This window comes from Enoplosus armatus, chromosome 14 (assembly GCF_043641665.1).
Source record: "Enoplosus armatus isolate fEnoArm2 chromosome 14, fEnoArm2.hap1, whole genome shotgun sequence".
Taxonomy (NCBI): Eukaryota; Metazoa; Chordata; class Actinopteri; order Centrarchiformes; family Enoplosidae; genus Enoplosus; species Enoplosus armatus.
In genome coordinates this window covers 2,306,423-2,594,780 of record NC_092193.1, presented here as the reverse complement: position 1 = coordinate 2,594,780, position 288,358 = coordinate 2,306,423, and the positions used below count along the sequence as shown (strand labels likewise).

The window sequence follows — 288,358 nt, the reverse complement described above, 5'->3', positions numbered from 1 at the left end:
CTATAATGACATAAATCTGATTACATGTTTGACTCTGTAGGAGAAACATGTTGACAAGCTGCTAAACTGCCATAATTCTCCTCAATGTAATCACATTTTGCACAGTGTTTACCTCATTTTTCAGTTGTTCAAAGATCAATTTCACTACATTCTGAGATGTTATTTCATTATCCAGCTGTTATTAAATTACCAATTGCAGAGCCAGACTGAGCCAAAAGCAAATCGAGCATCTGCAACATCATCTCACAATCGGTTCTTGTGAAAAACCAAAGTCTCAAAATTGTTCTAGAAAAGCATTCTTGTTTTAGTTGAATGAGAAAACATATTTGGCAGGCTCTGTATGTTCATGAGGAAGATTAATACGGTTAAATGTGAATGTTGTACTCGTCTTTGCCTAAATTCATCTTCATGTACAATCGTACCAACTTTGATTTTTTATGTCAATGTATTTTTTAATTTCTCTGTACAGCACAAAAAGTTTGACTTGACTTACGTGGTCTCATATGACCAGTAACTTATGGCAGCTGATGTGAGCAAAACTAGCGAGATATTTCTCTGCTGCTGGCATTAGTGAGTCAGTTCGCTGACTTTATGACACCATGTTTTGGATTCATCATTATCCTGTAGCTGCCACTTGTGGCCTGAGTTTAGCAAAAGCTACACAGCCTCAGTCTTTTTTTTTTAAATGTATTTATATCTCTATCTCCCAATGTTTTTGAACGGGAGACGGGTGGTCTCAAATTCCACTTTGGGCCTCAAAAATCCTCCAGTCGGCTCAGATCAGTTGATAAGACCACTGGCTCGTACCGATGAACAAGACAAGCACCTCTATGAGATTCACACACACACACACGTTTTCTACCTGGCCAACCAAACTACACACACACTCTCTCCTGCCCACAGACTGTTTTGTCTGGGAGATAATAATAAAAAAATGTGGAGCCGGGCTGAACAACATGTTAATATCCCTGAAGCAGAGAGTGGGAGCGATTATCAGGATGAGACGCTATCAGCCAGAAACACGACCGCTGCAGATAAAATAAAAACACACACACAGAAAGCTCCCGCCGCTCACAGCTCACACTCAGCCAAACACTTAGTGTAGATAACACAGACAACATTGCCAAAAACAGACTCTCATTACTGGAGCGGGGCCACGATGAGTCCAGAGCACGGCAGAGCGTCCTGTAACTGAAAGATTGTAGGTTTGATCCCTGCAACTGTTGAAGAGCCTCTTGCTCCTTCTATCGTAAAGATCTCAAGATTAAAGTGTCAGCCAAATGTCAGACGCTCTGGTGTATGAATGTGCCAAAGAAACAAAAAATGAGACTCAAGGTTTTGCAATGTTACAGGTGTTTGGAAGGAATACACTGTGTAAATTGCACAAGGCAGAATTATATTGTGGAAACACACTCATGTAGGTACCCAGTAAGCACTGATGTGATGTTTACAGGTCAGAAATTCTAGATATCTAGCATAAAGCAGAGCAGTGTTTAGTTGAAAAGTGAGGACTTTTTGACATCTTTCAGTGACTATGTTTCAATGTGTAGCCATAAACTGCTTAACACGGAAATATAGTCCGTCAGTTATATGTAACCTGGATGTCTAAAAAACAAAACTCACCTATTAATAAATATTAGTCCAGTTTCTAACCTAGTTTCTTGAGACTTTTGACCTGTAAATCAAAAAGTCAGCACCTGCTGAATACAGAGAAAGAAATGTTTCATCTGTAAGAAGTGAAATGACTACTGACTAATGACTGAGGCTTTCCTCAGGAGGTCAGGGTGGGTGGTTGGGTCTGACTTTGAGGTAGCAGACCACAAAACATTAGCATGAATCATTATTACAACTGTTAAATGTGACGAGTTTTGGAAGGCACTGACAAATTTCATCCTGCCAATTAAGGCACCAGATCAGAAAACACATTTTGGGGAAAAAACACTTGTTTGCTGTCCTCTTTGGAGTTAGATGATAAGTTTAATATCAAGTTTCACGTCTGTGCGTTCAGGACAGAGATCGGTCCAGGATGTGTTTAGGCTAGCTTAGCACTCCACTTACATTTTTTATACTTTGTTGACATGTTGTACCTTATTAGCTAGAAAGCTAGCCACCAATACATTCGAGAGACAGCCGGGTTTTGTTCATAGCCGTAAAAGTGTATTAAGTTGATGACCCCTTCTTTCACTGTTTGTGCTAAGCTAAGTTAAACATCCCCGCTTATTTTCCACAAAGCAGGAGTACTCCTTTTAGCCTTTAGCTGCCGCAGTAAAATAGGTTCTATTTCCTAGATCATCAGCATTAAAAGCAACCAGTAACAAGGAGGTTACGGGTCAAAGCCTCATATCTGTGATGATAGATGCTACACAACGTCACTGTAACCACAGACGGATCAGCTGGATCCCTACAGAGCCTTCTTAGCATGACATAATACTTTAGAGTTCATGGCCCTCATCATATTCAAAGTGGGCCAGTGTTGTGTAACTTTGAAAGCATGTCTGTTATTGGCTTAAACCAGTCAAATTCACTGACACACAACAATCTGAGGTAATATTTGCCATTTGGTGGATACTTTTATCCAAATCTTCCTAAAAGTATTCTCAGTGTAAATAAATAATAGATAAAAGCCTCCAACTCTGGACAACACGAGCATACACCAGGACTTAATAAGCACTTTCACAGTCTCACTCACTGACTCGAAGCTCCCCCGGTTGCCTGGTTATGTGAGAAAACAAACCAAAAGGGGCCTGTGTAACATAAGACACCGTTCACCCTCTTCCCAAAACCGTACAATGGCTCATTTGAAGCAGCACAGAAAAGTCACATTGTTGAGGATTACACAACAGAGTGAGGAGTGAGGAGGAGGCCATTTGATGCTACTGATGAGCAAATTGGGGGCGCGGGTGAGCTCCGGTTTGCAAAAGGGAATATGGAAAGCCTTTTTGTTTTTAGCCTGAAAGGAGCAAATGATGAAATCCCCGTCCTTCCTTCCTGCAGAGAGAGAAAATCAGCTCAGATGTGAAGCGGAACATCTTATGTGAGCTGGAAGCTTTTGCCTCCGAGCGTTTCGCGAGGGAGGGAGGGAGGACGTCTACAAATCATCCATCTCCATCATGACCCAGTAAGCTGGACTTAGATAATCACTTCACCGCTTAGCAGGGAAGACACTGACACCCCCACACATACACAGACATACTCCCTCTCCTCTGTGCTTTCAGACAGGCCATGTGCACATTAACAGATGACGTGGGTGAAAAAGGTTTCTGCCCCTTTTTTTAAGGGTCAAAAGCTGCAGAATGGCTGTCACTCAATGAACGTGAGAGCTCTCTACTCTCAAAGTGCTGCTGCTTGTTGTGTCTTGACTGTTTTCCCACCATGTTGCTGGGAAGTTTAGTTTTGTTGTGTGGCACCTTTAAAAACAACAGTTAGCCTAGAAAGTGCTTCACGAGCCCAGGGAAATAAATCCATGGATGAAAGATAAGGAATAATAAAAAGTAAAAATACTTATGAGACACTAAATAGTGTTGAAATGATTTGTTGATTAAACAATTAGTCGAGTGACAGAAATGTAATAGCCAGCTTCTCAAATGTGAGGATTTCCTGCTATATCTTTGGGTTTTGGACTGTTGGACGAACAAAACGAGCAAGAGTAAGAAGTACGGAAAAAATCTACTGATTATTCACTAGTGGGAATCATTACTTTACATAATTAGCATAAGTATTAGGGCTGCAATAATCAGTAGCAGTTGTAATACTTACTCATCATCTTGACTTGGTCACTGAAAAATGACACCCTCATTACTTTTACTAAAACGTCAAAATCTTGACTTACTATCTCATTATTCATTATCTCATTTCTAACATTTAATCTATTTTAATCTAATTTTGCTGGCATGGATGGGCTTCCATACAGGTAAAACATTTCTTAAACTTCATGGGGTTTTAAGAGTTAACCAGCACAAATGCCTTTAATCACTGTGCAGATAACGTGAATTTACCATCAGCTGAGTGACTACAGTTCTTTTGGGATGTCAGCGAAGTTGTTGTAAGAAGTTATGAAAAAGTGTAAATAATAGCTGTTGCAGAACGTGACAAGGGTTTGGATTCAGGTTACAAGTCATTCTCCAAATTAAACAAATCCTTAGACCTGTGTGGCTTTAGAGTTTGAGCATTTCACTATGTTAGCAAGGGTTTGGGATTCAATTCCCTCAGTTGTCTCTTGGGTCTCAGTACTACCATTTCCTTCATAATGATATCTGTTGTATTAACCCGTTGCCGCGGGACATAAAGAAGAGAAGAAATACCAGTATCATGTTTTTCCACATGAGCAGTTGGTGCAAAGTAATCTTCGTGACTCCATAATCATCCAGAGACTGTTTCTCTTTGTTCATGCCGGTGTTGATTACACCAAGATAAATCCGCCCCCTGGTCATGGAGCCCAGCCAACGGCATAAAAATGCAAATTCTCTGTTCAAAACCCATCAACGGTATAAGAGGTGTCAGTGTTTCTCCACACAGTGAGATTTCAACATTACAACCCTGAAATGAAAATTAGACAAAGGGGGGAAGGAGGGGAAAGAAACTGCTGCAAATGATTAATAAATAATATGAAAACATAGCAGCAAAGACGCCATTCTGTTAACTAAGTGCTAACAGCTTTTAGCACCGTTGGCAAAAAAAGGACCTCTCAAATGTGTTTAAAACCATGAGACAAGAGAATCATTTCCAGCTGTGAAGCATTTATGTTGCTTTACATTCACATATCGAGATCGTCATCAGCTGCTTTAAGGCCTGCTGACCTCTGAGGGAAAATCCAACATAATCATCGAAGTGTCACATCATCAAGTCAATGCAGAAAGCAGGAATTGGGACTGGAATGAATATTTTTAAAGCTGCACTGAAAAATGTTTGGTCACTTTGGGGCAAAAAGACTCCAAAACAAATAGAAAAACCTAATATTCAATCAGCTAATCAGTTGTTATCACCAACATTTCCACATCCAGCAGAGCGACAATAACATCCCGCTGTAGTCGACCAAAACAATGAGCTAAAAGAGGCTAAAAGCTGCATAGAGCTGTAAAATTTGTGTTGATTCTCAGTGGATTCAGCACTATGAACAGCACGTTGACATTACAGTTATTTGATTCAATGTTGACATCAATAATAACACTTCATTGAGCTTTAAGTTAGCCTTGCAGTACTAGCTACCTAGCATGCTTGTAGCGAACTGCTGTAATGACATGTTTAGCACCAGCTGGTTAGGAATTACTAACATACAATTCATGTTTGTGAGAGAATAATACGTTGGGTAGATTGGTTTATAACGGCCTTAACCTAAACATTGTCAGCGACATGTCATTGGGCTACAGAGGAAATTACACACAGTCCAACTGATACTGGACTTTTTTTAAAGATGGTAGCAACATCAACATCTGAAAGATTTATTTTCTATACAAACAGATTTCTTTGTCAATGATTCCTGCAATTTGGTGATGTACTTTGATATACAAGGGCATAAAAATTTTAAGTGGAGCAACACGTCTTATAATCAAAGATGACACTAACAGTAAATAAATGATAGGAGCACCTTTTAATAAACAAATCAAATTATTATAAAATACAAATTGGTCCAAGATGCGTACCACATAACCACAACATTCTTGGTTTGAATCACGTTTTGTCTGTCTGTCTGATTTCCCCATTCCTACACTCAGTTACCAGTTTATTAGGTACACCTAGCTAAGACTAATGCAGTCTAATACAACAGTCCTGCAACAAATTAAGATTAAAATGTTCAGTCTTTGTTGAAACTGTTTGAGAGACGTGTTGAATCACCTTTGGAGGCTGTCGTTTGTGGTGCCGCTAAACTGTATTACATTATACTGACAGGGTGTTTCTATTATTTTGTCCACCACATTTCTACCAATTAGGGAAGACTAAACAACAGATAAATAACACGTTATTTTTATACATCTGCTAGGATATACAAAAGAAATATCTTTGATGATCCAGTGATATCATCCTGCTGCTACACCAGTCGACCTGTACATGGAATTGAACCTCTCACCCTGTTGGTGCCTTTGAGCAACATACCACCACAGAGTTAGAGACATTTGTATAAGATCAGCACCTGGCTGCCTCAGAAGGGAGTCACCAAACAATGTGAGGGAGTGGGGTGTGTCTATTTGTCAAGTACAGAGGCAAATTGCATATTTACATATGTAAAAGACACCATCTGGAGTACTGTAAACCTCCAACGCCCCGCCGAGCCACACTTGGCTGCGCTCCAGACTCCCAACAGTCAGGTCCGGGGGTTGGATCCCATCGTTTAGAGGGGAAGCGACATGGTTTGTATACAAAGAGGGAGGCAGAGGTCGAAGTTCTCCAGCGGTTCCTCCTCCGTCAGTTTGGGAAGAGGCTGCCAAAAGCTTCTCCCCGGTGAGTACAGACTGAGTCCAAGCCAAGTGTCTCATCTCCAGGACGAGTTGGAGTCTGGACTTTTTTGGGCAGATGTAATGCCACCAGCTTTGGGGAGGATTCTCAGGCCGTATGGGAGCCACAGCCAACGCAGTATAATGTACAGTTAGAGAGGTTAGAGAGCCCTGCTTCTTTCAGTTTATGCAGTTAATTCACATTCAGGTTTGAGGGACGTTATCTGTGTTCAGCTGTGAGTGTGGTGTCCTGGTGGTGTTTGTAGAGTCCACTCCAAGATTTATAAGTGTTACGAGTTCAAGGAGGGAGAGGTGAGGGAGAGGTGAGGATATTCATTCCCTTGTCCGTCTTCCAACATGGTGGCGTGTGTGTCGTCACCGCACTCAAACTTTCCATGACAGTTGCCGTGCCGATCACTCCAGCTGTTTCAAGCCTCTTGGCCTTTCAGACAATTCAAGCTGCTCTGGAAACAACTGGTATTGTTCAGATTTTGTTTTTTTATTTTTAGCCTGAGCACACCATTGCATGACCTGTTACAATAGTCTTTTAATGCGCAGCGTGTGTGAGTGTGGTCTTGTTTTGGAAGGTGCTCAAAGGAACGTTGTCCACGTAGTACTGCAACTAATCTGCCAGGCAGCTTTTCCTGGCAGGCTCTCTGGATCTCAAAAGTTTATCACCCCGACGTACCGAGAGACAAACAAGCAGCCAGACTCCAGCAGGCCGTGGCATTGTTAACGTTCACAGCACAATGCTTCTCTTATCCGTCCTCTCCTCGTTTTTCTTCTTCTGTCGTCTCTTAAAGCCAACAGCGTTGTAATCTCCAAAGTGGTTTAAACCAGTTTGGAGAATGTCTTTAAAGGTGAGGGCAATTTTAGGCAGATTCCAGGGATAAGAAGAAGAGTGTTTTTTATGTTGCGGCACAGATGGAATTCATCACTTGCACTCTTTCTGTGCAGACCAGGCTGCCTCCTCCTGTGGCCCACAGGGTGTTAAAGTGTTAAAAACCTGCTTTAGAATATTAAAAACTAGCTTCAGGACAGGAAGATCAGCTTGAACTTGTGGCGAGTGACTCTATAGATCTCTGTCATTTAGTCTTGTCAGTGTGTTAAAGGGGCAATAAGTCAGGATTTTACAAGCCAATAGCCTTTCAAAGTCCTTTCAATTAATAGGCCTAACAAATAAATGTTCCAGCAGTCAAGTCAGGAGAGTTAATACACTTTCATGATATAAACATTAACTTTAAAGCTGCACTAAAGAATATTTTTATCACAGCAGTCCGAGTCAAGCTGTTATTTTAAGTCTCAAGTCTACGTCTCTGTCAGTGACACCAACCAGGGAAAAGCTGCTTTCTGACTTTCAACACTCAACTTCTCAGTAATGAAGCTAACAGTGAGCACCTGTTAGCTTCAAAAGCTAAAAGGCCTCTGTTATTAAGCCTATCCTCATTGATATAAATGGGGTGGATGAAATTATATAAATTAAAATTAAACACCTCTCTAAGGGAGGATTTATTACAGGTCTGTTGCAGTAGACTGCATTAACTTCAGCTACCTAATAAACTGACAACTGAGTGTATATTACAAGAGCTGTACCACAGGCCTGCTGAGGTGTCCTTTCACATCTTTAAAGAATATTTTACAGTTTCTCCATTTAACTCATGCTATTGTAGAGACTGTTTACATAGAGAGAGCAGAAAGTGAGTGAGCGTCCTGCCCAGGCACACTCCAACAGGCTCCACTGGTGGTTTATTTATCTTACTAATAGCTTAAAGAAACAAAAACACCATTTCCGATATCACAAGGAATAATCTCTCCTGCTATGATCAAACCTGTTTTCATACTACAACTGTATTTTTTGTTTTTTACATTAGCTGCTCTGCAAAGAATGCCGGCTGGCAGCGGGTGAGTCACAGGGCAACAGTGTTTGAAGAAGAGTGTTTTCACGCAGTGAGATGAAGAGGACCGACGAGAGTCCACAGGACAGAGCGGCATGAAAGTGGAGCATACCTCTCCGACAGAAACTGGCTGACAAAGCTACAGTGTTCGCCTGCGGAGACAAACATGTTCAACCAGGCAGGGGGGGGGGGGGGGGGGGAATCAAACACTGAGCCTCTACTGACCCAGTGATGCTACGAGAGGAGGGGCTGGTTTTGATTTGGTGTCATTTAATTGAACAAATTACTAAAAAAAACGCTGGGAAAAGAGACTGTGCAGGTGCAATGAAAATAAATAATAAAGTTACAGCATAAATAACTTCACGGAAAGCCCAACAAGGACACGTGGCACTAAAAGATGCATGAACAACAAGTGAGGAGGATGAAATAAACTGTGAGAGTGAACGCCGATGGTGCTGTTGCCAAGGCCGAAAAACAAAATTGGAATGCGGCGGCCCTCAGCCAACTACATCAATCACACGGGGGCTCCATATCTTGTTCCTCTGCAGAGAATCTAATAAAGCTGTACTATTTAAACGGATTAAGTGCCTCATTGTCCGACTCAGGCTGACTACGGTCTGTGCAAGCTCTAAACCCTACTCCCCCCCCCCCCCCCCTCGTCTGGTGCAGGAACTGTGTCACCCTTGGGATCATTAATTGTGAGTATTGTTCTCCAAGGAGCTCCAGACACAACAGTTGGCTTAAATATGATGAGTAAATGAGCTGGGAGGAAGTTTTGGACCCTTGAACTTAAGTGGCTTCCAAAGTTTTGAACATTTTAAGAATAAAAAAAAAAGCAGCATCTGGCACACGCAGGAGCTGCTGGTGATTACCCACCATCAGCAACACGGAAAGGAAAGTATTCATCACAGCGTCCGGGTCGGTCGAGGTTACAGGGATCAGGGGGTGAAAGCTAAAACCGTAAACTACCTGTTACAGCGAACATAAGCAGGATGAAGAGCAGCGAGCAGAGGAAACGCATCATCTAAAGGCAAATATTTGTGGCGTGTGTTTGAGAAGAAAGGAAAAAAGGGAGTGTGTTTCCCTATCAGTTTCATTTATTTTCCCAGCGAGAGGGCAGCGGAGGTGTTGCTCTGCTTTTTTTGCTCCCTTCAACCCCCCCCCCCCCCCCTCGCAGCAAGCTGGCTTCGACGACAGGCGGGAAGTGGCAAAGAGGGAAGAAAACAGGCAAGAGAGGGCTGAAAGTGCCTGCCTGAGCGGCTTAATGATGCAATCTGCCAGAAACACCCCCCCCCCTCTCCAAATCCCCCTCCCTCCCTGTTCCAGCAATGACATCACCTCCCTGAGAAGCAACATGGCAGAGAACAGTTGCAGGGCTGCATGCGGTCGTTGGGAATTTTTTCCAACAGCAGTTACGTTACCTCAAGCTGTCGCAACACAGTGGATTGTTTCCAAGATTAGTGACTTCATGTGTTGTAATTCCCTCATTTTAGTAGAAAATGTGGGACGATGACAATCCAGTCGATAAAGCTGGATGTAAAGGAGGGTAAACCTAAAATCTGATTGCGTTTCGTCATGATGGAGATTCATTGTGTATCATAGTAAGCATGCCACACATGTGAGAATGACATAAAGATGTTAGTTTGTTAAGAGCAGAATTCATTATCAGTCTTTTCTTTATATTCTTGCTTGTAGGACTTGATGATCAAGTGGAGCTCATAATGGACCCACATTTTATTCACCAGTATGTTACACTGCAAAAAAAAATGTCTAATTTTCCTAAAAGAAACTGAAAAAATCTGCAAGTGCACTAAAATTATCTTTCAATAAAAGAAAATCAACGTGTTTCAACAATTTTCTGGAAATGATATTCAGTATCTGGAAGCAACACACTATAAAAAATAATAAATAATAATATAATTCCAGATAATAAAAAGACATTTTTATTTGTATCAGTAATGAATGGAAATGATCCAAAAATTCACAAATTTTAGAAAAATAAGAATTCAAGGACTCAATAAAAGACAGTAATGACTTAATGAATTGGAGATTTTTGCAGCGGCCTTTGTTTACTATCTTAAAAACAAAGAACGCATGAAAGTGTAATATTGGCAGTCCTGTAGTCCACAGCAGTGATGCGTTCACAAGCCGCCTTGGAGGACAGATGGGGAGTTAGGGGGGTTTAAAGGTTCTCGTGGTGGCAGAGAGTGAACTCTCCCGGTCAGTCTGACAGGATTAACCCTACACGGCCTTTCATGGCCGAGCTCATCAGGTCTGGAGTCTGTCTGTCAGAGTCGCCACTGACTCTCCTTCAGCACGAAAACAAGCACAAAAACAAGCACTGAAATGAGAACAGACGAGGAAGCATTAACAGCTCATTTCCAGCACAAATTCAGTGAGATTGCATCACACCCAAAACTAAAGACAACCATCCAGCGAACCGATCGACAGCATTTCACTGAATCTGAATCCTTTCTTATCCATTATCCAATCTAATTAGCAAGCAACTACAGCTAAAAATATCCACAGCTCAATACCTTTGAGCTGGCTGAGAAAGCAGGAACACGTAGCTACAACCTGGAAATGAGATGAGCAGCAGAAGATATGAAATGTTGATTAAATGTGAATCTGACGTATTGAGATAACAGCTGCACTACGACAGAACTATTACATTGTTAGCCGAAATTATTGATATGAGATATGAATTAAAGTTTAACTGGTAGATTTTCTTGAAAGTGACGCGACACCATCAGCTCGATCTCTGGTTAAAATAAAGCAGCATCTGTTTGTGACCCCTCGTCACGGGTGGGATGTGTCTGGGTTGTAGGAAAAGTTTAGAGGAAAGTCAGAAGAAAAAACAGCTGAATTTTAGCAGCAAACGTTATTTTTCTTCTTTCTGTGCCGTTAATCAACTAGCTGCGACTCCTCAAACGTCCTGCGACAGCTTGCCGCTCAGTCATCTTTCTAGTGGGACACTCAACACTCTGTTGGTCTTGTTGAACCACAGAAACACACCATTTTTGTGGTCATAGAGTGATATTACTGAGCGACGTGTTGTTTCCCTCAAAACGTTCTTTGCCAGAGACACCACCTCACCAAACAGCCAAGTTTCATTTTGACTGGAATTAAATTTGAATTAGCTACAGCTGATATCTGCCGACGGTGTTTGTTGTTTCTCATAAAAAAAAAAGGAGTGAGGAGAGGCTGAAAGTTTTTTTAAGAGATTCATCAGCGTCTGAGCTCAGTAAATCCAGGTCAACCGGGAATCCATCCAAGAAAAAAACAGCCAAAAATGAGCTGGTTGCAGCTTCTCAAATGTGCTATTTATAGTCATCTATGATAGTAAACTGAATATCTTTGGGCTTTGGACAAAACAAGAAATGTGAATGTGTAAACTTTGGGAAACTGTTTTGCTATTTGTGGACTTATAGACCAAACGATAAATCAAGAAAACAGTCAGATGAATCGATAAAGAAAAGATCCGTTTCCTAAAGAATCTGGTAAATCTGTGGTTCTTTTTAGGTAGCCTGTTGAGTGTTGTGTGGCCCCACTGCTACCATACGGTACTTTCCTAACCCCCCATATAAACTGTAGATATGCGAGAAATGACATTTTACCCAGAAACCCCTTCTCTGCACTCGAAGCCTACACAAAGCCAAACAATCAGCTACCAACAAATGCATTTGTGTAAAAACAGGCCTGAACTCCGAATAAACCACAAAGCAACTCTCACAATCACCACAGTCCTAGAATTGTAAACTCAGCTCATTAATCGTTGATTCTGCAGGAAAATACAACTTTTTATGATCAGCGCCCGCTCGCTGAAGCCAATTAGGTGATTGAGGAGCTTTTGCATCAGGAGCTGCCGTGCTGTAAAACCAGGCTCTGAAATCTGACATTGATCGGACTGTCACAGGAGGCTGAGCAGATGAAAATGCTGATTGGGGGTCTTCTGATTGCTTTAATGGCAGATGGAGCGTCTGAAGGGTTTTTCCCAAATCGCCTGAGCAAGCACAAATGTCATCTCCATTCACATATCGAGGAGGAGGAGGAGGAGGAGGAGGATAAACCCACTGAGGGCTCCTGTCTAATATCAGACATATCAGAGAGGAGTGTTGAAATCTGAAAGGTTAAGTGCTTTTTCATGTCGGGGTAAAGATGAAAACATCAGCTGCAGACAGACCTGTTTATAGTGGAATCCTGAAAAGTGCAGTTAGAATATTTCATTATCAGAGCGGCACCGCCTGCACTGCTGCTGGATCAGCCATTAACACTGAACTTTAAGGCGCTCACGTTATTTTGTCCAACACCCTCCCTGCTTGGATGACAAGCAACAGTCACTCGCCGTGTTTGCATTCGCTTTGTCAAGCAAATTTTAAGCAAACTTGCATAAGAGAAATGCGGACTAGGCACGTTTCCATCAACTGGTTCGGAGCGAATAAACTCGGCTCGTTGCAGAGCGTAGTTTCGTCAGAAGTTGGCGACGCTTTACGCAGAGCTGCAATCTGCCAGCAAACAGAAGAAGGAGAAGGAGAGGTTGCGAACCGGAAACGAAACAAGTCGCCTCGGGCCATCCAACCCATCTACAGGAGAAAAACGGAGAGGGGGTGTTCACGAGTTTGTTTCGACAAAGACAAAAACCACCTCAAGCCAGCATACAACTTTTGTTTTTGCGCAATTGAGGAAGTTTTATCGAATTTTGGTGTTTCCATAACCTCTTCCGCCCCAGTCGTACCACATGGGGAAAATAGTTTCTATAAATTGAATGGATATGAGACAACAACTTAAAATGGGCTCTTGACATGAAGACTGAAATAATAACTTTACAAAACTTTCCTTTCCCCTCTTTAGCATGTATAAACAGTCAATAAACACTATGACGTAGTTATAAGCAGATCTAAGTGTTTATTAATGTAACTCCACCTGTGGGCACCTGTAAGTGGAGGCTGCAGTATAAACAGATAACTTATGACAATATCGTAACACACAGTAATAACATACAATGTGTTTTCATAGGAGAAGTTATACTTTACATTAATAAACATTTTGTGTTCTAAAGCATTTATTAAATGTTTATATACTGCTTATAAATGCTAAATAGGAGGACTTTAAGTGTTGCCAGTAACTTAATTACTGTGATATTAGCAGGTGGTGCAAGAACACGTCTATATTTAACTTCGTGCTGCTGCAGCTTTTTTGTTAATCTGTAAGATTGCCGTCTCCGGTGCTCATTCAGACGTTAAATTGCCATCAGATTAACATAAAGGGGTGCAGGTCTTAACGGGGCTTTGGCTAGTTATTCTAACTGTACTCAAAACAAACACAACAAATTACCAGATGGTGACTCCCAGGTAAAACCACAGCCTTTTCCTTTTATTTATTTACTTAGAGTTGTTGTTTTGTCCTCTGTCCGCCTGCTGAGAACTGACAACCTTAAGCAGCCTGAAACAAACGCCTGTTGGACCCGCTGACATTTCCAGCCCTCAATTTGTTTAGCTGCGAGGTTGACAGCGAGGCCAGATGAATATTTATGCCTCCTGCGAGAAGCCACCCGGCTCTCAGAGAGGACGACAGCTGATGACAAACATGTGGACTGACTGCATGGGGGGGGGGGGCTTACATCTCACCCTCATGATGTGTCTATGCTTAAATTCTCAGTTTTTAAGCTTTATTAATCCACTGAAGGTTGATGTGTTTATGTTTGCAGGAGTTGTAGCTGCTCAGGACAATCACGCCCTAAACTCATGATCCTATGATCCTACTGGCTGTATGTTGCACAATTTAACTTTTAATTGAACCTAAGGGAGATTAAAGTCCTGCGTAGAACGTAGAACTCTACTCTAGTGAAGTGACCTGTGCTGTTATTCTTCAAATTGGTAATCACAGAGTGCGAGGCTATTGTATTGTAAAGTGCTACCATTAGTTTGTTCACCTCTCCAGCGTGGTTTGTAGGTGCATAATTCTAAGTAAGTGTGAGTCCCTCAGTGTTTCATAAAGAAGAAGAAGAAGAGGCCACTCAGGGACGATGAAAAGAGCTGCAGCAGGATGATTTGCATTCAACTGAAAAAGTATTTGTGGATAAAGATGGCGGTGGCGCTGTGGGGAATCGATACGGCTGCTGTTCAGTAAAGAAAACATAACTTTCATTTTGTTTTCCTTCCTTGAGTGGAAAGTTTTACATGCTCTTCTATGTGCTGAGTGGGTTTTATGACCCTGTGGGCTTTTGAAACCCTGTTAAAAAAAGTGAGAAAATAACAATTTTTCTCTCTCCCTCCTGAAAAAAAAACAAAACATTGGTGCCCAGAGGAGGTTTTCACCCCTCCACAGCTGTACATTTGGTGTGTTTGTTGGGCTCGAGAGGCTGATTGTCTCAGGCTGATGTCACCTCACTGGATCTGAAGTGTTGCTCACCTCAGCCGGCTCGCCTCAGACTGTTTTTAACAACAGCCGCGTCTGCAATAACGCAACAATTTCTCCGGCGGGAGTCAAGTGAGGACAGCGCTCGATTTACGTGAAGTGACTGCACGTCTGGAGTCTTGAATCGCTGTTCATATCGCTCGAGGGAGCCAACAAAGAGACCAAATATGAATTTATGGCCCTGCTGTGTGATAGAAGCTCTGTGCCACTAAAGTAGAACAAGCCTCTCTCCATCCCCACAGGTCATAATCTCCCAGGAAGGAAGAGAGAAAATAACATCTCTATGGCAACTGCCGGTCTAAAGGTGAGACGTTACGACGCAGGAGAAGACACAGCGACCACAGGCTGCAGGACAGCAAGCACAGGCGTGAACTCACATTCATCCAAAACATGTGTTTTCACACTGCAGTGACAGAAGACTGATCTTTAAATGACACTGAATCACTTTGAGAGGGAAAAAAGCATTGATTTATTTACCTGTAGCATTGTGATCATGACAACATGAACTATACAGAGATTTTTTTTTAAAGGGATGGTGAGGAGCATCAGGGGTTGATGGGAAATGCATTGTAGAACTAACAATATCAATAGTGTGAGATGGAAGCAATCAATAACTCCCACCATGATCTCGTGTTTATAACAATGTACAATGTCAGCTCTGTGTAAATGTGTTTTTAGTTGAGCTAAACTGGTCAGTTTTACTAAAGATAAACTAACTGTAAACTAAGTAAAACACCAGCATTGGCCTGCCAATGTTATTTATTTTTACAGCATATTAAAGAAACATTCTGGGCTTTTACAAGACGACTAAACACGAGCAGACAGGCGATCATACAGATTGTAAACAAACCAACAGTTTATGTAGATCCTCTAAACCTCTTTGTCTGAAGGTCAAAAGTGACACCCGAAATGTTTGTAATAATGCCTCATTGTACAGTGAAACTACAGTGAGCACAGCAGGTCGAAGTTGAAGCAGGAACTCGGTCTGTAAACTGTGACGGATGTTTACAGCGGACCATCTGGGTCATAATTTTACCTCTCACCTTCTTTTTCTTTCCTCTCACAAATAAATCTAGTTAATCTGAACCTAAAATTAGGATGAAAACCTTCAGAGAGACTTGAGAGTCTCAGCTGGTCTGCACAGATCTGGACTCTGCCCAAAGCCTCAGCCACCGCTGAGTCACAGGCAATCATCAAGTATTCATTCACAGTCGGTGTCACTGATAAGGTAAGTGTGTGTGTGTGTGTGTGTGTTAAGATAACCGTATCCTCAGCATGTTACACTACAGAATCTGTTACATGCTCCCATCCAAAGTTTCGGGCCACACCCGGTTTCGATCTCCTGCCAACCAATGAAAACCTCGACAAAGTGACAGCAGGCGTCCCTTGTTGCCCACCTGTCACAACAATCAAGATTTCTTGCAGCTGATTTTGCGTTTCTTTTTTGTGCGAGTGCGCTGTTGGATGTCGAATTTGGCAAAAGTTGAGACCATTTCACAACAGTCAGCTTATACAGCAGGTGATTCACTGCAGTGGAAACATGGAAACACATGCGTTGAATAATTAATGAGGTTGGGTATTTTTGGCATGACATTACCAATGCATGAAATACAGCCAACGACAGCAGACACCACAAAACGAGAAGCTTAGAATTCTTCATTTTCTTTTGTTTTATACCTTTAACCCAACATGACGCAAACTCACCAAATTCTAAATTTCATTTATTGCCACATGCCAAGTTTGTAAAATTCACTTGTCAGTTTGATGACGCAGTTGCATTTGTGAAAGTAAGAAAAAGGAAATTAAAGACAGAAACAAAATATACAAAGAACGATTTTCTTTTTAAGCCATAACTCGTAACTGATTCAGTGAAATGTCACTGGCTGAAAACATTAAAGTGTGAGGCAGGAGGCTCAGTGCGTTTGGCCTTTTATCATCAACAGAAAGAAATCCCACAGTTCAGTCTGTTAAGAGAAGAAAATTACATCTTTGTTGGTGTTTCAGTCGCGAGTAAATGAAAATTTAATCAGCTTGGTTCATCACAACAGAGGAGACACTTATCTGTAAGGTTTTCAGGTGTTTCATGAAACACACATTTGTCAATAATATTCACTTTCACTGAAACTAATGCAACTGACTAAACCAAGTCTTTTTCGGAGGCAAAGCTCGATCCCTCAGGTTTGGCCTGAGGCCACTCTATTCCATGAACGATATCCTGGGCGACCGAGTTTTCCACCAGTACCTAAATGCAGCATGCATTTGTAGATCGGAGGATGTTAAAAGAGTCTTGAAGTCTTTGAAACAACTGCAACAAAGTCCACATGTCAGGTAATCAGAGCACACACATTAATCTTTAATAAAATAATGTATAAATGTGGAATACTTTTAGTCACGTTGGGTGATTGTTTCTAAAATGGAGGATGCAAAAGTGTCCCTCCACACCTGTTATTCCCTCCTGCAAACCCACAGGTGTTCATATTTGTTGACCTCTGACCTGCAAAATCTCAAATATGGTCAAATGACAACTTTGTCTATTTTCTCTTATTAAAGTAGGAAATGTAGTCAGCGATAGCAGCGCCGTACCGTGTTATCGTTAATACCACATCAGCTGAGAAGCAGCTGAGCTCCCTGGTCGGCAGCGAGGCCGGATTAGAGCGCTCCTTTTCCTCAAAGATGCCGTCACTCTACTCTCGTCAGAATCTCCTGAATATCAGTCAGAAATGTCACATCACATCCCGTCCTGGTGACAAGTGTGAAGCAAATTCAACGGACAAAACTGTGAAAGCACCAGAAGACTTGTCCTTCTCACTACAACGTCCCCTTTATGGTTCATAGAAGACGCTGCAGCTGGTTTTATTTACTTTTTTTTATCATTACTATTTGACCTCTTATAGGTAAAACAATTATTTAGTTAATCTACAAACTAAATCATTCTTAGTTACAGCCCTAAACTCCAACAGAGCCCTCTGGAAATGGAGCTCAAATGAACAAAAAATGACAGCAACCAAGCACAGTTATGTTTTCCAAAAGCCCCTCTGAGCTCAGATCAGCTGGAAACCAAGTGAACCGAGACGACATAAGTTTGGTGAGATGCATTCTGGGAGCCGACCCTACAGATCCAGGAGAGTGCCCGAGCTGAGATTCACACTTACAGCTACTCGCAGAGCAAAACACAGCGTCTGCGGACCGATAACCTGGAAAGATCTTTCAGGAAAGACAAAGAGAGAGAGCTTTAAGATAACACACCGTTGAAGTCTCACAGAGGAATCTTATCGGGACCAGATGTGAATGAAGGAGAAAAGAAGGAAATCCGCAGCGTTGTAAAAGAGGTGCTCAATTTCATCATCAATCCAACTTTACTTTACGACGGGATGAAACAATAAAAACGTTATATCAAAGTAACTTTTCATACTGTTTTGAAATGTCACACGCTCCGTCAGCTCAAGCGTGTTCAGTTTTAAATAATAGAGCTGCAAAATCCCAAAACGCCTTATTTTTACCCAACATCGTCAAGGCCTTTTTTCCACTCTTGATCGATAAATCAATTAATTGAGAAAATAATGGCTGATTAATCAACAATGTGCTGGTTTGAACCAGGATGGAGATTTGGCCCAAACTCTTAGTTCAACACTGTAGCCTACTAATACTCCTTACTGCTCTTAGCCACATCTCTTTTAAAATCCCATCTCCAAACTCTCCAAACAGCCACGCTGATTTCTGCGTTTATGTCTTAAAAGGAGGATTAATGACACATGACACTATCAGCGTTACCTACCGACGCAGCTTAGCCTGATTACACTGATGAGGACGATGCTTCTACTGTATATTTACAAGCTGCCAGGACGTCATGCTTTGTCTAAATGCTAAATTAATGAGAAAGTGCGGATCTCTACTGTTTGCTTCAAGTGACTCTACTTATTCAAAAAGCCTGGAGGCAAAACATTCGAACAACGCTTGTGTCGCTCTCTGAAAGGCAACTAGTTCACTTCCTTCATTGATTGAACAATTGATTACTTTATCAGCCAGGACACTTCAATTAATAAATGATCCAGCAGTGATTTTACTCTTCAATAATGTTGAAGAAATGAACCCTTCAAATGTCTGACTCATTGATCTCCTCTTTCTAATTCATTTATCACTTTAAGACTTAATCAAAGTGTTTATTTGATTAATGAAAGCAGTATTCTAAATTTACAGCCAATACAATTTTCTGGATTGTTTTTGGGAGTCAAAAAGAAATGAAACGCCACCTACAGAAACTGTAACTGAACATTTAAATAAGACATTGCAGCCCCGCCCACATTGTTTGATTGACAGGTGAACTATGAGAAAGACAGGACCAGGAAGTAAAACTAATCTACATATACAAAAAGAACACAGCAGATACAACAATACACAGACACTGCAGGTCAGGTGGGGCTAGCTTGGTGTGTGTTTCACTGTGTGTGTATGTGTGTGTGTGTGTGTGTGTGTGTGTGTGTGTGTGTGTGTGTGTGTGTGTGTAATCTGCAGTGTGTTGAGGTGGACAGCTTGTTATCTGGGCTGAACTGCAGAGCTTAATATTCAGCCAGCAGCCAGATTAGTTCAGGACAACCTGTCAGTCTGCAGCTGCAGGGAAACTGATGGGGAGACAGTGAAGGGGAGAGGGTTTATACAGCAGTGTGTGTCAGCTTGGGCTTCTATCTTTGTGAGGACCAATTTGAGTTTTAGACCCTGAGAGTGAAGTTTTTGGAGAGTGGGGACATTTTTGCCGGGCCTTTCTTCCCCAAAAGGGATGTCTCAGGGTTAGCACTTGATTTTTGGGTTAAAGTTACAATATGGATGATTGAGGTTAGGGGCTTGGGAATGCTTTTTAATCAATGAAGGTCCTCTCAACTATGCTCTGTTTATCACGTTGTGGTGACAAACATGCTGTGAATGGTGACATTACGGGGATTCACCTCCTACCTGGGGACAAAAAGCTGGTTCCCACAAAGTGAACCAATTATTTCAGGGTTAAGACTTGGCATTAGTATTGCACACCTCACTCCACATACAGACAGAAGAAGTAGTCAAGGTACAGTAGCCTGGATGTGTCCATCCACAAAATAAATATGATAAACATCTGCTTTTCTGGAGAGTTAACGGAAATAAGTGACGAACCATCGGCGCCGTCTCGACTCGCGTCGTTGCGGGTCGAACTGTGTCAAAACGCCACCGGTTTGTAGGGTTACACAGAGAACGATGGGTACGAGTATTTTAATGCGTGTCATGTATCTTTCTGGGAATTCTGGGAAATGTAGGAACTCACTAACTTCAGTAGAAACGGAGAGGGAGGTTGAGGGAAATCAAGTTACCAAGAAAAGGTTGAGCTTATGTTTGACAAATTGTTGGTTCGAATCTCAAACCAGCACTTGAGCCTCCCTTATTGCTACCATTGAGGTGCCCTTGAGCAAGGCAGTTAACCCCCATCTGCTTCAGTGGTGCTGCTCAGTGGCCAAAAGGGGAGGCAGAGCAAAGTGGAACTGAATTCATTTGAGCTTAAAATAACTCTTGGAATGCACTGAGGGGTCCGATTTATTATTTTTCCCCTTTATAAAAAAAGAAAAGGCTGTGATATTTCCTCAGAGTGTTTGCCTGGTTGTGCACCAAAAGGAGAGTTTATTTCTGTTTGGATGCTCAGCCAGTGTGCATCCCGTCACATCACTCCTCTCCCTGTGATATAAAACTCCAATTTCAAACCCGGCACTCTCAGAGGAGCCAACACGTGCAGCGCTGTGAGGATGTTTTCTACCTCCAGACAACAATTCAGCACAAACCTCCATAGGGAAGGGGTAAGGTAAGGGAGGGGGGGGTAGAGCAGTTAAATGCCTTGCTCAAGGGCTCCTCAACAGGACACGTGGTCCCTGTGAAGCTGCAGTGACACCTGACTGTTGATAATGTAATTTTCTGCCGCCGTTTCCCCCGCGGCGAGGGGCTCCGGAGGAGGAAGGGATGATGCGTGGAAATCAAAAAATTAGGTCAAAGTCTGCGGGATGCGGGGAAGCTTTGCATTCGCTGCCGCCGTGCATTTACAGCGTCAGCTAAGCATGTAAATAATGCAATGGGGCATCTGACCCCATTTCCCCCAGACGTACTTGTTTACATTGGAGCAACTCTGAGGTGGCGGTTTACATAAAAAAAAAAGAAAGAAAGAAAAAAGGAAGGTGTGTCACCTTTTCCCCATCCTTCCCACCCCTCGTTTTCCTCTCAGCTCAGATGCAGATCCCTCTGAAACCTGCATTTGCAGCAGCAGCAGTGGAAACATTAAAATGCGATGTGTGCATTAGCAGTCAGCTGTTAAAATCGCTTCCTCTCTCTCCCTCTGTGCCTTTTCTTTCTTTCTCCATACATGGCTGAGCTCCGCGAAGCCTCCAGACTCCATGAGAAACAGGGAAAACACTGCTGAAATATGACACTATGATACTCTCCAGGCTGAGAGTGAGTCTGCAGCAATGTGACATATCAATCTGTAAAAAGAAGAGGGGGGGGGGGGGGGGGGGGGGGGGGGGGGGGCTAATGAGAAAATCAATACCAAGGCTGCATTTCAGCGTCTTACAAAAGAAGCCAATATATGATCTGGTGTTATGGAAAGAAGCTGGAATATAATGGAAATCATTCATCCCCTCCGAAAGCTGCCTGGCTGCAGTGTGTCATGTGAAAACTGTGTCTGGTAACAGCTGCACGCTCTGTGCACATAATCTAAGCAGCATGCAGGGCTCTGCTGAACGGGATTTTCCAACAAAAAAAACAAAAAACTCTGAGACAACAACTTCTTATTGACAAACGCAAAGATAAATGTCTATAGCATTCCTATGATGTTCCCACCGGGGGCTATAATGTCCCTCTGGTGCTCAACAGAGACTTTTAAGTGTACTTCATGGTGCTGTTTATCTGCTATGACGGAAAGATTAGTCGAGTAATCAACAAAATATTATCATTATTACTATAATATAACAATTCATCGTGAAAAGGGGCCAAATATTCTCTTCTCAGCTTCCTAAATGTGTGCTGTTTTCTCAGTTTTTAATCACTGTAAACATATTAATCAAGATGTCTGAAGACGTCACCTTTGGCTCTGCGAATTCATGATGGGCACTTAAGAGTAGACAATAGGTCGACTGATCGATTGATCGTACAAAATGACAGATTGATTTAAACATGAGAATTTGCTGCTGTTCTCTGTTTTGCAGGATTGTAAACTGGATACTTTAAGATGTTAAATTGAGCTCTGGACACTTGTAATGGCCTTTTTTTTTATCATCAAGTAATTCATTGTAAAAGACTGTCAACAGATTAATCAGTAATTAAAATAATCAATAGCTGCAGCCCTCATAATATCCCTACAGCATTCCTGTAGAGTTTCCTAGTTTTGTTGCATTGTGGTTAATATAGTGCCTTATGTGGTTTTTATCTTGTATGGTATTTCTGTAATATTCCTATCATACCTGGCTCTAAGTAACATGCTAAGTGACGTGTCGTGAGAATATCATAATACTACAGAGCTTCCAAACATCCACCTCACTGCCACACCACCACCACAACACCACAACACCACCACCACCACCACCTCCCCTGCATCCAGCTCACAGCCAGACACACCGAAGCAGTCAGTCATTGTGGCAGCATGTGTGCGTGCCTTCATAAATATGGAAATATGGACTTGAACTTGTGGCAGTTGGAGCTCAATACTTTTCCTCCTCACAGCTCAAACTCTGAACCGGTTCGTCCCCTCAGCAGAGACCGACCAGCCGCGACCCAAACACCCCCAGAGCAGCAGCAGCAGCAGCGGCAGCAGCAGAGCCGGGCAGAGCCGCCGAGCTCGGCGGTGAAATTCAAGTACTCACCCTCCGACAACTCCAGCTCCAGCTCGGCCAGTTTGGCCCTCACCTCCGCAGGAAGCGGCACCGGGTCCCGGTCCGCCATTCCACCGTTAGAAACCGACTTAAATCTCTGTTTTCCGCCTCTTTCTCCCTCTTTTCTCTCTCCAGGCTTCTCTTCAAACCCCCAAAAAATCCAAAGTCAGTCAGACTGTGCTCCTCTGCGTGTCGCACTCTGTGCGGCAGCCGCGCCGTGAGCTCCCCGCAGACCAACGGCAAGCTAGCCAAAACATGGCGGATCCGCTTCCGGTGTTTTTATTTCAAAAGTAAGAGCCAATTGACAAACCAGTGCCACTACTGCAGCTCGAACACTGTATGTTGTCTTTTTCTCCTGTTCTTTTCTCTACACCATTCTTTCTTTCTCTTTCATTCTTCTTCTTCTTCTTCTTCTTCTTCTTCTTCTCATTCTTCTTCTTCTTCTTCTTCTCATTCTTCTTCTTCTTCTCATTCTTCTTCTTCTTCTTCTTCTTCTTCTTCTTCTTCTTCTTCTCATTCTTCTTCTTCTTCTTCTCATTCTTCTTCTTCTCCTTAATCTCAAGTATTTCTTCCATTCACATCAATACCAAAACCCATGATTCTTGTTTTGTCACATTACACAAAAAGATAATATTACACTTTTTTTTTTAAATTTTAGTGTTGATACAGTGACAGTAATCATCAGTAAAGTCAAAATGATGACATAATAAGTCAACATTGTGCTGTTTAAGCCTAAATAATAACATTATAAGTCTACATTTTTGACTCACTACCTCAATATTTTGGAGGTGAACATGCAACAAATGTCCCCAGCTGCAGGACATTGTGACTACACTGTATGTATTTTAGTGGACGTTGACACCCATTATCTAATCAGATTCTAAACAGACTACAATGCTTCCTTTTTTCCTCACCGAACTGCTTTTATTGTGAAGGTACAATCACCTATCTTCCTGTGTGACGCTGGTTGATTGGGGCTGACTTCACGCACCTCGCAGGTAGAACATGTAGGTGACTTTGGACAGAATGAAAACATCAAGAACTGAACACACAGAGGAGCCAAACGTTTTCTTTTCATCGACTTCAGACAAAGTTATTTTTCTGTTTATCAGAAAAAAAACTGTTGCTGATTTTTTATCAAATTGATAAAATAACCGTCAGAGGGCGCCAGACAACATCTATCTATCTATCTATCTATCTATCTATTAGTGCATGAATCAACCCACAAAGTGAGCCCTTAAAAACTCACGAGTACAAATTAAAGCCATTAATTAAAGGTGTCGTGTGAAGCATTTTCCAACTTGTGAATCAACACAGTGATGAGAATCATAGAAGAATAATCTCATCTTTAACTGGCTAGTGGTATTTCTACCTGAGCGCTACATTGATTCTATAAATATAGATTATAGGCACTTTAAAAGTGCTATAGGAAGCACTTTAGTTTAACTTTAACTTATTATTATCAATCCGTTTTTGATGCACGGTTAAAACAAACAACAGAGATGTCTTTTAGCAAAAAAACACATTTCCCATAAGTCCGGTTGCTTCCTGTCACTCCTCTCCCAGCCTGAAGAGGACAAACATGTTAGAAGTGATTTTCCCATCAGTCTTTCACTCCCTCCACCATCTTTTCTCATATCCAACAGAACACCATTAAGTCTGCTCCCAGCTGTGCTGCTAACTGGCCAGAAGGAAAACTTCATAATAAAAATGCATCTTAGGAATCTGTGTTTTCATCACTGCAGGGCATTTCATTAACATCATCATCATCATCATCATCATCATCCTTGTCTCTGCTCTGGGCAGTAGCATCATCATCATTACTTTCCAGCTTGTTTCTATAACGCTCCCTGCTCAGACTTTCTGCTGCAGTTGCAATTTTTCAGATTCCACATGTAGAATTTCACTGATGATATTTTATACAAATATTCATTGTGGTCAAACACGGCCGGCCATTTTCAAAACAATCCAAAACCCTCTTTGTCAAAAAATAGATATTTTGTTTGTATGTAAAAATAAATAAATAAATAAGAATTTAAAAAAAACAAAAAGGAAAACGATGATTCAACCTGAGGGTTTATTCTTGACCTTGGAGGTAATGTTTATATTTACACAAAACAATCTTAAAGGAATAGTTGGACATTTTTACTTTCGCGCCGAGAATGCCCATCATCCTCACATATGTTCACTCAAAATGAAGCTGCAGCTGATTAGCTTAGCTTAGCACAAAGAAACAGGGGGAAACAGCTAGCATGGCTTTCATATCATCATAGCCATGTTATCACATCATAACATCACCATCATCATCACCATCATAACAATCATCATAACCAACATAACCTTCATCATCATCACCAACATAACCATCATGACCTTCATAACCATCATCATCATCACCATCATAACAATCATCATCATCAACATAACCATCATCACCATCATTACCATCATCATCATCATCATCATCATAACATCATCACCATCATCATCATCATCATCACCATCATCATCATGATAACCATCACCATCATCATCATCATCATCATCATCATCATCACCATCTTCACCATCATCATCACATCATCATCATCATCATCATCATCATCACCATCATCATCATAACATCATCACCATCATCATCATCATCACCATCATCATCACATCATCATCATCATCATCATCATCACCATCATCATCATAACATCATCATCATCATCATCATCATCATCACCATCATCATCATCAACATCACAATCATCATCATAACATCATCATCATCATCATCACCACCACCACCAGGACAGTGCTGATGAAGGAGGAGCGTCTGCAGCGTCCTCTGTCAACACGCTGCCATCTTGTGGCTCTTCACTCTCATCAGGACCAACTGAGGCTGAATTCATACGTTTTGAGAATCAAAAGTCATTTTAAAGATCTCTTCTTCCACCTGAAAGATTTTGTTGTCAAATATCGTACAGCTGAAGAGGGGAAAACATACATTTATGATGTTTTGCAAACAAAAGCAGTTTAATTGAAATGACTTAACCCTTTCAACAGCCCTCCCTCCTCTTCCTCCTCTCAAACACAGCGCGCTGCACTCTGTCCATATATTTCCCTGTTCCCTCCCCTTCAGATCTACAGTTTGAAGACGGGTGGAGCCAACATGGTGGTGAAGTGACGGAGCTGACAGGCCCCATTCACTGCAGAGACACATGCTGTTTAGATCAGAGCTCAAACTACTTTCACTTCTAAGAAGGTGAAACTCAGACAGTCGCTGCGACTGAGAGGTGAAATGGCGCAGAAAGGAGTTCAGCTGGACCGGGAAACCTTCTCTTGTTCGATGTGTCTGGATCTACTGAAGGATCCGGTGACTATTCCCTGTGGACACAGCTACTGCATGAGCTGTATTAAAACCCACTGGGATGAAGAGGACAAGAAGAAAACCCACAGCTGCCCTCAGTGTAGGCAGACCTTCACACCGAGGCCTGTCCTGGTGAAAAACACCACGTTAGCAGATATAGTGGAGGAACTGAAGAAGACTGGACTCCAAGCTGCTCCTGCTGATCACGGCTATGCTGGACCTGAAGATGTGGCCTGTGATTTCTGCACTGGGAGAAAACTGAAAGCCCTCAAGTCCTGTCTGGTCTGTCTGGTCTCTTACTGTGAGGAACACCTTCAGCCTCATTATGATGTACCTCCATTCAAGAAACACAAGCTGGTGGAGCCCTCCGAGAAGCTCCAGGAGAACATCTGCTCTCGTCATGATGAGGTGATGAAGATGTTCTGCCGTACTGATCAGCAGTGTATCTGTTATCTCTGCCCTGTGGATGAACATAAAGGCCACGACACAGTCTCAGCTGCAGCAGAAAGGACTGAGAGGCAGAGAGAGCTCGAGGTGAGTCGACAAAACATCCAGCAGAGAATCCAGGACAGAGAGAAAGATGTGAAGCTGCTTCCACAGGAGGTGGAGGCTATCAATCGCTCTGCTGATAAAGCAGTGGAGGACAGCGAGAAGACCTTCACTGAGCTGATCCGTCTCATCCAGAAAAGAAGCTCTGATGTGGAGCAGCAGGTCAGATCCAAGCAGGAAACTGAAGTGAGTCGAGTCAAAGAGCTTCAGGAGAAGCTGCAGCAGGAGGTCACTGAGCTGAAGAGGAAAGACGCTGAGCTGAAGCAGCTCTCACACACAGAGGATCACAACCACTTTCTACACAACTACCCCTCCCTGTCACGACTCAGTGAGTCTACAGACTCATCCAGCATCAATATCCGTCCTCTGAGATACTTTGAGGATGTGACAGCGGCTCTGTCAGAAGTCAGAGATCAACTACAAGACGTTCTGAGAGAGACATGGACAAACATCTCACTGAGAGTGACTGAAGTGGATGTTTTACTGCCACAACCAGAGCCCAAGACCAGAGCTGAGTTCTTAAAATATTCACATGAAATCACACTGGATCCAAACACAGCAAACACAAAGCTGTTATTATCTGAGGGGAACAGAAAAGGAACAGCAATGAGTCAACATCAGTCTTATTCTAGTCACCCAGACAGATTCACAACATGTTGTCAGGTCCTGAGTAGAGAGAGTCTGACTGGACGTTGTTACTGGGAGGTGGAGTGGAGCGGGAAAGGAGTTAAGGTAGCAGTCGCATACAAGAATATCAGCAGAGCAGCGAGCTGGAATCATTGTAGATTTGGATTCAATGACAAATCTTGGGTGTTATATTGTCACATAAACAGTTATAACTTTTGGTACAACAATGTCAAAACTCCCGTCTCAGGTCCTCCGTCCTCCAGAGTAGGAGTGTACCTGGATCACCGTGCAGGTATTCTGTCCTTCTACAGCATCTCTGAAACCATGACTCTCCTCCACAGAGTCCAGACCACATTCACTCAGCCTCTCTATGCTGGACTTCAGTTTTATTACATTAATGACGCTGCTGAGTTCTGTAAAGTCAAATAGTCAGAAGTCATTTCAGGGACAGTTTGTTAAATTCTGCCTTTTAACTCTTGAACTTATTTTGTCTCCTTGTTTGTTGCTGAGAGCCGATTGTGATGGCATTTCTTCACTGCACAGAGATCACCTGTCAATCAAACATTATGGGTGGTACTTTGCCATCTTCTCATTAGTTGTTCTGTAAATGTCTGAGTTTCTTTAGGTGGCGCTCCTTCCTGTGTCTGTTTAGCCATGGAGGCTATCACTGCTCATGATGATTTCTGTTGACCTCAACTGACGTTTCTCTGCAGGAAAATGTAAACTTCTCTGACTCTAAATGTGTGTTGAATATTTGTATTGATATATTTGTATGTTGTTGTTTCTCTTCCACTGCATGTGTCTCAAGAGAGAAAGCTCCAGACCTTCCTGTGTTGAAGATATTTTGTTCTCTTTTTGTAAATGTATAAAGAAATCTATAATTACGATTACATTCATTTGTTTGGCAGACCAAATGTTGTTGTTGTTGTTGTCCACAACTAAATGAGGGACTATGAGTTATTATAAAACTGTAATCATCATGATCATAATCAGTAAGGAGATCATTGATTATTTTCTTTTTCATAGTTGAGATTCTGGTCAAACAAACTGATTGTGTGGATGAAGTGAATCTGTACATGAAATCATTGGACAGACTTTACTGATGGGATGTGTGAACAAACTGAAGGTTTACATCATGAATAAACAAACATGAACAAAGTATTTTCTTCTTGTCTTCATTCCAGGGTATCATACAAAGCTGATGGAGAAAATGTGAAACTAACATGAGAGTTTAACTGAGGCAGTTTTCCTCCTGAAACACCACAAAGTACCGTGTTCATGTTCAGAGCAGAAGAGCGTTTGTCAGTCAGTCTCTGTCCTTTCAACTTTCCTCACTGAAACATCTTTGTCACAGAGAAACGAGCAGAGTTTTCTCACTTGTTGCTTGTTATAACCAACATTTTGTTTGTGCACTTAGTCAATAAAAAGGATTTATGACACAGATTTATCTGTGTCAGTCCTGACACACATAAGAGAACAGATATTGTGTCGTTGTGGACTTGAGGTCATTTCATTTATTGTTATGTTGATTTTCATGAAGATGAAACTTCAGAATGAGACTGTCATGTTGGTCCAGACGATCCTGGGTTGTAAAGTTTTCATCCAGACTTGAGTCAAACTTCAAGTGTCACATTTTGTCCAGGATGTAAACTGTCAATCCACAAAACAGCCTGCGGTGCTGAAGAAATGCATCTAAAGCAGTCGTGATTAGAGTTCCTGACAGCTGTGATTGGAACGAAAGACAACAAACAAAAAATGTACAATCAGACAACCTGCCCACCCTGCCGAGTGCAGCACAATTCAAACTCCGCACACCCAAACTACAAATAAAAAAAGTTAAAGAAAAATATTTCCAAAAGCACATTACGTTTATTTTGTATCCTACATCCAACTCCAGCATAAGCAACACCATCATCATCACCACCATAACCATCGAAACATCACCATCTTCATAACCATCACCATCATAACATCACCATCACCATCATCATCATCATCTTCATCATCACCATCATCATCATCACCACCATCATCATCACCACCATAACCATCGTAACATCACCATCTTCATAACCGTCATCATCATCACCATTATCACAATCATAACCATCACCATCACCATCATCATCATCATGACATCATCATCATCATCATCATCATAACATCACCATCATCATCATCATCAGCATAACATCATCATCATCACCACCATAACCATCGTAACATCAACATCTTCATAACCATCATCATCATCACCATTATCACAATCATAACCATCACCATCATAACATCACCATCATCATCATCATCATAACATCATCATCATCATCATCACCACCACCATAACCATCGTAACATCACCATCTTCATAACCATCATCGTCATCACCATTATCACAATCATAACCATCACCATCATAACATCATCATCATCATCATCATAATCATCATCATCATCACCATCATCACCACCATAATCAAATCATCATCATCATCATCACCACCATCATCATCATCATCATCATCACCACCATCACCACCATCATCATCATCATCATAACCGTCATCACCATCATCATCACCGTCATCATCATCATCATCATCATCATCATGATAATCACCACCACAAACAGGACAGTGCTGATGAAGGAGGAGCGTCTGCAGCGTCCTCTGTGAACAGGCTGCCATCTTGTGGCTCTTCACTCTCATCAGGACCAACTGAGGCTGAATTCATACGTTTTGAGAATCAAAAGTCATTTTAAAGATCTCTTCTTCCACCTGAAAGATTTTGTAGTCAAATATCATACAGCTCAAGATGGGAAAAAATACATTTATGATGTTTTGCAAACAAAAGCAGTTTAATTCAAATTACTTAACCCTTTCAACAGCTTCAAAAAGACACATTGCAAATGGTGGTGATAGAAAGATATTGAGATAAATATCAGAGAACATGGGAGTGCTCCAAACCACAGCTCAATGGGAAGATATCCTGAAATCTACAACACAGGAGTCCAACTGTGTGAGGTGTGAGATAATTCACCTGAAAATGTTACACAGAGCTTATCTAACACCATGTAGATAAAAGAAAAGGACGCAGACTGTGTCAGAGGTTGACACACTCATGCACATGTTATGGCTTTGTCCTGATGTGAAGAGGCTCTGGAAGGATGGAACTGATTACCCTGTCATCAATGTTAAATGTACAGATTCCCTCCTGTCAAGTCATAGTTTACTCTGAAAACAACACCAGGATGTAAAGAAACAGTGAACACAGTGCCTTATTTCATCTGCATTTCTGTCAGTAACACAGACAATCTTAATGAACTGTTATAGTCTGAATAACTGCCTCTAAGAATACATGGACTTATTACTCCAACAACTTATACTCAAAGTAAATTGTGGAAACATGGAAAGACAAACATGAGACGTAGTGAGACGGAGCTGCAGTGACGGACATTGAGAATATATGATTCGATTTAAGAAGAAGGATATGGAGAACATCATGTGGACAACTCAGTAATGTTGAAAACTGGGGAGCCATCTCCAAAGCCTCCGATTCAAAGAGGAGTTCACCTCCTAACAGCTGAAGTGACCAGTGTTTTAAATGGGAAATGGGCTCTATTGTAAACAAGTGTTAAACACACAGTATCTCTCTCAAACCGCTCATCTTCCTGGACTGAGTCAGAGCTTGATAAGCCCCCCCTCCTCTTCCTCCTCTCAAACACAGCGAGCTCCACTCTGTCCATATATTTCCCTGTTCCCTCCCCTTCAGATCTACAGTTTGAAGACGGGTGGAGCCAACATGGTGGTGAAGTGACGGAGCTGACGGGCCCCATTCACTGCAGAGACACATGCTGTTTAGATCAGAGCTCAAACTACTTTCACTTCTAAAAAGGTGAAACTCAGACAGTCGCTGCGACTGAGAGGTGAAATGGCGCAGAAAGGAGCTCAGCTGGACCGGGAAACCTTCTCTTGTTCGATGTGTCTGGATCTACTGAAGGATCCGGTGACTATTCCCTGTGGACACAGCTACTGCATGAGCTGTATTAAAACCCACTGGGATGAAGAGGACAAGAAGAAAACCCACAGCTGCCCTCAGTGTAGGCAGACCTTCACACCGAGGCCTGTCCTGGTGAAAAACACCACGTTAGCAGATTTAGTGGAGGAACTGAAGAAGACTGGACTCCAAGCTGCTCCTGCTGATCACGGCTATGCTGGACCTGAAGATGTGGCCTGTGATTTCTGCACTGGGAGAAAACTGAAAGCCCTCAAGTCCTGTCTGGTCTGTCTGGTCTCTTACTGTGAGAAACACCTTCAGCCTCATTATGATGTACCTCCATTCAAGAAACACAAGCTGGTGGAGCCCTCCGAGAAGCTCCAGGAGAACATCTGCCCTCGTCATGATGAGGTGATGAAGATGTTCTGCCGTACTGATCAGCAGTGTATCTGTTATCTCTGCTCTGTGGATGAACATAAAGGCCACGACACAGTCTCAGCTGCAGCAGAAAGAACTGAGAGGCAGAGAGAGCTCGAGGTGAGTCGACAAAACATCCAGCAGAGAATCCAGGACAGAGAGAAAGATGTGAAGCTGCTTCAACAGGAGGTGGAGGCTATCAATCGCTCTGCTGATAAAGCAGTGGAGGACAGCGAGCAGATCTTCACTGAGCTGATCCGTCTCATCCAGAAAAGAAGCTCTGATGTGAAGCAGCAGGTCAGATCCAAGCAGGAAACTGAAGTGAGTCGAGTCAAAGAGCTTCAGGAGAAGCTGCAGCAGGAGGTCACTGAGCTGAAGAGGAAAGACGCAGAGCTGAAGCAGCTCTCACACACAGATCACAACCACTTTCTACACAACTACCCCTCCCTGTCACGACTCAGTGAGTCTACAGACTCATCCAGCATCAATATCCGTCCTCTGAGATACTTTGAGGATGTGACAGCGGCTCTGTCAGAAGTCAGAGATCAACTACAGAAAGTTCTGAGAGAGAAGAGGACAAACATCTCACTGAGAGTGACTGAAGTGGATGTTTTACTGCCACAACCAGAGCCCAAGACCAGAGCTGAGTTCTTAAAATATTCACGTGAAATCACACTGGATCCAAACACAGCAAACACACAGTTGTTATTATCTGAGGGGAACAGAAAAGGAGCAGCAATGAGTCAATATCAGTCTTATTCTAGTCACCCAGACAGATTCACTGCATGGTTTCAGGTCCTGAGTAGAGAGAGTCTGACTGGACGTTGTTACTGGGAGGTGGAGTGGAACGGGACAGGAGTTAACATAGCAGTCGCATACAAGAGTATCAGCAGAGCAGGGAGGTCAGACGAATGTGTATTTGGATATAATGACAAATCTTGGGCGTTAAGATGTGCCAAAAACAGTTATAACTTTTTTTTCAACAGAGTCCAAACTCCCGTCTCAGGTCCTCGGTCCTCCAGAGTAGGAGTGTACCTGGATCACAGTGCAGGCATTCTGTCCTTCTACAGCATCTCTGAAACCATGACTCTCCTCCACAGAGACCAGATCACATTCACTCAGCCTCTCTATGCTGGACTTCGGTTTTCAGATGTTGGAGTCACTGCTGAGTTCTGTAAAGTCAAATAGTCAGAAGTCATTTCAGGGACAGTTTGTTAAATTCTGCCTTTTGACTCATGAACTTATTTTGTCTCCTTGTTTGTTGCTGAGAGCTGATTGTTGTGGCATTTCTTCACTGCACAGAGATCACCTGTCAATCAAACATTATGGGTGGTACTTTGCCATCTTCTCATTAGTTGTTCTGTAAATGTCTGAGTTTCTTTAGGTGGAGCTCCTTCCTGTGTCTGTTTAGCCATGGAGGCTATCACTGCTCATGATGATTTCTGTTGACCTGAACTGACATTTCTCTGCAGGAAAATGTGAACTTCTCTGAGCTCTAAATGTGTGTTGAATATTTATATTGATGTATTTGTATGTTGTTGTTTCTCTTCCACTGCATGAGTCTCAAGAGAGAAAGCTCCAGACCTTCCTGTGTCGAAGATATTTTGTTCTCTTTTTGTAAATGTATAAAGAAATCTATAATTACGATTACATTCATTTGTTTGGCAGACCAAATGTTGTTGTTGTTGTTGTTCACATATAAATGAGGGACTATGAGTTATTATAAAACTGTAATCATCATGATCATAATCAGTAAGGAGATCATTGATTATTTTCTTTTTCATAGCTGAGATTCTGGTCAAACAAACTGATTGTGTGGATGAAGTGAATCTGTACATGAAATCATTGGACAGACTTTACTGATGGGATGTGTGAACAAACTGAAGGTTTACATCATGAATAAACAAACATGAACAAAGTATTTTCTTCTGGTCTTCATTCCAGGGTATCATACAAAGCTGATGGAGAAAATGTGAAACTAACATGAGAGTTTAACTGAGGCAGTTTCCTCCTGAAACACCACAAAGTACCATGTTCATGTTCAGAGCAGAAGAGCGTTTGTCAGTCAGTCTCTGTCCTTTCAACTTTCCTCACTGAAACATCTTTGTCACAGAGAAACAAGCAGAGTTTTCTCACTTTTTGCTTGTTATAACCAACATTTTGTTTGTGCACTTAGTCAATAAAGAGGATTTATTACACAGATTTATCTGTGTCAGTCCTGACACACATAAGAGAACAGATATTGTGTCGTTGTGGACTTGAGGTCATTTCATTTATTGTTATGTTGATTTTCATGAAGATGAAGCTTCAGAATGAGACTGTCATGTTGGTCCAGACGATCCTGTGTCGTAATTTTTTTATCCAGACTTGAGTCAAACTTCTAGTGACTCATTTCGTCCAGGATGTAATCTGTCAATCCATAAAACAGCCTGCTGTGCTGAAGAAATCTAAAGCAGTTGTGATTAGAGTTCCTGACAGCTGTGATTGGAACGAAAGACAACAAACAAAAAATGTACAATCAGACAACCTGCCCACCCTGCCGAGTGCAGCACAATTCAAACTCCGCACACCCAAACTACAAATAAAAAAAGTTAAAGAAAAATATTTCCAAAAGCACAACATTACGTTTTTTTTATATCCTAAATCCAGCTCCAGCATAAGAAACACCATCATCATCACCACCATAACTATCATAACATCACCATCTTCATAACCGTCATCATCATCACCATTATCACAATCATAACCATCACCATCATAACATCACCATCACCATCATCATCATCATCATAACATCATCATCATCATCATCACCACCATAACCATCGTAACATCACCATCTTCATAACCATCATCATCATAACATCCCCATCATCATTATAACCATCATCACCATCATCATAACCGTCATCGTCATCATCATCATCGCCATCATCATCACCGTCATAACCATCATCATCATAACCATCACCATCATCATCATCACAATCATAACCATCACCATCATAACATCACCATCATCATCATAACCGTCATCACCATCATCATCATAACCATCTCAATCACCATCATCATCACCATCATCATAACCATCACCATCATAACATCACCATCATTATCACCATCATCATCATCATAATCATAACCATCACCATCTTCATCACCGTCATAACCATCATCATCATAACCATCACCATCACCATCATCATCGTCATCACCACCATCACCATCACCATGATCACCATCATAACCATCACTATCATCATCATCATCACCATCATCATCACTATCATCCTCACCATCATCATAACCGTCATCACCATCATCATCATCACCGTCATAACCATCATCATCATAACCATCACCATCACCATCATCACCATCACCATCATCATGACCGTCATCCTCATCATCACATCATCATCATCATCATCATCATCATCATAACATCACCATAATCATGATCACATCATCATCATCATCATCATCATCATCATCACCATAACCATCATAACATCACCATCATCACCACCATCATCACATCATCACCATCATCATCATCATCATCATAACCATCTCAATCACCATCATCATTACCATAATAACCATCATCCTCAACATCATCATGACCATCATAACATCACCATCATCACCACCATCATCACATCATCATCATTATCATCATCATCATCATCATCATCATCATCAACATCACCATCACCATCATCATCATCATCATAACATCATCATAACCATCATCATCATCATCATCATCACCACCACCACCAGGACAGTGCTGATGAAGGAGGAGCGTCTGTAGCGTCCTCTGTGAACACGCTGCCATCTTGTGGCTCTTCACTCTCCTCAGGACCAACTGAGGCTGAATTCATACGTTTTGAGAATCAAAAGTCATTTTAAAGATCTCTTCTTCCACCTGAAAGATTTTGTTGTCAAATATCGTACAGCTGAAGAGGGGAAAAAATACATTTATGATGTTTTGCAAACAAAAGCAGTTTAATTCAAATGACTTAACCCTTTCAACAGCCCTCCCTCCTCTTCCTCCTCTCAAACACAGCGAGCTCCACTCTGTCCATATATTTCCCTGTTCCCTCCCCTTCAGATCTACAGTTTGAAGACGGGTGGAGCCAACATGGTGGTGAAGTGAGGGAGCTGACTGGCCCCATTCACTGCAGAGACACATGCTGTTTAGATCAGAGCTCAAACTACTTTCACTTCTAAGAAGGTGAAACTCAGACAGTCGCTGCGACTGAGAGGTGAAATGGCGCAGAAAGGAGCTCAGCTGGACCGGGAAACCTTCTCTTGTTCGATGTGTCTGTATCTACTGAAGGATCCGGTGACTATTCCCTGTGGACACAGCTACTGCATGAGCTGTATTAAAACCCACTGGGATGAAGAGGACAAGAAGAAAACCCACAGCTGCCCTCAATGTAGGCAGACCTTCACACCGAGGCCTGTCCTGGTGAAAAACACCACATTAGCAGATTTAGTGGAGGAACTGAAGAAGACTGGACTCCAAGCTGCTCCTGCTGATCACTGCTATGCTGGACCTGAAGATGTGGCCTGTGATTTCTGCACTGGGAGAAAACTGAAGGCCCTCAAGTCCTGTCTGGTCTGTCTGGTCTCTTACTGTGAGGAACACCTTCAGCCTCATTATGATGTACCTCCATTCAAGAAACACAAGCTGGTGGAGCCCTCCGAGAAGCTCCAGGAGAACATCTGCTCTCGTCATGATGAGGTGATGAAGATGTTCTGCCGTACTGATCAGCAGTGTATCTGTTATCTCTGCTCTGTGGATGAACATAAAGGCCACGACACAGTCTCAGCTGCAGCAGAAAGGACTGAGAGGCAGAGAGAGCTCGAGGTGAGTCGACAAAACATCCAGCAGAGAATCCAGGACAGAGAGAAAGGTGTGAAGCTGCTTCAACAGGAGGTGGAGGCTATCAATTCCTCTGCTGATAAAGCAGTGGAGGACAGCGAGAAGATCTTCACTGAGCTGATCCGTCTCATCCAGAAAAGAAGCTCTGATGTGGAGCAGCAGGTCAGATCCAAGCAGGAAACTAAAGTGAGTCGAGTCAAAGAGCTTCAGGAGAAGCTGCAGCAGGAGATCACTGAGCTGAAGAGGAAAGACGCTGAGCTGAAGCAGCTCTCACACACAGAGGATCACAACCACTTTCTACACAACTACCCCTCCCTGTCACGACTCAGTGAGTCTACAGACTCATCCAGCATCAATATCCGTCCTCTGAGATACTTTGAGGATGTGACAGCGGCTCTGTCAGAAGTCAGAGATCAACTACAAGACGTTCTGAGAGAGACATGGACAAAGATCTCACTGAGAGTGACTGAAGTGGATGTTTTACTGCCACAACCAGAGCCCAAGACCAGAGATGAGTTCTTAAAATATTCACGTGAAATCACACTGGATCCAAACACAGCAAACACAAAGCTGTTATTATCTGAGGGGAACAGAAAAGCAACAGTAACGACTGAACAACAGTCTTATTCTAGTCACCCAGACAGATTCACTGCATGGTTTCAGGTCCTGAGTAGAGAGAGTCTGACTGGACGTTGTTACTGGGAGGTGAAGTGGAGCGGGACAGGATTTAACGTAGCAGTCGCATACAAGAGTATCAGAAGAGCAGGGAGGTCAGATGAATGTGTATTTGGACACAATGACAAATCTTGGGCGTTAGATTGTACCAAAAACAGTTATAACTTTTGGTTCAACAGAGTCCAAACTCCCGTCTCAGGTCCTCGGTCCTCCAGAGTAGGAGTGTACCTGGATCACAGTGCAGGTATTCTGTCCTTCTACAGCATCTCTGAAACCATGACTCTCCTCCACAGAGTCCAGACCACATTCACTCAGCCTCTCTATGCTGGACTTTGGTTTTACTCCTTTTCTGGAAACACTGCTAAGTTCTGTAAAGTCAAATAGTCAGAAGTCATTTCAGGGACAGTTTGTTAAATTCTGCATTTTAACTCTTGAACTTATCTTGTCTCCTTGTTTGTTGCTGAGAGCTGATTGTTGTGGCATTTCTTCACTGCACAAAGATCACCTGTCAATCAAACATTATGGATGGTACTTTGACATCTTCTCATTAGTTGTTCTGTAAATGTTTGAGTTTCTTTAGGTGGCGCTCCTTCCTGTGTCTGTTTAGCCATGGAGGCTATCACTGCTCGTGATGATTTCTGTTGACCTGAACTGACGTTTCTCTGCAGGAAAATGTGAACTTCTCTGACTCTAAATGTGTGTTGAATATTTATATTGATGTATTTGTATGTTGTTGTTTCTCTTCCACTGCATGTGTCTCAAGAGAGAAAGCTCCAGACCTTCCTGTGTAGAAGATATTTTGTTCTCTTTTTGTAAATGTATAAAGAAATCTATAATTACAATTACATTCATTTGTTTGGCAGACCAAATGTTGTCGTTGTTGTTGTTCACATATAAATGAGGGACTATGAGTTATTATAAAACTGTAATCATCATGATCATAATCAGTAAGGAGATCATTGATTATTTTCTTTTTCATAGCTGAGATTCTGGTCAAACAAACTGATTGTGTGGATGAAGTGAAACTGTACATGAAATCATTGGACAGACTTTACTGATGGGATGTGTCAACAAACTGAAGGTTTACATCATGAATAAACAAACATGAACAAAGTATTTTCTTCTGGTCTTCATTCCAGGGTATCATACAAAGCTGATGGAGAAAATGTGAAAGTAACATGAGAGTTTAACTGAGGCAGTTTTCCTCCTGAAACACCACAAAGTACTGTGTTCATGTTCAGAGCAGAAGAGCGTTTGTCAGTCAGTCTCTGTCCTTTCAACTTTCCTCACTGAAACATCTTTGTCACAGAGAAACAAGCAGAGTTTTCTCACTTATTACTTGTTATAACCAACATTTTGTTTGTGCACTTAGTCAATAAAGAGGATTTATTACACAGATTTATCTGTGTCAGTCCTGACACACATAAGAGAACAGATATTGTGTCGTTGTGGACTTGAGTTCATTTCATTTATTGTTATGTTGATTTTCATGAAGATGAAGCTTCAGAATGAGACTGTCATGTTGGTCCAGACGATCCTGGGTTGTAAAGTTTTCATTCAGACTTGAGTCAAACTTCTAGTGACTCATTTCGTCCAGGATGTAATCTGTCAATCCACAAAACAGCCTGCTGTGCTGAAGAAATGCATCTGAAACAGTCATGATTAGAGTTCCTGACAGCTGTGATTGGAACGAAAGACAACAAACAAAAAATGTACAATCAGACAACCTGCCCACCCTGCCGAGTGCAGCACAATTCAAACTCCGCACACCCAAACGACAAATAAAAAAAGTTAAAGAAAAATATTTCCAAAGGCACAACATTACGTTTTTTTTATATCCTACATCATCATCACCACCATTATCACAATCATAACCATCACCATCATAACATCACCATCACCATCATCATCATCATCATAACATCATCATCATCATCATCACCACCACCATAACCATCGTAACATCACCATCTTCATAACCATCATCGTCATCACCATTATCACAATCATAACCATCACCATCATAACATCATCATCACCATCATCATCATCACCATCATCACCACCATCATCAAATCATCATCATCATCATCATCACCACCATCATCATCATCACCACCATCACCACCATCATCATCATCATCACCGTCATCACCATCATCATCATCATCATCCTCACCACCACCACCAGGACAGTGCTGATGAAGGAGGAGCGTCTGCAGCGTCCTCTGTGAACACGCTGCCATCTTGTGGCTCTTCATTCTCATCAGGACCAACTGAGGCTGAATTCATACGTTTTGAGAATCAAAAGTCATTTTGAAGATCTCTTCTTCCACCTGAAAGATTTTGTTGTCAAATATCATACAGCTCAAGATGGGAAAAAATACATTTATGATGTTTTGCAAACAAAAGCAGTTTAATTCAAATTACTTAACCCTTTCAACAGCTTCAAAAAGACACATTGCAAATGGTGGTGATAGAAAGATATTGAGATAAATATCAGAGAACATGGGAGTGCTCCAAACCACAGCTCAATGGGAAGATATCCTGAAATCTACAACACAGGAGTCCAACTGTGTGAGGTGTGAGATAATTCACCTGAAAATGTTACACAGAGCTTATCTAACACCATGTAGATTAAAGAAAAGGACGCAGACTGTGTCAGAGGTTGACACACTCATGCACATGTTATGGCTTTGTCCTGATGTGAAGAGGCTCTGGAAGGATGGAACTGATTACCCTGTCATCAATGTTAAATGTACAGATTCCCTCCTGTCAAATCATAGTTTACTCTGACAACAACACCAGGATGTAAAGAAACAGTGAACACAGTGCCTTATTTCATCTGCATTTCTGTCAGTAACACAGACAATCTTAATGAACTTTTATAGTCTGAATAACTGCCTCAAAGAATACATGGACTTATTACTCCCACAACTTTGGACAAAGTAAATTGTGGAAACATGGAAAGACAAACATGAGCAGTAGTGAGACGGAGCTGCAGTGACGGACATTTAGAATATATGATTCGATTTAAGAAGAAGGATATGGAGAACATCATGTGGACAACTCAGTAATGTTGAAAACTGGGGAGCCATCTCCAAAGGCTCCGATTCAAAGAGGAGTTCACCTCCTAACAGCTGAAGTGACCAGTGTTTTAAATGGGAAATGGGCTCTATTGTAAACAAGTGTTAAACACACAGTATCTCTCTCAAACCGCTCCTCTTCCTGGACTGAGTCAGAGTTTGATAAGCCCTCCCTCCTCTTCCTCCTCTCAAACACAGCGAGCTCCACTCTGTCCACATATTTCCCTGTTCCCTCCCCTTCAGATCTACAGTTTGAAGACGGGTGGAGCCAACATGGTGGTGAAGTGACGGAGCTGACAGGCCCCATTCACTGCAGAGACACATGCTGTTTAGATCAGAGCTCAAACTACTTTCACTTCTAAGAAGGTGAAACTCAGACAGTCGCTGCGACTGAGAGGTGAAATGGCGCAGAAAGGAGCTCAGCTGGACCGGGAAACCTTCTCTTGTTCGATGTGTCTGGATCTACTGAAGGATCCGGTGACTATTCCCTGTGGACACAGCTACTGCATGAGCTGTATTAAAAGCTTCTGGGATGAAGAGGACGAGAAGAAAACCCACAGTTGCCCTCAGTGTAGGCAGACCTTCACACCGAGGCCTGTCCTGGTGAAAAACAACACGTTAGCAGATTTAGTGGAGGAACTGAAGAAGACTGGACTCCAAGCTGCTCTTGCTGATCACAGCTATGCTAGACCTGAAGATGTGGCCTGTGATTTCTGCACTGGGAGAAAACTGAAAGCCCTCAAGTCCTGTCTGGTCTGTCTGGTCTCTTACTGTGAGGAACACCTTCAGCCTCATTATGATGTACCTCCATTCAAGAAACACAAGCTGGTGGAGCCCTCCGAGAAGCTCCAGGAGAACATCTGCTCTCGTCATGATGAGGTGATGAAGATGTTCTGCCGTACTGATCAGCAGTGTATCTGTTATCTCTGCTCTGTGGATGAACATAAAGGCCACGACACAGTCTCAGCTGCAGCAGAAAGGACTGAGATGCAGAGAGAGCTCGAGGTGAGTCGACAAAACATCCAGCAGAGAATCCAGGACAGAGAGAAAGATGTGAAGCTGCTTCCACAGGAGGTGGAGGCTATCAATTGCTCTGCTGATAAAGCAGTGGAGGACAGCGAGAAGACCTTCACTGAGCTGATCCGTCTCATCCAGAAAAGAAGCTCTGATGTGGAGCAGCAGGTCAGATCCAAGCAGGAAACTGAAGTGAGTCGAGTCAAAGAGCTTCAGGAGAAGCTGCAGCAGGAGGTCACTGAGCTGAAGAGGAAAGACGCTGAGCTGAAGCAGCTCTCACACACAGATCACAACCACTTTCTACACAACTACCCCTCCCTGTCACGACTCAGAGAGTCTACAGACTCATCCAGCATCAATATCCATCCTCTGAGATACTTTGAGGATGTGACAGCAGCTCTGTCAGAAGTCAGAGATCAACTACAAGACGTTCTGAGAGAGACATGGACAAACATCTCACTGAGAGTGACTGAAGTGGATGTTTTACTGCCACAACCAGAGCCCAAGACCAGAGCTGAGTTCTTAAAATATTCACTTGAAATCACACTGGATCCAAACACAGCAAACACAAAGCTGTTATTATCTGAGGGGAACAGAAAAGGAACAGCAATGAGTCAACATCAGTCTTACTCTAGTCACCCAGACAGATTCACTGCATGGTTTCAGGTCCTGAGTAGAGAGAGTCTGACTGGACGTTGTTACTGGGAGGTGGAGTGGAGCGGGACAGGAGTTAACGTAGCAGTCGCATACAAGAATATCAGCAGAGCAGCGAGCTGGAATCATTGTAGATTTGGATACAATGACAAATCTTGGGCGTTATATTGTCACATAAACAGTTATAACTTTTGGTACAACAATGTCCAAACTCCCATCTCAGGTCCTCCGTCCTCCAGAGTAGGAGTGTACCTGGATCACCGTGCAGGTATTCTGTCCTTCTACAGCATCTCTGAAACCATGACTCTCCTCAACAGAGTCCAGACCACATTCACTCAGCCTCTCTATGCTGGACTTCAGTTTTATCACATTAATGACGCTGCTGAGTTCTGTAAAGTCAAATAGTCAGAAGTCATTTCAGGGACAGTTTGTTAAATTATGTGTTTTAACTCGAACTTATTTTGTCTCCTTGTTTGTTGCTGAGAGCTGATTGTTGTGGCATTTCTTCACTGCACAGAGATCACCTGTCAATCAAACATTATGGGTGGTACTTTGCCATCTTCTCATTAGTTGTTCTGTAAATATCTGAGTTTCTGTAGGTGGCGCTCCTTCCTGTGTCTGTTTAGCCATGGAGGCTATCACTGCTCATGATGATTTCTGTTGACCTGAACTGACGTTTCTCTGCAGGAAAATGTGAACTTCTCTGAGCTCTAAATGTGTGTTGAATATTTATATTGATGTATTTGTATGTTGTTGTTTCTCTTCCACTGCATGTGTCTCAAGAGAGAAAGCTCCAGATCTTCCTGTGTCAAAGATATTTTGTTCTCTTTTTGTAAATGTATAAAGAAATCTATAATTACAATTACATTCATTTGTTTGGCAGACCAAATGTTGTTGTTGTTGTTGTTGTTCACATATAAATGAGGGACTTTGAGTTATTATAAAACTGTAATCATCATGATCATAATCAGTAAGGAGATCCTTGATTATTTTCTTTTTCATAGCTGAGATTCTGGTCAAACAAACTGATTGTGTGGATGAAGTGAATCTGTTCATGAAATCATTGGACAGACTTTACTGATGGGATGTGTCAACAAACTGAAGGTTTACATCATGAATAAACAAACATGGACAAAGTATTTTCTTCTGGTCTTCATTCCAGGGTATCATACAAAGCTGATGGAGAAAATGTGAAAGTAACATGAGAGTTTAACTGAGGCAGTTTTCCTCCTGAAACACCACAAAGTACCGTGTTCATGTTCAGAGCAGAAGAGCGTTTGTCAGTCAGTCTCTGTCCTTTCAACTTTCCTCACTGAAACGTCTTTGTCACAGAGAAACGAGCAGAGCTTTCTCACTTGTTCCTTGTTATAACCAACATTTTGTTTGTGCACTTAGTCAATAAAGAGGATTTATTACAAAGATTTATCTGTGTCAGTCCTGACACACATAAGAGAACAGATATTGTGTCGTTGTGGACTTGAGGTCATTTCATTTATTGTTATGTTGATTTTCATGAAGATGAAGCTTCAGAATGAGACTGTCATGTTGGTCCAGACGATCCTGGGTTGTAAAGTTTTCATCCAGACTTGAGTCAAACTTCTAGTGACTCATTTCGTCCAGGATGTAATCTGTCAATCCACAAAACAGCCTGCTGTGCTGAAGAAATGCTTCTAAAACAGTCGTGATTAGAGTTCCTGACAGCTGTAATTGGAACGAAAGGCAACAAACAAAAAATGTACAATCAGACAACCTGCCCACCCTGCCGAGTGCAGCACAATTCAAACTCCGCACACCCAAACTACAAATAAAAAAGTTGAAGAAAAATATTTCCAAAAGCACAACATTACGTTTTTTTTATATCCTACATCATCATCACCACCATAACCATCGTAACATCACCATCTTCATAACCATCATCATCATCACCATTATCACAATCATAACCATCACCATCACTATCATCATCATCATAACATCACCATCATCATCATCATAACCGTCATCACCATCATCATCAGAACCATCTCAATCACCATCATCATAACCGTCATCACCATCATCATCATCATCATCACCGTAATCACCATCATCATCATAACCATCTCAATCACCATCATCATCACCTTCAGACCATCAACATAATAACCATCATCCTCACCATCATCATGACCGTCATCACCACCACCAGGACAGTGCTGATGAAGGAGGAGCGTCTGCAGCGTCCTCTGTGAACACGCTGCCATCTTGTGGCTCTTCACTCTCATCAGGACCAACTGAGGCTGAATTCATACGTTTTGAGAATCAGAATCAGAATCAGAATCAGAAACTGTTTATTGCCAAGTAACATACATTACAAGGAATTTGCTGTGGTCTGAAGGTGCTATTGTTTTGATAACAAATAAGTAGAATATAAAAGCTAAAATAAGAATAAGAATAAAAATAAAAATAAAAAATAAGATAAGATAAATAACAACAGTGCAGTGACCAGAATAAAGTAAAGTGTCTAGATAAAGTGTCCAGTAGGGGGTGGGTGCGTTAATGTAACGCAGTGGGGACAGGGGTAATGTACGTTAATATAACGTATAGCTTGTGTTTGTGTTCTGGGGGGGGGTCAGTGAGAGTTTTCAGGTTGACTGCAGAGGGGAAGAAACTGTTTTTGTGGCGGGAGGTTTTGGTCCTGATGGACCGCAGCCTCCTGCCAGAGGGGAGGGGGTCGAACAGATGGTGTCCGGGGTGGGAGGGGTCGGCAGCGATCTTCCCTGCTCTCCTCAGGGTCCTGGAGGAGTACAGGTCCTGAAGAGATGGGAGGTTGCAGCCGATCACCCTCTCTGCAGAGCGGATGATACGCTGCAGTCTGCGTCTGTCCTTGGTGGAGGCAGCAGCGTACCAGACGGTGATGGAGGAGGTGAGGATGGACTCTATGATGGCGGTGTAGAAGTGAACCAGCATTTTTTGTGGCAGGTTAAACTTCCTCAGCTGCCTCAGGAAGTACATCCTCTGTTGGGCTTTCTTGATGAGGGAGCTGATGTTCAGCTCCCACCGGAGGTCCTGGCTGATGATGGAGCCCAAGAAACGGAAGGACTCCACAGTGTCCACTGGAGAGTCACACAGGGTGATGGGGGCGGGTGGGGCTGCGCTCTTCCTAAAGTCAACAACCATCTCCACTGTCTTTGAAGCGTTAAGCTCATGGTTGTTGCTGTTGCACCAGGTCACCAGGTGGTCAATCTCCCACCTGTAGGCAGACTCATCCTCACCAGAGATGAGTCCGATGAGGGTGGTGTCGTCCGCGAACTTCAGGAGCTTGACAGACTGGTGACTGGAGGTGCAGCTGTTGGTGTAGAGGGAGAAGAGTAGAGGAGAAAGAACGCAGCCTTGAGGGGTGCTGATCGTCCGCGAATCTGAGACGTGTTTCCCCAGCTTCACATGCTGCTTCCTGTCAGACAGGAAATCTGTGATCCACCTGCAGGTGGGGTCAGGCACGTTGAGCTGGGAGAGCTTGTCCTGAAGAAGAGCCGGGACGATCGTGTTGAAGGCAGAGCTGAAGTCCACAAACAGGATCCTGGCATAGGATCCTGCGGAGTCCAGGTGCTGGAGGATGAAGTGTAGAGCCAGGTTGACAGCGTCGTCTACAGACCTGTTGGCTCTGTAGGCGAACTGCAGGGGGTCCAGCAGAGAGTCTGTGATGGATTTGAGGTGGGACAGGACCAGGCGTTCAAATGATTTCATGACCACAGAGGTCAGGGCGACTGGTCTGTAGTCATTTAATCCTGTGGGCCCTGGTTTTTTGGGGACGGGGATGATGGTGGAGGCCTTGAAGCAGGCTGGCACGTGGCATGTCTCCAGTGAGGTGTTGAATATGTCCGTGAACACCGGAGACAGCTGATCGGCGCAGCGCTTCAGGCAGGATGGGGAGATGGAGTCTGGTCCAGCAGCTTTACGCGGGTTTTGTCTCTTGAAGAGTCTGTTCACATCTCTTTCAAGGACAGACAGAGGTGTCGATGCTGGAGGAGTGGGGGGCGCTGTGGTGGGCAGCTGTGGTGGTAGGAGGTGTGAGAGTTCAGCCCCAGGTGTGATGAGGGGGTTGGGGCTGTTGGGCTGGAGCTGGTGGGTGATGGTGTGGGGGATGGTGTCAGGACTGTCCCATTGTCTTTCAAAGCGACAGTAGAAGTCATTGAGGCTGTTGGCGAGGCGTCGGTCGTTAGCAGAGTTGGGGGCTCTTGGCTTGTAGTTGGTGATCTGCCTGAGCCCCCTCCACACAGAAGCAGAGTCGTTGGAGGAGAACTGGTCTTGTAGTCTCTCTGAGTACAGTCGTTTAGCTTCCCTCACCGCCTTGCTAAACTTGTACTTGGCTTCCTTAAACTCTGCTCTGTTGCCACTCTTAAACGCCTCTTCCTTTTCCAACCTCAGCTGTCGCAGTCTTGCTGTGAACCAGGGTTTGTCGTTGTTATAACTCACCCTGGTCCGAGTTGGTACACAGCAGTCCTCACAGAAGCTGATATATGAAGTCACAGCCTCTGTGTACTCATCCAGACTGTTGGTAGCAGTCCTGAAAACATCCCAGTCAGAACAGTCCAAACACGCCTTCAGCTCCTCTGCAGCTTCACTGGTCCACTTCTTCAAAGTTCTCACAACAGGCTTAGAAAGTTTTAATTTCTGCCTGTATGTGGGAATCAGGTGGACCATGTCGTGGTCAGAGTGTCCCACTGCAGCGCGGGTGACGGCGTGCAAAGCGCTACTGACTGAATCAAAAGTCATTTTAAAGATCTCTTCTTCCACCTGAAAGATTTTGTTATGAAATATCATACAGCTCAAGATGGGAAAAAATACATTTATGATGTTTTGCGAACAAAAGCAGTTTAATTCAAATGACTTAACCCTTTCAACAGCCCTCCCTCCTCTTCCTCCTCTCAAACACAGCGAGCTCCACTCTGTCCATATATTTCCCTGTTCCCTCCCCTTCAGATCTACAGTTTGAAGACGGGTGGAGCCAACATGGTGGTGAAGTGACGGAGCTGACAGGCCCCATTCACTGCAGAGACACATGCTGTTTAGATCAGAGCTCAAACTACTTTCACTTCTAAGAAGGTGAAACTCAGACAGTCGCTGCGACTGAGAGGTAAAATGGCGCAGAAAGGAGCTCAGCTGGACCGGGAAACCTCTTGTTCGATGTGTCTAGATCTACTGAAGGATCCGGTGACTATTCCCTGTGGACACAGCTACTGCATGAGCTGTATTAAAACCCACTGGGATGAAGAGGACGAGAAGAAAACCCACAGTTGCCCTCAGTGTAGGCAGACCTTCACACCGAGGCCTGTCCTGGTGAAAAACACCACGTTAGCAGATTTAGTGGAGGAACTGAAGAAGACTGGACTCCAAGCTGCTCCTGCTGATCACGGCTATGCTGGACCTGAAGATGTGGCCTGTGATTTCTGCACTGGGAGAAAACTGAAAGCCCTCAAGTCCTGTCTGGTCTGTCTGGTCTCTTACTGTGAGAAACACCTTCAGCCTCATTATGATGTACCTCCATTCAAGAAACACAAGCTGGTGGAGCCCTCCGAGAAGCTCCAGGAGAACATCTGCTCTCGTCATGATGAGATGATGAAGATGTTCTGCCGTACTGATCAGCAGTGTATCTGTTATCTCTGCTCTGTGGATGAACATAAAGGCCACGACACAGTCTCAGCTGCAGCAGAAAGAACTGAGAGGCAGAGAGAGCTCGAGGTGAGTCGACAAAACATCCAGCAGAGAATCCAGGACAGAGAGAAAGATGTGAAGCTGCTTCAACAGGAGGTGGAGGCTATCAATCGCTCTGCTGATAAAGCAGTGGAGGACAGCCAGAAGATCTTCACTGAGCTGATCCGTCTCATCCAGAAAAGAAGCTCTGATGTGGAGCAGCAGGTCAGATCCAAGCAGGAAACTGAAGTGAGTCGAGTCAAAGAGCTTCAGGAGAAGCTGCAGCAGGAGGTCACTGAGCTGAAGAGGAAAGACGCTGAGCTGAAGCAGCTCTCACACACAGAGGATCACAACCACTTTCTACACAACTACCCCCCCCTGTCACGACTCAGTGAGTCTACAGACTCATCCAGCATCAATATCCGTCCTCTGAGATACTTTGAGGATGTGACAGCAGCTCTGTCAGAAGTCAGAGATCAACTACAGGACGTTCTGAGAGAGACATGGACAAACATCTCACTGAGAGTGACTGAAGTGGATGTTTTACTGCCACAACCAGAGCCAAAGACCAGAGCTGAGTTCTTAAAATATTCACGTGAAATCACACTGGATCCAAACACAGCAAACACAAAGCTGTTGTTATCTGAGGGGAACAGAAAAGGAACAGCAATGAGTCAACATCAGTCTTATTCTAGTCACCCAGAAAGATTCACAGCATGTTGTCAGGTCCTGAGTAGAGAGAGTCTGACTGGACGTTGTTACTGGGAGGTGGAGTGGAGCGGGACAGGAGTTAACGTAGCAGTCGCATACAAGAGTATCAGAAGAGCAGGGAGGTCAGATGAATGTGTATTTGGACACAATGACAAATCTTGGGCGTTAGATTGTACCAAAAACAGTTATAACTTTTGGTTCAACAGAGTCCAAACTCCCGTCTCAGGTCCTCGGTCCTCCAGAGTAGGAGTGTACCTGGATCACAGTGCAGGTATTCTGTCCTTCTACAGCATCTCTGAAACCATGACTCTCCTCCACAGAGTCCAGACCACATTCACTCAGCCACTCTATGCTGGACTTTGGTTTTACTCCTTTTCTGGAAACACTGCTGAGTTCTGTAAAGTCCAATAGTCAGAAGTCATTTCAGGGACAGTTTGTTAAATTCTGCCTTTTAACTCTTGAACTTATTTTGTCTCCTTGTTTGTTGCTGAGAGCTGATTGTTGTGGCATTTCTTCACTGCACAGAGATCACCTGTCAATCAAACATTATGGGTGGTACTTTGCCATCTTCTCATTAGTTGTTCTGTAAATATCTGAGTTTCTGTAGGTGGCGCTCCTTCCTGTGTCTGTTTAGCCATGGAGGCTATCACTGCTCATGATGATTTCTGTTGACCTGAACTGATGTTTCTCTGCAGGAAAATTTGAATTTCTCTGACTCTACATTTGTGTTGAATATTTATATTGATGTATTTGTATGTTGTTGTTTCTCTTCCACTGCATGTGTCTCAAGAGAGAAAGCTCCAGACCTTCCTGTGTTGAAGATATTTTGTTCTCTTTTTGTAAATGTATAAAGAAATCTATAATTACGATTACATTCATTTGTTTGGCAGACCAAATGTTGTTGTTGTTGTTGTTGTTGTTCACATATAAATGAGGGACTTTGAGTCATTATAAAACTGTAATCATCATGATCATGATCAGTAAGGAGATCATTGATTATTTTCTTTTTCATAGCTGAGATTCTGGTCAAACAAACTGATTGTGTGGATGAAGTGAATCTGTACATGAAATCATTGGACAGACTTTAATGATGGGATGTGTGAACAAACTGAAGGTTTACATCATGAATAAACAAACATGAACAAAGTATTTTCTTCTGGTCTTCATTCCAGGGTATCATACAAAGCTGATGGAGAAAATGTGAAAGTAACATGAGAGTTTAACTGAGGCAGTTTTCCTCCTGAAACACCACAAAGTACCGTGTTCATGTTCAGAGCAGAAGAGCGTTTGTCAGTCAGTCTCTGTCCTTTCAACTTTCCTCACTGGAACATCTTTGTCACAGAGAAACGAGCAGAGGTATATGGTACATTTGTCTCTTTTACCATTTCCACCAATGAGGAAAAAAAGGAAAATAATAATCGACCCATCCAAGTGCATCTCAGTCCTTCAAAAAATCCAAAAAATATATTTTTACCAAACTCAGAATTTTGCGTCCAAATCAAAAGCAGCTATGAGCAGGAGTACAGGCTTTTTAATGAAGCGTTCCCTTCTCCAGATGGGCTCCTGTTTTCTCTTAGTGGGATTACCCAGAATGCTTCTTGTTGCAGGAAGACTTTGGCAAAACATACGAGGTCCCACGTCGTGTAGCCATCACCATAATAACCATCATCCTCACCATCATCATAACCGTCATCCCCATCATCATCATAACCGTCATCACCATCATCATCATAACCGCCATAACCATCATCATCATAACCATCACCATCATCACATCATGACCATCACCATCATCATCATCACCATCATCACAATCATAACCATCACCATCATAACATCACCATCATAACCATCACTATCATCATCATCATCATCATCATCATCATCATCACAATCATAACCATCACCATCATAACATCACCATCATCACCACCATCATCACTGTCATCATCATCATCATCATCATCACCATGATTTCCATCACCATCATAGCCATCACTATCATCATCACCATCATCATCACAATCATAACCATCACCATCATCATCATCATCATCATAATCATCATCACCATCACCACCAGGACAGCAAATATTGCAAATATTCATTGTGGTCAAACACGGCCGGCCAATTTCAAAACAATCCAAAACCCTCTATGTCAAAAAATAGATATTTTGTTTGTATGTAAAATAAAAAAAACAATAAGAATTAAACAAACCAAAAAGAAAAACGGTGATTCAACCTGAGGGTTTATTCTTGACCTTGGAGGTAATGTTTATATTTACACAAAACAATCTTAAAGGAATAGTTGGACATTTTTACTTTTGTGCCGAGAATGCCCATCATCCTCACATATGTTCACTCAAAATGAAGCTGCAGCTGATTAGCTTAGCTTAGCACAAAGAAACAGGGGGAAACAGCTAGCATGGCTTTCATATTATTATAGCCATGTTATCACATCATAACATCACCATCATCATCACCATCATAACAATCATCATCACCAACATAACCATCATCATCATCACCAACATAACCATCATCACCTTCATAACCATCATCATCATCACCATCACCATAATAACCATCATCCTCACCATCATCGTAACCATCGTCACCATCACGGTCATCATCATCATCATCATAACCATCTCAACCACCATCAGCACCATCATAACAATCATCATCACCAACATGACCATCATCGTCATCACCACCAACATAACCATCATCACCTTCATAACCATCATCATCATCACCATCACCATAATAACCATCATCCTCACCATCATCGTAACCATCGTCACCATCACGGTCATCATCATCATCATCATAACCATCTCAACCACCATCAGCACCATCATAACAATCATCATCACCAATATGACCATCGTCGTCATCACCACCAACATAACCATCATCACCTTCATAACCATCATCATCATCACCATCACCATAATAACCATCATCCTCACCATCATCGTAACCATCGTCACCATCACAGTCATCATCATCATCATCATAACCATCTCAACCACCATCAGCACCATCATAACAATCATCATCACCAACATGACCATCATCGTCATCACCACCAACATAACCATCATCACCTTCATAACCATCATCATCATCACCATCATACCAATCATCATCACCAACATAACCATCATTATCATCACCATCACCATAATAACCATCATCCTCACCATCATCGTGACCGTCGTCACCATCACCATCATCATCATCATCATAACTATCTCAATCACCATCATCACCATCATAACAATCATCATCACCAACATAACCATCATCATCATCACCAACATAACCATCATCACCTTCATAACCATCATCATCATCACCATCATAACAATCATCATCACCATCATCATAACCGTCATCACCATCATCATCATAACCATCTCAATCACCATCAACATCACCATAAGAACATCAACATAATAACCATCATCCTCACCATCATCATGACCGTCATCACCATCATCATCATAACCATCTCAATCACCATCATCATCACCATCAGATCGTCAACATCATCATCACAATCATCCTCACTATCATCATAACCGTCATCATCATCATCATCGCCATCATCATCACCGTCATCACCATCATCATCATAACCGTCATAACCGTCATCATCATAACCATCAGAACATCAACATCATCATCACTATCATCCTCACCATCATCATAACCGTCATCATCATCACGTCATAACCATCATCACCATAACCATCACCATCATCAAATCATCATCATCATCATAACCGTCATCACCATCATCATAACCGTCATCATCACCATCATCATCATCACCATCATCCTCATCATCATCACCATCATCGTCATCATAACATCATCATAACCATCATCATCATCATCATCATCATCATCACCACCACCACCAGGACAGTGCTGATGAAGGAGGAGCGTCTGCAGCGTCCTCTGTGAACACGCTGCCATCTTGTGGCTCTTCACTCTCATCAGGACCAACTGAGGCTGAATTCATACGTTTTGAGAATCAAAAGTCATTTTAAAGATCTCTTCTTCCACCTGAAAGATTTTGTTGTCAAATATCGTACAGCTGAAGATGGGAAAAAATACATTTATGATGTTTTGCAAACAAAAGCAGTTTAATTTAAATGACTTAACCCTTTCAACAGTTTTTTTTATATCCTACATCCAGCTCGATAGCGACATTAATAGTTCAACAAGATCAATATATTTTTATAATCATTTTAAGGTACCTCTTATATTTTAGTAGTATTTCTAGTATAATCTAGTATTTACAACTGTACAAGCAAAGCACACACTTCAAAGTGCACAAAGTTAATACAGTATTGACTAGTTTTCCATTTACAAGGTTTATATTTTTCCCCCAAAAAAGACAACCTGAAACTATGAAACAAAAACAACAATCAAAATGATTCTTTTTCGTACATTTTACAAAAACAAAAAAACGGGAAAAGAAAATGCTGCTAGATTTGTACTCTCTCTCTCTCTCTCTCTCTCTCTCAGTAAGACTTGTGACGTCTGGTACGACTAAATATTTTCCACACGTCACGCTTCGGTAACATTTTGGGGATTTTTTTTTGAAAAGAAATAAACTCTATGCTTGTCTTGTATAAAAGTTAAGGCAAAGTCATTTTTCAAGTTTAAATAAAATTCAAGCTTCTCAAACACTGGATGGAAATTCTTTTACATTTTGCGTGTATATAGAGACTTTGATGCATCTCTATTTTTTTTCTTCTCCCTAAAAAGAAAACTTATTTCTCATGGAATAAACAGCATTGGTTTATAAATAATTGAATATGGGACATTTTTCTCTTTTACCATTTCCACCAATGAGGAAAAAAGGGAAAATAATAATCGACCCATCCAAGTGCATCTCAGTCCTTCAAAAAAATCCAAAAAATATATTTTTACCAAACTCAACATTTAGCGTCCAAATCAAAAGCAGCTATGAGCAGGAGTACAGGCTTTTTAATGAAGCGTTCCCTTCGCCAGATGGGCTCCTGTTTTCTCTTAGTGGGATTACCCAGAATGCTTCTTGTTGCAGGAAGACTTTGGCAAGACATGTGAGGTCCCACGTCGTGCAGCTTCTCATTCTTCTTCTCCTTAGTCTCATGTAGTTCTTCCATTCACATCAATACCAAAACCCATAATTCTTGTTTTGTCACATTACACAAAAAGATAATATTACACCTTTTTTTAATTTTAGTGTTGATACAGTGACAGTAATCACCAGTAAAGTCAAAATGATGACATAATAAGTCAACATTGTGCTGTTTAACCCTAAATAATACCATTTTAAGTCTACATTTTTGACTCACTACCTCAATATTTTACAATAATATTTACGAGTACAAATTAAAGCCATTAATTAAAGGTGTCGTGTGAAGAATTTTCCAACTTGTGAATCAACACAGTTATGAGGATCATAGAAGAATAATCTCATCTTGAACTGGCTAGTGGTATTTCTACCTGAGCGCTACATTGATTCTACATAAATAGATTATAGGCACTTTAAAAGTGCTATAGGAAGCACTTTAATTTAACTTTAACTTATTATTATCAATCCGTTTTTGATGCACGGTTAAAACAAACAACAGAGATGTCTTTGAGCAAAAAAACACATTTCCCATAAGTCCAGTTGCTTCCTGTCACTCCTCTCCCAGCCTGAAGAGGACAAACATGTTAGAAGTGATTTTCCCATCAGTCTTTCACTCCCTCCACCATCTTTTCTCATATCCAACAGAACACCATTAAGTCTGCTCCCAGCTGTGCTGCTAACTGGCCAGAAGGAAAACTTCATAATAAAAATGCATCTTAGGAATCTGTGTTTTCATCACTGCAGGGCATTTCATTAACATCATCATCATCATCATCATCATCATCCTTGTCTCTGCTCTGGGCAGTAGCATCATCATCATTACTTTCCAGCTTGTTTCTATAACGCTCCCTGCTCAGACTTTCTGCTGCAGTTGCAATTTTTCAGATTCCACATGTAGAATTTCACTGATCAGAAATCAGAATCAGAATCAGATTCTGATTTCTGATCAGTGAAATTCTGATCTGATGATATTTTATACAAATATTCATTGTGGTCAAACAAATATTCATTGTGGTCAAACACGGCCGGCCATTTTCAAAACAATCCAAAACCCTCTATGTAAAAAAATAGATATTTTGTTTGTATGTAGAATAAAAAATCCAATAAGAATAAAAAAAAAACAAAAAGGAAAACGATGATTCAACCTGAGGGTTTATTCTTGACCTTGGAGGTAATGTTTATATTTACACAAAACAACCTTAAAGGAATAGTTGGACATTTTTACTTTCGTGCCGAGAATGCCCATCATCCTCACATATGTTCACTCAAAATGAAGCTGCAGCTGATTAGCTTAGCTTAGCACAAAGAAACAGGGGGAAACAGCTAGCATGGCTTTCATATCATCATAGCCATGTTATCACATCATAACATCACCATCATCATCACCATCATAACAATCATCATAACCAACATAACCTTCATCATCATCACCAACATAACCATCATCACCTTTATAACCATCATCATCATCACCAACATAACCATCATCACCTTTATAACCATCATCATCATCACCATCACAACAATCATCATCATCATCATCAACATAACCATCATCACCATCATAAAAATCATCATCATCAACATAACCATCATCACCATCATTACCATGATCATCATCCTCACCATCATCATAACGTCATTGCCACCATCATCATAAAATCATCATCACCATGATCACCATCATCATCATCATCATCATCATCATCACCACCATCATAACCATCGTAACATCACCATCTTCATAACCATCATCATCATCACCATTATCACAATCAAAACCATCCCCATCATAACATCACCATCATCATCATCATCATAACATCATCATCATCACCACCATAACCATCGTAACATCACCATCTTCATAACCATCATCATCATCATCATCATCATCACCATTATCACAATCATAAACATCACCATCATAACATCACCATCAGCATCATCATCACATCATCATCATCATCATCATCAACATCACCATCATCATCATAACATCATCATCATCATCATCATCATCACCACCACCACCAGGACAGTGCTGATGAAGGAGGAGCGTCTGCAGCGTCCTCTGTGAACACGCTGCCATCTTGTGGCTCTTCACTCTCATCAGGACCAACTGAGGCTGAATTCATACGTTTTGAGAATCAAAAGTCATTTTAAAGATCTCTTCTTCCACCTGAAAGATTTTGTTGTCAAATATTGTACAGCTGAAGATGGGAAAAAATACATTTATGATGTTTTGCAAACAAAAGCAGTTTAATTCAAATGACTTAACCCTTTCAACAGCTTCAAAAAGACACATTGCAAATGGTGGTGATAGAAAGATATTGAGATAAATATCAGAGAACATGGGAGTGCTCCAAACCACAGCTCAATGGGAAGATATCCTGAAATCTACAACACAGGAGTCCAACTGTGTGAGGTGTGAGATAATTCACCTGAAAATGTTACACAGAGCTTATCTAACACCATGTAGATTAAAGAAAAGGACGCAGACTGTATCAGAGGTTGACACACTCATGCACATGTTATGGCTTTGTCCTGATGTGAAGAGGCTCTGGAAGGATGGAACTGATTACCCTGTCATCAATGTTAAAAGTACAGATTCCCTCCTGTCAAGTCATAGTTTACTCTGACAACAACACCAGGATGTAAAGAAACAGTGAACACAGTGCCTTATTTCATCTGCATTTCTGTCAGTAACACAGACAATCTTAATGAACTGTTATAGTCTGAATAACTGCCTCAAAGAATACATGGACTTATTACTCCAACAACTTATACTCAAAGTAAATTGTGGAAACATGTAAAGACAAACATGAGCAGTAGTGAGACGGAGCTGCAGTGACGGACATTTAGAATATATGATTCGATTTAAGAAGAAGGATATGGAGAAAATCATGTGGACAACTCAGTAATGTTGAAAACTGGGGAGCCATCTCCAAAGCCTCCGATTCAAAGAGGAGTTCACCTCCTAACAGCTGAAGTGACCAGTGTTTTAAATGGGAAATGGGCTCTATTGTAAACAAGTGTTAAACACACAGTATCTCTCTCAAACCGCTCCTCTTCCTGGACTGAGTCAGAGCTTGATAAGCCCTCCCTCCTCTTCCTCCTCTCAAACACAGCGAGCTCCACTCTGTCCATATATTTCCCTGTTCCCTCCCCTTCAGATCTACAGTTTGAAGACGGGTGGAGCCAACATGGTGGTGAAGTGACGGAGCTGACAGGCCCCATTCACTGCAGAGACACATGCTGTTTAGATCAGAGCTCAAACTACTTTCACTTCTAAGAAGGTGAAACTCAGACAGTCGCTGCGACTGAGAGGTAAAATGGCGCAGAAAGGAGCTCAGCTGGACAGGGAAACCTTCTCTTGTTCGATGTGTCTGGATCTACTGAAGGATCCGGTGACTATTCCCTGTGGACACAGCTACTGCATGAGCTGTATTAAAAGCTTCTGGGATGAAGAGGACGAGAAGAAAACCCACAGCTGCCCTCAGTGTAGGCAGACCTTCACACCGAGGCCTGTCCTGGTGAAAAACACCACGTTAGCAGTTTTAGTGGAGGAACTGAAGAAGACTGGACTCCAAGCTGCTCCTGCTGATCACGGCTATGCTGGACCTGAAGATGTGGCCTGTGATTTCTGCAATGGGAGAAAACTGAAAGCCCTCAAGTCCTGTCTGGTCTGTCTGGTCTCTTACTGTGAGGAACACCTTCAGCCTCATTATGATGTACCTCCATTAAAGAAACACAAGCTGGTGGAGCCCTCCGAGAAGCTCCAGGAGAACATCTGCTCTCGTCATGATGAGGTGATGAAGATGTTCTGCCGTACTGATCAGCAGTGTATCTGTTATCTCTGCTCTGTGGATGAACATAAAGGCCACGACACAGTCTCAGCTGCAGCAGAAAGGACTGAGAGGCAGAGAGAGCTCGAGGTGAGTCGACAAAACATCCAGCAGAGAATCCAGGACAGAGAGAAAGATGTGAAACTGCTTCAACAGCAGGTGGAGGCTATCAATCGCTCTGCTGATAAAGCAGTGGAGGACAGCGAGAAGATCTTTACTGAGCTGATCCGTCTCATCCAGAAAAGAAGCTCTGATGTGGAGCAGCAGGTCAGATCCAAGCAGGAAACTGAAGTGAGTCGAGTCAAAGAGCTTCAGGAGAAGCTGCAGCAGGAGGTCACTGAGCTGAAGAGGAAAGACGCAGAGCTGAAGCAGCTCTCACGCACAGAGGATCACAACCACTTTCTACACAACTACCCCTCCCTGTCACGAGTCAGAGAGTCTACAGACTCATCCAGCATCAATATCCGTCCTCTGAGATACTTTGAGGATGTGACAGCAGCTCTGTCAGAAGTCAGAGATCAACTACAGGACGTTCTGAGAGAGAAAAGGACAAACATCTCACTGAGAGTGACTGAAGTGGATGTTTTATTGCCACAACCAGAGCCCAAGACCAGAGCTGAGTTCTTAAAATATTCACGTGAAATCACACTGGATCCAAACACAGCAAACACAAAGCTGTTATTATCTGAGGGGAACAGAAAAGCAACAGTAATGAGTGAACAACAGTCTTATTCTAGTCACCCAGACAGATTCACTGCATGGTTTCAGGTCCTGACTAGAGAGAGTCTGACTGGACGTTGTTACTGGGAGGTGGAGTGGAGCGGGACAGGAGTAAACGTAGCAGTCGCATACAAGAATATCAGCAGAGCAGGGGGCTCAGATGAATGTGTATTTGGATATAATGACAAATCTTGGGCGTTAAGATGTGACAAAAACAGTTATAACTTTTGGTACAACAGAGTCCAAACTCCCGTCTCAGGTCCTCGGTCCTCCAGAGTAGGAGTGTACCTGGATCACCGTGGAGGTATTCTGTCCTTCTTCAGCATCTCTGAAACCATGACTCTCCTCCACAGAGTCCAGACTACATTCACTCAGCCTCTCTATGCTGGACTTTGGTTTTACTCCTTTTCTGGAAACACGGCTGAGTTCTGTAAAGTCAAATAGTCAGAAGTCATTTCAGGGACAGTTTGTTAAATTCTGCGTTTTAACTCTTGAACTTATTTTGTCTCCTTGTTTGTTGCTGAGAGCTGATTGTTGTGGCATTTCTTCACTGCACAGAGATCACCTGTCAATCAAACATTATGGGTGGTACTTTGCCATCTTCTCATTAGTTGTTCTGTAAATGTCTGAGTTTCTTTAGGTGGCGCTCCTTCCTGTGTCTGTTTAGCCATGGAGGCTATCACTGCTCATGATGATTTCTGTTGACCTGAACTGACGTTTCTCTGCAGGAAAATGTGAACTTCTCTGACTCTAAATGTGTGTTGAATATTTGTATTGATGTATTTGTATGTTGTTGTTTCTCTTCCACTGCATGAGTCTCAAGAGAGAAAGCTCCAGACCTTCCTGTGTCGAAGATATTTTGTTTTCTTTTTGTAAATGTGTAAAGAAATCTATAATTACGATTACATTCATTTGTTTGGCAGACCAAATGTTGTTGTTGTTGTTGATGTTGTTGTTGTTGTTGTTGTTGTTGTTGTTATTGTTGTTGTCCACATATAAATGAGGGACTATGAGTAATTATAAAACTGTAATCATCATGATCATAATCAATAAGGAGAACATTGATTATTTTCTTTTTCATAGCTGAGATTCTGGTCAAACAAACTGATTGTGTGGATGAAGTGAATCTGTACATGAAATCATTGGACAGACTTTACTGATGGGATGTGTCAACAAACTGAAGGTTTACATCATGAATAAACAAACATGAACAAAGTATTTTCTTCTGGTCTTCATTCCAGGGTATCATACAAAGCTGATGGAGAAAATGTGAAAGTAACATGAGAGTTTAACTGAGGCAGTTTTCCTCCTGAAACACCACAAAGTACCGTGTTCATGTTCAGAGCAGAAGAGCGTTTGTCAGTCAGTCTCTGTCCTTTCAACTTTCCTCACTGAACATCTTTGTCACAGAGAAACGAGCAGAGTTTTCTCACTTGTTCCTTGTTATAACCAACATTTTGTTTGTGCACTTAGTTAATAAAGAGGATTTATTACACAGATTTATCTGTGTCAGTCCTGACACACATAAGAGAACAGATATTGTGTCGTTGTGGACTTGAGGTCATTTCATTTATTGTTATGTTGATTTTCATGAAGATGAAACTTCAGAATGAGACTGTCATGTTGGTCCAGACGATCCTGGGTTGTAAAGTTTTCATCCAGACTTGAGTCAAACTTCTAGTGACTCATTTCGTCCAGGATGTAATCTGTCAATCCACAAAACAGCCTGCTGTGCTGAAGAAATGCATCTAAAACAGTCGTGATTAGAGTTCCTGACCGCTGTGATTGGAACGAAAGACAACAAACAAAAAATGTACAATCAGACAACCTGCCCACCCTGCCGAGTGCAGCACAATTCAAACTCCGCACACCCAAACTACAAATAAAAAAAGTAAAGAAAAATATTTCCAAAAGCACAACATCACAGTTTTTTTATATCCTACATCCAGCTCCAGCATAAGCAACACCATCATCATCACCACCATAACCATCGTAACATCACCATCTTCATAACCATCATCATCATCACCATTATCACAATCATAACCATCACCATCATAACATCACCATCACCATCATCATAACATCATCATCATCATCATCATCATCATCATCACCACCATCATCATCATCAACATCACCATCATCATCATAACATCATCATCATCATCATCATCATCATCATCACCATCATCATCATCATCAACAACATCAACATCACCATCATCATTATAACATCATCATCATCATCATCATCATCATCACCATCATCATCATAACATCATCATCATCATCATCATCATCATCATCCTCACCACCACCACCAGGACAGTGCTGATGAAGGAGGACCGTCTGCAGCGTCCTCTGTTAACACGCTGCCATCTTGTGGCTCTTCACTCTCATCAGGACCAACTGAGGCTGAATTCATACGTTTTGAGAATCAAAATTCATTTTAAAGATCTCTTCTTCCACCTGAAAGATTTTGTTGTCAAATATCGTACAGCTCAAGATGAGAAAAAATACATTTATGATGTTTTGCAAACAAAAGCAGTTTAATTCAAATGACTTAACCCTTTCAACAGCCCTCCCTCCTCTTCCTCCTCTCAAACACAGCGAGCTCCACTCTGTCCATATATTTCCCTGTTCCCTCCCCTTCAGATCTACAGTTTGAAGACGGGTGGAGCCAACATGGTGGTGAAGTGACGGAGCTGACAGGCCCCATTCACTGCAGAGACACATGCTGTTTAGATCAGAGCTCAAACTACTTTCACTTCTAAGAAGGTGAAACTCAGACAGTCGCTGCGACTGAGAGGTGAAATGGCGCAGAAAGGAGTTCAGCTGGACCGGGAAACCTTCTCTTGTTCGATGTGTCTGGATCTACTGAAGGATCCGGTGACTATTCCCTGTGGACACAGCTACTGCATGAGCTGTATTAAAAGTTTCTGGGATGAAGAGGACGAGAAGAAAACCCACAGTTGCCCTCAGTGTAGGCAGACCTTCACACCGAGGCCTGTCCTGGTGAAAAACACCACATTAGCAGATTTAGTGGAGGAACTGAAGAAGACTGGACTCCAAGCTGCTCCTGCTGATCATGGCTATGCTGGACCTGAAGATGTGGCCTGTGATTTCTGCACTGGGAGAAAACTGAAAGCCCTCAAGTCCTGTCTGGTCTGTCTGGTCTCTTACTGTGAGGAACACCTTCAGCCTCATTATGATGTAGCTCCATTCAAGAAACACAAGCTGGTGGAGCCCTCCGAGAAGCTCCAGGAGAACATCTGCTCTCGTCATGATGAGGTGATGAAGATGTTCTGCCGTACTGATCAGCAGTGTATCTGTTATCTCTGCTCTGTGGATGAACATAAAGGCCACGACACAGTCTCAGCTGCAGCAGAAAGGACTGAGAGGCAGAGAGAGCTCGAGGTGAGTCGACAAAACATCCAGCAGAGAATCCAGGACAGAGAGAAAGATGTGAAGCTGCTTCAACAGGAGGTGGAGGCTATCAATCGCTCTGCTGATAAAGCAGTGGAGGACAGCGAGAAGATCTTCACTGAGCTGATCCATCTCATCCAGAAAAGAAGCTCTGATGTGAAGCAGCAGGTCAGATCCAAGCAGGAAACTGAAGTGAGTCGAGTCAAAGAGCTTCAGGAGAAGCTGCAGCAGGAGATCACTGAGCTGAAGAGGAAAGACGCTGAGCTGAAGCAGCTCTCACACACAGAGGATCTCAACCACTTTCTACACAACTACCCCTCCCTGTCACGACTCAGTGAGTCTACAGACTCATCCAGCATCAATATCCGTCCTCTGAGATACTTTGAGGATGTGACAGCAGCTCTGTCAGAAGTCAGAGATCAACTACAGGACGTTCTGACAGAGAAAAGGACAAACATCTCACTGAGAGTGACTGAAGTGGATGTTTTACTGCCACAACCAGAGCCCAAGACCAGAGCTGAGTTCTTAAAATATTCACGTGAAATCACACTGGATCCAAACACAGCATACACAAAGGTTTTATTATCTGAGGGGAACAGAAAAGGAACATTAACGAGTGAACAACAGTCTTATTCTAGTCACCCAGACAGATTCACTGCATGTTGGCAGGTCCTGAGTCGAGAGAGTCTGACTGGACGTTGTTACTGGGAGGTGGAGTGGAGCGGGAAAGGAGTTAAGGTAGCAGTCGCATACAAGAGTATCAGCAGAGCAGGGGGCTGGAATCATTGTGGATTTGGATTCAATGACAAATCTTGGGCGTTATATTGTCACATAAACAGTTATAACTTTTGTTACAACGATGTCCAAACTCCCGTCTCAGGTCCTCAGTCCTCCAGAGTAGGAGTGTACCTGGATCACAGTGCAGGTATTCTGTCCTTCTACAGCATCTCTGAAACCATGACTCTCCTCCACAGAGTCCAGACCACATTCACTCAGCCTCTCTATGCTGGACTTCAGTTTTATTACATTAATGACGCTGCTGAGTTCTGTAAAGTCAAATAGTCAGAAGTCATTTCCGGGACAGTTTGTTAAATTCTGTGTTTTAACTCTTGAACTTATTTTGTCTCCTTGTTTGTTGCTGAGAGCTGATTGTTGTGGCATTTCTTCACTGCACAGAGATCACCTGTCAATCAAACATTATGGGTGGTACTTTGCCATCTTCTCATTAGTTCTGTAAATGTCTGAGTTTCTGTCACAGTTGGACCTAGATGTGTTTTAATCAATCACTTGATCCTGTTTTAATATTTGATGTGTTTTAATTGGTTTTACTTTGGTTTTGATTGCATGTTTGATTATATTGCATGGATTGTTTTATATTGGATTTACTGGTTTTAATTACGGACTGAGGATCAAGGTGAATGAGACACACCTGAGACTGATGAGGGACACACCCCCAAGTGCAAAGCGAGCAGAGGACTGGGCGCTAAGACTGATTAAAAACAGGTGCGCGACAGAGAAGGAAAAGAAGAGGAAGCTTGGCACAGGGAGCAGGACACATAATGGTTTTGGACCTTTCGGGACTGTACGTGGGTGGACAGAGAGAGTGAGAGCCCAGGACAAGAGGCAGGACGGTGTTATAATTGGCTATGTTTCAAGCTATCATGTATTCTGATTCTGTATTTCTCCACTGACCCTATGATCCTGTTTTGTACTTTTCTACTGAGCACAATGTACGTCTTTGAAGATAACATGACTGGTCAGAACTGGTTTTCATACCAGGAGATGGCTGAAACTCCTCTATTTTATCAGTTAGATTTACGCCGTACCACCAACATCCACACATGACTTATTTCAGTAAGTCCAACCTCTGTACAGGGCAGGCCCAGCCCAGGAAGATAAATATGAATCATTTTTGGACATCGGGGCTCCTTCTGACTGAGATCCTGTGAGAGCTCTGTCACTCCGAGCCCAGTGCTGCATTTACTTTACCTGTGACCGAAATAAAGTTTTCTTCTGTGAACTGAACATTGCTCCAGTTTCTTCTTGGGCTTCCAACTAAAGAATCGGGCTAACAACGGCGAGGACGAGCCAGGGACCCGGGAAAAGACTTGTTTCAACGCGTATGAAACGATAAGTAAAGGAAAGTGAACTAAGTCTCACCATTGTGTGTATGACCGCCATTGTTTGTGTGCCTCCTCCTGAGCGCCGCTCTTGTCCTGTTTCCCACAGCTGCCGGCTCCGCTCGCGAGAGGGATCCGGTGCGGAGCTGCAGGGCCGGAGCCGCAAACGCAGGAGCCCCCTTGCATGCCCGCCCTCCTACAGATATAAGTGGTTGGACTTTTGAGCCCCCCTGAACATTGGACTGTTGGACGTTTTAATTGAGGATTGCAATCCCTTCTTAATATTTGTTTTATCGTTCTCCTTTAAGAATTTTTAGTATAGTTTTTATTATTTGAATAAAACATTTTAAACTGCACACTGCCTTCATTTTTTAATATCACTGCTCATGATGATTTCTGTTGACCTGAACTGACGTTTCTCTTCAGGAAAATGTGAACTTCTCTGACTCTAAATGTGTGTTAAATATTTACATTGATGTATTTGTATGTTGTTGTTTCTCTTCCACTGCATGTGTCTCAAGAGAGAAAGCTCCAGACCTTCCTGTGTTGAAGATATTTTGTTCTCTTTTTGTAAATGTAGAAAGAAATCTATAATTACGATTACATTCATTTGTTTGGCAGACCAAATGTTGTTGTTGTTGTTGTTGTTTTTGTTGTTCACATATAAATGAGGGACTTTGAGTTATTATAAAACTGTAATCATCATGATCATAATCAATTGATCAACAATCAATTGATGATTTTCTTTTTCGTAGCTGAGATTCTGGTCAAACAAACTGATTGTGTGGATGAAGTGAATCTGTACATGAAATCATTGGACAGACTTTACTGATGGGATGTGTGAACAAACTGAAGGTTTACATCATGAATAAACAAACATGAACAAAGTATTTTCTTCTGGTCTTCATTCCAGGGTATCATACAAAGCTGATGGAGAAAATGTGAAAGTAACATGAGAGTTTAACTGAGGCAGTTTCCTCCTGAAACACCACAAAGTACCGTGTTCATGTTCAGAGCAGAAGAGCGTTTGTCAGTCACTCTCTGTCCTTTCAACTTTCCTCACTGAAACATCTTTGTCACAGAGAAACGAGCAGAGTTTTCTCACTTGTTCCTTGTTATAACCAACATTTTGTTTGTGCACTTAGTCAATAAAGAGGATTTATTACACAGATTTATCTGTGTCAGTCCTGACACACATAAGAGAACAGATATTGTGTCGTTGTGGACTTGAGTTCATTTCATTTATTGTTATGTTGATTTTCATGAAGATGACGCTTCAGAATGAGACTGTCATGTTGGTCCAGACGATCCTGGGTTGTAAAGTTTTCATTCAGACTTGAGTCAAACTTCTAGTGACTCATTTCGTCCAGGATGTAATCTGTCAATCCACAAAACAGCCTGCTGTGCTGAAGAAACGCATCTAAAACAGTCGTGATCAGAGTTCCTGATAGCTGTGATTGGAACGAAAGACAACAAACAAAAAATGTAAAATCAGACAACCTGCCCACCCTGCCGAGTGCAGCACAATTCAAACTCCGCACACCCAAACTACAAATAAAAAAGGGTAAAGAAAAATATTTCCAAAAGCACAACATTAAGTTTTTGTCATATCCTACATCCAGCTCGATAGCGACATTAATAGTTCAACAAGATCAATATATTTTTATAATCATTTTAAGGTACCTCTTATATTTTTCTGAGTATTTACAACTGTACAAGCAAAGCACACACTTCAAAGTGCACAAATTTAATACAGTATTGACTAGTTTTCCATTTACAAGGTTTATATTTTTCCCCCAAAAAAGACAACCTGAAACTATGAAACAAAAACAACAATCAAAATGATTCTTTTTCGTACATTTTACAAAAACAAAAAAAAGGGAAAAGAAAGAAAATGCTGCTAGATTTGTACTCTCTCTCTCTCTCTCTCTCTCTCTCTCTCAGTAAGACTTGTGACGTCTGGTACGACTAAATATTTTCCACGCGTCACGCTTCGTTAACATTTTGGGGATTTTTTTTTGAAAAGAAATAAACTCTATGCTTGTCTTGTATAAAAGTTAAGGCAAAGTCATTTTTCAAGTTTAAATAAAATTCAAGTTTCTCAAACACTGGATGGAAATTCTTTTACATTTTGCGTATATATAGAGACTTTGATGCATCTCTATTTTTTTCTTCTCCCTAAAAAGAAAACTTATTTCTCATGGAATAAACAGCATTGGTTTATAAATAAGTGGATATGGTACATTTGTCTCTTTTACCATTTCCACCAATGAGGAAAAAAGGGAAAATAATAATCGACCCATCCAAGTGCATCTCAGTCCTTCAAAAAATCCAAAAAATATATTTTTACCAAACTCAACATTTAGCGCCCAAATCAAAAGCAGCTATGAGCAGGAGTACAGGCTTTTTAATGAAGCGTTCCCTTCTCCAGATGGGCTCCTGTTTTCTTTTAGTGGGATTACCCAGAATGCTTCTTGTTGCAGGAAGACTTTGGCAAGACATGTGAGGTCCCACGTCGTGCAGCTTCTCATTCTTCTTCTTCTCCTTAATCTCATGTATTTCTTCCATTCACATCAATACCAAAACCCATGATTCTTGTTTTGTCACATTACACAAAAAGATAATATTACACTTTTTTTTTTTAATTTTAGTGTTGATACAGTGACAGTAATCATCAGTAAAGTCAAAATGATAACATAATAAGTCAACATTGTGCTGTTTAACCCTAAATAATAACATTATAAGTCTACATTTTTGACTCACTACCTCAATATTTTGGAGGTGAACATGCAACAAATGTCCCCAGCTGCAGGACATTGTGACTACACTGTATGTATTTTAGTGGACGTTGACACCCATTATCTAATCAGATTCTGAACAGACTCTTACTCTCTGCTTTTATTGTGAAGGTACAATCACCTATCTTCCTGTGTGACGCTGGTTGATTGGGGCTGACTTCACGCTCCTCGCAGGTAGAACATGTAGGTGACTTTGGACAGAATGAAAACATCAAGAACTGAACACACAGAGGAGCCAAACATTTTCTTTTCATCGACTTCAGACAAAGTTATTTTTCTGTTTATCAGAAAAAAAACTGTTGCTGATTTTTTATCAAATTGATAAAATAACCGTCAGAGGGCGCCAGACAACATCTATCTATCTATCTATCTATCTATCTATTAGTGCATGAATCAACCCACAAAGTGAGCCCTTAAAAACTCACGAGTACAAATTAAAGCCATTAATTAAAGGTGTCGTGTGAAGCATTTTCCAACTTGTGAATCAACACAGTGATGAGAATCATAGAAGAATAATCTCATCTTAAACTGGCTAGTGGTATTTCTACCTGAGCGCTACATTGATTCTATAAATATAGACTATAGGCACTTTAAAAGTGCTATAGGAAGCACTTTAGTTTAACTTTAACTTATTATTATCAATCCGTTTTTGATGCACGGTTAAAACAAACAACAGAGATGTCTTTTAGCAAAAAAACACATTTCCCATAAGTCCGGTTGCTTCCTGTCACTCCTCTCCCAGCCTGAAGAGGACAAACATGTTAGAAGTGATTTTCCCATCAGTCTTTCACTCCCTCCACCATCTTTTCTCATATCCAACAGAACACCATTAAGTCTGCTCCCAGCTGTGCTGCTAACTGGCCAGAAGGAAAACTTCATAATAAAAATGCATCTTAGGAATCTGTGTTTTCATCACTGCAGGGCATTTCATTAACATCATCATCATCATCATCCTTGTCTCTGCTCTGGGCAGTAGAATCATCATCATTACTTTCCAGCTTGATTCTATAACGCTCCCTGCTCAGACTTTCTGCTGCAGTCGCAATTTTTCAGATTCCACATGTAGAATTTCACTGATGATATTTTATACAAATATTCATTGTGGTCAAACACGGCCGGCCATTTTCAAAACAATCCAAAACCCTCTTTGTCAAAAAATAGATATTTTGTTTGTATGTAAAAAAGATAAATAAATAAGAATAAAAAAAAAACAAAAAGGAAAACGATGATTCAACCTCAGGGTTTATTCTTGACCTCAGAGGTAATGTTTATATTTACACAAAACAATCTTAAAGGAATAGTTGGACATTTTTACTTTTGCGCCGAGAATGCCCATCATCCTCACATATGTTCACTCAAAATGGAGCTGCAGCTGATTAGCTTAGCTTAGCACAAAGAAACAGGGGGAAACAGCTAGCATGGCTTTCATATCATTATAGCCATGTTATCACATCATAACATCGCCATCATCATCACCATCATAACAATCATCATAACCAACATAACCTTCATCATCATCACCAACATAACCATCAACACCTTCATAACCATCATCATCATCACCATCATAACAATCATCATCACCAACATAACCTTCATCATCATCACCAACATAACCATCATCACCTTCATAACCATCATCATCATCACCATCATAACAATCATCATCACCAACATAACCATCATCACCTTCATAACCATCATCATCATCACCATCACCATAATAACCATCATCCTCACCATCATTATAACCGTCATCATCACCATCATCATCATCACCATCATCCTTATCATCATCACATCATCGTCATCATCATCATCATCACCACCACCACCAGGACAGTGCTGATGAAGGAGGAGCGTCTGCAGCGTCCTCTGTGAACACGCTGCCATCTTGTGGCTCTTCACTCTCATCAGGACCAACTGAGGCTGAATTCATACGTTTTGAGAATCAAAAGTCATTTTAAAGATCTCTTTTATTTCATCTGCATTTCCATCAGTAACACAGACAATCTTAATGAACTGTTATAGTCTGAATAACTGCCTCAAAGAATACATGGACTTATTACTCCAACAACTTATACTCAAAGTAAATTGTGGAAACATGTAAAGACAAACATGAGCAGTAGTGAGACGGAGCTGCAGTGACGGACATTGAGAATATATGATTCGATTTAAGAAGAAGGATATGGAGAAAATCATGTGGACAACTCAGTAATGTTGAAAACTGGGGAGCCATCTCCAAAGCCTCCGATTCAAAGAGGAGTTCACCTCCTAACAGCTGAAGTGACCAGTGTTTTAAATGGGAAATGGGCTCTATTGTAAACAAGTGTTAAACACACAGTATCTCTCTCAAACCGCTCCTCTTCCTGGACTGAGTCAGAGCTTGATAAGCCCTCCCTCCTCTTCCTCCTCTCAACCACAGCGAGCTCCACGCTGTCCATATATTTCCTTGTTCCCTCCCCTTCAGATCTACAGTTTGAAGACGGGTGGAGCCAACATGGTGGTGAAGTGACGGAGCTGACAGGCCCCATTCACTGCAGAGACACGTGCTGTTTAGATCAGAGCTCAAACTACTTTCACTTCAAAGAAAGTGAAACTCAGACAGTCGCTGCGACTGAGAGGTGAAATGGCGCAGAAAGGAGTTCAGCTGGACCGGGAAACCTTCTCTTGTTCGATCTGTCTGGATCTACTGAAGGATCCGGTGACTATTCCCTGTGGACACAGCTACTGCATGAGCTGTATTAAAATCTTCTGGGATGAAGAGGACGAGAAGAAAACCCACAGCTGCCCTCAGTGTAGGCAGACCTTCACACCGAGGCCTGTCCTGGTGAAAAACACCATGTTAGCAGATTTAGTGGAGGAACTGAAGAAGACTGGACTCCAAGCTGCTCTTGCTGATCACTGCTATGCTGGACCTGAAGATGTGGCCTGTGATTTCTGCACTGGGAGAAAACTGAAAGCCCTCAAGTCCTGTCTGCAATGTCTGATCTCTTACTGTGAGAAACACCTTCAGCCTCATTATGATGTAGCTCCATTAAAGAAACACAAGCTGGTGGAGCCCTCCGAGAAGCTCCAGGAGAACATCTGCTCTCGACATGATGAGGTGATGAAGATGTTCTGCCGTACTGATCAGCAGTGTATCTGTTATCTCTGCACTGTGGATGAACATAAAGGCCACGACACAGTCTCAGCTGCAGCAGAAAGGACTGAGAGGCAGAGAGAGCTCGAGGTGAGTCGACAAAACATCCAGCAGAGAATCCAGGACGGAGAGAAAGATGTGAAGCTGCTTCAACAGGAGGTGGAGGCTATCAATCGCTCTGCTGATAAAGCAGTGGAGGACAGCGAGAAGACCTTCACTGAGCTGATCCGTCTCATCCAGAAAAGAAGCTCTGATGTGAAGCAGCAGGTCAGATCCAAGCAGGAAACTGAAGTGAGTCGAGTCAAAGAGCTTCAGGAGAAGCTGCAGCAGGAGGTCACTGAGCTGAAGAGGAAAGACGCTGAGCTGAAGCATCTCGTACACACAGAGGATCACAACCACTTTCTACACAACTACCCCTCCCTGTCACGACTCAGTGAGTCTACAGACTCATCCAACATCAATATCCGTCCTCTGAGATACTTTGAGGATGTGACAGCGGCTCTGTCAGAAGTCAGAGATCAACTACAGGACGTTCTGAGAGAGACATGGACAAACATCTCACTGAGAGTGACTGAAGTGGATGTTTCACTGCCACAACCAGAGTCCAAGACCACAGCTGAGTTCTTAAAATATTCACGTGAAATCACACTGGATCCAAACACAGCAAACACACAGCTGTTATTATCTAAGCAACATTAATGAGCAAACGACAGTCTTATTCTCGTCACCCAGACAGATTCACTGCATGTTGGCAGGTCCTGAGTAGAGAGAGTCTGACTGGACGTTGTTACTGGGAGGTGGAGTGGAGAGGAGGAGGAGTTGATGTAGCAGTTGCATACAAGAGTATCAGCAGAGAAGGGGGCTGGGATGTATGTGGATTTGGACGAAATGACAAATCTTGGATGTTAGAATTTAACCTTAACACGTATAAGTTTTGGTACAACAATGTCAAAACTCCCGTCTCAGGTCCTCGGTCCTCCAGAGTAGGAGTGTACCTGGATCACAGTGCAGGTATTCTGTCCTTCTACAGCATCTCTGAAACCATGACTCTCCTCCACAGAGTCCAGACCACATTCACTCAGCCTCTCTATGCTGGACTTCGGTTTTACTATTCTTTCAAAGACGCTGCTGAGTTCTGTAAAGTCAAATAGTCAGAAGTCATTTCAGGGACAGTTTGTTAAATTATGTGTTTTAACTCTTGAACTTATTTTGTCTCCTTGTTTGTTGCTGAGAGCTGATTGTTGTGGCATTTCTTCACTGCACAGAGATCACCTGTCAATCAAACATTATGGGTGGTACTTTGCCATCTTCTCATTAGTTGTTCTGTAGATGTCTGAGTTTCTTTAGGTGGCGCTCCTTCCTGTGTCTGTGTAGCCATGGAGGCTATCACTGCTCATGATGATTTCTGTTGACCTGAACTGACGTTTCTCTGCAGGAAAATGTGAACTTCTCTGAGCTCTAAATGTGTGTTGAATATTTATATTGATGTATTTGTATGTTGTTGTTTCTCTTCCACTGCATGAGTCTCAAGAGAGAAAGCTCCAGACCTTCCTGTGTCGAAGATATTTTGTTCTCTTTTTGTAAATGTATAAAGAAATCTATAATTACGATTACATTCATTTGTTTGGCAGACCAAATGTTGTTGTTGTTGTTGTTGTTGTTGTTGTTGTCCACATATAAATGAGGGACTATGAGTTATTATAAAACTGTAATCATCATGATCATAATCAATAAGGAGATCATTGATTATTTTCTTTTTCATAGCTGAGATTCTGGTCAAACAAACTGATTGTGTGGATGAAGTGAATCTGTACATGAAATCATTGGACAGACTTTACTGATGGGATGTGTGAACAAACTGAAGGTTTACATCATGAATAAACAAACATGAACAAAGTATTTTCTTCTGCTCTTCATTCCAGGGTATCATACAAAGCTGATGGAGAAAATGTGAAACTAACATGAGAGTTTAACTGAGGCAGTTTTCCTCCTGAAACACCACAAAGTACCGTGTTCATGTTCAGAGCAGAAGAGCGTTTGTCAGTCAGTCTCTGTCCTTTCAACTTTCCTCACTGAAACATCTTTGTCACAGAGAAACGAGCAGAGATTTCTCACTTATTACTTGTTATAACCAACATTTTGTTTGTGCACTTAGTCAATAAAGAGGATTTATTACACAGATTTATCTGTGTCAGTCCTGACACACATAAGAGAACAGATATTGGGTCGTTGTGGACTTGAGTTCATTTCATTTATTGTTATGTTGATTTTCATGAAGATGAAGCTTCAGAATGAGACTGTCATGTTGGTCCAGACGATCCTGGGTTGTAAAGTTTTCATCCAGACTTGAGTCAAACTTCTAGTGACACATTTTGTCCAGGATGTAATCTGTCAATCCACAAAACAGCCTGCTGTGCTGAAGAAATGCATCTGAAACAGTCGTGATTAGAGTTCCTGATAGCTGTGATTGGAACGAAAGACAACAAACAAAAAATGTACAATCAGACAACCTGCCCACCCTGCCGAGTGCAGCACAATTCAAACTCCGCACACCCAAACTACAAATAAAAAAAGTTAAAGAAAAATATTTCCAAAAGCACAACATTACGTTTTTTTATATCCTACATCCAGCTCCAGCATAAGCAACACCATCATCATCACTACCATAACCATCGTAACATCACCATCATCATAACCGTCATCATCATCACCATTATCACAATCATAAACATCACCATCATAACATCACCATCATCATCATCATCATAACATCATCATCATCATCGCCACCATAACCATCGTTACATCACCATCATCATAACCGTCATCATCATCACCATTATCACAATCATAAACATCACCATCATAACATCACCATCATCATCATCATCATCATCATCATAACATCATCATCATCATCATCATCACCACCATAACCATCGTAACATCACCATCTTCATAACAATCATCATCATCACCATTATCACAATCATAAACATCACCATCATAACATCACCATCATCATCATAACCATCATCACCATCATAACCATCTCAATCACCATCATCATCACCATCATCATAACCATCACCATCATAACATCACCATCATCATCATCATCATCATCATCATAACCATAACCATCACCATCTTTATCACCGTCATAACCATCATCATCATAACCATCATCATCATCATCATCATCATCACCACCACCATCACCATCACCATGATCACCATCATAACCATCATTATCATCATCATCACCATCATCATCACTATCATCCTCACCATCATCATCACCGTCATAACCATCATCATCATCACCGTCATAACCATCATCATCAAAACCATCACCATCACCATCATCACCATCACCATCATCATGACCGTCATCCTCATCATCACATCATCATCATCATCACCATCATTATCATCATCATCATAACATCACCATAATCATGATCACATCATCATCATCATCACCATCATCACCATCATCATCATCATCATCATCATGGCCATCATCATCACCGTCATAACCATCATCATCATAACCAACTCAATCACCATCACCATCATAACATCATCACCATCATCATCATCATAACCATCATCATTACCATAATAACCATCATCCTCACCATCATCATGACCGTCATCGCCATAATCATCATCATCATCACCATCATCACAATCATAACCATCACCATGAGAACATCACCATCATCATCATCATCACCATAACCATCGTAACATCACCATCTTCATAACCATAATCATCATCATCATCACCATTGTCACAATCATAACCATCATAACATCACCATCACCATCACCATCATCATCATCATCATCATCATAACATCATCATCATCATCACCACCATAACCATTGTAACATCACCATCTTCATAACCATCATCATTATCATCATCATCACTATTATCACCATCATAACATCACCATCACCATCATCATAACATCATCATCATCATCACCATCATCATAACATCATCATAACCATCATCATCATCATCATCTTCATAACCATCATCATCATCACCATTATCACAATCATAACCATCACCATCATAACATCACCATCATCATCATCATAACATCATCATCATCATCATCATCACCACCACCATAACCATCGTAACATCACCATCTTCATAACCATCATCATGATCACCATTATCACAATCATAACCATCACCATCATAAAATAACCATCACCATCATCATAACATCACCATCATCATCGTCATCATCATCATCATCATCATCATCACCACCATAACCATCGTAACATCACCATCTTCATAACCATCATCATCATCACCATTATCACAATCATAACCATCGTAACATCACCATCTTCATAACCATCATCATCATCACCATTATCACAATCATAACCATCACCATCATAACATCACCATCATCATCATCATCATAACATCATCATCATCATCATCATCACCACCATCATAACCGTCATCACCATCATCATCATAACCATCATCACCATCATCATCAACATCAGAACATCAACATCATCATCACCGTCAGAACATCAACATCATAACCATCACCATCATCATCATCACCATCATAACCATGAACATCACCATAATCATCACTGTCATAGCGATCATCATCATAACCATCACCATCATCACATCATGACCATCACCATCATAACATCACCATCATCATCATCATCACATCATCATCATCATCATCATCATCATCATGATCACCATCATCACCATCAGAACATCAACATCATCATCACTATCACCCTCACCATCATCATAACCGTTATCGTCATCATCATAATCGCCATCATCATCACGTCATAACCATCATCACCATAACCATCACCATCATCACCACCACCATCATCATCACCATCATCACAATCATAACCAACACCATCATAACATCACCATCATCATCATCATCATCACCATCATAACCATCACCATCTTCATCACCGTCATAACCATCATCATCATAACCATAACCATCACCATCATCATCATCATCATCACCACCATCACCATCACCATCACCACCATCATCATCACCATCATAACCATCACTACCATCATCACCTTCATCATCACTATCATCCTCACCATCATCATAACCGTCATCACCATCATGATCATCATCTCCATCATCATCATCACCGTCATAACCATCATTATCATAACCATCACCATCATCACATCATCACCATCACCATCATCATAACCGTCATCCTCATCATCATCATCACCATCACCATCATAATCACCACCATAACCCTCGTAACATCACCATCATCATCATCATCATCACCATAACCATAACCATCATCACCATCACCATCATCATCATCACCATAACCATCGTAACATCATCATCATCATAACATCATCACCATCATCATCATCATCATCATCATCACCATCACCATCACCACCACCAGGACAGCAAATATTGCAAATATTCATTGTGGTCAAACACGGCCGGCCAATTTCAAAACAATCCAAAACCCTCTATGTCAAAAAATAGATATTTTGTTTGTATGTAAAATAAAAAAAACAATAAGAATTAAACAAACCAAAAAGAAAAACGATGATTCAACCTGAGGGTTTATTCTTGACCTTGGAGGTTATGTTTATATTTACACAAAACAATCTTAAAGGAATAGTTGGACATTTTTACTTTCGTGCCGAGAATGCCCATCATCCTCATATATGTTCACTCAAAATGAAGCTGCAGCTGATTAGCTTAGCTTAGCACAAAGAAACAGGGGGAAACAGCTAGCATGGCTTTCATATCATTATAGCCATGTTATCACATCATAACATCACCATCATCATCACCATCTTAACAATCATCATAACCAACATAACCTTCATCATCATCACCAACATAACCATCATCACCTTCATAACCATCATCATCATCACCAACATAACCATCATCACCTTTATAACCATCATCCTCATCACCATCATAACAATCATCATCATCATCATCATCATCAACATAACCATCATCACCATCATAAAAATCATCATCATCAACATAACCATCATCACCATCATTACCATGATCATCATCCTCACCATAATCATAACGTCATTGCCACCATGATCACCATCATCATCATCATCATCATAACCATCGTAACATCACCATCTTCATAACCATCATCATCATAACATCATCATCATCATCACCACCACCATAACCATCGTAACATCACCATCTTCATAACCATCATCATCACCATTATCACAATCATAACCATCACCATCAGCATCAGCATCATCATCATCATAACATCATCATCATCATCATCAACATCACAATCAACATCATAACATCATCATCATCATCATCATCATCACCATCATCATCATAACATCATCATCATCATCACCATCATCATCATCATCATCATAATCATCACCATCATCATCATCATCATCAACATCACAATCATCATCATAACATCATCATCATCATCTCCACCACCACCAGGACAGTGCTGATGAAGGAGGAGCGTCTGCAGCGTCCTCTGTGAACACGCTGCCATCTTGTGGCTCTTCACTCTCATCAGGACCAACTGAGGCTGAATTCATACGTTTTGAGAATCAAAAGTCATTTTAAAGATCTCTTCTTCCACCTGAAAGATTTTGTTGTCAAATATCGTACAGCTGAAGATGGGAAAAAATACATTTATGATGTTTTGCAAACAAAAGCAGTTTAATTCAAATGACTTAACCCTTTCAACAGCCCTCCCTCCTCTTCCTCCTCTCAAACACAGCGAGCTCCACTCTGTCCATATATTTCCCTGTTCCCTCCCCTTCAGATCTACAGTTTGAAGATGGGTGGAGCCAACATGGTGGTGAAGTGACGGAGCTGACGGGCCCCATTCACTGCAGAGACACATGCTGTTTAGATCAGAGCTCAAACTACTTTCACTTCTAAGAAGGTGAAACTCAGACAGTCTCTGCGACTGAGAGGTGAAATGGCGCAGAAAGGAGCTCAGCTGGACCGGGAAACCTTCTCTTGTTCGATGTGTCTGGATCTACTGAAGGATCCGGTGACTATTCCCTGTGGACACAGCTACTGCATGAGCTGTATTAAAACCCACTGGGATGAAGAGGACAAGAAGAAAACCCACAGCTGCCCTCAGTGTAGGCAGACCTTCACACCGAGGCCTGTCCTGGTGAAAAACAACACGTTAGCAGTTTTAGTGGAGGAACTGAAGAAGACTGGACTCCAAGCTGCTCCTGCTGATCACGGCTATGCTGGACCTGAAGATGTGGCCTGTGATTTCTGCACTGGGAGAAAACTGAAAGCCCTCAAGTCCTGTCTGGTCTGTCTGGTCTCCTACTGTGAGGAACACCTTCAGCCTCATTATGATGTACCTCCATTAAAGAAACACAAGCTGGTGGAGCCCTCCGAGAAGCTCCAGGAGAACATCTGCTCTCGACATGATGAGGTGATGAAGATGTTCTGCCGTACTGATCAGCAGTGTATCTGTTATCTCTGCACTGTGGATGAACATAAAGACCACGACACAGTCTCAGCTGCAGCAGAAAGGACTGAGAGGCAGAGAGAGCTCGAGGTGAGTCGACAAAACATCCAGCAGAGAATCCAGGACAGAGAGAAAGATGTGAAGCTGCTTCAACAGGAGGTGGAGGCTATCAATCGCTCTGCTGATAAAGCAGTGGAGGACAGCGAGAAGACCTTCACTGAGCTGATCCGTCTCATCCAGAAAAGAAGCTCTGATGTGGAGCAGCAGGTCAGATCCAAGCAGGAAACTGAAGTGAGTCGAGTCAAAGAGCTTCAGGAGAAGCTGCAGCAGGAGGTCACTGAGCTGAAGAGGAAAGACGCTGAGCTGAAGCAGCTCTCACACACAGAGGATCACAACCACTTTCTACACAACTACCCCTCCCTGTCACGACTCAGTGAGTCTACAGACTCATCCAGCATCAATATCCGTCCTCTGAGATACTTTGAGGATGTGACAGTAGCTCTCTCAGGAGTCAGAGATCAACTACAGGATGTTCTGAGAGAGACATGGACAAACATCTCACTGAGAGTGACTGAGGTGGATGTTTTACTGCCACAACCAGAGCCCAAGACCAGAGCTGAGTTCTTAAAATATTCACGTGAAATCACACTGGATCCAAACACAGCAAACACACAGCTGTTATTATCTGAGGGGAACAGAAAAGGAGCAGCAATGAGTCAATATCAGTCTTACTCTAGTCACCCAGACAGATTCACTGCATGGTTTCAGGTCCTGAGTAGACAGAGTCTGACTGGACGTTGTTACTGGGAGGTGGAGTGGAGCGGGACAGCAGTTAACGTAGCAGTCGCATACAAAAATATCAGCAGAGCAGCGAGTTGGAATAATTGTGGATTTGGATTCAATGACAAATCTTGGGCGTTATATTGTCACATAAACAGTTATAACTTTTGGTACAACAGAGTCCAAACTCCCGTCTCAGGTCCTCCGTCCTCCAGAGTAGGAGTGTACCTGGATCACCGTGCAGGTATTCTGTCCTTCTACAGCATCTCTGAAACCATGACTCTCCTCCACAGAGTCCAGACCACATTCACTCAGCCTCTCTATGCTGGACTTCAGTTTTATTACATTAATGACGCTGCTGAGTTCTGTAAAGTCAAATAGTCAGAAGTCATTTCAGGGACAGTTTGTTAAATTCTGCCTTTTAACTCTTGAACTTATTTTGTCTCCTTGTTTGTTGCTGAGAGCTGATTGTTGTGGCATTTCTTCACTGCACAGAGATCACCTGTCAATCAAACATTATGGGTGGTACTTTGCCATCTTCTCATTAGTTGTTCTGTAGATGTCTGAGTTTCTTTAGGTGGCGCTCCTTCCTGTGTCTGTTTAGCCATGGAGGCTATCACTGCTCATGATGATTTCTGTTGACCTGAACTGACTTTTCTCTGCAGGAAAATGTAAACTTCTCTGAGCTCTAAATGTGTGTTGAATATTTATATTGATATATTTGTATGTTGTTGTTTCTCTTCCACTGCATGTGTCTCAAGAGAGAAAGCTCCAGACCTTCCTGTGTCGAAGATATTTTGTTCTCTTTTTGTAAATGTATAAAGAAATCTATAATTACGATTACATTCATTTGTTTGGCAGACCAAATGTTGTTGTTGTTGTTGTTGTTCACTTATAAATGAGGGACTATGAGTTATTATAAAACTGTAATCATCATGATCATAATCAATAAGGAGATCATTGATTATTTTCTTTTTCATAGCTGAGATTCTGGTCAAACAAACTGATTGTGTGGATGAAGTGAATCTGTTCATGAAATCATTGGACAGACTTTACTGATGGGATGTGTGAACAAACTGAAGGTTTACATCATGAATAAACAAACATGAACAAAGTATTTTCTTCTGGTCTTCATTCCAGGGTATCATACAAAGCTGATGGAGAAAATGTGAAACTAACATGAGAGTTTAACTGAGGCAGTTTTCTCCCTGAAACACCACAAAGTACCGTGTTCATGTTCAGAGCAGAAGAGCGTTTGTCAGTCACTCTCTGTCCTTTCAACTTTCCTCACTGAAACATCTTTGTCACAGAGAAACGAGCAGAGTTTTCTCACTTGTTGCTTGTTATAACCAACATTTTGTTTGTGCACTTAGTCAATAAAGAGGATGAATTACACAGATTTATCTGAGTCAGTCCTGACACACATAAAAGAACAGATATTGTGTTGTTGTGGACTTGATTTCATTTCATTTATTGTTATGTTGATTTTCATGAAGATGAAGCTTCAGAATGAGTCATGTTGGTCCAGACGATCCTGGGTTGTAAAGTTTTCATCCAGACTTGAGTCAAACTTCAAGTGACACATTTTGTCCAGGATGTAATCTGTCAATCCACAAAACAGCCTGCTGTGCTGAAGAAATGCATCTGAAACAGTTGTGATTAGAGTTCCTGACAGCTGTGATTGGAACGAAAGACAACAAACAAAAAATGTACAATCAGACAACCTGCCCACCCTGCCGAGTGCAGCACAATTCAAACTCAGCACACCCAAACTACAAATAAAAAAAGTTAAAGAAAAATATTTCCAAAAGCACAAGATTAGGTTTTTTTTATATCCTACATCCAGCTCCAGCATAAGCAACACCATCATCATCACCACCATAACCATCGTAACATCACCATCATCATAACCGTCATCATCATCACCATTATCACAATCATAAACATCACCATCATAACATCACCATCATCATCATCATCATCATCATCATCATCATCATAACATCATCATCATCATCACCACCATAACCATCGTAACATCACCATCTTCATAACCATCATCATCATCACCATCATCACAATCATAAACATCACCATCATAACATCACCATCATCATCATAACCGTCATCACCATCATAACCATCTCAATCACCATCATCATCACCATCATCATAACCATCACCATCATCACCATCATCATCATCATCATCATCATCACCACCACCATCACCATGATCACCATCATAACCATCACTATCATCATCATCATCATCACCATCATCATCATCACTATCATCCTCACCATCATCATAACCGTCATCACCATCATCATCATCATCACCGTCATAACCATCATCATCATAACCATCTCCATCACCATCATCACCATCACCATGACCGTCATCCTCATCATCACATCATCATCATCATCACCATCATCATCATCATCATAATATCACCATAATCATGATCACATCATCATCATCATCATCATCATCATCATCATCACCATAATCATCATAACATCACCATCATCACCACCATCATCACCATCATCATCATCATCATCGCCATCATCATCACCGTCATAACCATCATCATCATAACCATCTCAATCACCATCATCATCACCATCAGAACATCAACATCATCATAACCATCATCAATACCATAATAACCATCATCCTCAACATCATCATGACCGTCATCATCATCATCACCATCACCATCATCATCACAATCATAACCATCACCATCATCATCATCATCATCATAACCATCATCATTACCATAATAACCATCATCCTCACCATCATCATGACCGTCATCGCCATCATCATCATCATCATCATCACCATCATCACAATCATAACCATCACCATGAGAAAATCACCATCATCATCATCACCATAACCATCGTGACATCACCATCTTCATAACCACCATCATCATCATCATCATCATCATCATCACCATCATCACCATTGTCACAATCATAACCATCACCATCATAACATCACCATCACCATCATCATCATCATCATAACATCATCATCATCATCACCACCATAACCATTGTAACATCACCATCTTCATAACCATCATCATCATCATCATCACTATTATCACCATCATAACATCACCATCAGCATCATCATAACATCACCATCATCATCATCATCAGCATAACATCATCATCATCACCACCATAACCATCGTAACATCACCATCTTCATAACCATCATCATCATCACCATCATCACAATCATAACCATCACCATCATAACATCATCATCATCATCATCATCATCATCATCACCATCATCACCACCATCATCAAATCATCATCATCATCATCACCACCATCATCATCATCATCATCATCACCACCATCACCACCATCATCATCATCATCATACCTGTCATCACCATCATCATCACCGTCATCATCATCATCATCATCATCATCATGATAATCACCACCACAAACAGGACAGTGCTGATGAAGGAGGAGCGTCTGCAGCGTCCTCTGTGAACAGGCTGCCATCTTGTGGCTCTTCATTCTCATCAGGACCAACTGAGGCTGAATTCATACGTTTTGAGGATCAAAAGTCATTTTAAAGATCTCTTCTTCCACCTGAAAGATTTTGTTGTCAAATATCGTACAGCTCAAGATGGGAAAAAATACATTTATGATGTTTTGCAAACAAAAGCAGTTTAATTCAAATTACTTAACCCTTTCAACAGCTTCAAAAAGACACATTGCAAATGGTGGTGATAGAACGATATTGAGATAAATATCAGAGAACATGGGAGTGCTCCAAACCACAGCTCAATGGGAAGATATCCTGAAATCTAAAACACAGGAGTCCAACTGTGTGAGGTGTGAGATAATTCACCTGAAAATGTTACACAGAGCTTATCTAACACCATGTAGATTAAAGAAAAGGACGCAGACTGTGTCAGAGGTTGACGCACTCATGCACATGTTATGGCTTTGTCCTGATGTGAAGAGGCTCTGGAAGGATGGAACTGATTACCCTGTCATCAATGTTAAATGTACATATTCCCTCCTGTCAAGTCATAGTTTACTCTGACAACAACACCAGGATGTAAAGAAACAGTGAACACAGTGCCTTATTTCATCTGCATTTCTGTCAGTAACACAGACAATCTTAATGAACTGTTATAGTCTGAATAACTGCCTCAAAGAATACATGGACTTATTACTCCAACAACTTATACTCAAAATAAATTGTGGAAACATGGACAGACAAACATGAGAAGTAGTGAGACGGAGCTGCAGTGACGGACATTGAGAATATATGATTCGATTTAAGAAGAAGGATATGGAGAAAATCATGTGGACAATTCAGTAATGTTGAAAACTGGGGAGCCATCTCCAAAGCCTCCGATTCAAAGAGGAGTTCACCTCCTAACAGCTGAAGTGACCAGTGTTTTAAATGGGAAATGGGCTCTATTGAAAACAAGTGTTAAACACACAGTATCTCTCTCAAACCGCTCCTCTTCCTGGACTGAGTCAGAGCTTGATAAGCCCTCCCTCCTCTTCCTCCTCTCAAACACAGCGAGCTCCACTCTGTCCATATATTTCCCTGTTCCCTCCCCTTCAGATCTACAGTTTGAAGATGGGTGGAGCCAACATGGTGGTGAAGTGACGGAGCTGACGGGCCCCATTCACTGCAGAGACACATGCTGTTTAGATCAGAGCTCAAACTACTTTCACTTCTAAGAAGGTGAAACTCAGACAGTCGCTGCGACTGAGAGGTGAAATGGCGCAGAAAGGAGCTCAGCTGGACCGGGAAACCTTCTCTTGTTCGATGTGTCTGGATCTACTGAAGGATCCGGTGACTATTCCCTGTGGACACAGCTACTGCATGAGCTGTATTAAAAGCTTCTGGGATGAAGAGGACGAGAAGAAAACCCACAGCTGCCCTCAGTGTAGGCAGACCTTCACACCGAGGCCTGTCCTGGTGAAAAACACCACATTAGCAGTTTTAGTGGAGGAACTGAAGAAGACTGGAATCCAAGCTGCTCCTGCTGATCACGGCTATGCTGGACCTGAAGGTGTGGACTGTGATTTCTGCACTGGGAGAAAACTGAAAGCCCTCAAGTCCTGTCTGGTCTGTCTGGTCTCTTACTGTGAGGAACACCTTCAGCCTCATTATGATGTACCTCCATTCAAGAAACACAAGCTGGTGGAGCCCTCCGAGAAGCTCCAGGAGAACATCTGCTCTCGTCATGATGAGGTGATGAAGATGTTCTGCCGTACTGATCAGCAGTGTATCTGTTATCTCTGCTCTGTGGATGAACATAAAGGCCACGACACAGTCTCAGCTGGAGCAGAAAGGACTGAGAGGCAGAGAGAGCTCGAGGTGAGTCGACAAAACATCCAGCAGAGAATCCAGGACAGAGAGAAAGATGTGAAGCTGCTTCCACAAGAGGTGGAGGCTTTCAATCGCTCTGCTGATAAAGCAGTGGAGGACAGGGAGAAGATCTTCACTGAGCTGATCCGTCTCATCCAGAAAAGAAGCTCTGATGTGGAGCAGCAAGTCAGATCCAAGCAGGAAACTGAAGTGAGTCGAGTCAAAGAGCTTCAGGAGAAGCTGCAGCAGGAGGTCACTGAGCTGAAGAGGAAAGAGGCTGAGCTGAAGCAGCTCTCACACACAGAGGATCACAACCAATTTCTACACAACTACCCCTCCCTGTCACGACTCAGTGAGTCTACAGACTCATCCAGCATCAATATCCGTCCTCTGAGATACTTTGAGGATGTGACAGCGGCTCTGTCAGAAGTCAGAGATCAACTACAGGACGTTCTGAGAGAGACATGGACAAAGATCTCGCTTAGAGAGACTGAAGTGGATGTTTCACTGCCACAACCAGAGCCCAAGACCAGAGCTGAGTTCTTAAAATATTCACGTGAAATCACACTGGATCCAAACACAGCAAACACACAGCTGTTGTTATCTGAGGGGAACAGAAAAGGAACAGCAATGAGAAAACAACAGTCTTATTCTAGTCACCAAGACAGATTCACTGCATGGTTTCAGGTCCTGACTAGAGAGAGTCTGACTGGACGTTGTTACTGGGAGACGGAGTGGAGCGGGACAGGAGTTAGCGTAGCAGTCGCATACAAGAGTATCAGAAGAGCAGGGAGGTCAGATGAATGTGTATTTGGATATAATGACAAATCTTGGGCGTTAAGATGTGACACAAACAGTTATAACTTTTGGTACAACAGAGTCCAAACTCCCGTCTCAGGTCCTCGGTCCTCCAGAGTAGGAGTGTACCTGGATCACATTGCAGGTATTCTGTCCTTCTACAGCATCTCTGAAACCATGACTCTCCTCCACAGAGTCCAGACCACATTCACTCAGCCTCTCTATGCTGGACTTCGGTTGTCAGAGTTTGGAGTCACTGCTGAGTTCTATAAAGTCCAATAGTCAGAAGTCATTTCAGGGACAGTTTGTTAAATTATGTGTTTTAACTCGAACTTATTTTGTCTCCTTGTTTGTTGCGGAGAGCTGATTGTTGTGGCATTTCTTCACTGCACAGAGATCACCTGTTAATCAAACATTATGGGTGGTACTTTGCCATCTTCTCATTAGTTGTTCTGTAAATATCTGAGTTTCTGTAGGTGGCGCTCCTTCCTGTGTCTGTTTAGCCATGGAGGCTATCACTGCTCATGATGATTTCTGTTGACCTGAACTGACTTTTCTCTGCAGGAAAATGTGAACTTCTCTGAGCTCTAAATGTGTGTTGAATATTTATATTGATGTATTTGTATGTTGTTGTTTCTCTTCCACTGCATGTGTCTCAAGAGAGAAAGCTCCAGATCTTCCTGTGTCAAAGATATTTTGTTCTCTTTTTGTAAATGTATAAAGAAATCTATAATTACAATTACATTCATTTGTTTGGCAGACCAAATGTTGTTGTTGTTGTTGTTGTTCACATATAAATGAGGGACTTTGAGTTATTATAAAACTGTAATCATCATGATCATAATCAGTAAGGAGATCATTGATTATTTTCTTTTTCATAGCTGAGATTCTGGTCAAACAAACTGATTGTGTGGATGAAGTGAATCTGTTCATGAAATCATTGGACAGACTTTACTGATGGGATGTGTCAACAAACTGAAGGTTTACATCATGAATAAACAAACATGGACAAAGTATTTTCTTCTGGTCTTCATTCCAGGGTATCATACAAAGCTGATGGAGAAAATGTGAAAGTAACATGAGAGTTTAACTGAGGCAGTTTTCCTCCTGAAACACCACAAAGTACCGTGTTCATGTTCAGAGCAGAAGAGCGTTTGTCAGTCAGTCTCTGTCCTTTCAACTTTCCTCACTGAAACATCTTTGTCACAGAGAAACGAGCAGAGCTTTCTCACTTGTTCCTTGTTATAACCAACATTTTGTTTGTGCACTTAGTCAATAAAGAGGATTTATTACAAAGATTTATCTGTGTCAGTCCTGACACACATAAGAGAACAGATATTGTGTCGTTGTGGACTTGAGGTCATTTCATTTATTGTTATGTTGATTTTCATGAAGATGAAGCTTCAGAATGAGACTGTCATGTTGGTCCAGACGATCCTGGGTTGTAAAGTTTTCATCCAGACTTGAGTCAAACTTCTAGTGACTCATTTCGTCCAGGATGTAATCTGTCAATCCACAAAACAGCCTGCTGTGCTGAAGAAATGCTTCTAAAACAGTCGTGATTAGAGTTCCTGACAGCTGTAATTGGAACGAAAGGCAACAAACAAAAAATGTACAATCAGACAACCTGCCCACCCTGCCGAGTGCAGCACAATTCAAACTCCGCACACCCAAACTACAAATAAAAAAGTTGAAGAAAAATATTTCCAAAAGCACAACATTACGTTTTTTTTATATCCTACATCATCATCACCACCATAACCATCGTAACATCACCATCTTCATAACCATCATCATCATCACCATTATCACAATCATAACCATCACCATCACTATCATCATCATCATAACATCACCATCATCATCATCATAACCGTCATCACCATCATCATCAGAACCATCTCAATCACCATCATCATAACCGTCATCACCATCATCATCATCATCATCACCGTAATCACCATCATCATCATAACCATCTCAATCACCATCATCATCACCTTCAGACCATCAACATAATAACCATCATCCTCACCATCATCATGACCGTCATCACCACCACCAGGACAGTGCTGATGAAGGAGGAGTGTCTGCAGCGTCCTCTGTGAACACGCTGCCATCTTGTGGCTCTTCACTCTCATCAGGACCAACTGAGGCTGAATTCATACGTTTTGAGAATCAGAATCAGAATCAGAATCAGAAACTGTTTATTGCCAAGTAACATACATTACAAGGAATTTGCTGTGGTCTGAAGGTGCTATTGTTTTGATAACAAATAAGTAGAATATAAAAGCTAAAATAAGAATAAGAATAAAAATAAAAATAAAAAATAAGATAAGATAAATAACAACAGTGCAGTGACCAGAATAAAGTAAAGTGTCTAGATAAAGTGTCCAGTAGGGGGTGGGTGCGTTAATGTAACGCAGTGGGGACAGGGGTAATGTACGTTAATATAACGTATAGCTTGTGTTTGTGTTCTGGGGGGGGGTCAGTGAGAGTTTTCAGGTTGACTGCAGAGGGGAAGAAACTGTTTTTGTGGCGGGAGGTTTTGGTCCTGATGGACCGCAGCCTCCTGCCAGAGGGGAGGGGGTCGAACAGATGGTGTCCGGGGTGGGAGGGGTCGGCAGCGATCTTCCCTGCTCTCCTCAGGGTCCTGGAGGAGTACAGGTCCTGAAGAGATGGGAGGTTGCAGCCGATCACCCTCTCTGCAGAGCGGATGATACGCTGCAGTCTGCGTCTGTCCTTGGTGGAGGCAGCAGCGTACCAGACGGTGATGGAGGAGGTGAGGATGGACTCTATGATGGCAGTGTAGAAGTGAACCAGCATTTTTTGTGGCAGGTTAAACTTCCTCAGCTGCCTCAGGAAGTACATCCTCTGTTGGGCTTTCTTGATGAGGGAGCTGATGTTCAGCTCCCACCGGAGGTCCTGGCTGATGATGGAGCCCAAGAAACGGAAGGACTCCACAGTGTCCACTGGAGAGTCACACAGGGTGATGGGGGCGGGTGGGGCTGCGCTCTTCCTAAAGTCAACAACCATCTCCAGTGTCTTTGAAGCGTTAAGCTCATGGTTGTTGCTGTTGCACCAGGTCACCAGGTGGTCAATCTCCCACCTGTAGGCAGACTCATCCTCACCAGAGATGAGTCCGATGAGGGTGGTGTCGTCCGCGAACTTCAGGAGCTTGACAGACTGGTGACTGGAGGTGCAGCTGTTGGTGTAGAGGGAGAAGAGTAGAGGAGAAAGAACGCAGCCTTGAGGGGTGCTGATCGTCCGCGAATCTGAGACGTGTTTCCCCAGCTTCACATGCTGCTTCCTGTCAGACAGGAAATCTGTGATCCACCTGCAGGTGGGGTCAGGCACGTTGAGCTGGGAGAGCTTGTCCTGAAGAAGAGCCGGGACGATCGTGTTGAAGGCAGAGCTGAAGTCCACAAACAGGATCCTGGCATAGGATCCTGCGGAGTCCAGGTGCTGGAGGATGAAGTGTAGAGCCAGGTTGACAGCGTCGTCTACAGACCTGTTGGCTCTGTAGGCGAACTGCAGGGGGTCCAGCAGAGAGTCTGTGATGGATTTGAGGTGGGACAGGACCAGGCGTTCAAATGATTTCATGACCACAGAGGTCAGGGCGACTGGTCTGTAGTCATTTAATCCTGTGGGCCCTGGTTTTTTGGGGACGGGGATGATGGTGGAGGCCTTGAAGCAGGCTGGCACGTGGCATGTCTCCAGTGAGGTGTTGAATATGTCCGTGAACACCGGAGACAGCTGATCGGCGCAGCGCTTCAGGCAGGATGGGGAGATGGAGTCTGGTCCAGCAGCTTTACGCGGGTTTTGTCTCTTGAAGAGTCTGTTCACATCTCTTTCAAGGACAGACAGAGGTGTCGATGCTGGAGGAGTGGGGGGCGCTGTGGTGGGCAGCTGTGGTGGTAGGAGGTGTGAGAGTTCAGCCCCAGGTGTGATGAGGGGGTTGGGGCTGTTGGGCTGGAGCTGGTGGGTGATGGTGTGGGGGATGGTGTCAGGACTGTCCCATTGTCTTTCAAAGCGACAGTAGAAGTCATTGAGGCTGTTGGCGAGGCGTCGGTCGTTAGCAGAGTTGGGGGCTCTTGGCTTGTAGTTGGTGATCTGCCTGAGCCCCCTCCACACAGAAGCAGAGTCGTTGGAGGAGAACTGGTCTTGTAGTCTCTCTGAGTACAGTCGTTTAGCTTCCCTCACCGCCTTGCTAAACTTGTACTTGGCTTCCTTAAACTCTGCTCTGTTGCCACTCTTAAACGCCTCTTCCTTTTCCAACCTCAGCTGTCGCAGTCTTGCTGTGAACCAGGGTTTGTCGTTGTTATAACTCACCCTGGTCCGAGTTGGTACACAGCAGTCCTCACAGAAGCTGATATATGAAGTCACAGCCTCTGTGTACTCATCCAGACTGTTGGTAGCAGTCCTGAAAACATCCCAGTCAGTACAGTCCAAACACGCCTTCAGCTCCTCTGCAGCTTCACTGGTCCACTTCTTCAAAGTTCTCACAACAGGCTTAGAAAGTTTTAATTTCTGCCTGTATGTGGGAATCAGGTGGACCATGTCGTGGTCAGAGTGTCCCACTGCAGCGCGGGTGACGGCGTGCAAAGCGCTACTGACTGAATCAAAAGTCATTTTAAAGATCTCTTCTTCCACCTGAAAGATTTTGTTATGAAATATCATACAGCTCAAGATGGGAAAAAATACATTTATGATGTTTTGCGAACAAAAGCAGTTTAATTCAAATGACTTAACCCTTTCAACAGCCCTCCCTCCTCTTCCTCCTCTCAAACACAGCGAGCTCCACTCTGTCCATATATTTCCCTGTTCCCTCCCCTTCAGATCTACAGTTTGAAGACGGGTGGAGCCAACATGGTGGTGAAGTGACGGAGCTGACAGGCCCCATTCACTGCAGAGACACATGCTGTTTAGATCAGAGCTCAAACTACTTTCACTTCTAAGAAGGTGAAACTCAGACAGTCGCTGCGACTGAGAGGTAAAATGGCGCAGAAAGGAGCTCAGCTGGACCGGGAAACCTTCTCTTGTTCGATGTGTCTGGATCTACTGAAGGATCCGGTGACTATTCCCTGTGGACACAGCTACTGCATGAGCTGTATTAAAACCCACTGGGATGAAGAGGACGAGAAGAAAACCCACAGTTGCCCTCAGTGTAGGCAGACCTTCACACCGAGGCCTGTCCTGGTGAAAAACACCACGTTAGCAGATTTAGTGGAGGAACTTAAGAAGACTGGACTCCAAGCTGCTCCTGCTGATCACGGCTATGCTGGACCTGAAGATGTGGCCTGTGATTTCTGCACTGGGAGAAAACTGAAAGCCCTCAAGTCCTGTCTGGTCTGTCTGGTCTCTTACTGTGAGAAACACCTTCAGCCTCATTATGATGTACCTCCATTCAAGAAACACAAGCTGGTGGAGCCCTCCGAGAAGCTCCAGGAGAACATCTGCTCTCGTCATGATGAGATGATGAAGATGTTCTGCCGTACTGATCAGCAGTGTATCTGTTATCTCTGCTCTGTGGATGAACATAAAGACCACGACACAGTCTCAGCTGCAGCAGAAAGGACTGAGAGGCAGAGAGAGCTCGAGGTGAGTCGACAAAACATCCAGCAGAGAATCCAGGACAGAGAGAAAGATGTGAAGCTGCTTCAACAGGAGGTGGAGGCTATCAATCGCTCTGCTGATAAAGCAGTGGAGGACAGCCAGAAGATCTTCACTGAGCTGATCCGTCTCATCCAGAAAAGAAGCTCTGATGTGGAGCAGCAGGTCAGATCCAAGCAGGAAACTGAAGTGAGTCGAGTCAAAGAGCTTCAGGAGAAGCTGCAGCAGGAGATCACTGAGCTGAAGAGGAAAGACGCAGAGCTGAAGCAGCTCTCACACACAGATCACAACCACTTTCTACACAACTACCCCTCCCTGTCACGACTCAGTGAGTCTACAGACTCATCCAGCATCAATATCCGTCCTCTGAGATACTTTGAGGATGTGACAGCGGCTCTGTCAGAAGTCAGAGATCAACTACAGGACGTTCTGAGAGAGACATGGACAAACATCTCACTGAGAGTGACTGAAGTGGATGTTTTACTGCCACAACCAGAGCCAAAGACCAGAGCTGAGTTCTTAAAATATTCACGTGAAATCACACTGGATCCAAACACAGCAAACACAAAGCTGTTGTTATCTGAGGGGAACAGAAAAGGAACAGCAATGAGTCAACATCAGTCTTATTCTAGTCACCCAGAAAGATTCACAGCATGTTGTCAGGTCCTGAGTAGAGAGAGTCTGACTGGACGTTGTTACTGGGAGGTGGAGTGGAGCGGGACAGGAGTTAACGTAGCAGTCGCATACAAGAGTATCAGAAGAGCAGGGAGGTCAGATGAATGTGTATTTGGACACAATGACAAATCTTGGGCGTTAGATTGTACCAAAAACAGTTATAACTTTTGGTTCAACAGAGTCCAAACTCCCGTCTCAGGTCCTCGGTCCTCCAGAGTAGGAGTGTACCTGGATCACAGTGCAGGTATTCTGTCCTTCTACAGCATCTCTGAAACCATGACTCTCCTCCACAGAGTCCAGACCACATTCACTCAGCCTCTCTATGCTGGACTTTGGTTTTACTCCTTTTCTGGAAACACTGCTGAGTTCTGTAAAGTCCAATAGTCAGAAGTCATTTCAGGGACAGTTTGTTAAATTCTGCCTTTTAACTCTTGAACTTATTTTGTCTCCTTGTTTGTTGCTGAGAGCTGATTGTTGTGGCATTTCTTCACTGCACAGAGATCACCTGTCAATCAAACATTATGGGTGGTACTTTGCCATCTTCTCATTAGTTGTTCTGTAAATATCTGAGTTTCTGTAGGTGGCGCTCCTTCCTGTGTCTGTTTAGCCATGGAGGCTATCACTGCTCATGATGATTTCTGTTGACCTGAACTGATGTTTCTCTGCAGGAAAATTTGAATTTCTCTGACTCTAAATTTGTGTTGAATATTTATATTGATGTATTTGTATGTTGTTGTTTCTCTTCCACTGCATGTGTCTCAAGAGAGAAAGCTCCAGACCTTCCTGTGTTGAAGATATTTTGTTCTCTTTTTGTAAATGTATAAAGAAATCTATAATTACGATTACATTCATTTGTTTGGCAGACCAAATGTTGTTGTTGTTGTTGTTGTTGTTCACATATAAATGAGGGACTTTGAGTCATTATAAAACTGTAATCATCATGATCATGATCAGTAAGGAGATCATTGATTATTTTCTTTTTCATAGCTGAGATTCTGGTCAAACAAACTGATTGTGTGGATGAAGTGAATCTGTACATGAAATCATTGGACAGACTTTAATGATGGGATGTGTGAACAAACTGAAGGTTTACATCATGAATAAACAAACATGAACAAAGTATTTTCTTCTGGTCTTCATTCCAGGGTATCATACAAAGCTGATGGAGAAAATGTGAAAGTAACATGAGAGTTTAACTGAGGCAGTTTTCCTCCTGAAACACCACAAAGTACCGTGTTCATGTTCAGAGCAGAAGAGCGTTTGTCAGTCAGTCTCTGTCCTTTCAACTTTCCTCACTGGAACATCTTTGTCACAGAGAAACGAGCAGAGGTATATGGTACATTTGTCTCTTTTACCATTTCCACCAATGAGGAAAAAAAGGAAAATAATAATCGACCCATCCAAGTGCATCTCAGTCCTTCAAAAAATCCAAAAAATATATTTTTACCAAACTCAGAATTTTGCGTCCAAATCAAAAGCAGCTATGAGCAGGAGTACAGGCTTTTTAATGAAGCGTTCCCTTCTCCAGATGGGCTCCTGTTTTCTCTTAGTGGGATTACCCAGAATGCTTCTTGTTGCAGGAAGACTTTGGCAAAACATACGAGGTCCCACGTCGTGTAGCCATCACCATAATAACCATCATCCTCACCATCATCATAACCGTCATCCCCATCATCATCATAACCGTCATCACCATCATCATCATAACCGCCATAACCATCATCATCATAACCATCACCATCATCACATCATGACCATCACCATCATCATCATCACCATCATCACAATCATAACCATCACCATCATAACATCACCATCATAACCATCACTATCATCATCATCATCATCATCATCATCATCATCATCATCACAATCATAACCATCACCATCATAACATCACCATCATCACCACCATCATCACTGTCATCATCATCATCATCATCATCACCATGATTTCCATCACCATCATAGCCATCACTATCATCATCACCATCATCATCACAATCATAACCATCACCATCATCATCATCATCATCATCATAATCATCATCACCATCACCACCAGGACAGCAAATATTGCAAATATTCATTGTGGTCAAACACGGCCGGCCAATTTCAAAACAATCCAAAACCCTCTATGTCAAAAAATAGATATTTTGTTTGTATGTAAAATAAAAAAAACAATAAGAATTAAACAAACCAAAAAGAAAAACGGTGATTCAACCTGAGGGTTTATTCTTGACCTTGGAGGTAATGTTTATATTTACACAAAACAATCTTAAAGGAATAGTTGGACATTTTTACTTTTGTGCCGAGAATGCCCATCATCCTCACATATGTTCACTCAAAATGAAGCTGCAGCTGATTAGCTTAGCTTAGCACAAAGAAACAGGGGGAAACAGCTAGCATGGCTTTCATATTATTATAGCCATGTTATCACATCATAACATCACCATCATCATCACCATCATAACAATCATCATCACCAACATAACCATCATCATCATCACCAACATAACCATCATCACCTTCATAACCATCATCATCATCACCATCACCATAATAACCATCATCCTCACCATCATCGTAACCATCGTCACCATCACGGTCATCATCATCATCATCATAACCATCTCAACCACCATCAGCACCATCATAACAATCATCATCACCAACATGACCATCATCGTCATCACCACCCACATAACCATCATCACCTTCATAACCATCATCATCATCACCATCACCATAATAACCATCATCCTCACCATCATCGTAACCATCGTCACCATCACGGTCATCATCATCATCATCATAACCATCTCAACCACCATCAGCACCATCATAACAATCATCATCACCAACATGACCATCGTCGTCATCACCACCAACATAACCATCATCACCTTCATAACCATCATCATCATCACCATCACCATAATAACCATCATCCTCACCATCATCGTAACCATCGTCACCATCACAGTCATCATCATCATCATCATAACCATCTCAACCACCATCAGCACCATCATAACAATCATCATCACCAACATGACCATCATCGTCATCACCACCAACATAACCATCATCACCTTCATAACCATCATCATCATCATCACCATCATACCAATCATCATCACCAACATAACCATCATTATCATCACCATCACCATAATAACCATCATCCTCACCATCATCGTGACCGTCGTCACCATCACCATCATCATCATCATCATAACTATCTCAATCACCATCATCACCATCATAACAATCATCATCACCAACATAACCATCATCATCATCACCAACATAACCATCATCACCTTCATAACCATCATCATCATCACCATCATAACAATCATCATCACCATCATCATAACCGTCATCACCATCATCATCATAACCATCTCAATCACCATCAACATCACCATAAGAACATCAACATAATAACCATCATCCTCACCATCATCATGACCGTCATCACCATCATCATCATAACCATCTCAATCACCATCATCATCACCATCAGATCGTCAACATCATCATCACAATCATCCTCACTATCATCATAACCGTCATCATCATCATCATCGCCATCATCATCACCGTCATCACCATCATCATCATAACCATCATAACCGTCATCATCATAACCATCAGAACATCAACATCATCATCACTATCATCCTCACCATCATCATAACCGTCATCATCATCACGTCATAACCATCATCACCATAACCATCACCATCATCAAATCATCATCATCATCATAACCGTCATCACCATCATCATAACCGTCATCATCACCATCATCATCATCACCATCATCCTCATCATCATCACCATCATCGTCATCATAACATCATCATAACCATCATCATCATCATCATCATCATCACCACCACCACCAGGACAGTGCTGATGAAGGAGGAGCGTCTGCAGCGTCCTCTGTGAACACGCTGCCATCTTGTGGCTCTTCACTCTCATCAGGACCAACTGAGGCTGAATTCATACGTTTTGAGAATCAAAAGTCATTTTAAAGATCTCTTCTTCCACCTGAAAGATTTTGTTGTCAAATATCGTACAGCTGAAGATGGGAAAAAATACATTTATGATGTTTTGCAAACAAAAGCAGTTTAATTTAAATGACTTAACCCTTTCAACAGTTTTTTTTATATCCTACATCCAGCTCGATAGCGACATTAATAGTTCAACAAGATCAATATATTTTTATAATCATTTTAAGGTACCTCTTATATTTTAGTAGTATTTCTAGTATAATCTAGTATTTACAACTGTACAAGCAAAGCACACACTTCAAAGTGCACAAAGTTAATACAGTATTGACTAGTTTTCCATTTACAAGGTTTATATTTTTCCCCCAAAAAAGACAACCTGAAACTATGAAACAAAAACAACAATCAAAATGATTCTTTTTCGTACATTTTACAAAAACAAAAAAACGGGAAAAGAAAATGCTGCTAGATTTGTACTCTCTCTCTCTCTCTCTCTCTCTCTCAGTAAGACTTGTGACGTCTGGTACGACTAAATATTTTCCACACGTCACGCTTCGGTAACATTTTGGGGATTTTTTTTTGAAAAGAAATAAACTCTATGCTTGTCTTGTATAAAAGTTAAGGCAAAGTCATTTTTCAAGTTTAAATAAAATTCAAGCTTCTCAAACACTGGATGGAAATTCTTTTACATTTTGCGTGTATATAGAGACTTTGATGCATCTCTATTTTTTTTCTTCTCCCTAAAAAGAAAACTTATTTCTCATGGAATAAACAGCATTGGTTTATAAATAATTGAATATGGGACATTTTTCTCTTTTACCATTTCCACCAATGAGGAAAAAAGGGAAAATAATAATCGACCCATCCAAGTGCATCTCAGTCCTTCAAAAAATCCAAAAAATATATTTTTACCAAACTCAACATTTAGCGTCCAAATCAAAAGCAGCTATGAGCAGGAGTACAGGCTTTTTAATGAAGCGTTCCCTTCTCCAGATGGGCTCCTGTTTTCTCTTAGTGGGATTACCCAGAATGCTTCTTGTTGCAGGAAGACTTTGGCAAGACATGTGAGGTCCCACGTCGTGCAGCTTCTCATTCTTCTTCTCCTTAGTCTCATGTAGTTCTTCCATTCACATCAATACCAAAACCCATAATTCTTGTTTTGTCACATTACACAAAAAGATAATATTACACCTTTTTTTAATTTTAGTGTTGATACAGTGACAGTAATCACCAGTAAAGTCAAAATGATGACATAATAAGTCAACATTGTGCTGTTTAACCCTAAATAATACCATTTTAAGTCTACATTTTTGACTCACTACCTCAATATTTTACAATAATATTTACGAGTACAAATTAAAGCCATTAATTAAAGGTGTCGTGTGAAGAATTTTCCAACTTGTGAATCAACACAGTTATGAGGATCATAGAAGAATAATCTCATCTTGAACTGGCTAGTGGTATTTCTACCTGAGCGCTACATTGATTCTACATAAATAGATTATAGGCACTTTAAAAGTGCTATAGGAAGCACTTTAATTTAACTTTAACTTATTATTATCAATCCGTTTTTGATGCACGGTTAAAACAAACAACAGAGATGTCTTTGAGCAAAAAAACACATTTCCCATAAGTCCAGTTGCTTCCTGTCACTCCTCTCCCAGCCTGAAGAGGACAAACATGTTAGAAGTGATTTTCCCATCAGTCTTTCACTCCCTCCACCATCTTTTCTCATATCCAACAGAACACCCTTAAGTCTGCTCCCAGCTGTGCTGCTAACTGGCCTCAACCAGAAGGAAAACTTCATAATAAAAATGCATCTTAGGAATCTGTGTTTTCATCACTGCAGGGCATTTCATTAACATCATCATCATCATCATCATCATCCTTGTCTCTGCTCTGGGCAGTAGCATCATCATCATTACTTTCCAGCTTGTTTCTATAACGCTCCCTGCTCAGACTTTCTGCTGCAGTTGCAATTTTTCAGATTCCACATGTAGAATTTCACTGATCAGAAATCAGAATCAGAATCAGATTCTGATTTCTGATCAGTGAAATTCTGATCTGATGATATTTTATACAAATATTCATTGTGGTCAAACAAATATTCATTGTGGTCAAACACGGCCGGCCATTTTCAAAACAATCCAAAACCCTCTATGTCAAAAAATAGATATTTTGTTTGTATGTAGAATAAAAAATCCAATAAGAATAAAAAAAAAACAAAAAGGAAAACGATGATTCAACCTGAGGGTTTATTCTTGACCTTGGAGGTAATGTTTATATTTACACAAAACAACCTTAAAGGAATAGTTGGACATTTTTACTTTCGTGCCGAGAATGCCCATCATCCTCACATATGTTCACTCAAAATGAAGCTGCAGCTGATTAGCTTAGCTTAGCACAAAGAAACAGGGGGAAACAGCTAGCATGGCTTTCATATCATTATAGCCATGTTATCACATCATAACATCACCATCATCATCACCATCATAACAATCATCATAACCAACATAACCTTCATCATCATCACCAACATAACCATCATCACCTTTATAACCATCATCATCATCACCAACATAACCATCATCACCTTTATAACCATCATCATCATCACCATCATAACAATCATCATCATCATCATCATCATCATCATCAACATAACCATCATCACCATCATAAAAATCATCATCATCAACATAACCATCATCACCATCATTACCATGATCATCATCCTCACCATCATCATAACGTCATTGCCACCATCATCATAAAATCATCATCACCATGATCACCATCATCATCATCATCATCATCATCATCATCATCACCACCATCATAACCATCGTAACATCACCATCTTCATAACCATCATCATCATCACCATTATCACAATCAAAACCATCACCATCATAACATCACCATCATCATCATCATCATAACATCATCATCATCACCACCATAACCATCGTAACATCACCATCTTCATAACCATCATCATCATCATCATCACCATTATCACAATCATAAACATCACCATCATAACATCACCATCAGCATCATCATCACATCATCATCATCATCATCATCATCAACATCACCATCATCATCATAACATCATCATCATCATCATCATCATCACCACCACCACCAGGACAGTGCTGATGAAGGAGGAGCGTCTGCAGCGTCCTCTGTGAACACGCTGCCATCTTGTGGCTCTTCACTCTCATCAGGACCAACTGAGGCTGAATTCATACGTTTTGAGAATCAAAAGTCATTTTAAAGATCTCTTCTTCCACCTGAAAGATTTTGTTGTCAAATATCGTACAGCTGAAGATGGGAAAAAATACATTTATGACGTTTTGCAAACAAAAGCAGTTTAATTCAAATGACTTAACCCTTTCAACAGCTTCAAAAAGACACATTGCAAATGGTGGTGATAGAAAGATATTGAGATAAATATCAGAGAACATGGGAGTGCTCCAAACCACAGCTCAATGGGAAGATATCCTGAAATCTACAACACAGGAGTCCAACTGTGTGAGGTGTGAGATAATTCACCTGAAAATGTTACACAGAGCTTATCTAACGCCATGTAGATTAAAAAAAAGAACGCAGACTGTATCAGAGGTTGACACACTCATGCACATGTTATGGCTTTGTCCTGATGTGAAGAGGCTCTGGAAGGATGGAACTGATTACCCTGTCATCAATGTTAAAAGTACAGATTCCCTCCTGTCAAGTCATAGTTTACTCTGACAACAACACCAGGATGTAAAGAAACAGTGAACACAGTGCCTTATTTCATCTGCATTTCTATCAGTAACACAGACAATCTTAATGAACTGTTATAGTCTGAATAACTGCCTCAAAGAATACATGGACTTATTACTCCAACAACTTATACTCAAAGTAAATTGTGGAAACATGTAAAGACAAACATGAGCAGTAGTGAGACGGAGCTGCAGTGACGGACATTTAGAATATATGATTCGATTTAAGAAGAAGGATATGGAGAAAATCATGTGGACAATTCAGTAATGTTGAAAACTGGGGAGCCATCTCCAAAGCCTCCGATTCAAAGAGGAGTTCACCTCCTAACAGCTGAAGTGACCAGTGTTTTAAATGGGAAATGGGCTCTATTGTAAACAAGTGTTAAACACACAGTATCTCTCTCAAACCGCTCCTCTTCCTGGACTGAGTAAGAGCTTGATAAGCCCTCCCTCCTCTTCCTCCTCTCAAACACAGCGAGCTCCACTCTGTCCATATATTTCCCTGTTCCCTCCCCTTCAGATCTACAGTTTGAAGACGGGTGGAGCCAACATGGTGGTGAAGTGACGGAGCTGACAGGCCCCATTCACTGCAGAGACACATGCTGTTTAGATCAGAGCTCAAACTACTTTCACTTCTAAGAAGGTGAAACTCAGACAGTCGCTGCGACTGAGAGGTAAAATGGCGCAGAAAGGAGCTCAGCTGGACAGGGAAACCTTCTCTTGTTCGATGTGTCTGGATCTACTGAAGGATCCGGTGACTATTCCCTGTGGACACAGCTACTGCATGAGCTGTATTAAAAGCTTCTGGGATGAAGAGGACGAGAAGAAAACCCACAGCTGCCCTCAGTGTAGGCAGACCTTCACACCAAGGCCTGTCCTGGTGAAAAACACCACGTTAGCAGTTTTAGTGGAGGAACTGAAGAAGACTGGACTCCAAGCTGCTCCTGCTGATCACGGCTATGCTGGACCTGAAGATGTGGCCTGTGATTTCTGCAATGGGAGAAAACTGAAAGCCCTCAAGTCCTGTCTGGTCTGTCTGGTCTCTTACTGTGAGGAACACCTTCAGCCTCATTATGATGTACCTCCATTAAAGAAACACAAGCTGGTGGAGCCCTCCGAGAAGCTCCAGGAGAACATCTGCTCTCGTCATGATGAGGTGATGAAGATGTTCTGCCGTACTGATCAGCAGTGTATCTGTTATCTCTGCTCTGTGGATGAACATAAAGGCCACGACACAGTCTCAGCTGCAGCAGAAAGGACTGAGAGGCAGAGAGAGCTCGAGGTGAGTCGACAAAACATCCAGCAGAGAATCCAGGACAGAGAGAAAGATGTGAAACTGCTTCAACAGCAGGTGGAGGCTATCAATCGCTCTGCTGATAAAGCAGTGGAGGACAGCGAGAAGATCTTTACTGAGCTGATCCGTCTCATCCAGAAAAGAAGCTCTGATGTGAAGCAGCAGGTCAGATCCAAGCAGGAAACTGAAGTGAGTCGAGTCAAAGAGCTTCAGGAGAAGCTGCAGCAGGAGGTCACTGAGCTGAAGAGGAAAGACGCTGAGCTGAAGCAGCTCTCACGCACAGAGGATCACAACCACTTTCTACACAACTACCCCTCCCTGTCACGAGTCAGAGAGTCTACAGACTCATCCAGCATCAATATCCGTCCTCTGAGATACTTTGAGGATGTGACAGCAGCTCTGTCAGAAGTCAGAGATCAACTACAGGACGTTCTGAGAGAGAAAAGGACAAACATCTCACTGAGAGTGACTGAAGTGGATGTTTTATTGCCACAACCAGAGCCCAAGACCAGAGCTGAGTTCTTAAAATATTCACGTGAAATCACACTGGATCCAAACACAGCAAACACAAAGCTGTTATTATCTGAGGGGAACAGAAAAGCAACAGTAATGAGTGAACAACAGTCTTATTCTAGTCACCCAGACAGATTCACTGCATGGTTTCAGGTCCTGACTAGAGAGAGTCTGACTGGACGTTGTTACTGGGAGGTGGAGTGGAGCGGGACAGGAGTAAACGTAGCAGTCGCATACAAGAATATCAGCAGAGCAGGGGGCTCAGATGAATGTGTATTTGGATATAATGACAAATCTTGGGCGTTAAGATGTGACAAAAACAGTTATAACTTTTGGTACAACAGAGTCCAAACTCCCGTCTCAGGTCCTCGGTCCTCCAGAGTAGGAGTGTACCTGGATCACCGTGGAGGTATTCTGTCCTTCTTCAGCATCTCTGAAACCATGACTCTCCTCCACAGAGTCCAGACCACATTCACTCAGCCTCTCTATGCTGGACTTTGGTTTTACTCCTTTTCTGGAAACACGGCTGAGTTCTGTAAAGTCAAATAGTCAGAAGTCATTTCAGGGACAGTTTGTTAAATTCTGCGTTTTAACTCTTGAACTTATTTTGTCTCCTTGTTTGTTGCTGAGAGCTGATTGTTGTGGCATTTCTTCACTGCACAGAGATCACCTGTCAATCAAACATTATGGGTGGTACTTTGCCTTCTTCTCATTAGTTGTTCTGTAAATGTCTGAGTTTCTTTAGGTGGCGCTCCTTCCTGTGTCTGTTTAGCCATGGAGGCTATCACTGCTCATGATGATTTCTGTTGACCTGAACTGACGTTTCTCTGCAGGAAAATGTGAACTTCTCTGACTCTAAATGTGTGTTGAATATTTATATTGATGTATTTGTATGTTGTTGTTTCTCTTCCACTGCATGTGTCTCAAGAGAGAAAGCTCCAGACCTTCCTGTGTCGAAGATATTTTGTTCTCTTTTTGTAAATGTATAAAGAAATCTATAATTACGATTACATTCATTTGTTTGGCAGACCAAATGTTGTTGTTGTTGTTGTTGACATATAAATGAGGGACTATGAGTTATTATAAAACTGTAATCATCATGATCATAATCAGTAAGGAGATCATTGATTATTTTCTTTTTCATAGCTGAGATTCTGGTCAAACAAACTGATTGTGTGGATGAAGTGAATCTGTACATGAAATCATTGGACAGACTTTACTGATGGGATGTGTGAACAAACTGAAGGTTTACATCATGAATAAACAAACATGAACAAAGTATTTTCTTCTGGTCTTCATTCCAGGGTATCATACAAAGCTGATGGAGAAAATGTGAAAGTAACATGAGAGTTTAACTGAGGCAGTTTTCCTCCTGAAACACCACAAAGTACCGTGTTCATGTTCAGAGCAGAAGAGCGTTTGTCAGTCAGTCTCTGTCCTTTCAACTTTCCTCACTGAAACATCTTTGTCACAGAGAAACGAGCAGAGTTTTCTCACTTGTTACTTGTTATAACCAACATTTTGTTTGTGCACTTAGTCAATAAAGAGGATTTATTACACAGATTTATCTGTGTCAGTCCTGACACACATAAGAGAACAGATATTGTGTCGTTGTGGACTTGAGGTCATTTCATTTATTGTTATGTTGATTTTCATGAAGATGAAGCTTCAGAATGAGACTGTCATGTTGGTCCAGACGATCCTGGGTTGTAAAGTTTTCATCCAGACTTGAGTCAAACTTCTCGTGACTCATGTCGTCCAGGATGTAATCTGTCAATCCACAAAACAGCCTGCTGTGCTGAAGAAATGCATCTGAAACAGTCATGTTTAGAGTTCCTGACAGCTGTGATTGGAACGAAGGACAACAAACAAAAAATGTACAATCAGACAACCTGCCCACCCTGCCGAGTGCAGCACAATTCAAACTCCGCACACCCAAACTACAAATAAAAAAGTTGAAGAAAAATATTTCCAAAGGCACAACATTACGTTTTTTTTATATCCTACATCATCATCACCACCATAACCATCGTAACATCACCATCTTCATAACCATCATCATCATCATCACCATTATCACAATCATAACCATCACCATCATAACATCACCATCACCATCATCATCATATCATCATCATCATCATCACCATCATCATCATCAACATCACCATCATCATCATAACATCATCATCATCATCATCATCATCATCAACATCACCATCATCATCATAACATCATCATCATCATCATCATCATCATCACCATCATAACCATCATCACCTTTATAACCATCATCATCATCACCATCATAACAATCATCATCATCATCATCATCATCAACATAACCATCATCACCATCATAAAAATCATCATCATCAACATAACCATCATCACCATCATTACCATGATCATCATCCTCACCATCATCATAAAGTCATTGCCACCATCATCATAAAATCATCATCACCATGATCACCATCATCATCATCATCATCATCACCACCATCATAACCATCGTATCATCACCATCTTCATAACCATCATCATCATCACCATTATCACAATCAAAACCATCACCATCATAACATCACCATCATCATCATCATCATAACATCATCATCATCATCATCATCACCACCATAACCATCGTAACATCACCATCTTCATAACCATCATCATCATCAACATAACCATCATCACCATCATTACCATGATCATCATCCTCACCATCATCATAACGTCATTGCCACCATCATCATAAAATCATCATCACCATGATCACCATCATCATCATCATCATCATCACCACCATCATAACCATCGTATCATCACCATCTTCATAACCATCATCATCATCACCATTATCACAATCAAAACCATCACCATCATAACATCACCATCATCATCATCATCATAACATCATCATCATCATCATCATCACCACCATAACCATCGTAACATCACCATCTTCATAACCATCATCATCATCATCATCATCATCATCACCATTATCACAATCATAAACATCACCATCATAACATCACCATCAGCATCATCATAACATCATCATCATCATCATCATCAACATCACCATCATCATCATAACATCATCATCATCATCATCATCATCACCACCACCACCAGGACAGTGCTGATGAAGGAGGAGCGTCTGCAGCGTCCTCTGTGAACACGCTGCCATCTTGTGGCTCTTCACTCTCATCAGGACCAACTGAGGCTGAATTCATACGTTTTGAGAATCAAAAGTCATTTTAAAGATCTCTTCTTCCACCTGAAAGATTTTGTTGTCAAATATCATACAGCTCAAGATGAGAAAAAATACATTTATGATGTTTTGCAAACAAAAGCAGTTTAATTCAAATGACTTAACCCTTTCAACAGCCCTCCCTCCTCTTCCTCCTCTCAAACACAGCGAGCTCCACTCTGTCCATATATTTCCCTGTTCCCTCCCCTTCAGATCTACAGTTTGAAGATGGGTGGAGCCAACATGGTGGTGAAGTGACGGAGCTGACAGGCCCCATTCACTGCAGAGACACATGCTGTTTAGATCAGAGCTCAAACTACTTTCACTTCTAAGAAAGTGAAACTCAGACAGTCGCTGCGACTGAGAGGTAAAATGGCGCAGAAAGGAGTTCAGCTGGACCGGGAAACCTTCTCTTGTTCGATGTGTCTGGATCTACTGAAGGATCCGGTGACTATTCCCTGTGGACACAGCTACTGCATGAGCTGTATTAAAAGTTTCTGGGATGAAGAGGACGAGAAGAAAACCCACAGTTGCCCTCAGTGTAGGCAGACCTTCACACCGAGGCCTGTCCTGGTGAAAAACACCACGTTAGCAGATTTAGTGGAGGAACTGAAGAAGACTGGACTCCAAGCTGCTCCTGCTGATCACGGCTATGCTGGACCTGAAGATGTGGCCTGTGATTTCTGCACTGGGAGAAAACTGAAAGCCCTCAAGTCCTGTCTGGTCTGTCTGGTCTCTTACTGTGAGGAACACCTTCAGCCTCATTATGATGTACCTCCATTCAAGAAACACAAGCTGGTGGAGCCCTCCGAGAAGCTCCAGGAGAACATCTGCTCTCGTCATGATGAGGTGATGAAGATGTTCTGCCGTACTGATCAGCAGTGTATCTGTTATCTCTGCTCTGTGGATGAACATAAAGGCCAGGACACAGTCTCAGCTGCAGCAGAAAGGACTGAGAGGCAGAGAGAGCTCGAGGTGAGTCGACAAAACATCCAGCAGAGAATCCAGGACAGAGAGAAAGATGTGAAGCTGCTTCCACAGGAGGTGGAGGCTATCAATCGCTCTGCTGATAAAGCAGTGGAGGACAGCGAGAAGATCTTCACTGAGCTGATCCGTCTCATCCAGAAAAGAAGCTCTGATGTGAAGCAGCAGGTCAGATCCAAGCAGGAAACTGAAGTGAGTCGAGTCAAAGAGCTTCAGGAGAAGCTGCAGCAGGAGGTCACTGAGCTGAAGAGGAAAGACGCTGAGCTGAAGCAGCTCTCACACACAGATCACAACCACTTTCTACACAACTACCCCTCCCTGTCACGACTCAGAGAGTCTAAAGACTCATCCAGCATCAATATCCGTCCTCTGAGATACTTTGAGGATGTGACAGCGGCTCTGTCAGAAGTCAGAGATCAACTACAAGACGTTCTGAGAGAGACATGGACAAACATCTCACTGAGAGTGACTGAAGTGGATGTTTTACTGCCACAACCAGAGCCCAAGACCAGAGCTGAGTTCTTAAAATATTCACGTGAAATCACACTGGATCCAAACACAGCAAACACACAGCTGTTATTATCTGAGGGGAACAGAAAAGGAGCAGCAATGAGTCAATATCAGTCTTACTCTAGTCACCCAGACAGATTCACTGCATGGTTTCAGGTCCTGAGTAGACAGAGTCTGACTGGACGTTGTTACTGGGAGGTGGAGTGGAGCGGGACAGCAGTTAACGTAGCAGTCGCATACAAAAATATCAGCAGAGCAGCGAGTTGGAATAATTGTGGATTTGGATTCAATGACAAATCTTGGGCGTTATATTGTCACATAAACAGTTATAACTTTTGGTACAACAGAGTCCAAACTCCCGTCTCAGGTCCTCCGTCCTCCAGAGTAGGAGTGTACCTGGATCACCGTGCAGGTATTCTGTCCTTCTACAGCATCTCTGAAACCATGACTCTCCTCCACAGAGTCCAGACCACATTCACTCAGCCTCTCTATGCTGGACTTCAGTTTTATTACATTAATGACGCTGCTGAGTTCTGTAAAGTCAAATAGTCAGAAGTCATTTCAGGGACAGTTTGTTAAATTCTGCCTTTTAACTCTTGAACTTATTTTGTCTCCTTGTTTGTTGCTGAGAGCTGATTGTTGTGGCATTTCTTCACTGCACAGAGATCACCTGTCAATCAAACTTTATGGATGGTACTTTGCCATCTTCTCATTAGTTGTTCTGTAGATGTCTGAGTTTCTTTAGGTGGCGCTCCTTCCTGTGTCTGTTTAGCCATGGAGGCTATCACTGCTCATGATGATTTCTGTTGACCTGAACTGACTTTTCTCTGCAGGAAAATGTAAACTTCTCTGAGCTCTAAATGTGTGTTGAATATTTATATTGATATATTTGTATGTTGTTGTTTCTCTTCCACTGCATGTGTCTCAAGAGAGAAAGCTCCAGACCTTCCTGTGTCGAAGATATTTTGTTCTCTTTGTATAAAGAAATCTATAATTACGATTACATTCATTTGTTTGGCAGACCAAATGTTGTTGTTGTTGTTGTTGTTCACTTATAAATGAGGGACTATGAGTTATTATAAAACTGTAATCATCATGATCATAATCAATAAGGAGATCATTGATTATTTTCTTTTTAATAGCTGAGATTCTGGTCAAACAAACTGATTGTGTGGATGAAGTGAATCTGTTCATGAAATCATTGGACAGACTTTACTGATGGGATGTGTGAACAAACTGAAGGTTTACATCATGAATAAACAAACATGAACAAAGTATTTTCTTCTGGTCTTCATTCCAGGGTATCATACAAAGCTGATGGAGAAAATGTGAAACTAACATGAGAGTTTAACTGAGGCAGTTTTCTCCCTGAAACACCACAAAGTACCGTGTTCATGTTCAGAGCAGAAGAGCGTTTGTCAGTCAGTCTCTGTCCTTTCAACTTTCCTCACTGAAACATCTTTGTCACAGAGAAACGAGCAGAGTTTTCTCACTTGTTGCTTGTTATAACCAACATTTTGTTTGTGCACTTAGTCAATAAAGAGGATTTATTACACAGATTTATCTGAGTCAGTCCTGACACACATAAAAGAACAGATATTGTGTTGTTGTGGACTTGATTTCATTTCATTTATTGTTATGTTGATTTTCATGAAGATGAAGCTTCAGAATGAGTCATGTTGGTCCAGACGATCCTGGGTTGTAAAGTTTTCATCCAGACTTGAGTCAAACTTCAAGTGACACATTTTGTCCAGGATGTAATCTGTCAATCCACAAAACAGCCTGCTGTGCTGAAGAAATGCATCTGAAACAGTTGTGATTAGAGTTCCTGACAGCTGTGATTGGAACGAAAGACAACAAACAAAAAATGTACAATCAGACAACCTGCCCACCCTGCCGAGTGCAGCACAATTCAAACTCCGCACACCCAAACTACAAATAAAAAAAGTTAAAGAAAAATATTTCCAAAAGCACAAGATTAGGTTTTTTTTATATCCTACATCCAGCTCCAGCATAAGCAACACCATCATCATCACCACCATAACCATCGTAACATCACCATCATCATAACCGTCATCATCATCACCATTATCACAATCATAAACATCACCATCATAACATCACCATCATCATCATCATCATCATCATCATCATCATAACATCATCATCATCATCACCACCATAACCATCGTAACATCACCATCTTCATAACCATCATCATCATCACCATCATCACAATCATAAACATCACCATCATAACATCACCATCATCATCATAACCGTCATCACCATCATAACCATCTCAATCACCATCATCATCACCATCATCATAACCATCACCATCATCACCATCATCATCATCATCACCACCACCATCACCATGATCACCATCATAACCATCACTATCATCATCATCATCATCACCATCATCATCATCACTATCATCCTCACCATCATCATAACCGTCATCACCATCATCATCATCATCACCGTCATAACCATCATCATCATAACCATCTCCATCACCATCATCACCATCACCATCATCATGACCGTCATCCTCATCATCACATCATCATCATCATCACCATCATCATCATCATCATAATATCACCATAATCATGATCACATCATCATCATCATCATCATCATCATCACCATAATCATCACCGTCATAACCATCATCATCATAACCATCTCAATCACCATCATCATCACCATCAGAACATCAACATCATCATAACCATCATCAATACCATAATAACCATCATCCTCAACATCATCATGACCGTCATCATCATCATCACCATCACCATCATCATCACAATCATAACCATCACCATCATCATCATCATCATCATCATAACCATCATCATTACCATAATAACCATCATCCTCACCATCATCATGACCGTCATCGCCATCATCATCATCATCATCATCACCATCATCACAATCATAACCATCACCATGAGAACATCACCATCATCATCATCACCATAACCATCGTGACATCACCATCTTCATAACCACCATCATCATCATCATCATCATCATCATCATCACCATCATCATCATAACATCACCATCACCATCATCATCATCATCATAACATCATCATCATCACCACCACCATAACCATAGTAACATCACCATCTTCATAACCATCATCGTCATCACCATTATCACAATCATAACCATCACCATCATAACATCATCATCATCATCATCATCATCATCACCATCATCACCACCATCATCAAATCATCATCATCATCATCACCACCATCATCATCATCATCATCATCACCACCATCACCACCATCATCATCATCATCATACCCGTCATCACCATCATCATCACCGTCATCATCATCATCATCATCATCATCATGATAATCACCACCACAAACAGGACAGTGCTGATGAAGGAGGAGCGTCTGCAGCGTCCTCTGTGAACACGCTGCCATCTTGTGGCTCTTCATTCTCATCAGGACCAACTGAGGGTGAATTCATACGTTTTGAGGATCAAAAGTCATTTTAAAGATCTCTTCTTCCACCTGAAAGATTTTGTTGTCAAATATCATACAGCTCAAGATGGGAAAAAATACATTTATGATGTTTTGCAAACAAAAGCAGTTTAATTCAAATTACTTAACCCTTTCAACAGCTTCAAAAAGACACATTGCAAATGGTGGTGATAGAACGATATTGAGATAAATATCAGAGAACATGGGAGTGCTCCAAACCACAGCTCAATGGGAAGATATCCTGAAATCTAAAACACAGGAGTCCAACTGTGTGAGGTGTGAGATAATTCACCTGAAAATGTTACACAGAGCTTATCTAACACCATGTATATTAAAGAAAAGGACGCAGACTGTGTCAGAGGTTGACGCACTCATGCACATGTTATGGCTTTGTCCTGATGTGAAGAGGCTCTGGAAGGATGGAACTGATTACCCTGTCATCAATGTTAAATGTACATATTCCCTCCTGTCAAGTCATAGTTTACTCTGACAACAACACCAGGATGTAAAGAAACAGTGAACACAGTGCCTTATTTCATCTGCATTTCTGTCAGTAACACAGACAATCTTAATGAACTGTTATAGTCTGAATAACTGCCTCTAAGAATACATGGACTTATTACTCCAACAACTTATACTCAAAATAAATTGTGGAAACATGGAAAGACAAACATGAGAAGTAGTGAGACGGAGCTGCAGTGACGGACATTGAGAATATATGATTCGATTTAAGAAGAAGGATATGGAGAAAATCATGTGGACAATTCAGTAATGTTGAAAACTGGGGAGCCATCTCCAAAGCCTCCGATTCAAAGAGGAGTTCACCTCCTAACAGCTGAAGTGACCAGTGTTTTAAATGGGAAATGGGCTCTATTGAAAACAAGTGTTAAACACACAGTATCTCTCTCAAACCGCTCCTCTTCCTGGACTGAGTCAGAGCTTGATAAGCCCTCCCTCCTCTTCCTCCTCTCAAACACAGCGAGCTCCACTCTGTCCATATATTTCCCTGTTCCCTCCCCTTCAGATCTACAGTTTGAAGACGGGTGGAGCCAACATGGTGGTGAAGTGACGGAGCTGACGGGCCCCATTCACTGCAGAGACACATGCTGTTTAGATCAGAGCTCAAACTACTTTCACTTCTAAGAAGGTGAAACTCAGACAGTCGCTGCGACTGAGAGGTAAAATGGCGCAGAAAGGAGTTCAGCTGGACCGGGAAACCTTCTCTTGTTCGATGTGTCTGGATCTACTGAAGGATCCGGTGACTATTCCCTGTGGACACAGCTACTGCATGAGCTGTATTAAAAGCTTCTGGGATGAAGAGGTCGAGAAGAAAACCCACAGTTGCCCTCAGTGTAGGCAGACCTTCACACAGAGGCCTGTCCTGGTGAAAAACACCATGTTAGCAGATTTAGTGGAGGAACTGAAGAAGACTGGACTCCAAGCTGCTCCTGCTGATCACGGCTATGCTGGACCTGAAGATGTGGTCTGTGATTTCTGCACTGGGAGAAAACTGAAAGCCCTCAAGTCCTGTCTGGTCTGTCTGGTCTCTTACTGTGAGGAACACCTTCAGCCTCATTATGATGTACCTCCATTCAAGAAACACAAGCTGGTGGAGCCCTCCGAGAAGCTCCAGGAGAACATCTGCTCTCGTCATGATGAGGTGATGAAGATGTTCTGCCGTACTGATCAGCAGTGTATCTGTTATCTCTGCTCTGTGGATGAACATAAAGGCCACGACACAGTCTCAGCTGCAGCAGAAAGGACTGAGAGGCAGAGAGAGCTCGAGGTGAGTCGACAAAACATCCAGCAGAGAATCCAGGACAGAGAGAAAGATGTGAAGCTGCTTCAACAGGAGGTGGAGGCTATCAATCGCTCTGCTGATAAAGCAGTGGAGGACAGCGAGAAGATCTTCACTGAGCTGATCCGTCTCATCCAGAAAAGAAGCTCTGATGTGAAGCAGCAGGTCAGATCCAAGCAGGAAACTGAAGTGAATCGAGTCAAAGAGCTTCAGGAGAAGCTGCAGCAGGAGGTCACTGAGCTGAAGAGGAAAGACGCAGAGCTGAAGCAGCTCTCACACACAGATCACAACCACTTTCTACACAACTACCCCTCCCTGTCACGACTCAGTGAGTCTACAGACTCATCCAGCATCAATATCCGTCCTCTGAGATACTTTGAGGATGTGACAGCGGCTCTGTCAGAAGTCAGAGATCAACTACAGGAAGTTCTGAGAGAGAAGAGGAAAAACATCTCACTGAGAGTGACTGAAGTGGATGTTTTACTGCCACAACCAGAGCCCAAGACCAGAGCTGAGTTCTTAAAATATTCACGTGAAATCACACTGGATCCAAACACAGCACACACAAAGCTGTTATTATCTGAGGGGAACAGAAAAGGAGCAGCAATGAGAAAACAACAGTCTTATTCTAGTCACCCAGACAGATTCACTGCATGGTTTCAGGTCCTGAGTAGAGAGAGTCTGACTGGACGTTGTTACTGGGAGACGGAGTGGAACGGGACAGCAGTTAACGTAGCAGTCGCATACAAGAGTATCAGCAGAGCAGGGAGGTCAGATGAATGTGTATTTGGATATAATGACAAATCTTGGGCGTTAAGATGTGCCAAAAACAGTTATAACTTTTGTTTCAACAGAGTCCAAACTCCCGTCTCAGGTCCTCGGTCCTCCAGAGTAGGAGTGTACCTGGATCACAGTGCAGGCATTCTGTCGTTATACAGCATCTCTGAAACCATGACTCTCCTCCACAGAGTCCAGACCACATTCACTCAGCCTCTCTATGCTGGACTTCGGTTTTCAGATGTTGGAGTCACTGCTGAGTTCTGTAAAGTCAAATAGTCAGAAGTCATTTCAGGGACAGTTTGTTAAATTCTGCCTTTTGACTCTTGAACTTATTTTGTCTCCTTGTTTGTTGCTGAGAGCTGATTGTTGTGGCATTTCTTCACTGCACAGAGATCACCTGTCAATCAAACATTATGGGTGGTACTTTGCCATCTTCTCATTAGTTGTTCTGTAAATGTCTGAGTTTCTTTAGGTGGCGCTCCTTCCTGTGTCGGTTTAGCCATGGAGGCTATCACTGCTCATGATGATTTCTGTTGACCTGAACTGACATTTCTCTGCAGGAAAATGTGAACTTCTCTGAGCTCTAAATGTGTGTTGAATATTTGTATTGATGTATTTGTATGTTGTTGTTTCTCTTCCACTGCATGTGTCTCAAGAGAGAAAGCTCCAGACCTTCCTGTGTCGAAGATATTTTGTTCTCTTTTTGTAAATGTGTAAAGAAATCTATAATTACGATTACATTCATTTGTTTGGCAGACCAAATGTTGTTGTTGTTGTTGTTCACATATAAATGAGGGACTTTGAGTTATTATAAAACTGTAATCATCATGATCATAATCAGTAAGGAGATCATTGATTATTTTCTTTTTCATAGCTGAGATTCTGGTCAAACAAACTGATTGTGTGGATGAAGTGAATCTGTACATGAAATCATTGGACAGACTTTACTGATGGGATGTGTGAACAAACTGAAGGTTTACATCATGAATAAACAAACATGAACAAAGTATTTTCTTCTGGTCTTCATTCCAGGGTATCATACAAAGCTGATGGAGAAAATGTGAAAGTAACATGAGAGTTTAACTGAGGCAGTTTTCCTCCTGAAACACCACAAAGTACCGTGTTCATGTTCAGAGCAGAAGAGCGTTTGTCAGTCAGTCTCTGTCCTTTCAACTTTCCTCACTGAAACATCTTTGTCACAGAGAAACGAGCAGAGTTTTCTGTCACTTGTTGCTTGTTATAACCAACATTTTGTTTGTGCCTTGGAAACTCTTCTCTACCATCTTTCCCGTGTGACCTGAATGCAGCATCAGTGTTACAGGGTGTGACTCCTGTGAACAAACTGACTCGGAGTGATATTACCTGTATTTAAATCTCTCTTTACTGATGTTGTTTAAAGCTGCCAGCTGATGAAGTTTGGACATGTCTTTCTGCAGTGAACATCACAGCAGGTGAACAACTGAAATGTGAAAACTGAACACAAGAGGGCGCCGTCATCCTGCTAACCAGGGATGTAGAGGAGGTTAAAGCTCCTCCACTCGGTCGACAGTTGTGGTTCAGAACATGCATCTCTGAGCTTCCCTCAGTGAACATGTGTACATTAGCGGTACATGTCATGTGTAGGTTGCGGTTACTTGTCTTGTTGCTTATTTTGGTCCCAAGTTTAAAACAAGGAAATGTGTTCTTTTCTGTAACGGTGCCAATATCCAGCTACTTCCTGAAAATTTTCTACTTTTGAAATATTCACATTTAGTGCTTGAAACTCGGAACATTTATGTTCTCTTCAGGATGGATTGTAATCACATCAACCTAAGCTGCACTTTGTGTTGGGTGTTAATTAGCAAATGTTAGCATGCTAACACACTAAAATAAGATGAACATTATACCTGCTAACATTAGCATTTAGCTCAAAGCACTGCTTTGGCTAGCGCTTTTAAATTGTACGTGTTTACATATGCAGATACTCATGATGCACTTCCGAACATGTTATGAATATTAACAATCCCTGTTTTGTAACTGCATCATATTATGTACTTTCCAAGCATTTAATGTTGTTAGTGCGAGCCTGAATGTACTGAACACAATGTGAACCTTGAACTCTTGAATGTATGGACTGCTGTTTATATGTATAATTATGTTCCATATTCATTTCAATCATGTACAAACAAACTTCTAAAATTGGTCAAGAGAAAACACGCAAATCTACTACATTAAAAAACATTAACATTTTTTCACAGAACTGCTCATAAAAAGCCACAAACGACACAGTGGCTCCTCAACAGTGCCTAAATCTTTATTTTTCAGTAAGCTACATTTTTTTCTCCAAATTAGACAGTTTTACATCATGACACAGAGTAACTTAAATTATCTATAGCTGACACGTACGCTTGATTCCAGTCTCGATGGAAGAATAGACCCAAAAAAAGAAGAAGAAAAAAATCAAAACAAAAACAAAAAAAGAAGCCCTCTTGAACGCAACCTCCATTCCACATCTGTTAAAGGTGTCGTTAGGCAAAAATGATCTGTCCAAACCCCAACGCGATGGAGTCATCGATTGTCCACAGCTGTTAGCGTAGCATGGTGTTAATGAGTTAAACCACAGTGAGTTGATAAAGAGATCGAGTCTGGTTCCAGTCAGTTGCTGTGCATTCGTTATTATGTCTTTGAAAATAAAACACAACCACAAGGGGGTCCATTTTTACGACAAGATGCAACCCTTGAGGGGAAAAAAACAAAACAATGGCACTGTCAAAACGGGCGAAAAGGAAGGAGGAGACTGAGAGCTGAGGCGACCGACAGGCTGATATGAGGTGTGACGCTCCACGTAGAAGTCCATGAGAGAAAGGAGCTCCTCAAAACGCCACGAGAGCGTTCGCGTTAATGCCGGCGATGCAGGAGAGCCGTGCAGAACTCGCGGCCGTCTTACCGCCAAAATTGAGAGAACCCTTCGAAAGCGGTACCGTCCAGTCTGAGGTACCGCACTTCAGAAAGAGTCACCTTTGCATCGGTCTGGATTTCTGGGTGGTACATTTATTTATTCCACACATGCACACATTCACAGTTCAGGGATGCCCAGTTTGTAATCAGCGTCTGTGTTACGTCTCAAAGTTTGAGGTCAAATGTGCCTCGACCTCGGCACGGATCCACCGCAAGTTACAATGCACGGAAACCGCTCCTACAGTCAGTGGTGTCACATTGTAGATTTCTCCAGATGTGAGAAGTCTTTGATGGACTTTCAGTAACAAGAAAATCACATCTTAAAATAAAAACAAAAAACTAAAAGCCCGAGATGGCAAGCGCTCAGCTATGTACAGGTTAAACTGCCCAGTCAAGACAAAAACAACAGTTGTATAATGGCACAGTTATTGGTTTTCTTTGCCACATCAAAATGCAGTCCACATGTGATCAAATGGTTTGAACAGACATCTCAATCTGCGCATGTTAATATCCTGTATGTGCCAGAAAACTCGCTCTGAAACACACATAAAAAAAACTTAACTGTGATTCCAGGAGAGCCTCTGCTTCTGTCCTAAACTCCCCAAAAACAACAACAAAAAAGCCCAAAAGAAAATTATTTGTACATTTATTTCTCAGGAGAGGAAGTCATGAAAGCTGAGGAACATGAACAGCAAACCTCAAACAGATAAATCAGATGGAAAAAAAGGTGAAGACACAACAACACTGAGCAGGTTGCAACGTTTTTTGGCTGAGTGGAGGTCTCGTCCGGTACCTGCATCGACACTCGGGTGGGGAACTTTCAGCTCAACCTACCGCAACAACAGCAAATCCAACATTTCAGCTGCAGTGACGGACATTTAGAATATATGATTCGATTTAAGAAGAAGGATATGGAGAAAATCATGTGGACAACTCAGTAATGTTGAAAACTGGGGAGCCATCTCCAAAGCCTCCGATTCAAAGAGGAGTTCACCTCCTAACAGCTGAAGTGACCAGTGTTTTAAATGGGAAATGGGCTCTATTGTAAACAAGTGTTAAACACACAGTATCTCTCTCAAACCGCTCCTCTTCCTGGACTGAGTCAGAGCTTGATAAGCCCTCCCTCCTCTTCCTCCTCTCAAACACAGCGAGCTCCACTCTGTCCATATATTTCCCTGTTCCCTCCCCTTCAGATCTACAGTTTGAAGACGGGTGGAGCCAACATGGTGGTGAAGTGACGGAGCTGACAGGCCCCATTCACTGCAGAGACACATGCTGTTTAGATCAGAGCTCAAACTACTTTCACTTCTAAGAAGGTGAAACTCAGACAGTCGCTGCGACTGAGAGGTGAAATGGCGCAGAAAGGAGCTCAACTGGACCGGGAAACCTTCTCTTGTTCGATGTGTCTGGATCTACTGAAGGATCCGGTGACTATTCCCTGTGGACACAGCTACTGCATGAGCTGTATTAAAACCCACTGGGATGAAGAGGACAAGAAGAAAACCCACAGCTGCCCTCAGTGTAGGCAGACCTTCACACCGAGGCCTGTCCTGGTGAAAAACACCACGTTAGCAGTTTTAGTGGAGGAACTGAAGAAGACTGGACTCCAAGCTACTCCTGCTGATCACGGCTATGCTGGACCTGAAGATGTGGCCTGTGATTTCTGCACTGGGAGAAAACTGAAAGCCCTCAAGTCCTGTCTGGTCTGTCTGGTCTCTTACTGTGAGAAACACCTTCAGCCTCATTATGATGTACCTCCATTCAAGAAACACAAGCTGGTGGAGCCCTCCGAGAAGCTCCAGGAGAACATCTGCTCTCGACATGATGAGGTGATGAAGATGTTCTGCCGTACTGATCAGCAGTGTATCTGTTATCTCTGCTCTGTGGATGAACATAAAGGCCACGACACAGTCTCAGCTGCAGCAGAAAGGACTGAGAGGCAGAGAGAGCTCGAGGTGAGTCGACAAAACATCCAGCAGAGAATCCCGGACAGAGAGAAAGATGTGAAGCTGCTTCAACAGCAGGTGGAGGCTATCAATCGCTCTGCTGATAAAGCAGTGGAGGACAGCGAGAAGATCTTTACTGAGCTGATCCGTCTCATCCAGAAAAGAAGCTCTGATGTGAAGCAGCAAGTCAGATCCAAGCAGGAAACTGAAGTGAGTCGAGTCAAAGAGCTTCAGGAGAAGCTGCAGCAGGAGGTCACTGAGCTGAAGAGGAAAGACGCTGAGCTGAAGCAGCTCTCACACACAGAGGATCACAACCACTTTCTACACAACTACCCCTCCCTGTCACGAGTCAGAGAGTCTACAGACTCATCCAGCATCAATATCCGTCCTCTGAGATACTTTGAGGATGTGACAGCAGCTCTGTCAGAAGTCAGAGATCAACTACAGGACGTTCTGAGGGAGAAAAGGACAAACATCTCACTGAGAGTGACTGAAGTGGATGTTTCACTGCCACAACCAGAGCCCAAGACCAGAGCTGAGTTCTTAAAATATTCACGTGAAATCACACTGGATCCAAACACAGCAAACACAAAGCTGTTATTAACTGAGGGGAACAGAAAAGGAACAGCAATGAGTCAACATCAGTCTTATTCTAGTCACCCAGAAAGATTCACAACATGTTGTCAGGTCCTGAGTAGAGAGAGTCTGACTGGACGTTGTTACTGGGAGGTGGAGTGGAGCGGGAAAGGAGTTAAGGTAGCAGTCGCATACAAGAATATCAGCAGAGCAGCGAGCTGGAATCATTGTAGATTTGGATTCAATGACAAATCTTGGGCGTTATATTGTCACATAAACAGTTATAACTTTTGGTACAACAATGTCCAAACTCCCGTCTCAGGTCCTCCGTCCTCCAGAGTAGGAGTGTACCTGGATCACCGTGCAGGTTTTCTGTCCTTCTACAGCATCTCTGAAACCATGACTCTCCTCAACAGAGTCCAGACCACATTCACTCAGCCTCTCTATGCTGGACTTCAGTTTTATTACATTAATGACGCTGCTGAGTTCTGTAAAGTCAAATAGTCAGAAGTAATTTCAGGGACAGTTTGTTAAATTCTGCCTTTTAACTCTTGAACTTATTTTGTCTCCTTGTTTGTTGCTGAGAGCTGATTGTTGTGGCATTTCTTCACTGCACAGAGATCACCTGTCAATCACACATTATGGGTGGTACTTTGCCATCTTCTCATTAGTTGTTCTGTAAATGTCTGAGTTTCTTTAGGTGGCGCTCCTTCCTGTGTCTGTTTAGCCATGGAGGCTATCACTGCTCATGATGATTTCTGTTGACCTGAACTGACGTTTCTCTGCAGGAAAATGTGAACTTCTCTGACTCTAAATGTGTGTTGAATATTTATATTGATGTATTTGTATGTTGTTGTTTCTCTTCCACTGCATGAGTCTCAAGAGAGAAAGCTCCAGACCTTCCTGTGTCGAAGATATTTTGTTCTCTTTTTGTAAATGTATAAAGAAATCTATAATTACGATTACATTCATTTGTTTGGCAGACCAAATGTTGTTGTTGTTGTTGTTCACATATAAATGAGGGACTATGAGTTATTATAAAACTGTAATCATCATGATCATAATCAATAAGGAGATCATTGATTATTTTCTTTTTCATAGCTGAGATTCTGGTCAAACAAACTGATTGTGTGGATGAAGTGAATCTGTACATGAAATCATTGGACAGACTTTACTGATGGGATGTGTGAACAAACTGAAGGTTTACATCATGAATAAACAAACATGAACAAAGTATTTTCTTCTGGTCTTCATTCCAGGGTATCATACAAAGCTGATGGAGAAAATGTGAAAGTAACATGAGAGTTTAACTGAGGCAGTTTTCCCCCTGAAACACCACAAAGTACCGTGTTCATGTTCAGAGCAGAAGAGCGTTTGTCAGTCAGTCTCTGTCCTTTCAACTTTCCTCACTGAAACATCTTTGTCACAGAGAAACGAGCAGAGTTTTCTCACTTGTTCCTTGTTATAACCAACATTTTGTTTGTGCACTTAGTCAATAAAGAGGATTTATTACACAGATTTATCTGTGTCAGTCCTGACACACATAAGAGAACAGATATTGTGTCGTTGTGGACTTGAGGTCATTTCATTTATTGTTATGTTGATTTTCATGAAGATGAAGCTTCAGAATGAGACTGTCATGTTGGTCCAGACGATCCTGGGTTGTAAAGTTTTGATCCAGACTTGAGTCAAACTTCTAGTGACTCATTTCGTCCAGGATGTAATCTGTCAATCCACAAAACAGCCTGCTGTGCTGAAGAAATGCATCTGAAACAGTCGTGATTAGAGTTCCTGACAGCTGTGATTGGAACGAAAGACAACAAACAAATAATGTACAGTCAGACAACCTGCCCACCCTGCTGAGTGCAGCACAATTCAAACTCCGCACACCCAAACTACAAATAAAAAAGTTGAAGAAAAATATTTCCAAAGGCACAACATTACGTTTTTTTTATATCCTACATCCAGCTCCAGCATAAGCAACACCATCATCATCACCACCATAACCATCGTAACATCACCATCTTCATAACCATCATCATCATCACCATTATCACAATCATAACCATCACCATCATAACATCACCATCACCATCATCATCATCATCATCATCATCATCATAACATCATCATCATCATCATCATCATCACCACCATAACCATCGTAACATCACCATCTTCATAACCATTATCATGATCACCATTATCACAATCATAACCATCACCATCATAACATCACCATCATCATCATCATCATCATCATCATCATAACATCATCATCATCATCATCATCACCACCACCATAACCATCGTAACATCACCATCTTCATAACCATTATCATGATCACCATTATCACAATCATAACCATCACCATCATAACATCACCATCACCATCATCATAACATCATCATCATCACCACCATCATCATCATCAACATCAACATCACCATCATCATCATCATCATCATCACCATCATCATCATCATCATCATCAACAACATCAACATCACCATCATCATCATAACATCATCATCATCATCATCACCATCATCATCATAACATCATCATCACCATCATCATCATCATCATAACATCATCATCATCATCATCATCACCACCATAACCATCGTAACATCACCATCTTCATAACCATCATCATCATCACCATTATCACAATCATAAACATCACCATCATAACATCACCATCATAACCATCTCAATCACCATCATCATCACCATCATCATAACCATCACAACATCACCATCATCATCATCATCATCATAACCATAACCATCACCATCTTTATCACCGTCATAACCATCATCATCATAACCATCATCATCATCATCATCATCATCATCATCACCACCACCATCACCATCACTATCATCATCATCACCATCATCATCACTATCATCCTCACCATCATCATCACCGTCATAACCATCATCATCATCACCCTCATAACCATCATCATCATAACCATCACAATCACCATCATCACCATCACCATCATCATGACCGTCATCCTCATCATCACATCATCATCATCATCACCATCATTATCATCATCATCATAACATCACCATAATCATGATCACATCATCATCATCATCATCATCATCATCATCATCACCATAACCATCATAACATCACCATCATCACCACCATCATCACCATCATCATCATCATCATCGCCATCATCATCACCGTCATAACCATCATCATCATAACCATCTCAATCACCATCACCATCATAACATCATCACCATCATCATCATCATAACCATCATCATTACCATAATAACCATCATCCTCACCATCATCATAACCATCTCAATCACCATCACCATCATAACATCATCACCATCATCATCATCATAACCATCATCATTACCATAATAACCATCATCCTCACCATCATCATGACCGTCATCGCCATCATCACCATCATCATCATCATAACCATCATCATTACCATAATAACCATCATCCTCACCATCATCATGACCGTCATCGCCATCATCATCATCATCATCACCATCATCACAATCATAACCATCACCATGAGAACATCACCATCATCATCATCATCACCATAACCATCGTAACATCACCATCTTCATAACCATAATCATCATCATCATCACCATTGTCACAATCATAACCATCATAACATCACCATCACCATCATCATCATCATCATCATCATCATAACATCATCATCATCATCACCACCATAACCATTGTAACATCACCATCTTCATAACCATCATCATCATCATCATCATCATCATCATCATCATCACTATTATCACCATCATAACATCACCATCACCATCATCATAACATCATCATCATCATCACCATCACCATCATCATAACATCATCATCGTCATCATCACCATCTTCATCATCATGAAGTTTGTTAAATTCTGTGTTTTAACTCTTGAACTTATTTTGTCTCCTTGTTTGTTGCTGAGAGCTGATTGTTGTGGCATTTCTTCACTGCACAGAGATCACCTGTCAATCAAACATTATGGGTGGTACTTTGCCATCTTCTCATTAGTTGTTCTGTAAATGTCTGAGTTTCTTTAGGTGGCGCTCCTTCCTGTGTCTGTTTAGCCATGGAGGCTATCACTGCTCATGATGATTTCTGTTGACCTGAACTGACGTTTCTCTGCAGGAAAATGTGAACTTCTCTGAGCTCTAAATGTGTGTTGAATATTTATATTGATGTATTTGTATGTTGTTGTTTCTCTTCCACTGCATGTGTCTCAAGAGAGAAAACTCCAGACCTTCCTGTGTCGAAGATATTTTGTTCTCTTTTTGTAAATGTATAAAGAAATCTATAATTACGATTACATTCATTTGTTTGGCAGACCAAATGTTGTTGTTGTTGTTGTTGTTATTGTCCACATATAAATGAGGGACTATGAGTTATTATAAAACTGTAATCATCATGATCATAATCAGTAAGGAGATCATTGATTATTTTCTTTTTCATAGCTGAGATTCTGGTCAAACAAACTGATTGTGTGGATGAAGTGAATCTGTACATGAAATCATTGGACAGACTTTACTGATGGGATGTGTGAACAAACTGAAGGTTTACATCATGAATAAACTTAAACGTACATTAGTTTTGCTTAACACTGATAGTTCTCTCCTTCTTTAGCGACTTTTTCGCTAATCTCACAGTTGTTTACACACTATTCTGTCCGTTACATTAGCTTAGCAGCTAGCGATGGCTTCTCTCTCTCCTTCTCGCTCTCCTTCTCGCTCTCCTGCTCTGTCCTGCTCGGTGTGTCAGATGTTTAGCTATTCCCCCGCCTCCTTTAGCGATAATGGTAAATGTAATAAATGTAGTTTATTTAGCGTGCTGGAGGCGAGGCTCAGCGAGTTAGAGGCCCGGTTCCGCACCATGGAGACGGCTGTAGTCAGCCAACCCCCAGTAGCCGGTGCGGACCGACTCAGTGTAGCTCCTGCTAGCCGTCCCCCGGCAGCTCCCGAGCAGCCGGGAAGCCAGGGAGGCTGGGTGACTACCCGAAGGAGGCATAGCCCTCGGCAGAAGCCCACGGCTCACCACCAACCACTTCATGTTTCTAACAGATTCTCCCCACTCAGCGACACACCCGCTGAGAAGCAGATTCTGGTAATTGGCAGCTCCATAGTCAGAAACGTGAGGTTAGCGACACCAGCGACCATAGTGAAATGCATTCCTGGGGCCAGAGCGGGCGACATTGAATCAAATTTAAAACTGCTGGCTAAGGATAAGCGTAAATACAGTAAGATTGTTATTCACGTCGGCGGTAATGACTCCCGGTTACGCCAATCGGAGGTCACTAAAATTAACGTGGAGTCGGTGTGTACGTTTGCAAAAACTATGTCGGACTCCGTAGTTTTCTCTGGGCCCCTTCCCAATTTTACCAGTGATGACATGTTTAGCCGCATGTCATCATTCAACCGCTGGCTGTCGAGGTGGTGTCCAGCAAACGATGTGGGCTTCGTAGATAATTGGCGGACTTTCTGGAGGAGACCTGGTCTGATGAGGAGAGACGGCATTCATCCCACTTTGGATGGAGCGGCTCTCATATCTAGAAATCTGACCGACTTTATTAGTGAACCAAAACCGTGACAACCCAGAGTCCAGACCAGGAGGCAGAGTCGCAGTCCTACACGCTTCTCTGCGCTTCCATTAGAGCAGTTACCCACCCAAAACCCCATAATGACTGTGTCTGCCCCCCGACCACTTAAATTAATTCAACCAAAGTTAAACATTGGCATTGCCCTGGCCTCCAGCGCCACCGTGAGGAATCTCGGAGTTGTCTTTGATCAGGACATGTCCTTTAACTCCCACGTAAAACAAACTTCACGGACTGCCTTTTTTCACCTCCGTAATATTGCAAAAATCAGGAAGATCCTGTCTCAAACAGATGCAGAAAAATTAGTCCATGCATTTGTCACGTCTAGGCTGGATTATTGGAATTCCTTATTATCAGGCTGTCCCAATAAGTCCCTGAGGACTCTCCAGCTGATCCAGAATGCTGCAGCACGTGTACTGACAGGAACCAGGAAAAGAGATCATATTTCTCCTGTATTAGCTTCTCTGCACTGGCTCCCTGTAAAATCTAGAATAGAGTTTAAAATCCTTCTCCTCACCTAGAAAGCTCTTACTGGTCAGGCACCATCATATCTTAAAGAGCTCATAGTACCTTATTACCCCACTAGAGCACTCCGCTCCCAGAATGCAGGGCTGCTTGTGGTTCCTAGAGTCTCCAAAAGCAGAACAGGAGCCAGAGCCTTCAGCTATCAAGCTCCTCTCCTGTGGAATCGGCTCCCAGTTTGGGTCCGGGAGGCAGACACACTCTCTACTTTTAAGAGTAGGCTTAAAACTTTGCTTTTTGATAACGCTTATAGTTAAGGGCTGGCTCAGGCCTGCCTGGACCAGCCCCCTAGTTATGCTGCTATAGGCCTACACTGCCGGGGGACTTCCCATGATGCACTGAGCTTTCCTCCTCTCCCTCTTCATCTTTGCACATTCATCACAGTCCAATGCATGTTACTAACTTTATTTCTTCCCCGGAGTTTCTTTGTGCTTTGTCGACTCGTAGGTCGCTGTGGATCGTGGTCCTGGTACGCCTGGGTGCTGCTGCCGCCATGGGCCTGCCTGACTCTCATCACTACAGTTATTATGTTTAGTCGTAGTTCTGTCACTATTAAAGCTCCTATTATTAATCTCAGCTAATATTACAGCTATTTCTACTGTTAGTGCTGCCATACATCTTTGCCTACCTATCTGTCTGTCTGTCTGTCTGTCTGTCTGTATCTGTGTCTCTATGTCTATCTCTCTGTCTCTGTCTCTCTCTCTCTCTCTCTCTCTCTCTCTCTCTCTCTCTCTCTCTCTCTCCCTAAAACCCAACCGGTCGAGGCAGATGACCGCCCACCTAGAGTCTGGTTCTGCTCAAGGTTTCTGCCTCTTAAAAGGAAGTTTTTCCTTGCCACTGTCGCCAAAGTGCTTGCTCATGGTGGGACCTGTTGGGTCTCTGTAATAACATTATAAAGAGTCGGTCTAGACCTGCTCTATTTTGTAAAGTGTCATGAGATGACTTTGTTGTGATTTGGCGCTATATAAATAAAATTGAACTGAATTGAATTGAATAAACAAACATGAACAAAGTATTTTCTTCTGGTCTTCATTCCAGCGTATCATACAAAGCTGATGGAGAAAATGTGAAAGTAACATGAGAGTTTAACTGAGGCAGTTTTCCTCCTGAAACACCACAAAGTACCGTGTTCATGTTCAGAGCAGAAGAGCGTTTGTCAGTCAGTCTCTGTCCTTTCAACTTTCCTCACTGAAACATCTTTGTCACAGAGAAACAAGCAGAGTTTTTTGACTTTTTGCTTGTTATAACCAACATTTTGTTTGTGCACTTAGTCAATAAAGAGGATTTATTACACAGATTTATCTGTGTCAGTCCTGACACACATAAGAGAACAGATATTGTGTCGTTGTGGACTTGATTTCATTTCATTTATTGTTATGTTGATTTTCATGAAGATGAAACTTCAGAATGAGACTGTCATGTTGGTCCAGACGATCCTGGGTTGTAAAGTTTTCATTCAGACTTGAGTCAAACTTCTAGTGACTCATTTTGTCCAGGATGTAATCTGTCAATCCACAAAACAGCCTGCTGTGCTGAAGAAATGCATCTAAAGCAGTCGTGATTAGAGTTCCTGACAGCTGTGATTGGAACGAAAGACAACAAACAAAAAATGTACAATCAGACAACCTGCCCACCCTGCCGAGTGCAGCACAATTCAAACTCCGCACACCCAAACTACAAATAAAAAAAGTTAAAGAAAAATATTTCCAAAAGCACAACATTACGTTTTTTTATATCCTACATCCAGCTCCAGCATAAGCAATACCATCATCATCACCACCATAACCATCGTAACATCACCATCTTCATACCCATCATCATCATCACCATTATCACAATCATAAACATCACCATCATAACATCACCATCACCATCACCATCATCATCATCATCATCATAACATCATCATCATCATCATCACCACCATAACCATCGTAACATCACCATCTTCATAACCATCATCATCATCACCATTATCACAATCATAACCATCACCATCATAACATCACCATCATCATCATCATCATCATCATAATCATCATCACCATCACCATCATCATCATCAACATCACCATCATCATCATAACATCATCATCATCATCATCATCATTATCACCATCATCATCATCATCATCATCATCAACATCACCATCATCAACATCATCATCATCATCATCACCATCATCATCATAACATCATCATCATCATCATCATCATCACCACCACCACCAGGACAGTGCTGATGAAGGAGGAGCGTCTGCAGCGTCCTCTGTGAACACGCTGCCATCTTGTGGCTCTTCACTCTCATCAGGACCAACTGAGGCTGAATTCATACGTTTTGAGAATCAAAAGTCATTTTAAAGATCTCTTCTTCCACCTGAAAGATTTTGTTGTCAAATATCGTTCAGCTCAAGATGGGAAAAAATACATTTATGATGTTTTGCAAACAAAAGCAGTTTAATTCAAATGACTTAACCCTTTCAACAGCCCTCCCTCCTCTTCCTCCTCTCAAACACAGCGAGCTCCACTCTGTCCATATATTTCCCTGTTCCCTCCCCTTCAGATCTACAGTTTGAAGACGGGTGGAGCCAACATGGTGGTGAAGTGACGGAGCTGACAGGCCCCATTCACTGCAGAGACACATGCTGTTTAGATCAGAGCTCAAACTACTTTCACTTCTAAGAAGGTGAAACTCAGACAGTCGCTGCGACTGAGAGGTGAAATGGCGCAGAAAGGAGCTCAGCTGGACCGGGAAACCTTCTCTTGTTCGATGTGTCTGGATCTACTGAAGGATCCGGTGACTATTCCCTGTGGACACAGCTACTGCATGAGCTGTATTAAAACCCACTGGGATGAAGAGGACAAGAAGAAAACCCACAGCTGCCCTCAGTGTAGGCAGACCTTCACACCGAGGCCTGTCCTGGTGAAAAACAACACGTTAGCAGTTTTAGTGGAGGAACTGAAGAAGACTGGACTCCAAGCTGCTCTTGCTGATCACGGCTATGCTGGACCTGAAGATGTGGCCTGTGATTTCTGCACTGGGAGAAAACTGAAAGCCCTCAAGTCCTGTCTGGTCTGTCTGGTCTCTTACTGTGAGGAACACCTTCAGCCTCATTATGATGTAGCTCCATTAAAGAAACACAAGCTGGTGGAGCCCTCCGAGAAGCTCCAGGAGAACATCTGCTCTCGACATGATGAGGTGATGAAGATGTTCTGCCGTACTGATCAGCAGTGTATCTGTTATCTCTGCTCTGTGGATGAACATAAAGGCCACGACACAGTCTCAGCTGCAGCAGAAAGGACTGAGAGGCAGAGAGAGCTCGAGGTGAGTCGACAAAACATCCAGCAGAGAATCCAGGACAGAGAGAAAGATGTGAAGCTGCTTCAGGTGGAGGCTATCAATCACTCTGCTGATAAAGCAGTGGAGGACAGCGATAAGATCTTCACTGAGTTGATCCGTCTCATCCAGAAAAGAAGTTCTGTTGTGGAGCAGCAGGTCAGATCCAAGCAGGAAACTGAAGTGAGTCGAGTCAAAGAGCTTCAGGAGAAGCTGCAGCAGGAGGTCACTGAGCTGAAGAGGAAAGACGCAGAGCTGAAGCAGCTCTCACACACAGAGGATCACAACCACTTTCTACACAACTACCCCTCCCTGTCACGACTCAGAGAGTCTACAGACTCATTCAGCATCAATATCCGTCCTCTGAGATACTTTGAAGATGTGACAGCGGCTCTGTCAGAAGTCAGAGATCAACTACAGGACGTTCTGAGAGAGACATGGACAAACATCTCACTGAGAGTGACTGAAGTGGATGTTTTACTGCCACAACCAGAGCCCAAGACCAGAGCTGAGTTCTTAAAATATTCACGTGAAATCACACTGGATCCAAACACAGCAAACACAAAGCTGTTATTATCTGAGGGGAACAGAAAAGGAACAGCAATGAGTCAACATCAGTCTTATTCTAGTCACCCAGAAAGATTCACAGCATGTTGTCAGGTCCTGAGCAGAGAGAGTCTGACTGGACGTTGTTACTGGGAGGTGGAGTGGAGCGGGACAGGAGTTAACGTAGCAGTCGCATACAAGAGTATCAGAAGAGCAGGGAGGTCAGATGAATGTGTATTTGGACACAATGACAAATCTTGGGCGTTAGATTGTACCAAAAACAGTTATAACTTTTGGTTCAACAGAGTCCAAACTCCCGTCTCAGGTCCTCGGTCCTCCAGAGTAGGAGTGTACCTGGATCACAGTGCAGGTATTCTGTCCTTCTACAGCATCTCTGAAACCATGACTCTCCTCCACAGAGTCCAGACCACATTCACTCAGCCTCTCTATGCTGGACTTTGGTTTTACTCCTTTTCTGGAAACACTGCAAAGTTCTGTAAAGTCAAATAGTCAGAAGTCATTTCAGGGACAGTTTGTTAAATTCTGCATTTTAACTCTTGAACTCATTTTGTCTCCTTGTTTGTTGCTGAGAGCTGATTGTTGTGGCATTTCTTCACTGCACAGAGATCACCTGTCAATCAAACATTATGGGTGGTACTTTGCCATCTTCTCATTAGTTGTTCTGTAAATGTCTGAGTTTCTTTAGGTGGAGCTCCTTCCTGTGTCTGTTTAGCCATGGAGGCTATCACTGCTCATGATGATTTCTGTTGACCTGAACTGACGTTTCTCTGCAGGAAAATGTGAACTTCTCTGAGCTCTAAATGTGTGTTGAATATTTATATTGATGTATTTGTATGTTGTTGTTTCTCTTCCACTGCATGTGTCTCAAGAGAGAAAGCTCCAGACCTTCCTGTGTCGAAGATATTTTGTTCTCTTTTTGTAAATGTATAAAGAAATCTATAATTACGATTACATTCATTTGTTTGGCAGACCAAATGTTGTTGTTGTTGTTGTTCACATATAAATGAGGGACTTTGAGTTATTATAAAACTGTAATCATCATGATCATAATCAGTAAGGAGATCATTGATTATTTTCTTTTTCATAGCTGAGATTCTGGTCAAACAAACTGATTGTGTGGATGAAGTGAATCTGTACATGAAATCATTGGACAGACTTTACTGATGGGATGTGTGAACAAACTGAAGGTTTACATCATGAATAAACAAACATGAACAAAGTATTTTCTTCTGGTCTTCATTCCAGGGTATCATACAAAGCTGATGGAGAAAATGTGAAACTAACATGGGAGTTTAACTGAGGCAGTTTTCCTCCTGGAACACCACAAAGTACCGTGTTCATGTTCAGAGCAGAAGAGCGTTTGTCAGTCAGTCTCTGTCCTTTCAACTTTCCTCACTGAAACATCTTTGTCACAGAGAAACGAGCAGAGTTTTCTCACTTGTTGCTTGTTATAACCAACATTTTGTTTGTGCACTTAGTCAATAAAGAGGATTTATTACACAGATTTATCTGTGTCAGTCCTGACACACATAAGAGAACAGATATTGTGTCGTTGTGGACTTGAGTTCATTTCATTTATTGTTATGTTGATTTTCATGAAGATGAAGCTTCAGAATGAGACTGTCATGTTGGTCCAGACGATCCTGGGTTGTAAAGTTTTCATTCAGACTTGAGTCAAACTTCTCGTGACTCATGTCGTCCAGGATGTAATCTGTCAAACCACAAAACAGCCTGCTGTGCTGAAGAAATGCATCTGAAACAGTCGTGATTAGAGTTCCTGACAGCTGTGATTGGAACGAAAGACAACAAACAAAAAATGTACAATCAGACAACCTGCCCACCCTGCCGAGTGCAGCACAATTCAAACTCCGCACACCCAAACTACAAATAAAAAAGTTGAAGAACAATATTTCCAAAGGCACAACATTACGTTTTTTTTATATCCTACATCCAACTCCAGCATAAGCAACACCATCATCATCACCACCATAACCATCGTAACATCACCATCTTCATAACCATCATCATCATCACCATTATCACAATCATAACCATCACCATCATAACATCACCATCACCATCATCATCATCATCATAACATCATCATCATCATCATCACCACCACCATAACCATCGTAACATCACCATCTTCATAACCATCATCATCATCACCATTATCACAATCATAACCATCACCATCATAAAATCACCATCATCATCATCATCATCATCATCACCATCATCACCACCATCATCACATCATCATCATCATCACCACCATCATCATCATCATCATCATCACCACCATCATCATCATCATCATAACCGTCATCACCATCATCATCACCGTCATCATCATCATCATCATCATCATGATAATCACCACCACCACCAGGACAGTGCTGATGAAGGAGGAGCGTCTGCAGCGTCCTCTGTGAACACGCTGCCATCTTGTGGCTCTTCACTCTCATCAGGACCAACTGAGGCTGAATTCATACGTTTTGAGAATCAAAAGTCATTTTAAAGATCTCTTCTTCCACCTGAAAGAGTTTGTTGTCAAATATCATACAGCTCAAGATGGGAAAAAATACATTTATGATGTTTTGCAAACAAAAGCAGTTTAATTCAAATGACTTAACCCTTTCAACAGCTTCAAAAAGACACATTGCAAATGGTGGTGATAGAAAGATATTGAGATAAATATCAGAGAACATGGGAGTGCTCCAAACCACAGCTCAATGGGAAGATATCCTGAAATCTACAACACAGGAGTCCAACTGTGTGAGGTGTGAGATAATTCACCTGAAAATGTTACACAGAGCTTATCTAACACCATGTAGATTAAAAAAAAGGACGCAGACTGTATCAGAGGTTGACACACTCATGCACATGTTATGGCTTTGTCCTGATGTGAAGAGGCTCTGGAAGGATGGAACTGATTACCCTGTCATCAATGTTAAAAGTACAGATTCCCTCCTGTCAAGTCATAGTTTACTCTGACAACAACACCAGGATGTAAAGAAACAGTGAACACAGTGCCTTATTTCATCTGCATTTCTGTCAGTAACACAGACAATCTTAATGAACTATTATAGTCTGAATAACTGCCTCAAAGAATACATGGACTTATTACTCCAACAACTTATACTCAAAATAAATTGTGGAAACATGGAAAGACAAACATGAGCAGTAGTGAGACGGAGCTGCAGTGACGGACATTTAGAATATATGATTCGATTTAAGAAGAAGGATATGGAGAAAATCATGTGGACAATTCAGTAATGTTGAAAACTGGGGAGCCATCTCCAAAGCCTCCGATTCAAAGAGGAGTTCACCTCCTAACAGCTGAAGTGACCAGTGTTTTAAATGGGAAATGGGCTCTATTGTAAACAAGTGTTAAACACACAGTATCTCTCTCAAACCGCTCCTCTTCCTGGACTGAGTCAGAGCTTGATAAGCCCTCCCTCCTCTTCCTCCTCTCAAACACAGCGAGCTCCACTCTGTCCATATATTTCCCTGTTCCCTCCCCTTCAGATCTACAGTTTGAAGATGGGTGGAGCCAACATGGTGGTGAAGTGACGGAGCTGACGGGCCCCATTCACTGCAGAGACACATGCTGTTTAGATCAGAGCTCAAACTACTTTCACTTCTAAGAAGGTGAAACTCAGACAGTCTCTGCGACTGAGAGGTGAAATGGCGCAGAAAGGAGCTCAGCTGGACCGGGAAACCTTCTCTTGTTCGATGTGTCTGGATCTACTGAAGGATCCGGTGACTATTCCCTGTGGACACAGCTACTGCATGAGCTGTATTAAAACCCACTGGGATGAAGAGGACAAGAAGAAAACCCACAGCTGCCCTCAGTGTAGGCAGACCTTCACACCGAGGCCTGTCCTGGTGAAAAACAACACGTTAGCAGTTTTAGTGGAGGAACTGAAGAAGACTGGACTCCAAGCTGCTCCTGCTGATCACGGCTATGCTGGACCTGAAGATGTGGCCTGTGATTTCTGCACTGGGAGAAAACTGAAAGCCCTCAAGTCCTGTCTGGTCTGTCTGGTCTCTTACTGTGAGGAACACCTTCAGCCTCATTATGATGTACCTCCATTAAAGAAACACAAGCTGGTGGAGCCCTCCGAGAAGCTCCAGGAGAACATCTGCTCTCGACATGATGAGGTGATGAAGATGTTCTGCCGTACTGATCAGCAGTGTATCTGTTATCTCTGCACTGTGGATGAACATAAAGACCACGACACAGTCTCAGCTGCAGCAGAAAGGACTGAGAGGCAGAGAGAGCTCGAGGTGAGTCGACAAAACATCCAGCAGAGAATCCAGGACAGAGAGAAAGATGTGAAGCTGCTTCAACAGGAGGTGGAGGCTATCAATCGCTCTGCTGATAAAGCAGTGGAGGACAGCGAGAAGACCTTCACTGAGCTGATCCGTCTCATCCAGAAAAGAAGCTCTGATGTGGAGCAGCAGGTCAGATCCAAGCAGGAAACTGAAGTGAGTCGAGTCAAAGAGCTTCAGGAGAAGCTGCAGCAGGAGGTCACTGAGCTGAAGAGGAAAGACGCTGAGCTGAAGCAGCTCTCACACACAGAGGATCACAACCACTTTCTACACAACTACCCCTCCCTGTCACGACTCAGTGAGTCTACAGACTCATCCAGCATCAATATCCGTCCTCTGAGATACTTTGAGGATGTGACAGTAGCTCTCTCAGGAGTCAGAGATCAACTACAGGATTTTCTGAGAGAGACATGGACAAACATCTCACTGAGAGTGACTGAGGTGGATGTTTTACTGCCACAACCACAGCCCAAGACCAGAGCTGAGTTCTTAAAATATTCACGTGAAATCACACTGGATCCAAACGCAGCAAACACACAGCTGTTATTATCTGAGAGGAACAGAAAAAGAACAGCAATGAGCGAACAACAGTCTTATTCTAGTCACCCAGACAGATTCACTGCATGTTGGCAGGTCCTGAGTAAAGAGAGTCTGACTGGACGTTGTTACTGGGAGGTGGAGTGGAGAGGAGGAGGAGTTTATGTAGCAGTCGCATACAAGAGTATCAGCAGAGCAGGGGGCTCAGATGAATGTAGATTTGGATATAATGACAAATCTTGGGCGTTAAGATGTGACACAAACAGTTATAACTTTTGGTACAACAGAGTCCAAACTCCCGTCTCAGGTCCTCGGTCCTCCAGAGTAGGAGTGTACCTGGATCACCGTGCAGGTATTCTGTCCTTCTACAGCATCTCTGAAACCATGACTCTCCTCCACAGAGTCCAGACTACATTCACTCAACCTCTCTATGCTGGACTTCGGTTGTCAGATTTTGGAGTCACTGCTGAGTTCTGTAAAGTCAAATAGTCAGAAGTCATTTCAGGGACAGTTTGTTAAATTCTGCATTTTAACTCTTGAACTTATCTTGTCTCCTTGTTTGTTGCTGAGAGCTGATTGTTGTGGCATTTCTTCACTGCACAGAGATCACCTGTCAATCAAACATTATGGATGGTACTTTGCCATCTTCTCATTAGTTGTTCTGTAAATGTCTGAGTTTCTTTAGGTGGCGCTCCTTCCTGTGTCTGTTTAGCCATGGAGGCTATCACTGCTCATGATGATTTCTGTTGACCTGAACTGACTTTTCTCTGCAGGAAAATGTAAACTTCTCTGAGCTCTAAATGTGTGTTGAATATTTATATTGATGTATTTGTATGTTGTTGTTTCTCTTCCACTGCATGTGTCTCAAGAGAGAAAACTCCAGACCTTCCTGTGTCGAAGATATTTTGTTCTCTTTTTGTAAATGTATAAAGAAATCTATAATTACGATTACATTCATTTGTTTGGCAGACCAAATGTTGTTGTTGTTGTTGTTCACATATAAATGAGGGACTATGAGTTATTATAAAACTGTAATCATCATGATCATAATCAGTAAGGAGATCATTGATTATTTTCTTTTTCATAGCTGAGATTCTGGTCAAACAAACTGATTGTGTGGATGAAGTGAATCTGTACATGAAATCATTGGACAGACTTTACTGATGGGATGTGTCAACAAACTGAAGGTTTACATCATGAATAAACAAACATGAACAAAGTATTTTCTTCTGGTCTTCATTCCAGGGTATCATACAAAGCTGATGGAGAAAATGTGAAAGTAACGAGAGTTTAACTGAGGCAGTTTTCCTCCTGAAACACCACAAAGTACCGTGTTCATGTTCAGAGCAGAAGAGCGTTTGTCAGTCAGTCTCTGTCCTTTCAACTTTCCTCACTGAAACATCTTTGTCACAGAGAAACGAGCAGAGATTTCTCACTTGTTACTTGTTATAACCAACATTTTGTTTGTGCACTTAGTCAATAAAGAGGATTTATTACACAGATTTATCTGTGTCAGTCCTGACACACATAAGAGAACAGATATTGTGTCGTTGTGGACTTGAGTTCATTTCATTTATTGTTATGTTGATTTTCATGAAGATGAAGCTTCAGAATGAGACTGTCATGTTGGTCCAGACGATCCTGGGTTGTAAAGTTTTCATTCAGACTTGAGTCAAACTTCTAGTGACTCATTTCGTCCAGGATGTAATCTGTCAATCCACAAAACAGCCTGCTGTGCTGAAGAAATGCATCTGAAACAGTCATGATTAGAGTTCCTGACAGCTGTGATTGGAACGAAAGACAACAAACAAAAAATGTACAATCAGACTACCTGCCCACCCTGCCGAGTGCAGCACAATTCAAACTCCGCACACCCAAACTACAAATAAAAAAGTTGAAGAAAAATATTTCCAAAGGCACAACATTACGTTTTTTTTATATCCTACATCATCATCACCACCATAACCATCGTAACATCAACATCTTCATAACCATCATCATTATCACCATTATCACAATCATAACCATCACCATCATAACATCACCATCACCATCATCATAACATCATCATCATCATCATCATCATCATCACCACCATCATCATCATCAACATCACCATCATCATCACAACATAATCATCATCATCATCATCATCACCATCATCATCATCATCATCAACAACATCAACATCACCATCATCATTATAACATCATCATCATCATCATCACCATCATCATCATCATAACATCATCATCATCATCATCATCATCATCATCATCATCCTCACCACCACCACCAGGACAGTGCTGATGAAGGAGGAGCGTCTGCAGCGTCCTCTGTGAACACGCTGCCATCTTGTGGCTCTTCACTCTCATCAGGACCAACTGAGGCTGAATTCATACGTTTTGAGAATCAAAAGTCATTTTAAAGATCTCTTCTTCCACCTGAAAGATTTTGTTGTCAAATATCATACAGCTCAAGATGAGAAAAAATACATTTATGATGTTTTGCAAACAAAAGCAGTTTAATTCAAATGACTTAACCCTTTCAACAGCCCTCCCTCCTCTTCCTCCTCTCAAACACAGCGAGCTCCACTCTGTCCATATATTTCCCTGTTCCCTCCCCTTCAGATCTACAGTTTGAAGACGGGTGGAGCCAACATGGTGGTGAAGTGACGGAGCTGACGGGCCCCATTCACTGCAGAGACACATGCTGTTTAGATCAGAGCTCAAACTACTTTCACTTCTAAGAAGGTGAAACTCAGACAGTCGCTGCGACTGAGAGGTGAAATGGCGCAGAAAGGAGCTCAGCTGGACCGGGAAACCTTCTCTTGTTCGATGTGTCTGGATCTACTGAAGGATCCGGTGACTATTCCCTGTGGACACAGCTACTGCATGAGCTGTATTAAAAGCTTCTGGGATGAAGAGGTCGAGAAGAAAACCCACAGTTGCCCTCAGTGTAGGCAGACCTTCACACCGAGGCCTGTCCTGGTGAAAAACACCACGTTAGCAGATTTAGTGGAGGAACTGAAGAAGACTGGACTCCAAGCTGCTCCTGCTGATCACGGCTATGCTGGACCTGAAGATGTGGCCTGTGATTTCTGCACTGGGAGAAAACTGAAAGCCCTCAAGTCCTGTCTGGTCTGTCTGGTCTCTTACTGTGAGGAACACCTTCAGCCTCATTATGATGTACCTCCATTCAAGAAACACAAGCTGGTGGAGCCCTCCGAGAAGCTCCAGGAGAACATCTGCTCTCGACATGATGAGGTGATGAAGATGTTCTGCCGTACTGATCAGCAGTGTATCTGTTATCTCTGCTCTGTGGATGAACATAAAGGCCACGACACAGTCTCAGCTGCAGCAGAAAGGACTGAGAGGCAGAGTGAGCTCGAGGTGAGTCGACAAAACATCCAGCAGAGAATCCAGGACAGAGAGAAAGATGTGAAGCTGCTTCAACAGGAGGTGGAGGCTATCAATCGCTCTGCTGATAAAGCAGTGGAGGACAGCGAGAAGATCTTCACTGAGCTGATCCGTCTCATCCAGAAAAGAAGCTCTGATGTGAAGCAGCAGGTCAGATCCAAGCAGGAAACTGAAGTGAATCGAGTCAAAGAGCTTCAGGAGAAGCTGCAGCAGGAGGTCACTGAGCTGAAGAGGAAAGACGCTGAGCTGAAGCAGCTCTCACACACAGAGGATCACAACCACTTTCTACACAACTACCCCTCCCTGTCACGACTCAGTGAGTCTACAGACTCATCCAGCATCAATATCCGTCCTCTGAGATACTTTGAGGATGTGACAGCGGCTCTGTCAGAAGTCAGAGATCAACTACAGGAAGTTCTGAGAGAGAAGAGGAAAAACATCTCACTGAGAGTGACTGAAGTGGATGTTTTACTGCCACAACCAGAGCCCAAGACCAGAGCTGAGTTCTTAAAATATTCACGTGAAATCACACTGGATCCAAACACAGCACACACAAAGCTGTTGTTATCTGAGGGGGACAGAAAAGGAACAGCAATGAGAAAACAACAGTCTTATTCTAGTCACCCAGACAGATTCACTGCATGGTTTCAGGTCCTGAGTACAGAGAGTCTGACTGGACGTTGTTACTGGGAGGTGGAGTGGAACGGGACAGCAGTTAACGTAGCAGTCGCATACAAGAGTATCAGCAGAGCAGGGAGGTCAGATGAATGTGTATTTGGATATAATGACAAATCTTGGGCGTTAAGATGTGCCAAAAACAGTTATAACTTTTGTTTCAACAGAGTCCAAACTCCCGTCTCAGGTCCTCGGTCCTCCAGAGTAGGAGTGTACCTGGATCACAGTGCAGGCATTCTGTCGTTATACAGCATCTCTGAAACCATGACTCTCCTCCACAGAGTCCAGACCACATTCACTCAGCCTCTCTATGCTGGACTTCGGTTTTCAGATGTTGGAGTCACTGCTGAGTTCTGTAAAGTCAAATAGTCAGAAGTCATTTCAGGGACAGTTTGTTAAATTCTGCCTTTTGACTCTTGAACTTATTTTGTCTCCTTGTTTGTTGCTGAGAGCTGATTGTTGTGGCATTTCTTCACTGCACAGAGATCACCTGTCAATCAAACATTATGGGTGGTACTTTGCCATCTTCTCATTAGTTGTTCTGTAAATGTCTGAGTTTCTTTAGGTGGCGCTCCTTCCTGTGTCGGTTTAGCCATGGAGGCTATCACTGCTCATGATGATTTCTGTTGACCTGAACTGACATTTCTCTGCAGGAAAATGTGAACTTCTCTGACTCTAAATGTGTGTTGAATATTTGTATTGATGTATTTGTATGTTGTTGTTTCTCTTCCACTGCATGTGTCTCAAGAGAGAAAGCTCCAGACCTTCCTGTGTCGAAGATATTTTGTTCTCTTTTTGTAAATGTGTAAAGAAATCTATAATTACGATTACATTCATTTGTTTGGCAGACCAAATGTTGTTGTTGTTGTTGTTCACATATAAATGAGGGACTTTGAGTTATTATAAAACTGTAATCATCATGATCATAATCAGTAAGGAGATCATTGATTATTTTCTTTTTCATAGCTGAGATTCTGGTCAAACAAACTGATTGTGTGGATGAAGTGAATCTGTACATGAAATCATTGGACAGACTTTACTGATGGGATGTGTGAACAAACTGAAGGTTTACATCATGAATAAACAAACATGAACAAAGTATTTTCTTCCGGTCTTCATTCCAGTTTATCATACAAAGCTGATGGAGAAAATGTGAAAGTAACATGAGAGTTTAACTGAGGCAGTTTTCCCCTGAAACACCACAAAGTACCGTGTTCATGTTCAGAGCAGAAGAGCGTTTGTCAGTCAGTCTCTGTCCTTTCAACTTTCCTCACTGAAACATCTTTGTCACAGAGAAACGAGCAGAGTTTTCTGTCACTTGTTGCTTGTTATAACCAACATTTTGTTTGTGCCTTGGAAACTCTTCTCTACCATCTTTCCCGTGTGACCTGAATGCAGCATCAGTGTTACAGGGTGTGACTCCTGTGAACAAACTGACTCGGAGTGATATTACCTGTATTTAAATCTCTCTTTACTGATGTTGTTTAAAGCTGCCAGCTGATGAAGTTTGGACATGTCTTTCTGCAGTGAACATCACAGCAGGTGAACAACTGAAATGTGAAAACTGAACACAAGAGGGCGCCGTCATCCTGCTAACCAGGGATGTAGAGGAGGTTAAAGCTCCTCCACTCGGTCGACAGTTGTGGTTCAGAACATGCATCTCTGAGCTTCCCTCAGTGAACATGTGTACATTAGCGGTACATGTCATGTGTAGGCTGCGGTTACTTGTCTTGTTGCTTATTTTGGTCCCAAGTTTAAAACAAGGAAATGTGTTCTTTTCTGTAACGGTGCCAATATCCAGCTACTTCCTGAAAATGTTCTACTTTTGAAATATTCACATTTACTGCTTGAAACTCGGAACATTTATGTTCTCTTCAGGATGGATTGTAATCACATCAACCTAAGCTGCACTTTGTGTTGGGTGTTAATTAGCAAATGTTAGCATGCTAACACACTAAAATAAGATGAATATTATACCTGCTAACATTAGCATTTAGCTGAAAGCACCACTTTGGCTAGCGCTTTTAAATTGTACGTGTTTACATATGCAGATACTCATGATGCACTACTGAACATGTTATGAATATTAACAATCCCTGTTTTGTAACTGCATCATATTATGTACTTTCCAAGCATTTAATGTTGTTAGTGCGAGCCTGAATGTACTGAACACAATGTGAACCTTGAACTCTTGAATGTATGGACTGCTGTTTATATGTATAATTATGTTCCATATTCATTTCAATCATATACAAACAAACTTCTAAAATTGGTCAAGAGAAAACACGCAAATCTACTAAATTAAAAAACATTAACATTTTTTCACAGAACTGCTCATAAAAAGCCACAAACGACACAGTGGCTCCTCAACAGTGCCTAAATCTTTATTTTTCAGTAAGCTACATTTTTTTCTCCAAATTAGACAGTTTTACATCATGACACAGAGTAACTTAAATTATCTATAGCTGACACGTACGCTTGATTCCAGTCTCGATGGAAGAATAGACCCAAAAAAAGAAGAAGAAAAAAATCAAAACAAAAACAAAAAAAGAAGCCCTCTTGAACGCAACCTCCATTCCACATCTGTTAAAGGTGTCGTTAGGCAAAAATGATCTGTCCAAACCCCAACGCGATGGAGTCATCGATTGTCCACAGCTGTTAGCGTAGCATGGTGTTAATGAGTTAAACCACAGTGAGTTGATAAAGAGATCGAGTCTTGTTCCAGTCAGTTGCTGTGCATTCGTTATTATGTCTTTGAAAATAAAACACAACCACAAGGGGGTCCATTTTTACGACAAGATGCAACCCTTGAGGGGAAAAAAACAAAACAATGGCACTGTCAAAACGGGCGAAAAGGAAGGAGGAGACTGAGAGCTGAGGCGACCGACAGGCTGATATGAGGTGTGACGCTCCACGTAGAAGTCCATGAGAGAAAGGAGCTCCTCAAAACGCCACGAGAGCGTTCGCGTTAATGCCGGCGATGCAGGAGAGCCGTGCAGAACTCGCGGCCGTCTTACCGCCAAAATTGAGAGAACCCTTCGAAAGCGGTACCGTCCAGTCTGAGGTACCGCACTTCAGAAAGAGTCACCTTTGCATCGGTCTGGATTTCTGGGTGGTACATTTATTTATTCCACACATGCACACATTCACAGTTCAGGGATGCCCAGTTTGTAATCAGCGTCTGTGTTACGTCTCAAAGTTTGAGGTCAAACGTGCCTCGACCTCGGCACGGATCCACCGCAAGTTACAATGCACGGAAACCGCTCCTACAGTCAGTGGTGTCACATTGTAGGTTTCTCCAGATGTGAGAAGTCTTTGATGGACTTTCAGTAACAAGAAAATCACATCTTAAAATAAAAACAAAAAACTAAAAGCCCGAGATGGCAAGCGCTCAGCTATGTACAGGTTAAACTGCCCAGTCAAGACAAAAACAACAGTTGTATAATGGCACAGTTATTGGTTTTCTTTGCCACATCAAAATGCAGTCCACATGTGATCAAATGGTTTGAACAGACATCTCAATCTGCGCATGTTAATATCCTGTATGTGCCAGAAAACTCGCTCTGAAACACACATAAAAAAAACTTAACTGTGATTCCAGTAGAGCCTCTGCTTCTGTCCTAAACTCCCCAAAAACAACAACAAAAAAGCCCAAAAGAAAATTATTTGTACATTTATTTCTCAGGAGAGGAAGTCATGAAAGCTGAGGAACATGAACAGCAAACCTCAAACAGATAAATCAGATGGAAAAAAAGGTGAAGACACAACAACACTGAGCAGGTTGCAACGTTTTTTGGCTGAGTGGAGGTCTCGTCCGGTACCTGCATCGACACTCGGGTGGGGAACTTTCAGCTCAACCTACCGCAACAACAGCAAATCCAACATTTCAGCTGCAGTGACGGACATTTAGAATATATGATTCGATTTAAGAAGAAGGATATGGAGAAAATCATGTGGACAACTCAGTAATGTTGAAAACTGGGGAGCCATCTCCAAAGCCTCCGATTCAAAGAGGAGTTCACCTCCTAACAGCTGAAGTGACCAGTGTTTTAAATGGGAAATGGGCTCTATTGTAAACAAGTGTTAAACACACAGTATCTCTCTCAAACCGCTCCTCTTCCTGGACTGAGTCAGAGCTTGATAAGCCCTCCCTCCTCTTCCTCCTCTCAAACACAGCGAGCTCCACTCTGTCCATATATTTCCCTGTTCCCTCCCCTTCAGATCTACAGTTTGAAGACGGGTGGAGCCAACATGGTGGTGAAGTGACGGAGCTGACAGGCCCCATTCACTGCAGAGACACATGCTGTTTAGATCAGAGCTCAAACTACTTTCACTTCTAAGAAAGTGAAACTCAGACAGTCGCTGCGACTGAGAGGTGAAATGGCGCAGAAAGGAGCTCAGCTGGACCGGGAAACCTTCTCTTGTTCGATGTGTCTGGATCTACTGAAGGATCCGGTGACTATTCCCTGTGGACACAGCTACTGCATGAGCTGTATTAAAACCCACTGGGATGAAGAGGACAAGAAGAAAACCCACAGCTGCCCTCAGTGTAGGCAGACCTTCACACCGAGGCCTGTCCTGGTGAAAAACACCACGTTAGCAGTTTTAGTGGAGGAACTGAAGAAGACTGGACTCCAAGCTACTCCTGCTGATCACGGCTATGCTGGACCTGAAGATGTGGCCTGTGATTTCTGCACTGGGAGAAAACTGAAAGCCCTCAAGTCCTGTCTGGTCTGTCTGGTCTCTTACTGTGAGAAACACCTTCAGCCTCATTATGATGTACCTCCATTCAAGAAACACAAGCTGGTGGAGCCCTCCGAGAAGCTCCAGGAGAACATCTGCCCTCGTCATGATGAGGTGATGAAGATGTTCTGCCGTACTGATCAGCAGTGTATCTGTTATCTCTGCTCTGTGGATGAACATAAAGGCCACGACACAGTCTCAGCTGCAGCAGAAAGGACTGAGAGGCAGAGAGAGCTCGAGGTGAGTCGACAAAACATCCAGCAGAGAATCCCGGACAGAGAGAAAGATGTGAAGCTGCTTCAACAGCAGGTGGAGGCTATCAATCGCTCTGCTGATAAAGCAGTGGAGGACAGCGAGAAGATCTTTACTGAGCTGATCCGTCTCATCCAGAAAAGAAGCTCTGATGTGAAGCAGCAGGTCAGATCCAAGCAGGAAACTGAAGTGAGTCGAGTCAAAGAGCTTCAGGAGAAGCTGCAGCAGGAGGTCACTGAGCTGAAGAGGAAAGACGCTGAGCTGAAGCAGCTCTCACACACAGAGGATCACAACCACTTTCTACACAACTACCCCTCCCTGTCACGAGTCAGAGAGTCTACAGACTCATCCAGCATCAATATCCGTCCTCTGAGATACTTTGAGGATGTGACAGCAGCTCTGTCAGAAGTCAGAGATCAACTACAGGACGTTCTGAGGGAGAAAAGGACAAACATCTCACTGAGAGTGACTGAAGTGGATGTTTCACTGCCACAACCAGAGCCCAAGACCAGAGCTGAGTTCTTAAAATATTCACGTGAAATCACACTGGATCCAAACACAGCAAACACAAAGCTGTTATTAACTGAGGGGAACAGAAAAGGAACAGCAATGAGTCAACATCAGTCTTATTCTAGTCACCCAGAAAGATTCACAACATGTTGTCAGGTCCTGAGTAGAGAGAGTCTGACTGGACGTTGTTACTGGGAGGTGGAGTGGAGCGGGAAAGGAGTTAAGGTAGCAGTCGCATACAAGAATATCAGCAGAGCAGCGAGCTGGAATCATTGTAGATTTGGATTCAATGACAAATCTTGGGCGTTATATTGTCACATAAACAGTTATAACTTTTGGTACAACAATGTCCAAACTCCCGTCTCAGGTCCTCCGTCCTCCAGAGTAGGAGTGTACCTGGATCACCGTGCAGGTTTTCTGTCCTTCTACAGCATCTCTGAAACCATGACTCTCCTCAACAGAGTCCAGACCACATTCACTCAGCCTCTCTATGCTGGACTTCAGTTTTATTACATTAATGACGCTGCTGAGTTCTGTAAAGTCAAATAGTCAGAAGTCATTTCAGGGACAGTTTGTTAAATTCTGCCTTTTAACTCTTGAACTTATTTTGTCTCCTTGTTTGTTGCTGAGAGCTGATTGTTGTGGCATTTCTTCACTGCACAGAGATCACCTGTCAATCACACATTATGGATGGTACTTTGCCATCTTCTCATTAGTTGTTCTGTAAATGTCTGAGTTTCTTTAGGTGGCGCTCCTTCCTGTGTCTGTTTAGCCATGGAGGCTATCACTGCTCATGATGATTTCTGTTGACCTGAACTGACGTTTCTCTGCAGGAAAATGTGAACTTCTCTGACTCTAAATGTGTGTTGAATATTTATATTGATGTATTTGTATGTTGTTGTTTCTCTTCCACTGCATGAGTCTCAAGAGAGAAAGCTCCAGACCTTCCTGTGTCGAAGATATTTTGTTCTCTTTTTGTAAATGTGTAAAGAAATCTATAATTACGATTACATTCATTTGTTTGGCAGACCAAATGTTGTTGTTGTTGTTGTTCACATATAAATGAGGGACTATGAGTTATTATAAAACTGTAATCATCATGATCATAATCAATAAGGAGATCATTGATTATTTTCTTTTTCATAGCTGAGATTCTGGTCAAACAAACTGATTGTGTGGATGAAGTGAATCTGTACATGAAATCATTGGACAGACTTTACTGATGGGATGTGTGAACAAACTGAAGGTTTACATCATGAATAAACAAACATGAACAAAGTATTTTCTTCTGGTCTTCATTCCAGGGTATCATACAAAGCTGATGGAGAAAATGTGAAAGTAACATGAGAGTTTAACTGAGGCAGTTTTCCTCCTGAAACACCACAAAGTACCGTGTTCATGTTCAGAGCAGAAGAGCGTTTGTCAGTCAGTCTCTGTCCTTTCAACTTTCCTCACTGAAACATCTTTGTCACAGAGAAACGAGCAGAGTTTTCTCACTTGTTCCTTGTTATAACCAACATTTTGTTTGTGCACTTAGTCAATAAAGAGGATTTATTACACAGATTTATCTGTGTCAGTCCTGACACACATAAGAGAACAGATATTGTGTCGTTGTGGACTTGAGGTCATTTCATTTATTGTTATGTTGATTTTCATGAAGATGAAGCTTCAGAATGAGACTGTCATGTTGGTCCAGACGATCCTGGGTTGTAAAGTTTTGATCCAGACTTGAGTCAAACTTCTAGTGACTCATTTCGTCCAGGATGTAAACTGTCAATCCACAAAACAGCCTGCTGTGCTGTAGAAATGCATCTGAAACAGTCGTGATTAGAGTTCCTGACAGCTGTGATTGGAACGAAAGACAACAAACAAATAATGTACAGTCAGACAACCTGCCCACCCTGCTGAGTGCAGCACAATTCAAACTCCGCACACCCAAACTACAAATAAAAAAGTTGAAGAAAAATATTTCCAAAGGCACAACATTACGTTTTTTTTATATCCTACATCCAGCTCCAGCATAAGCAACACCATCATCATCACCACCATAACCATCGTAACATCACCATCTTCATAACCATCATCATCATCACCATTATCACAATCATAACCATCACCATCATAACATCACCATCACCATCATCATCATCATCATCATCATAACATCATCATCATCATCATCATCATCACCACCATAACCATCGTAACATCACCATCTTCATAACCATCATCATCATCACCATTATCACAATCATAACCATCACCATCATAACATCACCATCACCATCATCATCATCATCATCATCATAACATCATCATCATCATCATCATCACCACCACCATAACCATCGTAACATCACCATCTTCATAACCGTCATCATCATCACCATTATAACAATCATAACCATCACCATTATAACATCACCATCATCATCATCATCATCATCATCATCATAACATCATCATCATCATCACCACCATAACCATCGTAACATCACCATCTTCATAACCATCATCATCATCACCATCATAACATCACCATCATCATCATAACCGTCATCACCATCATAACCATCTCAATCACCATCATCATCACCATCATCATCATTATCATCATAACCATAACCATCACCATCTTTATCACCGTCATAACCATCATCATCATAACCATCACCATCATCATCATCATCATCACCACCACCATCACCATGATCACCATCATAACCATCACTATCATCATCATCACCAAAATCATCACTATCATCCTCACCATCATCATAACCGTCATCACCATCATCATCATCACCGTCATAACCATCATCATCATAACCATCACCATCACCATCATCACCATCACCATCATCATGACCGTCATCCTCATCATCACATCATCATCATCATCATCATCACCATCATCATCATCATCATAACATCACCATAATCACGTCATCATCATCATCAAAATCATCATCATCATCATCATCATCATCACCATAATCATCATAACATCACCATCATCACCACCATCATCACTATCATCATCATCATCATCGCCATCATCATCACCGTCATAACCATCATCATCATAACCATCTCAATCACCATCATCATCACCATCAGAACATCAACATCATCATAACCATCATCATTACCATAATGACCATAATCCTCAACATCATCATGACCGTCATCATCATCATCACCATCATCATCACAACCATAACCATCACCATCATAACATCACCACCATCATCATCATCATAACCATCATCATTACCATAATAACCATCATCCTCACCATCATCATGACCGTCATCGCCATCATCATCATCATCATCATCACCATCATCACAATCATAACCATCACCATGAGAACATCACCATCATCATCATCATCATCACGATAACGATCGTAACATCACCATCTTCATAACCATCATCATCATCATCAACATTGTCACAATCATAACCATCACCATCATAACATCACCATCACCATCATCATCATCATAACATCATCATCATCATCACCACCATAACCATTGTAACATCACCATCTTCGTAACCATCATCATCATCATCATCATCATCATCACTATTATCACCATCATAACATCACCATCATAACATCACCATCATCATCATCATCATCATCATCATCATCATCATAATCATCATCACCATCACCATCATCATCATCAACATCACCATCATCATCATAACATCATCATCATCATCATCATCACCATCATCATCATCATCATCATCATCATCATCATCATCATCATCAACATCACTATCATCAACATCATCATCATCATCATCACCATCATCATCATAACATCATCATCATCATCATCATCACCACCACCACCAGGACAGTGCTGATGAAGGAGGAGCGTCTGCAGCGTCCTCTGTGAACACGCTGCCATCTTGTGGCTCTTCACTCTCATCAGGACCAACTGAGGCTGAATTCATACGTTTTGAGAATCAAAAGTCATTTTAAAGATCTCTTCTTCCACCTGAAAGATTTTGTTGTCAAATATCGTTCAGCTCAAGATGGGAAAAAATACATTTATGATGTTTTGCAAACAAAAGCAGTTTAATTCAAATGACTTAACCCTTTCAACAGCCCTCCCTCCTCTTCCTCCTCTCAAACACAGCGAGCTCCACTCTGTCCATATATTTCCCTGTTCCCTCCCCTTCAGATCTACAGTTTGAAGATGGGTGGAGCCAACATGGTGGTGAAGTGACGGAGCTGACAGGCCCCATTCACTGCAGAGACACATGCTGTTTAGATCAGAGCTCAAACTACTTTCACTTCTAAGAAGGTGAAACTCAGACAGTCGCTGCGACTGAGAGGTGAAATGGCGCAGAAAGGAGCTCAGCTGGACCGGGAAACCTTCTCTTGTTCGATGTGTCTGGATCTACTGAAGGATCCGGTGACTATTCCCTGTGGACACAGCTACTGCATGAGCTGTATTAAAACCCACTGGGATGAAGAGGACGAGAAGAAAACCCACAGCTGCCCTCAGTGTAGGCAGACCTTCACACAGAGGCCTGTCCTGGTGAAAAACAACACGTTAGCAGTTTTAGTGGAGGAACTGAAGAAGACTGGACTCCAAGCTGCTCCTGCTGATCACGGCTATGCTGGACCTGAAGATGTGGCCTGTGATTTCTGCACTGGGAGAAAACTGAAAGCCCTCAAGTCCTGTCTGGTCTGTCTGGTCTCCTACTGTGAGGAACACCTTCAGCCTCATTATGATGTACCTCCATTAAAGAAACACAAGCTGGTGGAGCCCTCCGAGAAGCTCCAGGAGAACATCTGCTCTCGACATGATGAGGTGATGAAGATGTTCTGCCGTACTGATCAGCAGTGTATCTGTTATCTCTGCACTGTGGATGAACATAAAGACCACGACACAGTCTCAGCTGCAGCAGAAAGGACTGAGAGGCAGAGAGAGCTCGAGGTGAGTCGACAAAACATCCAGCAGAGAATCCAGGACAGAGAGAAAGATGTGAAGCTGCTTCAACAGGAGGTGGAGGCTATCAATCGCTCTGCTGATAAAGCAGTGGAGGACAGCGAGAAGACCTTCACTGAGTTGATCCGTCTCATCCACAAAAGAAGCTCTGATGTGGAGCAGCAGGTCAGATCCAAGCAGGAAACTGAAGTGAGTCGAGTCAAAGAGCTTCAGGAGAAGCTGCAGCAGGAGGTCACTGAGCTGAAGAGGAAAGACGCTGAGCTGAAGCAGCTCGCACACACAGAGGATCACAACCACTTTCTACACAACTACCCCTCCCTGTCACGAGTCAGAGAGTCTACAGACTCATCCAGCATCAATATCCGTCCTCTGAGATACTTTGAGGATGTGACAGTAGCTCTCTCTGGAGTCAGAGATCAACTACAGGATGTTCTGAGAGAGACATGGACAAACATCTCACTGAGAGTGACTGAAGTGGATGTTTTACTGCCACAACCAGAGCCCAAGACCAGAGCTGAGTTCTTAAAATATTCACGTGAAATCACATTGGATCCAAACGCAGCAAACACACAGCTGTTATTATCTGAGAGGAACAGAAAAAGAACAGCAATGAGCGAACAACAGTCTTATTCTAGTCACCCAGACAGATTCACTGCATGTTGGCAGGTCCTGAGTAAAGAGAGTCTGACTGGACGTTGTTACTGGGAGGTGGAGTGGAGAGGAGGAGGAGTTTATGTAGCAGTCGCATACAAGAGTATCAGCAGAGCAGGGGGCTCAGATGAATGTAGATTTGGATATAATGACAAATCTTGGGCGTTAAGATGTGACACAAACAGTTATAACTTTTGGTACAACAGAGTCCAAACTCCCGTCTCAGGTCCTCAGTCCTCCAGAGTAGGAGTGTACCTGGATCACCGTGCAGGTATTCTGTCCTTCTACAGCATCTCTGAAACCATGACTCTCCTCCACAGAGTCCAGACTACATTCACTCAGCCTCTCTATGCTGGACTTCGGTTGTCAGATTTTGGAGTCACTGCTGAGTTCTGTAAAGTCAAATAGTCAGAAGTCATTTCAGGGACAGTTTGTTAAATTCTGTGTTTTAACTCACTGCACAGAGATCACCTGTCAATCAAACATTTTGGGTGGTACTTTGCCATCTTCTCATTAGTTCTGTAAATATCTGAGTTTCTTTAGGTGGCGCTCCTTCCTGTGTCTGTTTAGCCATGGAGGCTATCACTGCTCGTGATGATTTCTGTTGACCTCAACTGACGTTTCTCTGCAGGAAAATGTGAACTTCTCTGAGCTCTAAATGTGTGTTGAATATTTATATTGATGTATTTGTATGTTGTTGTTTCTCTTCCACTGCGTGTGTCTCAAGAGAGAAAGCTCCAGACCTTCCTGTGTCGAAGATATTTTGTTCTCTTTTTGTAAATGTATAAAGAAATCTATAATTACGATTACATTCATTTGTTTGGCAGACCAAATGTTGTTGTTGTTGTTGTTGTTCACATATAAATGAGGGACTATGAGTTATTATAAAACTGTAATCATCATGACCATAATCAATAAGGAGATCATTGATTATTTTCTTTTTCATAGCTGAGATTCTGGTCAAACAAACTGATTGTGTGGATGAAGTGAATCTGTACATGAAATCATTGGACAGACTTTACTGATGGGATGTGTCAACAAACTGAAGGTTTACATCATGAATAAACAAACATGAACAAAGTATTTTCTTCTGGTCTTCATTCCAGGGTATCATACAAAGCTGATGGAGAAAATGTGAAACTAACATGAGAGTTTAACTGAGGCAGTTTTCCTCCTGAAACACCACAAAGTACCGTGTTCATGTTCAGAGCAGAAGAGCGTTTGTCAGTCAGTCTCTGTCCTTTCAACTTTCCTCACTGAAACATCTTTGTCACAGAGAAACGAGCAGAGTTTTCTCACTTGTTGCTTGTTATAACCAACATTTTGTTTGTGCACTTAGTCAATAAAGAGGATTTATTACACAGATTTATCTGTGTCAGTCCTGACACACATAAGAGAACAGATATTGTGTCGTTGTGGACTTGAGGTCATTTCATTTATTGTTATGTTGATTTTCATGAAGATGAAACTTCAGAATGAGACTGTCATGTTGGTCCAGACGATCCTGGGTTGTAAAGTTTTCATCCAGACTTGAGTCAAACTTCAAGTGTCACATTTTGTCCAGGATGTAAACTGTCAATCCACAAAACAGCCTGCTGTGCTGAAGAAACGCATCTAAAACAGTCGTGATTAGAGTTCCTGACAGCTGTGATTGGAACGAAAGACAACAAACAAAAAATGTACAATCAGACAACCTGCCCACCCTGCCGAGTGCAGCACAATTCAAACTCCACACACCCAAACTACAAATAAAAAAAGTTAAAGAAAAATATTTCCAAAAGCACAACATTACGTTTATTTTATATCCTACATCCAGCTCCAGCATAAGCAACACCATCATCATCACTACCATAACCATCGTAACATCACCATCTTCATAACCGTCATCATCATCACCATTATAACAATCATAACCATCACCATTATAACATCACCATCATCATCATCATCATCATCATAACATCATCATCATCATCACCACCATAACCATCGTAACATCACCATCTTCATAACCATCATCATCATCACCATCATAACATCACCATCATCATCATCATCATCATCATAACATCATCATCATCATCACCACCATAACCATCGTAACATCACCATCATCATCACCATCATCATAACCATCACCATCATAACATCACCATCATCATCATCATCATCATCATCATCATCATCATAACCATAACCATCACCATCTTTATCACCGTCATAACCATCATCATCATAACCATCACCATCATCATCATCATCATCACCACCACCATCACCATGATCACCATCATAACCATCACTATCATCATCATCACCAATATCATCACTATCATCCTCACCATCATCATAACCGTCATCACCATCACCGTCATCACCATCACCATCATCATGACCGTCATCCTCATCATCACATCATCATCATCATCATCATCACCATCATCATCATCATCATAACATCACCATAATCACGTCATCATCATCATCAAAATCATCATCATCACCATAATCATCATAACATCACCATCATCACCACCATCATCACTATCATCATCATCATCATCGCCATCATCATCACCGTCATAACCATCATCATCATAACCATCTCAATCACCATCATCATCACCATCAGAACATCAACATCATCATAACCATCATCATTACCATAATGACCATCATCCTCAACATCATCATGACCGTCATCATCATCATCACCATCATCATCACAACCATAACCATCACCATCATAACATCACCACCATCATCATCATCATAACCATCATCATTACCATAATAACCATCATCCTCACCATCATCATGACCGTCATCGCCATCATCATCATCATCACCATCATCACAATCATAACCATCACCATGAGAACATCACCATCATCATCATCATCATCATCATCACGATAACGATCGTAACATCACCATCTTCATAACCATCATCATCATCATCAACATTGTCACAATCATAACCATCACCATCATAACATCACCATCACCATCATCATCATCATCATCATCATAACATCATCATCATCATCACCACCATAACCATTGTAACATCACCATCTTCGTAACCATCATCATCATCACTATTATCACCATCATAACATCACCATCATAACATCACCATCATCATCATCATCATCATCATCATCATCATAATCATCATCACCATCACCATCACCATCATCAACATCACCATCATCATCATCACCATCATCATCATCATCATCATCATCATCAACATCACCATCATCAACATCTTCATCATCATCATCACCATCATCATCATAACATCATCATCATCATCATCATCATCATCACCACCACCACCAGGACAGTGCTGATGAAGGAGGAGCGTCTGCAGCGTCCTCTGTGAACACGCTGCCATCTTGTGGCCCTTCACTCTCATCAGGACCAACTGAGGCTGAATTCATACGTTTTGAGAATCAAAAGTCATTTTAAAGATCTCTTTTTCCACCTGAAAGATTTTGTTGTCAAATATCGTACAGCTGAAGATGGGAAAAAATACATTTATGATGTTTTGCAAACAAAAGCAGTTTAATTCAAATGACTTAACCCTTTCAACAGCCCTCCCTCCTCTTCCTCCTCTCAAACACAGCGAGCTCCACTCTGTCCATATATTTCCCTGTTCCCTCCCCTTCAGATCTACAGTTTGAAGACGGGTGGAGCCAACATGGTGGTGAAGTGACGGAGCTGACAGGCCCCATTCACTGCAGAGACACATGCTGTTTAGATCAGAGCTCAAACTACTTTCACTTCTAAGAAGGTGAAACTCAGACAGTCGCTGCGACTGAGAGGCGAAATGGCGCAGAAAGGAGCTCAGCTGGACCGGGAAACCTTCTCTTGTTCGATGTGTCTGGATCTACTGAAGGATCCGGTGACTATTCCCTGTGGACACAGCTACTGCATGAGCTGTATTAAAAGCTTCTGGGATGAAGAGGACGAGAAGAAAACCCACAGTTGCCCTCAGTGTAGGCAGACCTTCACACCGAGGCCTGTCCTGGTGAAAAACAACACGTTAGCAGATTTAGTGGAGGAACTGAAGAAGACTGGACTCCAAGCTGCTCTTGCTGATCACAGCTATGCTAGACCTGAAGATGTGGCCTGTGATTTCTGCACTGGGAGAAAACTGAAAGCCCTCAAGTCCTGTCTGGTCTGTCTGGTCTCTTACTGTGAGGAACACCTTCAGCCTCATTATGATGTACCTCCATTCAAGAAACACAAGCTGGTGGAGCCCTCCGAGAAGCTCCAGGAGAACATCTGCTCTCGTCATGATGAGGTGATGAAGATGTTCTGCCGTACTGATCAGCAGTGTATCTGTTATCTCTGCTCTGTGGATGAACATAAAGGCCACGACACAGTCTCAGCTGCAGCAGAAAGGACTGAGAGGCAGAGAGAGCTCGAGGTGAGTCGACAAAACATCCAGCAGAGAATCCAGGACAGAGAGAAAGATGTGAAGCTGCTTCCACAGGAGGTGGAGGCTATCAATTGCTCTGCTGATAAAGCAGTGGAGGACAGCGAGAAGATCTTCACTGAGCTGATCCGTCTCATCCAGAAAAGAAGCTCTGATGTGGAGCAGCAGGTCAGATCCAAGCAGGAAACTGAAGTGAGTCAAGTCAAAGAGCTTCAGGAGAAGCTGCAGCAGGAGGTCACTGAGCTGAAGAGGAAAGACGCTGAGCTGAAGCAGCTCTCACACACAGATCACAACCACTTTCTACACAACTACCCCTCCCTGTCACGACTCAGAGAGTCTAAAGACTCATCCAGCATCAATATCCGTCCTCTGAGATACTTTGAGGATGTGACAGCGGCTCTGTCAGAAGTCAGAGATCAACTACAAGACGTTCTGAGAGAGACATGGACAAACATCTCACTGAGAGTGACTGAAGTGGATGTTTTACTGCCACAACCAGAGCCCAAGACCAGAGCTGAGTTCTTAAAATATTCACGTGAAATCACACTGGATCCAAACACAGCAAACACAAAGCTGTTATTATCTGAGGGGAACAGAAAAGGAACAGCAATGAGTCAACATCAGTCTTACTCTAGTCACCCAGAAAGATTCACTGCATGGTTTCAGGTCCTGAGTAGAGAGAGTCTGACTGGACGTTGTTACTGGGAGGTGGAGTGGAGCGGGACAGGAGTTAACGTAGCAGTCGCATACAAGAATATCAGCAGAGCAGCGAGCTGGAATCATTGTAGATTTGGATTCAATGACAAATCTTGGGCGTTATATTGTCACATAAACAGTTATAACTTTTGGTACAACAATGTCCAAACTCCCATCTCAGGTCCTCCGTCCTCCAGAGTAGGAGTGTACCTGGATCACCGTGCAGGTATTCTGTCCTTCTACAGCATCTCTGAAACCATGACTCTCCTCAACAGAGTCCAGACCACATTCACTCAGCCTCTCTATGCTGGACTTCAGTTTTCTCACATTAATGACGCTGCTGAGTTCTGTAAAGTCAAATAGTCAGAAGTCATTTCAGGGACAGTTTGTTAAATTCTGCGTTTTAACTCTTGAACTTATTTTGTCTCCTTGGTTGTTGCTGAGAGCTGATTGTTGTGGCATTTCTTCACTGCACAGAGATCACCTGTCAATCAAACATTATGGGTGGTACTTTGCCATCTTCTCATTAGTTGTTGTGTAAATATCTGAGTTTCTTTAGGTGGCGCTCCTTCCTGTGTCTGTTTAGCCATGGAGGCTATCACTGCTCATGATGATTTCTGTTGACCTGAACTGACGTTTCTCTGCAGGAAAATGTGAACTTCTCTGACTCTAAATGTGTGTTGAATATTTATATTGATGTATTTTTATGTTGTTGTTTCTCTTCCACTGCATGTGTCTCAAGAGAGAAAGCTCCAGACCTTCCTGTGTCGAAGATATTTTGTTCTCTTTTTGTAAATGTATAAAGAAATCTATAATTACGATTACATTCATTTGTTTGGCAGACCAAATGTTGTTGTTGTTGTTGTTGTTGTTGTTGTTGTTATTGTTGTTGTCCACATATAAATGAAGGACTATGAGTTATTATAAAACTGTAATCATCATGATCATAATCAATAAGGAGATCATTGATTATTTTCTTTTTCATAGCTGAGATTCTGGTCAAACAAACTGATTGTGTGGATGAAGTGAATCTGTACATGAAATCATTGGACAGACTTGACTGATGGGATGTGTCAACAAACTGAAGGTTTACATCATGAATAAACAAACATGAACAAAGTATTTTCTTCTGGTCTTCATTCCAGGGTATCATACAAAGCTGATGGAGAAAATGTGAAACTAACATGAGAGTTTAACTGAGGCAGTTTTCCTCCTGAAACACCACAAAGTACCGTGTTCATGTTCAGAGCAGAAGAGCGTTTGTCAGTCAGTCTCTGTCCTTTCAACTTTCCTCACTGAAACATCTTTGTCACAGAGAAACGAGCAGAGATTTCTCACTTGTTGCTTGTTATAACCAACATTTTGTTTGTGCACCTAGTCAATAAAGAGGATTTATTACACAGATTTATCTGTGTCAGTCCTGACACACATAAGAGAACAGATATTGTGTTGTTGTGGACTTGATTTCATTTCATTTATTGTTATGTTGATTTTCATGAAGATGAAGCTTCAGAATGAGACTGTCATGTTGGTCCAGACGATCCTGGGTTGTAAAGTTTTCATCCAGACTTGAGTCAAACTTCTAGTGACACATTTTGTCCAGGATGTAATCTGTCAATCCACAAAACAGCCTGCTGTGCTGAAGAAATGCATCTGAAACAGTCATGATTAGAGTTCCTGATAGCTGTGATTGGAACGAAAGACAACAAACAAAAAATGTACAATCAGACAACCTGCCCACCCTGCCGAGTGCAGCACAATTCAAACTCCGCACACCCAAACTACAAATAAAAAAAGTTAAAGAAAAATATTTCCAAAAGCACAACATTACGTTTTTTTATATCCTACATCCAGCTCCAGCATAAGCAACACCATCATCATCACCACCATAACCATCGTAACATCACCATCATCATAACCGTCATCACCATCATAACCATCTCAATCACCATCACCATCATCATAACCATCACCATCATAACAGCACCATCATCATCATCATCATCATCACCATCATAACCATCATCATCATCACCGTCATAACCATCATCATCATAACCATCACCATCATCACCATCACCATCACCATCATCATGACCGTCATCCTCATCATCACATCATCATCATCATCATCATCATCATCATCACCATAACCATCATAACATCACCATCATCACCACCATCATCACCATCATCATCATCATCATCATCATCATCGCCATCATCATCACCGTCATAACCATCATCATCATAACCATCTCAATCACCATCACCATCATAACATCATCACCATCATCATCATCATAACCATCATCATTACCATAATAACCATCATCCTCACCATCATCATGACCGTCATCGCCATCATCATCATCATCACCATCATCACAATCATAACCATCACCATGAGAACATCACCATCATCATCATCATCACCATAACCATCGTAACATCACCATCTTCATAACCATAATCATCATCATCATCACCATTGTCACAATCATAACCATCATAACATCACCATCACCATCATCATCATCATCATCATAACATCATCATCATCATCACCACCATAACCATTGTCACATCACCATCTTCATAACCATCATCATCATCATCATCATCATCATCATCACTATTATCACCATCATAACATCACCATCACCATCATCATAACATCATCATCATCACCATCACCATCATCATAACATCATCATCGTCATCATCATCATCTTCATCATCATCATCAACATCACCATCACCATCACCATCATCATCATCATAACATCATCATAACATCACCATCACCATCATCATAACATCATCATCATCATCATCATCACCATCATCATCATCATCATCAACATCACCATCACCATCATCATCATCATAACATCATCATAACATCACCATCATCATCATCATCATCATCATCATCATCATCACCACCACCACCAGGACAGTGCTGATGAAGGAGGAGCATCTGCAGCGTCCTCTGTGAACACGCTGCCATCTTGTGGCTCTTCACTCTCATCAGGACCAACTGAGGCTGAATTCATACGTTTTGAGAATCAAAAGTCATTTTAAAGATCTCTTCTTCCACCTGAAAGATTTTGTTGTCAAATATCGTACAGCTGAAGATGGGAAAAAATACATTTATGATGTTTTGCAAACAAAAGCAGTTTAATTCAAATGACTTAACCCTTTCAACAGCCCTCCCTCCTCTTCCTCCTCTCAAACACAGCGAGCTCCACTCTGTCCATATATTTCCCTGTTCCCTCCCCTTCAGATCTACAGTTTGAAGACGGGTGGAGCCAACATGGTGGTGAAGTGACGGAGCTGACAGGCCCCATTCAGTGCAGAGACACATGCTGTTTAGATCAGAGCTCAAACTACTTTCACTTCTAAGAAGGTGAAACTCAGACAGTCGCTGCGACTGAGAGGTGAAATGGCGCAGAAAGGAGCTCAGCTGGACCGGGAAACCTTCTCTTGTTCGATGTGTCTGGATCTACTGAAGGATCCGGTGACTATTCCCTGTGGACACAGCTACTGCATGAGCTGTATTAAAAGCTTCTGGGATGAAGAGGACGAGAAGAAAACCCACAGCTGCCCTCAGTGTAGGCAGACCTTCACACCGAGGCCTGTCCTGGTGAAAAACACCACGTTAGCAGTTTTAGTGGAGGAACTGAAGAAGACTGGACTCCAAGCTGCTCCTGCTGATCACGGCTATGCTGGACCTGAAGATGTGGCCTGTGATTTCTGCACTGGGAGAAAACTGAAAGCCCTCAAGTCCTGTCTGGTCTGTCTGGTCTCTTACTGTGAGGAACACCTTCAGCCTCATTATGATGTACCTCCATTCAAGAAACACAAGCTGGTGGAGCCCTCCGAGAAGCTCCAGGAGAACATCTGCTCTCGTCATGATGAGGTGATGAAGATGTTCTGCCGTACTGATCAGCAGTGTATCTGTTATCTCTGCTCTGTGGATGAACATAAAGGCCACGACACAGTCTCAGCTGCAGCAGAAAGGACTGAGAGGCAGAGAGAGCTCGAGGTGAGTCGACAAAACATCCAGCAGAGAATCCAGGACAGAGAGAAAGATGTGAAACTGCTTCAACAGCAGGTGGAGGCTATCAATCGCTCTGCTGATAAAGCAGTGGAGGACAGTGAGAAGATCTTTACTGAGCTGATCCGTCTCATCCAGAAAAGAAGCTCTGATGTGGAGCAGCAGGTCAGATCCAAGCAGGAAACTGAAGTGAGTCGAGTCAAAGAGCTTCAGGAGAAGCTGCAGCAGGAGGTCACTGAGCTGAAGAGGAAAGACGCTGAGCTGAAGCAGCTCTCACACACAGAGGATCACAACCACTTTCTACACAACTACCCCTCCCTGTCACGAGTCAGAGAGTCTACAGACTCATCCAGCATCAATATCCGTCCTCTGAGATACTTTGAGGATGTGACAGCGGCTCTGTCAGAAGTCAGAGATCAACTACAGGACGTTCTGAGAGAGAAAAGGACAAACATCTCACTGAGAGTGACTGAAGTGGATGTTTTACTGCCACAACCAGAGCCCAAGACCAGAGCTGAGTTCTTAAAATATTCACGTGAAATCACACTGGATCCAAACACAGCAAACACAAAGCTGTTATTATCTGAGGGGAACAGAAAAGCAACAGTAATGAGTGAACAACAGTCTTATTCTAGTCACCCAGACAGATTCACTGCATGGTTTCAGGTCCTGAGTAGAGAGAGTCTGACTGGACGTTGTTACTGGGAGGTGGAGTGGAGCGGGACAGGAGTTAACGTAGCAGTCGCATACAAGAATATCAGCAGAGCAGGGAGGTCAGATGAATGTGTATTTGGATATAATGACAAATCTTGGGCGTTAAGATGTGACAAAAACAGTTATAACTTTTGGTACAACAGAGTCCAAACTCCCATCTCAGGTCCTCGGTCCTCCAGAGTAGGAGTGTACCTGGATCACCGTGGAGGTATTCTGTCCTTCTTCAGCATCTCTGAAACCATGACTCTCCTCCACAGAGTCCAGACTACATTCACTCAGCCTCTCTATGCTGGACTTTGGTTTTACTCCTTTTCTGGAAACACGGCTGAGTTCTGTAAAGTCAAATAGTCAGAAGTCATTTCAGGGACAGTTTGTTAAATTCTGCCTTTTAACTCTTGAACTTATTTTGTCTCCTTGTTTGTTGCTGAGAGCTGATTGTTGTGGCATTTCTTCACTGCACAGAGATCACCTGTCAATCAAACATTATGGGTGGTACTTTGCCATCTTCTCATTAGTTGTTGTGTAAATGTCTGAGTTTCTTTAGGTGGCGCTCCTTCCTGTGTCTGTTTAGCCATGGAGGCTATCACTGCTCATGATGATTTCTGTTGACCTGAACTGACGTTTCTCTGCAGGAAAATGTGAACTTCTCTGACTCTAAATGTGTGTTGAATATTTATATTGATGTATTTGTATGTTGTTGTTTCTCTTCCACTGCATGTGTCTCAAGAGAGAAAACTCCAGACCTTCCTGTGTCGAAGATATTTTGTTCTCTTTTTGTAAATGTATAAAGAAATCTATAATTACGATTACATTCATTTGTTTGGCAGACCAAATGTTGTTGTTGTTGTTGTTGACATATAAATGAGGGACTTTGAGTCATTATAAAACTGTAATCATCATGATCATAATCAGTAAGGAGATCATTGATTATTTTCTTTTTCATAGCTGAGATTCTGGTCAAACAAACTGATTGTGTGGATGAAGTGAATCTGTACATGAAATCATTGGACAGACTTTACTGATGGGATGTGTGAACAAACTGAAGGTTTACATCATGAATAAACAAACATGAACAAAGTATTTTCTTCTGGTCTTCATTCCAGGGTATCATACAAAGCTGATGGAGAAAATGTGAAAGTAACATGAGAGTTTAACTGAGGCAGTTTTCCCCTGAAACACCACAAAGTACCGTGTTCATGTTCAGAGCAGAAGAGCGTTTGTCAGTCAGTCTCTGTCCTTTCAACTTTCCTCACTGAAACATCTTTGTCACAGAGAAACGAGCAGAGTTTTCTGTCACTTGTTGCTTGTTATAACCAACATTTTGTTTGTGCCTTGGAAACTCTTCTCTACCATCTTTCCCGTGTGACCTGAATGCAGCATCAGTGTTACAGGGTGTGACTCCTGTGAACAAACTGACTCGGAGTGATATTACCTGTATTTAAATCTCTCTTTACTGATGTTGTTTAAAGCTGCCAGCTGCTGAAGTTTGGACATGTCTTTCTGCAGTGAACATCACAGCAGGTGAGCAACTGAAATGTGAAAACTGAACACAAGAGGGCGCCGTCATCCTGCTAACCAGGGATGTAGAGGAGGTTAAAGCTCCTCCACTCGGTCGACAGTTGTGGTTCAGAACATGCATCTCTGAGCTTCCCTCAGTGAACATGTGTACATTAGCGGTACATGTCATGTGTAGGTTGCGGTGACTTGTCTTGTTGCTTATTTTGGTCCCAAGTTTAAAACAAGGAAATGTGTTCTTTTCTGTAACGGTGCCAATATCCAGCTACTTCCTGAAAATGTTCTACTTTTGAAATATTCACATTTACTGCTTGAAACTCGGAACATTTATGTTCTCTTCAGGATGGATTGTAATCACATCAACCTAAGCTGCACTTTGTGTTGGGTGTTAATTAGCAAATGTTAGCATGCTAACACACTAAAATAAGATGAATATTATACCTGCTAACATTAGCATTTAGCTGAAAGCACCACTTTGGCTAGCGCTTTTAAATTGTACGTGTTTACATATGCAGATACTCATGATGCACTTCTGAACATGTTATGAATATTAACAATCCCTGTTTTGTAACTGCATCATATTATGTACTTTCCAAGCATTTAATGTTGTTAGTGCGAGCCTGAATGTACTGAACACAATGTGAACCTTGAACTCTTGAATGTATGGACTGCTGTTTATATGTATAATTATGTTCCATATTCATTTCAATCATATACAAACAAACTTCTAAAATTGGTCAAGAGAAAACACGCAAATCTACTAAATTAAAAAACATTAACATTTTTTCACAGAACTGCTCATAAAAAGCCACAAACGACACAGTGGCTCCTCAACAGTGCCTAAATCTTTATTTTTCAGTAAGCTACATTTTTTTCTCCAAATTAGACAGTTTTACATCATGACACAGAGTAACTTAAATTATCTATAGCTGACACGTACGCTTGATTCCAGTCTCGATGGAAGAATAGACCCAAAAAAAAAGAAGAAAAAAATCAAAACAAAAACAAAAAAAGAAGCCCTCTTGAACGCAACCTCCATTCCACATCTGTTAAAGGTGTCGTTAGGCAAAAATGATCTGTCCAAACCCCAACGCGATGGAGTCATCGATTGTCCACAGCTGTTAGCGTAGCATGGTGTTAATGAGTTAAACCACAGTGAGTTGATAAAGAGATCGAGTCTTGTTCCAGTCAGTTGCTGTGCATTCGTTATTATGTCTTTGAAAATAAAACACAACCACAAGGGGGTCCATTTTTACGACAAGATGCAACCCTTGAGGGGAAAAAAACAAAACAATGGCACTGTCAAAACGGGCGAAAAGGAAGGAGGAGACTGAGAGCTGAGGCGACCGACAGGCTGATATGAGGTGTGACGCTCCACGTAGAAGTCCATGAGAGAAAGGAGCTCCTCAAAACGCCACGAGAGCGTTCGCGTTAATGCCGGCGATGCAGGAGAGCCGTGCAGAACTCGCGGCCGTCTTACCGCCAAAATTGAGAGAACCCTTCGAAAGCGGTACCGTCCAGTCTGAGGTACCGCACTTCAGAAAGAGTCACCTTTGCATCGGTCTGGATTTCTGGGTGGTACATTTATTTATTCCACACATGCACACATTCACAGTTCAGGGATGCCCAGTTTGTAATCAGCGTCTGTGTTACGTCTCAAAGTTTGAGGTCAAACGTGCCTCGACCTCGGCACGGATCCACCGCAAGTTACAATGCACGGAAACCGCTCCTACAGTCAGTGGTGTCACATTGTAGATTTCTCCAGATGTGAGAAGTCTTTGATGGACTTTCAGTAACAAGAAAATCACATCTTAAAATAAAAACAAAAAACTAAAAGCCCGAGATGGCAAGCGCTCAGCTATGTACAGGTTAAACTGCCCAGTCAAGACAAAAACAACAGTTGTATAATGGCACAGTTATTGGTTTTCTTTGCCACATCAAAATGCAGTCCACATGTGATCAAATGGTTTGAACAGACATCTCAATCTGCGCATGTTAATATCCTGTATGTGCCAGAAAACTCGCTCTGAAACGCACATAAAAAAACTTAACTGTGATTCCAGTAGAGCCTCTGCTTCTGTCCTAAACTCCCCAAAAACAACAACAAAAAAGCCCAAAAGAAAATTATTTGTACATTTATTTCTCAGGAGAGGAAGTCATGAAAGCTGAGGAACATGAACAGCAAACCTCAAACAGATAAATCAGATGGAAAAAAAGGTGAAGACACAACAACACTGAGCAGGTTGCAACGTTTTTTGGCTGAGTGGAGGTCTCGTCCGGTACCTGCATCGACACTCGGGTGGGGAACTTTCAGCTCAACCTGCCGCAACAACAGCAAATCCAACATTTCACTTTATTTCCCAAAAAGTGTCTAAAGAAATGAGACCTTTGGTGTTGCCAAAATGTACAATTTGTCGCCGTCTCGCAGGAGGCTGCCGATGATCTCCCACCTCGAGTGTCGTGTGCTGTACAAGCTTAAGGTGTGAATGTTCTGAAATGTGCTTCAAATGTGCTTTACTGTGCTCCAGTTTGATATCGTCCACGGGCGTCACGCATCAGACCGCCTTGAAGCACAGCGTGTCTGAAGACAGAGGACAAAACTGGGACGTGTCCATCAGGCATCGCTCTTTTTAGCTCTCTTTTTAGCGAAAGGTAAGGTCGTACCGACATCCGTGTGCCGATACGTCGCGGCCATATAGAGAGAAGTCCTGCACAATTTTCTGTTTCTCTTTTGTTCCTCTAGACTGTTTCTTTCATGCGTCTGTCTGAAAAGCTAAAACAAGTTTCCTGTGGTTTTCTGTCCATAAGAGAAACAAGCAGCTTCTGTACAGTAAGATCCTAAAGTGACCCGTGGAAAACCTACTCGAACCCAAGGGACACGGGGACAATTACACCTGAAATCCAAATTGTGTTCGACCAGAAACAGGGAGAATATCAGCACCGAGAAGACATGACCACGATTTGGACCTGGCTTAAGCCTGATCCTGGGTCAGTCTCGGATACAAGGAACCGAGTGCACCTGTGAAGACCTCTACTGTGCAGGACAGTAAAATTTGAACGCCCCATTTCAACAAAGATGAAATTTACAAGCATGCAACATCTACATCTTCCAGGAGTCTTTGCTTTTCAGTATCGACCAAATTGTGTCGTAGCACAGAGCGTCACAAACTGTCAAGGACAAAGAGCTGGTGTCAATGTCTGGTCTGATTTGGGCAGTTCCCGATTCACCTCAAAATGCTGCCAATTTGTTCAACATTAAGTGAATAAGCTTATCCACTTTCTTTCCGAGAGTTAGAGGAAAAGGTCGATACCACAGATAGCACACAGCTGGCGCCACAACGTTAGCTTAGCATAAAGACTGGAAACGAGGGGGCAATCAGCTAGCCTGACTCTGTCCATGGACCAAAACTATGCATAGCAGCACCTGTAAAGCTCACCAATTAACACGCATCTCGTTTGTTTCATCTGTAAACAAACAGCAGTGTGAAAACAACAACTTGCTTGTGCCTGTTGGCAGTCAAAAAATAAAACCACAAACTGTCATTTTTACATGAATGTTTGTGTACGTATTAAGCAAACGAGATACGCGTTAATAATCAATGAGCTTTAGAGGTGTTGGCAGACACATTTCTAAACGTTGAACAGAGCCAGGCTAACTGTTCCCCTGTTTCTTGTCCTTGTACTAAGCTAAGCTAACCACATCCTGACTCCAGCTCTATACAGACATGAGAGAGAGAGAGAGAAGTATTGATCTTCTTGTTCCACTCTCAGAAAAAAGTAAGCAAACTTCCCAAAAGCAAATACTAAACGATACCCCGTCACCTTCAAAGACAGACAGAAAACCACAAATACTTTCAGCAAAACTGAAGAAACCCGCGATGAGAAACGACATTATCGTGCCGAGGTTCATCTTAAAAAGAGGCAGAACTTCAGCGCTCCATCGTCCCATTATTAATATTAACATTAGATATTGACTTGTCATGCTGCCCACCTCACGTGGACACAATGCAGTGTGATTATATACTGTTCAGTTGCATATGTATGAACATGTCATAACCATCATGGTATAATGATGTTGAGTATTAGTGTCATGGTCTACACGAGGCTACTTTCCCCCTGAAATTATTACAATTCTGTTGGAAAACATTAATATTTTTAAAGCATTTTTCTGTAGCTTTTATGTTACATCTATTAATTTTCTTGGTATTATAACAGTAGTATTTAAAGATGTCAAACATACCTTGCGTTAGTGGCTACTGCTGTTGCACAGTGACGACTAAACAGTCTGACATGTAGTGCTTTTTTTTTGCTAAACAGCTTCAGTATTCAAACTTCTAGATCCTTCTGCTCAAAAAAGAACAAAAAAAGCGAAAATGTCTGGGGGAAAAAAAATAACTTCCAGCGTAAACAGGAAAGAAAAAGAAGCCAGAGCTTTAAAGAGGATGTTGGTGGACACGCAGCTTTGTAAGGTTCATTGATAAGATGCTTGTCAGTACCACAGGCTCTTTCCAATTAGTGCACAGTGGGGGGGGGGGAAGGACACACCTGTACACCCAGGTGCAACACAGGTACGAAAAATGGAATGAAAGACAACAAACAAAAAATGTACAATCAGACAACCTGCCCACCCTGCCGAGTGCAGCACAATTCAAACTCCGCACACCCAAACTAAAAATAAAAAAAGTTAAAGAAAAATATTTCCAAAAGCACAACATTAAGTTTTTTTTATATCCTACATCCAGCTCGATAGCGACATTAATAGTTCAACAAGATCAATATATTTTTATAATCATTTTAAGGTACCTCTTATATTTTTCTGAGTATTTACAACTGTACAAGCAAAGCACACACTTCAAAGTGCACAAATTTAATACAGTATTGACTAGTTTTGCATTTACAAGGTTTATATTTTTCCCCCAAAAAAGACAACCTGAAACTATGAAACAAAAACAACAATCAAAATGATTCTTTTTCGTACATTTTACAAAAACAAAAAAAAGGGAAAAGAAAGAAAATGCTGCTAGATTTGTACTCTCTCTCTCTCTCTCTCTCTCTCAGTAAGACTTGTGACGTCTGGTACGACTAAATATTTTCCACGCGTCACGCTTCGTTAACATTTTGGGGATTTTTTTTTGAAAAGAAATAAACTCTATGCTTGTCTTGTATAAAAGTTAAGGCAAAGTCATTTTTCAAGTTTAAATAAAATTCAAGTTTCTCAAACACTGGATGGAAATTCTTTTACATTTTGCGTATATATAGAGACTTTGATGCATCTCTATTTTTTTCTTCTCCCTAAAAAGAAAACTTATTTCTCATGGAATAAACAGCATTGGTTTATAAATAAGTGGATATGGTACATTTGTCTCTTTTACCATTTCCACCAATGAGGAAAAAAGGGAAAATAATAATCGACCCATCCAAGTGCATCTCAGTCCTTCAAAAAATCCAAAAAATATATTTTTACCAAACTCAACATTTAGCATCCAAATCAAAAGCAGCTATGAGCAGGAGTACAGGCTTTTTAATGAAGCGTTCCCTTCTCCAGATGGGCTCCTGTTTTCTCTTAGTGGGATTACCCAGAATGCTTCTTGTTGCAGGAAGACTTTGGCAAGACATGTGAGGTCCCACGTCGTGTAGCTTTGTGCCCCCCCCCCCCCAAACAGATATTGTGTATAGTACAGTGGTTTTATTTCAAGGGAGTTTTGCATCTGAGGTGACAACTTTAAAAGATTAACCCAAGCACACGACTGATGAGCTGGGAGGGAAACTCACTTCAAGTCTGTTACGTCCCAAAAAAAACCTAACTTGTGACATTTCATAATTACAGTTTTATCATTCGGCTGTCATTTCGAGTGGTTTCAAAACTCGTATACCAATCATTTTTACTGTTTCACCAGCCAATTACATTTTCAGGATACAGTAGAACATCCATGACTTGGTTGGTTATCTGCCAAAGTGGCTGCTACAGTAGACAGACCTCCCAACCAAAGCTTACCAATCTGACCAACAAGTTCCATCCCAGCACCTGAATTCTTGCTACCTCACTCTGACGGTGGAATCAAAATGTTCCACCAGCTCCCAGACAAACAGCTGAAATGTTGCTTGATTAAGCCTGAACCACATCCAGTAGGCTCAAGGTGAGTGAAAGATGTAAACGGTTGTTTCCCTTTACTCTGTGCTTTACATTTAACTCTTGTCAGGTGCTATTTATGCCGAGAACACAGGAGTGAAGCAGTGAGAAGGACCGTGTGCTTTGGTCAATCTTTTCCAATTTTTTGGACTCAAATCAAAGTGTGCAAACTTGAACTAGAAGAAACTGACGAGGGAGCATGCTGACAGATAAACAAACAAAAACAGACTCTTGTGGTGAAGACTCGACGCTGAGGCAAAAGGAGAAGCTGAACCATCTTCACCCCGAGGATGATTTCCCTGATCCTGCTGTAAACCCACCTGCTCTCGTCTTCCTGTTAACGGTTTGTTAAACGTTTACATTTTTTAAAGGATGTCTGGTTCAACCCCGATCACGAGCCCCAACGGGACTCCCAACAAAATCTCTTTCACACTCCAACATGGCAAACTACATTCCAAAAAAACCCACTCATCATTTACCTTCATCGGTTTAGTTTTAGTAAAATATTCCAAAAATCCAAACCACTGCATTCCTATGAGAACCAACTCCTTTAGCAAAAAATAGAAATTACTATTAGCATCCGTAGCGAGCCGTCAAAAATATAACAAGCTGGACAACTCTGTAAAGTCACGTGACGCTGACATTGTTCCTTCACCAGTGTGTTCAACAGGCATCCACAAGGCAGAACAACAAAAACAAAAGGCTTCAGCGACTGTGTCAACAGAGGTGGTGTTGCTGGGTCCTGTTACAGCTGATTTGCTCCTGGAAAACTGAATTTGCATTTTTTTTTACTTTCCTCCATTACTTTGAGGTTCAATTCCCTTTTTCACTTCAGGCAGGATAATCTAAAACATTTGCCCTCTGAGTCAGAGAAAACCCTAACAGTGCAAATAAAGTTATCTAGTTTTTCTACATACAGTATCAGATGAGCTGTGGTAAGCAGTAATCCAGGATTCGACGTCTAGCACCATATCTAGAAGAAAGAACTAGGAACCTGCCACTGTCACCTCTCTGTACCAAAACTCTGCACTGAACTCTGAACTCGTGCCCCTTTTGATGCATTTTTAGCAGGAAACTAACACTTTTTGTCCCTTGAAGAGTCACGTTGTAAAGTCCGCCTCCTCCTCCTGACAGATGTCACAGTGGTAAACTGACGTGGGTTTAAAGAGCATCTGAGTGGGAGCTAGAGTTAATTTCCTCCCTCTTAATCGCAGCTCACCGGTGTTTCCTCACCTCCAGAGCGAACCAAACTGCTTCAGACGAGAAGCAGCCGTTTAATCGCCCCAACTGGATTTTAAATTTGTCAGCCTAAAAATCCGCCCTGTGTGTCTTCCTTCGACAGTATGTGCCTGCTGAGTTTTTAAAAAAGGAAATGAGAGGAGAGGACAACATTGAAGTTGAGAAAGCTTGCTCTGATTTTCCCAAAAACACAATGCCAAGAAAATCTAGCTTTCCCTGACTCATTAAGTGTCTTCACACACACACTCCGAGCAAAAAAACACATTAACCAACTTCCAAATGGACAAATACATTTTGGTCAACAGGTGCCTCGATGCCTAATTTGTCTTTTGGTTGCAGATATCCACATGCCCTTCCAGTCCGATGCTTAAAAAAAAAATTAGCAGTGATCTCACATCAGCTGTTAGACACAAGCTATGCAATATAGCTAGCAAGTTAGCAGTGTTAATACATCAAAACAGCAGAGGGAAGTGATTCTTTACGGAGAAAATGATAAGAAGAAGAAACGAGGCGACACCCAGCGACCAGCAGTGACTGGACCGACAAACAAAGCTGAGCTGCTGAAAAAAAAAAAGACATCATCAACAAACAAAAGTCATCTAGTGTAAATAAATCTGCACAAAAAAAACAAATAAACTTTGAGGCGATGTAAACCAAAGGATCCGAGTCTTGTTGTGATGAGATTTAGATGTTAAGTCTTGCATATGGATGTAAATATGTATTAAAAAAACACATCTGCTAATTATGACCCATAATTAAGCTACATAAAGTTGCACAACAGTGCCACTCAACATGCAAACAAACCCCTCACTATGAGAGCCAAACAAGGTGGAGTCTGTTGTACGCACTCTTTCCCATCATCCACTGGGGTGGCTTCCAACAATGCCCTGCTGCTTCGCACACAAGACTAATTTAATCCCACAAGGCCATTTGGACAGAATGAATCAATTTCAGTGTCGTCTGTGCCAACTATAGGCTGACACAACTACGTAATGCAAAAAGAGAAAAGGAGAAATAAAAACTGAAATTAAAAAAAAAAAAAAAAAAGCAAATAAATAGAATAAAAAGAATCAAACGGTGCTCTACATGCACAATAAAGTGCTTTTTGTCTGCAAGCCCTGATCCAGAAAAGAAGGCGTCCTCTATGCTCGTTTGTGACTGGTGATTCTGGGATAGAAGTATTGAGTAGCCCTGACTTATATTTCCTTTTTTAAACGCATCTGTGGAGCGCAGTGGGGGAGGTTGGAGGACTCTGGGAGGGGCATGGAGCCGCCCTACTGCGGGGACTTGGGCGGGGTGTGGTGGGGATCTTTGCTGGGGTTTTTCCCTGGGTGTGGGGGCGGTGAGGCCCACCGCCCGGCCGGCCTTCGGGCCTCCCTCGGGGGTCTGCCCGGGTTGACGGCCGCCGAGCCGGGTTTGGAGGAGGAGGGGTATGTCTCTCTGGCCTTGGCCTCCCCTGCAGGGGTGGAAGCGTCGGGGCACTTCCTCTCCTCGCCTGCGGGGGCAGTGCAGGCTGGCTTGGCTTCCTTGGGGGTCGGAGGTTGCTGTAATGTCGGGGCGTCCTTCACCCGCTGGCAGATCTCAGCGTAGGAGGGCTTCCTCAGCTCCTGGCAGGAAAACAACCGAGTCATTAAATATTCTGCACAGCTGCACCTGTATGAAACTCTACTGGCCCCGACACATTCATCATCAATATATTTCCTTCTGCACACCTGCTAATGCAAGTATGATGACTATTTTTAATATGATTTATGTTTCCACCACAGGCTGAACGACATGATGATACAGTAAGACAACAGACTCGTTTACCAGTACACATATTGCTATACGACCATTTACACGTGTATAAGTTTAAGTACTTTGTTTTTGTCTAACACAGTGAATTATGCATATATGCATGTTGTCATTGTAGCTATAGATCATTTTTTGCCGTATTTGTGTCTCCACATACTATTGTTAATTTCCATAATGTCATTTTACTGTCACTGGTGCTTTGTTCCTTCATACTTTACATCCACATATTCTATTGTTAACATGTTCAATTGTAGAAACTGTCTGATTTAGTCAAAAGGCTAACCTGCAGTACCTGCAGTCCCTGGGCCAGTAGGTGTTATATATCAAAAAAGAAACAAACCAGCATGACACAGAGCAAAAATCAAACCAAAGTAGACTGACAGCATAAATGAAAATAACTTAATAAAAGCCATTCTAAGGCAGATAGAGCATATGCCAATCAAAATAAATAAAACAGGCAAAATCAAGAAACAAAAAGTGTAGCAATATAAGCAAATACTATTATATCTTATATAACCGGTGAGATTTCTGAAAACCCTCTAAGTGCAGTAAAAGCATGGCCATTTCTGAAAAACAGCTGGTTCCTGAGGAGTCAACATTTTCTAGATTTAGAGGTTTAATCTGACAGCAGTGATGTTTATCTAACCCACACTGGGTGTGTCGATAGTATTTAATTTGCTGCATCACATCTCATATTTCACCTAATCTCACTTACTTGTCTAATCTCACAAGTACTTTGGGAACTTGTGGTCCCACCTACACACGTTTGTCGTCTCAGTCTTCTTTCTATCATCCTGTTTCATCAGCTGCAGGTTTTAGCACTTCGCTTGTGTTTTACTGCAACGCTAGAAACCAAAGCCGAGGGGAATTTCACCAATACTAAAGCAGAGTTTTGTTTTTCCTGCCAAACTTTGCCTTAAAAAGGGACCATTTTCTTCACGAACCGTATGTTGACCTATTGGAGATTCACAGATAAAAACTTTCCTTGCAGTAAATCCTTTAGACTGATACCTGTATCCGTTTTAAAAACAACCTTTTTCCCCCCAGGAGGTATGAGAAACGTACTTATCTGTAATCAAAATCAATATGAGGCGGTGCAGAATTAAGGCACAATTAATTTAGCCTCTTTTGTTCATGCTGAGACCGATTTGTGTTAGTGTGTGATTGAGATGTCTGAGAGGGGGTAAGCATTAAAAAGGACTGAGGTGAAAAGAAGAAATTAATACTGACTGTGGCAGCACCGTTGACTTGCACTGATTTGCTTGCAGTGGACAGAGTGCCGGGGACTCGCTCCACAGACAACTGCACCTCCTTCGGCTTCACCTCTGTCACCTTCACCTCCCTGAAATAAACACAAACAGGAGGCAACGCCAAATAAAATATGGATGTGACCTGCAGAGCAAATGTCATAAAATTGGTGCTTTTCTGGTGCACAAGACAGTGTCATATCTTGATGTGACAACGCACATAAACCTGCAATGGTGCATATCTTGATGCGTTTTCCTGCTGCGTTATTGAAAACAGAGCAACACAGGAAAATGACATGATGAAACCTCGTCTTGTCTTGTAACTGCGATGGAATAGAAAGGCGTGATGCAGAGCAGCGCTGTGCATGCCCTGTCTCTTAACCTTGCTGCCTTGATACTCTCAGCTCTGGTGCTGAATGCCAACAGTCGGCTAAACTACTCATGAACCAGACGCTGGCACTGCTTCCTTTTCCATCAACACCGGCGTGAAATTCAAGTCTTACAGGTAAAACACAAAGCTGTTGTAGCTTCGCATGTGCGCTGTAGTAGCGCAGTATAACTGAGGCCATGAAAAGCACGGCATTTGTCATAGTTCTACATAAGAACTAATATTGAAAAAGCACCAGTAATAATGTTGGAACCACAAATAACATAAAGAAGCTGTTTCAAGTCGAGTGAAGGAAGCCTCAATGTGCTGGATTTTTATGATTGAGGTGAGTGAGTGGCCGCTATCTGTTATCTGCAGCCTTTTAAAGTTATACATATGTACACCATTCAGTGCTGTTCTCTTCCATTGCCAATATTCCCATTATCTACCTATAATATGCATTAACTTCTCAATGTAAATTGTCCATGTTTACAAAGTCAAACGCTGAATACAAAAAACCTCAGACACACCTGCGACAGTGGATAAAAATCTACTTTCAGACCCTGCGATACATCTCAGATTCAACACTGTCAGTGTGGTTCTTACGCTGCTGGGAGGGAGGGAGCGGGACTGTGTGGCGGGCCGGCGGCCGGGGTCAGGGTCGGAGTCGGGGCTGAGGCTGAGGCCGAGGCCGAGGCCGGGCTCGGGGTGGTCGGCGAGGGCTGGAAGCTTGTGGGCATCGGGGAGGTGGAGGACCGAATCGGCTCTTTGGGGCCGGCTGGAGAGAGGGCTCCTCCAGTACTGGAATCAGCACTTACATTCTGCCATGAAAACACACGAACGGGAAGACATTAAAGTGAGGCATTAAAGCCAGTTATACTGTTCTATTCTACCTTAATATTAAAGGAACAGTAGTATTTGATATATCTACCGTCTTGGTGCTACAGCTTTTAATCCTGAATTCTTACAACTGTATGCTCGTTATGTTAGAAATGCAGCATCTGAAGGTTGTAGTTGCTCTCGAGTGATATAACCTCATCTATACGTGGTTAACTCTTCAGGAAATAAGAAACAAAGCCTTGTATGTAGATAATGTCCAATGCACTCTCATGAAGCTAATACATTTTGACACTGTTTCATGAGCACTTAGAGATTTCGGCTAAAAACAGGGAACACAAACAGACAAAAATGATCTGCGAGAGAATCGGAATTATGTGCTAAACGCTGACATGTAGAGTGGAGAAAACTTTATTTTCGGTTGTTGACACCTAGAAGGTTTAAACAATCGCCTCACTCATTAAATATGTGCTGTTTGATGTAGCACCACAGAAGCTTAATAAGCCTTATATTATATTTCACAAAATGTTATCATTTCTTCTGATGTTCGCAGAGGTGTTTCTTATTTCAGCTGAGATGCCAACACTTTTAAACACTGTGGGAAACCCTGAGGTCCAGTAATAAGTTGACGGCTGAATGATGTATGTATGAATCCATACAGCATGTAATATACGGATAACACAAAGATACCCAATGAGTTTTTACCCGTTCCTTGGCGGTTCCGACAACTACGCTGCTGGCCAGCCGGTTGTCGAACACGTCGTCGGTCTTGAGCTGGCCGGCTGCCCCGGGCAGGGGAGGGAAGCTGGAGAGACCCAGCTCAAAGCTCGGAGACGGGGGTTTGGGAGGGGGCGGCGGCGACTGAGGCGTCACTCTCTACATGACGGCAACAAAAACAAAGTCAGCACAAAACTTACAAGGAGGGAAAAGAAACAACTTTGAAACATAAAGTCCAACTACAGCAACAGGGACAGTTAGTCAGACGACAGGGCGTCTGCCAACAACTCTGCGAGAGCCGATAGCTTTTGACTCACCAGGAGCTTAAAACAGTGAGGAAAAAGACCCTGCTATGCATAATTACATTACAGGATAATCCCGCTTGCATTGTTTCCTCCATATTAGTCTCGCCATAAAAAGAAAAGCCAAATTCATACCAAAGCTATGAAATTTAAAGATATAAATATAGCTACATTAGAAAGACAAGCAGAACATCAAAAAAAGTGCTTACTGTAAACTTTTCGTCCCTCTTTTTCCTAGAAGCAGAAACATTTTTCCTTTAAGAAAGAGAACACTTCAATTTACAAACATCCATTCTATCTGAAACAATGGCTTAACCTTGCAAAATGTAAGAAAATATATATAATTAAGCTCAACTTTCCATAGTTGATTTGATCTGATTTGAAAGTGATGAGTGGTTCTTGTGGTATAAATGTTTTTGGATCACAGACTTTGTCTGTTAGCCATCTCTAAATAGTTTTTCTAATGTGTAACTGTATTCACACTTGCATTTTCTGCACAGACACAAGTCATTCAGACATATTGAGTATCAGCCCATTAAAACATGAAGCTGGTTGTCATCATTTTGGTGAAACTAAAGCCATCAGCCATCATCAATAGTTTAGAAATTGAAGAGCAAAACGTGTGCTGACGATGTGGACTTTGACAGCATGTTTATTGGGGGTAAAAAGGAAGTGTGACAACCACTTACAGGTCAATAATCTAGATTGAAGGCCCCATTGTTTTAATTTGTAGCTATAGATATTCAATGTGATTTACAACACAGTTGTTTATCTACAAGGTGAAAATGTACATCTATAAATTCACTGTCTTCACAGGTGCAAATATCAGAATATTGAAGGTGACGGGTTTCAAAAACCACAACAAAAACATTTTTTTCCTATAATTTCTCCATTTCCTTATCAGCCTGGAAAGTGTCTACTATTCTGACATACACTTTCCAAACCTGAATTATCGGGACAGGATGGTGCCATTATTGAGCCACAGCACAGTTTAGTGGCACATAACAGTACTTCTGCATTGGAGCAGTGCCGTACCTTCCTCGGCCGATACCCAGGGAGTAGTCTGTGGTTGTGGGCTCGGTCACTCGCCCCGTGCCCACGGTGTCCCTGCGGGGGAAGGCTGCAGTGGAGGGTAACCTGGTTCTGGGCTGGCTGGTGGGGAGTCGTGTCGGCGGACTGCTGCGAACCCCGTTGAGCCTCTCGCTGGGGAAGCTGGGAAAGAGGCCTGGGTTGTCCAGAAGCCCAGTGCTGCGGTCCGCTGTGGGGATGGTCGGCCTCAGGTGAGGTTTACTGTGATTCCTGCAGGACACAGGAACACTTAAGCCAACAAGAGCGACGTGAAAACGGACACTTAAATGAAATTAAATTACATTTTATTTAAGACATTCAACCATATTCAGGAATTTGAGTTTAAATGATATGACCTAAGAAATTACAAACTTCATTGTAAGATACAAAATAATATGACTGATACATAATCAATAAAAAGCAACTTTTATTGAAGTGATTTAAGTAGTTTTACACTGTAATACATTTTCAAGCTCTTCTACTCCTCCAAGTCTAAACCTTCTCATCACTGTTAAACAAAAGCTTCATCAGCACTATAACTATAAGCCAACAGAGTTTATTTCCCTCCTTGTCAAGTAGCAGAGCTCTTACAACTCAGAAGTATTCTATTAGCAGATGCTTGTTTTCTTCATTAGTGCCTGAGAAGCCACAGATACACACCTGTTCCTGGGCGAGTAGTGTCTGACAGTGAGGGGGGACGTCGCTGGTTTGAAACTGTGTGATGTGGTAAATCCATTGATGAACTGGTTGTTGTGAAATGGTGCAACCTGGTTAACAGAAAACAGATTCATCAGCTGCATTGACAGGAAGTCAACAATGAGTGTTTGCAGAGAGTGAAGGAGGAAAGAAACTTAAAAAGATCTTTTTGGACCAAATGTTTTCATTTGATAATTTCAAATACACATGCAGTAGCTAAACCAACTAATTCTGGGAAGCATTTACAAGATCCTAATCTGTCTAAATTTATACAATCTTCTAAACAACTAAACAAGCTGTGAAAATAGTTTTACAGATTTTAAAACTATAAATAAGCGGTTAAAAAAAAAAGGACACTGAATTGAATTGTTTAAATTTAATAAACCAAACACTTTTGGCATATTGTGTCACCTCTGATTCACGTGCATGTTGACTTGTACATAAATATGGGGGAACCTCATAGTAACATGTTAGCAATAAATCTGACCCTACTGCTATTTGTTTGCCTAAATGTCCAGTTGTAAATGAAAACACTAAAATAAATGTGTGTTAAAACTGGAAAACAACTGGACTTTTAAGACTTTAAATGTAAATAATTTACTGTTTCAACACACAACTGACTGATTAAACACGTTGTCAGCATCATTGTTTGCAGTCTACCAGCTAATTCTTACCAGCGTAGGGTCGATGAAGCTGTGTGTGGCGGACCAGGCCTGCGGCGTGATGAGGCTGTATAAGGGGAACTGCTGCTGGGGGCTGTAAACCGGCGGGATGTAGTATGACGTGTAGCGCTGCTGGGCGTACGGGTTTACCTCCACCGGCCGGTAACCGTTCTTTGGCATGAAAGTGTTGATAGCGATTGCCTTCGCCTTTATCCTCGCCTGGTCGAAAAAGCAAGAACAGGGCGGGAAATCAGCACCAGAAGGAAACTTAGATATAATGTACATTTCTTTGAATCTATTGCATACTTTCAATTTCTGAGAATTACACATACAAATGCTGTAAAGAGACAACTTGAGAGTTTAAAAGTTCTCGCGGCCGAAAGTGAAGCAGCAACAAAGATTTACCAATCTGTCCCATTATCAATTATTCAAAAAAAAAAAAACATTTGACATTTTATTTACCAATATATTTGTGCAAAAATATGACATTTAAAATTTCTAAATTTTGTAAAACCTTTAATATCCAAGTAGCAATTCACATAAGATATTAAAACAGAATGAACATACTTAAATATTAAAAATATATACATAAATATAAAAGTATAAAGCAATATAAAAGAAAATCAAACTGGAGCAGGAAGGAACGTCTGCTGAAATACTATTAGCAGTATTTTTTAGCAGTTTGATAAATACCGGCCTTAGTCTACATTTCTTTCTTTGTTTAATTACTCCTTGTTATTAAATATGCATCTGTGCCTTCAATGTATTGCTAATGACTGAGCAGCAAACACGCTGCCAGACAAAAGGTTCATTAATGTTTTGCCCTGAATTTTAATTTTCAGTTAGTATAGCATGTGGCGAGTATATCAGCCATTGTGACTTGAAGTTAGTCTTGTGCTCTGTAACTGAATGCAGTCATTAAGTGTAAATAACAAGTAGTAAATAAAATAAAATCCAGTGTCCATGGCTGAGTGCAGTCCAACAACATGGCATATAAATGAGTGGGAGAAAAGGAAAGATTTGAAGAAGCAGCTTTGCCAAGGCGTGCTTTTCTTCTGTGGTGTTAATGGGGATTTTCATACATTAGTGGAACTACTTAAAAGTGTGATGTCACTTAACCTCTGAATGAACCTCTTAAGTGAAGATCTGTGATTTGTAAGTTCTCTGCCCAAAACCCTGATGTGTGTTTCTTTGTAACACCGATTAATTATGCATGAGGAAGGAAATCGTTGTCCTGTTCTTCACTAATGAAAATTCTACATTTAAGACTTTAACAAGCACAGATGCCCTTGACTTTGTCTTGAAGTGAATGAACTGATTTGACATAGTCCTATCATCACAGAACATAAAATAATTGCCGACAAACAGATGCATGGCAAAGTAGGTGAAATGGACAAAAAGAAAAAGTGTTGTCAATTGAAACCAGAAAGTTAACGGCACAAACGAGTGCTTGTTTAATTTTGACTTTTTCTTTACTGAAATCGGGCAACAATTGACAAAAGTTCACACTGATAATTTATGATGCTCTGGCTTTGCATATCACTCGTCTCTTATACAAACTCAATAGCTGTCAAAGCAGAGAAGTTCTCTCACCTGCAGCCAGAAGTTAATGTTTACACAAGACGCTACGATAACTATGTATATTTAACTCATATGGATTTTTAAAGATTGTCTCTAAAATATGTTATGTATGTACTCTTACTTTTTTTTGATTACTTTGCTTCTCACTTTGAATGACATTGTTGTGTCAGCATGAAGATATAATATAACAATATATGCTTCATGAATAGCTTTGGACGAAAGCCTCAGATCAGTGTAACGTAAGGTAACCTACCTTGATAGGCTTCCCTTGGAAGGTCTTCACCTCCTCGCGGAGATACTGATATGCCTTGATCAAGAGAAAGTGAACAGCACAGCGTTAGGTAACAAGTTGATTTTAAATGCCATGACAAACCAAAAAAGTAAATCACTCAAAGCAGGGTACCAAAACAATGTTGAGAAAACAAAATAGAGTACATCAGCAGGAAAAAGTTCGCTTTAAGGTGCAATTTAAGAAATTTGGGACATGATCCTGTACCTATAAGTGGATTGAGAGATGGATGGAAGGAAAATGTAATATGGGCTTAAAGACACAGTGAAATGTAATAATCCTGTGTTAATTGTTCAGTTATTGCTTGCTAAATGCCAAAAAGAATAATTTGTGAGTATTTTTACATCAACATCTCTCTCTTTTCTCTTCCTGTAAAACATCAGAATATTTTTGAGCACGTATCTTGTACATAAGTGTATCCAATCAGAAGTGGTTTGGAGTGACTAGCTAACCCCGCTGATCATATAAAACAGCACTTGACCATTAGCTGGTGGGACTAGTAGCTAGCAGAGCAACATGACGGGAGGCATATGTCTGGATGCCAGCTGGCAAAAACCTAATTTACATTTCTAAAAGAGCATCATTGATGTGTAATCGAGTCATGCCCCCCTCATCCTAATTGTTAGTGAGTGAGGTGTGACAGTCTAGACACCAACTCCTATTTCACTGTGACGCTAAGGAGAATAATAAATAATAGTGAAATAATATACTATGTTAACTTTTCACTTGAGTTGTTACCTGCTGTGCATCTGCTTCTGATTCAAAGGTGATGAACCAGTTGTCGTTGTAGGCAAATTCACAGTTGATGAACTTGGGTAAGTTGTCCCCTTTAAAAAGAGCCTCGACCTCCTGCAAAACAAAACAGGAGATGAAGTTATTTCAATAGTGACGCACTAAAACAACCTTTACAGAAAATAGCAGCTATGCACCAGTAAATAAAAGTTAAACCAAACCAATTAAGAATCGAGTATACAGGAAATAGATGAGAACAGCTGGTGTGTAGTAAACATCCAAAATCTTTCCACCTTCAAGAAAAAAACTAACAATTTTTCATTCTGTTTGAAGGCAGATTTAATTTCTGGTGTGTTAAAACAGTAAAGGTAGTGTAGGATTTAGGAACTGAGGAATTCAATGACACATTAACCATAATTTTAGACTTTTACAGGTCCAATATGTGCACACTTCAGGCTTGTTTTGCTTGAAAACAGAACCCAAACCTGACTGTTGTTTCCATTTCTTTTAAAAACACCCACACTCGCTTGCCACACACAAACAACATGGAACTAAAAATGTCTAAAAACTAAGAAAATAAAACCCAAAACACAATATGCCTGGGAAATTAACACCAGAATGTAGTTATGCTGCAGGTGCTCCATGAGGCAATTTGTTTGCGGCAGAGCTATAAGGTCAATTATCATGTCTCAGTCAGTTGTAAATAATTCATTTGGCTCTGAATACTTCATGTGGCTGATAAATTTAAGTATGTGCCACATACTGTTGTTGGTGCACAATAAACAACTTAAATAATAATAATGATAGGTCTCCTCCCTTGATTTTGACCTCATCATTGGTTCTGAATAAAGCCGTCTTACTCCTCCTACAACTGTCACCATCTAGTTCTCCATAGAGGTGCATGAACATGCCATTTCAATTTGGTTTGAAAAGTAGGTACATGGGAGTTGTCAAGCTCTGTGGAATAAAAACATTCAACAGCAAATGACAAAAGGTTCAGCAGAGAATTATTCCATCTGCAGCTGCAGTTCCACTAATGTTATTCTCAATGACTGCAGTGGAAATAAACATTAACAGCATTTTCTGCTGTGTTTCATTTGACACAACATGATACAATAACATTAATTATTGTATGCAAAAAGATTGATTTGACATACTGCAGAGCTGAAAATGTACTGCTGTGATAACCCTCTTAAGCTCCAAGTCAGTTGAATAGAAAATGCTCTGTCATGCTGAGGCAGATAAGTGTGTTACTGATAACATATCATTCTGCAAATATTCCACAGCTACTGCTCGACTCTTCAGGATGTTGCTGTAGCAGGAAAATGCTTCAGAGTAACGTGTGTGTGTGTGTGGACGAAACCTATGCTGTGGCTACATTAGTGGAAAAGGATGGAGTGTGTCTCCATATTCAAATCCTGGCCAGGTGTCGGGAACAACAGATGAGATGTTTAACTTGGATGTCTGAATGCAGGATGGGCTCCCTTGTCACCACAGCACCCTGCTGTCATGGTTTATTCAACAGATTCTATAATACAGATGGTCTTTTGCAGACTAAATGGTCTCTGGACTCCACATGCATTACCGAGGATTGTGCAAGGTTTCTTTTTCTCTGTAAACAATAAGGACTATTTCATTGTTTCCACAGTGCAAATCAAACACCATGCACATCCTCTGACCTCTATGGGCGTGCTCTCAGGAACCTCTCTGAGGATCACGATGCAGCGGTTCTGATTGGGTCGCACCTTCTCCCCCTTCTCATCCACTTGGACCAATGGCAGAGCTGGATATGTGGCAGAATGAAGGATTCACAGATTTTAGTTTGTAATTAAAAAAAAAAAAAAAAATTCACATTTTCTGGCTTTTAACCTTGAACTTTTTACTCTTCATATATTTAACTACAAATTGTTAATGAATGTCTTAAATCTCAGTGAAAAAAATAAAATACTAATACATGAAGCCTGACAAATAAGTTGCAGTTTGAATAAGTATCTTATTCAACTTCATATATAAAATCTTAAAACTGCACACATCCCTGAGCCATAAAATAAAAGTGTAGCTTCGAGCCAGATAGGATTAATTTAGTGTGTGTATAAATCAGACACAAGCAGGTAAGACTCTGCTGAATGCACTTTAACAACCCCTCCTGGGAAATCAACCTCAACCACATGCTGATAAAAATTCACTGCCTAGTAAGTTTGTCTTGTCATTTAGCTTCCTAAGCAGGTAAGCAACCATCATCAAAGTGCTGCCTTACTCAAACACTCGACATTTTACTCACATCGCAATATGTCCACGATCAGCTCCACGTCAGTGCTGAGCTTTTTGACGTGGTCCAGGTTGGCCACCGTCACAATTGGCACATATTGGTCGCTGTCCATCTGGGAGATGAGGTACATGTCACTGGCCAGATTCTCCCTGAGAGACAAAGAAGAGGCAGAGGAGGTCAGTGACACTTCCAGGGTGCAGCTCAGATGGCAAATATGTGCCTGTGTAAGAGTGCAGAGCTGAAATGTAACCTTTATTTACTCAGATGAAGTTGAACACACTTCTCCGATTACCACCTACAGAGTCACACCTGTCCTCCCCTTACAGGTATCACATTGAACTACACTCCACATCTAATGAAAATCACGCAGCTTTGTTTAGGAAACCCAAGGGTAACACATATGGGAATGTGAACCGGTGCTCCTCTGGCCACAAGTGACACTCTCAAACCTCTCAGCCACTTCTGTCTACAGCTGCTGCACACTTATTCAACTGTGAGCTAAGTTGGTTTCTCAAGGGAAATGTAATGAAGGTGTTGCTGGTTTCATTTTCTCATCCGGTATTTCAAAACCCGACACAGTGCCCTTCTGGTTGTCTCGACTTTGTGTCTGGTCATCGTCATTTGGGTTTTGTTACTTCTACTGTAGTTTTGGCGAAGCTAACAGAACAGTCAACTATGCTTGATGATTGATGATACTTGTTCCAAGCAGAGAGGAGGAGAAAAAAAAAAAGTCAAACTTTGTGAGGCATTGGTTCCCTCCAAACCAGCAGCTAAACTGCCACCACCACTGCAGAGGCATTCAACATTATGAAATAAGGCTTTCATTCAGACCATGCCTGACACGCCCACACACATACACAGAGAGAGAGAGAGATGCTTGATCAGTATTAAAAACAATGCGTAGTCCCACAGTACACAGATGGCGCATATCTATATCTTTTATATATAGAAAAACAAAATATATATAGCATTACCGACATACACAAACATAGAACAATGTGCTGTCTTACCAAATGCAGTTTTTTCTTGCCTTTAAGGCGCATATGTCTACTTACGTCACTATGACTGATGTCTTTAAATCCAACTGAAATTAAATAGCATTTTTTGTCTAATACAGCAAACATCTGCTCTGTAAATCACTTCTGTGTATAATTTAGATTTTTGTTTTGATATTTTACATTTTTTGGTTTCATGATGGCGTCCTCTAGTTTTGCATTAATTTGACAGAATATTGTCCCAGTGTCCATCTACACAGACGGAGACCTTATTTTGATACAGCCCATCAAATCTTGCATAAAGCAGTAACGTCAGCGTTCAGGCAGAGCAGACAGTCACACTGAGTCAATCAGCAGCTACACAACACAAGAGCCACACACTCTGAACAACAACCTTCATGAACTTCAATGCTAAACTCTCTTTCTTATTTTATTCAAACATGGACACGCGCCCCGTCCTGCACCTTAGCTTGTTGAACAAGCGACCAAACAAACATTCAGCAGGGAAAAGTGCGCTGCCACCGTCAGTTTGAAGGCCAGATAGCTAATTAGCTGCAGCACATTTAAGAGCATGTAAACGTATCTGCAAATGTCACTTCGCTTCGGTTCGATGCTGCTGTGGTCCTGACTCTTTAATACCACTAAGAACACGCTGCCTGCACATGACATGTAGCTACAGGGCAGGTTTGTTTACTGAGTGCTACAACGATAGACAATCAAATTGAAAAGGAACATTTCCCCAAAGACCTTTTTCTTCATTTTAATAATACAACAGTGTTGTATGTTTCATCTGGCTGTAAGACACATTTCTGAACAATACTGTTGGAGTTGAATTTTGGTAGAAGCTGCAACAAGAGCAAGATCTTTAGGATTGAATAAAACCATCATAACAGAAAAAGCCGAATTGAGACAAAGTTTCCTGTCCTGCTAATAGAGGAGGGAGAGATTCATCCTATTTGCTGAAATTAAAAACCAATCAATCAAAACTTAAGCATGAAATAAAAATGTGCTTCCTTAAAAAGCAATGAGAAATGATTGACTGAGGAGTGTGAGGTTCCCTTATGGTGATTTACATGATTTCAGGATTTTGAAATCTATAACGATCCATGAACTCTATGAACTTTAAAGTGCTGCATACTCCAAAACACGAACACAACAGTTTACACTACGTTGGGCATCTGCGTTGGTGGTCGTGTTCACACGTGAGCAGCGTACAGTCCACACAAAAGTGGGACGATGTTATAATTTGGACCATCGTGGCTATGCTGACATGGAAAGCACATTCCTTATTTTCCTTATGTGATGCTGATGAATATAAAACTGATGAATTAAGAAGCTGCATGAATAGTCGAATAAATTCTAAACACAGTGGAATTATCTGTTGTGCTGTTGATGACAAAAAGGATCAACAGTGTTTCAGGAGGCAGAAAATTTCACAGAGTCGTCCACAAGAGCCTTTCTTCTCTGGTCTTGGTGTTCTTTAATGGTCACTTAAGAGCAGCCATTTTTCTTGCTATGGCTGAATAGCAAGTGCTTTTTCCCATTAACAAGTGTGGAACAGCTGCTGAGCAATGAGAGAAGTAGACGGGGTCGGAGATTTTAGGATGGTTAGCCTGTTGTTGTTGTTGTACATTAAAGGAATTCCTGAACAATTTGAGGTTTAGAGGCATATTTTCTCCTTCCTTCCTGTGTCGCGTTGTAGGGAAAATGCTTACATATTTTTAGTTTCTTTTAAGAAATGGGACATAGACCTTCCAAAGAAAAGTACTACTAATTATACACAAGTACTGATGGCAACATGACTTCAGACAATTGAGTCTATAATTTAGAGGACCTGAATGACTAACGTCACCATTCTGTGTCTTGGTTTTCAAGCAAAAAGCTATTTACTGAAACCTCTCCGTAAGCAAAACTACTCATAGTCTTGTCAAAAAAAAGCCCAGTACCTCATTGTGATGTAATGTGGTGTAAAGTTATTGAGGTAAACTCACCGGGAAAGACAGAACTCCAAGGTCTTCTTCAGGTGCTCTCTCAAGCCCTCCTGGGGATTCTCTTGCTGGGCATCACTGCCTGTTGACACACGGGGGAAATGTTTTGGTAGATTAAGAGTAACTTAACTACTCCCTGACCCTGGGAACAAAAAGGTATTCAAACCAATAAAATGTAAGGCTGAAAATAAAAATAAACCAAATCTAAAGCAGGATGTGGGTGGGGTAGAGCAGAGATGCTGAGCAAACATTTCAATGATTATTTATCATAAAAAGTACAAGAATTTTTTTTTTTTATCTATTCACAAAACATGTAGTATGCTTGTTAGTAGTTCAGCAAACACTCAACCAGTGTGATTTCCCCGTGAATCGCCTTTGTTTTATAAGCAATTTCTACTCATCAAGGGGATGATGACTGCGAATTAATTCAGGACAAATTAATTTAGACGTCTTTTGTTCTACAGTACAAGTTTCTCAACTATACGAGTGGCTCACTAACACATTTGAATCTGTCTTTATTCATTTGCTGCCCCCTGGAGCTGATCATTTAGTGGGGTGGAAAGTCTGGAAACAGTGGGACAGAACCTGAGACATGTACTTGTACAGTGTTTTATAATATTTCTCTAGGCACTAGCACCCCCTTCAGCTTTGGTGTTGTTGTTGTTGACATTCCTGTCGGGTAGATGGCGTTTAGAGACAAATGTCTTGTCACAGATAGTGTCTGGTACTGGTCAATGAAAGTTTAATGCTGCGATAAATAAAACATAAAACAACAAACCGCTCTTAATGTCTTTATTGTCTGTATGCCTCCAGACTCTCTGCTGCTTGAGACTGAGCACAGCTCCTAACATTACTAACTTACATGATGCAATTTTATTCCAAACACCAAGACTTAAGTAAAATAAAGACACAACATTGCTAGCATCACTCAGTAACTGTAACTGTGTTTATTCACTTAACCTGCCAACCAGAACAAGTAGATACAATCTGCCTCGGCCAAGACCACTTTTAAAACAATTAAAATTTCTTTATTGCATCTTTAAATCACATTGTATATTTGCCTGTCTCTCTGGCAGCAAATACATTATCATTAAGGCCTAAAACCCTTCTCATATTATTAAAATGTAAACTTCAACTCCAGCAGCTACATATACACAGAAAAGTAACCTAATTCCTGCGTTTGTTTTACTGGAAACCTGTGTCAGAGGCCCAAGACCCTCCAGATACTGAATCAAATCAAGCACTACACCATGTCATACCACCAATTAGGTTGTTCCTGATTGGTTGATGGTGCCTAACAGTGTATGGTTGAAAACTGTAAGAAGTCTCCAGGCCTTGTAGACACATGGATAATCCCCACTGATCTGCAACCAGCCCACAGCCTGCTATGACAAACAATCAATCACTAATCAGCCCACCTGTACGCCCTGGTTGCCCAGGCTCGGGGTATTCTGTGTAGGCTGGCTCGGAGCACTCCAGGGTGACGGAGGCCACGGGGGCCGGCTCGGCCAGCATTACTGGTGCCGGTGGAGGCTCATCTGGGTCGGTTAGTAGGGGCTCCTTGTAAGCCTTGTCTTCACTGGCTTCATAGCCTGTGATAATCAACGGGGGGGGGGGGATAATAATTATTAAAGGTGTTAGGAGAGGACATTTCAATAGCCATTTAACCTAAAAGTAGTGCCTTTTAAAAAGGACAAAGTGCCTCATATCTGATCCCCATCTCCGGATTAGCAAATATGTACCTGTTAAATGGAAAAAAGCCCATTAATATTGGAAGCTATCTGTGGCAGCTGGTCTGGTATGCATGTTTGTGCCTTTTTTCTCCTTCAATAAATGCCCACAAAGATGGAAAGGACCAATCACTTTGCTCCCTCTAGCTTGTCTTTTTTAGACCACTATACATTTTCAGAAGGAGAGTGCTCGTAAATAATGTCAGCATTGAGGACAGGTGAGATTAGCTTTACAACTCAAATTACAAATTCAGCATAATGTACAGTACATTTCCAACACACTAATTAAATCAGAACAAAAATGAGTCATGTCATGATCGCCAATATTCTGCTAAGATCATAAAAAGCTGAAGTAAGTCTTTTACAAACGAGTATTTTCTCATTTTAATTTACTGTTTTTTTATTAAGATAGTGTCAGTGAAACTCAAGACTTCATGGTCATTTTCACATTAAAAGTCTACTGAGAAAGGGAGGAATTATGTCCCTTTACAAACGACTGGAGTGGAATAATTTGTGAATGAAAACTGTGTTTCTCTTAGAGAGGGAAAATTCAGAGCTACCGAGAGTTGAATATGACACACACAGGTTGTTGTACTAACTGAATTAGTGCTGTAATAAACATGTTATTGAACTGAGTCAGGTAGACGAGGAGGAAGTGTTGAGTTTGCAGCAAGCAGCATCAACAGCAAATTAAAACAGGAACACATAAGAAAACGGGGAGACGTCTCAAAGAAACATGATAAAATATCCTTATAAAAACAGAGTAAATTAGGAACTAAGGCCTGGTTGCTTCTGCATTTGAGGTAAATAGGCCAATGCCCTATCTGAGGATTTATGGTCAGTTAGCCAATCACATAATTCTTGTTAAAGCATCAAAGATATTAAACCAAATTTGAATAGCCAAATGGTACATACAATGATTTCAGTGACTCGTTACATTATCAAATAAATGATTTTGCATTATGATACTCTACACAATACATACAGCCGGTTCACTAAAGAATTTGTATTTCCTACTCAAAGCTAAACAAAGTTTGGAGACACACAGGGAGACATTCATTTGATAGATTGGCCTTAAATAAATAAGAAGACTTTAGTAGCTTGCATGAGCGGCAGCAGTCACCGTGGCAGGACAACAGAAAGCGCACTTCACCAATACAAAATAAACCCAGACATCGCAGTGCCGCTCCCATTGTTTGTTTGGTAGATAATCTGAGAAGTGCAGTGTGCTTCATAACATCACACTGGTTTTTGCAAGTAGTGAACCTGCAATTACCTGCTCTGTGACTAACCTCCAATCACTCTTCCACATTTACCAAATTCACAATAGTCTAAAAACTTCAGACAACTCTTTGTGTATTCTAGAGAAATTAATCTAAATTGTCTGCAACAGAGAATCCCTTTCAAAACACAGACTACAAAGTTAATACTCAAAGTGCTGAAGTTTAATTGAGCCTATACATTCAAAGCCTGTTTACCAGAGACAGATTAAGACTAATCCTTAGAGAGGGAGGTATTTAAAGGAGATAATGGAAAACGCACCTGAATGTAATACACATAAGACATACTTTTTATAATTTTTTTTATGTGAGAAAATTAAATACTTAATTTACTGACTAGAATTTTTAAGATTCTGGTAAAGGATTCCAAGTAGATGTGTCCTGAGAGTACTGGAAATTATGGCTAAAATAAATCACCTCTACATCAGTCAGATCACCATCCTAAAACTGTTCTTGTAACATATAAAATAATGGTGAACACTTAACTATTTCCTTTACTTATCAAAGTTGTTCACTACTGAAAAAATGATGCAAAAAAATAGAAAACTAGTATGAATGTTAAAGGAAACATGGGTGAGAGCAGTGACCGCAGTGATGTTCACATGTGTGTAGCTTCTATTTTAAATGTCTGAATTAAATCCACAGCTCCTTCACGGTGCTGAGCAGTAAACACTGTCACTTTATTAACAACCTAACCACTCAACATTGATCAATTTACAGATATACAGCTATAGTGACAGTGAGTGCTTAAGGAGGAGGAACCAGCCACTGTTGGTGCTGAGGAAAAGAACTTTCCTTTCCTCATGGCAAATTCACAATAACTGCATAGTGGTGAAAAAAAAGCCTACTACGTGAATGGCCAGACTACATAAAAGTCTCAAGTCTTCAGCAATGAATTTTTCATAAATGTCCTCACAGACGTAGACGAAAGGGGAGACGAAATAGGCCAGGACGTCAATCAGAGTCAAACGTAGACTAATCAATAATTTCTGTTTCGCCACCATGTCCTTGTTGCCTCTGCGTTGGCTATACTTGGCCGGGCACATTAAAGTGAGTCATTACGGTCATTTGTGTAGCGGGAACAGTGACTGCGGTTAGAATATTCATAGCTTGTACTAAATTGAGTATGAATGATTTAAGAGGTGTCTCGGCATGATGAGAAAAGTGACAAGAATGGACAAAGACAGGCTGCAAAGCAAAACAGTTGTTTTTAAGTAGAGCCCAGCTGTTTTTTTTTCCCCCCAACAAGCCATCATTATTGGTCGGCACTGGATTATTACAGATATATTGTATTGGCCTATATGTTAAATAGACTGCATTCTAACACTTCAGCTCCTTTCAATGTATCAACTCCACCTGACCCTTCAACCTCAAATAACCCACCGATTCTGTTTAGTCTTTCAAAATTAAAATGAAAAACTACCTGCAGTGTTCAAAGTGCTTCAACCTCACCTGTTACTCTCATACCAACACAACTCCAAGGAATCAACTTTTCAAAAGACCTTCATGCAGACAATTTATAATCACATTTGAATTGTGTTACATACGCTTTGTTTTAACACTCCTTTCAATCCAACTGATAGTTTAACGCCTTCCAGTAATTCCACAACAACTGACACAGCAACTTCTCTAAACTCCTCTTTATCCAGTGTTTAACTGCAGTTTATATCACACATATAATTCACATATGACTGCATATATGTAGGCAAATATAAAAACTGAAAATGCGATACACGTTTCTCAACCCCTTTCATTGGCTATGCTCACCAGATACTTAAACCCCACCTGAGCCTTCTACAGTGTTTCAAATCCAACAGACAGTTTCACTACCTTCAAGTCAAGTTTGTATTTATATTTTATTGTGCAAGAGCAACTGACACTTCAACTCCTTTCAGAAATCCAACCACTACTGAGATTTCAATTTCTTTCAGTGCTTCAAATACAACTGCTACTTCAACTTCTTTAAGTGCTCCCCCCTGCACCTCTTCACCAATATAGCTCCAAGGAATAAACTTTTTGAAGAAATTTATGCCGTTTCCATTTAAGCCAAAGCAGAAAATCCAGCCTTTTTATTCTTAACTTTCAGACCTTCATTCAGTTTCAGTTTACTTGTTGTTAGACAGAAAATTGTCACCAACCACAACCTAGCTAAGGTTCCTCTTTCTTACTGCCATGTTTGTTAGTGTTTATTTTACCAGCTGCTTTGACAGATATTAAATGTGTACTTTAGAGGTCCCCAGTTAAGTGATCTCTGTACTACAAAAAACCCCCCAAACAAATAAAAGCATGTCATTTTTTTTATTTCCTATTATAGAACTTTATTTTATGGTATTTGCAGTCAGGGAGTCCCATGATGTGTCATTTGGCTATGGTGCATAACATCATAACATGCCACTACAACTTAATGGATGTATTGTATTCAATACTTCGACAGTGTAATAAAGGCACAAATTATTCAAGTGTCAGGAAACTTCTTTTGTCCTTTTTGTCCTTAGGGCATGTCCCGACACTCCCCTTTTCAACGATTATCTTGCTTTCCAACCAATCTGCTGCTTTTTAAATTGTCGTGTGTATCCTATTTACATTTATGTGCTTTCGTGACTTATTACTCTTATGTACATATGTGTGTATTGCAGATGTAGTGCATTTAGATTTTGTTTAATTTGTTATGATGGCAAAATAACAGATGCTAAATATAGAGGTGGTCAGCATATTTTGTATCCCAAATCTTTGGCTGACCTTCTGGGCCGGGGTCGGGCGAACTATCGCAGCCTTCCTTCCATGGCTGCAGGGCAGCAGTTGTGGTGTCAGCACTCCCGCTGGGGTCCAGGCTAAACATGTGGTTGGCCCATGCTTTCGCATTGGGGTTGAGGTCTGAAACCTTGGCGGATTCCTGTGAACAGAACACAGAGTTTGGTCAGAGATGTCAATGTTGACTGATATCTGTGCATCGATAGTAACTTATTGTAAAACATAAAGACACTACAGTTTCACTCATTTCACCAAGCAATCTGTAAAACTTAAGTAAGGAGCTTCACACATATTACATACATACAAAAGTCGCATTTGCTTATTTGACAATACAGCATGTTCGAAATTAGTGACATAAGTGTTTGCAGATGAGCAAACAAGACAGTGATGTGTTATTATTCAATAGCAAAGGGGAATATATACGGTTTAGCAACCCTCCTGCATGTCTTGCAGTGTTTTAATCGCTTTAATGTTCATCACTATACTCCAAGTAATTGAGGAGCAGACCCACGTTGGCTGAATGGGAAGACTTATTTTCCATAATCATTATGCTAACAGGTCAGGTCAACTTTATTTCATTAAAATGAAAGTCTACAGAAATGTCCACTATTTCAATGAATTTTCTGACTTGAGCAACAGAAATCCTTTAACAGGCACTCATCAATCATGTCATACAACCGCCTCATCTGCCAACAAGACTCCCCTTCAAAACAGCAGAGAAGCAGGTACAAGCTGACAGGAACCATGCTCATAAAGCCCTGCTGCCTGCTGGACATACTCACAGGATCAAAGCAGCAGTTCAGCATGCATGTCTCACAGGCTAACAGACTGTAACCCAGAGCCGTGGTCAGAGCCAGCGTTTCATTGAAGTCCTGAGGCATAGCCGGCCAGGAGCTTCCTGACGGTGGTGGTATAAGGCTCCACTGCATCCAATCCATGATTAACACACATAAACAGAGTCTAAGTATCTCCACAGAGAGGCAGAGGAAGACTCCAGACCAACATTGTATGCCTTAAGCATAACGCGGGCTCCTCCAAGTGAAGGCACCACACCTCTCCAAGTCGTCCCTGTCAAATCACAGCCACTGCCACGCTCTGTCTGGCCCCTCCGATCCAAGCTGCTGGGTTGATTCAACAAATCTGATGACAGCACTGAGGCTCCTCTGCCCCGGTGGGCTAGGCTGACGTTGCAGAAGCTGACTGGCTGTCTTGCTCCTGTTAAGCAGCCATCTCTGCTTTTGTTTTGTCGCTGTTGCACTGAGTCATTCTCTGGCAAAAATACTGGAGCTGTAGAGGGAGTGTTAGAGTTGCACACCTGAGCTCAAACGAAGCCTGCTCCAGTGATCCACGTGCTAAATCAACCCTGAGGTATCGCTCAAATTAAATCAGCCCTCTTGAGCCTTGGTTTTAATAGATTATTCTGCTAACGAGCCGAGTTGCTGAGGCAAAAGAAAGGCTGGGAAACCTGCTTCTTATTCAAGAAGCAGCAAGTTGAGTTAAATATAGAATTAAGCAGAGAAACAAAGGAAGATAGATTAAAAGGAAAGACTTAAGGAGTGAGGACAGAGAGAGATAAGCCTGACTTGATACAAGATGAGCAGCAAGCGACATTGCTCCTGGGTTGTATTTCACTAACGCTGCACTGCAAGATCATTCGGGATGTGTCTGGCCAGACAGACACACACCCCCACCTCTGCTAATAATCCAGCCCTGCACTAATGTAAAACTCCCACTCCTGTCCGGCTGGCTGCCATAGAAACTGTTGCTGACATCACCGGATGTGTACGTTCTGGGCACCACTTGACCTTTCAAAATTTTAAAATGTTCCCTTCCTTCACAGAGGAGGAAAAGGTTAGCTGCTTCCCTGATTGAGGGAGTATTTTAGGAGGAGACGAGAGAAGGTGATTCATCATGAACCGCGGACAGAGACGAGTTATTGCCGGTGTCATAGGAGGCCAGCCGGCATAGCGCTGGGTTTATTGCGCTGCCTCTCTGATGGAGGCAAGCTCGCAGCGGCAGACAGAAAGACAGAGATGGCAGACATGCAAGAGTCCTTCAGGGGAGAAAACAAAAACAGCTGAATTTGGACTTATCTGTCTGTCTGCAGAGCTGAGGCTCATCTTCCCTCTGACAGCCACAGAGCTGAAGGGGACAACGGGCCAGATGAGTGCTCAGCACTCAAATGCATCATAGCTACTGTAAAACGCTTCATCCTGCACACCATTTCCTACACCATTAGACTAATATAGCATCAACAGAAGTGGTTCAAGGTGATGAGGTACTACCAATTCAGTTTCTCACAATGTAAGATGGCATTCAAACCAGGTGTTTACGTTTGTGGAAGTTTTCAGATACAACACGACATAATCAACAACCTACATCACATGTAGATAAAATAAGATCAATTTATTTATTAATTCAAACAGGTCTGGTTTGCTCATTGGTGCAGAAATAATGGACAAATTAGAACTTTGTAGGTAAGATTAAAAATCATGGCATGCAGATAGGTAGCTCGCTAGCTTTGTAGAAAGATGAACAAAATGATGGGAAAATGGCCACATAATTGGCGATAGGCATGTTGCTGCAGCTGTACAGGTTGTTGTAAGTCGACTTACAGAAATGACAACTCTTATTATTGGGATATTAACACAACAGCAGGCTGAATAAAGTGAAATAAAATGGCAATTCAGAATGACTATAGTAGGGCTGGGCAATAATCTATTGCTCATTAACTTCCAGTAAAGTCATATCGCAGTATCGTGTATCATATCATTGCACTAAACTATTTGAATATTTTCATGCATATAGTTACAGATCTATCTTGATGTCAGCCATATTCCTCTGCAGCCCTAACTAGAAGACCACGGCTGACTTCCACAGATGAGACCAAGTTAGAAATTCAAACGAAGAAATTGGTCCCAACTTAAAGATGGCAGAGATGCACTTCATTAGATTTCTCAGCATGTCAGCACGAACTCTAACTCTAAGATAATAACTCTCGTGTTAAAAACTAAACTAGCCCATGGCACCAAGTTTGACTTCCAACCCTTCAAATCTTTCACCCCATGTGTGCTGTAAATGGTTAAATGAATGTGTCGTGAAGTTTTACTTACAATTGCTAATACTGTGCAATAATTAGCCATGTAAAGTTGTTAAATATCAGTCTGACTTGACGTTAGCAGCTGCATGGGGAGAAGTTGAGCTTTTTCAACTGAATGTCAAACATATTTTGAGTTTCATCTGGTTTTTCAGAGCTGGATCACTGACTAAGAAGAAACTCAATATTTTGTTTCTGCCCCCATATTTTTGATTATTTCTGCATCCATACGCACACACACAAGCATTTTTATACCTGCAAAAGCTCTTTAACTAAATTGTGGCTTGGCTGTTACAGTAACATTCACTTACAAATGAGATGAGGATCTGATCCCAGTTCATTCCAGCTTTTGTCTATAACTGATTAGATTTAACACGCTGTGCTATAAATAGGTCATGTTCAATTTCTGGTCTGTTTCTAACACATATGTGCAAGGCATATGGTGCACCACTCTGTCTTTCTGTGTGTACGCATGTGTGGGAATAAGGAATGAGCTGAAAAACACAAGGGTTTGGTAGCACAACATGGCTTGTGTTACTATGGCACCAGCTCAGATTGGGGCTAAACTAGATTTGGATTACTTAGATGAAAGAAGTAGATTTCTATATAACTTGGTCTTAGATTAAATGTTATGTTAGTATTCCTATTTCAAGATCTACTAGGTGCTATTAGTTAAACACGTTAGACACATTTTTATATTGCCAGGTTAAATATTACATGATTAATAAATGTGCATTCTTAATCAAGTTCTACAGTCATGCAGAAATTAGTGTGCAGCCTTTGCAACAGCCTCTTGTATCTAAATTCTGAGGAAATTTGTATGTGGGTTGAAGTTTCAATTTTACTTCCTGTGGTCCCGACACTGTTTGTTTTTGTTTCAATTCATTGCACATTTTGGAAGTCTTTTTAAAAAAGGATTCAAAATTCTGGTCCGTGTTTAGTGTGAAGTATACTGACAGCAGCAGGGCAGCATCTGAAGTGACAAATCTAAAAGCAAATAAAATGCATTTACTAAGATAACCTGGACTGAACTACAACTTCTGTGCAGACGTCATGTGCATTTCATGACTTTTAAAGCTAAAAAAAGGTGTGGGGGAAAGATTTTCTATAACTTGACTTTGCTCAGGGACTCTGACACCCTGAACTGTGTGTATTCAACCCTGGAAGCAGTGTTTTGGTTCTCTGACCGCTTTTCCCACCACTAATCCCGGCTTGTAATGAGACCTACAGCCTGAAGCATTAGCCCACTGGACTCAATCAGAGGGAGTTTGCCCCTTCCTTTTCGCTGCCAATCTTCTTTCCAATCTTGAGCATGTGTAAATGACAGTGGAAAAAAGACAGCGGGCTGTTTCCATTTCCTAATTTTGGAGCTCTCCGGAAAAATAACTTTTTCTTCGCCTGAAGGCCATCCGCCTATTTCTTACCCATTTCCTTAGTTCCACATTCTTTCCTACTTGAAGAGGTTGATTGAAACTCATCAGGGAAACATGAAGACACATCCCTGTGCTTGCTTTGTGACAGACACATTTTCACTTTCTCAATTCAATTCCCTGCATTTCCTCTGTACTGAAGCAGCAGCCATGCTTCACCACTCTGAGCAAATTACAGTCACTGCTAAAAGTACTGTTAAAACAAGAGTGCTACAAAGAAAGATTTTCCACAAAAAAGTGTGATCTCTGATCCAAGGAAGAATTATTTAAAAAGATGCAGGAGCCTTCAGTAGAATCATAACTGCGGCCAAAACGGGGAGTGATCTGGAACCTTAACACTTTCCTCCTCAAGCCACAGTACTGGTGCCAAATACTGCAGTAAAATTTTCAATCCAAATTGTGACGCCCCCAGCCAGGAAAACCAGCCACCTTCAGTCAAACCAGCAGTGGCTTTTCATTGGAAAGAACCAGAAATCCAATCCACAGTTGGTTAAGTGGCTGGTAGAGGAGGCAGGTTTACTCATCACAGCCAGAATTTACTAGTATTTACCCAGAGGCTGGTGTAATATCCCACTGTGGTGACCACATTTAGCCCGGACAGTCTTTGCAAAAGTGTCACATGTGCTTCCATCAATCAAATCTGCAGATTGTGTAGCACCCTGACAGAATCATAAGCCATACTGACTGTGGAAATGAACTGAGGAGTCTGTGGGGATCGCGCACAAGATCACCTACACAGGGAGGTCGGTGAGAAAAAACACACAGGCATAATCGCTCACTGGGACACTCTATGCCTTAGTAGTGTCAAACAAAATTACTGATAGGCTGTAGAGAAAAGAAAAACGTTGTTTTTCAAGGATTTTGTGATTAATATGTTATCAGTTTTGGCACTACAGTTCCCACATTGCCTTGGGAGATGCAAACAGGAAGTACAATGTTGCCATGGAGTCGGCGAGTTGGCTGTGGGCTTGTGTTGAATGGCTTTTTAGCCTAAAGACGTCCACTTTTTAGCAAATCTGAGCCATAAAACGTCATTCTGTATTAGCTACTAGCAGTTCCTGTACAGACAACAATCAGTTACTTTTGACACTGAAACAATTAACATATTTTTACCACAGACAGTGAGCTCCTCTTAAGTTTTAATAAGCATCTTTTTTTAGATAATTTCAAAGCACACTTACGAATCCCTGTCCTGGAACTACGTTGAAGAAACTGTGATTTTTTTTATGTAAAATGCATCATGGCGGCTAAGGCTTAAACAGCTGCTGGTAATGTACAGTCCTTTGCATTCTTGGGTCATTTGTCTTTTCTGGTGAACTACTTATCTTATTCCCACAGATCAGCAGCCAAGCATAGATTGTGTAATATTTGTATGTACAAATTTCCAGTGCAGATACAACAGTTCAACATCCGGAGATAAACTAAGTTGTCACTCACCACTGTGGCTGATAACATTGAGACAACATTTGAATGTGTCAATTTAATGCAGTCAAATCTTGGTTCCCGTTTTACTACCATATTCTCTCTGAACACGAGGTAATAAAATCAAAGCAAATGATGGCTATCAAACAGGCTCCTGACTGGTTGCACGACCAGTTACTGCAAAACACTCTACTCCACCACATCTGTTCCTCCCATGTCTACATAGTTAACTAACCTTGCTTTGTTTAAATCAACATTTTTGTTTTGCATGTGGCTCACAGCAGGTGTGAAGCACCCAAAAAGACAAAAATTAGCATTAAGACATCAAGACAAAAGTTGACCAACCATTGACAGAGAAAATGCATGTAGTTTGTTCTCTTGACATTTGACATGCACAATATCTGCCAAAAAATAAAAATAAAATCAGACTGTGAAAATGTTTATGAAAAAATTAGCATTAAGACATCAAGACAAAAGTTGACCAACCATTGACAGAGAAAATGCATGTAGTTTGTTCTCTTGACATTTGACATGCACAATATCTGCCAAAAAATAAAAAATAAAATCAGACTGTGAAAATGTTTATGAAAAGCTTAATACTTGTCTCTTTTTACCACGTGTCCTACTGTGTATCAATCTGCAGTTTGGTTTTAGTCCGCCACTAGCTAGGTACACAACACAAGTCTGTTTCTTCTTAATATGTAAAACCTTCTGAACAGATCTATAAGTCTTTAATCTAGAAGTCTGCTCATCGCTTCACACAGTCCTCAATTCTACACACAGAACAGGTTATAAGACTTACAAGTGCATTTTAGCCCATTGTTCTCAACAGGTACTTTTTGCAGTTTACCTGCCCAGACACTTAATATCAGACAATTCCACTGCACCTGATAAAATGCTCTACTATGTTTACCCATTTACATCACCTCAACCTCTGAGGACAAAGCGGAGCAATGACTGATGTCTGCAACAAGATATTGTTTGGACTGTGTGATGGATGATGACAGGCAGAGCACTAAACCATCAGCACAGAGGGAACACAGGTACAAAATAATAGTTACTGCTGGATGTTTCCACTATGAATGTCTTAAGATCCATGGCGACCTTTAACAAACTTCAGACACACCCATCGCGAATAGAGACGATGGATTAACATTAAAGACGCTTCACTTGTTGCACATTCATTTTCAGTGACTAATGACCTGTGACCACAGAATGAAACGGGATGTTATGTCACTGTGATATGTGTCGAAGACTTCATGAGCACCTTTCAGACATTCTGTGCCAAACAAAATAAAGCTCTCATAGTAATCTGTTCACGCCCAGTTGAACAGCTTTTCTTCCTTGTAACCATCACAAACTGCCCATGGCTGCATTTTTAATCAATTATGCCTCCTGTTATTTCAATAAAAGTAAAAGATAGAATTCAAAACCAGTTAGGTCAGAGATTCTGGTGTGTTATGCTTGTAGCGATTAATGTAGCCCCAAGCTGCTAGCATCAAGCAGAGATGACGAGCGGACTACAGAGGTCTTATAAACTCCACACCCCTAGATTTTTCTTTATTTTCAAACGATCTGTCAATTTACAGAAAAATAATAACTGGCAACAATTTTGATAACCGCTTAATTGTTTAAAGTCATTTTTAAGTTGCGATTAATTGAGAAAAATAAACAGCAAATTGATTAGAGATGAAAATAATTGTTGCATCCCTAATTTAATATGCTGGATTAGCCAAAGATACACATTCCTGCCTGGTTTATTATGTGCTTCTTCACGGATTACCTTCTACAGAACAAGATGATAAGCTAGCAAGGCTATCACAAATTAGCCCACTGACAACTAAGGCCGCTTCCATCTGTCATGTGACCCTTGTCTTGCAGACTGTAGTTCCCTTGAGAGTCTCCCTTCTATAATAACCTGCCACTGATATTTTGTTGCTTGTTAAAGTGTTTAGCGGAATAGGATAACATAAATTAAAGAGTTTTGTCTGGTAGCTGCTGTAATAAAGCCAAAATGTAAAACATTTCTGCTCACTACACACATGCACAGTTTCAAAGACAACCTGCAATTAGCTTGGGCAGCTACCCTTGTATTAAGAGGGAAACACACTAATAAAAGGTGTAGACAAAGTGTTAGGACTCTGCTCTGTTTGGAGGTAATTCTACGTCTAGGTCTCGACAGCAAGAGGAACAACATTGTGTGTTTTGAACTTTTATTAACGTGGCAGCTGCCAGCTTTAACATCAAACTAAACTTACATATATACACCGGTTATATCGGTTACTGTTTCTATTGGTTTACCACAGGATCTCACATTTCTGTACATTGTTGTTGTTTAGTCTCTCTAAGTGCTGAAACCATTAGTAGATCAATCAGTCTCTTCACAGAAAATGAATGGGCAAGGTTTTGATAACTTATTTATAGCTAAGTGATTAATAAACATTTGATGGTTCAAGCTCCACAAATGTGAAGATTTCTCTGTCTGGTTTTAAATGGTTATATATTGATTCTTTTATGGGTTTTGGACAAAACAAGCAATTTGAAGACATCGACTTTGGCTCTTGAAAAATATGAGGTGAATTTTTCACAACTTCCTGACATTTTATTGACTGAATGATTTTAGAGAAAATAATCGGCAGATTAAATCGATGATAAAAATAATTAGTTGCAGCCTCAAAATAATCCAGGAGACAGTTTTGTCAAAAACTGCTTTAAAGAGCCACAAATCAATGTGAGGATCAGCAGACGACTAGGATTTTGTAAAGAGAAGGATGGGATCATAAAAAGACAAGTCTGTCAACACCAGGAAAAACAAACCATGATGAAGGAGCTGCTGAAACATTAACAACAACATCCGCACCCAGCTAACTTAGTGTGATGGTGGTAAATAAGCATCTTATTTTTCAGTCCCAACATTCCTTCTGACAAGGCCTCAGTTTAAGCTCCAGTTTGTTTAGTTGATAGTGCATTATGTTGTGTCGTCACATCCCATGAAGGCATGAGAATGAAATCTCAACTGGTGCTCTACTGCACTCGAGATGTGCCGCTCCAACAAGGTCCAAAATGTCACATCTGTGATCAATAGGGCCGATACCAGCCCGTGAAAAGAGAGAAATAAAAACAGGTCATGGTTATTTAGTTACAATAGTTGCTTCTTTCTCATGTTTCTTTACAAAGCACTTCTCTATTATACATAATCAGTGTGGGAAATCAACTCCAGTCAAAACCGGACTGTGGCTGGTATGATGTTCTCTATCAAGGTTGGAAGAGAACTGACTATGACTTTGAGGACTTTTTCTAAAAATCTAGGTGGTTGGCACAACAACAAGACATGTTATTTTGTTTTGAATTCACATCTACTGTCCACAGGCACACTTCACTATTGGATGCCCATCATGCTGGTGATGTAGGAACTGAAACTTTCTCTAATGTAACACGTGTTTACCACCACCCCACATCGGTTCACCTGTTAAACGGTACAGATGTAACTTGCGTTCTCCACTGTATAACTCCTTCATTTAGTTTTGGTAAGAGCGTCACCTCCCCACCTACAATCGTAATGCAGCACAAGTAATCCACTGTGTGTGTGTAAACAAGCTCAATCCACTTTGGGAAATCTGCTGTGAACGACACCACCTGAAAGCCACCTAAAAATCAATAAACTTCTACTGCAACACAATCATCCATCCAGCAGATGGCTGCAATAAAAACAGCAGGTATCTCACGTTCCACTCTGTTGCTCGTCTGGTCACAAAAAGCAAAACGTTGATGACTTGAACATCAATGAAGTCAAATTAAGGATGGTGGGCTGAGCCTTTGATAATACCAGCCAATCAGAGAAAGAGCTAAAAAACCTTTTGCCTTTTGAAAATAATTGTTGCAGCCCTAATTGAATATGCTGGATTAGCCAAAGACACACATTCCTGTCTGGTTATTTTATCCATAAAGAGATTTTCCAGAAAATGTACTGCATCACAATATATATCAATACATAAAATTACATATACTTTGATAAAGGATTTTATCCACATTGGAAAACTCTAATGGGAAATGCTAAAATACTACAAAATATTGTTTAACATTTGTTAAATTGTTATTTGTTAATCTCCACGTGTTTCATGATTTAAAATAAATTCTGCCTACAAAATGAAATAATTCACAATATTATGCTTGTATGTATGACAATCTCACTTTTATTTAAAAAAAAAAAGATAAAAGTTAATTTGATTTGTCATGATATCTTATCAACAACTAAATTGAACATTTTGGGGATTTTAATGGTCACTGGAAATGATTCAACTGTATCAACATGCATGAAAAGCAGGACAACTGAAAAACACGTCTGTGTATGTACCACTCACCAAATGAGAGTTCTCTTTTGCCTCTTGTACTTGCTGCACCTGTGGTTCAGCTACAACTTTCGTGTCCTGGTCAGAAGTCATGAGCCGTCTGCTTCTTGGCTCCTCAGGGAGAAGTCTCTGTGTCACCAAGTAAGCTACAGGGGGGCAGAGGGGACAAACAAGTTAGATTCAAGAATGGATGTTTATCACATGACTGTGGCTTAATATCAGTTGTTCCACGTGTAAGATGAAAAAGGCCAGGGGGCAGTGTCCGATAGTTACTTTATAAAAGCCTGTCTGGACTGGTCTAAGCACAGAACTACCTCCTGAGATAACTAATTAGACAAAATACGCTTTTTCATACTACTGTGACTTGTTTTTAATGCCGGTTTGTGAACAGAATAATGTGTGCTGTACTGAATAAAATAAAAAAACAACAAATTTAGAGCTATAATTCAAAATCAGCCCAATCTCACACAACAGATTTGTTTTTAAAATTTATCTTTTAGTGCAAAAGTATTGTTACATCTCTAAATGTTGGCTGCCATGTTGACTTTGACTCCAAGTTATTTATCAAACACAAATTCTACTGGCACCTGGCAGGTAATAATTTAAGACCCTGACAGAAGTAACACATACATTTTGGTTCAAGAGGCTACACTCATGTTTAATATCAGATCAGATTTAGCTGCAGTTTAGCAGCTCTTGCCAAAGCACGGAGATATTATTCTAAAATAAGACAACATTCAAACTAGGGATGTTAATAATTAACTGTTTGACCGACAATAAAAATGTTGACCAATTAATACTATCACTTAAAAAAAAAGAATTAAAGCAATGATGTTGCTCCTGGGGCACCAGGACACCCTCCGCCCCTTGGATACTCTTAACTCGTGGAAAAGTATTCAGACGTTCTTCCCGAGGTTGGCCACTCTAGCGAGGCGCTATCTCTGCGTTCCCCGGACATCGGTACCATCGGACCTGGTATTCTCCTCCACGAGTCTCACAGTCAAAAGACACCAGCGCACCAGACTAACCCCACCGCATGTCGACATGTTGCTATTTCTGAATAAAAACCAGTAGACGAGCTGTCCGCGAGTCAGGACTGAGGTAGGCTCGGCCTGTTGTTATTTTAGGACTATTTGAGGTCTGAAAAGGTTTCTGTTTTGTTAACCTGTTGTCTGCTTTTGATAATTAATTTGCCCATTTCAAAAAGCTGGCTACTGTTTGCTATGATATTTATTTTCATAAGTTATAAAATATTTTTCTAAACAGGCTGTTATGCCTAAATGCTCTATACAGCGGTCTCAGCACTGGAGGGTTCAATGTGTCAATGTGTGAATCCTCATGTTCTGGTGTTGTTTGCGCTGCTATTTCACAAAGAAAAATAAACCCTTTCTTATTAAAAAAAACAACAGTTATAGGCCTATTGGTCATTTTTTAAATGGGTCACAGACATTCGTCCAATCTAAACAGTACATTAATCTTGTTGGTTAATAATCAGTTAATGAGGGTCGGCTATTGGTCAGATAAAAAATCCCTAACTCAACATGTAAACTACAGGGAGAGAGAAGGGACATAAGTTTAAGGGATCAATATCTAACAGTAGTCTAACATCCAGTGTAGACAGACTTGTACATGGTTAGACAGGTTTAACAGAACCCATAATAGAAACAACCAAACAAACAGCCTCAACTACTTACTCTGCATTTATTATACAATGCAACAGATGTCTTAAGGGCAGATATAAGACATATTTGTACTCAGTTGTCTGATATTTTGGCCAAAAGACTTTTCATTTTGTGACAGTTCCTTTGTTTTTTCATTGAAACACTAAAAGGTTTTAAACCTTTTAGGTTTAAACTCAGTTTTACACCTGGGATTATAATACTCCCATGTGTCAAAAATATGTTGTGTTTCCTGTTGCCTGACGATACTGTTCACTGGTTTACAGTAAATGAGGTCCTCTTAATGCCAAGTGAGCTTCACGTAATACAAAGTGAAAATAAAACTTAAGGGAGAAATTAGTAATGAGGTTCTGAATAAAGCAATTTTTAAAAAAAGAAAATGAACAGTTAAAGTTTGCTTACCAATTAGTATTTTTAAAATCAGAGTTTCACTCAAAGTTTGTATTTGATTTATGTATGTTTTATAATTCATACAAACTCTGGATTTGTTATGTCAGAAGTTAAAACGATTGATCTAGCTAGTCATCTGGATTCATCTTAAGAAGACCATGACCTGCGCAGTGCTAAGATCAGGAAAATAATATGCGACTATTAAGGCTGCAACTGACAATTAGGACTGCTTTCAGTTCAACCAATTAATCATTTACTCTATGAAATTAAAAAAAATGGCAAATGCTCATTTGAAATAGTAAGGAGTAACTGCTGGTTTTCTTAGTCTTTTATGTTAGTAAACTGGGCATCTTTGCTTGTTTTGTCCACACAAGTAAGGCCCTAGTAAGGAGCCTGCAACAAGTGGCTTGGCTGAGTTAAGTTCAAGTTGTTTAATTAAATATATAATTTTGATTACATTTAATTAACTGTCTGTCAATCAGTCAACCGTCAACCACCAGCAGTACCAGCAGTCTCATTGGTTGATCACTTCCACTTCATCTGACCTCAACCTTATATATTTACAGACAAAAAGGGAGGAGGACCCCAGCGAGTCCAAACATCACTGGAAACACCTTCTTTTCTGTCCCGTTGGAGCCGTTTGTAAAGCACTGATAATCCGCCGCAACAATTGGGTGCCTGTCTCTGACACGGGCCCTCGCTGTGTTTGCATACAAAGCAGAAAAAGAATGGCATGGCTGTAAAGCTGGTGACCTTTGATCCACATACTGATTCCCATACACGGCATGTGTGCTTGTGTCATGCACTGCGATGAATGGGGCTAAACACAACTCTCCATCAATTCTAGACAGCTATCAAAACAGCTGTTGTGTGACTGAACAGCAGAATTTGATAAGGAAATGTACATTTAACTTCTGTGACTTTCGAGTGTGTTTTTTCAGTCACACCATGGCACAGCAAATAATATGAATACCAGGCTGAAGTGATAAGTTAAGTAAATATATTTCTGTGGTTTTGAAGCATTTGTATGAAGGTTTAGGGCTTTTAGTCTGTCAACCAAGATTTCTGTGTGTCGTTCAAAAGGATACTTGGCGAAGAGGCCTCAACAAAGCCTCAAACTAAGCAACTGATCTAAACTTGGCTATGCACATCCGACTCTGCTGCAAATCCTGACAGTTTTTTGTGTTTTGGGAACAATATACTGCTACTGACACGTGTAAACTGTGTACACTCTAATGAGGGATTATATCCTCCAAGATGAGTCACAGAAACTCTCTTATGAAGCCTTTTTCATATAACTGAAAATCTAAATACAAATTAAAACAAGGTTGTTTTCCTTTTGATCCTGAAACACCAGCAGTTCAGAGATAACATGCCAACCACATTGTAATTTTAAACTGTTTGAGTTGACGCCTATCACAAACACAATCTACCTTGCAGCAAGTTTTGAGAAAATAGCAGTACTTTAAAGTGACCAGATCTTGGTATTTACGTAATATAGGGCAGACGGTAATCACATAACTCCTGACAACTTTTACAATGTAGTTTGACCCCAAACATCCCAGAAAAAGACTGCCCCGGTCACAATACCGGTCATTTCCTCTACATATGTAGTGAGTCAATCATAACGTCTAGACGAGGCCTGGACCAAAACACACGCTTTGCTCGGTCCTCCTCGTCCTTCCACAGTCTTGTTTCCACCCTGCATAATCACAAGAGGTGATTTATAACCAAAATGCTACTCTGATGTTCCAAAATAAGCCCGAGGTTCAACCCCACCGGTGAAAAATGCAACAAGGGGCCAACGAGTGTATTTTTAGTCGGTGGGTTACCGCTGGTGGAGGATGGTCACCAGGCATCTCACATGTCCCTGTGGGCGTGTTGAACCAGTGTTTATCTCCATCCAAACAGGCTACCGCACACTTCAGATGTGTTTGTTTGGATCAACGTTACTAGTCACACATTGCAACTTCTACTAAAGACGCAATGCAGGCGTGTTTAGTAGCTGACACAGCCGAGAAAGACTGCAGCTCACATGCCATGCCCATGCCAAGGGCCATGCACAGCGACACTCCTTCGTCACTGGGCAACATTACATATACAGGCTTTGTGAGGGCGAAGTACAGGCTAAATGTGGGTAATAAATGAACAAAAACTGGAGGCGTTTCAGCCATAAACACATCACAACGTTACGTTTTAAAGTTGACTCGGGCAGGAAAGTAGCAGCCATGTCTAGTTAGCTGGCTTGCAGCAGCATCCAATGAAAGATGGCGACCTCCGGCGTGATTTCGCGGATTCCCCAACCCCCCCATCGTTTTGAATCAAGCTAATATTTAGTTAGCAAGCAAGCTAACTTAACCTGACTTTACAGGGCAGCGATTTGACAGTGTCCACCCGTGTGTTTGTTGCTCTGATGCCCACTTTGACTTACAATAAGTTTGAAAACTGTTTCTTACTCACCTGTCAACTCTCACTGCACGGCAATGCAAATACTATGGTGGTAGTGGCAGCTGATGGTGGTGTTGGACTGAGGCCTTGAATTGGCTTCCAGGCTAAATACGCAGGGTATTAGCTAGCAGGCTATATCGAGCACGCTAGCTAGGAACAACCGGCTTACCGCTCTAGACCTCACCGCAAATACTCTTCAGATTTCAGAGGAGCTCGCCACGACCAGTTGCAGGGCAATGAAAAAACGACGCCCCCAAAACTGTCTGCAAAAACGGGCTCCCCCGACCAGCACTGCAAGCTAGTTAGCAAGTAAGCTAGCTAAGAGTTAGCTAGGTGGCTAGCTACCTAGCTTGCCTATCAACTTTGTGCAGTCGGGCTCGATAAATCTGGCGCCTGGAATTTCACGCGAAGCAAATTCCTCACGGTCAACAGCAGGCTCTACGGGAGGGGAAGTCAAAAACCAACCGAGAAACCCTGAAACCGAGGAATAAACGTTACTCGCCTCAAAGCTTCCGATCGATCAAACACTCGTTACAGCTAAAGATGAGAGAGAAGGGGGGTTTAGGAATGGAGAAGTCGCCGTTTCCTTTCCCTTTCGTGTGCAGCACAAAGATCGTCTATAGTACCGTTGATGGAGCACTCAGAAGAGGCCAGTCACCCGGTCTCCAAAAAATGTCCTTTATGATGCCTTAAAACAATCTTTGCACTGTAGGATCTTGTTTTTAAAATGTCATTTAATAGTTGTTTTACTTTTGTAATCACAGTGGTATAGTCAGGGTGACTTCACAACTCAATTACAAAATCAGGATAGTAATTAGGAATGTAATCCATTTATTCACCAAACTTTTCACATATGCAATAAGAGTTGGAAGAGCTCAACTTTATACGGAGGGGCATAATTTGGCGAGATGCAGTGAGCTGTGCAGCCTAAAGCTATGATACAACTTTTTACACATTTTTATTGTGTTTTCATTTTTCCAGGTTTCCTCCCAATTTGTAATTACCAATCCTTTAAGTACTACAGTCTCCGTGCTATATGCCTTTGTTGGCCTGCAGACAGTGGTGGAAGAAGTATTCAGATTCTTTACTTAAAGGGGAACTCCAGCAATATAGAGTTGGACTTTTCACAAAATTGTGTGCTTGTGAGAAACAGATAACTAAAATAATGGACAAAACCATGTAAACTGTGTGAACTTGGCGGTTTCCCTTTAAGTTAAAGAAGCACTATCACACTGTTGAAATTCTCAGTTATAAGTAAAAGTCCTGCATTCAGAATCCTACTTAAGTAAAAGTGCAGATGCATTATCAAAAGTAGTAGAGCAATACAAATAAAAGTATGTGTGTTACATTATATTATATGATATTTATTACTGATGCATGTTGAAGTTCATTGTGGTTTCTATTGTTGAGGAGTGTAATCCACAAGAAACCCTCATATTTTGTAAGATTTTAATCAGTAGAGTAACTAGTAACTATACCTTTCAAATAAAATAGATGTAATTCAATAGCAGAATACTTCTGAAATGTTGTGAAGATCGTGAAGTAGCATCAAATGTAAATACTCTAGTTACTCGAGTACAGTACTTACTTTGCAAGTACTTAACTTCTTCTCAAGCGGAGGAGGTTCAGGTTAATGAATCATGTTAATTGTGTCAGATTTGTAAAGTCCTAAACATGAATATAATAGTAAACACATTATCTTAACATGATATGTGCAGCGCCCTGGTGTTCTGGGGGTTAAAGCACTGACCTTGAACTGCAATGTCCCCAGTTCATGTGTGTGTGTGTGTGGGGGGGGGGTATTGTCAGCTGTCAAATAAAGGCATAAAATACAAGAAATAAATACATATCAAAAAAGGTTAATACTGTTAATAATGACAATGACATGACATGAATATTTGCATAAAATATTAGGTCTACATTTACATCACTACAAAAGAATCTCTAAAATGAGGTCTTAAGGGTTTGTTTCAATAGTGAATGAAAATATAAAACATGATGAACTGATTTTTAACCTCATTTTCATCAAGATATACCACTTTTTATTTTGTTAGCATATAGCAGCTACAGCTCCCATTAGTTTTGCAGAATGACGACAAAGCAGGTTGTTTTTATCTTGCTTGATATCGCGACATGCTCATTTGTTACCATCCAATACCGTAGTTAGACGTCAATGAAACCCAGAAAATGGAGAGGTTTAGCTCGACAAGTGGGCGGGACGCAGGAGCAGTAAAGATGAACCGCTCTCGGGTTAGCAGAGTGAGACCTCTTCGTGTTTTTTCTCTCTCTGGTGCAGTACTGAACCCGGAGCTGTCACACAGATCTCGAGCTCCCGCCCTTCCTCCTCGTCCTCCTCCCTCGCTCTCACAGCGGGCCGTCCTGATTGGTCGAGACTGGCAGTGGGCGCACGCGGACCCACTCGTGATCGGCGGGAGTGGGTGTGGCCTAAAGACGAAGGCGTCCCGCTGATTGGTTATTTCTTGATCGCCGCGGATCACAACAAATATGGAGTGGAGTTGGTTCCGGGTTGGGAGGCGTTTTTCCTTACAACAAAATAACCCTAAATAACCAGTTTAATTAGACCCCCTACTTCATATTTAAAGGATAACTCTGATGACTTTCTATACTTTTCTTACTTTGCCATGAAACGACTTAAACCAACAGTCGGTGTATCCACTAACAAGTACTGTGTGTGAATCCAAAGCCTGACATATATCTTCTTCCTCTGTGCCACAGAGCTCCATTGTTGTCCAACAGATATTAAAACACACCAGTGAGCCACACTGTTGCACTGGGTGACATGTTCCTTCATTACCATGAACACACACACACACTGTTGTTTAACTTTACTCCGTCCTGCTGCCCCAAATACTCACTAGAGCACCAAATGTGGATTAATCTGCCACTAAAAATAGTCCCCAACAAATGCATAATTTCCTACTGTTTGAGTAATGTTTGCTAAAAGCCACAGTGTGCTGTTTTAGGAAATTAATGAGCCTTTTTTTAAATTAAATTTTTTTTTTTTAATCTTTAATACCACTGGGCTTGATGCTGAGTGCCACAGAGAAGGTATGGAAGTAAGAAAGTATTGAGAGATTTGTTGACAATTCTTTAAATAGCTTGGTGGTTTGAATGTCTTATTGCAGTGTCCTGAAGACTCCCATCATAAACAGATCTTACTTTTTTGGTCACTCCTATATAGATTAGATGTTCTCCTAATATGTGCTAGATTTGAAATAACTTTTATATTACATGCAATAAAAAACATATGTACATTGATGTAAGCAGAATATTGTGATTGTAAATCAACTTGCGTTCTTCTGGCTAGTGTTTCAGTTCAACAGCACCACAAACTACATTCTCTAAAATATATAAAATAATGAACATTATAATCTACTGTAGCTTACTGTAGTCTTTTTTTTTTTATAAAAATGGACAAACACATTGAAATAGAAATTGTTAAATAAGTGTTGTTTTTTCCCCTGCTATGTCTGTATTCGGCCGTAGGGGGGCGCTGTGCAGAAACACTCACGCTGAAAAGTGTTTTCAGTGCCTTTTCCGGTTCTAACGGAACGAGCAGCTCTCCTTTCCCCGTGCCGTCAGCGGACCACAACGTGTCGCGACAAAATGGCACTTTATAATTTCAAGAAGATTATGGTGGTTCCCACCGCCAAGGTAAGTTTTGTTCCACGTCTTCAGCGTTTTACGCGGGTGTTGTTTTGGTCGCCTTGTTATTCAGCGTTGAGAGACGGTGGAAGAAGGAGAAAACATGGTGGGGAGGCAAACACGTGCTGAGCTGGTGTGAAGCGACAGCAGCAGGTTTCCATCGCAGTATGTCCATGTAACGTTACTGTACGTAGCTGTGTTTATAGTATCAGAAGAGAAACCGAGAGGAAACTGCTAACTATTGAGCATTAGGTGATTAATAGGCTATCTCGTCATGTAAATGACTGCTGACATAGTTGACACAAGCCCACAGATGTCCCGCACCAAACTCTGTTCGAAAATCTGGAAGTTTAAGAGTCCTTTTTTTCCTGTGAGCAAGGATACGCCATCCCATCCGGCATGCATGGCATACATCAAGCAGCACATATTAAAGCAAGCTAAACTCGAGCGTCTCACCTGTTACCACAGTAAACTGTCCATTTAAACTGCGTGTCAGAGACGTTGAACCAAGTCACAAAAGTTGGGCTCTTTCGAGAAAAACAGCTTCTATTTGTATTACTTATATGCCGAATTGACAAGAAGACACGAGTTATTTGGGATGCGTTTTATAAGGTGTCTGCTTTTACCGACAAGCGATTATATATTAAACTGACAGACTTGTTGATGAAGTTTGGCAGGACTCTCTAGGAAAACGGCTAACATGACATGCGGAGTGGAAATATAGGTAAACGGCATGTTTTTGTGGAGACACGTTAAGTATCTGATATCAATACTGTAAGTATTGATATGTCAGTACTGTAGGTATTGATATATATGAAAAACAAATAACAGGACAGTACATTTTGCAGTGACCTAAAGACTTAATCAAGTAATATTACCCAAGGCAAAAAAGTTCAACTTAAGACATTCAAGGCCAAAAACACAAACGTTTTTTAGGATAAATCTCATGCTTTTATGTAAATAAAATGATAATGAATGGCTTATTTATTCCTATAAAGTGAGTCATGTTGAGAAAGTCTTCACTGTCCTCTTCCCTTCATTATAACCCTGATGTCCTTACCGTTCCCCTCTCTGCAGGATTTCATCGACATCACTTTATCCAAAACACAAAGGAAGACGCCCACAGTGGTACACAAGCATTACCAGATCCACCGTATCCGACATTTTTACATGCGAAAGGTGAAGTTCACCCAGCAGAACTACCATGACCGCCTCACACAGATCCTCACCGACTTCCCCAAGCTCGACGTAAGTCAAGATGTTCAGAAAAGTCTCTTGTATAGTTTAAATAACCATTGTTTCTAAACTTCTGTTTTTACCCGATGTTTATGTGAAATTTGAATTTATGTGTCGTTGTCCTTCAGGACATCCATCCATTCTACGCTGATCTGATGAACGTGTTGTATGACAAAGATCATTATAAGTTGGCCTTGGGACAGATAAACATCGCCAAGAATTTGATCGACAAGTAAGTTTGTCTGTAACATTTACTGTGTCGTGTATTTGGTTTTTCTGTTTATTTTTCTAATGATCCTTAAAACAGTGGAAATGTTTGCATATTTGTTTTCAGCTGAGGTATTGTCATGATATTAATCACATTTAACCCTTTGTGTCCACTGCTAAATATTTGAAAGTTGCAGCTTTGACCAGAAGACCATCACATTGTTTTTGTCATTGGAAGAAAAATCACAAGTTTAAATCCAGAAAACATGACTGAGACAACAGTCAGTAGGAATGGGGAGACAACAATTTTTCTTGCTTTGACAGGATAAAGGCAGGTCCGACCACTTGAACAGTAGAGCCACCAAATGCTCATTGAGGGGTCTTCGGGGTCCATTAATACACACAAATATACACGGATCAAGATCTAGACATTTATAAAAGAGAGGGATGTAAGCATAAGGAATATGAAATGCAGCAAACACCAGAAACTTAACATAATCCATAAATGGATAAAAGACAGGCCTGTAACAACAACAAGAACCAAAGGCGTGAACAGACTGTTGTTTTTAAATCCCCCAGCGTTGCCAAAGACTACGTGCGTCTGATGAAGTATGGAGATTCTCTGTACCGGTGTAAACAGCTGAAGAGAGCCGCTCTGGGTCGTATGTGCACCATCCTGAAGCGACAGAAGTCGAGTCTGGAGTACTTGGAACAAGGTAGCAGAGAGGCTCAATGTCTTGTGGCTGAAATGCTGTTACAGAGGCCTTTGCAGAAAATAAAATCTGGTTTCTTAGATTCATTTATTTGTTGGCCTCAATTACTCAAAATTTCTGTTCTCTAATTTTATTTCTGTTTTGTACTTTTCCTGTCACCTGAGAGGTTTTTATGAGCCTGTTTTAACACTTTAATCTGTCTTTGATATGTAAAAATAACTAGTCTCCCTTCAACAGTGCGTCAGCATCTGTCCCGTTTGCCGAGCATTGATCCCAACACGAGGACCCTGCTTCTGTGCGGTTACCCCAACGTCGGCAAGTCCAGTTTCATCAACAAGGTAAACCTCGCTCACTGCTGTGTATTAGCTCTATGCACTTTAGTCTCAATGTTAGTTCACTGAGAGGTAACCGCACGATCCTGATAAGCGATAATATATTTTGAAGAGACTGTATGTAGCACATTTATTCCGAGCATCTCTGTAAATTGTACAGGAATCATAATCACTGTTTTCAGGTGTTTCAGACCCTTGACTTCCCTTTTTTTAAAGTATAGTTAATGTGGTGTAAACGGTTTTCCTTGTCAGGTGACCAGAGCAGATGTCGATGTGCAGCCCTACGCGTTCACCACCAAGTCTCTGTTTGTGGGTCACATGGACTACAGATATCTCCGCTGGCAGGTAAGATGCTGCAGCTCTCACTCAGTTATCTTCTCCTTCTCACACACACACACACGTTCTCCTGCTTCAGATGTTTTCTTTATGATGAACTAACCTGAGCAATATGAAGTATTTGTGCTGTGCCACATATTTTCGTTGTATTGACTCTGAACTCCAGCACAAATGTAACAGTGACTGAGGTTAAAATGGTTACTGTTGGCTTTAAATATAATGTGTTAACATCCACATCAGATGAACAGTGTACAACTTGCTCCTAAACGTCTACCAAATACTACAATAATGGCATGCATTAATAACATGAAGGTATATCATCAGAGCCAGTGATTTTGAATAAATGCTCCTCCACAGTTGAACAAAATCAGAAAGCACTTTTTGTTCCTTTTGTATTTTTGATCTGCAAACTACAATAATCTCATTTACCACATATTTGACGTCTTCAGGTCCACAGTCATAAACAAATAACAATATTGGCTTAAATTAGACTTTTTCAGGTTTAACATGTTTGTTTTGATCTTTTCTCTGATTTAACAGTACTTTTTGACTGGCTATCCATTGGTTATGGTCCTAAATGATCTAACGTGCCAATAATTTAAACTAATACATGTAGAGCTGTTTCATATGTGTTTAACGATCTTTTTTCTAGTGCAAAGCTAAAGCAGGGATGATGACCTATTACATAGTTCTACTCATGTTTTTCCTGTTCATGTTTTAATTTGTACTGAAATTCTGTCTGCTGCTAAAAGTTTTCACGGTGTTTTATGGTCTAAAGTACAGCCTTCAGGTCATTATTGGCGTATCCGAAGTCTTTAAAATAGATTCACGTTCTGAAATGTCATTATAAAGGTGTTAAACCTGCAGAAATGTGAAGACACATGTTTCACTCGTTATTCCGCACTTTCATCCGGTCCCCCCAGTTATTCTTATGTTAACTGTGTGTGTGTGTGTGTGTGTGTGTAGGTGGTGGACACCCCAGGTATCCTGGACCACCCCCTGGAGGAGAGGAACACCATCGAGATGCAGGCCATCACGGCTCTGGCTCACCTGCGAGCGGCGGTCCTTTACGTCATGGACGTATCTGAGCAGTGCGGTCACACCCTGCAGGAACAGCTGGAGCTCTTCAACAGCATCCGACCCCTGTTCGCCAACAAGGTCAGACGTCAATAATGTCACAGCTGCAAGTGGCAGCCTGAGACGACAACCCTAACCCTAACCCTGGAACATCTGAAAGTATTAGACGACATCACATTACTCATGTGATGTCAGATAACTGGATGGAGCCCGTGCTTTGTTAAATCTGGGTGGGGAAAGTGGATGAGCAGTGCTTTCCCCTCCCTCGTCCAAAATGTCCAAAATGAGGGAAGCTATTAGATGTGTCGCAAGTTTCAAGCACCACCTGTTTCACAAGGATGCACGGATTAATTTTGCTTTGCCACCTTCTGGTGTGACAAGGCTCAGACACTCGCCATGAATGCAGGCATATTTAGCCTTTCTTTTTGGTTTAAAAAGTAAAATAAAGAAAAACATAAATCTTGTCAATCTTTCCATGAACAAATTGAGTTTTTTTAACTTAAGGTAAATACTTGTATTGGACATATGAGCAGCAGTTATTTGTGGGGCATTATGACTGATGGGACATCAGAAATGAATTTGTTCAATTCTTTCACCAGACTGCAGGAAATGCTTCATCATATCAGACAATCTTCTTCCCTGCATGGAATTAGTTTTGCATAGTGATTTTGCTGAATCGATTTAATGTATTATTTTGAGCTCTGGCTCCTGTCCGCCATATTGTAGACATGGAAGCACAGAAGGTACAACCTTTGCTTTCACGATAAGCGCGATAGGAAAGGACATTTTTCCCTGGTTGTTATACATTTGACACCATTTCCATATTAGAACTGGCTCTCAATACCCAACCCGAGAACTAACCACATCAGCCACAGAATTTAATTTCAGTTAGTAGAGTATCCTGCATATTTAGCAGGTCTCTGTGAGGATAAGTAAAGCATGAAAAAGCATTGGTTTGACAGTGTAATTGTATTAATGCTGGTGTCTCGCTCACTGCAGCCTCTTATCGTTGTGGCCAACAAATGTGATGTGAAGAAGATCAGTGAGCTGTCTGAGGAGAACCAGGTGGGTGATTTACATTTTGTTTATTAGCTTTCTTACAATGAACTCAGGTGTTAAAGGTGTATTTTGATCTCATGCTCACATCTTTAACTGTCATCTTTTTGCTGTCAGAAAATCTTTGCAGATCTCTCTGCTGAGGGAATCCCTGTGATTGAGACCAGCACCCTGACCGAGGAGGGCGTCATGCAAGTTAAAACTGAGGTGAGAGGCAGCAAACGTCAGGTTCACTCTTGAGCCCTGGAGGTGTTGAGGAACAAAGTATTGTAATTTGCTGTGAGCGAGCGTGTTGTGGCTCATGGCTCTGTGTTTGTCAGGCCTGCGACCGGCTCCTCGCCGATCGTGTCGAGACCAAGATGAAGGGCAAGAAGGTCCATGATGTTCTCAACCGGCTCCACTTGGCCATGCCCACCAAGAGAGATGAGAAGGTAAATGTAGTCACTAAATCAGTCAGACGTTTTTTACTGAAGCGTTTCACTGATATTAATCCTTATTTTGTACCTTCTGTCATTTCCAGGAGAGGCCTCCGTTCATCCCAGAAGGAGCCTTGATGCGCAAGAAGGCGATGGAGGTGGACGCACCCAAACGCAAACTGGTATGTCCAGTGTTAACTTCAGGCTCAAGGTCAAAGAGACAACAGGGATTTCATTAAACGGAGATGTGACACACCTACCAGCTCTCTGTATGGCTGCATAATAAAACGTTTGATTGTTCATCTTGCAGGAGAGAGATCTGGAGATGGAGCTTGGCGATGACTACATTCTGGATCTACAGAGTAAGAAAGTGTTTTCATTTCAACAATCAAGCTGCCACTGTAGAAATTAACTGCTTATATCTGCAATGCTGATAGAAGCGTTTTATTTTTTATTTTTTTAAGAATACTGGGATCTGATGAATGAGGATGAGAAGCATGATAAGGTCCCTGAGGTGTGGGAGGGCCACAACATTGCAGATTACATTGATCCTGACATCATGAAGGTGAGTCTCTGCACTTCATAGTTAAGTAGAAAATTCCCTCGTGGCAGATTGTAATTACCACTAAATGCAGCTGTCCATAGTGACAGAATGTGCTCCGGTGGGGAGGCAGGTACACCCATGTTCACCTTTGAGCCTCGATTATTCTCTTCATATTTTATCTAATTGTAATAGGCCCGTTCCTGGTAAAATAAAGTTACATATTTTGTGTAAATATATTCCCCAAAAATGTGTTAACAGCTATGCTCTTCATTCTTGGGACTCATTTCTGTGAACTACATAAAGAGGCTTTTATGCATTTGCTCCCTGAGCTGCTACAAAAAGATTTAAAATGGAGGAAAAAATGGTCTTTTGCAAAGAATCAAAATAATTGCTTCTTTTATTGCTTTGTATTCATTAATTTACTGATTGATGGTTTTAGACTGCTCTTGCCTTTTAAGGATGTCGTTTTTGTCAATTTTATTTATAGTTTTACAGATAAATGTTGTTAAATCTGATGTTGTGACATTTATTTGTGTTTTCTGTTTTAACTCGTGTCTGCTTATTTTTATTTATTATTTCAGTGAATCTTACCTGTTGAAATACAGATGAAAGAAAACTAAAGGGGTCTAGATTTCTTGATTTCCTAGAAGCACAAAGTAGAGAAACGGAAAGGAAGTCAATCTTCTAAACGTCTCGAGGTCTTTTATTTCTTCCCTCACAGAAACTGGAGGATCTGGAGGAGGAGGAGGAGCTGAAGGAGCGAGCCGGGGAGTACGATTCCGATGACGAGAGCGAGGACGAAGAGATGCAGGAGATCCGCGCTCTGGCCAAACAGATCCGCGAGAAGAAGCACCTCATGGTCGTGAAGTCGAAAGACAAGGATGTGCACGGGCCTCGCATGCCCAGGACCGCCACCAAGGTGAGGAGGGGGTGCAGGGCAGACGTTATTGGATTGGCTTATGACTGCAGTGTTGGTGTATATGTAGTACAGAAATGCCAAACATAATTTAAGTTTAATATGTCTTTAAACTAGGAAATTTAGGTGAGCCGAAAAAGATCTAGCGACATATTGTTATTGGATTTTCTTGCAACTCTTGAATATCGGCTACATAATCCGTGGGATTTTGACACAATCCTGTGAGCATTTAAATTTAAAAAGCCCCTGAGGTTTGCCTGCTTTGAGGCGTCACCTGGTGGAGACTTCTACACAAAGTATCCCATACTGCATTCAACCATACCCTGACAGTGATTATTATTTTTGTTTTATTAAATTTGCCTTTTGTTCATGAGCTTACATTTGACTAAAATTCACTGTGTGTGTTTGATGTGCACAGGTTGAAAGAAAGAAGCTAGAGAAGGAGATGGGTGATCTCGGTCTGGACATGAATGACAAGGACGAAGTAAGTTCTTCCTTTAGATATACTCTAGGATACATTGACTATGGTTTGATTTAACAAGGATTTCTATTTTTTCCCTAATGCTATTTGTGCCAACGTCGTATCTCAACCGGAAACATGACAGAATTGAGACCTTGGAAGTCATGAAGTAGTCCTTGTGAATACCTGGATCCTGTTGTGCACAGGAACACTACAGAAACCGTTTTTTTAAACTAATTTTCCTCTTGTACTTTCAGAGCCACTACGCACAACAGGCTCGACGGTCCCGAAGCGTCACTAAAAAGCGTAAACGTGAAGTTTCTGCACCTCCGACCTCCAAAACCCGCAGCCAGAGCGCCTCCCGTCCACCACGAGACCAGTCTGGTTTACGAGATCCAAAGGTATGTAGTGAACTATGCTGCAGATTAATTACTTGCTTAGTCTTTGGGTTTGTGGAGACAGGCACTATAAACTCATTCTTATCTTATCAAGTGTAAATGTCAGCTCTTTGCCAGTTAAAGAGAAGATTATCCCACAAGTTGGTTGATACTAAAGTAACTTAAGACTCAAGATAGTTTCTTGCCATCTTGACTGTTCAAAAGAATGAACTGGATTTTATGAGGAAGGTTGCTTGTCAACTAATTATTACCAGTATTTCAAAGACAACGTCAGCTGTTTTTTGTTTATTTCCTCCTTTGTCCTCAACACTTTTTGCTGTTAACATGGTGACATTGATGTACAGCAAACTCGACCCTAAATATAATTGGCTAACGTTAAATATAGTCTGAGGAGGCAAGACTCCACCTCAAATACTATTAGGTAAAAAATGTTATGTATTATATAAGTACACAGAGACACTTACGTGCACATTCAGGCCTAATCAGTGTGCATTTTAGCAGCATATGGTGCATTACAGAAATGCCTGGTTCTGAAAGTTAATTTGAAGAGAACTCATGTCAGTGTCTTCTTTGTTTGTTCCTCAGATGGCAAAGAAGGCAAAGAAGATGATGAAGAACTCCCAGAAAGACATGAACCGCCAAGGCAAGAAGGGAGAGGCAGACAGGCACGTGTTTGACCTCAAACCCAAACATCTCCTGGCCGGGAAGAGGAAGTCAGGCACCACCGATCGCAGATAAAGCTGCTTTTTCTGGACTGTTGAGACCTGAACACTCTTTTGGGAAAAAGAGGCTTCTGTGTGGAGATAGTGGTCGTGTCTTCATTCTATACATTTTCCCCAGCAGTAAAAATAAGAACATGAAATATCTTTGCTTCCTAAGCAAGGAAGCTCTCGTCATTTGATATTTTTGTGACACAGGAGGTATCATCCTTGAGGATGGTGGGGCTATTAAAAACTGTAAAGCTGCTGGGGAAATGTAGCAACTCATTTAAATGATAAGTAATTATAATAATAGTGTGTCTCTTATTTGTCAGCTCTCAAGCTTTTCCTCACAAAAGTAAAGTCATTTTGTTTCTGCAGTTGCCATGATCAAAGTTAGACCCTGATTAACCAAGGGCATGTCAAATATTATTCAGTTGTTAAACTGATTTGTATACAATTTCAAAAGTTTTTCTTTTGGCAAAAGCAGTTAAGTGAACTTTCATGCCTTACAGGTTGTATGTGGCTCAGGAAATGCTGGGTTTACTTTGGATAAAGTGATGATGATACTTCCTTGACAAGTTTCCCTTGCTGTGTTATTTCACTTTTCTTTTATCGTCCCTGTATTGAGTTGGAAGTGTTGGTTATAATCATTTTACTATCGTGGTAGCTGCAAAGTTGCTGTTTTGTGGAAGCATAGGCTCCAAATTTTACATTATTTCACACAGAGAGAGCAGCCACATCCAGCTCTGTTTGGATTTGAACAATGAGCATTTCTTTGCATCTGTCAAATATACACACGTGATAAAATGTCGAGTTACCATGGTTGTACAAGCCATCAACAGCAACTCTTTAATTCGGCATGTATTTTATTCATCAAAAAGCGTCTACACTAACAAGACAATTACACTTTCTGTAAAAGGTTTGTCGGATATGTCCCTATAAACAGTGCTTACGTGCATATACCATGACTTAATCATCTTAAAGATTTAATATTATTGCCTTCGGGAAGGTTTTTTTTATATGCCGAATTTATAGGAAGATGTCAATTATTTATTGTGCGTGGTAATACCAAAGAAAACAAGAAACTAAATCGTTTTGAGTAGAGTATGACATGAGGCGATACTACAGCTTAAACGTGTGGGCTTTTATTGTGAAAAACCCCGGGCCGGAATTGGCTTCGTTATCTTTTCTCACGTAGCGGAGCTCGTCAACTGTCAACACGGATTCTGGACAAAAACCTGCGCTGCATTCTCGCCCAGTGAAGAAAATGTTACAAAGGACGACATTTCCCGCAATATCCCGGAATAAAACTCTGCATTTGTAGACTTTCTGGTAAGTTGGATTCCATGTTTGGGAAGGCTGTCTTACCGTTAGCCTATTAGCATGTTTGGCACCACCAGCTAATGGGGATAACGGTAGCTTCGCTTAGCTTAACGCTATGTTGAGCGTCGCGCTGCAACAAGGCTAACATTGTCTAGACTTGCTAATGTTAACGTTCACGTACAGTCAGGGAAATTGTATTCATTCTTATTTTTTTTTCCCTTTTACGCATTTTCCCTCCAGATGTACCGGAACACAATGTAAATGTTTTATTCATTGCCCTCACATCTTTAGGTCACAGTGACAGTCAGCAAGAGGAACTAACTGCCAGCCAAGGTGTCTGACAGCCAAACAAGGCAGTTCCTTCATTCAGTAGAAAGACACATTAACGGAAGACAGACGCAGCAATGTCTTTATTGGTTACAAGCTGGCTGGTGCCAGAAAAACACCGTATTCATGTGTCCAAAGACCTTCTTATGTCAACTCAAGGGCAAAGATTAGTGACAGCTGGGGCCAGGCTTATGTTGTGTCATTGCTCTGATATGAGCATCCGTAACAACGAGTCCCTCCTCCTGATGCACAGACGAGGGAGTCCTGTGTGTCGCTGCAAGTGTGCTTATGCAAAATAAGTGACCTGTCATCCCAGAGATTGCGATTTACATTGATTTTAACAATTATTATGATACTTAAATCTGCAGTAATGGATCATGACAAAACTGACACCCAACAGGATTTAACTCCAGTTACCACTGAGGAGTGGGCAAGATAATGATGATCAGCTTGTCTTTTTAATGTTATGAGTCATGATAAATAAGTTAGTTTCCCACATTACACTGCAAATAATATGTTCTCCCTAAATGATTTCTGAAATAAAATGATGAAAACAATACTGGTAACCAACTATGTCATTTATAAGGCAAAACATGCTTAAAACATTTATTGGTTGGACCTATTCATTTTCATTTCTTATTAAATGTATACATTATATAAAAACAGACAAAAGCAGCACATTCTTACAACTATTCTGATTGTCTGAGTCATATTTTAATCCAAAGTACCAAAAATTCACTGGTTCCAAACTCTCAAATGAGAATATTTGCTGGTTCTCTACGATAGTAAAAAAGGTTTTGTACTGACATTTTATAGATCAAACAATTAAACAATTAATTGGGGAAAAAGAACAAACAAAGATAATCGTTTCTTTATTGGACTTTTGGCTATTTGAAGATGTTACCCTGGGCTCTAGGAACTTATCATGGACATTTTATTGACTAACTTGATTCATGAATTAATTGAAAATATAATTGACAGATTCATTGATAGTAGAAATAATAATTTGTTGCAGCCTTACTAAACTATTTAAATGCCTTTTAAAGATGAGAGTTGCATCTTCCATTACCTGACAGTCCAGCGTGATGGACATTAACTAGAAACAGTGAGGTGATTTTGTTGCCTCATAGCTAAATGGATAAATTATGTTCTGAATATTGTAATAAATGTTTTTTGTCTCCATGTTGCCCTGTCCGAGATAGAACACTTCAGCTTTATCCAACAAAACACTGATATGCCGACAATTTTCTGCTTTTAGAAACAGGAAGAAAAGGGTCTGTTGTTGTTGCACACTTCTCAGTTTCTGTCCCAGTAATCCCTCACGTTTCGCCTTAAGGGACCTACTGAGGGTTTGTTGAGCCTGGACGCTCTGCAACACTCTGTTTCACACTCATTCACTCTCTCATTTCACACATTCACACGTGGAAGCAGCCAAACACAACCACTGCCAAGTGCAACACAGTCGCCTTATGTTTTCCACTGAGTGTAGTTGTTGAGTGAGGGACCCGCATCCAGCCCTAACCTGCCAGGATTTGTTCTCTTGACCCTTTGGTCACCTTCTTTCTTATGATTGTGTACTTTCAGACTGTGGTTACATCAGGTTTGGAGGGAGGGATGCCCGTGGAGAGCGGGAGCAGCGCCGCCGCCCGCCAGGCCAAGCAGAAGAGGAAGTCCCACAGCCTGTCGATCCGCAGGACCAACAGCACCGAGCAGGAGCGCTCCGGCCTGCAGAGGGACATGCTGGAGGGACAGGTGACACCTCGCTCATTTATATAGTGAAAATAAACAAACACATTAGGAAAAGAGAAAGTATTTAGATAGTCAGACTTTCTAGCTAACAACCACTAGAATCACCGGCGGCTCCTCTGGAAGTGTCAAACTACACTCCTCCCTTGTCTGTCATCATAAGCTTGCTGTCCTGCTGTCAGCACCCATAAGCACTCTAGTTGTAAGCCTAAACCAATTAGATTTTACTTTAGAGGGCACATAATGGTTTATATTGTTGCTGGATTAGGCATGGCACGGTTACTGCATGATTACTGTAAGGTTATTTTAACTCTGGTTAAAACAGATGGATTCAGAATAGGCTTAGCCATTTGCACTTCGCTCAGGTGGATCTGTTAGATCCGTGGTGCTTGTTCCTGGTGCTCAGGAATGAGAGCCCTGCTATGTTTCACTCTGGCCAACTAATAAGGAACTGAATTAATTCTGGGACGCTTGGTAAACGCAGTTACCTGGAATTTCTGAAAAGATAGTAAATCAAGGGAGAAAAAATGGTGAACTTTTATCTGTGAATTTGTACGACCTGAACGCACTTCACCTACTGAGGTTCTTAACTCTCATCAACCATGAGGTATGCTTGTCTCACTTAGTGTTTTATAATTGTAATTTAGCTGATTAAAGAGGTACTCCAGCTGTCAGGTTTAGTATTGTACTTTCATAAAGTTGCGAGAGACAGAAAAGAATAGTTGAAATGAATGCAGGTTATTTATCAGGCAGGGAAGGTTCAAAATACTGGATCCTACAATGTCCATAACGCACCCCATCTTTCATTAGAGCCTCCCTACCTCAGCTCCAGTTTGTAGTCCAAAGCCCAAGGTGATGACATCATCAGGAGTATTTTGATGACATCATTCATCCAAGTTATTTTGCCAGACTTGACGAAGCTCCTCCGGAGCCACAGAAGACATTATACACTGTTTTCACAGTCAAGAGAGGTTGCATGGTTTGCTGTGTCATGCTAACTGGAGATCAAGTATGGATTAATGTTGTCCTCATGGGAACCCGAATACATGATATCGTAGTCTGCTAACCTTTGTGTTTGTGTTGACCTCACTTAACATTTATAGTAGTCAGGTTTTTTGATGCACTTTTGATTTTTTTATATTTTTTTATTTGATGATCTCTGTTTTGTTGTTTTTTTGTGTCCTAATCCTCAAGAAAGTTTCATCTCAGCTTTCTACGGTTAAAATCAAAAATAAATTAAACCTGAATTTGCACAAACAAAACAAAAACAGGACTGTGGCTTGAGATCATAAAATATTTAAGTTTATGGGAAGCTGAATTACAGAGTGTGGAGTCAAAACCTAAACCCTAATAACAGTTTCAGCAACTATAGTTGATTATTAAACATGCCGAAAATAGTTGAATTACAGCTTTCCCATTAATTCGGGGTCTGCTTCACTGTAAAACCCTGAAGCTAACCCGATATAAATCAGCATTAAGGTATTTATTTGAAATATCCCTGGTATAACTCTTGCTCAACATGATCATTTGGACTTTAAACCTCAGTTCACATTCCCTGCACTGGAAAGGCAATAGACCTGTTTCACACGAGGAAAAGCACAAGTGTAAATAATAAAATGAATGAACAGAGGCATCGTTAATGTTATTTGTAGCACCTGTGCTTCTCCTGCTATGAAAAGTCAAAATGTTTGCTGTGAGAAAGGCCTGTAACCTTATTAAGAAATGAGACCCCGTGGTACACTTACAGGAGGTAAAGCCTACGTACCTTCTAAGCAGTCCCAGTGGAGTTATTCTGGATTTTGGCCAGTCTCAAGTGGCTGTTTCTAACCCAGCTTGGTACAGTGTAATCCCTTCCTCATGACTTTTTGTTTTTTTTCACTCTGGTCTCTTTTGGTCCCAGTCCTCTGATAATCTGGAATCCTTCATGAGAATGGAGGTAAGTTTCAGGTGTCTAGCCCCCCCGTGTCTCAGAAAGTAGTGTAACCTCCCAAATAGTTTTTAGAGCTAGCTTTAGTTGTGTACATTTCGTGTAGTTTAAGTTTGATGAGTATTTCGAGGAGGTGTTGTGTGGTGGCTCTGAAAGTGATTTCTATATTTCCAATCATTACATCATTTCCCCTTAAAATGTGATATTCTAGATATTCCAGCAACATATTGGGCTCAATCACACATACAGTCTTCTTTCTATTGCTAGACTAAAGTGGAAGAGTAGACTGTATTTTGTATTTGGTGCAGTTACATCCAGTTACAAGTCAGGGCTTGTAAGATCACATGACTCATAATTCTCTTGTTCATTGGACAGTTTAGTAACCCGTGTTCTGAGATTTTGATGGTGAGAAAGTAGAAATAAATGTCCAGTTCTGTAAATTTGAACATTAAACCTGAGTAGTGAAAAGTCGACATTTCACAAAAAAGTTTTCAGTCTTTGTTGAGGTGGAAAAGTTGCTGTGTTGATGAAAAGAAAATGGCAGGCTTTGTGAATAAATCGTGACGTACACGAAGCCTGTAACTGAAACGTCACATAAGTTTCCCCTGAAGAGAAGAAAAATGGCAGCTAACAAATGAAACAAACATAAATGCTATATTTATATCATGTTTTCCATCATTTGAGGTTTGACTGGCGCTCTTTTAACTACGTCATCTTGTTTCTTCTTCTTTAATGACATTCGGCTGGAGAATTAGCATCACCAACTGTTTATCCCAATGCGCCCAACTCCTAATATTAGCGTAACAGTACTTGATGGAGAGGAACATGAATTCACATTTTCTTTTGCCTAACTTCCCGAAATATAGTTTAAAATTTGCGCTACATTTGGACACACCAGTTAGAGGTATATTCCTGTAATTGTCAACCTGGGTGTCATTCTCACATTTTTGTGCCATAACAACATGTTGCTCTACACTGTCGTCGCAGATATTTGGGAAATTTGGACTTGGAAGTGGATCTGCTCTTAACGCTACAGAGATTTCTAGCAGACTACTTTGTTTTTATTTTGGTCAGACACAAACAAGTTCTTTTTGGAAAGCTGTACTTCCACTGATCAATGTTGTTTTTGCTAATTTTGCAAATCTCTACAATGGCGGTGGAGAATAAAATCGTCATGTGAATGTAATTTCCCTTTAATGAACAGAAGAAGAGTTTGCTGCGTATGGCCATCAGACCAGATAGTGTTTAGGTTTAGTGTTGTGTCCTGTAGTAGACTGTGTAATGAACAGTGCTGCAGAACAGAACTGTGATATTTCAGGCGTCTCTGCTTAAATAAACTAAATCAAACAAGCAAATGCTCCAAATAGGTTGCTCCACTCATGCGTTTTGAGTCTTCATAGAATCTGTCCTACATCCTTTGTCAACATGACAACTGTATGCAACATACGCATGACATCCTGTACCTTTCCCCCCATGCTGCAGCCTTTCCTCTCAGTCAGTCGTTTCTCTGTGCAGTTATCCTGATGTGTGCACCGTGGCACAAACCTTTCTGCTGCCAACGTCAGCCCGTGAATGCTAACAGCACACTTGACTGATTTCTTTAGAAAATATAGCTGCGAGCAGCAATTCAGCCCAAGCATGAGTGCATTATGCAGAGTGCACTGCACTCAGGTACAAAGAGGGCCAGTTTCATCATGATTGGACAAAGCTTTGAGGAGCGATGGCCCATTTCCTGTTTGGGTCTTTGCTGCCGGCAAAGACTGTCTGTAATAAACTGTGTTTGTGGCAGAACTGTAGAAATGTTCAAACTATTAACTCACTACTGTGATGGTCTATGCATGACTCCATAAGTAGGTTTTGTAATTTTTTTTGTTTTTTAAATTTATCAATTTATTGCGAATGGGTTTAAATGAATAACAATTACATTTAATAAGCAATAACACAAAGGTCCATGTGGTAATTAATCATGAAAACACAAATTACAGTACAAATACTTTGTAATTGAACCATGTATTGTTTTTTTTCCATTTACTTTGAGGTACAAAATCATCAACCTTTTGTCAGTTTCTTCCCATTTTTCCCTTCACCTTTTTGTTATATAAAGTATATCATGAGCTGTGGTCATCACAAGAGGACTTACTCTACTGTAAACTAGTAATGAGTGTCTTGCTGCATGCACATGAACCAGTTTAAACTGATGAGCTTCTTTAAAAAGTCAGTTATTGTAGATCATGTGCACTTGAGTGTTTGTTTATCATTGAACATTTGAACATTGAGTTTAAATCTCTGATCCTGAGATGATTATGTGTATATACTGTATGTAGTAATTCGGTACATGTCACACCACAAGCAGCATGTGAGTTTTGAATAGTTAAATGTGCCCATAGTCTGTCCATAGTTTGTTGTTTTGTAATATTGCACATTTGTACATTGGAATTAATGGGATGTTTTTGCTTCCTCAAGCCAACAGGCTAAAGTTAGTAAGACCTGTTTGTACAACCTCCAAAAACGCATTCAGGTGTTTTATAAGGTCAACACATCTGTGCTCTGCGAGCCTTTTATTGATTCTTTCATTTCATAGGAACTTTTATTGATTCTTTACTCTTTATTCATCTCACCTCTCAAGGTTTTTGTTGTGTGATAAGTCATTTCTATTTTTCACCTTTTTTCTGCTATTTTATAGATAGATCAACAATAATACTACTCAGTATTTGAAGTGAAACACCAGCCTCGCACATCTGTCGTCAGTGATGAACCCGTGTTTCCAGGAGGTTTCATGTTCTCCTGTTCTCTCCCTGCAGGACTCCAAACTGCCTCTGTCTCTGAGGAGCAATCTGCTGGACCTGTTCAGTCAGATCGAGAGGGAGTTTGAAAACCTCTACATAGAAAACCTGGAATGTAAGTCCTCATCAAGGCAGGAAGTATTGGTTTTGGTTTTACTTGTGGTCTACCAAAAAACACAGTAGATAGAGCCAGTATACCCAGTACAGCAGAAGCGTCTCCATCTAGTTTGGGTGTCAAACACAGCCTCTATTTTTCTACTCAGTATTCTCTAAGGCTGAGAAACTCACTCACTACCTCTTCTTGTGACAACTAATGGAGCATTTGAGTGTGAGATATTTTTGATTGTGTCATTATAGAGCATGAATACATTTACAAAAGATAAGAAAAGTAAGCCATGTCTCTTAAATGCAACAACTATCTGACTTATTATAAAAAACAACACAAAATGTATAAATGATTGCTTACTTAGTTAAAATGATTAATTCCACAAGCATCCTTGGTGTCAATGCTCATCCAATCGAGAGACTCGGTCCAATCTTTAAAGATTTCTGTCTTGAAGAAGCCATCGCAGGACTTTATAAGCCGAATACTTTCAGGTGTGGTGGAACAAGTATCTTTTACTTGACTTGCTGGTCAGCTACATAGCAATGTTTCTGTTTTCTGAACTGTGCCTCTCTGGTGGGCTTTTATAAGCACAAAGCTCCTTCCCTTTCCGTGGTAAGTCACCTTGCCTGACGATGGCGGCATTGATGGCAGGGAAACCCGTGCTATGTTGCAGTGACGAGTGTATTTGGTCTTACTGCTGTCGGTCTTTTAACACATGACCTGTTTGACTTTCAGTACGCAGAGAAATCGAAACGCTGAACGATCGTTTGGCTGCAGAAGGACAGACTTTCGAAGGGGCAGATTTAGCCAAAGGAGCACTGAAAACTAAAGGTGCATTTGCATTCTAAGTGTATTAAGTATTTTAAATAGTGTTTATAGTGAGATGTCAATATGAATTGCTTAATTCCCAAGTGAAATATTTGTTGTTGCTGCTATGGATGTGCTATGCTAATTTTTGTCTTTTTATTATCAATTGATATATCTCTTATTTCTGACAATCCACAGCGAGTCATAGCACCAGCCAGCTGTCACAAAAACTAAAGACAACCTACAAGGCCTCCACAAGCAAGGTACATGCTGTTTTATTTTTTTGCCAGTGCAAAATAAAATAATTGTTGTACCGAGTACAGGTTGAAGTCTGCTTGCATAAGTGTGTGTTTATACTTTTATCAAAGCATCGTTGGTTTGAGAAAATGTTGATTTTGAAAACTGTCCATTGATCAGGGATGGTAGAGTACAAAATGTGAAAAGATGTAATCGGTGAATTGGCTTCATTGTTTTCTAGCTCGTCAGTTTATGATCACATGTCTTCTGAATGTTAAAGAGAAGAACTGCTGTCTTTTTCACCTTTTTGCTCGTAGCCGCGTTCAAACTCTTGCCATGCCAGAGTAGGTGGATCCCGCAACTTCAGCGTTACCAGTTGGGAGTTGTGGGGTGGAGACTCATGGGTAACTTGTTTTCTCCCCCTTGTGTGCCAATATGCATGAACAGCCCAGCCAGGGGGTCGACACTCCCTCCCCCAGAGACTTGGTCATTCAAATGTAGGAGTTTGAGCTTTTCTATCAGTTTCTGTGTGAGATAAAACACGATTTTATTATCTCACTAACAGGCTTTTTCAGTTGCACCTCCTTGGTTTTGATTTACTTATCAGCATTCACATAATGGTACACTATGGAGACATCTTTAACATGCGGCAGCTGTTAGCTCAAAATGCTTTTTGTGCCTTGATTAATAAAATACTCAAGGTGGAGGAGCATTTGTTGGCTGCTTTAGGTCATTGCTCAGTTAAGGCAGAGTGTGCTGTGCCTGGCCATATCAGATTTAGTTTTTTACGTTGTTAATCCCTTTAAGATTAACACCGACTTTCACAGAGATTTGAGCACATGATACCTTTTTAGCTGTATTTGTTTACAGAATCAGAATCAGAAATACTTTATTGATCCCCGGGGGGAAATTATACAAGATTACAGAGATTAATCAGATATAGTGGCTTTAAAGAAGTCAAGTTCAAATTACAAAAATAAACCATATTTTCTCACTTACTGCTCATGGTATCTAGCCGAGGGTTTGAGATATCTCTCTCTCACACATTTCGGCCTCCTCCCCAGAGATTTGACCCAACCAATACTGGATTTTGGAAGCTGATATTTGAGGGTTTTAAACCCTCATATAAATGAGGGTTTAAAGGACATACAGTATGTACTGAGAGGAACATTTTATAGTTGAAAAATAAACTTTTGAGTGTTTCTCTGGTGGACAAACTATGTAATAGAGACGCTGTTTTTCTAAATGACCTCAAACATGTCTTTGGCATTTCTCTACAATACATCCGTTTAGCTATGCTACTGAAATAAGTGCTAACTTTTGCAATTGTCACTAAGGTTATTTTCAGGTATATTGATTCGAAAATCCCATCCCGTCAACTGATTTATTTTAAAACAAGCAAAATCTTGATGTGGCTATGGCAGACTGCACACTGAAGCTTCACACTGTAGAGCATTAACTGCTGGTTGCGTTAGATTCACTGCTCAGCTAGTTACTTAAAGCTTATTTTGCGGTGCTTCGCGTTTCCTTAAAGCTCCCCGTTCCTGTTGCTTCTTTTTTAAATGTGACACGTTGCATCATGTGTCACATTTGAACACGTTCTGGATTCATCATCATCATTCTCAGTACAACAGGAGACACACAAATGACTGTTCATCCAGTCAGCTTTCCACTAATTTCCACATTGTCACACTGCGTTTGCATTATTATGAGAAACCATAACTTGATAGACTTTATGTTTTACAAGACAATCCGCCATGCTGCTCGCTAACAACCAGCAACCACTGGTATTTTTCACCGTTTTCACTGTTCCTTTTATCTGTTTCCTTTTGATTATCATCTTTTGACTTTATAACTTTTTAACAGACAAAAACTTTGAAGCATATGCTCTGTTCTGTGTCATCTTTCAGATGAATGATGCTGGTGTTTTTGCTCTCCTGCTTCCTTTTAGTTGGAACTTATTTAGTGGTCTGTGTCCAAAACGAACCAAGAGTCCAGTTTGTATCATCCCCATCTTTAATGTAAACACTTTGACCAAACCTTGATACAACTGTTAATAATTACTGATCAATTTCTTCTGTCTCACTATAACTCAGTATTTTTTGTCCCCTCTTCCCCGTCTCGATTTTTCTTTTTTGCATTTATAATAATCCTGGTATGATAAATGCACTATACAGTACTGATATTTAATGCGTCTGCATTTGTTTTGATACCAGATCTGGGTTGAGGGGTGGTGATGGTGTTTGTTTTAAAGCACTTGGAGCATCAGGTTGTTGGAGTATATGACAGCACCACCTATCATGTGCTCTGACAAGCTTAAAACAAACACCAATAAAGATTGTTTTGGTAAAAGCTCTTGAACCCAGGACTGATATGAATAACGCTGTTGTCAACCGAAGCTTCCTAGCCTTGGCATACTACAAGGACCCCGCTGAGCAGCTTCTCAGTGATCCTCAGTTCTGCTTCCTCCCTCTATCAGACCAGGGTTCCTACACAGCTCCGGAAAAGTCTGGAAAATTAAAATTGGGTCATTTCTAAAATGTGCAAAAGAAATGAGCAAAAAGTGTGGGACCATTTTGAAACCTATTGTTGTATTAGACTTCTGGTATAAATGGCATACCAGGCTCCCCTTAAAAAAATGTATGGATTTATTGATCTCGATATCATTTCTAATGGTGTCCAGTGTTGGGTCTTAACCCCCAAAATGCCGATTTCCAGTCCCACCCAACAAATGGAATAAGAAGATGCCATTTTGAGAAGTAAAATGTGCAGGAACCCTGTTAGGTTCAGTACGGCTGTGATTTCCTCCTGTGTTAACGTGAGTTTGATGTCGGTGACAGATTGTGTCCAGTTTCAAAGCGACCACGTCCAGAGCGGTGTGCCAGCTGGTCAGAGAGTATGTCGGCCACAGAGACGGCATCTGGGACCTGAGCGTCACCAGGACACAACCTGTGGTGCTCGGTACTGCGTCTGCAGGTACTTCACTGGTTTTCTTTCCTGCAATAAGTCTATTTTTCCTTCTTTTCTTTGGCTTAATCTTTTTTTTCTGTCTGTAATACATCTCATTATTCTGCTCTCTACACCCCTTTGTTGAAGGATAATTTGTATTTGTTTCTTTCTTAGATTAGATGTCAGTGTTCCTGGTTTCTTCTCTCTGTTTTCACACTGTCGTTGTCGAAAATGTCAGAGTTTCTTTATTTTAACGGCAATCGTTCCAAGCTGAGAAAACTGTTAATTTCATGCTAGATTTAACTTCAGAGACTCTGTATTCAAACAGTCTGTATACATCAGACATGCCGTTTAAAACCATTGTTGATTGTAGACAGTTGTAAAAAGGCTTTAACTCTAAATGTTTTTTCCCTCTTTGTGTCCATAATGTGTCAACAGACCACTCTGCAATGCTGTGGAGCATTGAGACGGGAAAGTGCCTCCTCAAATATATGGGCCATCAAGGATCAGGTAGAGTTAGGAACGTTTACAATAATAGATCTAATTAAATTCAATAATACTGTGCTCATAGACAGAGAGGTCAGGACTATTTTAAATGAAAAATATTTTCCATTAAAATATTTGCCAATATGATGACCTGCTGAATCCAAGTGAAAGACTCCAGCACTCAGTATTGTAAAGTTGTTGTGAATATATTTACAGCACATTAGTAGGAAATTTAAATATTCTCTTTTAAATATGTTAATTCCCTTCGAACTCATCAAAAAGTCTAATAGGAAACGACCATCAGACAATTGAAGGTCAGGGTCACAGAACAAGAAGTATATCGACAGTGTCGTAATACATCTGTGTCTCCGTCTCCGCAGTCAACTCCATCAAGTTCCACCCGACTGAACAGATGGCTCTGACAGGTAATGAAAAATACTGGAAAAATAAAAATACATCAGTCAGAATGAAATCGTGCACAGCTGTCTGTTTCATCATTTAGCACATGTTAAAATAAGAGTCCTGCCAAGCTGCAAAACCTCTTGTAGCCTAACGTGGAATGGGCACAAGATTAAAATGTCAACATCACGTCAACATTTCTGTCCACATACAGTAATACACAAACACAGCCGTCAGCACAGGTACCATCAACAATGTTGTTATAGACCATGTCATTTTTCATTCAACCTTACTTTCGTTTAGAAAAACACATTTTAACGACAAAGTAGAGCTGTGGACACGATGGAGGAGTTTCTTTACACACTCCGTGCAGACATTATTGTTTAGAGTGATATCTTTAGGAAGCGTTGTCTCTCTCCTCCTCAGCCTCTGGAGACCAGACAGCTCACATCTGGAGATACATGGTGCAGCTGCCGACTCCGCAGCCTGTTGCTGACATCAGTGTAAGCTTCAGCGGCACTATGTGTGTGTTGCTGTGCTCCTGATCGAGCTTCTGGTGTCTTTATGAGTTGTTTGGACCTTTTTATTGTTTCTGAATTCCTTCGTCCCTCCCTCCCCCGACCGCAGCAGACACCCTGCGACGACGACGTGGACTTTTCGGATAAAGATGAGGCCGACGGCGAAGTGGAGGGTCCAAACGACTGTCCTTCTGTCCGTGTGGCGACCACGACTCTGCGCAGCCATCAGGGCGTGGTGATCGCTGCCGATTGGCTGGTGGGGGGCAAACAGGTTGTGACGGCCTCCTGGGACCGAGCCGCCAACCTGTACGATGTGGAGACCTCAGAGCTGGTCCACTCACTCACTGGTAGGATGAAGGGAATAAACTAATAGTGTTTATTTTAAAACTTTGGACTCCAACAGCGTGTACTATATGCTCAGATAGTATCTCAATGTCTCTAAAGCTGATTTATTTACAACATTGTTTATTTTACATGAACAGAAATGTAAAAATGGATGTCTGTACAGACACAATGGTAACAAAAAATAGCATCCTCATGGAGATGACAAGACTTTGGTGGCCAATGATCCTTTTTATGTTGCTGTGCATGTACGGGTTAAAGAGAAGACACAAGGTGTAAGCTTTAACTCAAGTAACTCATTGTAACTTCACAGTACCTACATGTGTCAAACAGGCTTAACTTAAATCAAACAACAATTAAAAATGTACTAATATTAATAGTAACAATTGTAGGGAAAACATTCAAAATAAGTATCCTCATTATCTTGTGTGTACATAACCGTTTGAGTATCTCATTTCCAAAATCTTGACAAACAGAATCTAGCCAGTGGCTTCATACATGTTGCTGTTAGACATTTGAACCCTATTCTATTCTAATTGGTGGCACTGAATGCTGCATAAAGCATATATTCTTTTTTAGAGGATGTATTTTTTTCAGTTTTGGCAATAACGATATCCCCACTCTTAACAAGGAGGTCAAAGGTCAAACTGTGACCACCGTGGAGCTGGGAGGGACTCTTCAGCAGGGCTTTGTTTTCCAATGAGTCATTCAGCTGTAGGGGAGTAACACTGTGGAATACACAACCCTGCTGACAGAAAAATGAGGTTGTAAGAGACGAGATGATGCACAATAAATAATACATTTTGAGAAGAATATCAATGTGTAAGGACGTAACAAAAGGCAAAGATAAACAGGAAGGAATGAAAGGAAGTGTGTGAGGGAGAATTTTCTGGCAAAATCTTCTCTGTGCTTACATTATGTGTGTGTGTGTGTGTGTGTGTTTTCAGGCCATGACCAGGAGCTGACCCACTGCTGCACACACCCCACCCAGCGTCTGGTGGTCACCTCATCCAGAGACACCACCTTCAGACTGTGGGACTTCAGAGACCCGTCCATCCACTCTGTCAACGTGTTCCAGGGACACACTGAGTCAGTCTCACACACACACACACACACACACACACCTTTTCACTTTATGTTTTGAAACACCAACATATCTGGACAAAAGTATTAATAAATAACATTTAGTCAATTAATTAAAACCAGGATTTGTGCAGTTTGTTCATAAAGTTTTATAATGTTTTTTATTTTATTTAAGTGAACAAAATTTTAATATACTAACATTTAAATGTACATGTTGTTTTCATGTGTGCCACAGGGGGGCGATAATAGTTGACTTGGACATATGAGAAACCTGAAGCCATCTTCTGCTGTGTAAAACAATACACTCAATATTCAGCTAAATAAGTTATTTAAACAAATGTGCTTTAACATGTCACTGATTCAAGAAGAAAGAAAACGTCTTGATAATGGAAGCAAGTTCAGTGCTGAAGGCCGCCCCCCTCCGTCTTCTACCTTCAGTCTGAACAAACTTTGTTTTCTGTCTCGTCCTTCGCAGCACGGTGACGTCTGCTGTGTTCACGGTGGGAGACAACGTGGTGTCTGGGAGCGACGATAGAACCGTCAAAGTGTGGGACCTGAAGAACATGAGGTCGCCCATAGCAACCATTCGCACAGACTCTGCTGTCAACAGGTCTGTGAGCTGTAAACGAGCCTATACATGAAAACTCAGCTGTAGATGTGCAGTAGGCTGTGATATATCTCAGAGTTTGTGTTCAGAGGAAGAAAGTTTATATCGTTTACACCGTTCATAATCATAATATATGATCTTTTGTGATTTGGTTTAGATATCGGCTGTAATTGGGTTTAATTTTCATGGTGACAGCATTTTGCAAACAACAGTTTTTTAGAATAACAGTGTAGCTGAAAACCTTTTTTTTGCATTATTCTAACTAAGCAGATGTTGGTTGAAAATAATGCTGAAACAATCATTAGTCGATTCACAGAAAATAACTGTTGTCAATAAACAATATGGTTGAGTTATTAATCAATCAAAATTGATTGATTTTAGATTCTCAAATGTGATAATTTGCTGCTTTTCTATGTTTTATATCATTTTAAATCAAATATCTATCAAATCAAATAAACAAGCAATTTTTCCGTATTTTCTAAAACTAAATGATTAATTAAAAAAATGAAAATATTTGTTAGTTTCAGCCCTAGTTGACTTAATGACCTCATTGACATTATGGAAATTGTTGCTAATTATTGTGGTCATAATTAGTGCGGCGTGTCGCAGTTGAAATCTGACCTCTTTGGTCCTGCTGCTGTTCTGTCCAGGATCAGCGTGTCGGTGAACCAGAAAATCATCGCTCTTCCTCACGACAATCGGCAGGTCCGGCTGTTCGACATGTCCGGGGTGCGGCTGGCTCGACTCCCACGAAGCAACAGACAGGTCGGTCTCCGATTGGCCCCTCAGAGCTTCCATACGCACACCTTTCCATTCATTATGACACGAGTTATTGCTCTAAAATAGAGACCTACCATTTGGAAAAGGTCATCATTCGTCTATACTATATAATTATCTAAATGTAAACACTTAATAGTGCTGACTGGATACTGCAGTTTTTGAGGTACTGCACAGTAAGCTTCTGTTTTTTTTCTTCTCCAAAATGAAGATTTGCAAGTGAACTCTACAACTGGGGATTAACTCAATATATCATAAATAATCAGATTCATGTTAATTTGAGGTTTTACTCTAAGATTTCTCATTTTATTGTTTATTATCATTATTATTAGTTGTAGTAGCAATAATAGAAAAAAAACCAGGTGTTGTCCATTGTCCAGTTTACCATTAATTATTAATCAATACAGCTGTAGTTACTAATTTAATTTGTAACATTTTGATTAGTTTTCACACATGTAGAAATATTTTCATATTAACATGTTGAGATTTACCTCTTCCAACATGTGATGTGATCTTTCTAATTGACATGAAACCCTCCAAACATCAGATTTTAAATGTCTGTCCATCATGTTGACAGCAGATTTAGTTAAGATTTATTCATATATCAGAGTGCAACATGCTTATAAAACACTGTTTCCTCCCTCAGTGCTCCACTTCTTGTGCCGAAAGATTAAATATTGAAGAAATAAAATACAACAATGGCGGCGATGCAGCTGCAACATCCCGGGTTTAAAGTCTCTTTGTTGCATATCACATATGGAAAAATAAAGACAAAAAAGTCCAATAAAAGATTAAAAAAAGAAAGAACATACATATTTGTATTTGCTGCAACTTGTAATAATCAGACAAAAACTATGTATATCATCAGTAATTGTTAATATATTGACTATTGTTTGTCACAACACTTCAGTCCTCAGTGTTTAACAGCTGCTGTGTTGTCTGCTGTGGTTCAGGGTCACCGGCGTATGGTGTGCTGCTCCGCCTGGTGTGAAGACAACACCTCCTGCAACCTGTTCACCTGCGGCTTCGACCGGCAGGCCATCGGCTGGAACATCAACATCCCCGCCCTGCTGCAGGAGAAATGACCTCCACCTCCTCCTACTGTCACTTTACAGTGAAACTCAAAGTCTGTCTTTGGAGCATCAAACACTCACATCCTGCAGGCTTAAAAGGCGGCTTTCAAAAGTTTAGTTTCATCCTCTTTGTCTGTGAAAACTCAATAAACGACTCAATGAAAAATAAAATCACAGCCGTCTTTTGAGTCTACAGGAGGTCAGTATTTGATATTAAAGCTCCCTGAGCTCTGGCCTCCCCCAGACTGAGGGGCAGGAAAGAAAAAGGACTTGCGCTCGCTGTCTACTGTATCTGTCACGCTCTCTAACTCACCGCCGCCAATATACACAAACACATTGTGTTTTTTTGCGTGGAAGCGATTCCTCGCCATCCAAAATAAGAAAAGAAAAACCCGTGTTGATGAAAAAAGCACAAAGACGTAAGGCAGGAGGTTCTTCTTCTTCTTTGTTGAAAACTAAAAAGCAGAACTCGCTGAAGAGTTAAATAAGTGAGATGCTGCATGTATCTGCTTGATGCTGATTTAAACTACAAGACAACAAATCTAATCTGTGCCGCCAACAGTACAATGATGCTTTTAAAGGAAAAATCCACTAGTTTTACATAATCAGTTTTGGTGTTTAGTGCATTTCAGGAGTTAATCTGCGATAATTTGCCATTTACCTTCTGCGTCACTTAAATTTCCTGATTTCTATGATAAACATTCAAAAATGGCAGCTCAAGGAAGAAGCCCTCTTTGATTGTCACAAATTGACGCTTCTCTTTACCTTTTGATCTTTTGAGTCTCTGCTTCTGACACACTTGACAAGACACACATTGTCTAAATTGTGTTTTTGCTCATTAGCCATTTCAGTTAGCTGTTTGTTAACAGTGTTAAAAGTGGATTTTTCATTCCAAAATGTTCTGTTTGGCACCTGAGATTCACAGCTTAACATCTGTAATACACATGATATTTAATTTTGGAATGAAGCTCTCCTTCAGTTTGTCACAGATCGGTTCTGCTCCGTTCAGGAGTTCAGGAGTCTCTGTGGGATACAGTAATGCACCTTTTTTGAAAATACCGATAGCTGTTTTCTTTTTGTTACTGTTTTAGAGAAGAAAAAAGCAGCTTCTGTACATAGTAAACACAGTCAGAATGGAAAAATGACCCAACAGCTCAGTGCTGGTGAGTTTCAGCTGGTAGGATTGTTGTCTGCACAGCCAGACACTTTGGCACATAACCCAAAGGGGTTTCACGGTCCTATTCTGCAGTAAAAATCAAAATGGCTGATAAAGGAACTGAAATTGGCTGGTTTATCTTCTGTGGCAACCTGAAAAAAAAATGTGAGTAAAACACTTCCTGTGCTGGCAGTCATGCTGTGTTAGCACTAGAAGTGTGGACACACTTGCACTGCTGATATGTTGATGGCCTGAAAACAGCAGTGTCATACTACATGTCACGATTCTGGATGGCTGTCTGACTGAACCTCAACATTCAGTCAAAGTAGGAACTCACCTGATGGCAGAGAATCTTCTTCATGACCTGCCAGCTGGGTATAAAGTCAACAGAGAGGGGGTGACTTCCATTAAAGGAAGCTGTACGTGACCTTTTTATTATTAACAAATAAAGCATTTGTGATTGTAACCCACGTCTTTGAGACGAAAAACAAGAAAATTAAACAACCACTCCAAACCAATATATAAATACAACTCAATCAATAATTAATGTTTCATTAAAGCTTCCAGAAATCATCTTTAAAGAGTTTTGAGCTTGAGTGATTGAAATGTTTGAGTTGTGTTTGACAGCCATCCGGGGCCGTGATTCACGTACGTAGAAGGCAGTGTTATGGTTTCTCTCCAGTGTGGCTGCTGTGGTTTCTTCTCCAGTGTTGGTCCCAGTAGTAGGGTTTTTCTCCAGTATGACCTCCCACATGATCTTTGATGTGATTGGTCAGTCTGCTCACAGTGTTGATGTCTGGATCTGACTGTGTCTCTGTCTCTGTAAAGCCATGAACCAGCCACTGTGTGTCTAGTAGACAAAAAAAATAAGAAAAGTCAACTCCCTGCCCGGTTGACAGTTTATTGTTAGAGGCTGATAAATGTGTAGACATACGGCGCTCTGTGTGCAGGGAGGAAAGGTGATTTCAGTGTTTCTGTACGTGTGCAAATGAAATTTTTGGTCTCTAAGAGCAAAACCTGTTGAAATGGTCGTCAGGCAGGGCTGGGTACTGAGACATAATGCCTACAGTATACTCGATGTAATGCAAAGTTTTGGTGTTGGACTCTTTTCAACACTTTTCCAGGATCTAAGGAACTTCAGCTGTGAACCAGGATCTGAATTTATTTCTTGGGTTTCTGGCCTGCAAAAAGTGTTTATTGACGTTAAAGTTATGTCGTCCACTTTGTGACAAGTTTAAAAACTTCAGGATGAAGAGCGTGTGACGAAGAGAACAAGCAAGTGAATAAGACAAACAAAACTTTATTTCAAAACACTGATGAACGAATGGTTGCCCAGCCCTGCTGTTGTACCAATACTTGACATGATTGTAAAAAAAAACACCTTTGTTTTCTAGTTTATCGCAGTGCCCTTTAGTCATTAGTGTTGAAACACTGTTGTGGGGATTCTGTCGGTGTCATATTTGTTATGGTATTTTAAAACTAGTGAAATCTCTGAAGAGTGATGTGATGCGTTTGCTTTCACGTGCTTTGCTTTCCCACTGCCACTAAAACACTCAGCCAAAGCTGCATTCAAGTGAATGGGAGGCTGTAATGATGTGTGTGTGTGTGTGTGTGTGTGTGTGTGTGAGAGATTATTTCACTACGTTACAAGAACAAAGTCTGCGTCTGTCTGTGTGGTGTTACAAATCAAAAACGTGTTTGTTGTAATAACGGGCAGTTCATGTTTCGACCGCTGTACAACCATTGTACTGCCGTTGTACTGCTGTTGTACTGCCGTTGTACTGCTGTTGTACTGCCGTTGTACTCGGCCTTCATGAGTTACAGCAGTAACATGATGAACAAGCACAGTTTATTTCAAACTAACTGTTTCTAAGTCTAGCTTTATATTTGTGGAGCGCTTCGCTGGTTTGTAACAAGTGTTCATTCAAACAAGTAACATTGACATGATGGACATTTCTCCTTACAGTGGATAAAAAGCACATTTGTTTGTGACTGTTTGGTAACACTTTACAGCTGCCTTTTCGCAGTGTAGCCCAGTGAAATGTGTTTCTAACAAAAGAAAATAATTAGATGTTTGTTGAAATAAATTTGGGGTGTAAAAACAGCCTCATGATATTTAAGATGAAATAAATGGAGATACTTGTCAAAAGGCAAATGTAAAGTGTTAACCACCTCTTTAACATTTGTATCATAGATTGTAATATATGAAGAAATACATAGTGTATTTCAGCTGCAGCAGTTTTATTAGCCCTTTTTTTAACTTGATGACACGATCCTGCATTTCATTTGTTTTTATTTTGTGTAAATCCATTTTATTGCTTCATGATGGATGATTTTAATTCATCTGTCAAAGGCTTTACAGTCACATAAAAATGAGTTCAGTTTGTCATTTATTCCAGGGATGGCATCTGGCTAATTGGCTAATTACAAATTAGCCTGATGCTAATTATTCAGCGTTATTCGTCAGCTGCAGGCTAAACTTTCCTAAAAGCACACAAAGTATTGTACATTATGTTTAAAAAAGACCTTTTTTTGTGAGTAGTTATTTATATTAGTTTATTTATATTACCTGCCAAAAGTCCTGAAGTGTCCTGTAGTCTTCTCTTTATTCACTCCAGCTGCAATTAGCAATTTTTAAAATCTATTTTGTCAGAAATGGGAGCAGAGACCATTGATGTGCTTTTCCCTAAAACGGAGTCGTCCCTGGTTTAACTGACGAAACATTATGTTTGTGTGCAGAATATGTTGAAGCTGTGTCTGTCCGTGAATGTTTATCCAATTTTGTTTCCTTCCTTTTGAGCAGTTTAAACAAGTTTCACTGCACTCAACTGCATCTTCTACCAACACTGAGCCACTCTGCTGCTGCGTTCATAATTCACCTGTTTTAACCGAATGTTCAGTCGCACCGTTCACATTGCCAGTCACCATGAAACCAGATCGCATCATCACTGAGCATCTCAGATCCACCGCGTTGAAGCCGTTAAACTGTGGCTCCTTGGTGTTAACAGTGTTTCGTGTGATCAAAGTGGTTGATGTAGAACAACGAACACCACAGCTCATTTCTCAGAAAAAAAAGATGAAAACCTGTTGGATCGACTTGACAGCAGTTTTGTGGATAATAGCTGTGTAATAAGGAACAAGCATCTGCTTGTGAAATCAAAATAAACCATTCGTGCTGAACACTTTCTAGTCGAGTGGTTTTTGGGTTGTTTCTTTGTAAAGATTCAGATTCAGTGAAATGTACGCTACTTGCTCAGCACCAAACAGCAGACACGCTGATGTGATACAGGACACACAAACGCAAAAACTAACACAAATAAGATAATTTATTCCCAGTGATAAAAATAGTCATGACCAATATAGACCACATACATTCTGCATACCTAATAATAAAAGTTTCCATCACATTCAACTCCAGCGGCTTTCAGTAGAAGTACTCTTTTACATTCCTTACCTCAAAATGTTTCTATAAATTAACACAAACAGACACTAAATAACAAGAATAACACATTTTTCAGTAAAGTCTTTGGGATATTTGTAATTCAATTAATCATTTAAAGAGATAAAAAGAAATCTAAAGGACAAAAAATAAAGGAAAATACTCTTCACTCCACATCTTGTAATGTACACAACTTCCCACTAGGTGGCGGCGTCTTCTCTCCTGAGCCACATCTAAACTCTTGCACTCTACAACACTGTTCAAAATGCATCAGGGTGAAAAACTTTAAACATAACTGAACAAGTGAGACATACAGTTACATTAAATATACATTACTGAAACAACGGAACACACATTTTCTAAAAGAAAAGAAAAACGAACCCTAACTAAGTTTGAATAAAATTAAAATGTGACTTTCAGTTCAGTAGCAAAGGAAACCAGAGGCGGTTACTAATAAATCAGATTCTGCTTTGCAGCCGTCAGGTATGTTGGTACTTGTATAAATCACATCATGGGGGAGATAAATGTGCTCACACAGTCACATTATGGGGACTCAACTCACATTTAGGGACATAAAGCTGGCCCCCCTCAAGGTAAACCGTTACATTTCAAGGTTGGTTTTTGCTTCAGTAGGGTCAGCATGGGTTGGGGTTAGGCATATAGTGGTAGTGGTTAGGGTTTGGGTAAGTCACCAAGGAATAAATCAATGCAATGTCCTCCTAAGTGACAAGTTTTGTAAGTGTGATTGCATGCGCCCCTGTACTGTAGTATTTGTGAGGACCAATATGGACTTTACACCATCTAAGTGAGGACACTATTGGACAGTGAGGACATTTTGTCCTGCCCTCACTTATGGGCTGATTGAAGGGTAAGACTTGGTTTAAGAGTTAAGTGCTTGGCATTATGGCAATGAAGGTCCCTTACAAGCATATAAAAACAAACTTATACACGCAAGATAAAAATGGGATGAATGGGTCCAACTGGATTATTTTATCTATCTAACACTATTCACACTGGGGCAGCAAACATAACCCTTGACCCTACATTTAGTGTCTTTCAGTGTCTGTTTGCTGTGGGACGATGCAGCATTCAATAAGAAAAGAGGTGGAAAACCTCGCTTTATTCTCACTTGGGAGCATACAGAATTCTTCCAAGATTGCCAGCCCAATGGCTTGCCTTGAAGTCATACCAGGTCATTTGAAATTAAGCCTTAATTAGGTTTTTTAAAATTGTGTTACATATTTGTATTTGTGTATTAGTCAACAAATAAAACCAGACACAGTGTTCAACTCCCCATTGAATTAGCTGAATCGACTGTGTTCTGGATCTAATTTGGATTTTTGCAGCCATTTTGCCACCAGTTTGTTATAGTTATTTTTATCAGGTGGGAGATATCATAGCTATAGAAGTTCCCGATATCAGACAAGTATAGAGTCCTGCAGGGATGACGTATTTTTGTAGGCCAACCTGGAAGTTAGCATCGCCCTGGTTCCCTCAACAAAAAGCCAATGGGATTTTTCCATGGGATTTTGGATTATTGCGGAAAATAAGTTTATACTCACACGTTTTGTTCAGCAAGATAATCTTCACTAATGAACACCACTTTTATGATTTTTGAAGCGTAAATGGAACCACCAGAAGTAAAAAGCTAACGTTAGGCTATAAACCAACTACACCACGGTCGCATTACTTCTATGTCACCACCACTAAGCTTCACTTTTAAGAAAATATATGAAGATATATAGACCAATAGATATAGAGTATAAACACAACGAGGCTGTAAAGGCGGACTAGTGAGTAGATGACTTTCCGCATTCGGCATGAAGATGTTAATGTCCGCGACAACCTCTGTAGTCTCATTTAGCCACTTGTTAGCAACTGCCTTTTTTAAAGACACATAAAAGCTCCAAAATTCATGAGCGGGGTATCTACTGACGTATTTTAAGTCGTAGAACAAAACATTGAAATCTCTTAAGCTTGTGTTAACCACAGACCTTATTTCAGGCATCTGACCAGAAACGTATTCAAAAACCACTGACATTGAGACGAGGGAACCGGAAGTGTAAAGATGCTAACTAATTACCGGGTTTTAGGACTCATTCCTGCAGCACTCTATTACGAGGCTACTTGGATACTACTTGGATACTGCTACTTGCTTGTAATTACAGCCTGTACGATATGACAGTAACACTGCATTATTAGTGCTCGACCCACATTTACACATCCAGCTCTGACTGTGCAGTTGTGTCTTCGCAAGTTAAAGATTAGCCTTATTAACAAGTTACATTTTACTCAAACACTGTATATTGCTTAGTTTAACTTACATAAAAAGATCTTCAATGTTACTCATTTGAGCTAGCTAGCTAGCTAAGTGGTTACAGTGATGTGGTTGTTAAGGTTTAAGCTAGCCAGACAAGCTAGCATTAGCTTCCAGAGCTGAAGTTAGTAGCTTTTAGGCTACTTAAGCTGATGTTGCATACTAAGAAGTCTACTCCAGCTAAATTTGATTTACTTTTCTGTATGCTTTGTGCTCATTTGCATAATGAAGAATTCTTTACTCGTCTGTCCCATGACTCTTCAATCAGGCCATTTTCACACAATTATTTCTTATATAAGAAAATGGAGGTAAAATTCACAACCTTCTTCTCTATCTAGTGTCATATTCTTTGTAGCCTACCTCATCCACGTACTCATAAAGAAAAACATACATGAAATTCACTTTGATCCTCCACATTCTACATTAAACACACAGTTTTTCCCACACTGATGTTGAAGTGACCCAGTTCTGGAGGCTTCCGGAGCCAAGTTCCCAGCCCTCCGCCCTGTAGAGCGCTGGTAAACTGCTGCATTGCCCTTTGGTAGCGTCCAGCAGCCATCTTGGAACCAGAATATGTCCCCGGAGTGGCTTCTGCACCATTCAACTGAGAAAAAAGGACAGAAACATGGTTTGTTATCATAACTTAATAACCAAAATACACAAATAAACTGAGATTTGTGGATAATTAAGGAGATCTTTTGTTTCTTTCAATTTGAAATGCTGATAGGAAGACCAATGACAGTCTAGTGAGTGGCGCACTCGTCCACTTGGGTTCACGTTGAGTTTTCAGCTAAAGATAACGCTTGTCAATCATTTCTTGTACTGTTCCGCCTCCTCAAAATGACACCTGTCTCATAAAATTTCACACAGCAGACATTTTGATTTGTCAATGCAGGAAAAGCACAGGTGCAATTAATAACATTAACCATCAAGGTTTCCCTGTAAACCACAGCGGTGATTCAGCAGCAGGGGCCCTGGAAGTGACACATCTAAATGGCCGATAATGTTATTGGTCACACCTGTGTTTGACAAGCCACGGTATTATTAAGCCTCTCCTGGCTGACACTTCTGAGTCCACTTCTACTGTGTTTTATTACCATGTTTACTTTTTTGCTGTGTTTTGTTAAATGTGTTCTGCTTCTTGTTACTCAACTTTGAGCAGAAGGACGAATGTGCAGAGTTTGACATTAGATGGCTGCTTTCACATTTATCTGCTGAAGCAGGAAAGTTTCTCTGTGCTCACCTTAAATTTCAGTTTAGGACTTACTTAAAACAAGTATGATCGTTTTTTTTTTTAAAGATACAATACAATAAGGAGCTCTGGATTCCTGTCTTCTTTCTTCTTCTCTTTGTCTCTAATTTATAGTCCTTCTTTCTCGTTCCCCCTCACTTCATTTAATTCCTTTTCAAGTCATTGAGTAAAATACTCTCATTGTCTAACTCCTCGTTTCTCTGCCCCTCGTTCAGTCTTTGTCTTGTCTCTCTCACATGTGCACAACGTTTTAAAATCTTTTTCAAAATGGTCTGTGTCTTCTCCATCATGTGATATTTACAGCAGCTTTTCTTACAATCAGTCCAGTTGCTTTTGTAAATAATTACGGCTCTGTCTGCCGTCATCAAATTTTAAAACAAGGTCGTTTGGTCCAGCACTCTCAGCATACATATTTTAATTCACAGTGGAAGTGAAACCCTGCTTTTAAAAACATCATTATGTTGTGGTGGTTTTGGTTGGAGACAGTTTGGTCTTTTTAAGAAAGATGGATTGCTTCTGTGTGTTAATGAAGTAGGTGGTAGACCTCAGCCATTGTAAATAAATTAAACCCCCAATGTGGATGCTACAGTAATCACCTGGGGTCTTCGGGTGCATTCCGAAGATTTCTTTAAAAATACAATCTTTGGACACAGAAAAAAGAATGAAACGAGGTTCTGTTTCCAGTCTCTGAGTGTTTCTGACCCACCTGCTGCTGCAGCCTCTGCCAGCGGGCGAACATGGAGCGTCTGCAGAGCCGTGACGGCGTCCCTGAGTCCTTCCTCCTTCCTGTGGAGGTGCTGATCTCCTCCAGGCCTCCGTCACCGCAGCTCCAGTTCACGCTGACGTTCGGCGCCTTCCCCGCTGGCCGAACCTCGCTGCTGCTCAGACCTGTGCAGACCGAGAGGAAACCAGGGGAAGGGTTGAGTTATTGAGACTAATACAAATACCAACGTTTTGTCAAAATAGTTTAGTTCAGCAGTGATTGGATGGATTGCCATGAGATTTGGTGCACTCAGGATGAATTGTAATAACTTAAGTTATTGGCTAATTGTTACTGATGCGTCAATAACACGTAAACAACATTTTAATGTTGCGGCTGTACAGCTTGAAGTACAGTTTGTAGTAGTATAATGTATAGCAATACATCATATTTCATAAACTGACATTTAGAGTGTAATATCTAAATCTGCCCAGTAACACAGCAAGACTCAGATAAATGTGGTCGAGTAAAAAGTTCATCCAATGTACATCAAATGTACAAGTGCTTAAAAAAAGCTATAATACTGTAGTCAAGTACACCACAGGATTATATAACAACAGTGCCCACGTCTTCTTTTGTTCATCTCAAATGAACCAGATTCATGTCCTGTGCAACAGGTTACACCTACCAGACTCTGAGTGTATAAACGGTCTTGAACTGGATTACTGAGGAGGTTTCATATTTCTAGGTGTGTAAAACAGGACTGCATTTGGACCTACAGCCGAGCAGCAGCTGCTGTCGTCGGTATGGGAAGGGCAGGTGCTTGACGGGCGCGAGGCGGCGTGCCATGGCCCTGCCCAGGTGACCCGTGTGGCTGAGCGTCCCCACCGTCAGGCTGTGCAGGTAAACCGGCTCCACCAGGTGAGACAGGAGTGCCCCCTGCAGGCCCACAACGCTCCACCTGTTCAGACAAGTTACGAGTTTAAAAAACTGAGCAGAGTTATGGCGGCAGTTTGACGGCTTTTCAGCTGAGAAGATTTTCACTCAGGGCCCATTAAGGTTTGACCGGCGTTTGACTGTCTAGACGGCACCAAGCTGTTACTCTGCTGCCTGAACTGAGTGAACATAAAATGAAAACCAGCTGTAGTGTCACCGAAATAGACCAACTGGGTGAGAGATGTGACTCTTTTTTTTTTTACTTCCGTTTACATCCACTGAGATCCTTGAGACGAAGTAGTGAGAATTAAAAAGAGAGGTGGGGCAGCTGGTTTATAGCAGCTCAAAGAGGCTGATGACACTCACGCTATGGACTGTGGTTGTTTTGTTTGATTTGGTGGATGGGAGTTCAAATCAAGTATATAATCTTTATTTGGTACCAAAAGGAACTGACAAAATCTGCCTCTCTCTGTTTTAAAATGATTTAACTTTCTTTTTGGCTCTGAATTTCGACCGATTTCAGGTTTCCCAAAGTAAGGCATGTACTGCTGGGTGGCTTAATCTATAACAATAGATCACAATTTATTAGTTGATTATAATTTGCATGAATAATCTGAATCAAGATTATTGATCATGACCAAGAAACAGTCAGATGATGGTTGTAAACAAAGCAACAGTTTCTCCAAATTATCTGTTGGCTTGTAAAACACTTTATTTGGAGATAACACTTAAAGTGACTGTAGCTAAAATGTTGGTAATAATACCTCATTGCACATGAACACTGTACAGTAAGTAACGTTGGTCACGGTTTAAGCAGGAAATCATCTGTAAACTGTGGTGATGTTTACAACAGACAGTTTTCTATGAATCATAAGTGATATAAATGATGGCTAAAACTACACAAACGTCTTGTTTTTGTAGTTTTAGCCATCATTTATATCAATATATTAATATATATACTCTTCAACTGATTTTACTGAATATCAGGACACATCTTCCAGGACTGACTATAAACTCACTTTGCCATCTTGTCAGAGCAGGACATGGTGACGAGAGGTTTGTCTTTCTGATTGGCTCTTCTTGCTGTGACAGGCAGCGTCCCCTCGCCTCCGTCCACCTTCACCCTGAGGTGACAGTGGAACCTCCTGCTGGGATCTGACGAGAAGAAAAGAAGGAGAAGACTTCAAACTTCAGGTCAGCAGGCTGACTAATACCCCCCCCACACACTCACCCCCCTGCTGCTGTCGGCTCTTTACATGCTAACGTTGGTGTGTCGGCCGGTCCACCACTTTTGTCCAGGCTGAAATATCTCGACAACTATTGGACGTATTGGAATAAAATTTGGCACAGACATTCATGGTCCTCAGAAGATGAGTCCTGCTGAATTTGATGATTGTCTGGCTTTGAATCTGGTGCCACCATAAGTTTCACTTTTGCTGTTGTGAGTGAAATATGTGCACTACTACTATTGACTGGACTGAAATTAAATTTGGTACAGTCATCGATGTCCTTCTCAGATCCTCTGACTTTTCATTTAGCGCCACCATCCGGTCAAATTTTTAATTTGTCCAATACTTTGGTTTATGAACAAATACCTGCAAATAATGACATCAGCCTCAGCTCTACTTTGTGTTTTGTGCTAATTAGCAAATGACAGCATGCTGACACACTAAACTAAGATGGTGAACATGGTAAACATTAATCCTGCTAAACATCAGCATGTTAGCATTGTCATTGTGAGCAGGTTAGCATGCTGGTGTTAGCATAGCACAGCTGAGACATTTTCTGCACCAAACTCCAAAGTAGCTGCAGAAAACATGTCAACGTAGATAACATTTAATTCAGTCATCCAGAAGAAAAGGAAACATGGACTAAGCTGCTTAATGAAGCCAGAAGTTCTGGTATTTATTAATTAATGTTTTCACAGAGCTTAAGTGTGTAATGGTGGATTTTCCCTTTAAAAATAAATGAAACTGTCTGAGGCTCATGGGTTTGTGCAGAAGCTAAGAATAGAATATAAATAGATGCAGAACAAATAGATTATTAAAAGATATTACAGTATCTACAACAAAGTACATGTTGTATTGATAGCACAAAAAAGCCAAAGTACAAAAGTGCATCTAGATCAGGTATAGAAGAACAAAAAAAGAAATTAGTTTCCTGACATCTTCACACTAGAACGCTAGAATACAAAACAAAAACAGTATCAACGTTATCACCATCATCTAAATGTGTTGGACTCACATGCAGCTGTTGTCTCGTAGGGGCAGTTGAGACGAGCGTCTCCACACGGCGACGAGCTGACGTACATGTGGAAGAGGACACCGTCTCGCAGCCGGAAGCCGCCATTTTTATTTGGTATGAAGATGGATTGTTCCTCACAGTCTGCTGGTTTACTTCAGAGAGAGAAAGAAAACAAAAATACAAGAGAAAGATTTCAACATGCGACAGAGACAAGGTGAAAGAAACAAAACCAACTTCTGAGCACTAAGTGTGGAGTAATCCGCTGCAGAAAATAGTCCCCAACAAATGCACTTTTTCCTCCTGTTTTATAAAAACTACAGTGAGCAGCTGTTTTGGGAAATTACTGAGCCAAGAAAAATGAAACTATATGCTTATGAGGTGTTTTTAAAGATTTACATCTTCAGTAGGAACCAATCAGCTGAGAGCCACAGACAGGAAGTCAGGAAGTACTGAGAGACGGACTGGTAGAAAAACAAAAAACTCTGCAGCAGAAAGTGAGTTGATGTTTCAGGGATTGTACCAGAGCAGCAGCTCCAGCTGAGCATACAGGAATCGAACCAGCGCTCTTCGGCTGACAACTTCGGCGTGGCAGTCGCTGAGCGTACCGCCGTGGTCACTCACGTTGTCCGAGTCCAGACACTTAGTCCCTGTGGCCAGAGACACAACCTGGGCTGATCTGAGGTCAAATCCTGGAGGGAGAGGAGGAGGAGGCAGAAAATAAACAGAAAGAAATGGAGGATGTGGGAAATAGAAGAGAGAACTAAAGATATCTGTAACAGTTTCAGATTTTTGGGGACTTGTTGATCAAATGCTCGACTCTCTGATGGATCAAGACATTGATGCAGTTCAAACGAGATGCCTCATTTGACTCTCAAAACAAGACATTTCCTCTTTGCTCTCCTCTGCCTCGGCGTGCCGTCATAACCAGGACGTTAACAGGCTGAGGCGGGCTAATGAAAAGCGCATGACTGAACAATCACTCCAACGCCAAAAAAAACTGGCTGTTGTGTTGAAATCTGGCCTCATCTAAGATTCACAGGACGGTAAAGATGACTCTCTCCCCTCTGGATCTGCAGGGTAATTTGAGGGTAACTCGTTTGTTTGGATTGCGACGATCAGATGCTCCTGCTTTAAATGATGAGCTCATTTTCAACCCCATTTTTAAAGTGACAACAAAGAAGATCTAACGTGCGTCTGAATTCATGAAGGTTATTAAATGTTGTTTTTGTTGTATCAGTGATTTATATCAGTGAATGTGAGCGATTCCCTCTCTCAGTGTCTGATCCCATCTTCTCGTGTCTCACCTCTGGTCATCACCATCCCTGCCAGGACCTTGTGACGGGCGTGCGAGGTAGAGAAACAACTGTCTGTCAGCTCTGTGTATTTCTCTCTCACCAGGTGGAACATCGACTCTGCGAAGAACTGCAGAAGAAGAAATGGTAGAGGCAGTGTGCAAAGAGTTGAGGATGCATAATGAACATTGAAATGATCTCCTCCTCGTCGTGGGGTTATTGCTTATTATGAGACGTATTTATTATCATTCTGACTAGAAGTTCACTGCTAACCCTAACCCTTGTATACAGATTTTAATGAAATACAATAATAACATTTTACTTGTAAAGAACATTTAAGTGCTTTTCATGGAAAAATGCACAAATAAAATATAATATAATATAATTAACATGTTAAAAATGGTTCATCAAAACTATTTTAACTCAATATTTGCAAATGCCAAAGGAAGCAAAGATAATTATTTCCTATATAAAACCTCTTTTTACCAAAAGCACTCATCGCTGCTGCTATGCATTTGTAATGTTCCTACACTTACATATAAAGGAGAAACTGCATGCTACATTCAGTTGAACCTATATTTAAACCTGAGGACATTGTGACTTCTGCTGTCTTATTTCCCCCTCTGACAACAGCCACAGAAAACTTTCAAACAAAGTCTGCAGGGATGCACCAACAGCTGTGACATCAGCCTGGACCACGAGAACGGACCCGCCAAAAATCTCTGACACTTTGTCAATGATGGCCTCCCCCAGTCTGCGGAGGAAGAGGCGTCGCACTCCTGCTTGTCAAAATGTGCTTATTTATATTTTTAGAGGACTGTCACTCTTTTGGCAGACATCAGGAAGTTACAGTTAGCTGCTATGTGCAGCGAGGTTCAACGAAATGCCACGAGCAGCATCAAAACAGGACAGCTGTGTGGAGACTTTAACAGGAGGAGGACCAGTGACGCTTTTGATAAGATCATATAAACATCAGTCGTGCTAAATGTTCTCTGCTGAATAGTTGAAATGAAATAAGACTGCTCAGCCCGTCAGTCTCTTTCCTCCGTTTGATGAAATATTTGAATTTGTCTGAATTGAGCCCAGTAGCTGCAAATAATTCATGTTTGATAAATTTGTGTGCGATGGGAGGGAAAACTAGACTTCCACTGATTGTCTAAACAGCTCATTGCACTCTCATCTCATGTTCATCCCCATCAGAAATATAACATAAAAATGATTTGGATGTCATGTTTTATGCTGCTTTGATTATGGGGATTGAGGAATAAAGTTGAAGGTAATTTCATAAGACAGTATGTTTATGTGGCATTAACCTAAACTGGACCACATAAACATACTGTCACAAATCAAAGCAGGGCATGGCACTAGTAATGGGATCATATTTCTGCTGGGACCACCCCTAACTTTAACATGTCTGCTGCATCCTGAACCTCCAAACCTTTGTCTCCAACAGAGTTCATGTTTCTAGATGTAACAGGTCGACACCTGATTCACGCCAAAGGCTCCTCTGAATGTGGCTGAGAAATGCAGCCTTCTCAAATCTGCGCATTTTTTGTTTTGTTCCATTTCCGGTTTTGTCTCTGAACTTCCAGTTGCCATCACTGGCTGTAGTGAATACAAGTCGTCTGATCAGTCACACAGCCTGCTACACATTTAACAAAGCTAGGAACACACTTCCACATTCATGAAGAGGTCACATGACCTGACACCACCGCGCCCACCACAGATTTAAAAGACGATATTTGGCTATATATAATAAACCCGTGTCATGTTAAACTGGACTGTGTGGTGTAACTAACCAGATGAGTCTCCACTGTGTGTTTTACATGAAGAAATATTGTATTAACGCACATTTTGACATCATATTGTTAGAAACACATAATAAAACACGAATATCTGACCAGTCACCATGACTGTTACATTAACAGTAAAATGAGCGGCTGATCCTGGTGCTGCGTTTGACAACTAATCTCATAGAGTGCTGCAGGAAGGAGTCCTAATACCTGGAAGTTAGGGAGCATTTTTACACTTCTGGTTCCCTCGTCTGGAAGTCAGTGGGTTTCTGGTCTGATGCCTGAAATAAGGTCTGTGGTGAACACAAGCTCAAGAGATTTTCACGTTTTGTTCTACGACATAAAATACGTCAGTAGATACCCCCACTCGTGAACTTTGAAGGTTTTACGTGTCTTAAAAAAGGCGGTTGCTAACATGCGGCTAAATGAGACTACAGAGGTTGTTAACGTCTTCATGCCGAACACAGAAAGTCATCTACTCACTAGTCGGCCTTTACAGCCTCGTTGTGTTTATACTCTATATGTATCTGTCTATCTCTGTTCTCTTACAAGCTGGAGGTTTAGTGGTGGAGACGTTGAAGTAAAGCGACCTTGGTGTAGTTTGTTTATAGCCTAGCGATTAACAGTCTAGCGATTCCATCTACGCTTTAAAAATCATAAAAGTATCATAAACTTTTGTTTCCCACAGAGTCTATTTTCTGCAAAATCCAAAATCCCATGTAGAACTTCCTGTGTAGAAGTTAAAAGACAAAATGTCTTCCTTGTTGCTGAGACGTAATAAGGTCAATAACAACTGTATGAAGTCGTCACGGTGAACGTGTTCAGGGTCGGCTTTAAAAAGCCCAACATGTGTAATTTATGTGTTGAATTTAAACTCTCCGTTAGCCCTCCCACTGAGACCTCAGTGTCTGTGTGGCTCACCTTGTTTCGTGTCACTCATCTTGGTTTTTTTTTTGGAGTGAAACTCTCGCTCAATGTTTTCTAGATGACGGTGGCACAAGGTCATGTGTAATGAGTGTGTTAAACAATTATCTGTCAGATTATTATGCTCTTCACACCGCCTTCTCACTCCACCTCAATCTCCTTGGTCTGCTGCCGCTCCTCCTCCACCCCTAATGTGCTGTAATAATGTTCATTAATGCGTCACGCCGCCTGACAGACAGTTCATATTGAAGGGGAGATGATGCTAAATGATCAGTTGGGGAGGCTGTGAAAAAACTAGACAAAGAGGAGGAGTTTTGGTGTGTCAGCCTTCAGCGGGGTAAAATCGCCCTTTTGTTCAAATTCATTGCATCAGAATATACTGTTGCATCCTCCTGTCTCTCATCAAATCTCCCTCGGGGTTTAATAAAGTATCTACATGTCTGTCTCCATATTCTTTTGCATATTTGAATGACGGTGTGGGTCTGCATTAGCCATGCTCAGTCACCCCCTTCAGCTCCGTGGAGCCGATCTCGGGAGACAAATCTTCTTGTATTCATAAAGCACGACAGCAAAAGACGTAGAGGACAATTCTCGGAGGCTCGGGGACATAATGAAGTTGTTTAGATGCTACAGACGAGCATACAGGACACCATCCAGCTCTCAGGCCGCAGGACATGATGGCCATGCTGATGTGCGGCACACTCCATTTGGTAGCATACGGCGCACCTCAGACCCATTTATCCAGACCATTTAGAAGACTGGTGAAAGCTAAAGAGAGCAGTGTCACTGCTTAAAGCTGACAAGTGGAGGAAATATGTCTTCAACACGTGAGACGCTGAGTCCCCTCTCTCCATTTTGTATAAAATGCTGACCAGACATTTGTCTACAAATGGGTCACATGGCAATTCATGACAATTATTATTATAATAATCATTATTATTATTATGATCTGGTGGCTATTTTGCAGGTTTTTCTGTGATTTCACCACGTATGCAAACTGCAATGGGGGTCAAAAGCAGGTAATTCTAAGGGGGTCAGACGCACTATTAGGGAATTTATTATTCCATTCCTTATTACGTATTCATTAATAACATAACAGACAAGAAAATAATATTTAAATGGAATAAACAACGTGGAGAGAGGTAAAGAGTACTGGGCAAATGAGATCTGGAGTAAATCAAAACTGCATACTTATTTTATTGAAAATTGTGCTCTTGTCATTAGTTTTGAAGGTATTTGGTCATAAACCAAAGTATTGGAGAAGTTTAAAGTCTTGACCTGATGGTGGCGCTAGATTAAAAGTCAGAGGATCAACAAAGTTATTTGGAGTCATTGTTCAAGAGCCATGAATGTCAGTACCAAAGTTTGTGCCAATCCATGCTGCACTGTATTTCCCTTCTTCCCTCCTGCACACACTCACATTCTGACAACTGAAGCACAATTCAAGATTTAACACTTGTATGAGTGCATGGACATGCAGACACTGAGCTACAGCATCTATCTCCAGGGTTGTGGAGGCTATTCCATTATGTACACAGGGAACATGGACTGAAAGTTCTTGGTTAGCCCTGAATCCTGGACAGACAGCTTTAAATCTATACACTGTCTGGTGGAAACTGAAGACTGACCTACTCACCTGAGGTAGCTGATTTTTGGCTCTGCTGCCCTGGAGGCCCGTGACCTTCCTCTCCGGTCCCAGACTTATGTTGTAAATAGACTGCAGGACGGCTGCTGCTGCCTGGGCCTTGGCGAGCCTTTTACTGTGACCACACCCTTCAAACACCCTCCCCTCCACCCTAACCACCATAACAAAACTCCTCATCGGCCTGCCATGAACTCTCTCTGTCAGGCACATGTACCTGAGTCCTGGTCGCAGCTCATTGAGCAACACCACTGGACTTAACTGCTCTAAAAGTGAAGTGCTAAGGGCTCGTCTTTTCGGGTTTGTCGAGGAGACCAAGTCCAGTGTGAGTCGGACGAGTCGTCTGTGGTTGTAAATGCTGGAGAAAACCTCATTTTTTGCTGTGTTGCAGTGCAGGAGATCACAGTTCTCACGCAGCGACGGCTCAAACTCTTTGAGGAATGCGTCCGGGATGTCCAGTTTATCCGCTGTAAAATCCGCAGGAGTGCTGGTGAAGTTCCCCATGGTGGTGTGAGCCTGGGAGGCATTTGGGAACTGGATGAATGACCGGAGAGCCAGTTCTGCAGCCCTCATCTTGGCCTGCTTTTTTGTTGGTCCTCGGCCCTCGAAGTGGAAACCGTTTACCTCCACACCTATAGCAAACACTGGAGCATGCAGTGGGCCAGTCTTTGACATGATCTCGTACCGCAGACCGGGTCGTAACTCATTCAGCTGCACCAGCGCGTTCTTCTGAGTGACCGCCCAGGCCGCTCTTTTACAAGTCAAGTGGCTTTGGTAGAGCAGCCGGTCTTTTCCATCCACCAACGGGAGCTTCCTCTTCAGAGCTCTGGGTCCGTGTTTGGGGAACGTTGTGCAAAAAGTGGACGGATGATGCTTTCGTAGTACCTGGCTTTTATCATCCTGATTCTCTTTCACCTCCAAACTGCTTGTACCTGTCAAAAGATCAAAATAATGACAGGAAACTTGCAAATGAACACTAAACACAAAGTACAGCTGAGGCTGATGGGAATGTCATTAGTCATAAACCAAAGTATTGGACACATTCAGTTTACATGCACTTATGTAACCAGGTTACTCAGAGAAACCAGGTTACGCAGGTAATCGGAGATCAGGTCTCTAATCAGATTTCTCGCCCACCCCCAACCTTATTTTTGGGACCACAGCTTTCTTATTTTAACGATAGAAGATGTTGTGTCGGTCCTCATGTGTGTGTGTGTGTTGGAGCAGTGGTGCATTGGTTTCACCTTCAATCTGTCTTTGGATAGACTCATTTTAAACAGTGTGTATTGTAAAAAGCAGATTAGAAACTATACATGGAAGTTCTCCAGGAAAGATTTACCTGGGGAAACCAGGTTTCTCTAATCCCCCACCGATTACAGAAACCAGCTGTCTTGTTTATGACAAAAGCCGACTGTAAGCCGGTTACTTAGCAGCATGTGGACGCACTGACTGAAACTTGGTGCTAGATAAAAAAGTCACGGGATCACTACAATTATTACAATTCATTCTAAGGGGAACATGAATAACTATACAACGTCTCATGAGCCACAAACTAAATTGCAAGTGCAAGGAGGAAAAAGATTTACTCGAATTGTCTGCATCCTCAGCCGAAGATGCTCCAGCATCCCAGCGTCTTATGGGACTGATGAGCGTCGATAACGCGTTGCTCCGTCCTGAAAAACAGCATCATAAATACGTGAAATCAGTGAGCGTTTTTTCCACAGCAGGACGCAACATCATATATATCACAAACGGAAAGATACAGTATTTCACTACCATGTGCTTATATATAAAAAACAACTCATCTCGGACATTTTCGTGTTCGCGAAATGAGCCCAATTACAGTCACGATTCTGAGTGCTTATGCCGCATAGTTTTATATTCACTCCAAACCATAAAAGTAATGAAATGGACTGAGGTAAACACATTCATGGCGATAGTGCAAACGTAATGTGTGAGGCCGGGAGGGCCATTAGAGTTCCCACTAAATGAACGGGGGGGAAAACAAACAGAGAGGCGGCTTAGAGCCAGCCGGGGTAATTGAAAGGTGTCGGTGATAAGGACTGAGGTTTTCAGACAGGAAGCATCGAGGGGCTTAAACTGAACGAGAGTCTTTGTCTTATTAACCCAGTCACACAGTTTTTGAATCGAGCTCAATCGTTTTTTCATTAGATTTCAAAGGATTTGGTGAGTGGTTGGAAGGATTCACAAACACTGCTGTCCTTGGTGTGATAGCTGTTTTTCAGTTAGGTATATAAGAAAATATCCCTCCTTCTCACCTTTTTATACCTGGACAATAATATCCTGTCACACACAGCCATGTTTCTCCAGATTCACCCACGTCCTCTCTCACCTATCGTCACTCTTCCTTAGAGAGACGTCCCCAAAACTCTGCTGTTGTTTTGTGAAAACTGGTTGGAGGGTTTACACAGAATCACACGTAAAGAGAGTTTACAGTCAGAGAGACATCGACCCCAGTTCATCATTTATTAATGAAAATTGATGAAACATATTCACTGACAAACTTAATTTAGGGGACTAATACTTGCTGAAGACCAGACTCTATTTTATTTAGTTTGATTTAACAGGAGGATTTGGAAAACATTGGTCTCAGAGGAATTTGAATTGGTTTGATCAATACAAATAAATTGTTCCCATCATCATGTTTTTCCAGGACTAGAATACGAAACGTTTACGTCTTTCCAGATTGTCACGACGTCAGTCGAATAGAATAGGAGATAGTGGTAAATTGCATTATTGTCCTGTGGAAGAGAGACATGTCAGACAACCAATACATTTACAGTCCTTCACGTCTTTGCTGGCGCTACTAGCTGTCGAGGAAAAAGGTAACTTGTGTTTTCACTGACACTGAAAACCACTGCGTCCCTACAGGTGAGGTTCAGATTATTTCTACCTTAATGCAACACTCCTCTCCATACTGACCATGAAGAGATGCTGTCTCAGTGTGACTGCACAGGAAGACATGGGGGACAAAACCCACAGTCGTCGTTTGGTGGTTAAAATGCATTGACAAACTATCTTTGTCCTGGTGGTGGTGTGTAGGTTTACTACCAGGATGTATTTTCTTTATATATAAATGCAGCCATTTATTCCTCCACCTCAGCTCAAGAGGAAAACCTAGTCGTGTAAACAAAAAGAGGCTATTTTGTACTAAAAAGACTTCGTTAAAACCCTAAAGTGTATTCAAAAACTAAGCTGGTAACAAATTACGCTCCTTCGTCCCTTCTGAAACACCTCATTTTGATGTGCAGACCTGCACATAACTCCCTCCTCCACACTCAACAACATGCTGCATCTTCCGCATGTTTTGATTTTGGGATTTGGCTTCAGGAAACACCCGCAGCTCCCACATTGCAATAGATCGCCTGCTGATCCCTTCTGGACCCTGAACCAGTGACCCCATTTATCCCCATTTAGATTTATCTGGTGTCCTGCCACCATTTAACAGCTTTTGTTTTGCAGTGCATGTGGAGCAGGAAACACTCCACATATAGACATAAACACAGAGAAATATGGGCTGCAGTGGCAATTATATTTGATATCTTCTGCTTATGAAATATTAGTGCCTGCCTGCTGCAAGTAAAACATATTATGGATCAACATTAAAATAATGAGACACTTTATTGTTCACTTTTAAGGCCATAATGATCTGTATGTACCGGCAATCACTGCAAGATTAAATGTGCTTGTTTTTCTGAATCTTTTGGGTGATTCTACTGCATGTTTGGTCCATTTTTACCCATGGTGACCGGTGATTCTGGAGGGCACTGCAATGCAAACTAAAAGTCATTAGAATAACGAGGAGTGCATGCTAAACTATTCCGCATTAACCTTGCACCTTGCAGTTATATTAGGCGTGTGATGCCATTAAGTGGTGGGCTGATATGAGCGAGAGCTGCGAGATGGGATGTGAATGTAATGATGTGAGTCTGGAGCTTCTGAAGGCAGTGGCAGGTGGAGGTTGGAGATGTTTTAATGACCTGCATCATCACAGCTAATGGGGCCATTTATTTTGGGATGAAAAAGATAATAACTGTGTTTGCGTTGTATCGGCTAAGCCCTTCCCACACTTTCTGTCACTTTTCCGTGCATCTCTCACACGTGGACACACTCTCTCTTATTCAAGTAGCGCTTCATTAACTCACGCCCATTTGTGAATTGCAGTATTAGACTTTACACTTGATTCAAGTAGAGGTTAACCAGGTTGCAACATGACAAGTGATTTGCTTTATCTACCTGTAAGCTTCTTCACAAGCAAATCTGCAAAATGGGTTTGTGCGACAATTTAGAGATGAAATTGTTGCTGCTGACATGATGGTCTGTGGAAATACACGATACATACACATGATATCTTTTGTAGAGATGGTAAAATGAGAGCTATTTAGAGTTATTTATTGATTAATTTCTTACACTGATCAAACAATTTAATTATTAATAATATACAGTTTATTACTTCTTAAAAGCAGAGCTTTTTAATTTGAGTGTAACACCTTTGTACTCGTTTTCCAAATGTGCCCCAGTCTGGCCCCCCATTTGAAAGGGTTGCTAATTAATTTTTGAGTGTGATAAACTACATATTGTGCATGACTTCTTGCAACATGAAGTCACAGGAATTATGCTGTTTTGTTCTTCACTCTTGCAGCATTACGGGCCACATCTTAAGTATGACTGGATTTAGAGCTGGAATTAATAAGAAGTTTTCAGCTTCATCACTCGCTGTGAGCAGGGTTTGAACCTGCGCGGGGAAACCCCATTGGATTTCAAGTCCAACGCCTTAACCACTCGGCCATCACAGCTGCACAGTTCTGCAAGAAGACATCAGGTCACGCTGCCTCTAAGAAGACCCCTTCAGTCGCATTGCTTCGGGGAATGACCGCTAAGACGTAAATGATGTCATGAGTAAGAAAGGTCGAGGACCAAACATCTGTTATTACAAATATATATTAATACAGAGGCTAAGACGTGCAAGACGAGGGTCATGTGACTGACGGGGGGTAACCAATCGCAAACAGGAAGGTTGCATCGCTACAATACAGCTGCTGAAGGCAGCCAGGCAGATTTTTTGGAAATTATTGTTGCATAAAGATCAACATGAGTCCGGTACCAATGAAAGGTCCTTGAGGGAAACTTCAAGTCCAACACCGTAACCACTCGGCCATCACGGCCTCCTCATGTGACACACACATTACCACCTAATTCATTCAGATAAACTATACGTTTCACACGCTTCTAACCTGCATTTCTAGCTTTACTTTCTCTTTTATCTTTCCCCTCATGTCGTACGTCTAGTAGAGTGCAGAAAAATGCTGATACTAATACTTCTCAGAAGAGTCACTTGGAACCAAAAGACTATAATTTACTGCACGAGAGAGAACCGAGACAAAGGAGCCGAGCAGGAAGCTTGCATAGCTTCATATTCCACAGTGCTTGTGTTTATCAAACCTTAGAAGCGAAGTTTCTCCATCCAGCCGCTGTTAATGAGCCTTATTTAATAGAATAATGAAATTAGGCATGGCGGGGGGGAAGCGGGAAGCACCCGCTCACTGTCCAGTGTGTGTGTGTGTGGTCTGACAGCTGTGGATAATCTAATTTGCTAAGTGTAATTAATGGCAAGCGGTTTCATTTACTTGTAATGTGGACTGTCTTTCCTCAAGGGCAAAGAAATATGGAAACTTTTTGGAATACTTTCTCTATCGGCTGCCTCTGTATTAATATATATTTGTAATAACAGATGTTTGGTCCTCGACCTTTCTTACTCATGACATCATTTACGTCCCTGGGGGGTTGTATGAGCCTCAACACAAAGACTTCTTATCAAAATCTTGTTTGGAAATCTGGTAAAGTGTTTTATCGTTTAGAAACCCACCTAAAAGGTATTTGTGTTATAGAAAACAGCAATTTCCCATAACAAGACTTTGATGGCCCACCCCACCGAAGACTGGGCGTCTGTCCAACTCATCCATACACTAACAACAACAAAATACTAAATACTAACAGAATAAGTTCAAAAACACAAAGTATTAGACAGTGATAAGACTGAAGTCAAATGCAACAAAGATCCCCAAGGCTTCTTCACAGAGGCAGTTTTTCAATGCCGACCCTTTTCTCCACGAAAAAGGTGATACGCAGGATGATGATGATGATGATAAATACCAAAAACATTCTGACATTCTGTGATGCCCAAGTGGCCTTGTCCTTGAATTCCAGCATTGATTCCAATGTCAAACCGATGGGACGAAGCACTATCTACTGTTTGAGTTTTGTGCAGAGCTTGACGTCATGACACTGATCACAGAGCTTCCACAGAGTTGAACGTAGACGCTGCTCAAACCTGACCTGGTGTGGTTACTGTGATTTCTCAATTCAAAAAATGGTAGCATGGAGTAATTAAGGCAGTAAATCCAATGTTCCTTTTGTCTGAGTTTCATAAAACAACAACCGTAAAACTCAGAGTCAAGTACTTTGTAAAAACTCTGTCTGAGATTATAAGGTCTGTCACCTTTTGACTTTCAGAGCTTTATCTGTAAGCCACGTTCCTCGTTTATTCCCACACATTTGGGGAATTAACGGCACATTTCACCTGAAGCAAGTCGGCGAAAAGTGTTAAGTAAAGTGCAAGTTTCACAATCCTCTGTGTCAAAAAGACCAGTGATTACTGATTCACACCGGGTAATGGACTTCAAATTCTCCTTAAAATCCTGTTGATGTTCATTTTGTAGGCAAGCTAAGGAATGTAAAGAAAGGTCTGCGCAGTGGACATGACCTAATTCCTTGTTGCAAGAAGAAGAGTTGAATCAATCAACTGCTTCTCAGCTCTCAAAGGATCTGAAATAATGTAGGCTACGGTTTCCTAAAACCTTCCCCGTTATCCGTTTTATCTTTCATCTCTGAGAAAACATGCTCTGATAATGCCACACTAGGAGCTTTGATCACCTCTCTGTAGGTGTGTGGGTGGGTTGAGAGAACAAACAGCTGACAGCACGTTCAAGTGAGCTGATGAACACATAAACATTTGCACATAACGCCTAATGTTCACACCCTTTAACAAATACGCACACAAACACATGCCCAAACCCTCACACACCCACAAGTGCACAGAAACTCTGTTAGAGGAAAAAGGTCAATGAAAATAACAACACTACATATACATATACACTTATATATCACATAAACCCATTGCACGGTTGGAATTATGTTCACATTAGACAATGCTGCAGCACAATTTACATACAATTTATGCCCAATTCCAGTGTTCAAGGTCAGTTACTTAACCTAAGTAGTTAGGTTTAGTTGCCTAAACTTAAAGGTGCATCCATTCATTTTTTGGCCACTAGGGGGCAAAATAACTCCAAAACAATGTGAGAAACACACGCCTCTTACACATTATCACTGTATAACATTGTTATGGCTAACATGCTAGCAAACAGTTGCTTATTTACAGATCCAGCAGAGCAACAGTATCATTCATTTCAGTCGTGTTTGCCTCCACTTGATGAATGTAAGTCTACCGTTCACTTTCTGTTTAGCTCTGTTTTGGTCTCCACCAACTCTTGAGATAAATATCTGGCTCTTTAGTGGCTAAATGTTTAACTTTCTTCACCAGCTAGTCTCTAACTGTGTTTGTCTGCTGTTAGGTGCTGAGCAGGTTGTGTTCAGTGCTGGTTTTAGAGCTTTGTTGCTGAGAACAGCTGCCTGCTGCTGCTGAAAAGAGAGTTTGAGAGTGCTGAGACTGAACCACACAGACTTAAGTGGGGACGAATGAGGACCTGAGGTCTGGGAACACATGAAGGCGGACAGTAGCTCGAGTGAAGCGACCTCTTAACAACAGCAGCTGTGCTCTAGAGTCGATGCTTGAGATAAGATGGTGGAATGCAAAATGTTTTAAAATGACCAAAGGAAGCAGCTGTGATGGCCGAGTGGTTAAGGCGTTGGACTTGAAATCCAATGGGGTTTCCCCGCGTAGGTTCAAATCCTGCTCACAGCGAAGGACGGCTTTGATTATCCCCATTATCTCCTGATTTATGACCCAAAATACTCAAGTAAAGAGGGAAAACTCGCGGAGTGCACTTAGCTTTGTGACTTCTGTGAAATGTTTAGAAATTCAACCGTAGCTCTTTCAACCACGCCTTTTTTTGTTTCATTATGGGAATTTATGAGAGCACTATACAGTACGTATATTTTAAAGTTTGAATCTGGAAACTCAAATAAGTGATTTTGGACACATCCCAACTGTGATGTAGAAGTGTACTCCAGGGTGTGTCAGTACGCCGGGACATCACTGTTGGCTGTGGTTACTAGGGATGTATCCGAATCCGAATCCGTTGTTTGTGAATAATGTGATGGAAACAGATATTTCTTCTACCAGAAGTTGCTCGTTATTATTTGGGAAAAAAAGAGATGATGAGAAAACATATTTCATGATTAATTATATGCCCGTATTAAATAAATTTGATGCTTTGAAGGCACAACAACTGTGCTGCCAATGAATATTAGGTTAGAAAACACTTTCGGTCTTCTGTCTGAACAATCGCACACTGCTCTCATTTATTGTCTAATTGTTGCACTTCAGTTTTTGTGATTTTACCGCAGATCCATGTCAAATATAGTTTTCTTTCCCGCGCTGTTAAGCCAGACTACAAAGCTTTTCTGAGTCTAATTCTAAATTTAGTTCAGTGCAGCAACTCATCAAATCGCACTCCGGCAACAAAGCACAGCCAAAGCTAAACGTCTGCATTCAAATCAACTTCAACTGATGATCATTATTTGGAAATGAGTGATGAAATTATTGCCTGAAACATATGGTAATGTGCAATGAAATTGCAATGAGAGATAATAACAATGACAGCAGTAATCTGTGGCAGGCTGTTGACTGCTGACAATGGCCTCGTTTCAACTTGTAATGCCCTCGCCTGCTGCTTTGTCACTTTATCAGTTTGAAAGATTACGTCTCATTTGTCTCTAATTGTGGACTGTATGTGTTGTTGGTGTTTTTTTTTATTTTGATTTGGCATTTGGAGTTCTGGGTAAAGCTGTATGATTGTCTGGTTGACTCTGTTTTGTTTTAAAAAGCAGCTGTTGTGAAAAGTCACAGCTACGTCAAAAATATAACTAAACTGAAGTACTTCAGTTGTGTATTTCCATTTCTTGCCAAGTTTTACTTCCAATCAACTACAATTCAGAGGGAAATCTTTACTCCACTACATTTACAGATCAAAATTTTACATTCAAAACACATGATGTACTTGATTAAAGTACTCAACAGTATATGAAACAGTTAAAATTAGCTCCACTTTGACCAACTACAAGAGTAGAATTCTACTTACACATGAATGCATCGGTAATAAGAAGCCAATAGTGACATTTTCATTGCAGGACGTATTTTTATAATTCAGTTTTGCTACTTTTACGTAAATTACCTGAATACTTCACCACTGATCAACACACATCCGGTGTTTAACGTTAACTAACGTTCGTCTGGAGGAGCTTCTCCCTTTAGCTCTTAACTGTCGTCAGACATTTTGTTTTCTTGTTTGCGAAGTTTAATAATGTGCCTTTGTGTGTTGGTTTCATATGTGTACTTGATTGGTGTCCAGTTAGCTAGCTGTTGGTGCGTTAACTACACTGATCCATTTCATGAACTTGAAGTTGTGGAATTACAGTAAGGGAAGGGACTTTTGTTCCCTGAGTTTGTCCTTCAGACGGCTCTTCTCCCCAGGCTCATGCCATTTTATGAACTGCCGCCTTAAAGGCTAAAGTCAGGGAATAAAAGTCTCACTGTAGTATTCATCACAGATTGCATAAAAGACAGTAACATGATTTGAACTGTAGCCTGCAAGGTGATCACTGACACATACCTGTGGTTATTTTTAGGTAGGAGTTCAGTAAAGCCCTGCTCAGAGGTGGATCAACTCTGTGTACATGCACATGCACATCACCACACCTCTGAGTGGCCAACAGGTCAGAGTGGGGTTCAACTGTACAGCTTTAAAATGTGAAAGATCCCATGAAACGGGCTCTTGAACTTCCTGGAAAATGACTTTTTTCCTGACAAACAGCGTCTCTTCAGTGGTGATCTCGCACTGGTGGATGTAACTGAAAAGTCCGACAACTAATTAGAACTGTGGATTCGGTAAACCCGTGTCATTCACGCAGTCAGCGAGTCTGCAAACGAGTTGAAGGAGGATTTAGTGTCTCATTTAGTTTGTATATTTTTGTGTATTTCTGTTTTCAGTTTAGTTCACAATGCAGATGGACAGGAGAAACAATAAAAGGAAGAAAATGGATTTAATAAGAAGAAAATCTACATATTTCACCTTTAATGTAACTGTTTCTTGCATATTCAGCCCCAGTGGGGATCAAAACTCCAACCTTGGCAATGTTAGCAGCAGTTCCCTTCACATGAGCTGCAGAGGAAATGGGACCTCTAACCCTTGCAGAGTTAGTACCACTCTTTGCCCGCTGAGCATCCCTGCAATTAAGTTAAATGGGCACACAAACCATATTGCTAATGTTTTCATGACGCCGGAGCCCCAGAGAAGTGTGGAGATTGCAGAATCCATCAGAGAAATTGCACACTGACATGCCCCACTAAGTTTGACTGCACGGCGGAGCTCACTTATCCAAAATGCATCCAATATACAGATATGTCCAAACGCATGACGCGTCATCAAGAAAACCACTGACAGACCCGTCACAGACAGCAGCTGTTTGTTCCATGTTGGAGAATCATAATCCTCACTGAAAGCGGGACGATCAAATGTTTTCTCCGACTAGATTTTACAGCCAGCAAACGACAGTTTGTTAAATTAGGATGAAAATCCAGCAGAAGGGGATTTTACAGCCAAATGGCAGTTTGATTTTACCGAAAAGCCTGTTTCCTCCTGTCAACTGTACAAATCCTTATTAACAAAGTAATTTCATTATGTACTCAATCGACTTTACCCAATAATTCCTGACAGGGAGAGATGATTCTAGTTTTCTGTAACAAAGAAGCTAAAACAATGCTGCTCACTGTTTTCCATTTCAACACAACTCAGCATGTTTTCTTGGAGAGCAGCAGCATCTCTACGACTTTATTTCTTTGTAGAACTAGGACCTGCTTCACACTGAAGCATCGTCATTTAAATGTGGTTGAAACAACAGTTATATTTAACCTAGACGATTAGAATCGTTCCACTTTCCGGCAAATTGAACTCTGTTTTAGCTTAGATGTTTAGCTTCAGGTTTGGTTATTTTCAAATATAATCTATTAAGATTCTCTGTCTAACTGTGAGAATGATCTGCATCCACGCATGTCATGTTTTACAGGTAGACACACAAGACAGACAGAGACAGCAGGCGATGTGTTGCATTAGCATGGTGAGCTAACGGTCGTTAATGGCTGAAATAAAGCAAACATGTGTGTTGCAACTTTTAACACATCTTTTGACCTGAAAATCATCAAATGAATGCCTTGTGTTATTCATCCGTGCACTTTATGTCAATTTACCAACAGCCGTCTCCTTCTGGACGAATCCAGGCTTGATGTTTCAGTGTGTACGACCAGTAAGCAGACCAGTGAGGGTCTATGGACCAGTAAAGTTAAGGAGACAACCTTAAGTGGCCTCTAACTCTGTGATTGTTCATTTTAAATGTCAATATAGGCGAACACACAGCAGAGCCGTCGGCTTTAACATGGATTTATGTAGATTTTTGTCAGATGAAGTCGTGACCATGAAATAATGATTTGTTCAGCCGGCTGTCTGTCTGTCTGTCTGTCCCGCTACCCACCAGATGTTAGCTGTGATGCAGTTTTATTGTTATGTTGTTCAGGTGTTTCACAGTGGACAGAGGTCTCCACTGAAAAAAACAACAACGTGATTTTAAAATTCATACGGATTAATGTAGATGAAGCCTCGGAGCAACGGAGAAACTCAAACATGGCTGAATTACTGCTGGATGAAGACGGAGTACAACAGTCACACGGCGTGAGTTTCCCTCCTGCTGTGCAGTCAAACAGAGACGTCTGCCATTTGAGAAAAAGATGCCCCCTTCTGTTTCTAAAATGACAGCTGGCATTAAAGTACAGCTCATGGTTGGATACAGTGGAAGCATTAGCTAAGTGCATTCTGGTCCTAAAATAGTAGGATTTGAGGAGCTGCATCGAGTAATGATTTTCTAGAAGCGTTTATTTTCCAAAGAGGACACGCTTTCACTCCAGCGTCGATGTACAAAAAAGGCCAATGGGTCATTAATGAAAGTGGAATAGGCTTAGCGCACTTTGAATAACCACTGGACTTAATACAAAAGCCATCATGGCGTAATCTGCTGCATTTACTGAGGATTAGCACGTGGAGAACAATGCCAGTTTAATCCTAAAAGGCTGACCTGTTGCCAAGACGACTGTAATTATGATTACCAGAGCTCACACCATGATGAGACGTTTCATTTAAACACATACGTGCGAACGATACAGAGTAAATAGAGTGTACGTACAGTGTTTTCAGGTTTATCATTTTTGCTCCACCAGTTGAGCCTCTGATCTACTTGTTTTGGTCTATAGATAAAAAATCTACACTGACGCTGTTGTGACTTGTGTTACATCCAGGAGATCTGAACATCAGGTAAACACACTTCACTGTGGGAGCAAAGGAGATTTAACTTTCAACTTTCTGCATAACTTTCTTTTACAGCAATGTCACTCATGATTCATACTTAAATATCTTGGCAAATATTGCAATGCCATGAAATTTGGTGAGGCCATTCCCCTCAGGATCAATTGCAATAACTTTCTGTAATTTTTAACCGAACTTTCTGACCTTCCTCTCGCGCCATCATCAGGTCAAAAATTTAATTTGTCCAATAACTTGAATGATGATCCTGCAAAACAAATGGCATTCCCATCGTCCTCAGCTGCACTTTGTGTTTAGAGATAATTAACAAATGTTGTAATGCTAAACTAAGATGCTAACGCCAGCATGCTAACACGTTAGCATTTAGCTTAAAGCACTGCTGAGTTTACTTATGCTGGCACTAAATCAAGGGTCTAAGGGTAAAAGTCACGTGCATTAAATTTCATAATGACATTGATGAAGAAATTGTTTTCAACACGGACTGGTCACATCTAGTGAGTTCAGCCTCAGCGACCGCAGCAAAGGAGACACCTTTTTTTCCCCCACAACTAAAGAGCAAACCAAAATGCCAAAAAAAAAAAAAGAGAAATTCTGGTTAGACATTGTTTTTATAATTTAAAAAGAGAATCTTTCTTTTTTTCTGTGATTATTTGGCTCTGCCCATGGAGGTTTAACTCGAACAGTACGGTAATTTCTGCCTCCAAAACACCGTAACGTATATAACAAAGTCACTATATAAACACACTTAAGTTAATACTCCAAGAGGATTGTAGTAATTTTTAACTCATTTGGGAAACACACACCAGGTACAAGCTGTGCTGTGATGACATGTAGCTCTTATTTTAAGTTGCTTTGAAAAAAGCATCAGATAAACGAATGTAATGTGATGTAATATAATGTAGTAACCTTGATATCATGGTAAACCTACGTATGAATAAAATATAGGTATATTTTATTGGAATAAGAAAAGAAAACATGCCATAAAGTACAAAAATAAAGTCTCTTAAGACACACAACTGACCAAAGAGAGACAAGGAACCTGATATTTGTAAGGATGCCATAGATCAAACCCCATCAACCACGTTAATATGAATATTAATATTATGCCAGTATCACAGTGACAATCACATAAACTTCACCAAACACGCCTGCTGTACTCACCTTTTCCTTTACACCTCCTCCTCCTCTTCCTCTTGGACTTCATATCACGGTCTGACCGCTCCATGTTTCTGCTGCAGCTCCCCTGCACCGGAGCCATTCAGGAGATTTCCTCTTCTTTTTATAATGTTTCCAGTAGTTTGTTCCTCTGCTGCTTCTTCTCGTCCTCCTGTCTGAAGCTCAGCTCAGCTCTGCAGCGAGAAGCCCTGTACAGTGGCTGACTTCTCCCCCCTGCTGCCGACTTTAGGAGGCAGGCGGCTGTTCAGGCTGTGACATCATGAGGGGAGGAAGAGCTTCAGGCTGTGATTCAGCATCTATAATACTCAATATCTAAATATATATACCACTTCACATTACATTCATTTAGCTTACACTAAGTGCATTCAGGAAGAGCTAAATGTCTTCAAACTACAGGTCTTATTTGGTTTGTGTGTCACAAATACAATAATAGTTTGACTGTTTTAGGCAGAAATGAAAGAAGTCTCAATGAACTATGGTTAAAGAAATGTACTGTTTACCAGAATTACCTGGCAGAGTAGAGAAATAACACTTACACCATCTACAGAGATCATATTCACAGAATATATCACTGAAAAGTTGAATATATAAATAAATAAAATGTACCCAGGAACACATTATCATATATAATCTCAGCCAAACTACTTGAAAACGGTGAATTCCTGGTCTCTTCTCTGATTCTGGGGCTTAATAAAAAAACTTTTCAAGCTAAACATGCAATATCTGCCTTTTGGAAAAAAAACAGAAAACCCCTCTATGAATCAGTGGTTAAAAAACTCTCTCAAAGTCTTGCCTTGGATAAATGAACCTTTGATATCAAAGGAAAGCCGGATAGCATTTATAAATTATGGGGGAAATTCCTACATTTTTTTGAAAATAACTTGACGAGTTAGTATTAAAGATGTGATAATGTAAAGCTTCTTTTGTGCAGCAGCTTTGTAACTCACTGTTAGGACTCAATGACCTTTTAATTGATTTTTATTTATGTAATTAATCTTTAGGGCATTTATTCACTTGGTTTAGTAAATAATGTCTGTTATTTTATTATTGCTGTTATTATTTACTTATTGACGGGATATGGTGGGACGAGTGTGACGGGGGGGGGGGGGGGGGGTACAGTTATAATAACTGTCAGATGATTGGACAGACAAGCCAACAGTTTAACAAGATTATCTAACCAGGTGGTTCCCAACCTGGAAGAAAACTTAAGGGTCACCAGACAGTTAAAACGGAAAGAAACTTCAGTTAATTCTTGTCTTGAGGCGCCACAAATAGACTTTACTCCACTTTAAAGTGTCACCGTGTTGCCAGATTTCAGAAATGACTTGATAACTATGAAAGTAAGATTCAAGTTGTATTCAAGCAGAATTACCTTTTGGGTTTCCAGCCACCAATGTTTCCTCCTGAATGAAGTGGGTGCATCATCTCATCCGTTATCTACATCATCGATCCTACGTTTCATTGGTACTATCCTCCCCTTTCTCACTCAAATGTAAGATCCAGTCAACACCAAATGTGTAGTGACGAGAACACGTTAAATCACTGGTTGTGTCCTTTAATATCTAAATAATAAACTCAACACTTTAATCTGAATTCTTACATTCTTTCACTTATTCGTCCAACCAGTTTTTATTCATCAGATTTTATTTTAGATATACATCTTCAGGAGTGGTTTCTCTTGTTGATTGCAAAGTTAATGTTATGTGTATGTGTTTTAAGTAAATAAGCAACATTCATAGCAGTTGTCAAAATGATATGGCTGGATTCTACAACAATAATGAAAATATGATTAAAGCACAAAAGAAAAGAATAAATTCACCATTATGATTTCACTATTGAAAATTCACCACTAGCGGCACATAAATGTATGTACGGTACATTTATGTTGTACATGTAGCAGTTATGAATACTGCAAGCATGCTGTAATGCGCTACTTTTACACACTTAAGCACACGTATTAAACATTAAAGCAGTGAAATGTAGGTTAGAGAGACGCTCCAGCTGTGTTGTTTCTGCAGCAGCAGGAGACAAACTGAGCTTCTGAAGTCATGCAACACTTTTTCTTTGTCTCTCCTGTTTGGTCTGCAGGACTGAACGGAAGATTTAAAAAGCCTAGATTGAAACAAATAAAGAGAAATAAATAAGTAAAGTGAAATACAATTACAATTTTTATTTGTATTTTTATTTTTATGTACGCATTTACGGTGTCATAATTAAATGAAAGACATATGTTACAAAGACAATTATTTAGCTTTGGCTCTTTAATAACTGAAAGATTTGTTTTTCATTGTGACATGATGAGCAAAATAATCATCCTTGTTACTATGATTTTCATATAATGATGATACAGTAAATATACATACATAAAAAGGAAATAATAAAAATGTGTATTTTATTTCTCTTTATTTCTGTTTCACTGGTTTTTATTTTGGCAGTTTAAATCTTCCATAGAAACTTCTTTGCATTGAATATTCACAGATTCAACAAGACAGTCAATGATTTCATGAGGCAGAAGAGCAGATACAATAAAACTGCAAAGTAGTCGCTCAACATCTGATAGTATTGAGCACATTTGACCCTCCAGCAGGTAACTTCTTGACAAGGCTGGATAGCCCCCCAGGAAAAAGGGGCCCTGTCACATGCTTCCTGATGCTGTGATAGATTTGATAGGCCAAACAGTATGAAATCCTATTACAATCCTATTTTTTGTCTAAATCATCCTCTTCCAACAGCACAGACTCGAGCTGTGCAGCCAAAGTTTGTTTAAACCCAACAAACTTGATTTCAAATTCTTGTTGAGATCCCAAAGTTTGAAAAGATACCAAATATGTGAAGCTGATTTTTGGGGGAAAATGTGTATAAAACTACAGAAGACATGTAGAGTATTTTCTGGGTCTTAACATGTCATTCAGGGTGCACATCATGTCGCATCAGTGGAGAGCTGATACAGATTATATAGTGTATGAGATGCCTCAGCAGTGCGGAGGAAGACGGTATAAACAACCACTTCATGGGACACCGAGGGAAAAACTGGCTTTTAAGGGGTGAAAACATCAAGAATGAACCACAGAATACAACAAAGAAACAAGATGGAACATTTTTAAATGCCCAGCACCAGACCTCCTGCTCCAATTTGAACTATTCACTTCACTATTTTGCATCACAATGCCAACTTTGCATAATCTTCCCGACTTCACTTTCACTTCCAATTAACAGCAGCTGTTTAATCCCTGCCAGTCACCTTCCTCCGACTGATAATCTGACTGCACTACATCCAAGCTGAGATTCAAATCGTCCGCTCCGTTTTGCTCCCCAACATGATTTTATTGTTGCTATCATCACATCTCATCTCCTCTCTGGCCTTCGGTGTGTTTTGATCCTCGCGGTTTGCAGGTTTCCAGTGACTGACTCGCTCTTCAGAGGATTAGCGAGATGCTGCACCTCTTTGTTTATCTCCAGGTGGTGCGCCGCACGGATCGTGTCGAGCCTCTGGGATTCACGTTTCTTGTAGTATTTCACCTCACTGACTCCCAAAGCTCCACAGTTTCTTATCAAGTGGGTTAGTGTTAGTGTTGTAAATAAATCTGAGCACAGCAGAGTGAAAGGAGGAATGAACTGAAGGCAGCTGTAACTCTCCCTCACTGCTTTGACTTTCCTTTGGAGGATTATTCTAATCTGTAGCTGGAGAAGTGTTACGGATTGGACTTGAAATCAAAATGTAATTTCTGAAACGTAAAGACAACAAGTTGTGGTTTTACTGGGTGTTATGTGCTGAAACTATTTCTTGGCAGCCGTCTTGTCATCACCATCACCAGCTTGTTGTTTTTACATTTCTGTTTGTGAACAAATTAGATTTAACGTGTTAAATGTCAAATTTAGGGGTTAGTTGGCAGATTTTTTTTTTTAGGCAGAGTCAGGCTTGCTGTTTCCGCCTGTTTCCAGCCTTTATGCTAAGCTAATATGCGGGCTGTAACTACAGACATGAGATCAGTCTTCTCATTTAATTCTCTGCAAAAAAAAAAAAAAACTTGAAACAAAAATTGAAAAGAGAGCATCATTTGATTATTCCAGTATATTTTCTATTGATATGTGACGGCTTCATCGGACGTTTATGTTGGATCTCTGCACTAATTAGCTGCCTTACACCTCAACACTGTGAGGTGGCTGCTGGCTCAATAAGACCAGAGGCTTACTGACGGATGTGGTTCCTACATTTTAATACCCTTAAAGCATCCATTCATTTTCAAAAAAAGTATAATTTGACTAACCTTTCTGGAGTTTCAAGGCTTCTGGGAAAATAAAAAAAGTGGTGAGAAGGTGAGCTACAAATAACATTATAGCGTGTACAGACATACAGCATGCTCCAGAGGAGAACCAGCTGAGAAACGTGCAGCTTTCTGATGTGTGCATCCGTGTGACAGAAACAAAACATTATGGCTAAAATAATAACACGTCTATCATCTCCTCCTGCTGTTTCCAGACACCCAAACTGTTGAAGGTGAGATAAAGTGGATGTGAGACTTCAGCATCATGCAGACACAACAGAGAGGCTATTACTGCGCCTGATGAAAAACAGATAGATTGTACTGTATTTCAGCCTGTGGCTAAGATCCCACAGGGCAGGGAGAATGAAGTGCTCTCCAAAATGAGCTCAACATCCCAGCAAATAGGACACAGCAGCTTCCTTGTGCTCTCCTGAGGCCAAACATTATACTGTACATTAGATCCATCTCACTGTTCCCCTGTAAAGAGCTGCTGCAGCAGCCTGCAGGCTCTCCCCAGCGTCTTCAGTCAGATTTTGGCGGCATGTACAGAATAAATGAAGGCGTATTGTTGAGTCATCTGGACATTTGTGTTACAGAATTAGCATATTCTCAACTCTTTCCACGCTTTCTTTTCCTGCTTTTCTTTACGTGAATATAGGATCGTTCAAATTATTCTGATGGTGTTTGTTTTTGTTTGTAGAAAAATGAGACAATCACAATTTAAAGTTTGTGCAGTGTTGCATGTATGGGGGGGGGGGGTTGTCTAATAACATAATGAGGAAAGTACGATGGCGTATTAGGGCCATTGGAGGTAAAAAAAGAAACTTACGTAATACTTAATATATAAATACAAGTGGTAAATTTACGTGGAAAAGCATCACTACCCCCACCACCTCCCAGCCCTACGTCCCCGGTGTGGTACACACTGTAGATGTAAAAGGAAGCTCTCATTGCCTCCGAATATAATCCAGGCAGCAATTATGTTTGTCATGTCAACGTAATTGCAAAAATAATTCAGTAAATAAACCAGAATTTCTAGGAGACCGGGTTGGATGAAGATTATATTTGCAAAACATCAGCGTGTTAGCATGTTGACGTTAGCATTCAGCCACCAGCAAGGCTGTGGACTCTCGACCTCTAAGTTCAACCGTGTTTGTTAATTTATTTCCAACACAACTTTACAATTTCAGATAACAGTGCTGAACAACATCACATTTTGTCATTATGATAATTATAATCATATAATAGCAACAGTTTGTACTTTTTATTTTCTAGCTTCCTTTCTATTTTCTTTCCATTTGACGTTTCTTACTTTCCTCTTACTCCTCCTTCCCCTGTTGGCTTCAGTTTCTCCTTCCAGTCTACTTTCACCCATCTTGTCATTGTGTGTGTGTGTGTGTGTGTGTGTGTGTGTGGATGAGGGGTACGTTAGCTTTATTGTTTTTGAGAGCGACGCCGTGAAGTCAGTCACCCTGTTCACACTTGAGTGAAGTGGCGGGGAGTTTCATTACGCTGTGAAATAACGATCCCACCGTGATTAAGTTGATTAGATTCCATGAATATTTGAAAGGCGAACCAAATTGCTGATTAAATATTTACTGGTGGTTTCCTTCTTGACAGACTGGGAGATCATATCACGTCTCCCAAATGACTGACTGTACTGTACCGGAAAGCTTTTACGTCTTAGCACTGCACTCCAATATCATATAACTGTAATTATATGTTAATCAGATTTGTTATTGTCAGTTTGAATTTAATAGTAATAATACCAACAAATATTCTACTGAACTACAGTTACTAGTTGTCATTTTATTCATGGAACAATAATTCACTGATGCAAACATTTGTGTAAAAAGTACTCAGATCCTTTTCTTTAGTAAAAGTACAAATACAACAATGTAAAGAGCCTCCACTGTAAGTGTAACTCCTGTATTCAAAATCGTGCTTAAGTTGAAGAACAGAAGAATTAGCTAAATGTACTTATAGAGTATTAAGAATATTAGAAAGTATTAAAAGGAAAAAAGTGTTTGTTCTCCAGAAAGTTAGACTGATATATTATCATATAATTTATATGCATGTAATTCTGCAACCTAAAGTTGTCTCAATTTATTTGGACTTTTATCTAATCTTTGCTCCTTTTGTGAAATATTGGATTATTTGACCTATTTGGACAAAAAACAATAACTTAAATGAAACCATCTGAGAAGTTTAGAGGTGAAAGTGTTATAGACAGTATATTCACTGTACTGTTACTTTAAACATTCAGCTATTAGCAGTTCCTGTTATCAATGTGCCCGTGGATGTATAACTATCAGTGGATGACTTTGATACTGAATAAAACTGGTTCTGGAGTTACGAGGAACATTTTTTTTCCTTTCTATTTTCTAAGCAGATTTATGGACACGATATCCGTTTATTCGGTACTGATATCCTCAGAAAGTGTAGGTCACACTCCATCTACAAATATGTGTATCATAGATTCATAATGAGATATGAAGAGTTATGACTGAGAGAAAGTGTATGAATTTTGAATTTTAAATCTATCTTTTTATGTACAACTGTACAGTACTTGTGTAAATGTACTCTTTACTTTCCCCCACTGAATATAAAGTAGCTCATTTACCATATTTTTGTTTAAACATACGACAACACGGGCTAAGAAAGGTTTAATCCTTCATTAAATGCTGTTATCTGTAACTGTGTTTTGCTTTTTGCGTGATGACTTTTGTATTTCTGAGTTAAACTTAACAAGCAGCTTTATAGGAGACGTGGAACACTGGCGGCTCCGAGTGGCAGCCAGAGGTAACTGCGAGAAGTTCACGGGCTTCAAGCTCTTTGAAATGATAAACTGATAAACTAAAATAAATGATTTAGATGTGAACCGACAATGTGCTGGATCTTTTTATGAGCTGAGCTTTTTATCAATACCTTCTTCTTTTATAATCCGCCTTGCGTTACACCCCTTGTAGGCATAATAATAATGTGCATAGGCATACTAATCATGATAATGTCTTTAAAAAGTGCGCTCACATAGTAACAACCCAGCTGGATGTTGTGGTGCTGTAAAGTAAAGGGACGAGACAGGAGATCTGATAACTTTGTCCGGACGACAGCCCTGATCACAGCGGCAGACTGTGGATTTGTTATTTCCTGTGTTTAGGGTTTCTAACTGTCGTCAGAGACAAACAAAGCAAATCTACACAGTCTCACTTTGCAGGGATCAGACACTACTTTCTCTTGCAGCTCCAGTTTATGATTAAATGAGTCAACCTGTAGAATGATTTCAAATTCCTGTGTCAGCAACAAGTGTAAAGAAGACAAATGTCAGAGTTACTATTATTAGATGGATAGATAGATAGATAGATAGATAACTGACAGGGAAACACACTCTGGTGATTGTCATGCAGACACAGCTGAATATTTTAAATGAATATTAAAAAATATGACATTTGCAAACCTTTTCGTGCCGTGAATGTAAAATAAAATTAGGTTGGACTCAATCTAAATGTTGAACTTCAGCTTCTTTATATGCTCAGCACCACAGCTGGCTCTGAAATTAATTTGTTCCCTATCACCTCCTCGCAGACGTTTTGATAAGATATCTTCCAATGAGCAGCTGGTGCGTAGAACGAAGCCGATCAAAAGGATCTTAATTACAGCAGAAAGCTGAAAGTCACTGTGCTTTAAACAAAACGTTTCCAGCTCATGAGGAATATCTACGTTATTGATAACTGAAACCTGGAGCGATCGGCTCATCGTTGAATTATGAGACGATGGTAGACTTGGTGTGTAAACATGCCGACGCTGTTCCTGCCTCTGTGTGAAGTCATCCTGGCAGAGGCTACGGGTCTCTAACAGCGACCGACGTTTGTCAATTTCATTCTAAATTCAACTTCCCAAAAGTAGAGACATAATTTTACATTATAATCAGTGGTGGAAAGTCAGGAAGTAACATTATGCACATTCTTCCAATAATAATTACGTACTTTCATTTAATTAAGATGTGATAGAGTATTTTTAAATTGAGGTTTCTTAATACTTCTTCCACCAATAATTATATTATACTTTAGTGTTTTTAAATTATTGTGTCAAAGTGAAGTACTGTACAGTTCAGTGCATGAGTCGCTGATCAGGATGAAACACACACTAAAGACTAATGAATGAGTTTCTGTGGCCAGTGACAGTTACAGGTATAGGCCTGGAAGGGGGCCCCCGTGTTCATGGTTTCATCACAATGTAAACATCTCCATCAGGAACAGACCCTCGGTTTCAATGTCACTTATTTTCATTTGCTAAAACTCACAAATTCATGAACAAGTGAATATTTCCCCTTTATTTAATTTCAACTGTGTATCTTTAGTAGAAAGGACATTGAGTCAGCACATTTCATGTCATGTTGTCACAGTGTCAATATACAGGAGAATAATGAGCAACAAAACACACCCTGAATCTGTCAAACCACTCCTCTTGTAGACAAACATGTAAATCCCTCCCTCCTCTTCCTCCTCTCAAACACAGCGAGCTCCACTCTGTCCATATATTTCCCTGTTCCCTCCCCTTCAGATCTACAGTTTGAAGACGGGTGGAGCCAACATGGTGGTGAAGTGACGGAGCTGACGGGCCCCATTCACTGCAGAGACACATGCTGTTTAGATCAGAGCTCAAACTACTTTCACTTCTAAGAAAGTGAAACTCAGACAGTCGCTGCGACTGAGAGGTAAAATGGCGCAGAAAGGAGTTCAGCTGGACCAGGAAACCTTCTCTTGTTCGATCTGTCTGGATCTACTGAAGGATCCGGTGACTATTCCCTGTGGACACAGCTACTGCATGAGCTGTATTAAAAGCTTCTGGGATGAAGAGGACGAGAAGAAAACCCACAGCTGCCCTCAGTGTAGGCAGACCTTCACACCGAGGCCTGTCCTGGTGAAAAACACCATGTTAGCAGTTTTAGTGGAGGAACTGAAGAAGACTGGACTCCAAGCTGCTCCTGCTGATCACGGCTATGCTGGACCTGAAGATGTGGCCTGTGATTTCTGCACTGGGAGAAAACTGAAAGCCCTCAAGTCCTGTCTGCAATGTCTGGCCTCTTACTGTGAGGAACACCTTCAGCCTCATTATGATGTAGCTCCATTAAAGAAACACAAGCTGGTGGAGCCCTCCGAGAAGCTCCAGGAGAACATCTGCTCTCGTCATGATGAGGTGATGAAGATGTTCTGCCGTACTGATCAGCAGTGTATCTGTTATCTCTGCCCTGTGGATGAACATAAAGGCCACGACACAGTCTCAGCTGCAGCAGAAAGGACTGAGAGGCAGAGAGAGCTCGAGGTGAGTCGACAAAACATCCAGCAGAGAATCCAGGACAGAGAGAAAGATGTGAAGCTGCTTCAACAGGAGGTGGAGGCTATCAATCGCTCTGCTGATAAAGCAGTGGAGGACAGCCAGAAGATCTTCACTGAGCTGATCCGTCTCATCCAGAAAAGAAGCTCTGATGTGGAGCAGCAGGTCAGATCCAAGCAGGAAACTGAAGTGAGTCGAGTCCAAGAGCTTCAGGAGAAGCTGCAGCAGGAGATCACTGAGCTGAAGAGGAAAGACGCTGAGCTGAAGCAGCTCTCACACACAGAGGATCACAACCACTTTCTACACAACTACCCCTCCCTGTCACGACTCAGTGAGTCTACAGACTCACCCAGCATCAATATCCGTCCTCTGAGATACTTTGAGGATGTGACAGCGGCTCTGTCAGAAGTCAGAGATCAACTACAGGACGTTCTGAGAGAGACATGGACAAACATCTCACTGAGAGTGACTGAAGTGGATGTTTTACTGCCACAACCAGAGTCCAAGACCAGAGCTGAGTTCTTAAAATATTCACGTGAAATTACACTGGATCCAAACACAGCATACACAAAGGTTTTATTATCTGATGGGAACAGAAAAGCAACAGTAACGAGTGAACAACAGTCTCATTCTAGTCACCCAGACAGATTCACAACATATTGTCAGGTCCTGAGTAGAGAGAGTCTGACTGGACGTTGTTACTGGGAGGTGGAGAAAGGTGAGGGAGGAGTTTCAGTAGTAGTAGCATACAAAGACAATACCTTTGTAAATGAAAAATTTGGAGATAATGACAAATCTTGGGCATTGGGTTTTTACAAAAATCGTTATGAATTCAGACATAACAGTGTCACAACTCCCGTCTCAGGTCCTTGGTTCTCCAGAGTAGGAGTGTACCTGGATCACCGTGCAGGTATTCTGTCCTTCTACAGCATCTCTGAAACCATGACTCTCCTCCACAGAGTCCAGACCACATTCACTCAGCCTCTCTATGCTGGTTTTCTTCTTTATGGTCCCCGTGGAAACACTGCTGAGCTGTATGAGCTGAAGTAGGCAAAACTTACTGAACAGAAAATGCATGATCCTCAGTTGTTTCAACTAGTACTTGAGTTTGCTTCTGTTAATGCTCATTATAAAATACATAATTCCTGCGGGATGAGGATTTAGAAGATAGCGCATTTAAACTGTATATTGTATTTACATATTTTGTAGCAATTTGCATCTAAAATGTTAAGTATAATCCAGTTAAATGGTAATTTCTCAAGTTTAGAACTCAAGTAAATGTATTTAGGTACATATGTTTAAAGGGCAGGTGTTAGCATGCACAGTGTTGAAGCAGTCAAGCTAAAGCTGGGTAGGTTGTTTTTATTAAATTACAATTTAAATGCTAATAATCACAGGTTCAATGTCTAATGTGGCTTCCATGTAACTTTTAATCTTCTATTTTGCGCCGCCACCTATTTGCAGATATTACGTTGTCCACTAGAGGTCGGTCTTTACTTATGTATTCCACTATCGCACACTGCCGTTTACAATACACAACATGGCAAGTATGCGGATACCGTTGACACCTTTGTGTACTTTTGGTGTGGGGCTCTTTTTCATGCTTTAGTTCCAGTTAAGGGAAATCTCGATGTTACAGCATACAATAATATTTTTGACAACAGTGTGCTCCCAGCTTTGTAGCATCTCGCACAAAGCCAGCTCCATGCAGCCCTGACCTCGACCCCATCCAACACCTTTGGGATGAACTGTAACGCCAACTGTGAGCCAGACCTGATCACCCAACATCAGAGCTGGACCTCACTGATGCTCTTGAGTCTGAATGGGAGCGAATCCCTGCAGCAGCTTCAACATCTGGAGGACAGACTGAAACCAGAGGAGTGGAGGCTGTTAGAGCAGCAGACTAATGAACATGGTTTTGGAACAACATGTTCAACAATTATATATGCGTGTCATTTTGAGGTGTCCTCATACGTTGTTTGGGTTATATGTCAAGATCAGCATTGTTTCTAGATATCCAAATAGAAATTGCCGCACATAAGTATTTAAAACAATAATCTGTTATGGGTGTAATGTTCATTCATATAGTGTTTAATAATGTTATGAAATACTTATCATAAAGAGTAGGTTTACTTATATAATCTTAAATAATATTTTGAGAGGTGTGTGATTGTGAGGAATTTCTTTAAAATAACGTTTTGAACTGTCAAAGACAAATTTAATACAGTATAGACAGTGTACATTTGACATGATCTCATCCTCTCATCTGCTGCTGATGTAACAAATAGATGCCAATTACATGTTTTTCTCACTTGATTAATATTACTTATGCTTCCTGATTTGATCGATTGAATTCATGTTTTTATTTACTCAGATTATGGTTATGATTATAGTTCTTGTTATCTCTGGTATGAGTTTAGATGGCTATATTTGAGACTTCAGAATGAAATGATTCTCATTAGAGTGTTTTATATATCTATCAAAAATGTGTTATATATATTTACATTTAGAACATATTTGATTTGTACTTATATCGCAATATCTAGAAGCTGCTGGTACTGTAGAGGTAACTTGGGTGTGTATGTATGTAAATTATGCAAATTATCTTTCTGATAGAGATTTGGGGTGTATGACACAGCAAAAATACATCACAAATATAGCAAAACAGCTTCTGACAAAAAGCATGTCTTAAAGACTTAACTTTGAATGTCTGTAATTATGTTATTCAATCCTAGAATCCTTTGTACGCTTGCTATTCATATTATTATCTCTGTAATTTTACCTTTAATTTACACATCAATATCACTAAATGACTAATCACTGAATAAGTGCATTGAACAAATCAATGACCAGATGGTCTAAAAAGACCTCATATCGAAAAGATAAAGAAAAGAAAAAGAAAAGAAACGTTGGAAATATAACAAGAATGAAATGACTCAGAAAGACTTTTAATGATGTGATTTTAAAATACTACTTCTGGTTTGTCTAAGAAAACATCAAAATTGAGAAGCAGTGTTACATTTTTGTGCACCACATAATTGGTGATAATCTGCTTCTGCCTTTTATTAAATTTTGGCACTATTTATTCATATATCTCTCATTTTAACTTATTTCCTATCCTCTATTTTATACTTAAACCCTATTTATGTGTGTTTTATATTGCTTTGTGTTTGTGTTCACCTTATGCATTTATTTTGAAGTGTTTCCGGTCTTTTCTGGCTCACTCCCTGCGCCTTGATGCAGCTCTGTGAGAAGATGGTCTGTAGGTGAGATTTTTTTATAATATGAACCAGTCTTTTTTGTCAGGTTTTAACGGCCTGTCCCCTCAGAGCGAGTGGTGTAACTCGGGCATGACGATTTAAAGGCTGTGTCGTCGCTTCAGAGTGCCAGGTTAGTGAAGCGCGGTGTCGCCATTATTGTTATTGTTCTATTCATCGGCGAACGTTACCTCTGCGGGCTAGCTAGCTATGCGGCTATTAGCTGGGACGTTAGCCGGGACGTTAGCCGTGCAGTGAAGAAGGACTTCTGGTTGTACTTTTCAAAGTAAAATCCTAAATCGATGAATGTTGAGGTCTACGCTCTGCCATGACAACAAACGTCAAACTCCATTAATAAAAGCATTTCTGTTATTCTGTACATATTATTTAGCTATTTGCTTTTTAATAATAAGCAAACGTTGACAAATTGTTGTATTTGCCCTGGCTTTTGCCACCTAGCTAACGTTAGCTAGCTACTGATGTTAAAGGTGACATCCGTTTGCTTTGAGACAGGTTCTGCGTAGTTAATTGAATGTTAAATTTAACCGTCAGTGAATATTACAGAGTCCGAGTTTGTCAGCAGACAAACTCATATTTCTTATATACATTTATTTGACGCTGTGCAGCGTCACTGGTGCTCCCACTTTGAAGGCATATGTATAGAAAAATAGTACAACAATTGGTTGTTAAAACTACCTCCAGCAATACATTTTAAATAGTATTTACGCCATAAATGCACAAATGATTCCACCTTGAAATATACATTACCAGCATTGTATTATTAATACTTTAGGCTGTTTCACAGGATTGCACAAAAGAAAGATGCTTTGCCTCAGACTTGTGGGCTGATTTTGTGCGTAGATTTCAGTTGGATTCTAATGGAGTACGCATTAAATTGACGCTTTTATTTTGAAGTGCACTGTTCCGGTTTCCGTGTTGTTAACTCTGCAGCTTGACGCAGTTGTTTTCAAAACAGGACTGCGAGCAGCTGAGCACTGCGGTGTTTCTGAGCAGCGTTGTTATCCGAGCAGCCCGTCACCAGACTCCCCGGACTTCTCTCGTTTCACTCTCGGTTTCCTCGACGACTCTTCTCCTTTGCCGATTTTTATTTTTTTTCATACACAGATCCAGGGATTTACACAGAAACATAATCACTAAATGACAGCCTCTCTCGCCCGCTGGGAGGACAGCTGGTGCGGTGATAATATCGGAGGAGGGGGGGGCGGGGTGATGCCCTTGACTTGGGGAGGAGGAGTCAGGAGGAGAAGGGGGGCACCATCCTCTAATGTACCGAAAGAAGTGACATTGTAACTGTGTGATCTTCATTGGCAGGGTGGTCAGGGATGCGGCGCATGCTCTGCAAGTTCATTTCATCCCTGCCAGCCGCGGAGCAGCAGCGTCCTGCTGAGAGAAGCCATCGACTGGAAATGTTGTGCATCTGCCGGGAGCCCTGGTCCTGGAGCTCCGCTGGTCGAGCTGAGGAGGCCTGAGCGGTCTCCACCTCCAGATTACATGGTGGCAGAAGGCAAGTGTGCATGACAGGATAAACAAACCCAGAGGCTGTCCTGCCTGCGCTGCAGATAAGCAGAAACTGTGAGTCTACTCTCTCTTCGGTTGACATTGTTGCTTTTTTGGGCCTCTTTGTGTGCCAGACTGTTTTTGTGGGAGTAGATGTACCTATTAATAATAAATGTAATGGGCAGCAGCCCCTGAACTGTAAATGTAGGCTTGGAACTGGGCGGGTTTATTCTTCTAACCCCTAAAGAAAGGTGGGTTTAACTGGAAATGATGGCTGACCACGAGGAAGCAGAGTTGTCCGAGTCCCTTCAGAAGGAGGATGGGTTTTCTAGCGAGCTTGAGGAGCCGGGTACAAACTTCAAATCTAAAAGTTTGCCTACTTTAAATGAAGAAGCGCCTCAAGAGGAAACCTTACTGGCTAGTTCTGTGCAGATGTCCATAACGGCGGAAGAGAGCACAGAATTTATCCAGCTCCCGGCCAAGACTGAGTCCTTTCAGGCAGAGTCTCCGACAAGAACAAACTACCTGCCCAAGCCGGGGAAGTCGGCACTGAACAGGCCGAGCTCGTACATGGAGAACACTGAGATACGTAGGAGTAAAAACATGGCGAGAAGGAAGCCCCCGGGGTTTTTTGCTTCCAGGCTGGCTCAGATTCGTCTGCCTAGTCGGAAGTACCTGAGCATTATCTTACAGGACTCCCGCTGTTTCCTGTTCTGCATGTGCTACCTGACCTTCATCCAGTCGCTCATGGTGTCAGGCTACCTCAGCAGCGTCATCACCACCATAGAGAAGAGATACAGCCTGAGGAGCTCAGAATCAGGCCTCCTCGTCAGCTGTTTCGACATAGGGAGCCTCCTAGTGGTCGTTTTCATCAGCTACTTTGGTGGGCGGGGCCAGAGGCCTCGCTGGCTGGCGGTGGGCGGGGTTTTCATCGCCGTGGGCGCCGCCCTCTTCTCCTTACCTCACTTCATCTCGCCGGCCTACCAGATCCAGGAGGTCAACTCGTCCTCTGGCAACGAGGGCCTGTGCATGAACAGCAACGCCAGCGGCAGGGACCGCGTCGACATCACTTCCTGTCCCAGAGACCAGGAGGGCAACGAGCACAACCTGTATGTGGCGCTGTTCGTTATCGCTCAGATCCTGGTGGGCATGGGATCCACGCCCATCTACACGCTGGGACCCACCTACCTGGACGACAACGTGAAGAAGGAGAACGCCTCGCTGTATCTAGGTAAGAGTTTGTGTGTGTGAGGAAGTGCTCGAACACGAGCTGCCGTCAGCAAAAATCCTGCGAGTTTTGCTCCAGCCAACCTCTACAGCAGCTGATGTCGCATTATTACTCTCTAGCGTAAATATGAACCAATCGGTGACATCAGTTCTGCAGTGATGGGTTTGAATCAAAACGGCAGGTGTTTGGGTAACCGTGACACCTTAAAATGTCTTAGTCCTCCAAAGAAGCTGTGTTACAGCTCGGTAGAAGCGAAGACACAAACAACCCCAAAACACAATGTTGTTATTGTTAAAAGCAGACAATCATGATTCCTCATGTTCAGAAAGTCTGGCTCGATGCTCCTATTCAGGTGTTTCCTCAGATGTTCTCCAGAGGTGAAGAGCGGGATCGAGTCACAGTTAGCTTGATTTTACAAATTCAGGATAACTCTGCGCAGTAAACCAGCCACTTGTGGTTTCACCTGACTTTAGTATTAAGCCCTATTTAGCCCTATAGTATTAAGTGTCCACGATTAGCCACGATTATCCACTATCCAACAAAACAATCAGATGCCAATAATTTTGGCTTAAACACATAACATAAACATCACAAAGAGTCATTTTTCAAATTTACGTGATGGAATCTCTGTTTGCATGATTGCTGATACTGACTGGCTACATGGCCAAAAGTATGTGGACACCTGGACATTGCACCCATGTCTGATTGTTGAGCATCTCATAACAAAACCATGAGCATTAATCTGCTGATGCAACAGCACCCTGTCGTAGGGAAGGGCTTTCCACCAGATGTTTGGAACCTGGCCCCAAGGATTTGCTCAGTGAGGTCCAACACTGATGTTGGGTCAAGTTCCATTTATTTATGGAGCTGGCTTTGCGCAGGGGACCATTGTCATATTCAAACAGGAAAGGGCCAAACACAAACTGTTGCCACAAAGTTGGAAGCACACTACTGTCTAAAACATCATTGAATGCAGCCCAAAGACGCTCTGGTCAGGCTCTGTCAGCAGCTGTAGACAATGTATGACTGCACATACACTCACCATTTGGCAGCTGTGTGCATTTCAGCAACTTTGTTAGTTAGTTTGAAGATGCCACTGCACTGAGCATCCAACACCACATTTCACGTCACCTAACATTTGAAGTTACTGAGTGGGCCCCGGTGCTGTGCTCAAAGGCACATCAGCAGAAAGGAAGTTGAAAACGACAGCACAGAGTTCCTGAGGTCCCCGTATTTGCCACCGCGATGGCCTACATGTCAGACACTTGCTCCAGATAGTTCTGCAGCCAAATCGGCTGCAGCCCCGCCTTCCCTTTCCCTTTCACATGCTTCCCCAGAAGTTCTCGCCCCAGTGGACTCAAACAAGGTAAAGCCTAATTAAACCAACAAATGAGAGCTGGGTTATGAAAGAGAGTAGGGGAGGCGGAGGGAAGAGGGGAAGGTCTTATGTGCATTCCTGTTGTGGGGGGGGGTCCCACCGAGGCCCACCGAGGCCCGGCTCTGGTCCCAGCCCTTCTTTCTTCTTTTTAAAACAACCACAGGACACTTTGATCAGTGGATCAGCTGATTGGTGGTACGATGTCACCTATTAGGAGTCTGGAGAGGGAAATGTCATTGGACACTCTCCAACTGTAATAAGAACACTTTAATGAAAATAAGGAAAACATTTAGAAATTTGTCCCTTTGGGCTGCTATTTGCAAAATGCATGAACCTATTGGTCCTAATGTCAAGGCAAAAAATACATTCACAGTAAAAAACAAAACATTCCCATTTACCAAAAGTATGTGGACACCTAAACATATGTGATTGTTGAACACGTCAAAATACAAACTAACCAGAGATGAAATGGCTCCCAGCCACCTGCCAAAGGCTGGTGAGTATTTGGCAACGGATCAGTGGAGCAGCCAGTCGGTGGTACAGGGTTACCTGCAGGGCTCTGGGAAATATGGAGGAGTGTCAGAAATGATTTTAACAACTTCTTAGTCATTAGAAGTTTGGAAAAAGCTTAAATAATCATGAGGAAATTTGGCAGAAGTCTGGCTGTAGTGCACCGATATCTCAGCCTTTGCTGCTTTGATTTTTACCCTCTTTTAGTTTCAATCTGTCTCTCTGTCTCTGTCTCTGTCTCTCTCTCTCTCTCTGTCTCTGCCTCTGTCTCTCTCTGTCTCTGTCTCTCTCTGTCTCTCTGTCTCTGTCTCTCTCTGTCTCTCTCTCTCTCTCTCTCTCTCTCTCTCTCTCGTCTCCCAACTTTATGGAAGTGCAGTACTAAGTCATTTTTTTCTTGAATTTAAACTAACCTTAGCAAAAAAAAAGATCTGTAGTTGTTGTTGTTGTTGTTTGTAACTTTATCTGCTCTTCCAGCCACTTTGGCAAGTAACCAAGAAGTTTGTCTGGCAAGACCCACTTGACCAGTAAACTTTGGTATTCAGTTGCTTTTCTAAATGAAAACATTTGTTTTTCCGACCTTAACAGTTTACGGTCAGCAACGGCCGAGCAGAGCAGAGTAACCCAGTCAGCAGAAGCAGAGACATGTTGGTGTGGTCGGTTACTTTAATGGCCGCTGACAGCGTCTCCAGTCACTTAAAGTCCACTCCAGTAATCTGAAAAACACAAACCAGCAAAGTCCTGCCAGTGTGATGCTGGTAAATGTTGTGTAAAATTATTTTATGTATTTTAAGTAAGCAGTATTACAACCTTTTTCACGCCTTTAAAAGAAGAAACTTTTAATTTTTTCACAATGTCCATGTTTTCCTTATTGTTTTACTTTGGTGTTTTTCATTTTCGGACAATGTAGCATGTAAATTGAAAAAAAAGTATTGGAAATCCACCACGGAAAATTCAAAATCAAAATGCGACTAAGTGCATTAAGACTTGGTGAATGAATCATGAAGTACATGAAGCACGTGACTTAAACGTCACCCGTTACTGAAGAGACATCAGATCTGTGCGACGAGGAGACTAATGTTCCTCAAATTAATACATGAAATGAACATAAATGCAATATTTCCATCACATTTTCCATGTTTTTTTCTGCGGTTCGATGTTTGACTGGCGCTCTTTTAATTACGTCGTGTCCTCTTCTTCTGCAGTGGTTTAATGGCACCCGGCTGGAGGACATTAGTGGATGGAAATGCACATTAATTCACGCTTTCCTTTGCCGATTTCCTGGAAATTCGGTTACATTTGAGTAGAAACTTGACTCCTGTGGCAGCAGTGGCAGTTAACTAACCTGCTCAAGAGGAAGCATTTAAAAAAAAAAAGCACCATTGTGTTTTTAAAGATCTGCAGTTTGTTTAATATGCCACACAAAGTAATTTGGAGCGATCGTTTGCAGACTTTCTCTCTACAGTGTGTCTGATATTAACCATGAAGTGTGCACAAAGGGCTGACTGTACACAGATAGGCCTCTTATGCTACTTAGCCTACTTAGGTTATTATGTTAGAGGCAGAACATGAGATGAGCGGAGACGGATGATGTCTTTAGTAAATCTGCAGCCATACTGTGGATTCAGCAGGAATGCCAGCTAGATAGACCACTGCTGTATTCATTTAGCCCACTGCTTTATCTCCGCAGACACTTTTAAAACACAGATTGATCGAGTGCTTACCAAAGCAGAGGGGGAATTTCCTGGCACAGGCCCGAAATCAATTGGTACCATTTGTCTGGTAATCCCTTGTCAGATCAAAGGTGTCTTCTGGTTTATCTCAGCTGCTAATGGAGATAAAAGGCCAACTGGGAGGGAGATTTAAACTCGAGTTTCTAGTGAATCTTAAATCAGATGGCTGTGCCCGCTGGGAGCAGGGCAAGCTGAGCAGCAACACAATGCAAAATAGTCTGTTTGGGCCCTGCCCCACCTCGAATAATAAGAACAATGGACGTCACGCAGGGGCAAAGATGGGGTTTATTCCTCGTAATTTGTGGAGATCCAACTGGAGACGAGCCCAGATTCACACAAGACATGAGCTTTGAAGCAATTTGATGTTTCTAATACTGTAGTTAGTAGTGGTAACTATTGGTACTACTGATAAAACACATGGCCAGAAGTATGTGGACACCTGACCATTGCACCCATATGTGATAGTTAGCTATACATTAGCTAGCAGTACTCTTCTTCCCTGGATTTTGCTGCTACATTTCTCAGCGTTACGTACAAAACAGACCATGCGGTGCTTTTAGAAGTCAACACTAATCTTCAAATGAGTCCAAAAAACACAAGGCTCCAGCGTAAGAAAGATAAAATGGACAAAACGTGATCCTCATTGTCTTTTTGACTCATAACTCTACCTGCCATATGAGGTAAAGACTGGGAAGGTCCTAGTTTTGGCCTAGTTTGTGGCATTACCACACTGCTTTGTGCCAGTATGGGTGCAGCACAGAAACATTCTGGTTCATTTTGGCCCTGCTTTGTGTTAGCCTACATATGAGATCATGCCCAAAGGCGTAACAGACATCCATTAGAATAATTCAGCACAATATTGCTTTGTAACCCCAATAAGGGGACGCTCTGTTTGGCTCCCATGTGCGGCAGCGGGCCACGATGCAGCTACTTGAAATTTTAATGTGCCAGCTCAGAGACACAATATGGTCCTCACTGGGTTTAACAGCGGCAGTTAGTGTTGGACACGCCTTGTCATGTTACTGTGCTGCATATGTGACCTCAGACTTGTTTTTTTCTTTTGGATGACTGTAGGTTGTAATCAGAGCTGTTTCTATATTACTATAATAATGATAGTTAATAAGGAATTCAGTCAGCGGTTATTTCGTTTTATATTCATCCCGCCATCGTCATTTTCAGTCGCTCAGAAGTTGTGGTTGCTAGGAGCAGTTAACTTAATATGTTTATTTAAGAGTTGTTATTTCTCTAAGTGAACGTACTACAACCTGTGTAGCTGTGTTAATCTCATCAATATTGCCTTTAACTGTCGTTATATTTCATGTGTTTAGCTTCTTGATCCTGCCCACAAAGCTCTGGTTGGTGTTGGTGCAGCACAGACAGACCTACAGGATTTTAAGTGCTAAAACAATCTGAAACCAGGTCATCATCAGAGTGGTTAGTTTCTAAAATCGAAAGGGGTCATGCGGTGTGTGCGGTTGCACTGTGTGTTATTATAAATGATGGGAAACAAGGTTAAAATCTTCACGGTCTGCCTTGAAAAAGGGCCACTTTGTAATAAGACTAATGATTATCTTCATTATCAATTTTTTTTGATGCATTATCTTTGAATTTATATAATGTCAAATGGGAATATTGTAGAATGTTTTTCTCCGTCTTTAACTTAAATCGTTAACCTGACGAAGAGCTTCTGTTGTTTTTTTTAAGGCATCCTGTCTACTCTCATGCTCCAAGCAAGCAAGCTCCAGTTTGTGTTCACACGTATTGATAGAGCATGGTCTGCAATGTGGAGAGCGTGAGTGGAAGTATCTTAACACAACTCGATTCGATTCTGAGAGCTTTTATCTGCTGATGTGAGTGGACGAAGTGAGAAATACCCAAAGCGCTGTACTTCCTTCCTTAAACATTTAAAAAGATTTTAACCTCACCAGCAGACTCTACAAATGCAATCAATCCCACAAAACTTTATTTAAAATTATAGTGGACATCCCAGTGCTGCCACAAGGCCCATTATCACTTTACCTGGGGCCCAGGAACCATTTCAAGACCACCAGAGACTGAAAGCAGTTTGTGGTGCCTGTTTTAGGAAAAGTATTTTCTGAGGGTCCAGGAGCTATGGGGGTGGAGGGCTGAAAGTCACAGAACATTTTAATGTTGATTGAAAAACATTCTGTGTTAAGTTATGTTGTTGTTTTCCTAAAAAGAGTCAAAAAAGAGAGCGAGACAAAGGGACAGCAAACATCAGAGTCACACCACAGTGAATACAAAGAACAACAGGATGACTCTGTTGTTTCCATGTGTCTGAAAGTTGTGTCTCAATACAAAGATACAAAATATGGCTGAATTTGGGAAAATGTGTATATGCACGAATTATTTGCCCTCAGTAGAACGGTGCAGGCATAAACGACTGTACACATTTAAAGGGGAACTCCACCAATTTTAGAGATAATGGTCAGTTTACTCTTCATGGTTCGTACGACTACGAAGTCATGTGTCATTTACCAGGCAGAGAGGGTCTAATGAGATGCTATCAAGTTGCATTATGGGAGGTGAAGATCCAGTGTTTTTGTTTAATCTCAACATGCTAGGTACTAAAACTCCAGGATATCCTGTTGTTCTTTTAGAAATGTGTTTCTTGCGAGTCCCTTCCTTTATGGAACTGTGATGATAACTCTCCTGAGAATCCCCTTTTTTCTCTCTCTGGTTCTGGTACTCGTGAATGTGGAGCTGCAGATTGACAGTCATGTTGTCCAGCAGCACGTTAAACGCAGAAAAACGTAGGATCAGGGAAATACTCTGAACTAAAAAAAGTGCAGGAAGCCTGTTCACACGCGCAGATCTCACGGAGGCAGGGAGTCTGATGTCGGTGCTGGCAGCCCGCTGGGAAGTTGTAACGAGACAGTGCTGTGTCAGCAGGTTGCCATGACAACGCCGTCATCCCATAACATTTCATTGTGTCTCGGCGGGGTCCGGCCTGGCCTGGCCTCAGCTGTGTCTGTCTGTCTCTCCAAACACTACGTCACATGGCTCCTTCTCTCAGCATTTACTTCTGCTGTCGTCTGGGTGGGACGAAAAAATGCAGCTGCGGTTTTGTGGCGTTCAATAAGCTGTACGTCACAAATACACCCACCCGTCAACTGGCAAAGATCTAATGAAACCTCAGATAAAACTGTGCAAGTCCAATCCTGATTTATGTTTTTGATTTATGTTAAGTGGATTGAAAGCTTACAAGCTTTTTGCTGGTTGATCGAGGCTCACATCTTTCTGAGGCTCGTGAAAACCTTAAAAAAAACATGCAGTAATTTCAAAATTACATTTCACATTTATTTATTATTAACGCTGTTTCTGCAGCAGTGACTCTCGCACAGCTTTTCCTCTAATTTACAGCTGCCATCAATCTCTTTTACGGCTGTGTTGTGGAGCGTGTCGCTGGCCCAGCAGGTTCACACTCATGTCATCGGGGTTGTAGAGAGCCAGAAGACTGCAGATGCACCTTTTTGTTAGTGAAGCAGTGACACCTGAGAGGGCTCGCTGTGCTCTCAATATGTGTGTGATGGTGATGCAACACATTGGCAGCACTGGAGTGCCAATAATCACTGAAAGGAACCCTGCTGGGGGTATTATGTGTCTATTCAGCAGTTACCTACACATTATTATGATAGGGAGCTGCCTCTCAGTTATGTGCACAGATAGGAAGAAAATGAAAGATGGCTAATTAGCTACCTGCTCACCACCAGAGCTGGTGTTGCAGCCAGTAAAACATGACTCACAGCACAGTTCAGAATGTGTTTTAAACCAGATCTGACCAGATCACACTGCTTGGCTGAATCTACCTGTTGTATAACAGGCAGCACAGTGTATTAAAAGGCACACTGTGTAACTTCAGCACACTGGATGACAGTTATGCAGCGAGCATGATACATGAGATATGTCAGACTACATCAGACTACATGTAAATACCTGTATTAGCTTGTGGTTTTTAATGACATGCATGACATGCAAAGGTGATCAAGCAGAACGGACCAGACTTCTGGCATCGGGAATGTCCGCAATCATGGTGTTGGGAATGTCACTGGGAACGTTGAAGAGGTCTCTCTGTGGGGATCTCATGAGGCATCCATACACAGGGTTTCCCTCATGAAATTGGCTGGCGGAGGTGGCAGATGCAACCCCCCCGACCCTGTGCGATTCGCTTTATTTTCATTATCAATTAATTATTTTCTCGATTAACCGCTTTGTTTATGTTTATTTAATATTGGAGGGAAAAAAAGTAAAAAAAATGCAGATTTCCCACAGCACAAGGTGACATATTCAAATTGCTTGTTTTGTCCAACTAATGGTCCAAAACCCAAAGATATTTAAATTACTAATTTCACCATTGAGAAGCTGGAACTTCGTCGTACTCATGACACTTGATAGTGGAACAACTGGACCGATCAGAAAATCTTTTTTAAGCTGTTATTGATTTGGACAACAACAACCTGCTGGTCGTTATTTCACATGTGAAATGTGTCCACAAACACAGTTCAGCATGTATAAAGGATAAAGTTTCCATTAATAAATAATGATGATGATGATAGATAAATACATCTTTACTGGTGTCCTAGAAATTCCCTAGAAATCAATAATAACCCCAACTAATTGAACTAATTTAGATAACAGTCTCTATTTTCCCTGTAAGGGAACGTTCAGGAAATAATGGACCTGTAAAATAATGCTTTTTAAGTTTGGTGTTGTGGTTTAATATGTCATATCAGAGTCTGATGAAAATGTGTTGATCAGATGAATAAATAGTTTATCTCTGCGTCTCACGATTGGCTACTTGCTGTGTGTCATAATGAAGGAACTGAAGTTCATTCTGCTGTCACAGTTACTGACATCGACTTCAGAGAGCTGAGGAGAGACATATTTTAATTTGCACGTTTCCAGGAACAGAAGCCGGAGGATCGGAGGATCGGAGGATCGGTCCGTAACTGTGATGTTCCATACACATGTTTTATGTGCATTTTCAGTTTGGGCAAAAATAACCGGACTAGAAACACCAGAAGTGTGAACAGCTTTGCTGTCCCTGCTTGTGTTTCCAATACTGTAGATGTTACAGGCATCCACTCCGCTAGAAAGCCCCAAATATAAAGAAACAAAACAGCAGGGGTGAACTGAACTGCAACATGTATGGGTTAAATCCAGGGTAGCTGTGGATTAGAAGGGTCGAATGTTTTCATTAAAGGGAAACACAAAAGCTTCTCTGGGCTGCACGACTTGTTTGACATGTTGCGTTGTTGGGATTTGGGAAGTGGGTGCATTGGCTCCGACACATAACGGCCTTCTCATCGTAGATCCACAGAGATGTTTTGAGTGTATTTCTGCAGAACTGTAACTCCAGCTTTAGATGGGAAGCAGCACCGAAATACTGCGATATATGTGCTTAAAGGTAGTTGATGAACACATTTTGTTTTGCCATAATTAGATAGATATTTGTTTAAAACTAGGTCCGGGTATCTTTTGAAATGTTTTGATAGTAGAGCAGATACCAAAACTGTGCTTATTTTGATATGTAAATATAATTTTCTTTTTCCTTTATTCAGCAAAAGAAGTTCTTAGATGTTGGATGTTGTCTTAACACAAGCAGCCGTAAAAGAACTTAAATACAATAAAACATCATTTTCATTTACATCAAGACTGCAGAATAAATAGACAAGTTTTAAATATGTCAAAGTTGTTGGTGCTGCAGACACATTTTGGTTGGCTAAAAAAAAAAGGTATTAAGACGTTCTTGATTACTTCAGTCGTCGTGTCGCAACTTCTTTAATATATTCTCATAAAGGTTGTATATATTATTTTTTTTGCCAAAGAAATGAGCTTAAAACGTACTCAAGATTTTAATGGAAACATAACATCTCTCACTGTCTTCGCCTGTCGTGTTCTGTCTTTCAGCCGTCTAACGTCTCCGTCTCCGTCGTTTTTCTTTTTTCTCACGTTTCTCTCTGGCTTGTCATATCTCAGCGGCGCCCGGTCGCTCGCCTCATCAGCAGCCGCCTGGTCATGTTTGATCCCTCTGCTGATGGTCTCAGTCACGTGGCGTAACACGGCAGCCCGCCAGCCGAGGGCTTTCCCTCTTCTCCTGCTAGATTAGGGATTATCCACCGCTGGGTCCCCTTGGAAAGCCCCAGCCCTCAATCCCATCCCTATGCTTTATCATCCCGGGCTCTGGCCATCCCATTCAGGTGATGTAATAGTGGAGGGTCAGAAAATATCCCTCTGTCACTGCAGTGCTCACGCTGCTGCTGGCATTTTGTAGAATATCTTGGAGGTTTGATGGAGAAGAGCGTCTGAAAATGAATATCCAGAGGAGGATAAACATATGGATTCAGGGCTTCTGACATCAGTCATATGAAATGTATTATTATTGGATATTGATATATTTTTTCTTAGGTAATATATCAGGTAACATGGCAATCATTCTCCTGCGTCCAGATGTGAGGATTTGCTAGCTTACTCTGTTTTATTTAATTATGAATGAAATATCTTTGGGTTTTGACTATTTGAAGAGGTCATCCTGGGACATAGTGATTTGATTTTTAACTTGTTATCATTTATAAAGAATAAGCAATACATCGTAAAAAAAAAAAATACGTATACTGAAACTAATCATTGCAGCTTTAATCATGTTATCAATAGATTGTGTAATATTGTATTTTTTCTTCTTTAATAATATGTTTCAGTATAGGAAACTTTTTGTTAATTAAAGTGTGAGTTCACCTGAATTACCTCCTGACGGTCTC

At 41.3% G+C, this 288,358-nt stretch overlaps 27 protein-coding genes, 2 non-coding genes and 1 pseudogene across 32 annotated transcripts in view; 26 read left to right on the top strand and 4 right to left on the bottom strand.

The window, feature by feature from the left end:
- Window positions 1-22,684, bottom strand: part of dip2ca (disco-interacting protein 2 homolog Ca) — a 176,243-nt gene extending 153,559 nt beyond the window's left edge. For all 3 annotated transcript variants that reach the window (XM_070918464.1, XM_070918466.1, XM_070918465.1), the window contains exon 1: window positions 22,606-22,684. In XM_070918464.1, the coding sequence (XP_070774565.1) occupies window positions 22,606-22,684 (79 nt within the window). The remainder of the gene's footprint in view (window positions 1-22,605) is intronic.
- On the top strand, window positions 21,658-27,577 carry LOC139296147 (tripartite motif-containing protein 16-like). Of its 2 annotated transcripts, XM_070918471.1 has the most exons (2): window positions 21,658-21,672; window positions 25,925-27,577. In XM_070918471.1, the coding sequence occupies exons 1-2, from the start codon at window positions 21,658-21,660 to the stop codon at window positions 27,575-27,577; spliced, it is 1,668 nt and encodes a 555-aa protein (XP_070774572.1). The 2 variants fall into 2 exon arrangements, with proteins under 2 accessions (XP_070774572.1, XP_070774573.1); XM_070918472.1 differs by lacking the exon at window positions 21,658-21,672 and having other exon boundaries at window positions 25,889-27,577.
- A 3,476-nt stretch (window positions 27,578-31,053) lies between these two features.
- Window positions 31,054-32,749, top strand: LOC139296152 (tripartite motif-containing protein 16-like). The gene has a single exon (XM_070918476.1). The coding sequence runs from the start codon at window positions 31,079-31,081 to the stop codon at window positions 32,747-32,749; it is 1,671 nt and encodes a 556-aa protein (XP_070774577.1). The 5' UTR covers window positions 31,054-31,078.
- A 3,076-nt stretch (window positions 32,750-35,825) lies between these two features.
- LOC139296149 (tripartite motif-containing protein 16-like) lies at window positions 35,826-37,517 on the top strand. Its single transcript, XM_070918474.1, has one exon. It carries the CDS (start codon window positions 35,841-35,843, stop codon window positions 37,515-37,517), a length of 1,677 nt encoding a protein of 558 aa, XP_070774575.1. The 5' UTR covers window positions 35,826-35,840.
- A 3,079-nt stretch (window positions 37,518-40,596) lies between these two features.
- LOC139296094 (tripartite motif-containing protein 16-like) lies at window positions 40,597-42,292 on the top strand. Its single transcript, XM_070918388.1, has one exon. The coding sequence runs from the start codon at window positions 40,622-40,624 to the stop codon at window positions 42,290-42,292; it is 1,671 nt and encodes a 556-aa protein (XP_070774489.1). The 5' UTR covers window positions 40,597-40,621.
- Window positions 42,293-46,993: 4,701 nt separating this feature from the next.
- Window positions 46,994-48,682, top strand: LOC139296909 (tripartite motif-containing protein 16-like). The gene has a single exon (XM_070919473.1). It carries the CDS (start codon window positions 47,009-47,011, stop codon window positions 48,680-48,682), a length of 1,674 nt encoding a protein of 557 aa, XP_070775574.1. The 5' UTR covers window positions 46,994-47,008.
- Window positions 48,683-56,731: 8,049 nt separating this feature from the next.
- On the top strand, window positions 56,732-58,423 carry LOC139296011 (tripartite motif-containing protein 16-like). The gene has a single exon (XM_070918262.1). It carries the CDS (start codon window positions 56,747-56,749, stop codon window positions 58,421-58,423), a length of 1,677 nt encoding a protein of 558 aa, XP_070774363.1. The 5' UTR covers window positions 56,732-56,746.
- A 2,358-nt stretch (window positions 58,424-60,781) lies between these two features.
- Window positions 60,782-62,470, top strand: LOC139296012 (tripartite motif-containing protein 16-like). Its single transcript, XM_070918263.1, has one exon. The coding sequence runs from the start codon at window positions 60,797-60,799 to the stop codon at window positions 62,468-62,470; it is 1,674 nt and encodes a 557-aa protein (XP_070774364.1). The 5' UTR covers window positions 60,782-60,796.
- Window positions 62,471-68,955: 6,485 nt separating this feature from the next.
- On the top strand, window positions 68,956-70,619 carry LOC139296245 (tripartite motif-containing protein 16-like; annotated as a pseudogene).
- A 5,887-nt stretch (window positions 70,620-76,506) lies between these two features.
- LOC139296326 (uncharacterized) lies at window positions 76,507-84,264 on the top strand. Its single transcript, XM_070918687.1, has 3 exons — window positions 76,507-78,171; window positions 82,432-82,467; window positions 82,555-84,264. Exons 1-3 carry the CDS (start codon window positions 76,507-76,509, stop codon window positions 84,262-84,264), a joined length of 3,411 nt encoding a protein of 1,136 aa, XP_070774788.1.
- A 4,701-nt stretch (window positions 84,265-88,965) lies between these two features.
- Window positions 88,966-90,790, top strand: LOC139296985 (tripartite motif-containing protein 16-like). Its single transcript, XM_070919559.1, has one exon. The coding sequence runs from the start codon at window positions 88,981-88,983 to the stop codon at window positions 90,652-90,654; it is 1,674 nt and encodes a 557-aa protein (XP_070775660.1). The 5' UTR covers window positions 88,966-88,980; the 3' UTR covers window positions 90,655-90,790.
- A 7,939-nt stretch (window positions 90,791-98,729) lies between these two features.
- On the top strand, window positions 98,730-100,421 carry LOC139296984 (tripartite motif-containing protein 16-like). Its single transcript, XM_070919557.1, has one exon. It carries the CDS (start codon window positions 98,745-98,747, stop codon window positions 100,419-100,421), a length of 1,677 nt encoding a protein of 558 aa, XP_070775658.1. The 5' UTR covers window positions 98,730-98,744.
- A 3,070-nt stretch (window positions 100,422-103,491) lies between these two features.
- On the top strand, window positions 103,492-105,177 carry LOC139296986 (tripartite motif-containing protein 16-like). The gene has a single exon (XM_070919560.1). It carries the CDS (start codon window positions 103,507-103,509, stop codon window positions 105,175-105,177), a length of 1,671 nt encoding a protein of 556 aa, XP_070775661.1. The 5' UTR covers window positions 103,492-103,506.
- A 4,164-nt stretch (window positions 105,178-109,341) lies between these two features.
- LOC139296695 (tripartite motif-containing protein 16-like) lies at window positions 109,342-111,012 on the top strand. The gene has a single exon (XM_070919169.1). The coding sequence runs from the start codon at window positions 109,342-109,344 to the stop codon at window positions 111,010-111,012; it is 1,671 nt and encodes a 556-aa protein (XP_070775270.1).
- Window positions 111,013-115,025: 4,013 nt separating this feature from the next.
- LOC139296697 (tripartite motif-containing protein 16-like) lies at window positions 115,026-116,699 on the top strand. The gene is made up of 2 exons (XM_070919170.1): window positions 115,026-115,521; window positions 115,591-116,699. Exons 1-2 carry the CDS (start codon window positions 115,026-115,028, stop codon window positions 116,697-116,699), a joined length of 1,605 nt encoding a protein of 534 aa, XP_070775271.1.
- Window positions 116,700-120,992: 4,293 nt separating this feature from the next.
- On the top strand, window positions 120,993-121,802 carry LOC139295988 (uncharacterized; the record flags this gene model as incomplete). The annotated part of the gene is made up of 1 exon (XM_070918228.1): window positions 120,993-121,802. A coding segment is annotated over one exon (810 nt), but the record flags the coding sequence as incomplete, so codon positions are not given.
- A 3,259-nt stretch (window positions 121,803-125,061) lies between these two features.
- Window positions 125,062-126,757, top strand: LOC139296020 (tripartite motif-containing protein 16-like). The gene has a single exon (XM_070918273.1). The coding sequence runs from the start codon at window positions 125,087-125,089 to the stop codon at window positions 126,755-126,757; it is 1,671 nt and encodes a 556-aa protein (XP_070774374.1). The 5' UTR covers window positions 125,062-125,086.
- A 3,204-nt stretch (window positions 126,758-129,961) lies between these two features.
- On the top strand, window positions 129,962-135,609 carry LOC139296322 (uncharacterized). The gene is made up of 2 exons (XM_070918681.1): window positions 129,962-131,626; window positions 133,900-135,609. The coding sequence occupies exons 1-2, from the start codon at window positions 129,962-129,964 to the stop codon at window positions 135,607-135,609; spliced, it is 3,375 nt and encodes a 1,124-aa protein (XP_070774782.1).
- A 3,986-nt stretch (window positions 135,610-139,595) lies between these two features.
- On the top strand, window positions 139,596-141,294 carry LOC139297001 (tripartite motif-containing protein 16-like). Its single transcript, XM_070919580.1, has one exon. The coding sequence runs from the start codon at window positions 139,621-139,623 to the stop codon at window positions 141,292-141,294; it is 1,674 nt and encodes a 557-aa protein (XP_070775681.1). The 5' UTR covers window positions 139,596-139,620.
- Window positions 141,295-145,112: 3,818 nt separating this feature from the next.
- On the top strand, window positions 145,113-146,786 carry LOC139295941 (tripartite motif-containing protein 16-like). The gene is made up of 2 exons (XM_070918137.1): window positions 145,113-145,608; window positions 145,660-146,786. The coding sequence occupies exons 1-2, from the start codon at window positions 145,113-145,115 to the stop codon at window positions 146,784-146,786; spliced, it is 1,623 nt and encodes a 540-aa protein (XP_070774238.1).
- A 3,412-nt stretch (window positions 146,787-150,198) lies between these two features.
- LOC139296068 (tripartite motif-containing protein 16-like) lies at window positions 150,199-151,887 on the top strand. Its single transcript, XM_070918353.1, has one exon. It carries the CDS (start codon window positions 150,217-150,219, stop codon window positions 151,885-151,887), a length of 1,671 nt encoding a protein of 556 aa, XP_070774454.1. The 5' UTR covers window positions 150,199-150,216.
- A 3,060-nt stretch (window positions 151,888-154,947) lies between these two features.
- LOC139296490 (tripartite motif-containing protein 16-like) lies at window positions 154,948-156,649 on the top strand. The gene has a single exon (XM_070918900.1). It carries the CDS (start codon window positions 154,973-154,975, stop codon window positions 156,647-156,649), a length of 1,677 nt encoding a protein of 558 aa, XP_070775001.1. The 5' UTR covers window positions 154,948-154,972.
- A 9,620-nt stretch (window positions 156,650-166,269) lies between these two features.
- On the bottom strand, window positions 166,270-201,632 carry LOC139296861 (la-related protein 4B-like). The gene is made up of 17 exons (XM_070919420.1): window positions 201,318-201,632; window positions 196,801-196,934; window positions 186,479-186,632; window positions 182,148-182,321; window positions 180,733-180,811; window positions 177,759-177,895; window positions 177,157-177,260; window positions 175,484-175,594; window positions 174,710-174,763; window positions 172,888-173,094; window positions 172,178-172,284; window positions 171,485-171,748; window positions 170,659-170,683; window positions 170,136-170,306; window positions 169,200-169,414; window positions 168,210-168,321; window positions 166,270-166,792 (listed from the first exon to the last, which is right to left on the bottom strand). The coding sequence occupies exons 2-17, from the start codon at window positions 196,879-196,881 to the stop codon at window positions 166,460-166,462; spliced, it is 2,328 nt and encodes a 775-aa protein (XP_070775521.1). The 5' UTR covers window positions 196,882-196,934; window positions 201,318-201,632; the 3' UTR covers window positions 166,270-166,459.
- Window positions 201,633-204,880: 3,248 nt separating this feature from the next.
- gtpbp4 (GTP binding protein 4) lies at window positions 204,881-213,941 on the top strand. Its single transcript, XM_070919199.1, has 17 exons — window positions 204,881-204,980; window positions 206,049-206,219; window positions 206,336-206,439; window positions 206,994-207,130; window positions 207,365-207,465; window positions 207,712-207,804; window positions 208,762-208,953; window positions 209,872-209,937; window positions 210,046-210,135; window positions 210,249-210,359; window positions 210,449-210,526; window positions 210,655-210,706; window positions 210,809-210,909; window positions 211,610-211,807; window positions 212,223-212,288; window positions 212,522-212,665; window positions 213,248-213,941. Exons 1-17 carry the CDS (start codon window positions 204,933-204,935, stop codon window positions 213,398-213,400), a joined length of 1,905 nt encoding a protein of 634 aa, XP_070775300.1. The 5' UTR covers window positions 204,881-204,932; the 3' UTR covers window positions 213,401-213,941.
- Window positions 213,942-214,601: 660 nt separating this feature from the next.
- Window positions 214,602-230,865, top strand: LOC139296856 (WD repeat-containing protein 37). The gene is made up of 14 exons (XM_070919413.1): window positions 214,602-214,695; window positions 216,598-216,765; window positions 221,488-221,584; window positions 222,311-222,406; window positions 222,581-222,645; window positions 225,460-225,595; window positions 226,007-226,078; window positions 226,435-226,479; window positions 226,880-226,956; window positions 227,084-227,318; window positions 228,261-228,402; window positions 228,872-229,006; window positions 229,654-229,768; window positions 230,734-230,865. Exons 2-14 carry the CDS (start codon window positions 216,628-216,630, stop codon window positions 230,863-230,865), a joined length of 1,485 nt encoding a protein of 494 aa, XP_070775514.1. The 5' UTR covers window positions 214,602-214,695; window positions 216,598-216,627.
- A 7,318-nt stretch (window positions 230,866-238,183) lies between these two features.
- On the bottom strand, window positions 238,184-262,438 carry LOC139296320 (double-stranded RNA-specific editase B2-like). The gene is made up of 10 exons (XM_070918679.1): window positions 262,342-262,438; window positions 250,135-250,221; window positions 248,543-249,480; window positions 244,202-244,319; window positions 243,418-243,586; window positions 242,894-243,049; window positions 241,673-241,801; window positions 240,497-240,678; window positions 239,724-239,905; window positions 238,184-238,369 (listed from the first exon to the last, which is right to left on the bottom strand). The coding sequence occupies exons 1-10, from the start codon at window positions 262,436-262,438 to the stop codon at window positions 238,184-238,186; spliced, it is 2,244 nt and encodes a 747-aa protein (XP_070774780.1).
- trnas-uga (transfer RNA serine (anticodon UGA)) lies at window positions 253,284-253,365 on the bottom strand. The gene has a single exon. It is a non-coding gene; the product is annotated as a tRNA-Ser (tRNA).
- On the top strand, window positions 256,472-256,553 carry trnas-uga (transfer RNA serine (anticodon UGA)). The gene has a single exon. It is a non-coding gene; the product is annotated as a tRNA-Ser (tRNA).
- Window positions 262,439-271,343: 8,905 nt separating the features above from the next.
- Window positions 271,344-274,079, top strand: LOC139295951 (tripartite motif-containing protein 16-like). The gene has a single exon (XM_070918153.1). It carries the CDS (start codon window positions 271,344-271,346, stop codon window positions 273,006-273,008), a length of 1,665 nt encoding a protein of 554 aa, XP_070774254.1. The 3' UTR covers window positions 273,009-274,079.
- A 2,924-nt stretch (window positions 274,080-277,003) lies between these two features.
- LOC139296876 (solute carrier organic anion transporter family member 5A1-like) overlaps window positions 277,004-288,358 on the top strand; it is a 23,725-nt gene continuing 12,370 nt past the window's right edge. The window contains exon 1 of the mRNA XM_070919436.1: window positions 277,004-277,964. Coding sequence (XP_070775537.1) covers window positions 277,004-277,964 — 961 coding nt within the window. The remainder of the gene's footprint in view (window positions 277,965-288,358) is intronic.

Bases quoted from the DNA above. Each gene is read 5' to 3' on its own strand.
- LOC139296697 (XM_070919170.1), top strand. From the start codon at position 115,026: ATGGCGCAGAAAGGAGCTCAACTGGACCGGGAAACCTTCTCTTGTTCG. The intron at 115,522-115,590 runs GTACTGATCAGC...ACACAGTCTCAG, and splicing joins GGTGATGAAGATGTTCTGCC to CTGCAGCAGAAAGGACTGAG.
- LOC139296326 (XM_070918687.1), top strand. From the start codon at position 76,507: ATGGCGCAGAAAGGAGCTCAGCTGGACCGGGAAACCTTCTCTTGTTCG. The intron at 78,172-82,431 runs GTCAAATAGTCA...CCTCCCCTTCAG, and splicing joins ACGCTGCTGAGTTCTGTAAA to ATCTACAGTTTGAAGATGGG. The intron at 82,468-82,554 runs GTGAAGTGACGG...ACTTCTAAGAAG, and splicing joins TGGGTGGAGCCAACATGGTG to GTGAAACTCAGACAGTCGCT.
- LOC139296068 (XM_070918353.1), top strand. From the start codon at position 150,217: ATGGCGCAGAAAGGAGCTCAGCTGGACCGGGAAACCTTCTCTTGTTCG.
- LOC139296149 (XM_070918474.1), top strand. From the start codon at position 35,841: ATGGCGCAGAAAGGAGCTCAGCTGGACCGGGAAACCTTCTCTTGTTCG.
- LOC139295941 (XM_070918137.1), top strand. From the start codon at position 145,113: ATGGCGCAGAAAGGAGCTCAGCTGGACCGGGAAACCTTCTCTTGTTCG. The intron at 145,609-145,659 runs GTACTGATCAGC...ATGAACATAAAG, and splicing joins GGTGATGAAGATGTTCTGCC to ACCACGACACAGTCTCAGCT.
- LOC139296986 (XM_070919560.1), top strand. From the start codon at position 103,507: ATGGCGCAGAAAGGAGTTCAGCTGGACCGGGAAACCTTCTCTTGTTCG.
- LOC139296152 (XM_070918476.1), top strand. From the start codon at position 31,079: ATGGCGCAGAAAGGAGCTCAGCTGGACCGGGAAACCTTCTCTTGTTCG.
- gtpbp4 (XM_070919199.1), top strand. From the start codon at position 204,933: ATGGCACTTTATAATTTCAAGAAGATTATGGTGGTTCCCACCGCCAAG. The intron at 208,954-209,871 runs GTCAGACGTCAA...CGCTCACTGCAG, and splicing joins GACCCCTGTTCGCCAACAAG to CCTCTTATCGTTGTGGCCAA. The intron at 210,136-210,248 runs GTGAGAGGCAGC...TGTGTTTGTCAG, and splicing joins TCATGCAAGTTAAAACTGAG to GCCTGCGACCGGCTCCTCGC.
- LOC139296094 (XM_070918388.1), top strand. From the start codon at position 40,622: ATGGCGCAGAAAGGAGCTCAGCTGGACCGGGAAACCTTCTCTTGTTCG.
- LOC139296985 (XM_070919559.1), top strand. From the start codon at position 88,981: ATGGCGCAGAAAGGAGCTCAGCTGGACCGGGAAACCTTCTCTTGTTCG.
- LOC139296147 (XM_070918472.1), top strand. From the start codon at position 25,904: ATGGCGCAGAAAGGAGTTCAGCTGGACCGGGAAACCTTCTCTTGTTCG.
- LOC139296490 (XM_070918900.1), top strand. From the start codon at position 154,973: ATGGCGCAGAAAGGAGCTCAGCTGGACCGGGAAACCTTCTCTTGTTCG.
- LOC139297001 (XM_070919580.1), top strand. From the start codon at position 139,621: ATGGCGCAGAAAGGAGCTCAGCTGGACCGGGAAACCTTCTCTTGTTCG.
- LOC139296011 (XM_070918262.1), top strand. From the start codon at position 56,747: ATGGCGCAGAAAGGAGCTCAGCTGGACAGGGAAACCTTCTCTTGTTCG.
- LOC139295951 (XM_070918153.1), top strand. From the start codon at position 271,344: ATGGCGCAGAAAGGAGTTCAGCTGGACCAGGAAACCTTCTCTTGTTCG.
- LOC139296861 (XM_070919420.1), bottom strand. From the start codon at position 196,881: ATGACTTCTGACCAGGACACGAAAGTTGTAGCTGAACCACAGGTGCAG. The intron at 186,633-196,800 runs GTGAGTGGTACA...TTCTGTTCACAG, and splicing joins CAAAAGAGAACTCTCATTTG to GAATCCGCCAAGGTTTCAGA. The intron at 169,415-170,135 runs GTAAAAACTCAT...TTTTCATGGCAG, and splicing joins TCGGAACCGCCAAGGAACGG to AATGTAAGTGCTGATTCCAG.
- LOC139296322 (XM_070918681.1), top strand. From the start codon at position 129,962: ATGGCGCAGAAAGGAGCTCAGCTGGACCGGGAAACCTTCTCTTGTTCG. The intron at 131,627-133,899 runs GTCAAATAGTCA...ACTTCTAAGAAG, and splicing joins TCACTGCTGAGTTCTGTAAA to GTGAAACTCAGACAGTCGCT.
- LOC139296984 (XM_070919557.1), top strand. From the start codon at position 98,745: ATGGCGCAGAAAGGAGCTCAGCTGGACAGGGAAACCTTCTCTTGTTCG.
- LOC139296012 (XM_070918263.1), top strand. From the start codon at position 60,797: ATGGCGCAGAAAGGAGTTCAGCTGGACCGGGAAACCTTCTCTTGTTCG.
- LOC139296320 (XM_070918679.1), bottom strand. From the start codon at position 262,438: ATGGCTCCGGTGCAGGGGAGCTGCAGCAGAAACATGGAGCGGTCAGAC. The intron at 243,050-243,417 runs GTACAATCCCTG...CTCTCTCTGAAG, and splicing joins CAGCTGGAGCTGCTGCTCTG to TAAACCAGCAGACTGTGAGG. The intron at 240,679-241,672 runs GTGAGTTTATAG...TTGTCTGAACAG, and splicing joins TGCTCTGACAAGATGGCAAA to GTGGAGCGTTGTGGGCCTGC.
- LOC139296695 (XM_070919169.1), top strand. From the start codon at position 109,342: ATGGCGCAGAAAGGAGTTCAGCTGGACCGGGAAACCTTCTCTTGTTCG.
- LOC139296856 (XM_070919413.1), top strand. From the start codon at position 216,628: ATGCCCGTGGAGAGCGGGAGCAGCGCCGCCGCCCGCCAGGCCAAGCAG. The intron at 225,596-226,006 runs GTACTTCACTGG...ATGTGTCAACAG, and splicing joins GCTCGGTACTGCGTCTGCAG to ACCACTCTGCAATGCTGTGG. The intron at 226,079-226,434 runs GTAGAGTTAGGA...CCGTCTCCGCAG, and splicing joins TATGGGCCATCAAGGATCAG to TCAACTCCATCAAGTTCCAC.
- LOC139296909 (XM_070919473.1), top strand. From the start codon at position 47,009: ATGGCGCAGAAAGGAGCTCAGCTGGACCGGGAAACCTCTTGTTCGATG.
- LOC139296020 (XM_070918273.1), top strand. From the start codon at position 125,087: ATGGCGCAGAAAGGAGCTCAGCTGGACCGGGAAACCTTCTCTTGTTCG.